Below are 285394 nucleotides of genomic sequence, written 5' to 3' on the forward strand. Positions count from 1 at the left end.
TCGAGGGTAATGGTTGCGTTGGCTTGTGTCACTGCACAGCATCAGGCACTCGTCAGCTCATCAGTCTTTCTTGGGTTGTCTGACAAAGCTAGTCTAAATGTGCTTTAGGTAAAAAAATGTAGAAAATGTAAACACATTAAGATGTGGGTAGATCTGAAAAAAGACTGCAACCAAGGGTAGTCCCCCGAACGTGGAAGAAAAGACCTATGCCCAAATCTCACTTCACAACATGGATTTCTACATCCTCAAAACATGGCCCAAAAGGCGTGCAGGAGTCTTCGTGTCATTAGAAACTGTTTGCCCCATTCTTGATGGCTTCGTTTTTTTGCACATTTGTAACACCTATGTTTCAGATCAGATCATCTGCTCAAGCCACGCACCCAGTTTGGGGGTCACTGCCCCGAGTGCTTAGATTAATTCTTTTCTTAGTTAATTCTTCCTTTAATATGCTAAATTAGCTTGGGAGAGTTTTTTACTGATGTCTTTGTAAATATAGATCATGGAGATCAGGAGTTATAAGATGATCCGATCTCCACATGAGAGGTGGCTGGAACAAGTGGGGCTCGATTAGGGCTGGTGTAAAAGGACCAAGAGGATGTCAGTAGCAGCATGTCCTCTTTCACTACATCAATGAATCTTTAATATCATCCTTCTCTTTTCCTCCTGCCTGGCAGCTCCATATTAAATATCCTTTGTCCAATATATCCACTATCCCTCCTCTGCAGTTATCTAAACCATCTCAGTCTTGCTTCTCTAATTTTATCCCAAAAAAAACACACAACCTGAATTCTTCCTCTTCAATAATCCTGTCTAACCTTGTCCATCCTAGTCACTCCCAGTGATGATCTTCAAAGCACAATAACTCACTGCTGCAAGAAATGTGCAGGTTTATTTTGAAATCAAGTTACTATTGCTTATACAGTGTAATACCTTGAAATTGTTCTTTAGGATAAATCAGAGAGTCAAGTCTCTCTGATTTATTGCTGTATGTTTCAAAGGAGCCGTTTTAACAACTGACCTTTGGAGTAAGCATATCAGGGTCTAAAGGAAAAAGGCAAGAAAGGACTTATTTTTCAATAAAAAAAAGAAACAGTTTTTGTTATGTTGCCCATGTTTCTCTCTCTCTCTCCTTCAGGGATGTCAGGCATGACTCTTTGGGCCTTAAACCAATTGTGTAAAATTGCAGAAAAAGTTTCAGTAGCTTATTGTCCAGACAGGCTTGTAATTAGCAGTGAAAGCTGCTTATTAATTAGAAAACAGAACATTTTTGTTAATTCACAGCAACTTTTTTTTTTTACCAAATAAATGTATGTCCTCCTTTACATTTTCCATAACCATGCAGTGGGACTGGAGTGGATAGGAGTCTTTGCCGGGGCAATTCTAGCCCCTAAGCCTCATGTTTGGTACCCCTGCTATGGTTCATGTAAAAAAAAAAAGAAGACAAATGTGACACATATAGTACTCTTGCTTCCCTCTCTTCGCAAGCACCTGTACTTAGCATGCAAGCCAAGAACCCAGAGTGATGATAAAGCTGAATGAATGCTGGCCCTAGCCCAGCACTGTGATAACGTGAGCCATCATTTGCGGTGAAGCCAGTCACTGCTTAACTTCAACAGGTAACAAACTGATGAACAGTCAGGCTGCAGCCTCTGTTTCTACCTGTTCAATGCTTTTACAGTAGAATCACTTTAAAGTCTCTTTGTGCTGGTTTGATCATCTTTGCTTTGTGTTCATACCTAAATACTAAGGGAAATATATGTGTGACCAACTGTCTGCCATCTATAATCCAGTTTTGAGATCCACCCCCAGACGCCTTAATGCCCACTCACATCCTGGGCCATTTGACCTCAGTAAATCACATGACAGGTTGGAGCTAGGTTTCACAATGAATTCACCTGAAACCTTGGCTGATAGTGACCCACACCCATTTTCACCCCTTGGCTCGTGTGATTATATATATTTAATCTCTGTAATGTTCGTGATATTTATATTGATCTATTTGTATATATTAGAGCTATTTCTTATATTTTTAAGTGTAATATATTATATTATTTAATTTAGTTTAGTCGCTTGTTGAGATTTGGCACTATATTTGCATTGGTGGTGCTCTCATTTGGTGCTGGCTCTCACTCTGATATTGTATCACTTCCTGTTCCTGTTACAATATGCATTGGTGTTTAGTGTAGCTTAATCTGTGTATCTCAGGTAATAATAAACCTTTAAATCATATACTGAGACACATGGCATAGAAACTGATTCCCTGTGACCCCTCTTTGGGCAACTTATTTCTTCATAACATTCATATTTATAATAATGGATTCTACAGCAGAGGGGAACACATTTTATTATAGCAGCTGTATTTTGAAGTTTATGTCTAAGTTGTTCAGTGCCATGGGCCCAACACAGTTCAGAACAGTTACCTAAACTCTACTATTTCTTGACAGTGCATTTATTACTTCTAGGCAGGACTACTGAAATAAATTGTTATTAGGTTATCCTAAAAACTCGCTGAAACCCCTTTGGTTGTATCAGCAATGGTACTGACGTGGACTAGAGAGAAAGACATTCTCTTCATTGGCTCTTTCAAGAATCAAATTTAATATCCTTCTCCTCGCATGCAACACATACAAGGTCTTGAATAATCAGGCCCTATCTTATCTTAAAGACATCATAGCACCATATCACCCAGATAGAACAATTCATTCACAGACTACTGGATTACAATTTTTAAAAATTAAATGAGAGGCAGAGTCTTCAGCTCTCGGGCCCCTCTTCTGTGAAACCAGCTCCTAGTTTGGATTAAGGAACAGCCACCCTCTCTACTCTCAAGGTTAAGCTTAAAACTTTCCTTTTACTTCTCTATCACATCAACATCCTGTCCCAGGGTATTACCCTGACATGTAGCTGTCTTTTTCGATTATCATGTCTCTGGTCTTATTCACATTCAGAAGCAAATGGTTTCTCCTTGCCCATTTCATAAAATTATCTAGTGCTCTCTACTTCTCATGCCCATTACTAATACATCCAGCCACTGCAGAGTCATCAGAGTACTTCTGTTGGTGGCATGACCTGAAGATGTCCTGAAAGTCTGACGTGTGCAAGGTAACAGCACAGTCCTCTATGGAACTTGTGTACTGTACATGGCTGTTACATGTCTGCAGGCTGCATCTTTTCTTTCCCTCTCCCTTTGCTCACCATTTCCCCAGGTCCACAGACTGCAGGCTGGTGTCAATTTGAGGATCTCCAGTTAATTAGAGGAAGGAGGCTTTGATTGGACAAACCAGGAGTGCACACCCTGACAAGGAAACTCACCTGTGGCTGGAGGCGGCTCTGTTAGTGATGGGATTTCTGGCTCTTTTTAGAGAACTGGCTCTTTCGGCTCCCAACCGGCTCTTCAGGTTGTTTTGTTGCTTTAATTAATTTATTATTAACAACAATATAAAATTATGCACGAACGGAATTACTCATGTAAAAAAAAAAGTGGTTTATTTATATATGTTTATATATAAATATATACAGTGGCCCCTAGAGACAAAGCACGCACAAACTCCAAAGAATGTACAAACTCCAAACCACATTTCTAGCGTAACTGAACTTGCAAAACAGAGCTACCTGGATCACTTAAATTACACAATTGAAAGCATATGTGTATTGTTTGTGTATTTATACACAAGCACTCATATAAATAATTTTAAAACAACAACAAAAGCTCAACACTGCCCCTAGCATCCTGGAGCACTTCTGTTGTGTTTTGTACGTGCTTCGGAGTTCGTACGTGTTTTGGAGTTTGTACGTGCTTTGTCTCTGGGGGCCACCGTAAATATACTTTTATTTATTCACTCCACATAAAATGTAATAAATAAATCATATAATACAAAAAACAACTATTCACATTGAAACTTTTAACAATTTAAATTTTCAGCTTTTTGTTAATTTCTAATTTAGTTTCATGCATTTCATCATTAACTTGCACTCGCACTACTACACTGCCATTTTAACCATTTTAGGTTCAGGCCATTAGGTGGCACAGTGTACTTGTGGCAGGATAGTGCTAACATGTAAGCAAGCTAGAAGACTGGCATCCTTGCTGGGCATCCAGTTAGGGAAGCAACACATTAATAAGAGAATTCTGGGTAAAACCAAAGTTCTGTTCCCTAGTAACTAGTTACTTTGAAAGTAACGAGTAACTTGAAGTAACTGAGTTACTTTTGATAGGAGTAACTAGTAATGTAACTAAGTTACTAATTTAAAGTAACTTACCCAACACTGGTAAAAACACAACCAATACAGCCTTCGTTCTCACAATTGATTGTCCACAAAAATCAGAAGAGAATTAGGAAAAAAGGTTTTTAAATATGCTGCCCCTGTTTTCTGGAATAATCTGCAGAAGGAACTGAAATGATCAGAATTGCTTACCTTGGGGGAGTTTAAGTCCCTCTTAAAGGAACAAGACAATGACTCTTTTACTCAGTGTGATTGTTTTTAATTAGATTAGATTAGATAGAACTTTATTAATCCCTCGGGTGAGTTCCTCTGGGAAATTCGATTTCCAAAAAGCACAGCACCGACGGAAGTTTCAGAGTTACAGAATATTATATATATATATATATATATATATATATATATATATATATATATATATATATATATATATATATACACACACACACACACACACACACACACACACACACACACACACACACACACACACATATAAATACAGAGACAATATAAATAAAATATACGAAGGGGATAAATAGAATAGATAGGAATAAAAAATAAAAATACAAGTGAATGAATTGCACATTTCGAGTATTGAGGTTGTAATGTTGCTCTTAATTAATCTGTTATTGTATATTGTTCACATGTTTGTATGGGATATTCTATTTGTTGTGTACATGTTTTTGACTTTTGCTGCCATGATGTCAGGTCTCTCTTGGAAATGAGAATTTTTATCTCAATAAGATTTTTTTTACCTGGATAAATAAAGGACTAATAATAAAAAGAATAAATAAAATATTATTGAGTTGCTGTTTTGTAATTGGCTAATTAGACATCTGTGTTAATGAGAAGTTGAATAAGTGTCCCCAATAAAGTGGACAGTAAGTGTATATCCCCCTCTTAACTCTTTGCTTAGTTCTACAGCCCCGTTCTGTCCTCCTTGGCTCCTCACAGGTCTGGTTCCATTCAGTATCACTGATGTGTTCAGTTGGTCCCATGTGAAAACAATTAGGTTCTCCACAGAGACAAACAAGAAACAAACAAGAAGACTCAGAAAAAGGTGTAAAAATGAAACACATATTTAGTAATAAGGATAAGATAGAACTTTATTAATCCCTCGGGTGGGTTCCTCTGGGAAATTCGATTTCCAAAAAAGCACAGCACAGATAAATAGGTCGATGGGAAAACAACAACAAAACACACACTCGGCATGGTGCTATTATTATTATTATCATGTTTTAATAATAATGGAGTGCATTTATGTAGCGCTTTTCTAGGCACCCAAAGCGCTTTCCAATGCCACTATTCATTCACTCTCACATTCACACACTGGTGGAGGCAGCTACAGTTGTAGCCACAGCTGCCCTGGGGGAAGACTGACAGAAGCGAGGCTGCCATATCGTGCCATCGGCCCCTCTGGCTATCACCAGTAGGGTAAGGTGTCTTGCCCAAGGACACAACGACCAGGACAGAGAGAGCAGCCTGAACCAGCAACCTTCCAGTTACAGATGAGCTTCCAAATCCCCTGAGCCACAGTCACCCCAAGATGGATGCAGCTATTGTTTCACAGCCACATACGTCTGAAGATCATTCAGATGTCTTTTCCCTATTACCCTAATGCTTTGCTTTCTTTTAATGTGTAGACCTTTTTTGAAATAAATAGTAAAGCAAATCTTAAATAAATATTTATCAGAAATGTAATTTTAATTTGCTTCTAAATACTTTACTACAGTATGAGACGGAGTGTTGTAAAGCTACCAAGACTAAACCTACGCTTTGACACCTCCCTGCTTGGCTGCGTATGCAGCGACTGGAGGCGGGGACCGCGGGTGAAAGTTCACCGGCATGGCGCTCACGTATCAGGTGAACGCTGTGGGAAAGCTGGATACCACGAGCAGTTTGAATCCAAAACAAAACATCAGCATGACCAGTGAGAAAGTTTCAGTCCTGTGCGGAGAGGAGGACGAAGCTCTGGAATATGACGACGACGAGTACGACCTGGAGGCGTTCTCTGATGCCGACCTGAGCTGTGAGGACAGAGGTATGGGATTTTTGCAACTTCACTGCTTTGGAAGGTCACACACTCGGAAAACGGGCTGTTTTCTCTACAATCGTGGGCGTAACTAGCGAAGTTGTGTACAGCATGATAATGTCAACTGTGCACACCTACAGAAGTGCCAGGGGTACTGGCATTTATCGACAGCGCTTCACTTGTTCCACATGTTGTCATGTTAGATTAAATACAATTAAATAGATGAAATGAATTTGTAATAACACCCCATGAAGACAAAGTTTCAAAATTCTTGCAAATTAACAAATTATATGGAGAAATCTAAAAAAAAGATTGCAAATGATTAAAAAACAATATAAGAACAATATAACAATATAAGGTGTACAAAAATATTCACAACTTTTGCTCAAGTAGAACTACTTTTGCAGCCAAGTAGGAGTAGAAAGACTTTACAAAGAAACAAAGGAAAAACAAGAAACCTTCAATTTAAAGATAATTCTAAATTAAATAGAAACAGCTCTGCACTAGCCTAAACCGCGTTAATGAGGGCTCCTAACAATAGGCTACTATGGTCCACTCTCCATCATGACCTGGCACACTAGTCCCTGACTAAATATCCAGTGGCTCCTCCCACTCCTTGAAATGGCTATTAAATACCAATTAGCAATTAAAAAAGTAATAACAATGATCAATGTGTCATTCAAATATACAATACAACACAATGCAATACAGTTTTATTTGTATAGCACATTTATAAACCAAAGGTATTTCAAAGTGCTTCACAATAATACACAAGATCAAAATAAATCAATTAACAAAATACAGATCAGGTACTAGCACAGACAGAAGGGAGGCACTAATAGACAAGAAGAGTGAGGTAAAAAAAAAAAAAAAGGTATCAGACCTCAGTTCAGAAGGAAGGTCAGTTCATAGATACAGAATATCAACTAAGAAGTTAAAAGAACCAGTAGTGAAATTAATTCGTTTAGATGCGATAAGGGCACTAACTGGTCAGGAAGGCCAGGTTAAATAAGTAAGCTTTCAGTTGTGATTTGAAGGATTGGATAGAGTCTGAGGCACGAATAGAAGCGGGGAGCCTATTCCAAGGATTAGGTGCAGCTGAAGCAAAGGCACGATGGCACTAGTAATTGACCCGATGATCTTAGCGCTCGGCAACATACAGATAAGGAGATCAGTGAGATAACTGGGCGCAATGTTATTCAGAATTTTAAAAGTGAGTAACAAAATTTTAAACTCAATACGATATTTGATAAAAAGTTACATGAACCAGTGTAAATCAACAAGAGCTGGAGTAATAGAATCAAATTTTCCAGCACCAGTAAGAAGGCGAGCCGCAGCATTCTGAACAAGCTGTAGCCTATGAAGAGGAATGGATTAGAGACCAACGTAAAGAGAATTACAATAGTCTAACCTGGAGTTCACAAAAGCGTGGAAGTTTTTCAAGGTCGCTGCGTGGTATATAACACTTAGCTTTAGAAATCTGGCGCAATTGAAAGAAGCCAGATTTAATGTAAATATAATATAATAATAAGTTAACAGTGGGACTATTGACAATAATTCTCTAAATGTTTAAAATCAACAGATTCGTTAACCTCCATCCCTCCTTCATAATAGATTTGGCAAATTCCCTCCCAGGAACTTTACGATAAAAGGAGTCCAAAAAGACCCAGACTGGATTAGCAGTTCCTGTTTCATGACTCTGTACATTGTACATCGTTCCCTCGACTGTAAATAATCTCTCAGTTCCTGCTGCTGCAAAACATCTCCACAGCATAATGTTGTCACCACCATGCTTCACTGGAGGGATGGTATTGGCTGGTGATGAGCAGTGGCTGGTTTCCTCTAGACGTCGTGCGTCTTTGCCTTTTGGCAAACTCCAGGGTGTAAGATGGTAAAATGTGAAACCAGTGAAGTGCTGTGAATACTATATTGACATACTGGAAATATATTGAAGTGTCTAACGTCACCCATCTCTGGTGGAAAATGTACTGAGATGTGTTGTAATGTTAATTAAAGCAGTTCAATTTAAGTTGTAGATTCAAGCTGCTCTTCATATTTTTGGACACCAGATGGCACCGCAGAGGACTGTGTTGAGAAGCTTTGAGTAATGACACCTTTTTCAATACAAGTCTCAGTGTTTCAGAAAGCTTCATTTGGCCGTCACTAATTAAGAGTACCGTGCGCACCAATCTTTAGAACTTGTAGAATTGCTCACCTAAAGGTTTCCCTTTGCTGTTTTATAGCTCCAGGCTTCAGTGATTCCGTGAATGGTGTGGTCAAACCTCGTATTTTGTTGATGGGCTTGAGAAGGAGTGGGAAGTCCTCCATCCAGAAAGTGGTTTTCCATAAAATGTCTCCCAGTGAGACTCTGTTCCTGGAGAGTACTAATAAGATCTGCAGAGAGGATGTCTCCAGCAGCTCCTTTGTCAGTTTCCAGATCTGGGACTTTCCTGGTCAGATTGACTTCTTTGACCCCACTTTTGACTACGAAATGATCTTCAGAGGCACTGGAGCATTAATCTTTGTCATTGATTCACAGGTCAGTTCACAAGGAAATACAGTGAAACAGTATATACTATATACTGTTGTCATGTTACCATAATAGCAAAATGTGATTAAAAGTTTTGGAAATGGAGCAGTAAAAATCCAAAGCTTAACAGATTCACATTTGGCTGATTCCCCCATCCAGGTCCTCTGTGCACTGTTACTTTTTCAGAACAGCTGCTATTAGGGCTGTGAGATATGACAACGTTAAACACAAGTCTATCGTTTCATATTTAACTCTGTTGTTTATTTTGAGCTATCATAGCAAACTGTTTACTGCAGTATTTTTTTCATTGCTTTAGATGACTGTTTGCAATAGTCACCTCGTCACCACAGAAAGACCAGCCAAAACAAATCAAGGAGCTTGTTTGTAAATGAGCAGCCACCAGAACAGAAAACTGTACTGTGCAAATTATGCAGCATACTGGTCCCCATACTGATGATCGGCTCTGCTCTGTGGTAAAATCAAATCTGACTGTACCACATCATTAAAGGCAAGAGAGAACTGAATGACAGTGGAAGGATTAATAAGAGGGTAATGACATGCTTAGTATACTGCTTAACTTTAATGATGTTTTCAGAATTTGCATATCTGTCAAGTAGGGCTGTGTCATATTATTGTTTGTGGTGATACCATTATAAATGTTTATGTGATAAAGGGTAATTCCGGTTAATCAGAGATATATTATGATATGATATTCTAGGGCTGGGCGATATGACCCAAAATTCATATCTCGATATTTTTTAGCTGGATGGCGATATAAGATATATATCTCGATAAATTTTCTTTTAAGCCATAAAGTAAGAACAAAAAGAGAGTTCTTAGTCAAAGCTGTGTCCCAGATGTCACACAGGCACTTTTATTAACATACAGCACAGATGTACATGAAAAATTACTCAAAATTAAATTATGAGCATTCATTAAATAATAATGCTCCATAAATAAAAGAAAACAAGGTTGTTTTTGTGCTAAACAAAGAGCTCACAATTGTGCAGTCAAAATGTAAACTAAAAGACGCTGAGCGTAATAACAAAGACAGACAGATTTCACAGCTGCTCTGTTCCCAAGTTTTACTGTGTGACTGATAGCCTGGAGTTTGAAATCCGCTTCATAACCACGTCTCTTACAGGTGCCATTTATGGACTTTATACACACACAATACGGTAATATTATGTTGATGCACAGTACGTATCACTCCGCGAAGCTCCTCGGTAGCCGTAATGCGCCGACAATCTATCAAGCGGTGCAGCTCCGTAGCTTAGCAAAGTCGTACTAAAACATTTTTGGACAGATTGCTGAGCGCCGTGTACCACATAAAATCGGTTCGTGGCCATCAAGCACAACCAGAATTCATACATAAGGCGCGCTATCAACTTTTGAGAGAATGAAAGGATTTTAGGGTTAGCGCTGTTAGCTCGTTAGCGCGGTTAGCTCGTTAGCATGTTTAGCTCGTTAGCACGTTGACGCCGTCCAGCCCCACGCATGGGGCGATGCGCAGTAACTCGTTAACGGAGATTTGCCGTGTCCGTCTTGTCGCTGCCTGCACGTGAAGCGATGGGGGAGGAGGGGGAGTTGTCTTCAGTGAAGGCGAGGCGGAGTAACGTTGCGTAGAGACAAAAGTGGACGAAAGAGAGGCAAACTTGCGGCTCCACAACTATAATTATAACGTAACATAGACTATATCGATATAAAGGATATTGTCACATCTTATATCTCGTATAAAAATATATCGATATGTTTTAAAAACTCGATATATCGCCCAGCTCTATGATATTCTACCTGGAAAGTAAGGTTCAGTGGAGTTTTATTTATACAGTGCCAAATCACAACAACATTTGCCTCAAGGTGTATCATAATCTAAGGTAACTCTTACAATAATACAAAGAAAACAGAAAACTTTCAGGGAACTTTTAGAACAGCAAATGCATGAACCAGTTTTTCAGCATAAATCTGAAACATATATTTCTAATTTTTGCTATATTACATAGATAAAGGAAAGGAGTCCTATATGTTTGTTTAATGTGTGCATGACTTGTCCTGACCAAAAATGCCTCCATGATTCCTCACAGACCACAGTGAGGCCATCCAGAGGAATTATATGGCGTGTGAGATTTAAAGTAATCTCAGTTTTGTCCAATTTTATAATTAGAAAATTATATGTCATTCAAACCTTTAGGTCTCTAAGACATGTCCATAATTTAGTTGATTTGTCATCTGTCTTCCTAAATAATTCTAAGTGGGAGACATCTACATTGCAATGAAAGTATATGTAATATTTTCACACAACATTAACCAGTAGAAGCATATATAATGTAAAAAGTATTGGTCCCAACACGGAAACCTGTGAAACTGCATGGCTAACTTTTATATATGATGAAGACTTCTTATTTACATGATAAAATCCAAATCTCAGTTAGATGGGACTCAAACCTTTGCAGTGCAGTTCCTATAATACCAACACTGTGTGGTAATATACACATATTGCTAAATATATGCAATGTTTGGTTTTCTTCCTGAATACTATCGTTGTTTATATTTACTGCGAGAAGAAACGGTAAAAACGACGTTTTATAAGGAAAACGCTCGAAAGCACTCTCTGTCTGTGAGCAAAAACAAAACCAAAACAAACCCACCCACTATTGGTGGAAAAATGTACCATGTCGACCAATCAAAAAATGATATGGCAACATGGAATTTAGTTGTTTAGGAAGGGGGAAGTTTTAGGAGTGACGGCGGTGTCTTGAGATGTGACAGATTTGCGACGTTTAGCGCAAATCTTGTGTAGTTAATGTGTAGTCTAGTCAATAGTTTTGTTGTGTGTGTCAGAGCAATGAGGCGACTGCTGAATGTTACAGGTGTTACAGGAGTGATACATCTGAAGGAATGATCTTGGTGGGAGGTGATTTCAATTGTACTTTGAAAACAGCTGTCGCCAGACTCCCGGCACACAATGGCCCCAAATCCAAAAAATCTTGTAGTTTATTTATTTATTTATTTTTTTCATTTTTTATTTTTGGGTTTTACAGTTTACGATGCGGGTTACAGGCATTGATTAACACAATTTGCAATAGACCAAACAAAACAGAAACACTGAACAATCGGGAGTGACCAGTAGCCAGATTATTGATTTTAAGATTTGAGAATTAAATTCGGCTTATGTATATTGGTGTATTGGACCCACTTATCCCAGCACGACAAAAAACAACTTACTCTGTTATTCACATATGCCGTTAACTCCTCCATCCTATAAATCTCTAGTGTTATTTCCCACCACAATGATAAAGTTGGTACATCTTGTAATAACCATTTCTTTGTTATACATTTTTTACTTGCAACTAGCAAGGCACTTAGTAAACATTTATCTTTTTTAGACCATTCCTGTGGCGTACATCCAAAAAGAAATGTTTTCATTCCAAAAGGGAATGTACAGTTGAAAATTTCTTGTAGTGTTTCGTGAATGTCTTTCCAATAAGCCCTGATCAAAGAGCAGTCCCACATTATGTGAGCGTGGTGTGCTCGTTGGTGTCCACATTTTCTCCAACATACAGGGGGATTCCCGTCATAATGAGTCTTTTGACAAGGGGTGATAAAGAACCGTATCATAGTTTTCCATCCAAATTCCCTCCATCTTCGTGAGGAAGTGCATTTCCATTGTTGTTCCCATATTTGAGTCCATTCATCCTTTGTTATATACACTCCTCCCTCCTGTTCCCATAATATCTTCACATATTCATTTGAGTGAGAAAGCTTATTTGTAAGAAATGTATACAAAAAGGAAATATGTTTTTTATTTACGTTGCCACTATATGCCTTTTTAAGCATAGCTATCAAATCTACATTAGTGTTCGACACCACTCTGATTGTTGTCTTAATATGTCTTATTTGCAAGTATCGATAAAAATCCTGCTTTTCCAGATTGTATTTGTCAAGTGTTCCTCTGACTGTGAGGTGTCCACACTTGAAAAAGACCAGACTTTGAATTTCACTCAACTTTATTTAGACCAACTAGTTTGATAGCTGGTAGGTAGCAGCAGGTAAAAAACCTTTCAACACAAAAATAAAGAACATTTCATTAACCATTCAGATAAATTACACAGAAGACAGATGAAATAACAAAATACACTTCAGTAAAGCCATTTACCATGTGGTTAACTGTGTTAATTTAACTGTGGTTCTTAAATAAATATACACAATGTGTCTTCTTTGCATTTAACACTTTTTTATAAACAATTGTATTTTAAAGTATACATTTTAGCGTTCACAAACATTTTAATAGACTTTAACTAAGGATTTTCTTTACAAAGAATTATTTTCTTTAAATCAAAACCAAACATTTATTCACTAGTTTTACAATCCACCCAAGGATTTGGGGTAACTATTTTTTAATATTAATTAACATAAATATGTGGGAACACTAACTGCACAAACAATTTATTCAAACTTAAACATTCATTTTTGTCAATATAATTAAACTTAAATGCAGCAACTATTTCCCTAAGCGTAAAACATTTGCACAACTGAGCTTCCATAGTCCCAGATACATCTGCAAAAGCAAAATGTGAACTCAAGAGCTTACCGATAGCCTGTCTTGTTCAAAGTCTTCCTCACAGTGGAAAAGTGCTTTGTTTGCCGTCCTCTCAGTATGTTGCACCCGGGTCAAATGACTGCTGCATGCATTTAAAGGTTTACTCGGCACGCCCACCCTTGATTGCTCTAATGTGGCTCACCTGGCAGGGCGGCGCACACCAGGCCGTGCTTAGTTGTTGATTGCACCCAAGGTCTAATCAGTGGCCATGGGTAAGCAGCAGCACCGAACAGGTAGAGGGCAGGAGGAGGAAAAGAGGAATAACAGCCACACCTACTAGGTCAGCGCGACACCTCCCACTCGATCTTTGCTCAGCACTGTCTGGAAAGATCGCACTCAGGTGGGCTGGTCCCTTACTTGATCTTCCACCGGTAAAAGGACCACAAGACGCCGGATGTCCCGATGTAAGGTGGTGCCCAGCTCAGGACTTGTGGTAGCGGGTTTTGGACTCTTGATCGCAATGCTGGAACTTGGAGAGACCCTCACATGCACATCTCGAACGATCCCTTTGGAATCAGGATTCACGCTAATGACTTTTGCAAGTCTGAACTGCCCTCTAAGGGCATTTTGGTCGCAGAGCCAAACTATGTCTCCAACAGCAATGTTTCTCTCTGAAGTATGCCATTTACTGCGGATGAACAGGTTTGGTCCAGCGAGTTGGCTCCAGGACCTCCAGAAGTTGTTGACTATGGTTTGTATTTCCTTCAGCCTTTTGAAAGGATAATTTGTGAAGTCAACAGTTTTGAAGTCCCCACTTTGTGTGGCTCGACCAAGCAACAGATTATTCGGCGTGATGTAGTCAATGCGATCTTCTCGGCTCTGAATTCTGGCATCAATGGGTCTCTCATTTGCAAGGTTGGCGGCTAGCTGGAGTGCTGTCAGAAACTCACTAAAGGTAAGAGCCTCTGTATTGCCGAGAGTATGGAGGGCTCTCTTGATAACTCTGACAGCAGCTTCGGCGGCCCCATTTCGGTGAGGTGAGTCAGCAGGAAGAATCTTCCATGCCCAGATGGTCTCATTTTTGGCAGAGTATTCTTCAAGCGACTCCTTGTTTTGTCGTCTCAGGTAAGCATACATTTCTTCCAAGACAGGTTTGGCGCCGACAAAGTTTGTACCAGGATCTGACCAGATTTTTCGGGGATGGCCTCGGACAGAAGTGAACCTCTGGTAGGCAAGCAGGAAGCTCTCTGTTGATAGTGTGCTCGCTAGTTCGACATGAATGGCTCGGCTTGCCATACAGCAAAACACAACTCCCCAAACTTTCATGGTCACTCTTCTCTTGACATCATCCCTCACATGATAGGGTCCAAACAGGTCAACAGATGTAAATTCGAATGGTGCAGCAGGATTTGACCTCTCTTCAGGTAAGTCCCCCATTACTTGCTTGCAGGTTCTTGCCTTTGCCTTCTTGCAGATGATGCACTGGTCAACGACCTTTTGGGCAATAATTCTTCCTCTGACAACCCAAGCCTTCATTCTCATCCGCAGTAAGGTTTCTGCCACTCCGCCATGTCCCTCGCTGTGTGCTTCTCTGGCAAGGAGGGTGGATAGCCAGGCTTGGAATGGTAAAAGGGGAACGGCTTTGCGGTCTTTTTTGAAGGTTTGGATTCTGCCACCACAAACTAGAAGTCCACTTGTTTGGTCTCTGTAAACGACTAGTCTGTCTGTTGTGGTGCTTGGGAAGTTGACGCCCTCTTGTGCTGCTAGGCAAAGGTCTCGAAAAGCATCTTGTCTCTCGCTGACTGTGAGGACACCCGAAGATGGTACTACCTCCCACTTTTCTTGGTCTCTGGTCTTTGATCTCATGAACTTTTTGGCAACCCTCCAGACCCACGCCACGGTCCCAATCAGCCTTCTCAGGTTGCTGAATCGCCTTTCGTCGATTAGCTGTTGGGTTGCTACTCCTCGTGGTCTTCTCGACTCTACGTGTACTGAGTCCTGAGCCGCCTTGATGTGCATTCTGGTAAGGACCGCAACAAAAGTCTTTTTCTGTAGCTTTGTGACCGTTTCTCGAGCTTGGGCAGCGACTTCTCCGGCGGATTTCTTCAGCCACTCATCTTCAGGAAGTTGGAGAAACTTTGGACCCGACTGCCACTCGGAGTCCTCGGTTGTTGATTGGACTGGCAAACGGCGTGCGATTTCCTCCAGGCCCCCAGGTGGAGTCTTCTCCGTCTTTGTGGTGAGCTTTTGTGGAGTCTTCACTGGTCAAGGCCGGTTTCTCTACTGGCCAGGCCGGTTTTTTACTGTCAAGTGTTCCTCTGACTGTGAGGTGTCCACACTTGAAAAAGACCAGACTTTGAATTTCACTCAACTTTATTTAGACCAACTAGTTTGATAGCTGGTAGGTAGCAGCAGGTAAAAAACCTTTCAACACAAAAATAAAGAACATTTCATTAACCATTCAGATAAATTACACAGAAGACAGATGAAATAACAAAATACACTTCAGTAAAGCCATTTACCATGTGGTTAACTGTGTTAATTTAACTGTGGTTCTTAAATAAATATACACAATGTGTCTTCTTTGCATTTAACACTTTTTTATAAACAATTGTATTTTAAAGTATACATTTTAGCGTTCACAAACATTTTAATAGACTTTAACTAAGGATTTTCTTTACAAAGAATTATTTTCTTTAAATCAAAACCAAACATTTATTCACTAGTTTTACAATCCACCCAAGGATTTGGGGTAACTATTTTTTAATATTAATTAACATAAATATGTGGGAACACTAACTGCACAAACAATTTATTCAAACTTAAACATTCATTTTTGTCAATATAATTAAACTTAAATGCAGCAACTATTTCCCTAAGCGTAAAACATTTGCACAACTGAGCTTCCATAGTCCCAGATACATCTGCAAAAGCAAAATGTGAACTCAAGAGCTTACCGATAGCCTGTCTTGTTCAAAGTCTTCCTCACAGTGGAAAAGTGCTTTGTTTGCCGTCCTCTCAGTATGTTGCACCCGGGTCAAATGACTGCTGCATGCATTTAAAGGTTTACTCGGCACGCCCACCCTTGATTGCTCTAATGTGGCTCACCTGGCAGGGCGGCGCACACCAGGCCGTGCTTAGTTGTTGATTGCACCCAAGGTCTAATCAGTGGCCATGGGAAAGCAGCAGCACCACCGAACAGGTAGAGGGCAGGAGGAGGAAAAGAGGAATAACAGCCACACCTACTAGGTCAGCGCGACAGTATTTTTGTTTCAATGTATCCAAACTAATTAAGTTCCCATCTTTAGTCAGACTATCGAATGCAGGTAATCCTTTAGCAGACCAACTTTTAAAACGTGAGTCCAATTTATTTGGGGCAAATCAGAGTCATATGCATACTATTTAAATAAAGCCAAGTCCTGTTCCAATTTAAATTCCCTCATAACATTTCTCCATACATTAAGTGTACATTTCACCCAAGGGTTGTAGACCTTGTCTATATATTTTTTAATGTTTAAGTCCATCAGGACAGCTTGTATTGGAAAAGAAAAGATGCTCTCCTCAATATTTTTCCATTGTGCTTTATAGCTTATATCACACCAGTTAATCACAGTCTTCAACTGAGCAGCCCGAAAATAATTTTTTAGTGACAGCAGCCCCCATCCTCCTGTCTTTTTTTGTAATTGTAAAGTTTTAAAACAAACCCTTGGTCTCTTCCCTCCCCGTATAAATCGTGATATAATTTTGTCCCATTCGTTAAATTGGCTTTGATCAATTTGTATTGGTAGTGTTTGGAATAAATACAGTAATCTTGGCAGAATATTCATTTTGATGGATTCAATTCGTGATCGTATAAAGTTAGAAAGGGAATCATGTTCCATCGTTTGATATCATCCACTATTCTCTTCTGCAGGGAACCAAAATTCTCCTCAAATAATTTAGTTAGGTCTTTAGGTATGACAACTCCAAATATTTCAATGATTTTGCTTGCCATCTCATTGGATATTGAGCAACCAAGTGAGCTGGGGGGCTAAAGTTATAGTTAAGTATTTGAATTTTGGACATATTAATTTTATACCCAGAAAGTTTCCCAAATTTTTGGCATAGATTCATCAGTTCAGGTAGGGAGTTATGTGTTATGTGTGTTAATATCTCATCTGCATAGCAAGCAAGCTTATGTTCCTGTTCTCTAATGTTTATTCCCTTGATGTCTTTGTTTTGTCTGATTGATTGTGCCAGAGGTTCTAAGTATAATGCGAATAAAAGTAGAGACCAAGCGCAGCCTTGTTTATTTCCTCTTTGCAGAGCGAAGCTATTTGAGAGATAACCATTAACTTTAATTCTTGCAGTAGGGTTAGTATATAATGCCTTCACCGTATCAATAATTCTATTATGTAAGCCAAATTTGTTCAAGACTTTGTAAAGAAAGTCCCAATTTACAGAGTCAAAAGTTTTTTCTGCATCGATACTCATAAGCATGTCTTTACTTTTAGATGTTTGTATCTGATTTATTACATGAAGAGTTCTGCGTATATTGTCCTGTGTCTGCTGATTTCTTATGAACCCCGTTTGGTCATTACTAATTAGGTTGGGTAAAGATTCTTCCATTCGTCTGGCAATTATAGAGGTAAACAGTCTGTAATCTATGTTGAGGACAGAGATGGGTGTATATTATTGCTAATATATATTGTAATATATCTATATCACTAAAGCACTTCTGGATGGATGCAAACTGCATTTCGTTGCCCTGTACCTGTGCATGTGCAATGACAATAAAGTTGAATTCTATTCTATTCTATTCTATTCTATTCTATTCTATTCTATTCTATATGAGCCACACTCAATTTTGTCTTTACCTTCTTTTGGGATAGCCGAGATGATAGCCTCATTCCAACTCGGTGGGATTTGCGCTTTTTTTAACACCCAGTTGAAAGTAGAGAGTAATATAGGGATCAATTTCTGTTTAAATTCCCTGGTACCACTCTGCGGTATAACCATCGGAGCCCGGTGACTTGTTTGTTTTTAATCTATTGATGGCTTTCATGAGTTCAGTTTCTGTCACTTCTGCAATCATTATTTTATTTTGTTCCTCATTCAAACTTGGTAGGTATAAAGAATTCAGAAAATTGTCAATTTCGTACTCGGCTCCACCTGGAACCTTAGCGTATAATGTTTTATAAAATGATTCAAAGGCTTCCTGTATCTTATGTAGATTAGTCATCATGTTGCCAGTCTCTGGGTGTTTAATTTTAGTTATAGTATTCTCTGCAATTTTCTTTTTAAGTTTCCATGCTAAGAATTTTCATTGATTTTGATACACATTCATAATATTTCTGTTTCAAATATAGTAATTTTCTCTTTATCGCTTGTGTATTCAGCTTATTTATTTCATTTCTGATCATTGTTAGTTGTTTTAGAGTGCTGGTTGAAGGCATTTGTTTATGCTCACTTTCTAATTGTTTTTGAGTCCTTTGTAATTCTGCCATTTTTTTCTCTCGAGCTTTTTTCTAAAAAGAGGCAAATGCTATGATCTTCCCTCTTATGACAGCTTTTAATGCATCCCCATAGTATTGGAGGTGACACTTCTCCGTTATCATTTATTTCAAGGTAATCTTTGAGTTCTTTCATTACTTCTTTCTTAAATTTTACATCTTTAAGCAAAGATGAGTTCAATGTCCATGTTGATGTTTTGGGGTATACGTTTAAATCAATTGTCAGATACTGTGGTGCATGGTCACTTATGTCTATTGTACCCATCTCACATGATTGGATTTTATCCCTATCTTTTCCAAACATCATGAAATAATCTATCCTTGTATAAAGGGAATGTGGAGCTGAGTAATGAGAATAATCTCTCCTTGTAGGGAAACGATTTCTCCATACGTCAATTAAATCTACCTCTTCAAAAAGTGCAGAGACTCTTTTATACAGAGTACTTGATTCCAGCATTCTTCTATTAGAGCTATCTAAATCCGGCCGCAGGCGAATATTCAGATCGCCGCCACAAATCAAGGGGCCTTGGGTTTCTGTCACCATTATATTAATAATTTTTTTTAAGAAACTCAGGTAACTTCCTGGTGGTGCATAAACATTCATTAATGTAACCAGATTACCATCAACCGTTCCCCGAGCCAGTATAAACCTCCCTTCCTTATCCTTAATTTCAGACAACTTTTCAAAATTTAGATCCCTAGAGATTAGGATCATCACACCTCGCCTGCGGCCAGATTTGTATGATGAGGAGAACATGTTTGTAAAGTCCATTCTCTTGAATTTTTCATGTTCTTTATTAGTCAAGTGGGTTTCTTGGAAATATACGATTTGTGCTCGATCTTTCTTCATTTTAGTTAGAATCCTGCTTCGCTTAATAGGATTTGTAAGCCCATTTACATTAAAAGAAATAACCTTAACCTCCTAAGACCCGAACTCTTTCATGGCATGCATTTTTTTACCTGATTTTTGTTTCTGAGAGAAATGAGATCCACATATGAGGATATTAGCTTTAAATTTAGAATAGAACAGATGCAGTATAATGTCCTCATAAGTGAATATCACGCCCTTGTAGAGCTGGGCGATATGAGATTTTTTCATATCACGATATGTTTTTTTCATTTCAGGCGATAACGATATCTATCACGATATCAGCCAAATAACTATATTTGTAAGATTTAAATGTGCCGTTGCTCACAAGTAAAATGTGAAATAATCAGCAGCTTGTTTTTATTTAAATATTTATTTCCCATAATAAGTTCAACAGGGTAGATGTACTTAAGGAACATGAGACTTTTTCAGATAAATAAAGGCAAATATTGCAAACTACACAAAAGGCAGCCGCTAAAGCGTTTAAGTTTCAAAATAGAACAAACGAAACAGACTAAATTGTCAATTCCACTTAGAAACAAAATATTAATTCTAAAAATAAATCTTAGTTTGTTTTACAGAAGAACAGACAAAACTGACTAACTTTTGTCAATATCAAATAAACTGAGAACTAAAAGGAAATTCTCAATCTCTCCTTGTTGTATAGCTTAGCTTTTCAAACAGTTTTAACAGTTACTTTAGTCTGACAAAAGCCAAATGACGAATTAGCGCTTCCAGTCAGAGACTGAGGCTACGTCCACACATACACGGGTATTTTTGAAAACGGAGATTTTCCGTTTTCGTTTTAAAAAATAATCCCGTCCACACATAAAGGCAGAAATGAAGGAAAACGCTGCTATGAACATGCCAAAGCAGCAGGTGGTGCTAGATTCCTAACCGTGCAGAAATGTTGGCCAATCAGAAGTCTAGAAGCCTCGGTGGGAAAAAGTAAACAAAGCTGGGGCATAGAAGCAGAACCAAGTCGTATGTGTGGACGGATAGTAACTTTGTGTATATGTAAGCATTTAAACACTGCAGAGAGTAGAATTAACAGTAACAGTATTGTAGAAATTCATTTCACCGAAACAATAACGTGGCGCACAGTGTGAGGCATGCACCAGTTTATTGTATTTCCAGACTTGCTTTCGGCACAATTTACAGTGCACGCTACTCTGTTTTTTGTCAGACTTGAAATAGCCGAAATACCTTCACACTACGGAACTTCTATGGCTCTTCCGTTCGACAATCTCTCCGGCATTGGAACCATCATCTGTTTTCTCTTCGGTCACGCTCGGTTGATTTTTCTAGTCGGCACACTCATTTCCTCCATTATGCGCTGGCTGCTTCCCAAACAAACACACGTGCGGCTTGGCACTTGTGCTGTACGTAACAAGGCACGCGACGTGACGCTGCGGCTGTGATTGGTTCGGCTCTGCGCTACTTAATTTGGATTGGCTGACCTTTTTTCTTTTTTTCTTTTTTTTAAGAGGACAAGAGCGGCGAGGTCTATCGCGATAGCTTAATTTCTCTATCGAGTAAAAGTTATATCGCGATACATATCGTTATCGTTCTATCGCCCAGCTCTACGCCCTTGTACAGCAAAATTTTGTATTTTTTGTCTAGACATCCCAAAATGTGATGTCCACATACAGTATGTGGACGCCAGGTCCTAGGAGGTTAATCCCTTTGGCAAGGCAAGGCAAGTTTATTTGTATAGCACAATTCAACAACAAGGTGATTCAAAGTGCTTTACAGAGACATTAGAAACAAGAACAAATAAAAAGCATGATTTAAAATTGAATAAAACAAGCAAATAAACTAACTAACTAATTAACAAACAAACAAACAAACAACAGTATATAAAATCAAAACAGATAAAATCAGAACAGTAGATAAAATCAGTAGTTAAATGTAAGTTTTGAAATTTAAGCTTAAAGTGTGGATTTGGTGCTTTATTCAAATGCAGCTGAGAACAGGTGAGTCTTCAACCTGGATTTAAATAAACTGAGTGTTTCAGCTGATCTGAGGCTTTCTGGGAGTTTGTTCCAGATATAAGGAGCATAAAAGCTGAATGCAGCTTCTCCGTGTCTGGTTCTGACTCTGGGAACTGATAAAAGACCGGATCCAGATGACCTGAGGGATCTGGATGGTTCATACTGGGTCAGAAGGTCATTGATGTATTTTGGTCCTAAACCATTCAGAGCTTTATAGGCCAGCATCAGAACTTTAAAGTCTATCCTCTGACGGACAGGCAGCCAGTGTAAGGACCTCAGAGCTGGACTGATGTGGTCCACTTATTTGGTCTTAGTGAGGACTCGAGCAGCAGAGTTCTGAATGAGCTGTAGTTGTCTGACTGATTTTTTAGGTAGACCTGTAAAGATGCTGTTACAGTAATCAAGCCTACTAAAGATGAATGTATGGACTAGTTTTTCCAGGTCCTGTTGAGACATCAGATCTTTTATCCTTGAAATATTCTTGAGGTGATAGTAAGCTGACTTTGTTATTGTCTTAATGTGTTTTTCTAAGTTTAGGTCTGCATCCATCACTACACCCAAATTTCTCGCCTGGTTTGTGGTTTTTAGATGTATAGATTGAAGTTCTCTGGTGACCTGTAATCGTTTTTCTTTGGCGCCAAAGATTATTACCTCAGTTTTGTTTTTGTTTAGCTGGAGAAAATTGTGGCACAACCAGTCATTGATTTCCTCAATGCATTTACCAAGAGCCTGTACAGGGCCTCGGTCTCCTGGTGACATTGTGATATATATTTGTGTGTCATCTGCATAGCTGTGATAGTTTATTTTGTTGTTCTTTATAATCTGTGCCAGTGGGAGCATGTAGATGTTAAACAGAAGGGGTCCCAAGATGGAACCTTGGGGAACTCCACATGTGATACTTGTCTGCTCAGATGTGAAGTTACCTATTGATACAAAGTATTTCCTGTTTTCTAAGTATGTTTTGAACCAGTTTAGTACAGTTCCTGAAAGACCTGTCCAGTTCTCCAGTCGTTTGAGTAATATGTTGTGGTCAACTGTATCAAATGCTGCACTGAGATCCAGTAAAACTAGGACTGACATTTTTCCACTGTCTGTATTCAGACATATGTCATTAAACACTTTGGTCAGAGCGGTTTCAGTGCTGTGGTTCTGTCTAAAACCAGACTGGAAGGCATCGTAGCAATTATTCTGTTTTAAGAAGTAACTGAGCTGTTGAGAAACTGCTTTTTCAATGATCTTACTTAAAAACGGGAGATTTGAGATCGGCCTGTAGTTGTTCATTTGTGTCTTGTCAAGATTGTCCTTTTTCAGTATAGGTTTGATTACAGCAGTTTTTAGTGATTCTGGAAACACACCTGATAATAAAGAAAAGTTGACGATCTGTAACAGGTCTGACTCTAAACTCTTTGAGACCTTTTTGAAAAAACTTGTTGGCAGGACATCTAAACAGCAGGAGGAGGAGTTCAGTTGACCTAAGATGTCCTCCAGGTCTTTGCTGTTAATAGGTTGAAACTGTTTCATGGTGTTTAAACAGTTTTTTGGTGGACACAGTACATATCCTGGATCTGCTGTTGATGTACCAATTGCTTGTCTAATTTTTTGGATTTTTTCAGTGAAGAATTTGGCAAAGTCATTGCAGGCCATGGTCAAATGAAGTTCAGCTGCCACTGACACAGGAGGGTTTGTTAGCCTGTCAACTGTAGAAAATAAGACCCGAGCATTATGGCTGTTTTTAGTGATGATGTCAGAGAAGTAGGACCTCCTTGCATCCCTCAGTTGTAAATTATAATTGTGAAGTTTCTCTTTATAAATGTCATAATGAACCTGGAGGTTTGTTTTTCTCCATCTGCGCTCAGCTTTCCTACACTCTCTTTTTTCATTTTTCACCAGTGTGGAGTTTCTCCATGGAGACTTTTTCCTTCCAGAGATAACCTTCACCTTAATGGGAGCAATAGTGTCCATTACATTTAACATGTTAGCATTGAAGCTATTGACGAGCTCATTGACTGACCCTCTGGGCAGGTCAGGTGTTAATGGGAAGACCTGGTTAAAAATTGCACTACTGTGTTCAGTTATACACCGTTTTGTGATCACTGTTGTTGATATATTTGTGTGGGCTGAGATTTTACTTTCAAAGAAAACACAGTAATGATCAGACAGGCCCACATCAGACACAGTAACCTTTGAAATGCTCAGGCCTTTGGAGATCAGTAGGTCAAGAGTGTGTCCTCTATTATGTGTGGCCTCTGTTACATGCTGAGTCAGCCCAAAGTTGCCCAGAGTGTTACTCAGGTCTTTAGTCCCTTTGTCCTGAGGGTTGTCCACATGAATGTTAAAATCCCCAGCAATAATTACACAGTCAAAATCAACACAGATCACAGACAGCAGTTCACTGAGGTCATTAAAAAAGTCTGTGCAGTATTTGGGAGGCCTGTAAACATTAAGAAACACAACTTTGGATGGGGCCTTCAGCTGTAAAGCCACATATTCAAAAGACTGAAAACTTCCAGGAGATAGCTGCTTACATTGAAATGATTCATTAAATAAGACAGCGACCCCTCCTCCTCTCCTGCTCGCCCTGACTTCACTGATAAAACTGTAGTTAGGAGGGGTCGTCTCGATGAGAACAGCTCCACTGTTACTTTGGTCCAACCAAGTTTCAGTTAAAAACATAAAATCAAGGCTGTGCTCAGTGATTAAATCATTAATTAAAAATGTTTTCCCAGCTAGAGATCTAATGTTTAATAAAGCCAACTTAAGTGTTTTAGAGGTATTACTTGTCCCCTCGTGTTTGGGAGCAGTCTGTGGCACACAAGGTATGTTTACTATGTTTAAAGATCTTTTAGAGTGCAGCTCTCTGTGTTTTGACCAGGCCACATGTCTCCTGTCACCTAAAAGTACAGAAATTTTAAAACCTTCTAGTAAACAGGGTCCCAGCTTCTCCTGGGAAAAGTCATCACTGCCATAATCCTCACAGCCCGGACCCTTCACACATCACGCATCAGACTGCGGAGACAGGGCATGAAGAGGAACTAAGGGGGGCGAGGCTGGGCAATGTGACTTCGATTGCTCTGTTGAGGGTGTGTTAGGGGTTCCGAAAGAGACTCAGGCGCAGGCCAGGGTTTTCCTTTAAGCGAAGGACAGTGCGTTTATTTACAGTGAACACATACACCAAGTGGCTATATACAACGTGCAGGGGAAACGGGTCCGGGTCGCCAGGGTCCGTGGGAAACAGGGTTGGGAGAAGGGTGTTCCACACTTTCTGTACAAAACGTTCCCCCTTCAATCACTCCTCTCCGCATCGGGTTCCAAAAACGATCTACACACAAAACGTGGGGTTAGCAGGATAATAATAAGAAATTCTCAAGGTGAAGGTTAGCCGAAACACAAGTCTAACTGACACTGATAGCTCAACGATCCAGCGAAGACTAGTGCAGACTCGCCATCTAAGTAGTGCAGTAATCAGCTGGGATCAGCGGCCGGTGTGGTGATGAGCAGGTGTGTGGGCCAGCAGCGGGAGCCCGCAGTGAGCATCGCCGTGGCGAGAGAGAGAGAGAGTGAGAGAGAGAGGGCGAGAGAGCAAACAAACCACAAACATATTGCCCAATAGAGGATTGACCAGCGGGGCACAGGGACCATGACAGTACCCCCCCCTCAACGGGAGCCCCCCGGCGACCCACCAGGCTTACCAGGATGAGACAGATGGAAGGCCCGCAGCATACGCTTGTCCAGGACAGCGGCCCGCGGAACCCAGGACCGCTCCTCAATGCCATAGCCCTCCCAGTCCACAAGGTACTGGAAGCCACGCCCGCGGTGGCGAGAGTCCATAATCCGCGTGATGGAATAGGCGGGCAAGCCGTCCACAAGCCGGGCGGGCGGAGGGGGCCCGGAAGGAGGGCACAGAGGGCTATTCCGGACAGGTTTGATTTGGGAGACGTGGAACACATTGTGAATCCTCATGTTGCGCGGCAGCCGGAGTTTCACAGAGACGGGGTTGATCAGCGCCGAAACCTCAAAAGGACCAATGAAGTTTGGGTTGAGCTTCTTGGACTCAGTCCTGAGAGGAACAAAGCGTGTGGACAGCCATACCTTTTGTCCCACGCTGTATGCTGGAGCTGGTGTGCGGCGGCGATCTGCGGTCTGTTTGGTTCGGTCCTTTGTGCGCAGCAACGCCGTCCGTGCGGCCCGCCAAGCTCGTCGGCACCTACGTAGATGGGCCTGGACAGATGGTACAGAATACTCACCCTTGACAGAGGGGAAGAGAGGTGGCTGGAAACCCAGTGAGACCTCGAAGGGAGACAGACCAGTGGCAGAGGAAGTCAGACTGTTATGGGCGTACTCAATCCAGGGTAGTTCATCACTCCAGATGGACTGGTTGGAGGACGCTGTGCACCGCAACATTGCCTCGAGCTCTTGGTTAGCTCGCTCACACTGACCGTTGCTTTGGGGATGGTAACCGGAGGTCAGACTGACCTTTGCTCCTAATGAGGAGCAGAATTCCTTCCAGACACCAGACGTGAACTGGGGGCCTCTGTCAGACACAATGTCTTCCGGGATCCCATGCAAACGAAACACATGACGGGTAAGCAGTCGTGGGAAGCTTGGGTAGAGCTATGAAGTGGGCAGCTTTAGAAAAACGGTCTACGATGGTAAGTATGACAGTGTTCCCTGCTGATTGCGGCAGTCCGGTTACAAAGTCCAAAGCTATATGGGACCACGGCCTGGACGGAGTCGGCAGGGGATTGAGCTGTCCAGCGGGCGGCTGATGAGACGGTTTATTCCGGGCACAGGTCGCGTCAGAGAGGGCCACCAGAAGTAGCGCTGGAGGAAGTTGATAGTGCGGTGGACCCCTGGGTGGCACGTAAAGCGGGCAGTGTGGGCCCATTGAAGTACTTGAGAACGTACTGATTGAGGGACGTAGAGCCGTTGGGCTGGCCCACCTCCCGGATCCGGTTCCGACACCTGAGCCTCCCGAATGGCTGCTTCGATCCCCCAGGAGATGGCGCCCACGACACAGGTGGCGGGGAGAACGGGAGCGGGCTCAGTGGTGTCCTCCGAGACTGAGAACTGACGGGACAGGGCGTCGGGTTTGACATTCCGGGAACCGGGTCTGTAAGAGATGGAGAAGTGGAAACGGGTGAAAAACAGGGCCCACCTGGCCTGTCGAGCGTTGAGCCTCTTAGCTGATTGTAGGTATGCCAGGTTCTTGTGGTCTGTCCAGACGAGGAAAGGCTGAGCCGTGCCCTCCAACCAGTGCCGCCACTCCTCCAGGGCTAGTTTTATCGCCAGCAGTTCCCGATCCCCGACATCATAGTTTCTCTCTGCAGGGGACAGACGGCGGGAGAAGAAGGCACAAGGGTGGAGCTTACCGTCCTTCCGTTGCGACAGAACCGCTCCAACCCCTGAGTCGGACGCGTCGACCTCGACCACAAATGGCTGCGTGAGGTCGGGTTGGATCAGGATGGGGGCTGAGGCGAATCGTTTCTTCAGTTCTTGGAAAGCTGCCTGAGCTTCTTTGTTCAACTGAAAAGGAAGCTTGGGAGAGGTTAGCTGGGTCAGCGGCAAGGCAACTCGGCTGAAGTCCCGAATGAACCGCCGGTAAAAGTTGGCAAACCCAAGGAAACGTTGCAGTTGGTGCCTATTAGGAGGTTCCGGCCACTCAACAACGGCTTTTACCTTCACAGGGTCCGGGCGGAGGTTTCCTTGGTCGATTATGTACCCCAGGAATGCAACGGTGGAGACGTGGAACTCACACTTTTCTCCTTTGACGAACAATCGGTTTTCGAGGAGTCGTTGCAGGACCTGTCTGACATGGGTCTCGTGCTCGGATTGGTTTCTGGAAAAGATCAGGATGTCATCTAGATGGACAAAAACAAAACGGTTAATGAAGTCTCTGAGCACGTCGTTCACCAGGGCTTGGAACACCGCAGGGGCGTTAGTGAGACCAAAGGGCATGACAAGGTACTCGAAGTGGCCGAGGTGGGTGTTGAAGGCGGTCTTCCACTCATCGCCCTCACGGATGCGAACCAGATGGTATGCGTTTCGCAAATCCAGTTTGGTGAAAACAGTAGCCCCCTGGAGGAGCTCGAAGGCCGAACTGAGGAGCGGCAGAGGGTATTTATTTTTTACTGTGATGTTGTTTAATCCGCGATAGTCAATGCATGGCCGGAGGGTTTTATCCTTCTTTTCGACAAAGAAGAAGCCTGCCGCGACTGGAGAGGTGGAGGCCCGAATGAGGCCGGCAGCCAGGGATTCCGTGATGTACTTGTCCATAGCGTCTCGTTCTGGAAGTGAGATGCTATATAGCCGACTGGTGGGTAAAGGAGCTCCCGGGAGCAGTTCGATAGCACAGTCATAGGGTCTATGCGGAGGAAGTGACTGGGCGCGGGCCTTTTGAAACACCTCAGCTAGGTCGTGATAAACAGAGGGCACATTAGTTAAATCAGCTGATTTCAATACCCCAGGAGAGGGCGTTTCAGTGCTTGGAGGCGAGGCTGCTTTAAGGCAGGTCATGTGGCAGTCCTCCCCCCACCCAGTGACACGCCCCTTTAGCCAATCTATGTGAGGGTTGTGCTGTTGTAGCCAAGGATGGCCGAGAACTAGTGGAGTGCGAGTTGCTTTAAACACCAAAAAACAGATTTCTTCAGAATGATTGCCAGAGAGGATGAGCTCGACAGGCTCCGTCACCAGAGCGATGTCTGGAAGGCGTTGACCTGACAATGCCGTAACACGTAATGCATGAGGCAGGGGCTCCAATAGTAACCCAAGTTGCCGGGCTAACTGACAGTAAATAAAGTTTTGTTCCGCCCCAGAGTCGATTAACACCGATAGGGAGCGGCTCTTAGAGTGAATGGAAAGCGTGGCCGATAGTGTTAAACGGGGAGGAGCTTCTTCCTGGCTCAGCTCGCCCACCAGTACTCCTACCATCACTGGCGGGCGCGCCCTTTTGCCCGCGAAGGGCAGGTAGCCACAACATGTCCCCTGTGACCACAATAGAGGCACTCACCGGCGGTAATCCGGCGCTGACGATGGGAGCCGCCCAGCTGCATGGGTTCCTCTCCGTCCCCGCTCTCGTGAGTCTGGGAGGGGCCGGCATCCGCCATGGCGCCGGTGCCAGAGACTCCCGCAGCCTCATGGAGGTTGTAGTTCCGCTGCGACCGGCGAGCCCGTAACCGCTCATCCACCTTAATGCACAGGGACATTAGCTCATTAAAGGAGGCAGGGAGATCACGCATGATTAGCTCGTCCCTTAATTCTTCTCTGATATTGTTCAGCAACGTGCTCCGTAGCCCCTCCTGATTCCACCCTGCCTCTTCTGCCAGAATCCAGAAGTCGATAGCGTATTCAGACATGCTTCTCCTACCTTGTTTGAAGTTGAGGAGACGGAGAGCAGCGGCCTCTGCCCCGGTGCCTGGGTTAAACACATTCTTAAATTTGGAGAGAAAGTCAGCGTAGGTGATGACAGGATCAGAGTTTAACACAACCTGGGCCCACTTTAGTGCACGGCCCCTCAGAAGTTGAACTAAATAAGTGATCTTCGCCCCATCGTTGCTATGAAAACGCTGCAGCTCGCGAAACGTCAGAGACACCTGAGCCAAAAATCCGGCACATTTGTCAGACTCACCCGAGAATGGTTCCGGTGTGGGTAAAGGTCCATCAGACGGCGTACCGACCCGCGGTGAGCTACCTGACGCTACGGCGGGCGGTGCCGCCTGGGGAGCCGGGCTGGGCGGCTGGGGATTCCCTGGTTGCGCATTTCCCTCCAGCGGTATTAACTGCGCCACCGCCAGGGTCAATGCGGCGACATCCTGCCGTAGCTGCCCGAGCATTTGTTCATGGCGGGCCAGCGCGGCTTCCTGGGCGGCCAGAGCCCGGCCCACGGGGTCCTGTCCTGCTGAGTCCATAATGGCTGGATCGTTCTGTTAGGGGTTCCGAAAGAGACTCAGGCGCAGGCCAGGGTTTTCCTTTAAGCGAAGGACAGTGCGTTTATTTACAGTGAACACATACACCAAGTGGCTATATACAACGTGCAGGGGAAACGGGTCCGGGTCGCCAGGGTCCGTGGGAAACAGGGTTGGGAGAAGGGTGTTCCACACTTTCTGTACAAAACGTTCCCCCTTCAATCACTCCTCTCCGCATCGGGTTCCAAAAACGATCTACACACAAAACGTGGGGTTAGCAGGATAATAATAAGAAATTCTCAAGGTGAAGGTTAGCCGAAACACAAGTCTAACTGACACTGATAGCTCAACGATCCAGCGAAGACTAGTGCAGACTCGCCATCTAAGTAGTGCAGTAATCAGCTGGGATCAGCGGCCGGTGTGGTGATGAGCAGGTGTGTGGGCCAGCAGCGGGAGCCCGCAGTGAGCATCGCCGTGGCGAGAGAGAGAGAGAGTGAGAGAGAGAGGGCGAGAGAGCAAACAAACCACAAACATATTGCCCAATAGAGGATTGACCAGCGGGGCACAGGGACCATGACAGGGTGGGGCTCGATGGCGAACCTTTGGCCGCTCTGGTGGGGGGTTTATGGGGGACAAAAAGGGATTGGGACGGGGGGTAGATCTGAGCCCAGCATTGACCCGCTCCATCATCTCCTCAGTGAATTTCAGGTGTGGGGAGGAGGGAGAAAGGGAGGGGGAGGAGGGTGATGGCCTGTCAGGGGTTTGGGGGACTGGGGAAGGTCGTGGCACTCATTTTTCATAAAATGAAGTATCAGAACTTGTATAACTTATTGACTGGTCAACTCCCTCTGAGAAACTGAACAATGAACAATAATAACTGCTCAAAACCAAACAGAAAAAAGAAAAACGTGATTCCAAGGTTGGGGTCATTCCTATCAGACCCTGGCACATATGTTGTGTAAGTCCCACCAGCAGGGGGAAGCCTCTCCTTGCTAAAGGATAAGGGCCCCTGATTTCGCCTTTAAGGTGCATTTCTCCATCGTCTCTCTGATAGTCTTAACTATTCATCTAGTAAGGGGAAGGTATCTATTGTCTCACCCACTTTGACAGAGTAGTATATCCTCATTGGTCTCCTGTAGTGGAGGGGGAGCGCCTCCTAAAAATCTGAAACTGCTCACGAATGGCTCTTTCTCTGTGCCCCTCTGAGTCGCACCGCTGCGACATCCCCATCGTCCCCCACGCTGAACTTGACAAGTGCTTGGTTAGGGTTTGCTTCAGTGTGACTTTAGCGATCTGGAATCCCCTGGTTCGCATATCCGCAGTCGTCGCCTCCTCCGCCGTCGAGTAGAGCACAGTTCCATCCTGATAGAAAACCCTCAATTTAGAAGGATAGGGAGTCTGAAATCTTATGTTCTGTTGTTTCAAAGCCCTTTTAGCTTCAGCATAGTCCTTATGTTTCCGCAGGATGGCTGGAGCATAGTCCTGGTCAAAGTATACTCTCTGACCGTTCAACAGGACGGTCCTCTTGGCCCACGCTTTGCGCAAAACTTCCTCCTTTGTAGTAAAGCAGGCAAAACGTATTAATATTGAGCGGGGAGTTTCTTCTCGGTTCCTCGCTGCTCCCAGGGCCCGATGTGATCTCTCGATGCCAAGCTCTGTGCCCTGGGGGAGATCGACACATTCCTTCAATATTTTTCCCAAGAAAGCTGGCATTGAGGAGCCCTCCGCTCCTTCGAGTACGTTGTACAGCCTTAGATTCTTTCGCCGGGCCCAGCTTTCCTGGTCCACAATTTTATTTTCTTGCTCGCTGATGATTTTTAGCATCTTTAGCATCACCTTTTCTGTGTTTTGCACTTGGTCTTCCACTTTCGCAATACGGGTCTCTGCTTCGGTTATCTTATTGTTGACTCTGACCAGGTCATACTTGAAATCTTGGAACTCTCTCTGAAAGTCCCGTATTTCTTCCAGTATCGTGGTTAAAGCAGAATCTTCCTCCGCACTAGCCATAGCATTAGCTTCGTATCGAGGTGGTGACACTGCTGCAGGAAGCCCTTCATTTGTACGTTCCTCTGCCGACCCTTTCTGCTTGTCTCTTTTCCCGATGTTCACCCCGCGTATACCTTTACTGTATGTCGAAAGATTTTTAGTAATTTAGATGCTTTACGGGGGGAAAGAATTAATTATGAGAGAGAGCTACCCGTTAAGTTGCCATTCGGTGGGGTGACATCACCGGAACCTCAAAATCTTGTAGTTTAAATACAATGATTAAGGAATTGGGCCTAGTGGATGTGTGGCGCCAGTTGCACCCCCAAGAAAAAGATTTTACTTTCTATTCACATATACATTGCAGCCATTCAAGGATAGACATGTTTTTAATGCCTAGGACGGACCTTTATAGGACTAGACAGTGTAGCATAGAAGCAATCACTATCTCTGATCACGCCCCAGTTTGTATGAAATTAAGAATGAATCCAAACAATCATTTTAAATATTGGAGAGCCAATGTATCTATCTTGAATAATGAAACAACTCGACAAGAACTTCAGAAGAGTCTGACTGAATATATTCAATTCAATGATAATAATGAGGTGTCCCCTTCAATCTTGTGGGAGAGTGCCAAAAGTTATTTGACAGATAATTATAGCAGTTTCATCAAGACTGAAAAAAGAGAGACTAGCAGAACAAACAGAACTAGAAAACAAAATTAAGAAATTAGAAAAAGTTTATGAGGTAACTAAAGACACTGGGACTTTGAACTCATTGAAAGAGCAGAGGAAAAAGCCGACTGCTGGCATTTCAGCTGCGTAAAGAGCAATCAAGTAGGGTTGTTCATAAAATCAAATATCCACACTCCGGAAAAATAGTGTGCCAACCTAACGAAGTTGCAAAAGCATTTTCTCTGTATTACCAGGAATTATATAAAGAAGAAAATGTCCCAAATAAGATTGAAAAGATTGAACAATTTCTTAACCTGATCAATCTTAGTAAACTGTCTCAGGAAGAGGCTGAACTAATAACAAATTCAATCACCATTGAAGAAATAAAAGACAGTATTGGAAAAGTGAAAAACAACAAGTCTCACGGAGTGGATGGACTGCCTGGGGAGTATTACAATTTTTTTGAAAAAGAGCTAACACCATTGTTATTGCAAAGTTTATAATTATGCATTATTTAAAGGTGATCCCCCCCAGTCATGGTCTGAAGAAAAAATAGTGAAACCTGACCAAACAGGTTTTATTTCCCATAGGCAAGGTTCAGATAATGTTAGAAGGGCCCTCAATCTTCAGATTATGGCACAGGAAAGGGACACCTCATCAATGTTCTTGAGCCTGGATGCGGAAAAGGCCTTTGACCGGGTAGATTGGGACTTCCTGCAACAGATTCTCAGGCACATGGGCTTCAATGAGACTTTTCTCTCATGGGTCCAAACACTATATAAAAATCCAACCCTCTCCTACAAGGAATTAGAGATGAAACCAATACACAACATAAGCTGTCACTTTTCGCAGATGATATTCTGCTATTTTTAGAGAATCCGGTCACCTCTGTTCCGGCCCTTCTGAGCAACCTTAGAGATTATGGTACAGTGTCAGGTTATAAAATAAATACAAATAAATCTGAGGCGTTAATGATTGTTGGCAACTGGCCCACACAGCTAGATCATCTTGTATCTTTTAGACACTCCAAACAGGGCTTCAGATACTTGGGGGTAATTATTACTCCTAAAACCAATCAGTTACTTGCACTCAATTATGATCGGATGTTCAAGGAGATTAAGGGGGACTTGGACAGATGGAACCTACTCCCACTCACTTTTATGGGGAGGATTGAATGTATAAGGATGAATATTCTTCCACGCCTACTATTCCTATTTCAGAACCTACCCATTTTGATCCCACAGTCTGCATTCAAATTATTAGAAAGCATTACATCTAAATTTATCTGGCAGAATAAACGACCAAGGGTCAGAGTCAAAATCTTAATGTCTGGAAAAGAAAAAGGGGGCCTCAAGTTGCCTAACTTCAGAATGTACTATTGGGCAGCTCAATTAAAATCAATGGCTGTCTGGATTATTCATGATTCAGAAACGCAGTGGGTATCTATGCGTGCAGTGTTTAAAGCGTGGAAGTACTGACCTTATTTTGAGTTTGATTCCATAAAAAGTGACAAAAACATTAGTGTCCGTTGTGCGTGGGAAGAAAACTTCTTTTTACACCGAAAAAAACCCCTACACTTCCAAGCAAGCACTGGGAGTGCGCTACCACGTAATGGGAAACTCACAGAGAAACTCGCGGATTCTTCAACTGACCGCTGCACACCTGCACCAGGGTAAACCTCCGTCTACGCCACTCCTGCTTTACAGGTGAAAATAGAGTAACAGGACCGCTGAGTCTTTGATGTTATTTATTTTCTGCTGTGTTTTACTTGCATCTATTTGAAAGAGTGAGTGTAAACACACACAAAAAATATATTTTATGTGCTATAATGTGCAGAAAACAAGTTTAAATGTTAAACAAATTTCTTCCAGTCAGAGAATGTTGCATATAATTAAATTTTTGCTTGATGCATAAAGTTAAAAGGTTAAAACTAATAAAACAAGTTTTAAAAAGGGACTTTTTTATTTGTTTACATTTTATATGATGGATTATGCAGAAAAAGTAGAATTGGGCTGAAAGATCTATCGCTTTATCACCTATTCAGGTTGTAAATCGTGTTTTTAAAAAGTAACTAAGTAATTAATTACTTTTGAAAATAAGTAATCAGTAAAGTAATGGGATTACTTTTTGGGGAAGTAATCGGTAATTAGTTACTGATTACTTTTTTCAAGTAACTTGACCAACACTGTTAATGAGTGCAAGAAGCTTCTGCACAACAAACGTATTGGTTTCTCCTTATTCTATCCAGCAGTGCTTGTTGTGAAAGCTCCTCAGGGATCCTGTCACTTCGAGGACCATAAAAAAGCAATGACTTTCATTCACTCCATGGTGTAAAACCGGTTTGTTTGCTTGTTTGTTTTTGTCCTTTTTTTGTTGTTCTGTTTCTTCTTTTACCTGTCGGTTCTGTTTATTTTCTGGGTAGTAATATTCTCCTGTGTTTTTTTTTTTGTTTTGTTTTTTTTTCCTGGACCCCGAAGTACTGGAACAGCTCGTGGCTCCTGGTTTTATTAATTGAGTTTTGATTATGTTTAGAGAGAGATACAAATGATGATTATTACGTGCTCGTTTTATTTTCGTATTAAGGACTATTCTGGAGGTTAACTTGGACCTCTTCTCTAAACTGAAATTGACACAAGGTGGAGCGGTGAGTTCATACCCTTAGGGGATCTATTGTACTGTGTCCATTCTCAGTGTTTGTTAAATTCTATTATAAGCATTAAACTAGAACAAAGTTTGGTTTGGATTTTACATAAGATTAAAACTTTGGGTGTAAGATTCAAATAATCATTTATTTAAAGCTAGACATTTTAAATGAGAATAAGAAAGAAAAGTATGTCTTTGTGCCCCCTTTTCCCTGTTCGTGCCCTATCGGCCCCCCTGGCTAAACTTTGCTAGATCCGCCCCTGCACAGTTACAGCCGTCAGCTGCGTAGAAAAGGATCCTGGTCTAGAAAGTAATATTAAATAAATTCTAACAACAGCTTATCAAGGTTAAACGTGCTGCTGTTGTTCAGCTGCTGGTTTCCTCTTTCTGGTGCAAAGTGGGCCAAAAACAAACAAGAGAGACGGACTCACGGCAGAAAAGCCGATCAGCTGATCATTAAGCAGTTTCATGATTGAATTAGCAGCCGGAGAGAGACAGTCGCTCCATATATCGGTTGTTAAGTTTAACGCGGGAATGCTTTACAAACATTCAGAGATGAACTTACACACTTGCTTTACTTCTCTCTGGGATGACTTCCTCAGAGATGAAATGCCGGTTTGGTAGCGAGGCTACAAATACACACAGCCGCTCTATCACGTGACCACACTGCTCCAACGTGCTACGGTTATGAGCCGAGTTACGCCGTGTCGCCAGTTTTGTGAGGTGCTTTTTTGATATTTAATGGATCGGATTACACTTTTTATTTCTCATTGATTCTCAATTTGTTCTGTTGTTGTTACTGGGAATGTCCATTCTGTTATCTTTTTTTTTTTTTTATATTAAAATCTAATAAAGTTTGAGACATAAAAAAAAGAATACTCGGTTTTACTCGGCTAAGGGCTAAATATGCTTTATCCCCAGGGGACCATTTTAGATACTTACAGTTAATGGACTACATTACAAAGCATAAAGATTGGGACAATATTAGAAGAGAACTAATCGGCTTAGAAAACCATTTTATAAAACTGCTTGAAAAGTCGGGTACATTGAAAAACCAAGTGTCTTTGATCTACCCGAAACTGCTGATTGACATGTCTGATAATACCTATCATATAAAACAACAATGGGAAATGGAACTCAATATAATTTTGGATGATGTCACATGGGAGAGTGTCTGCTGTGGCTGCCACAGAGGGGCGGGTAGTCAAATGTGGAAGGAATTTGACTGGAAGGTTAAATTAAGGTTTTTTAGAACTCCACTGAAAACCTTTCTATTTAAAAATAGATAAAGAAAAATGATAACAATTCACTGTCTCAAACCAGAAACACCCACAGTTTTTTTTTAGTTTTTTTTTTTTTAAGAATAGAATAGCCTTTATTGTCATTGTACAGAGTACAACGAAATTGGAGTGCCACTCCCTTGGTGCAAGTTTCAATAATAAATATAAATGTAAAATATAAAAAGTACAAAAAAACAATCGTGAGTACTCAAACAATAGTATGTACAATATATACAGGATAGCAGCATTAATATAATGACAGTATGAATAGCAGCATAATATAATGACCGTGACGGTATGGAATAGGTTCAATTGTTTTTGTGCTTATTTACTACGGTGATAGCTCTGGGAAAGAAGCTATCCCTGAATCTGTTTGTCCTGGTTTTATGTGACCTGTACCGTCGGCCTGACGGTAATGGTTCAAACAGTTGGTTGCTGGGGTGAGAGTGGTCCTTGATGATATTGCCAGCTCTGCTGAGGTACCGAGAGTTTGCAGTGACCTCCAGGCTGGGCAGAGAGCAGCCAGTGATCTTTCCTGTCCGCAGCTGAGCACCCTGCATACCATGTTGTTATGCTGTACGTTAGGATGCTCTCTATGGTGGCTCTGTAAAATGTCACCAGCAGCCTCTCCTCCAGGTTGTTCCTCCTGAGCACTCTCAGAAATTGGAGACGCTGCTGGGCCTTTTTAACCACCGCCGTGGTATTTGCAGTCCAGGAGAGGTCATCAGAGATGTGCATGCCCAGAAACCTCATGGAGTGTACCCTCTCCACACAGCTCCCGTGAATGTAAAGTGGGGCCGGGTCTGCTCTGCCCTTCCTGAAGTCCAAGATAAGTTCTTTAGTTTTCGTGGTGTTCAGTTGGAGGTTGTTAACTGAACACCACTCAGTCAGTCTGTTGACCTCATCTCTGTAGTCCGACTCATCTCCCCTTGAGATGAGTCCAACCACTGTGGTGTCATCCGCGAACTTTATGATGGTGTTTGAGAGATGGGTAGGGGAGCAGTCGGATGTGTAGAGCGTAAACAGGAGGGGACTCAAAACACATCCTTGTGGAGACCCGGTGCTGAGTGTGATGGTGCTGGACCGGTGGGGGCCGAGTCTGACAGACTGTGGTCTATTTGTCAGGAAGTCCTTGATCCAGAGGAAGATGGGGGTGGAGAGTCCCAGGTGAGACAGTTTCTGGACCAGGATCTCCGGGATGATATGGGTGAATGCTGAGCTAAAGTCCAGGAAGAGCATTCTCACATAGCTTCCTCGGTGCTCCAGGTGACTCAGCGCAGTGTGGAGCGCTATGGTGATAGCGTCCTCGGTGGATCGATTTGTCCTGTAGGCAAATTGGTGGGGGTCCAGAGTGGGAGGCAGACCAGCCCTGATGTGCTGACAGACCAGTCTCTCAAAGCACTTCATCACTACAGGCGTAAGTGCAACAGGCCTGTAGTCATTTGGGCTGGACACAGCTGTCTTCTTGGCGATGGGGATGATGGTGGAGGTTTTGAGGCAGGGCGGGACGGTGTTTGATGACAAGGAAAGGTTGAAGATTTTAGTGAAGACTCAGTTCGTCAGCACATGCTCTGAGAACCTTTCCATGTATTCCATCAGGACCTGCCGCCTTCCTGGGATTCACTGACCTTAGAACACACCTCACTTGATGCTCCCTGAGTGTTAGTGTGCCAGTGCTGGGGGCGGGTGGAAGTGGTGTGGCAGCTGAGGGCTTGATCGTCTCAAAGTGGGCGAAGAAACGGTTTAGATCCTCAGCCAGCGAGGCATCAGTCCTAGATGTCGCCTGGTTATTGCTTCTGTAGTTGGTAATGTGATTGATCCCCTGCCACATTTTTCTGGGGTCGTTGTCAGCAAAATGATCTTCAATCCTTCTTCTATAGACAGCCTTAGCTTTCCTGATGCCTCTACTCAGGTCTGCCCTGGCTGCCCTATACGCAGCCCTGTCCCCTGACTTGAAGGCAGTGTTGCGGCTTTTTAGGAGGGATTGCACTTCGCTATTCATCCAGGGTTTCTGATTTGGAAACACCCTGACCCTTTTGTTGACGGTGACATTGTCAACACAGTTCCTGATGTACGAGAGTACAGTGTCCGTGTACTCCTGGAGGTTGTGGCTGGAGAATAAATCCCATACAGTTGTTGAGAAGCAGTCCTGCAGTTGAGAGAGGGCTCCTTCAGGCCAGGTTTTTATTGTCTTTGTCTGGGGCTTTGTTTTTCTCAGCAGGGGGTGTAGGTGGGGGTGAGGGACATGCAGAGGTGGTCAGATCCAGCCAGGTGGGGGAGGGGTGTCGCTCTGAAAGCATGCCTGATGTTTGATGTATGCATCACGTGATAGAGCGGCTGTGGCATGCGGGACCTGTTGGTGGTCTGGATAGCATTTGGAGCTTCGCTAGCAACCCGGCATTTCATCTCCAACAAAGTTATCCCTGAGAGAAGTAAAGCAAGTGTGTAAGTTCATCTCTGAATGTTTGTAAAGCATTCCTGCGTTAAGCTTAACAAACGATATATGGAGCAACTGCCTCTTCTTGCTGCTACTTCAATCATGAAACTGCTGATCGGCTTTTCTGTCGCGAGTCCGTCTCTCTTGTTTGTTTTTGGCCCACTTTGCACCAGAAAGAGGAAACCAGTGGATAAACAACAGCAGCACATTTAAGCTTGATAAGCTGTTGTTAGAATTTATTTAGTATTACTTTCTACACCAGGATCTTTTTCTACGTAGCTGACGCTGGTAACTGTGCAGGGGCGGATCTAGCAAAGTTTAGCCAGGGGGGCCGATAGGGCATTAATAGGGAAAAGGGGGCACAAAGACATACTTTTTTTTCTTATTCTCATTTAAAATGTCTAGCTTTTAATAAATAATTATCTGACACCCAAAGTTTTAATTTGATGTAAAATGAATAGAAATCAATTACTGTATATAGTGACTATTAAGTCGAATATACCCTAGTAAACTATAGTACTTTTTCCTTTGGGAATGTACCATCTGTGCAGTCTGCAATTCTGTTGAAGAAAGATGTTGAATCTATTTAATATTTTAATATATTGAAAAATAATTGATTTCTGTGCATTTTTTTTCACACTGCATCAAATTAAGGTTGATTACGTCGATTAAGCATCATGAGGTGGAGCGTGAGGGGTGGTTCCCTATTTTTTATTTATTTATTTTTGTTGTTGCTGGGAGTTGGAACCCTATTAGTTAGGTTGCTTAATATTTACGCTAAGTACTCTTTAAAATACCAGAATAGGGAGGATGGTGTAGGTTTAAGTTTATTAGATTGATCAGTATTGCTGAACTATGAAATTTATTTTTTTTACATACAGGTATAACAGAATAGCTTTAGTGTAGTTGTTGTTTTAAACTTGAGTTATGAACTTATACAAAATGCAGCAAGATATTTAAAAAAAACAGTTTTGTTGATTAAAAAACACTATATCGGATTCATATCGGTATCGGCAGATATCCAAATTTATGATATCGGTATCGGACATAAAAAAGTGGTATCGTGCCATCTCTAATATGTATATGTGTATATATGTTTTTCCTTTTAAATTAAGTTTTTGAATATCCCGCACCATTATATACTGCAGATTTGGTCTCGGGTCATGTTGTTGATGTGAACTGCCTTGTTATTTTTGGCAATAAAAGTTTAAAAAAAAAAACCCCACCTTGGCTGCATTTCTAGGTAAACAGCTGTAAAAAACGTTGTTGTTTGCATAACTCTGTTACTTTTTTGAAGAAGTAACAATATAATTAATTACCCAACATTGGTCATTATATACTGTATTTTGCAGACAGATAGTTACAGGACTCTCTCCCAGACCACAGACTCATATTCATAATACAAGTCAGAGCTTTATAAAAGCTAAAGTTTTGTTTTCAAAATTGGAGTTCAAGTTACTTCCAATAGTGTTAACATACTACACAGGTCATGAACAAGATTTTTTTAAAATTTTCATTGTAAGTGGGCTAAAGCAGTTAATTAAAAGTAGTCTAACATAAATGCTGTAATTTTGTTATTTTAATAAACCAGGTAACTTGGATGGATTGGATGCTGGCGTGACCACAGTGCACACGTCTAATGTTGCTCACAGTGGTCCAAGGGACCGCTCAGGGAGTTTTTGTGTTCGCTCAGACACATGAAAAATTAGAGGGAACATTGATCACTAGTAACCTTCACTAGTTCTGTTTCTGTGCTATGATGAACCCTAAATCATTTTTAATACTTAAGTTTTAATGGTGATTTTTTTAACAGACTTTTGTGGATGGGCTTTAACTGACATGTTTGTGTGATGGCTTGAAGTTAGTTCATGGAGATCAGTAGGAGAGAAAAGGAGAAGGGGAATATAAATGGAGGTGTGGCAAGGTGGGAGGACTTAAGACGCATGCACACATACACGCACAGCCCACCGTGGCAGTCATATATCTTGCTTTTTTTCCTAGATTCCTAGATACTTAACCTTTGCAAAATTGAGGTATCCTTGTACTAAGAAACAAGAAAATCCAATTCGGCTGTAATGCTGGTGCAGTGTTTAGCTCAAGTAAAAAACATTTTGTGTTCTAAATTCTTGTTTATTGGGGCTGTTTGTTTTATTTTGGTACAGGACTTACCTTTTTCAACTACTGGGATTGAAGTGTCATGCTTAGTTCAAGGGGTTTAAAATCAAGTTAAAATTTAGTCTACTTCTTGCTTTTTGATGAACAGTTTGTAAGAGCTTAGACTAAAAGGAATTTCTCTTTTCATGACAGGATGACTATGTGGAAGCTCTGAGTAGACTGCATCTCACAGTGACCAGGGCTTACAAAGTAAACCCAGATATCAGCTTTGAAGTGTTCATTCACAAAGTGGATGGCTTGTCTGATGACCACAAGATTGAGAAGCAGAGGGATATCCACAAACGAACCAACACTGACCTCACAGATGCAGGACTGGAGCAGATACATCTAAGGTTGTGCATCAACTAAAGCTTATAAAGGGATTTTGAGTTTGAGGTTTGGATTAATTATATGCATAGATTTTTTTAAAAAGTGGTATTAAGCAACAGTACTTTTTTGAAGGTCTTTCATAAAATATTTGGATATTGGCTGCATTATTGGGTACTTGTTCATTCATGATTCAATTCAGTTAATTAATAGTTCTTTCCCCTTTTAAACACCTCTTTCAACTTTCAATCTTTTCTTTTTTGTATATTAGTTCAGTTGTTGTGTACATATTTAAAAGCCACAGAATTAATTAACGGTCATTTTGTGCTGATGATGTTTATGTAAATCTGTGACAGTGCTAGATATTACATGTTGGTAAAGCAAAACACCTTGCTATTTCGATTATTGCTCACTAATCAATGGAGAGGTGCATTTAAGTCCTAAAAGGGTTAAATCAGAAGTAAGTTGCAATTTTGGCATCATGAGTTTGGCTGTAAAACTGCATGCTTCTAACAACTTGTTAATCACTAGTCATTAGCTAGTGATATCCTAGATAATCCTCCTTTCTGAAACTGTAATGATCTGAAAAGAGTGACTGAAAACATAATCTCAATAGCAGAGTGTTGACCGAGGTCCATTAGATTTGTATAGGAATGAAAGTATTTTTGCAACGAACTCAACTGTCACTGTCACAACACCCACCAGCCCTGGGTTTGAGGAGGGAGATGACCCACGCATGATCCTAGAAGTCTTCTAAGCCACGCTGGAAGTGTACTTGTGGCTTGGAAGAAAAATGGTCACTCGGCCTGTTGCCTCTGCTTTCTGGGGAGGCTCGGGTAGTGATCTACTTCTTCCTTCCTCAGTTTTGAGGGCATCAGGCAGGTAGTCCTGGACTGACCAGGTACTCAATACGGTATGGATGTAATTAAAGAAAACCGTGAGGAAGGTCTAAAACCCATCTAAAAATGAAATTTAATGTTGCCACCCTGAATCTAAGAAAAAACTGCCTTCTCCACTATGTACGGTTTGTAGCATTTTGTCATACTTCCGCTTGGCTTGTTCAGAACCACAGCCACCTTCCATAACCTCATGGACTGGCTCTTGCGTCCACATGCTGCATATACTGCTGCTTACTTGATGATCAACAGCGACATCTGGGCGGATGATATTTAGTTGAGTGGCTACGGTGCTGGAGTCATAGCCAACCTCAAAAAGTCTGTCTCCCACCGTCCAAACGAACCCCCCAAACAGATAAGACGGGGCAATTGTGGCTCAAGAGTTGGCAGTTCGTCTTGTAATTGGAAGGTTGCCGGTTCGAGCCCCGGCTCCGACAGTCTCGGGTGTTGTGTCCTTGGGCAAAACACTTCACCCGTTGCCTACTGGTGGTGGTCAGAGGGCCCGGTGGCGCCAGTGTCAGCAGCTTCTGTCGGTGTGCCCCAGGGCAGCTGTGGCTACAATGCAGCTTGCCGTCACCAGTGTGTGAATGGGTGGATGACTGAATGTAGTGTAAAGCGCGTTGGGGTCCATAGGGACTAAGTAAAGCACTATACAAATACAGGCCATTTACCATTTTACTACCTCCAGTTTGCGCTTGACTTCACGGAAAAAACAAGCCCTTTAACTGACCTTGCCTGAAAGGGTGTCCTAGATTTGGTCCAGTGAATGGCGCGGTGCCAGGCATGCTCTCTTTGGGGAACCCCTGCCCCGTGCTCCTAACTTTCCCTCCCTCCCTTTCATTCTGCTGATGGATGCCTTGAACAGAGGGTTGGGGGCCGTTTTGTCACAGCAGGTAAGTGAGATCGACCACCCTATTGTGTTCGTCAGCCGGAAGAGGAAGTCCCGATACAGCACAGTGGAGAAGAACAGTCTAGCAATCTTGCAGGCAGTCGACCCTCTTCGTTATTGCCTCCTGGGACGCTCATTCATCCTCTGTTCCGACCATGCCCCCTGCAATGGCTCCACCGCATGAAGAATACCGATGCCTGGGTCACTCAGTGGTATTTGGCTCTCTGGCTATTTAAGTTCAAGTTGGTCCATAGGCGAGGGGTGCAGATAGTCGTGGCTGATTTCCTCTCCTGCTCGTGGGGGTGAGGGAGTAAGCTCATCTGGTTGTGTCCCCGGCCTAAGTTGGGCAGTGGGGTATGTGGCGGGTTGTGGTCTCCGGCTCTGCTGCAGAGGAGCAGTTTTTCAGTTGGTTCAGGGCTGGTGCCAGGGAGGCTGGCATGGCAGCTGGGGCTGATTGAATAATCAGTTTTTCCTTATATCAGGAGATTGTTGGGAACAAGACAGGTGAAAAACTGCACAGCAGTCTGAAAACTAAAATCACTGAAAACAAAATGCCACAAACCCTGTGATACTATGTATGTGTTGGTCACAGTGCGGTTCACTTAAGCAGATATGAGCAGAGTAATAAAACTTAGGTGTCAACCAAAGAGAAAAAAACCACCCCATTATGCTTTGGAGTTGGTGGTCTCAGCCCAGTTCATAACGAACTCCAGGGTGGTTAGTTTACAGTGTGAACATGATTCCGCCTTGAGCCGACCCAACAATCAGGTGTAGGTTGTAAATTTACCATACCATCTCCGGTATGATGGCGCCTGTGTTCGGCCTTGCTGCTGGTGGCTGCAGTTTCCCTCGCTCTGTTATGCTGCTGTTTCTGACTGTCCTGCTCTCCGTTTTTGTCTCTGATGTATTGCCTGCCCTAGTCTATGATCGTCTGACACTACTATCTATTCGCTCCTCTATGGTGGGCCTGGATATCGCTCCTTCATACAATGGCTTCTTCCCTCCTCCGCCGCCGGTGTCTGGATTTTTGACAGATGTCGCCAACAGCACCCTTTTGGGTCCACACAAATCACGGAGGAGGAGAGGTAAAAGAGCTGGTGTCCAGGTGGAATTTAGACTCCTTACAGTTTGTTTGGAGTTCAATTGGATTTTTCTGTGTGAAAATCAACTGAATTACAGGGAAAAGCTACAAGTTTACAACTTAACTGTTTCAGACCAGAGTAAACAAACTACAGGTTTATAAAAATGCCCTAAAAGACAATGGGCCCTCTGTTGTGGAGCTGCATTTCAGCCAGTGGTGTTGGGGATCTTTTCAATAATTATGGAACTATGAACACAGAAAAGTTCCATCAGATGTTGATCCACAATGCTACATCATCTTCAAAGCATCTAAGTGATAACAGCTTCATTTTTCAGTGTGACAGTGATCTCAAACACACTGCCAATGCAGTAAAAGCATACCCAGATAGAAAAACACACAGTCTCGTGTCCAACGAGAGGGGATCGGATTTTGGATCACTGCTACACGCCATACAAGCAGGGCTACAAAGCTGTCTCACACCCGGCTTTTGGGAAGTCTGACCACAACGCCATCTTCCTCATTCCCCAGTATAAACAAAGCATACGGAGGGAAGAAGTAACCATGAGGGAGGTAAAACGGTGGACTGCCCAATCAGAAGCTACGCTACAGGACGCACTCAACGACGTAGACTGGGACATGTTCAGAGCATGCGCAGTCGACATCAACGAGTTTACAGAAGTAGCAGTATGCTTCGTCAACATGCTAGCGGAGGAGATTATCCCCACTGCGAGAGTCACCACATTCCCAAACCAGAAACCGTGGATGGACAGATCGATCCGCACTGCAGTAAACGCCAGGACCGCCTCCTACAACGCGGGTCTCGCCACTGGCGATATGAGCGCCTACAAAGCGGCCTCATACGGCGTGCGGCGCGCGGTGAGAGATGCCAAACGCCGGTACCGGGAACGTGTGGAGTCCCGCTTCCACCAGGGCGACACACGGAGTATGTGGCACGGACTACGCACCATTACGGACTACAAAGCCAGGGACACTGCGCCGATCAACGCCGACTCTGCATTCACCAACGAGCTGAATCGGTTCTACGCCCGTTTCGAGGTTAGCCAGGCGACTAATGCTATCTACCGCCTGACTACCGAGGACAGTGATGTCATCAGCGAGAGACCGGTGACCAGCATCGCGGAGCATGACGTCCGAGCGGCACTGAGGAGAGTGAACACAAGGAAAGCGGCGGGGCCAGACGGCATCACCGGCCGTCTGCTGCGCTGCTGTGCTGACCAGCTAGCAGGTGTGTTCACTTACATCTTCAACGAGTCCCTGGCGAAGTCTGTGGTCCCCACATGCTTCAAAAGATCCACCATCATTCCTGTGCCCAAGAACAGCAAACCCTCATCCCTGAACGATTACCGGCCAGTTGCACTGACCTCAGTAGTAATGAAGGTGTTTGAGAGGCTGCTGAAGAACATCATCTCCTCCTCCATCCCAGACACCACAGATCTGCTGCAGTTTGCCTACAGATCCAACAGATCCACAGAGGATGCCATCGCCCACGTCCTACACACCACTCTCAGCCATGTGGACAAGAAACAGGGTAACTATGTGCGAATGCTGTTTGTTGATTACAGTTCAGCGTTTAACACAATAGTGCCCTGCAGACTGTTCACAAAGCTGAGGGAACTGGGACTTAACAGCCGTCTGTGTGCATGGGTGTTGGACTTCCTCACTGGCAGAACTCAGGTGGTGAGGGTGGGCAGGTGCTTCTCCAACAGCATCACCATCAACACAGGAGCACCTCAGGGATGTGTCCTCTCGCCACTGCTCTACTCCCTCTACACTTCAGACTGTGTGGCCACCCACGGCTCCAACACCATTGTGAAGTTTGCTGACGACACAGTGGTGTTGGGTGCCATCTCCAACAACGATGAGGCGGCCTACATGGACGAAGTGAAGAATCTGGCATCGTGGTGCCAGGACAACCACCTCCAGCTGAACGTCAGCAAGACCAAGGAGCTGGTGGTGGACTTCAGAAGGGGTCAGCACAGAGACTACAAGCCCATTATCATCAATGGAGCTCCAGTGGAGAGGGTGCAGTCCTTCAAGTATCTTGGTGTCCACATCTCCTCAGACCTGACATGGGCTGCCCACATTCAGGTCCAGACCAAAAAGGCTAGGCAGCGCCTGTATCACCTACGACAACTGAGGAAGTTCAGGGTCTCTCCAAAGATCCTCAGGATTTTCTATACAGGCGCTGTGGAGAGCATCCTCACACAGAACATGACATCGTGGTTCGGGAACAGCTGTGTGAAGGACCAAAAAGCTCTCCAGAGAGTGATCCGTACAGCAGAACGCTGCTGCAGGATTGCTCTCCCCCCGCTTCAGGACACCTACACCAGGAGATGCCGGACTAGAGCAGCGCAGATACTGAAGGACCCGTCCCATCCTGGCAACAAACTGTTCCAACTTCTGCAATCTGGTAGAAGGTTCCGCATCATCCGGGCAAGGACAGAGAGACTCAAGAGGAGCTTCTATCCCCAAGCCATCCGTGCCCTAAACACACACACCCGCCCTCTCACATCATCTATAATTGACTGAGACAGGACTCTTCCAGACACTAAACCAAGGAACAATGTACATTTCAAATTCCTTTAATTTTAAATATGTTTATATTGTCTATCCTGTAAAATAGTCAGATGTCTATTCATATTAATGTACAGAATTCACCTGCTTGCTGCTACTACTGCACATTCACCCAGTGTATATACTATATGTAGATATATATAATGTTCTTCCTCTACACCCCCCCCCCCCCCCCCCCCCAACTTTTGCACATGTCGAGGAGCGTGTCAGGCTACATTTCACTGTGTGTTATACTTGTATAACTATGCATGTGACAAATAAAGAACCTTGAACGTTGAACCTTGGAACTTTATCAGTCATGGATTGGTCTGCTCAGAGCCTGAAACTCATCATCAAGCAGTGTGGGATCATCTTAACAAAGAAAACTTTGTGCCTTCATTACCCATTGTTGTGCAGGTGAAGCCAAAGGCAAGGTGTGCTTCATTATATTTTCTAGTCTTTGGCTTGGAAGGAAGTTGGTTTGGAAGCATATTTGGCGATGCTTCATCTTCCACTTTGTGTTTGTGTGGGAGCCCTGTCAAAAACCTGTCCATTATGCTAGCAGTGTAGAAGCAGCTACCACTACTATTTGTCTTTTTTTTTATTCATACCACGGCCCCCTGCAATGGCTGTGCGCCCCCCACTTTGGGAACCACTGCGATATAGTAAACTTCAAAAACTCTACAAAAAAATCCAGCACTGTCTTGTAGAAATTATCGATAGTTCAGCTTTTCTCTCAGTGACAGTACGCTGCCATAATGAATCTCTCCTCAGAGCAAGCAAGACTCACAGCATCTAAATCCTCCCTTGCATCCAAATAGGGAGGTTTTTCCTAGTTTAAGACTTTTTCCTCTGTTGTGGCAATGCCACTGTCTTCCAGTTCAAAGAGAAGTCAATTATTTATAGTATGCTTTTGAATGTGTCTCATACACCATTCAATTCCTTCTCAGTGGAGATGTCAGGGTCCAGGAGTTTCAGTCTATCCACAACCTCAGATTTGTAAATTCAGAAATTCCTCCATATTAGACATATTCCGCCATAGTTAGTGTAGCATAGTATATTTAACTGCAAAGTGACAATGGTGTGTATAAGAATTTCTTGTATTTATGTATTATTCACATTATTTTATTGTATAATGCCTTAGTGCCACTGAATTTTAGCATGTCTCACACTCATGCAGTTAGACAGATGGTGGGGGGTCCGGTAAGGAAGTTGGGGGGAAGCAGACAACTCCACAGGAAGAATCTTTTGTCTCTTCGACGACTCTGGGAGGTAGCAAGTAGGACTGGGCAATATGACCCAAAATTCATATCTTGATATTTTTTAGCTGGATGGCAATATACGATATATATCTTGATATTTTAGGTAAGAAAAAAAAGAGTTCTTAGTCAAAGCTGTGTCCCAGATGTCACACAGGTACATCTGTTATGCACAAAAACAAACAATGTTGTTTTTGTGCATAACAAAAAGCTCACAATTGTGGAGTCAAAATGTAAACTAAAAGATGCTGAGCATGATAACAAAGACAGACAGATTTCAGAGCTGCTCTATTCCCAAGTTCTACTGGGTGACTGACAGCCTGGAGTTTGAAATCCGCTCCGTAACCATGTCTCTTAATAGGTGCCATTTATGGTCCTTATACACACACAATACGGTAATATTACGTTGAAGCACAGTACGTATTGCTCCGCGAGGCTCCAGACCACGGTAGTCGTAATGCTCCAACAATCCATCAAGCAGTGCAGCTCCGTAGCTTAGCAAAGTCGTACTAAAACATTTTTTGACAGATTGCTGAGCGCCGTGTACCACATAAAATCAGTTCACGGAAAGTAAGCACAACCAGAATTCATACATAAGGCGCACTGTCGATTTTTGAGAAAATAAAAGGATTTTAGGCTGTGCAGCCCCTGCATGTCGTTAGCGCGGTTAGCGCGCTAACACGTTGACGCCGTCCAGCCCCACGCACGGAGCGATCCGCGGTAACTCGTTAACAGAGATTTGCCGTGTCCATCTTGGTGTTGCCTGCAGGTGAAGCTATGGGGGAGGGGGAGTTGTGTTCAGAGGCCCAGTAACGTTGCGTAGAGACAAAAATGGACGAAAGAGAGGCAAACTTGCGGCTCCACAAGTATAATTATAACGTAACATATACTATATCGATATAAACGATATTGTCTTATAGCTCGTATAAAAATATATAGATCTTTTTTAAAAAAAACTCGATATATCGAGTAGCAAGGGAGTGTGAACCTTAAGGTGTGAAACAGCTGTGTACTGCCTTTTGTTCCTGGAGAAGGTATTTAACTGAGAGCCATGCTAGGCTCAGGGAGACTCTGCTGACCGTCTGCCCCGCGATCATGCAGGCTCTCCATCAAGCTTGGTTGTCTGTTCTTTGTTTTGATTAAAGAATGTTAGCTACCGCTCACCGCTTGTCTGCAGGCTTTACTTAATGGAAAACTTCCACAACAGGTGCTTTTCAATGCCTTTTATATAGGAATAGAACCAGAACACAAGCAGTTGGAAACCCTGTGTATCCACCCATTTTTAGAGGAATGTTTTTTTGTTAAACCTCCTAACACTGACATATGAATCATTCAAGCACAAAACATCTTCTAACTCCAGGTATAAATTAATGTTTTGTCTACACATAACTGATAACTTGGCAAGAAAGCAATGTTAAATGGTATCTTTACCAGGCACTGCAGTGAACCACTGAACCTACAAAAAGATTGTTTGACAGGAATAATAGTATTCACTGACAGACTGGCCCTGGAACAGTGATAGAAATCTGCTGCCATCTGCAGTATGATGAAGATGAAATGAGGGTGGACGTTTCAGCAAGACAATGATCCCAAACACAGCCAAGGATCTATAGGTTTCAGAGAATGGCCCAACCAATGGCCAGCCTAACCTGAATGTAGCTGAAAATCTCTGGCAAACAGCTAAAGCTCAAATTTCATAGAAGAGGCCTACAGAACCTTCAGGATTTGAAGACTGATTGTATAGAAGAATGGGGCAAAATCATACCTGCGCAATGCATACAACTAGTTTACTTGAAGCTATCACCAACAAAGGCTTTTTTAGGAAGTCTTAAATACATTTCAGTAAGGTTTCCGCCTCATTATTACACATAACTTAATTTATGGACATATATGGTTTGATTTCTTTGCATGTGTTGATTGGATGGGTTGTTACCAGCTTCTTTTTAAATTGCAGAAACTGCAATTATTGGATCTTGAAACTCTTTTGATTCGGTTCAGTTTGATTCAATTTTATATGAAAACACTCACCTCAAGGTGGTTTATATTGTAAGGTAAAGAATACAATATTAGAAAGAAATCCCAACATTGATATAACCCCCTATGTGTAAGCACTTGGCGACAGTGGGAAAGACAAATTTCTTTTCAATAGGAAACACCTCACAGAAATAAACTCAAGTGGTATATAAACACACAGACTAAATATAGGTGAGTGAAGAACACTAAGTGCATTATAGGAAGCCCCCAACAGCTTAAGCCTTTTGTAGCATAACTAAGGGAGGGTTAAGGGTCACCTGACTAACTGTATCCTTTATCAAAATAAAAACGTTTTATGCCTAATCCTAAAAGTAAAGAAGGTGTCTGTCTCCCTACTGTCTTTTCAAACTAAGAGCTGCTTCCATAGTAGAGGGCCATACAGCTGAAGGCTCTGCCTCCTTTCCTAGATTTGAAAACTCTAAACTGCTGTCTTTTTATTAATGGGTAAAAAAAACCCAGTTCTGATTCATATTTCTCTTTCTAACCCTGCAGCTTTTATTTAACCAGCATATATGACCACTCCATATTTGAGGCCTTCAGCAAAGTGGTCCAAAAGCTCATCCCACAGCTGCCAACGCTGGAAAATCTGCTTAACATCTTTATATCTGTGAGTAGTTCGCTTTTCTTGCACACAAACACACTTACAGCATCACTGAGTGAACAGCATGCAACTGGATTATTGTAATGGTCTTTTTACTTGTCTCAGCAAATCAGCTCTGGATCGCCTTCAGACTGTGCAGACTTTTAACTGGCACAAACAAGAGGTCACACATTACTCCAGTTCTGGCTTGTCTTCATTGGTTGCCAGTAAATTTTAGGGTTCATTTTAAAATTTTAGTCGTAACTTTTAGAGCTCTTCATGGTGAAGCTCCCCAGTACATCTCTGACCTGTTGAAACCTCATGCTTCATAGGTCTTAGACTTAGGTCTTCAGGTCAGAGGTTACTGTTAGTCCCACGTCCTAGGTTCAAAACACGTGGGGTTCAGGCTTTTCAGGCACTGGCACCAAGGCTGTGGAACTGTCTTCTGTTGTCTTTATGCTGTCTAGACTCCACTGACTCCTTTAAAAAGCATCTGAAGACATTTTTATACAAACCAGCTTTTAATTAATTTTGTCATTATTTTATATTATTTTATTTATAATTCTGGTTTTATTGTGGAGCACTTTGTGATTTTTATCTGTGAAAAGTGCTATATAAATAAATTTTACTTACTAACTTACTAAATGTTTAGGTCAACCCTCTGTACAAACCTAATGTGTGCTTTTCTGATTGAAGTTGGAATGTGCAGGTAACTAAATTTTTATGTGCATGCCTTTTTGTGCTTTACAACAGCCACTAGATGGTAGAAATGTATAAGGTCAACTTCAGTGTACGATGGCATATCCTGCTGAGAACCAACCTATTCATTTATCTCCTCTGTAATGGACCATTTAAAGAAAAAAAAAAAAGTCTTTGGACTTATTTGAGCTAAATACTAAGTCCTGATGTGCTTAAGAGGACATCTCGGGCTTTCCACTGATATTTGATGTGTTATTTGGGCTCTTTTTGCTCTAAAGAGGAAGGGAATTATAAAAAAAAGTTCAATGGGAAAATTATTTTTTCCTCTGTTTTTAGGAGGATATTAAAGAGTCAAAAATCATTACTTGCTGTATCAGTGCTTATTGTTGAGCTATTCACAGCTCAGCTCTTTCATTCATGAGTTTTCATCCAATCTAAGTTAAAACTGAAAAGTAATTGCAGCATTGTGCTTTTTGTGTCTCAGTATTGCTATTTATGGACTTAGCTGGATCTTTGGCCTAATTGTCATTCTGCCAAATGAGGTAGGGACTTCTCTGAGGTCCTGGGAGATGCATCGGAATATAAATATCTATGTGTAGAATGAACAGTTCACCTTAGACAAATCTTTCTGCCTTTGCTATATTAGTTAGCACAGGTAATACTACTGGGTTAAACCAATGTCCTCGAACGGGGAGGGGCATAAACTTTCAGCTCTAAAGTAGGGTTTATACAGCTTTTCCTGGTAAGATATATATTCTATTATGACATTACACAACTTCAAAACATCTTTCTGCAGCTTCATTAATACCCAAATCCAGAATGAGGACAGATGAAGGTTTTTGTCTGTGTTTTATTTATTTATTTATTCATTTATTTATTTATTTTAGGGATTTAAGCATTATTAATTTCCAAGCAATTTGTCTTGAGCACTTGAAACAAAATGTAGTATTATTGTTGGAGTTGATAAAAATCCATTTTCTTTGATTTGCTTAAAATTCCAGAGCGTGTAAGCTTTGAAAACGTCTGTGATATCTGCGGGATGATAGTATCTCTAGCAGCTGAGAAAAGCTGCACACTGTGAATAGGCCTGCACACAGAGATATGTAAATGTCAGATCTGACAAACTGAATGAAAGTAAGTCTTACTTCCAGCATTACACGGGGTCTTCACTGGACACCATGGGGTATTTCTGTGTGTATAAGGATCAAATATTCATGTCATCCCATTAAGATTTTTGGCTAAAAAGACAAACTCACATGTTGTCTGTTTACCCTGCCGTCAAATAAATGTATAAAAAAACAGTAAGTTATTGAATAAAATTAGTATTTGATCCTCTATAAACCAGCCAGAATTCTTACTCCTAGACTGGCTATGTGCCCATGTGACAGTTACTCTTGATCTGAACTCATGTGTAGCACAGAATCAGTTTCTTCCTTTTCCAGGTATTTACCAATAGTGGTTATTACCTGGTTGACTGCTGTCTGTTTGCGATCTAAATGTTTTAGCAGGTTAAATAAGTATTGAGCATGTCACCAACTTTCTAAGTAAATATATTTCTAAGGGTAGTATTGACAAGAAATTGTCACCAGATGTCTCTAATAACCTATCCAATCCACACATGCAAAGAAATCAAACCACAGATGTCCATAAAATATGTGTAATAATGAGAATTGACACATGGATAAATCACCAAATTTCTCAGACTTTTTATCTGATTTAGTTCTCAGCTCAGGTAAAATCATTATTGTGGCTGATTTTAACATCCATGTAGATGCTAAAAATGACAGCCTGAACATGGCATTTAATCTGTTATTAGACTCAATTGGCTTCTCTCAAAATGTAAAAGAACCCACCCACCACTTTAATCACACTCTAGATCTTGTTTTAACATATGGCATAGAAACTGAACATTTAACAGTTTCCTGAAAACCCTCTCCTGTCTGATCATTTCCTGATAACATTTACATTTACAATAATTGAATACACAGCAGTGGAGAGTAGACTTTATCACAGTAGATGTCTTACTGAAAACGCTGTAACTAAGTTTAAGAATATAATCCACCCACTGTTATCATCTTCAATGCCCTGTACCAACACAGAGCAGAGCAGCTATCTGAAGGTCGATCATCTTGTTAATATATTTGACTCTTCACTACGTACGATTCTGGATACTGTAGCTCCTGTGAAAACTAACGCCTGAAATCAGAAGTACTTGACTCCTGGTATAATTCTCAAACACGCACCTTAAAGCAGATAACTCGTAAGCTGGAGAGGAAATGGTGTATCACACTTTTAGAAAATCCATCATTTAGCCTAGAGAAATAGTTTGGAGAAAAGTGGGCCAAAAATTACCCAGTAAGGCTGTTTTCTTGCAATATCATTGTAATGAAAAGTTATTATTTCGTTTTAGTCAGAACCAGGCAGTGGAGCAATGCTCATTACCTGTCTCTATCCCACATCCTTCAAAGAGTAGCCCTCATCGCAGCTATTTATTCCCATGACAGTTACAATACACATCACAGCACAACACAAGCACCTTCCACTGTAAAACCCCCCAATGGTTCTAAAACAAGGCACTATGTGTATGTATGTGTGTGCACCTGTATGCATGTGCAGGAACGCGTGTGTGTGTGTGTGTGTGTGTGTGTGTGTGTGTGTGTGTGTGTGTGTGTGTGTGTGTGTGTGTGTGTGTGTGTGTGAGAGAGACCTCCTGCTCACCAAAAGGATCATAAAAGCAGGAAGCTTACAACAGAAGAAACAGATCTTCCAGAGAGAATGTATCTGCAATAAAACCTCCCCCAGCACAGAGTGGCTGGAGAGGTGGTCAGGATCAAAGGAATGGCTTTGATCCTATAGTTTGAACCAAGACTTTACAAATTTAAGAAACACAATGACAATATTCAACAATTTGACTTAACATTATGCCATTTCAATTTTTATGGTATCAGATCCCTAACCCTTTTATACATTTTAGAGAACTGTAGTTTTTGCATTACTACCCCAAACTTCGTAAGTGAGCCAAAAATGGATCGCATTAATGTCCTATGGAATTTCATGAGAACTTTTTCTCCTTATCAACTGTGACTGTCAGGAATATATATTTTGTGGGCAACAGTGTCACCTCTTCAGAAGACTATTTTATACAGTAGGAATTAGCAGACACCATACATTTGGCATTGAGACAGCAATTCATAATACGTGCCTGAAGCCTCAAGTGTGGCCTGAAGACCTTCTGCATTTCTGATGCCCACATGAACTATGCAATATTCATAACAGTTCACACAGGGAGACAAACAACGGAAGACGTTCAATATAATCTGGGGAAAGAATCTGTCCAGTTGTGCAGTAGATTCAGAACGACAAGATGCAGCATCACCACAGATAACTTTCCTCCAGTATGCCCATTGAGCAATGTCTGCTGGAGACACAAATGTGGAGCCTCTACAATAGGACAAGGCAGACATCATTCCGTGATGAAGGCTTCTGAGTCCATAGAGGTTCCTAGGAAAGAGTTTGGATTGACAGCAAGAAACACTTGGTTTCCATACAGTGAAGGGACAAGGTAAAAATATGATAAATAAAATCTAATACAAATGATTATTCTTAACAAAGTGTAACCTAGCAGGCTAACCTTCAAGCTCCCAGGTCCTGTACAGTATCTTAGCTGTTCCTAGGACTGCACTCTTCTTCTCTGAGCCCTTGGAACTTCTCCTGCTTCTCGTGTTCCTTCTTCCTGATGTTCCTGTCATTCAATATAAATCGCCTTGAGGCGACTGTTGTTGTGATTTGGCGCTGTATAAATAAAATTTAATTGAATTCGGTATCGCTACGTCTGTCACTATGGGGGGGAATGATGAATGCGCAATGTTTCGCCAACTGCTGCCCCTGTAAAAGACAAAAAAACCCAATCACCAATCTTCCTATAGACTGTGTGAGAAAGAGAGGGAGAGAGAGGGAGAATGCCGCCCTCTTTGTCACAAATGCACTTGATAATGATGGTGGGAAAAGTATTCTGGTGTTAATAAGAACTCAGCAGTGCAGTTGTCTTTTTCCTTTGCTTTTTTGGGGGGGACAGCCTTTTAGTACTCTAATTGTTAAAGCAACTATTCTGGCTGCATAGAATGGTCATGAATAGAATGGTATTTATATAGAAAAAAATCCATAACTACTTTTCTCTTTTGTTTCTCTGCCTCTGATTTCAGAACTCGGGTATTGAAAAGGCCTTCTTGTTTGACGTAGGCAGCAAGATTTACATCGCTACAGACAGCAGTCCAGTAGATATGCAGACGTATGAACTGTGTTGTGATATGATTGACGTGGTCATTGACATCTCCTGCATTTATGGGTAAGTCAGTAGACTTTCTCTTAATGCCACAAGCTCAATGTTCACATTCGCTCCTGTAATCTCTCTCTCTCTCTCTCTCTCTCTCTCTCTCTCTCTCTCTCTCTCTCTCTCTCATCAGAAACTGATGAGAAAGAATTGGAGTTCTGAAATTAGGCCGTCAGAGTAAAATTCCAGCTCTTCTCAAAGTTAGAATTGGAAAGTATCTATTTGTCTCATGAACAGAGGGAATTGACATTATATATTACAGATCTCATTGTGATGTAAAACCCAAAGGATGGTAGGTACTCCTGATTCCCTCATAGATCAGAAAGGATATGCTTTGTATTTAATTATCAACCCAGCTTGAACCTGTGTCCTAATCTAAATTTGTGTAATTAGAGGTCAGGTTTCGGCTAAAATCAGACCGAACAGTAGTTGATACATTTCTGATGGACTGGCAGTGGAAGAGAGAGGAGAAGAAGCGCTACTGACCTGCTTATAATGTATTATTGTATATAGAGATTAAAAGAAACAAAATTCATCCTTAAACAGTTAAACATTACAATCCATGAAAAAATTTGTGTTTAAATAAAACCTGTCCTTTGTGACAATCAAAATTGTGATCTGAAATCACCTCAGTACCAAAGACATTTAGTTTTTCCAAGAACAGCTATATAAAATCTCTACTTGAATCTCTACAAGAATCTCTACCTCTTCTTGTTCGTGTCAATCTTTTGGCTGTTTATATATTTCTATTTCTATTTGTGTTATTTCAGTTATTACGTTATATGTGGTATAGTATGACAATGTCTAAGGCAGGAAAAAAGGAAAGAGGAAGGGAGGGAAATATAATATTGTGGCGAGCTCAGATAAGGAGGAGACAGAGGTATCGTTTGGTCTTGCTCCCCGCTAGCTAGCCAGGTAGCACAGCCGTTTATTAGCATTCACGGACAAACACACACCACGCTAACACATCCGCTCGGCACACCTCTAGTGTAACAACAACAACAACAACAACACAAAATGGCGCTCTCCCCACCCAGAAACACACAGTCGCAGAGAGAGAGCGTCACCTGTATACATGGCAACATAACAACAGAACATAGCTGTCAGAACAAAACCCTAAACAGCCCTGACCCGCTACATAGCCCCCACGTAAGGGGTCAGTCGTCCCCGACAACCCCATTACCCAACACAAAGTCCTGCAAATGTCCAGGTGTCTTCTTTCGATGCACTGGCCGATCTCGACCGGCGGGGGAAGAGTCACTCGGATCAGAACATGGGGTGCCACCAGCATCCCCTGCCCCGGCAGCTGCTGGAGCGAGCGATCGGTACGGTGAGAGTCTGTCCTGGTGCAACACACCGTGCACCCCGGGCCCGGCATGCGGACCCGTTATACCACTTCTGTTAGCCGCTCCACGACCTCCCCCGGCCCTTGCCAGTGGCTGCAGAGCTTGGGGGACACTCCTCTCTTGCGAACTGGGCAGTACACCCAAACCTTGTCGCCAGGCACGAAAGCTCCCCCTCGGCACCTGGTGTCGCAGGCTCCTTTCAGTCGAACTCCGGAGCTGGCCTTAGCCTGGTGGGCATAGTCGTGAACCACCCGTGGCCGCTACCTCCGCCTCCTGTAGCAGTCCATGGCCGCCGGTTCCCTGACTCGGTTATGGGGAAAGGCCCTAGGACGTCCACTCCCACTCTCTCCATCGATGCCCCCACCAGATACTGCTGCACGGGGGCAGTGGGGCGTTGAGTGGGGCCTTTCCGTGCCGTGCAGGTGTCACAGCAGTGCACGTGAAGTTCCACATCCCGTCGAGAACCAGGCCAGTAGAACCATCCCCTGAGACGGCGGAGAGTTTTGGCATTCCCATAGTGGCCGGCCCCCACCAAGCCGTGGACAAGCTCGAGCACCTGCAACCGCAGCGACCGAGGCACCAACAGCTGCAGGAGATCTCTGCCCTGACCGGGGGACCGCAATCTCCGGTATAGGATGCCGTTGTGGGTCTCGAGATTGTTTTACTGGGAGTAGTAGGCCTTCACCTCGAGCCCCTGTCCTGACACCCCTGTCCAGCCTGGGCGTCGTGCCGCCTCCAGCCAGGCCCCCACCTGAACCAACATCACATCAGCCTCCTGCTCCCACTTCAGCTGCTGCATGGTCAACGGGAGCCATCCCCCTCCGCTAGCTGGGCCTGAGCAGTAGCCACGCTCAGTGCCTCCTGGGCCCGCTCCTCCTGTCATTTCGAGAGGGGCAGCCGGTGTGAGCGCAGACGGATGGGCTGAGCAGAGCCGGTGTCAATGGTGCGCTGAACCAGCCGCGTCTGCCTGCAGTCTTTGCCACTAGTGGCAACAATGTCCACATTCTCGTCCAGGAGGCACCTCAACCGCTGCCGCTGGTCATCAACAGCTTGGGTTGTCTTGGTCGAGGGAGGTTTGTCTTGCCTAGAGGCTGGGCCTGAGGCGAGTAGAGATGGTCCAGAGCCACCGGCGTCTGAAGTCTGTTGAGTGGCACCTGCCCGGCTTGTCTGTCTCTGGTCCCCTCCGTTCCCTGCTTTTGACCGCACTGGAGGGCCAGAGTCTCTGTACCAAGAGTGATAGCCAGCTTCGCGGTGTTAACGCAGGCCCCCAGCGGGTCGGCAGATCAAGGCCGATGATGCACTGGTCTTGGATGTCAGCAAGCCAGAAGTCATGCACCAGCTCCAGATCCGCAACGGTTTCTTCCCCAGCATGTCAGTTCTCTCCCCCATCACCGTCATCATCTGGGTGTCGGTGGGCGACCAACCCATCACAAGCAGCCCAGACGTTCCAGGGAGCACACCAGGTCATATTAGGGAAATGGTAGACCCCGTATCCACCAGGGCCCGGCAGGGCTGGTCCTCATCACAGCAGCTCAGGTAGAGTCCCTTGAGGTGCCCGACTAGGCCCACCACCGTGCATCGTTCTTGGAGGGGGGGCAGGAAGCTGGAGCGGTGGTCCCCTCACTACACCCTCTTGTTTCCCTGAGGCCACATAGTTCTGGTCTTTGGTGCGGGCGCCAGGCAGTTGCGCGCCACGTGACCAGGCTCATTGCACCGGTAGCAACGGTCAGTCAGTCGACGGGGACGCCTCCAGGGCGGAGGGCTGCAACTGGCATATCTCTGGCGACCTCCCCCTCCCTGTCGCAGTCTGCAGTTCTGATTTGGGGGTAGTTTGGGGGGTCACCTGCTGGTTAGGTCGCGAGGCGAGCACCAGCTCTGCCCTTTCAGCCTCAAGGAGTGCCTCACAGAGAGTTTGAGGCATGGCCAGGCGGACGTGTTGGTGTAGTCACTCTGGAAAAAGTCCTCGCAGAAAAGCAGCTCCTCACAGGCTGCTGCTGGGAACTCCGGGTAGCCACGACGAGCATACAGCAACACATCCGATGCAAAGGAGCCCAGGCTCTCCCCCGGCCGACGGCTCCGGTTGGTCAGCTGCTCCCTGCTTCATGGGAGGCAGCCCATGAAGCATTGTCCTAGCGTCCGCGGTGCGCTCGCGCCGTCGGGACCCATCGGGACCCGTCGGGGGACTTACATGGCCACTCGCTTCCTCTCTCTTCAATCGTCAGCTTCCCAGGCAGCGAATGCTCTCCTCGACGGCTTGCTCCAGCCTCCAAATGTCTCCCTCCCTTACGGCAAGGGTGAGCTATCCCACTTCTGACACCAATGTGGCGAGCTCAGACAAGGAGGAGACAGAGGAGCACAGCCGTTTATTAGCATTCACGGACGAACACACACCACGCTAACACACCCGCTCGACGCATCTCTAGCGTAACAACAACAACAACACAAAATGGCACTCTCCCCACCCAGAAACACACAGTCGCAGAGAGAGAGCGTCACCTGTAACCATGGCAACATAACAACAGAACATAGCTGTCAAAACAAAACCCCAAACAGCCCTGACCCGCTACAATGTGATATATAAGGATAAAGTACAAATAGAAATGCATGTATCGCCAACTGCTGCACCTGTTAGTAAAAACAAACATACAGCACCTGGAACACAAAACTTTGAATATGCACAGATACATAAGTCAACAAAATCGTGTAGTGTAAGTGTGAATGTGAGAGAGACAGAGAGAGTGTGGGTCTCACAAAAGTACTTGATTGTGAGGCTGGGAAGCTGGAATAACCACCCCCCAGAAAGCTTACTGTCACCCACCACGAACCACACATGCACACACATTGTGTGGTAATATGTTGTGAACTGTAATGACCTAAATAAAAAGGAGGGTTGGGGGGAGGGTCGCCGCACAGTATTGCCAGCAAAGCCACATAGATGGCCTTACACACTGTGACCAACAAATTGTCTTTAAAAACAATCCACTGGTTTGTTCTTCAGAGGAGGATGTTTAGTTTACAAGTGACAAAGTAATTTTGAATGCTTCATTGTCTCATTTGCAAATATTGTATAACAAGACAAATCTGCAAATGTGAACACAATTTTTTTTCTCACTCTTAACTAACTGAAGCTTTTTATTGAACTACCAAATAAACACATTGGTCCTTTCTTTCTGGCCAGACACGTGGCAGCACTTCTGTAATTTTGTTCGTATTTAACCAAATAAAAAAGCATTAATAAGTGTACACAGTACTTATTGACTCTCTCACTGAACTAACACAGCCAGTCCCTCAACATGCTTGTGGTTCCTGCTCATATTTCCTTTGTATCACATAATGAGGGTGGGAAGTAAGGAATAACACCCCTCCAGAAGCCACGGGCAGTCGACAGACCATTCATTCAGTCACTCATTCACTCTCACCTACCTACCATACAATGATGCATAAAGACATGCACACACAATATCTGGTATTATGTTGTGAAATGCAGTGCCCTAAATAAAAAAAGGGGGCTGGGGGGGAGGGGAGGTCACCGCGCAGTATAACCAGCAAAGCCACATGAATAGCCTTACACACTGTGACCAACAATTTTTCTTTAAAAATAATCCACTGGTTTGTTCTTCAGAGTAGGATGCTTCATAGTCTCATTTGCCAGCTTCTCACCCATCACAGCAAATAATTTTCACACTAATGCTAAATCACTGGTTCGCTCCTGTTTTTATCATTTAAAAAATATTGCTAAGCTGAGTCCCATTGTACCACGCTCAGAATTAGAAATGGTCATCCATGCATTTGTCTCATCTTGTTTATATTATTGTAAGTCTTTGTTCACTTGTTTATGTAAAGCCTCTGTGGATCATCTGCAAGTTGTTGAGAACGCTGCTGCAAAGCTTCTGTCCAACTCTTCTAAATACTCTCACGTTACACCTCTGCTGATCCAGTTGCACTGGCTCCCCATAAAATTCAGAATCCACTTTAAGATTTTGACTTTGCATGGACAAGCACCAACGTATATCAGAGATCTTTTACATCCTTACATCCCCAGCAGGTCCCTGAGGTCATGTGACCAGGGCTTGCTGGTCGTCCATCATACGAGGCTGAAAACGAAAGGCGATAGAGTGTTTGTAAATGTAGCCCCCAGACTCTGGAACTCCCTTCCCTTGAGCCTGAGATCTGTGGACTCAGTGGTTTCATTTAAAAAAAAAAGCTAAAAACTCATCTTTTTAAACTTGCTGTTGTTTGATTTCTGTTTTTATGTTTTAGCTTTTCTGTGAAGTACGTTGTGATTTTTATCACAAATAAAATTGTACTTACTTACATCATGGAATTAATGGGAGACAAGTGACTTCAATCAAAATACACTAATTTATTAACTGAATACAATTAATAGTGTACAACAATCAGACAAAGCCAACCAAATAAATAACCTAGTGCTTGGTGAATGGAAAGAAGGGGAGAGAGCTGAGGCAGCCAGTTGCACTGATTAACCCTACCTTCCACTTCGCGTTTTCCAATCGATCAGCAAAGGGAATCCCAAACAAACTGTGCTCAGTTTGTCCAGCCTGAAGGAGCAACCGCAGAAATAAACAGGTGATTGGACTCACAATATCGGTGTTGTTAAGGCACTTTCCTGCCATCTTGATATGCAGAGAAATCCTCCTGCTTGAAGAGTGCCTTCACACCATAGTCAGAATCTAGGTCACTATTTGAGTTTAGGAGTGAAGCTCAACACACACCCTAGCCAAAAGCTCTCTAGCCCTATAGCTCTTCTTTTCTGGTCTCCTTTTCTGGTTAGAGTAAACTAAACAGAAGAGTGGTACCAAAGGCAGGAGAGACACACCCACTGGGCCAAAACTGCAGCAGGCCCTTGCTCATTAAAATACTTTGCAACAGCTGATAGAATATGAAAAAGAGTGTTCTCAGCCTCAAGTTTGGCCTCTAATGGTGCAGGACAACTACACCATTAGACTCTTGTACTCTGAAAACATTCATTAATTTATAGTGGCGTCAGTGTTTTTAGCATTTAGCAGTCATAAAGTCCAAAGCACTGCAATGAGTGTATTATTATAAGGTGGTTAGACACTCCTAGTACACATCAGACATATGACGCAGTAGAAAGAACATGGCAACTGGCTTTTGAGTTACTTCACACCTGCATCGAGCAAAGCACAGCGCAAGTACGCCAGCAAGGAGTACTCGCGCATGCACGCGGTGAACTTTTTGACACAGTTTATGTGCATATATAGGGACCTCCAGAGCCTTTATAGATAGTTACAAATCTTTCTTTTTTATGAATGAGGTATACATTTTTTTATTAAACTTTTGAACGCATCACAAACTCTCATAGAGCATACAAAATCAAAGAGATGCATGTTTTGAAATGACCAGGAACAGGAGCATCTAGTATACATAGTACATTTTTTTGCAGCAGCTCTATGTGCAAGAACAATATTTTAATAATTTCATATCAGTGTTTTTTTTATAATGATATGAAAAAAACCCTAAATCATAATGAACAGAAGTAGAAAAAGAGTGAAGTAAAATTTATTTATATACCACTTTTTAAGACAAGAGTCTATTGCAAAGTGCTTTTCAGGGAATTTAAAAATACATCAGACAAAAACAACATAATACATAAGAACATTACCCAAATACATGTCTAAATAGATTAGTTTTCAGCTGTTTTTTTTAAAAGAAGAGTCAATGGTGTGTAGAATGGGAGGTAAACTGTTCCACACTTTTGGCGTTAATGTTTGAAAAGCGGGATCGTACTTTGTTTTCAAACCAGTCTGCGGAATAGCCAGAAGACCACTATCCGTGGATCCGGTTTGGAGAATGAGTTTGAAGAAGCTCAATGATATGAGTGGGGGCCTCTTCTCAAAAAGGCAACATTGCAGACACTGACATTGAGAACAGCTACAAGTACCTGGGAATCATGCAGGCAAATAGGAACTATGAAAAGGCCACTAGAGAAGCCAGAACCACCAAATACCTGAAGAGAGTAAGGCAAGTCCTGAAGAGTCAGCTGAATGGGAAGAACATGATCTGGGCAATGAACACCTAGATAATAAGCTGGCCAAAGGGAGGAGATAGGAGCCACTGACAAGACAAGGAAGCTCCTTACCATACATGCAGTGTTTCAGCCCAAATTAAGCACCCTGAGACTGTATGCTAAGCAAAAGAAAGGAAGCCCATGCCTAGTGAGTGTTAGAACCACTATCCAGGATGAGACAACAAACATCCATCAGTACATCAGGAAGATGGCCACAACAGACACATGCTAGCAGAAACCAGAGAAAGAAGAGAAGCAAGAGGAGGAACCATCATGGAAGGACAGGCCCCTACTCCATATGGTATGGCATAGAAGTGGCTGACATCCAGAAGTCCTACCAGTGGCTGGACAAAGCTGGACGGAAAGACAGCACAGATCATGGCAGCACAAGAACAAGCTCTGAGCACAAGATCCATAGAGGCTGGGGTCTATCACACCAGGAAAGAACCCAGGTGCAGGCTGTCTAAAGATGCCCCTGAGGACATCCAGCACATCACAGCAGGGTGCAAGATGCTAGCATGCAGCGCATACATGGAACGCCATAACCAAGTGGCTGGCATAGTGTACAGGAACATCTGTGCCGAATATGGCCTGGAAGTCCCAAGGTCAAAATGGGAAATGCCCCCATGGGTGATGGAGAATGACCGAGCTAAGATCCTGTGGGACTTCCAGATACAGACCGACAAAATGGTGATGGCTAACCAACCAGACATAGTGGTGGTAGACAAACAGAAGAGGACGGCCGTAGTGATCGATGTAGCGGTTCCGAATGACAGCAATATCAGGAAGAAGGAACACGAGAAGCTGGAGAAATACCAAGGGCTCAGAGAAGAGCTCGAGAGGATGTGGAGGGTGAAGGTAACGGTGGTCCCCGTGGTAATCGGAGCACTAGGTGCGGTGACTCCCAAGCTAGACGAGTGGCTCCAGCAGATCCCGCAACAACATCGGAGATCTCTGTCCAGAAGAGCGCAGTCCTGGGAACAGCTAAGATACTGCGCAGGACCCTCAAGCTCCCAGGCCTCTGGTAGAGGACCCGAGCTTGAAGGATAAACCGCCCACAGGGGCGAGCTGGGTGTGTTTTTATATGTGTATATATACACATATAAAAACACACCCAGCTGTATATATACACATATATGTATATATACACTGAACAAAAATATAAACGCAACACTTTTGTTTTTGCTCCCATTCCCCATGGGATGGACGTAGAGACCTAAAATTCATTCCAGATACACAATATAACCATCCCTCCCAAACAGTGGTCACAAATCAGTCCAAATGTGTGGTAGTGGGCACATCTGCTATATTGAGATAATCCATCCCACCTCACAGGTGTGCCACATCAGGATGCTGATCTGACATCATGAGTAGTGCACAGGTGTACCTCAGACTGCCCACAACAAAAGGCCACCCTGGAATGTGCAGTTTTGTCTCACAGCAAAATGCCACAGATGCCACAAGCAATGAGGGAGCGTGCAATTGGCATGCTGACAGCAGGAATGTCAACCAGATCTGTCGCCCGTGCATTGAATGTTCATTTCTCAACCATAAGCCGTCTCCACAGGCGTTTCAGAGAATATGGCAGCACATCCAACCGGCCTCACAACCACAGACCTCGTGTAACCACACCAGCCCAGGACCTCCACATCCAGCAGGTTCACCTCCAAGATCGTCTGAGACCAGCCACCCAGACAGCTGCTGGAACAATTGGTTTGCACAACCAAACAATTTCTGCACAAACTGTCAGAATCAGTCTCAGGGACGCTCAACTGCATGCCCGTCGTCCTCATCGGGGTCTTGACCTGACTCCAGCTCGTCGCCGTAACAGACTTGTGTGGGCAAATGCTCACATTCGATGGCGTCTGGCACGTTGGAGAGGTGTGGGCTTCACGGATGAATCATGGTTCACATTGTTCAGGGCAGATGGCAGCTGACAATGTCCCAGTTCTTGCATGGCCAGCATACTCACCGGACATGTCACCCATTGAGCATGTTCGGGATGTGCTTGACCGGCGTATACGACAGCGTGTACCAGTTCCCACGAATATCCAACAACCTCGCACAGCCATTGAAGTGGAGTGGACCAACATTCCACAGGCCACAATTGACAATCTGATAGACTCCATGCGACGATGTGTTGCACTGCATGAGGCAAATGGTGGTCACACCAGATACTGACCGGTTCTGGGTCCCCAGACCCCCAATAGTGCAAAAAACTGCACATTCCAGGGTGGCCTTTTGTTGTGGGCAGTCTGAGGTACACCTGTGCACTACTCATGATGTCAGATCAGCATCCTGATGTGGCACACCTGTGAGGTGGGATGGATTATCTCAATATAGCAGATGTGCCCACTACCACACATTTGGACTGATTTGTGACCACTGTTTGGGAGGGATGGTTATATTGTGTATCTGGAATGAATTTTAGGTCTCTACGTCCATCCCATGGGGAATGGGAGCAAAAACAAAAGTGTTGCGTTTATATTTTTGTTCAGTATATGTGTGTGTGTGTGTGTGTGTGTGTGTGATATTCGTATCGATATTGAACCGTTCGATACAGTGCTTTCAGTTCGGTACGCATATGTATCGAACAATACAAAATTTGTAATTTATTTTATCAACTTTCCTTCTGACGATGCTGTCTGTGTTGAGCGCTCAGTGAATCTGCGTTCGACTACTCCGCCTAGGGTCGACAGTGCAGCCTAGGCGGAGTAGTCGAACGCAGATTCACTGAGCGCTCAACACAGACAGCATCGTCAGAAGGAAGAGCGCTGGGCAAGCTAGCGAGACAGAAGTTAAGCTCCCCTTGCAACATGGACCTCCCCCACCCTCATTCAGATCTGGCGTTTGGAATTATTTTGGTTTTCATGTGACGTATGACCCTGAAGGTAAGCGAGTCATGGACTAAAGTAAAACAGTATGTTGGATGTGCCACGCAATGCTCAATTACATTGGTGGGAACTAGTGTGTTAGCGCAGTTAGCTCGTTAACGTGTTAGCCGTCTAGCCCCATGCACGGGGCGATCGGCGTAGCTCGTTAACGGAGATTTGCCGTGTTGTGGCGTTAAGGTCATTTCAACGAGATTAACCTGAAAGCACTAGTGGGAACACAACGAATATGACTGCACATTTACGCCGACATCATCCTAGTGCAAAGACAAAAACAACAAGCATGCTACTAACTTTAGCCGAGTCATTTAGACAGCTGTTAGCACGTGATTCTCTTTATGCTGCTGAGAATATAGCCCAGAAGAAGCGGATAGTATAGCTTTTATTTTGGAAAGAGACATTTCTCTGTAATAAACTCTCTTTTCCAAAGATGAGTGATTCCTCAATCAGATACAGGGCTCGCAATATCGCCTGCCCGACGTCCCGGGGCTAGCGATTTTTTTCAGTCGGGCTACCAAAATCTATCTCTGCCCTGCCCGTCGGGCTATTGAAGGAAGGAAAAATATATGTCAATGCTTTTGCATTCTTTCAGAAATGTAGCTGGGTAATTATGTCATTGGCATCGGTGAGCCACTGTCAATATGTGACATATTGAAATCGCGTTTGAATTTGCGCTTGTTTTTTGCTTTCACTTTGCAATCGTGTGAACTGTGTATAGAGAGCGACAGCACTGATCTGTGAGTGATGATAATTTGTGCACCAATTCCTCTGACATCATCTTATTAATCGTTAGCTTACTATGCAAACATGACAAGTGAAATCTCCCGCAGCTTAAACATGTGAGAGGTTGATCGCGCAGAGAATCGCTGAGCTTATGTGAGTGCGTGTGTAAAAGCAGCAGGATATATATTTGACTACGATGACCTTGATGGCTGAGAACCTTCACAGACAGATATATATTTTAGTTCTGCTGAGCCAAATAAGACAGGTCAGGGTGAAGAAGTGACAGCCAAAGAAAAGCTTACCACAAAACGGAAAAGTTATGACAAATCAGACTATAAGGCAAAAAGAAAGTGCAGCTTTATGGTTTCATGGACAAAAGAATTTCTGTGGCTGCAATATGATGAGCTAAATAACCAGGGCTGCACATAAGTGGTCCGCAGGTGCGCATTCGCTGTCAAAATAAAAAACACGCACAAGGGTTAGGGTTAAATTTAAAAACTGTACTTTTGAGTTAAAATATATATTTATAATTTTAATAAATGACAAATTAAAAAGGCATGAACATTTTTTTGTATCGAAAAAATATCGAACCGTGACACCAAAGTATCGAACCGAACCGAACCGAACCGTGAATTTTGTGTATCGTTGCACCCCTAACATATATATATATATATATATATATATATATACATATATATATTACTCAATGTTTCTTACAGCAGTGGATGAAAAATAATTGATATATATCATAAATGAATGAAAATAAAAAACATCCACTGATTTCAATGAAAATTGTCAAGAAGATCATAGAGGCAAGTTCAAAAACAGAATGAAACTAGCTAAAATTTCTGACTCCATAAATTACAGGCCTGTTTGTCTACTACCACAATTCTCAAAAATCCCAGAAAAACTGTTCAATAAACAATTAGATAAATTCTTAGATAAATATTAGTTATTCTCTGGGTGGCTGTAGAGCAGGTCGTCTACTCATCGGAAGGTTGGCGGTTCGATCCCTGGCTCCCCTGCCAAATGCAGGGCAAGATATTAACCCCAAGTTGCTCTCCGATGCATCCATTGGAGTATGAATATGTGTGAGTATGAATATGTGTGAATGGTAGTTCGAAAGGACTCCAAAGCATAGAAACAGTGCTCGTTTGAATGGGGGAATGTGGCATGTTGTATAGAGTACTCTGGGAGAGTAGAAAACTGCTATGTAAGAATCAGTCCATTTAACACTCAATATGGGTTCAGATCAAACCGCATTAATTGAATAAACTGAGAGATTACAAACACTAGACATCATAAACAGTATGCAGGCAGAGTATTACTACATTTGATCATGAAATAAAACTGGAATGGTATGGGGTCAAGGCGGTTGTACTGCATTGGGTTAAAAATTGTTTACAGCTACAGATTGACCTATGGAGAAACACCCCCAAGGGTTCCGAGAGCATGAGAGTGAGGGAGAATGAGAATCCTAGTCAGACAGACCAAATGATAATAGATCATGGCAATGGAAACACAATAATGATTATGAGATCCATTTGCAACAAAATCTGTAAGAACCTGTATAGCCCCAAAATCCACCAGGTCAAGATGAAGTAATAATAATAATAATAATAATAATGGACTGGATTTATATAGCGCTTTTCAAGGCACCCAAAGCGCTTTACAATGCCACTATTCATTCACTCTCACATTCACACACTGGTGGAGGCAGCTACAGTTGTAGCCACAGCTGCCCTGGGACAGACTGACAGAAGCGAGGCTGCCATATCGCGCCATCGGCCCCTCTGGCCAACACCAGTAGGCGGTAGGGTAAAGTGTCTTGCCCAAGGACACAACGACCAGGACAGAGAGCCCAGGGATCGAACTGGCGACCTTCCGGTTACAGATGCGCTTCCCAACCCCCTGAGCCACGGTCGCCCCATAAATGTGCACCATCTGCACAAATATGTGCAGATGGTGCAAGTGTCACAGAATTCAGGCCCTTGTTCTGGTGACATGCTGGAGGAGCCAGGCAGGGAGATACCTCAGAGTGCCCAGAACCTCCAAGTGACACATGACCAGTCATCAGAACATAGGTCAAGTGGCCCCAAGCTTGTAAGAAGGAGGAGTGGCCACTGTTCAACAATGATGTCGATGCCATCTTGGAAGCAAAAGCCAAGGGAGAAGCTGACTACCACCTCCAGACAATGAGGCCACCATCATCATCAGCCAAGCAGCTGAGCAGTTTGAGTGCTGGAGAGTGTAGCAAAACCTTACACGAAGAACAACCGAGCAAAAACAATTCACATGCTCAGAAAGGACCCCTCGTAGAGTTGCGTGGCATCCTGTGGAAGAAGCTGCTAACATTGAGAAGGACTGAGGAGCATAGGAGGCAGAAGAAGGAGAGGGCCAGAAAGCTAGCTGTCTTTCTAGAAAATCTATTTGGATTTATGAAACAGCTGCTGGGACAGAAGCACAATGGCCAGCTCACTTGCTCCAAAACAGAGTAGACCATCATCTAATAAGCAACTATGGAGTTAAATTCGGGAGCCTTAATAGATCCTCCTGGACCAACACAGGACTTTGACGAGAAGGAGCCCTGTGGGAAGGAGGTCCAGGAGGTGGTCAAGACGGCGAGAGGACCCCCCCCCCCCCCCTCCCCCAGGGCTGACTGGAGTACTGTATAAGGTGTATAACAACTGCCCTAGGTTACTCCACAGACTCTGGATGCTCCTCAAAGTGATCTGGAGGGGGGGCAAGGTAGCTTACCAGTGGAGTTTTGCAGAAGGGGTGTGGATTCCAGAGGAGGAAGAGTCCAAAAATATTGATCAATTCAGAATTATTTCCCTTCTTAGTGTTGAAGCTGAGATTTTCTTCACCATTGTTGCCAGGCATCTAACAGACTACCTCCTGAGGCACAACTACCTTGACACTTCAGTCCAGAAGTGGGGAATCCCAAAAGTGTCAGGATATCTGGAGGCACACAGGCTTAGTTAGGCAGCTAATCAGGGAAGCCTGAGATCAGCATCATGTCTGATCTCAGAAGCCAAAAAGCAGGTCATCCTAATAGAAGTGACTGTTGGAAGCATGACATGGAGGATCTAATGAGAGAAAAAGGATATCCAGGGCTAGTAGAAAAGTGTAGAAGGGATGGGCGGCAAGTGAGGTGTGAACACAGAGGTGGGTGCAGAGGATTCATTGTCCAGTCCTGCTTCAGGACCTTCAGCAAGCTGGGCATCACAGGCGCAAGCAAGCACAAGGTTATCAAGTTGGTCACTGAGGTCGCAGAGGTTGTGTCAAGATGGTTGTGGATCCAGTGGGGAGAGCGATGGGTGACTCTTGATCACCCCCACCTGGGTGAGGGTATATAACGTTGAAAGACTCAAAACACCTGATGACTCCAGGAAAAATCACCGAAGACTTGTCCAGATGCATGTTAAAAGTGTGAAGTTGAGAGAATAATCCTTATCATGCTTGGACATTGCTTCCTCAGGTTTATGTATTCGTTTTTATATAAATGTATAAATGACATTTGTAAAGATATCTGATATATTAAAATTAGTATTATTTGCTGATGACAGTACATTTTAAATCATGTTGTTTTTTTAAATTCTCAAACTCACAACTGCAGATTGAAATAGATGATGTGGAAATTGAAAGCCCATGAAGATAACTTTTTTGGTGTGATAATGTATGTGTGTGTGTGTGTGTGTGGGAGGGGGGGGGGGGTTGTAAGGATTGTAAGGAAGGATTTCTGATACAGCATAAAGAAGAGAAAGTGATGCTGATTTGTACTTCTGAATTTGGATGAAAAGTGAAAGTTCAGGCTTCTTCCTCAGTGCTTTTGCAAACTTAGATTACCTGCAGAGAATCTATACATCCATCCATCTATCCATTTCAGGGTGCTACGTCTTTTCTCTCCAACTTTCTTGCTACATTTTGAAAGTCCTCTGGGTGAGTTCTTAATAAAAGCAGGACTCTGTTATTTACCTAGGCAGTTGGTTTCTTTAACCTGCTAAAAAATGAAGCTATAATATAATGCTCCCTCAGTAAAAGCCTACACTGTGTCTCAGGATTATGTAAAATTAAATATTATCTTTGAAGTTCATCTGAGCTATTTTTTTCTGTCTTCTTTCCTTCAGTATGCCAAACACTGAAGCTGGTTTACCCCATGACAAAGACTCTATGGCCATCATTCACCTGAACAACACCACAGTCATATACCTGAAAGAGGTCACCAAGTTTCTTGCCATGGTCTGCTTCCTCCGCAAGGAAAGCTTTGCTAGGAAAGGTCAGTTCATTAATATTCACTACCTTTATAAGCATGTCAGGAAGTAGCCCTATTGCGAAATTCATTATCATGCTTTCTTTTCTTAAGTTAAAGATGGATTGATCCCGTGCAAGTAGGAAATTAACAAACAGCACATTCTTATCCTCAGCTCAACACACACTGATATGAATTGGTCAGGAACCCTTCTAGTCATACTTTAAAGTACTACCCACATAATCCAGGTGTTACCTATCTAGGACCATTTTTATAATGCAGGTTAGTGCTAAATACAATGAGTCTAGAACAGGGGTAGGCAACTCCTACTGGCCTCGAGTGCCAGTGTCCTGCAGGTTTTAGATGTGTCCTTGATCCAACACAGCAGATTCAAATGGCCAAATTACCTCCCCAACAGTTCTCCAGAAGCCTGGTAATGGACTAATCATTTGATTCAGGTGTGTTGACAAAGGGCAATATCTAAAACCTGCAGGACACTGGCAATTGAGACCTGGAGTTGCCTACCCCTGGTCTGGAAGTATTAAAACAGGAAAAAATATTTTCTGTAGGTAGGTGGGGTTGAGTTACAATGCAATTTCACCCAGAAAACAAGGATTAGCATCCCATGTAGGAGTTCCATTTTAGACTTTTGTTTGAGTTTTCTTTCTTTTTTCAAGGACTATTTCAGTCCGGTTTAAGCACCAAAACTACTTGGTTACTTACAGGAAATGCTTTGGATTACAACATACTCTTTCACTTTAGAATGCAAACTTTTCCCTTGTGCAAAAAAAGTCTTACCACAGTGAAGATACCAGGAGTAAACATCTAGCAGCAGGTTCATTAAATCTTTGTGCTAATTCAGTGTTGAAGCCTAACAGACAACCCTAAACATACACAAAAACAGTGTGAAAGGGGGACACAGATGACGGGACAGCTGACAGCCCTCACTGAAAGCTGAAAACAGAAAAGAGATGGCAGATCATGTCAAAATGAACAGTTATATTTTTGCACAGAACATGTTTAGTTCTTCAGTCTAGTTGAGGAACCACTTCAAAGTGTGATAAATTTCGTTGTGTTCATATTGAAATGCCTGTAAAGTTGCTTTGTTATTATGTGATTAAGTATCCAAAGTTCTTCATCAAGTGCAACACTGGTAAAGATTTATACAGAATTCAGGCATACACTACAAAGATGACTGCAGTGCAGTGAAAAATTAATTTGGCCCCTTCCTAATTTGTTATTTTTTGCATATTTGTCCAAATTGCATATTTCAGATGATCAAATTTTAATATTAGCGCCTGGATAAAAACAAAACGTAGTTTTTAAATTGTGGTTTTTTTTAATTAAAGTAAAACATGATCTAAACCTAACTGGCCCTATGTGAAAAGTAGTTGCCCTCTGTTTTATAAAGGACTCAAGGCGCACAGCTTTTTTTGTTTTGTTTTTTTTAATTTACAGTGCAGTCTGCATTTTCTTTACCTGTGCAGCTTACCAGCTGTCTTGTTCTCGTGTAGCACACTGCTCTCCCGTCACGTCCTGGCATCCTACTGAGATAGGGCAGGCACGACCAGTCGAAGGAGAACAGGTGTGTTGGTCAGCCTCCCCTGACACCACACGCTGAACCCACTGCTCCACCCCTCTCCTGCCATTCTCATTGGCTCTGCTTTGAGAGGCACCACCATCGCTAAGCAGCATATCAAAGCAATTACATTCATGCAAATTAATTGCATTATGTGTGGTCAAATGTTTGTTGGAGGCAATGATACATTTGACACTAAAGCCCCAAGGCTTGTGTTCAGTAAAGGGGCGTGTCCAAATGAAGCGTAATATGTAATATTGATATTACGTAATTACTCCCAGGAGAATGTGATTTGGAATTTATCTCGTGTCACAGCCTTTTGACAACTGGGCGGTACTACCAGCTTCAAAATGGCATCTCTAACAACGCCGTCAGCCAGAGTGATTCACTTTCGAAACAACAGACCATTATGCAACATATAAACCACACGCTGGGCTGTTTATTTCAGTTTCAGGCAACACTCGATTGTATAAATCTTTCAGACTGATCATTCTGTGAAACTGTTAAAGGAAACTCGTTTAAAGACGGAACCTTCAACTCAGAGTCACACTTCTCGAGGGTATGTCACCATCAGTCATTGCCATAGCATGTCTGACCACATAAGCAGAAAAAACCTCTGGAATCTCACCAACACCTTCATCTGAGACAGTGGAACAGATGTCACAATAGTTAAAGGAGGAACATCTGCCCAAACCCTGCTACCATTGCCCAAAATAAAATGAACACCATCAACAGGCAATGCTGGACGTACTCCCATGGAAATGTCACCTTGGAAGAGCTTGCAATTCAAGTTGAGCTTGTGCAAAGGAACAGGAAGAGTGGTGAAACCCATCCCATAACTGAGGATGTAGTCACATGTGTCAGACTCCTTTGAGAAGGGCAGCACAGAGTTCACTATATAGAAGTCATAGATTCCTGTGTCACTCGGAATTTTAACTGGGTCTTTATCGTCACCTCCGACCAAGGAAACAAAGCCATCCCTAATGAAAGGAACATTAGGAATAGACTAATCATTGTTAGGCTTTGTGCACTCACCAAATGTAAGAGCAAAGCAAACCATACCAAATGCAAACAAATCTGACCCCTGAAGGACAAGCAGAGCAAAGATGAAGGCAAGATCAGATCAGATCAGAATCATGTTTATTGGCCAAGTATATGTGCAGACACATACAGGGAATTTGGTTCCGGTAGATGGTGGCTCTCAAGCACAGCAATGTAAATCACACACACACACACACACACACACACACACACACACACACACACACACACACACACACACACACACACACACACGTGTCTATATATACACATTACACATACATACACAAAGCTATGTAAACCAACTATAAATAACGAATCTAAACTTATATACATAAAATACAGAAATGAATGAGGTGGAGTGAATACTACAGAATGTACATAAGGTGCAGTTGCAGTCTGGCAGTGGGAGCAGTGTGACAGGTCAACTGTTAAGAAGGGAGATGGCGAGGGGAAAGAAACTGTTCCTGTGTCGGGTGGTCCTGGTCTGCAGGCTTCTGTACCGTCTGCCAGAGGGCAGCAGATCAAAAAGTCTGTGTGCAGGGTGTGAGGGGTCTGTGATGATTTTCCCTGCCCGTTTCCTGGTTCTTGAGAGGTACAGATCCTGGACGGAGGGCAGGGGGGTGCCGATGATCCTTTCTGCTGCCCGTACAGTCCGCTGCAGTCTGCTCCTGTCCTGTTTAGTGGCTGCTCCATACCAGACTGTGATGGAGGAGCACAGGACAGACTCAATGACCGCAGTGTAGAACTGGATCAGCAGCTCCTGTGGAAGACTGTACTCCCCCAGTTGTCTCAGGAAGTACATCCTCTGCTGGGTCTTTTTGAGGATGGAGTTGATGTTGGTCTCCCACTCCCACAAGATAGACCCAGCTGCACAACACCCAGGCCCAAAATACCTGAGTTGGGGTGAAGGTCCAACTCAGGTGTTCTCAATCAGTTTGCCCCCTGCACTCCAGCCAATGTGGAGTGCAGATGGTTCCTGCTCAAAAGAGAAGGAACTAAACTAACAGTTCCAAGAAACTGGACTACTGGGATCACTAGTGATTCCCATTGCTAGTGATAGACAGAGCTTAAATAATTCTGGAGGCATAAAGGTGATTAGCTATATAGCTGTGTAAAGAGTTATTGAAGCTAAGCTAAAAATGGAGCTGACGAGCAGCAGTATGACTTACGAGTGTGCTGACGGAGAAGTATAGAGAAGGTCAGAAGGAGCTTCTGTGTGCCTTTGTGAAATTAGAGGAAACATATGATGGGGTGGCAAGAGAGAAAATATGGTACTGGATGAAGAAGTCAGGAGTGGCAGACAAGGTGAGGGTGGTGGATGACATTCATGAGATCAGCAAGATAATGATGAGGTGTGTAGTAGGAGTGACATATCAGTTGAAGGTGGAGAAGGAAATCCATGATTGGCCCTTTTTTGTCATTGGCGCTGTGATGGACAGTTTGACAGATGAGTTATGATGTTCTTAGACAACACTGTAGTGAGAGTGAGGAGCTGGTGGAAGAAATTTTAGAGAGGTGGAGGCATGGTCTGGAGAGTAGAGGAATGGAAGTCAGTAGAACCAAGACCGGATACATGTCTGTGAATGACAGGGTAATGAATGTAACAGCGAAGCTTTCAATACCTGCTATAGAGACCTGCTATAATGGTTTGGAGAAGGTGGAACAAACAAAAAGACAGGTGGCGGAGCTAGAGATGGAGAGTTGAAGATGTTAAGATTTTCTTTGAGAGTGGCCAGAAAGGAAAAGATTAGACATAAATATATCAGTGGTACAGCTAAGGTCAGATGCTTTGGAGACAAAATTAGAGAAGCAAGGTTTAGATGGTGTGGACATCTGGATAAATGGGACAAAAGATTCCAGGAAGGAAGAAGAGAGGATGGCTACAAGAAGAAGAAAAAGATTAAGATACCACATATGGCTCTTCAATGTCCCAAACAAAATTTTTTACAGTGTAATTTTTTTCATCAAGCCAATTCAAAAGCACGAGTCACGTGTGCATTATGTTGTTTTACTGCAGAGGTAATCACGGTGCAGTATAAACCTCTCGTATTTTATACTAGTTGTCTAGCTAAGTAAAAAAAAACAAACAAACGTTATTATTGTTACTATTGTAATTGTCTGTAACAACTGTCCAAATTTCAGTTGAAATCACTGTTCTTTTTCTTTCTGTCTCCTTTCCCTGAATTTTGATGTTGATTGATTTTAACAATATCAAAACAATGTTTAGTAGGCTGGGCACTCTGAAATGGCACGTTAGTTGAATTATGTAGTTAGCAACACTAGTGAACGATTTTGATTTGTTCTGTTTAAGAAATAGTATCTGTACTGTAGTTCTATTTAACTTCTTTGCATTATGGATCACAAGTGAATCAGTACAAAACAGTTTTCGTGATTTGAGGGTTATCTCTCATATCACAACTCTTTACATGACTTATAGTAGCCAAATGTCATTCATTTTCAATGGCAGATTTCTTTTTTGCTTTCTCTGTCTCCTTGTTGTCCCGTTCTCTTTACTTCTCTCTCGCTCTCCTTCTCTTTGTCTCTTCATTCTGTTATGTGCATGTGTGTGTGCATGGTTGCCTCTTTGTTCTATATCTCTGAAGACATGCCCTTCAGCTGGTGCTGCTGACAGACTTCAAAAAAACTGTGCTTAAGGACTGGCTCCGCTGCTCCACCTTTGCCAGATCATATCTTAGTAGTTTACATTTTTTCTAGTATCGCTTTCATCTCTTCTTCCACAAAGCTCACAGCCTAATCAGATTCTCTTATTGCATGTTTGGAATTTACTGGATTTTGATTCAAACTCAGATTACCTGCATGTCTTTCCACTCACCTGCTTAAAATGTACCCTTCTCTTCATCCCCACAGAAAACAGCCCTGCAGTTCATGTTGTTGTTAAATTACAACTTTGTTAATAAACCTTTTTTGAAAGGTTGTCGTAAAAACATAAGAGAATGAGCACAGCATCTGATTGGCCAGACAGTATCAGACACTCTCTAACTTGCCGTCAGCACTGTGATCCTCATTCAACTAATCCCTTTAGTCCCCACTAATACAATCCTGGTTCCCCAGCCTTTCTTCTATGAAGCATCTTCACGATCATGTGAGACTTATGCGAATGAGCTGGCCTGGTGTTGTGGACTTCTGCTTCTGGTTTTGTCAGCATTAAGCTGACAACCCCACTTCACACTACTCTGAGGTGTCTAATCTAGGGTGTCTGTCTTAGTGGAATTATTCAAAGAATTGGCCACAAGCTGAAATGAATTATTGTGTCCTCAGTGGTGTATTTGCGTAATCGTAGTCTTTCACTAAACGTCCTCCTGTGACTGGCCAGCATGTCATGAAGTGGATGGAAGGTAATGTCCAGCATCGTCCTTATGTAGGACAACATCTGCCTCTCCAGAGTCCAGCTCCCTCCCCACAACATTACTGGCTTTGCAGACCAGTTTATTGAATCTGGTGCTATCTGCAACCTGCTGCCCCAGCATGACACATCATAGAGGATGGCACTGGCTGCAGCAAACTCATGGAAAATCCTGAGCATTGTCTGACAGATATGAAAAGACTCAACCACCTTCAGAAAATAGAGACGTGTACTTATCTACAATACAATACAATTTTATTGATATAGCACGTTGAAAGCCAGGGTGTACACCAAAGTGCTTCACAGTTAAAATAACGGTAAAAGATTACACTGAACAGTAAGTCGTTAAAACATGGTAAAATACAGAAAGTAGAGAAAACAAACAAAAAGCATTAGTAAATAGAAACAGGGAGAGAACATGATTATCCAGAGAAATGAGTAGGGATACAGCAATTAAGGAGCGGTGAGAATTAGCGAGTAAGAAAAGCCAGGTTGAATAGGTAAGTTTTCAAGCATGCGTTAAATGATTGAATGGAGTCAGAGGCACGAATGGTAGCAGGAAGACTATTCCATAGGTTTGGTGCTACAGAGGCAAAAGCACGATCACCCCTAGTTGGTGCCTCGGCTGGGCCAGAAGTAACTGACCGCAAGATTGTAAAGAACGGCTGGGAGTATAGAGACTGAGGTATAGGTATTTATAGTCCTCCACATTTACCTCCTGGATTGAAACAGGGATCGCTGGTTTCCTGGCCTTGAGAACACGGGGACTCACCCTGTCTGTCCCAGCAAACCTGCCTGTAGCGTGATATGGTACTACAAGGTCATTAAGATAAGATGGGGCCAGATTATTTAAGACCTTGTATGTGAGGAGCAGGATTTTGAATTCTGGATTTAACAGGGAGCCAATGAAGGGAAGCCAAAACAGGAGAAATATGCTCTCTCTTTCTAGTCCCTGTCAGGACTCTTGCTGCAGCATTTTGGATTAACTGAAGGCTTTTCAGGGACTTTTTAGGACTTCCTGATAATAATGAATTACAGTCGTCCAGCCTGGAAGTAATAAATGCATGAACTAGTTTTTCAGCGTCACTCTGAGCTAAACTCACCGATCCTTCAAAGTCCTATCTCCATTCAGTCATCTTAGTTTATAAATGTAGGGCCTTCTAAACTCCTCTGTTTTCACATCAAAGCACAATTTAAAATCAGTCATTGTATTTGTAACTATTCATTACCTCCATTTCTGGTTGTTATTGTGTGTGAGCTGGAGAGAATGGTCAATAATCATGAGACTTGGCTCCAAAAAGGAACCATAACACAATTTTGAGATGAATTTCATCAACTAGGTCATGGCGTATTTCATTATTTTCCTGGAGGCTTATGAAAATTTTGTCATTTCTGGTTTTAGAGGACAGTTGTGCTTGCAATTTTATCATGTCCTGAGGTGCTAAATTTCACCTTCATGATTTTTTTAATAAGGGCCTTGTATGATGTTGCTGTCAGCATTTACACTTTACATTCAGTTTTTGTGCTCGGTGTCTGTATACCTATAGTTTAGCTCTGCTTCATTCCTGTTATTCTTTCATCTGACTTTATCTACCTCATGTTGCTTGGTAACAGGCGGATATTAATGTTCAGTGAGTGACAATGGAAGAGTTTTCTTTCCCCTTGAGATTAAAAGTCTCCATGGAGATGATCTACTGTTCAGCCTCACCTTTAAAGAAATTTGTTTGCGAGGGAGGGACAGAGCATGTGCAGTTTACAATCTTAAGGTGTGACTGTGCTTGAACTCTTTTAGATTCTGCCAAACGCTGGAGTCGGGGGAGAGGGTTGGTACCCTCTGAACAGTTTTGTTATCTCACTCCCAAACACAAAAAGTGCTCTATTGTCTGACAAAATGAGCAAGAGTGTTCAAAACCAGTGCAATGATGCACAAATAGATGACCGTAAAGAAACCATGAAAACCAAATCTAGATCTATACATTTTTTGTTTTTTTTATGGCCTCAGATATGGTACCTTTGGACTTTCCCTTGTATTTAAGGGTTGTTCTTCAGACATCATATAAGTGCTAGAAAGTATTTTCATTTCTAACAAATGTGATTCTGTCCTCTCTCTGACAGGACTGATTGACTACAACTTTCACTGCTTCAAAAAAGCCATCCAGGAGGTTTTTGATGTTCGCGTAAAGGTTCAACAGAGCCGAAAACTCCTCAACCAGAGGAGGTGGAGTAAACTGACTCTGACCAGCGGAGTGTGCAGCAGCACCCACTAACAACTGTACCTGAGCTGCACCCTGATGGGTTTTTTAAATTGTTTTCTTAGTGTGAATCATTTGCTCCATTCAGCCCCCCAGTGTCTTTCACTTGCCTATTTTTACTGGGCAAAAAGAACACAAGAAAACTAAACTACACAAAAAAATTTATATTTAAGTACATTTGAAGATGTTTATGATGGGAACCTGAACCAATTAGTGTGTTAATGTGAAAAAAATACTTTTAAAATAAAGAATTATACAAGAGGCAGTAGAATAGAAGATCCCTTTATTGTCATTGTACAACAAAATTTTGGAAACTGAAGTTCTCCGACTGTATAGTGAAGTATGGAAGTTGTGATGGAAAAGCTTTTTAAACCGTATTTTCAGCCAAAGAGACCAACTCTTAAAGGTTTTTTCTTTATCAGATTTGAGTTGAGTTATCAGATGCAGTTTTTTTACATCCAGGAACGTGTTAAGAGAAACTGGGGAAGACACACACCAAAGGACTGCAGATTGGACCCAGACTGCTATTTAGCCATGTGGCATATGATCGTCTGTTCAACTAGTGAGCTAAACTGGTGCCACATACATGCAGTTTTTATGTCCCACTGACCACTGAAATGGACATTCTCTCCCTCCCCATTTAGTTTGATAGGAACTTTACATAGACCAAATGAAATGTCTGATTATGTTGAGTGAGACCTGTTCTGATTTGTCAGTTATCATCCTTGGTTCAGTAGAAGAGTGGAGTCAGCATCTCTTTTCTATACAGTATTTTCATTAACAACTGGGTCTTCTAGCTAAAAGTTAATGTGAAAATGTAAGTAAATGTGATGACTGAAGTGTTTCCTTGTTCCCTGTATTAAAAATGTTCATGTCGAACTATGTCTATCTCTTATAATGGCTGTCACACAGACACTTCCAGGTGACTTATTTCAGTTAGGAACCTTCCAAAGCAAAATAGACTATTGGACTGGAACAGACCCTGAATTTCTCTCTGGCGCCTTCCCTGCTGAAACCACCCACTAACACTCAGTTTGTCTGTGAAGGTTCTCAGTCATCCAGGTCATCGTAGTCTAAGGAGCTTGGAAAGAAAAGTGTCTGGACTTCTTTAAGTTGCTTGAAAACGTTTCACCTCTCATCTGAGAAGCTTCTTCACCATTTGACCCTAGAACTGAAGAAGCTTCTCGGATGAGAGGTGAAACGTTTTCAAGCAACTTAAAGAAGTCCAGACACTTTTCTTTCCAAGCTCCTTAAACACTCAGTTTCATTTCCTCACTTATGCGGCTGTTGTCAACCACATACAAGAGCATATTCATATGCACAAATACATTTTTACAAGCCTAAAATCCTGGTCCTTGACGTTCATGGATTTCATGGCTACTAAACCAGATCTCAGGCTATCTTCTGAATACCAACTGTTCTAAAACTTTAAGCCTTATGTTCTATTCTGCATTTAATTTTATGTTAAACCACGGTCTGATACTGTTTATGGCAATTACAGCCATTCTGTCATTTCCTCCCTCTCCCTTTCCTATACACACACACAAAGTGTAGCTTAGATATCCATGTGTACATGTGTGTGTATAGTGTAGTGTGCCTCTTAGCCAGGTCACCAGTGGATTCAGTGGATTGCATAACAGCTGCTAGTGTCTTTGTCTGAACTACAATGTGTTACATAAGCAAATTTGATGTTCACAGATATAATCCGGCCTGTGCTCCCTGAGTACTTCCCACCTAGGATTTCCAGCGTGTCCTCGTCCTGAGCTCAACACTCACCTTGCCCCACAGCTTCAGTTTGACATAACTTTGCATAAAGGCAGATCAAAATGTCAAAATGAGCTATAGTGGTGTGAAAAAGGGTTTGCCCCCTTCCTGATTTCCTATTTTTTGTGTATGTTTGTCACACTTAAATGTTTCAGATCATCAACAAATTTAAACATTAGACAAAGATAACACAAGTAAAAACAAAATACAGTTTCTAAATGAGGAAAAATATCCAAAGCTGTTCTCAATTAGGAACCAGGACCTGCCCGACAAAGTGGAGTAGACCCAAAGATCAGTGAGAGCCATTCACCACAAATGGTGAACCTTCCTAGGAGTGGCCAGCCAACCAAAATTATCCTCAGCAATGACTCATCCAAGAGATCACAAAACACCCCAAGACCCCAGAACATCCACAGGACTGCAGACCCTACTTGACTAGTTAAGGTCGATATTTATAATTCCACCATAAAAAACAGACAGGGAAAAAAATGGCCTGCATGGCAGAGTTACAAAACCACAGCTGATCAAAACAAATATAAAGGCTCGTCTCAGTTTAGCCAGAAAACATCTTGATGATCCCCAAGGTTTTCTGGAAAATACTCTGTGGACTGATGAGTCAAAAGTGGAACTTCTTGGAAAGTGTGTCTCCCACTACATCTGGCATAAAAGTAACATAGCATTTCAGAAAAGGAACATCATAACACCATTAAAATATTGTGGTGGTAAACATGTCAGTCCTGGTCTGATTGTGGAGGGGACCAGAGAAAACTACAGAGTCTGACATTGTTTTGGCAAAGTTTGGCAAACCGATTTAAAATTGATTTTAGTGATCTCCAATAGACATAACCGGGTGTCATTACTGCCGACGTGAATTATAGTTTTACTGAATTTACTTCTAACCTTAGCCAGCAGTTTTAAATTTCCCTGACTGTTGCCTGCTCTGGCCCCTGGAAGACAATTGACTATGGTTGCTAATGTATGTAGCGTCACGTCTCAGAACAGAATCACCAATTACCAGAGTTTGATCCCCAGCAGGTGTGTCGCAGAGTGGGAAAAAGTGGTTAGACACATGAACAGGTTGGTGGTGTCCCAGGGGCTTCTGTTTAAGACTATGCTTCCTCCTCACCGTCACCCAGCCATCTTGTTTCCCCGGCTGCTTGGGACAGTCTGCCGGGGGACAGCTGGCAGGGCCTACACTACCTAGTCTCCATTTCAGTGACGCTGGCCTCCAGAGCTGCAAATAGGCTACATTTATTACAACTTTATCACTGCTAAAGGAGGCCAAGAAGTTACTAAACATCTTACAAAATGAGAAGCGCAGGAGGGACAGATGCTAGCGAGTCGCTAAGCTAGCGAAACCCTAAACACACAGTGAGTGAATACCATAGCTGGACTGGCCATTGCCCGGTATGCCCAATGGTGATTTTTCGTTTTCATGGGCCGATGTTTTTTTTTCGTTTTGTTTTCGTAACGGTATAAACACTGAAAGGTGGTGGATTGGCCAGATGCTGGGAGATGTGTAAAAATAACTCAGTTGTTTGGTGGTGGCTATGGCGGAGCTTCCACAGATTCAATAACATTAGCAAGTGGTGGAGGCTAGCAGATGCAACACACTGGCAGGTAGATGACGGAAAGGCAGGAGGAGCAGAGACCCGAGGTGGTGAACTGAACTTCAGGTAAGAATCAGAATCAGAATACTTTATTGATCCCTGGGGGAAATTATCTTTTTGTTACAGTACATTTAAAATGTCTCGCTTTTAACAAATAATTATCTGAATCTTACAACAAACGTTTTCATCTGATGTAAAATGCATAGAAATCCATTATTGTACATAGCAATTTTTTAGGGTCCCATTTTAATTTCTTCAGAAGTAGCTAAGTACTGTATATGATGCCAGTATTTTCCCACATTTTCTAGAAACTGTACCAGTACTGTGTGTAAAATGCCATCAAAAAGTCAATTAAGTTTTATTCTTTCTCAGCTGTCTTTCTGTCTCCTTTCACTTTTTAAAGGTTGCCATGTTAGAAAAAATATTTTGCCTTGCCATGCGGTTTATTGATGTGGCAAATGAATGGTTTATGAAAATAAATCTAAATCTGTCATCAGTAATCAGTAATGATCATGTCTCACCTCTAGTCTTTGTCTTAATTTAAGTTTATTAGACTGATACATATATACCAACAAGACAGTGTACATCACTGTGACAACAGCGTTTGTTTTCAGTCAAAGGCTTTATGGGTTTTCCTATAATACCTGGTGGTCTCTAGTCAAAATGCCCGGGCCGATTTTTTGTCCCAGTCCAGCCCTGGTGAATACTATAAATTAGCGAGTGAATTCACAGACATTAAAATGAGTCCATGTTTATGTACGTGCACAATCTTATCACTTTAGTAGCACTTTTAGAAAAAATGTTTAGATCCTTCTGATCAAGCTGTTCTGAAAATAATACAGTCATGTATCATGGAAAAAGAATGTGCTCATATTCCACTTGTGCAAGCTAAATTTTGTGAATTTTGACTATCTACTAAAATACTTGAAATGTGCTGCCGTCATAGATTAAGCCTACTGTAAGGTATGTCTGAGGTTTTACCTTTATACTAAGACTACTGGGTACCTAATAAACACAGTTTATAGATGCATTACTGCAGTTTTTGTGCTATGGTTCCTGGGTCTTTGACCCAATGTTTTGATTTTTGTGTAATTTTCTGTATTTGTGTTAGTTTTTTTCTCCATATTTCCCAGGTCTAGTTTTTAAATTACTCCATCCCTGGTTTCAAATCAAATCAAAATCAAATCAAATCACTTTTATTGTCACATCACATGTGCAGGCACACTGGCACAGCACATGCGAGTGAAATTCTTGTGTGCGAGCCCCACAAGCAACAGAGATGTGCAAACACAACAACACAAACGAGCAAAATACAAGAATGTCCAACCTGAAACTAATAAATATATGTACAATATATAATAGTGTATGCATTTCTGGATGTGTATACTAAATATTTTCCTACGTGTGTGTGTGTGTGTGTGTGTGTGTGTGTGTATACACATTTTTACAAATTAAATAGTAAAAAAAAATAAAATAAAATAATAATAATAATAATAATAATAAAATATATAAAATATACAGAGTTGAATATGTGCAAAACAAGTGGCATTTATATACAGTGTGGAGTGCATAATGTTGAAGTTCCAGTAGTGAAGCTGAGGTGTCTATGACGTGTTCAGCAGTCTGATGGCCTGATGGAAGAAGCTGTCTCTCAGTCTTCTGGTACGGGACCGGATGCTGCAGAACCTCCTTCCTGATGGAAGCAGTCTGAACAGTTTATGGCTGGGGTGACTGGAGTCCTTGATGATCCTCCCCGCTTTCCTCAGGCAGCGCTTCCTGTAGATGTCTTGGAGGGAGGGAAGCTCACCTCCAATTATCCGTTCAGCATATTACTTGAGTGCCTTTGTAGTCTTGCCTTCCTTATGTTGTTTCATATGCACACTACATAAAGGACAAAACACAGATGAGACAAACACAAACACGTAAAAATATGTATAAATGCTAATTTACACCACAGAACCCTGTTCTCAAAAATGGATATAGCTATAATCCTGTCTGTGAAGCTGGATTTAAGAAATAAGTGCTTAAAAAGTTGTTGGCACCATCTTCTGTCAGTAAGGAACGTTACATCACCAGGTTGGTTGATCAGAATTATTGTCTAAAGGTGTCACGGCGAGTGAGAAGAGCCGTGTGGAAGAAATGAAGGAGGATCCAAGCGCAGGTAGTCGTGAAGGTGGTTTATTGAATAAACGGCAAAGGGAAAATGGCAAATGAAGACAAACTAAACTATACTGGAAAACAACTAAACTACAGCGCAGAAACCAGAACACGAACTGGGACTTAACTCCTCTCTGTGCAACTGGATTGTGGACTTCCTCACTAACCGTAGACAGAGTGTCAGAGTGGGTAAGAACACCTCTTCCACCCTTGTGGTCAACACCGGTGCCCCTCAGGGGTGTGTTCTGAGCCCTCTGCTATACACTCTCTTCACCCATGACTGTATTTCCTCCTGCGCGTCCAATCTCATTGTTAAGTTTGCAGATGACACTACAGTGCTCGGACTTATATCCAACAATGATGAGACAAACTATAGGACAGAGGTGCAACAACTAGAGTCATGGTGCCACGACAATAACTTGGTCTTAAACACCAAAAAGACCAAGGAGATCATTGTAGATTTCCGGAAGAGGGGTCATAACAACCATCTGCCTCTCTTCATTGGCAGTGAGGCGGTGGAGAGGGTGAGCAGTTTTAAATTCTTGGGGGTAACTGTGACCGAGGACCTGTCCTGGGGCAACCATATCACCTCAGTTGTACGGAAGGCCCAACAGCGCCTCTACTACCTGAGGAGACTGCGGAGCGCACACATTCCCAGATCTCTGATGTTGAACTTCTACAACTGTGCCATCAGCAGCGTTCTGACGTATGGATTTCTAGTGTGGTTCCCCAGCTGCACCAAGGCCGATCAGCAAGCACTCCAGCGGGTGGTGAAAGAAGCTGGCAGAATTATTGGAACAAGTCTGCCAGAGATCAGTAATATCTTCCCCACTCGCTGTCTGAGGAGGGTGCACAGTATCCTGCGGGACCAACATCACCCTGCGCGCCACCTTTTCCATCTGCTGCCCTCAGGGAGAAGGTACAGGTCTATACAGGCCAGAACATCCAGACTGGCCAACAGCCTGTATCCACAGGCTGTGAGGCTCCTGAACTCTCTGCCCCCCTCTCACGGACAATAACCATATCCAACTTCTTAATAGCAATGAACTGGTCTGCATTGGTGCATCATATCTTTATTCTCTTCCCCCTCCTGCCCCCCCCCCCCTCTTTCTTAAATAGATAACTATCATATCTGATATCATATCTCACAGTACAATAATATTGAATGGGTTGCATTGTTGTATTTTGTCATGTTTCTCAGGTCTTTGTCTGAATTTCTACGAACATTATTGCTAAGGATTGTCTTATTGCATTGGAGTCACACTGGGTTAAATATGTACACTTGGGTTTTAGGGGGTATTTATTATTTTCTTCTTTTTTTTGGGGTTGTATGGAAGCCCCAAACGCAATTTCATTGTTCTTGACAATGACAATAAATAAATAAATACTGAATACTGAAAATACTGAAGGAGGGCGAGCAGAGGCAGACGATGGTAGACAGCAGGGAACACACACGGATGAAACATGGTGAATACACAGGTGGTGGACACAGCTGGGAATAATCAACAAGACGAGACAGAGGTAAAACTGAACACACACACACTCACATGAGACGCAGACCTTCACAATAAAACAGGAAACAAGAACACTACACAAAGACGCAGACTCGACACTGAGAGACAGACAGAAAATGACACATGGAACTACACCCACACAAAACATGAGAACACAAATCTTAAACTCAAATAAACAGAAACATGGAACTCTAATAATAATAATAATCATCATCATCATCGCACCCAAAACCACAACAATCATTCAAAAGAAACTAACAATCAAAACTCAAAATACTGGTTTGAAACTGACCCAGAACCGTGACAAAAGGCAAAGAAAAATGGCAGACAGGTTTAGGCACGGGAAAGAGAAAGACGGAGGAAAGAGAAGCTGGGAAGAGAGTTAAAAAAAAGGAGACCCACAGAAAAATAGAAAAGAGGGATAGAGAGAAAAGACACTGAAAATCTGTTTGATCCCTCGCTGAGAAAAAACTAGCAAAAAACAACAACAACACAGTTTGGAAATCACAGGAACAACCAACATAAGCATGAGTAGCAGTAAATAATAAGTACTGAATGTTACTGAGCGGCATACAGTACTAATAATGCATGATATGTTTAGAGGCAGCAGCCAACCAAGACAGTATGTATCTGTAAGCACATATCTATCATATCTATCTAACAGACTCCCATTTATTCATGTAAATGGAGAGTCCTCCTCACACACTAAGTTTAATTATGGAGTTCTACAGGGTTCAGTGCTAGGACAACTTCTGTTTAATTTATACATGCTTCCGCTAGGCAGTATCATTAGAAAGCATAGACACCACAGTGTCTGCTCCCACCCCCACAACCTCACCTGTAGTCAGCCTGGAATCCAGAGCCACACCACTGTGCCAGCCTCTCTCTTCACATGGCGCTGTTGCCTCCTGTGAGATTCCTGACACCCCTCCCCCACCCATCACCTTCACTCAATACCAGGTTGAGATGCAAATGAGGAGACTTCACTCAGGCAAGTCTGCTGGACCAGACGGAGTGAGTCCCCTTGTCCTCAAGACCTGTGCCCCCCAGCTGTGTGGAGTCTTTCATAAACTGTTTATGCTGAGTCTGAGTCTGCAGAGGGTCCCGGTGATGTGGAAGACATCATGCCTCGTCCCTGTACCAAAGACGCCACGTCCCAGTGGCCCCCAGGATTACAGGCCCGTGGCATTGACCTCCCACATCATGAAGACCCTGGAAAGGCTCATCCTGGACCAGCTGCGACCCATAGTAAGACCACAGCTGGATCCCCTTCAGTTCGCTTATCAGCCTCGTCTCGGAACTGAGGACGCCATCATCTACCTGCTCAATCGTGTCTACACCCATCTGGACCAGCCGGCGAGCACTGTGAGGGTCATGTTTTTTGACTTTTCCAGTGCTTTCAACACCATCAGGCCGACCCTCCTGGGTGATAAGTTAGCAGCGATGCAGGTGGATGCTTCTCTGGTGTCCTGGATTGTTGATTACCTGACAGGAAGACCACAATATGTATGTCTCCCACAGTGTGTGTCTGACAAGGTGATCAGCAACACAGGGGCACCACAGGGGACTGTCCTCTCCCCCTTCCTCTTCACCCTCTACACCACAGACTTCAGCCACTGCACAGAGACCTCCATCTTCAGAAGTTTTCTGATGACTCTGCGGTGGTTGGATGCATCAGCAGGGATGATGAGACAGAGTACCGGGCTGTGGTCGACTCCTTTGTCACGTGGTGTGAGCAGAATCATCTGCAGCTCAACGTGGCAAAGACCAAGGAACTGATCGTGGACTTCAGGAAGACCAGGAAACACTTGACCCCTGTTTCAATTCAGGGGGTCAGTGTTGACATTGTGGAGGACTATAAATACCTTGGAGTACACATTGACAATAAACTGGACTGGGCTAAAAACACCACAGCACTTTACAGGAAGGGCCAGAGTCGTCTCTATTTTTTGAGGCGACTGAGGTCCTTCAACATCTGCCAGAAAATGCTGAGGATTTTCTATGAGTCTGTGGTGGCCAGTGCGATCCTCTATGCTGTTGCATGCTGGGGGAGCAGGCTGAGGGTCGCAGATGCCAACAGACTTAATAAACTGATCCGTAAGGCCAGCAATGTTGTGGGGATGGAGCTGGACTCCCTCAAGGTGGTGTCGGAGAGGCGGATGCTGTCCAAGATAAAGACAATGTTGGATAACACCTCCCACCCACTCCATGACATGTTGGTCAGTCACAGGAGCTCGTTCAGTGAGAGACTGAGATTACCGAAAAGCACCACTGAACGACATAGGAAATCATTCCTGCCTGTGGCCATCTCCCTGTACAACGCATCCACTTAACACACTGTTTGCTGCTACAGCTACACATGTTTCTTTTCCAAATATTTATCTATGAGTGACTTATGTATGTATGTATGTATATATATGTATATATTGTACTATTCTTAGTTAGCGTATTGTCTGTCTTGTCTTAATGTTGGTTTAAAATGGAGCACTGTAACAAAAAATAATTTCCCCCAGGGATCAATAAAGTATTCTGATTCTGATTCTGATTTTAACAGCTATGCAGATGATACCCAGCTTTATCCATGAAGCCAGATAACACAATGCCTGCAGGAATATCTTAAAGACATAAAGACTTGGGTGACTTCTAAATTTCTGCTTCTAGATTAAGATAAAACTGAGGTTATTTTACGCCAATTTGTACATGGAAGAAGTGGAAAAGAGGGCTTTGCTATCCTACCCTGGAACACCACCAAGTCATTGGTTAAGGCATGTGGATGACACCTGGGTGAAAATTAAATCTCAGGACGTACCACAATTCACGGATCACATTAACTTGGTGGACCGACACATCAAATTCACCAAGGAGGATATGAAAAGTGGCAGGTTAGCCTTCTTAGACTGTGAGATTTCCATCAGTAATGGGGGACATCTAAAACTGATGTGTACAGGAAACCTACACATACAGATCAGTATTTAAGGTTTGACTCTCATCATCCACTGGAGCACAAACTGGGAGTCATCAGGATGCTACAACACAGAGCGAACACCATCCCCACTGACACAACAGCCAGGGAGGCAGAAGAACATCACATCAAGAAGGTCCTGAGTAAATGTGGTTATCCCAGCTGGACTTTTGTCAAAGCTGGGAAGGCTCCTAAAGAAAGCTCCAGGCGATCCAGGAGAAAAGGACAACCTCCGACTAAGCAAAAACCTGTATTGATCCCGTACGTGTCAGGAGTATCGGAGCAGTTGAGACGCATTTTTTCTAAACACCAGGTCTCTGTGGCTTTTAAACCCCAAAACACACTGCGCCAAAAACTGGTCCACCCCAAAGATCAGGTCCCCCGACACAAGCAGAGTAACATAGTTGTTAAGTGCCAGGAGGATTGCCAGGATTTATACATCGGGGAAACCAAACAACCTCTGGCTAAGAGGATGGCACAACACAGAAGAGCCACCTCGTCAGGCCAGGACTCTGCAGTCTATTTACACCTACAGGCCAGTGGACACTCTTTCAATGATGAGGATGTAACATCCTGGACAGGGAGGAACGCTGGTTTGAGGGCGGAGTCAAGGAGTCCATTTACATGAAAAGGGAAAGACCATCTCTGAATTGAGGAGGGGGCCTAATGGTACATCTGTCACCATCTTACAATGCTGTGACTGCAGCCATTCCCCAACTCTCTGTGAATGGGACTCATGGCCATTGATCAGTGGGCTTTGATCAGTGGGCCTTGATCAGTGGTTGTTGATCAATGGTCATGAGAATTTGCATAATTGAATGAAGGTGACCTCCCAGCCCATTGTTCCTTCAGTGGCCTGGTTTTAGTCATTATGCAAATGTACTGTTTATAAGATTTGGGGAAACCTGCAGTCAGCTGAGACTGAAGAAGTCACTTGGATCAGTGACAAAGCGTTTCTGAAAACGCTACGTCCAGATGAACAGAATCAACTTTTGGAGATTAATCCGTTAAATTCAATAAATTCTGTTTTCATGCATGACTGGATGTTAAACTTAATTGTTATAACCTAGTAAAGCAGCAATGATGATAATTTTGTTAAAGATGAAAGAATTTAGACAGTTTTTAACTCTCAGTGATGCTACAGTGTTTTGAACCTGAAGCAGACGGAATTTTGGACCCAGATTACTCCGCGTCCGCGAGGCTCCTGAATACAGTAGCCGTAATGCTCCAACAATCCATCAAGCCGTGCGGCTTCGTAGCTTACCAAAGTTGTACTAAAACATTTTTGACAGATTTTTGAGCGCCATGTACCACATAAAATCGGTTTGAGGTCAGTAAGCACAACTGGAATTCATACATAAGGCTCACCGGATTATAAGGTGCACTGTCGATTTTTGAGAAAATTAAAGGATTTTAAGTGCACCTTATGGTACGGAAAATACATTATGCCATATCTGCAAAATTAGAAACATCCTGTCTCTACATCCTGCATTTTCATGAATTTATTACTTCTAGGTTGGACTATTGTAATTCGTTATTATTAGGCTTTCCTAAAAACTCTGAAAAGCCTTCAGTTCATCAGAAATGCTCCAGTGAGAGTACTGGCTAAAATACTACAGAGTCTCGATTAATCGCCCAACTTATCTTAAAGGTCTGATAGTACCATTTCACCCCAATAGAGTATTTCGCTCTCACATTGCAGGCTTACTTGTGGTTCTTAGTAGGGGTGCAACGATACACAAAATTCACGGTTCGGTTCGGTTCGATACTTTGGTGTCACGGTTCGATATTTTTTCGATACAAAAAAATGTTCATGCCTTTTTAATTTGTCATTAATTAAAATTATAAATATATATTTTAACTCAAAAGTACAGTTTTTAAATGTAATGTTGCTGAAACAACAAAATAATAAAAAAATAAATAAATCTATCTGATTGAGAAATCACTCATCTTTGGAAAGACCTTACAGAGAAATGTCTCTTTCCAAAATAAAAGCTATACTATACGCTTCTTCTGGGCTATATTCTCAGCAGCATATTAAACATATCAGGTCCCCATAAGGAGAATCATGTGCTAACGGCTGTCTAAATGACTCGGGTAAAGTTTGTAGCATGTGTACTTGTTGTTTTTGTCTGCTTCCACTTGTCATTGCACTAGGATGATGTCGGAGTAAATGTGCAGTCATATTCGTTGTGTTCCCACTAGTGCTGTCAACGTTAATCTCGTTAAAATGACATTAAAGCCATAACGCCGCAAAAGTTACCACGGATCGCCCCGTGTGTGGGGCTGGACGGCGTCAACACGTTAACGAGCTACCTGAGCTAACACACTAGTTCCCACAAATGTAATTGAGCATTGTGTGGCACATCCGACATGTTGTTTTACTTTAGTCCATGACGTGCTTACCTTCAGGGTCATACTTCACATGAAAACCAAAATAGTTCCAAAGGCCAGATCTGAATGAGGGTGGGGGAGGTTCAATTTGCCATGTTGCAACAAGCTTAACTTCTGTGTCGCTAGCTTGCGCTGCGCTCAGTGGATCTGCGCTCGACAGTGCAGCCTAGGCAGAGTAGTCGAACGCAGATCCACTGAGCTCTCAACACAGACAGCATCGTCAGAAGAAAAGTTGATAAAATAAATTTTGTATTGTTTGATACATATGCGTGGTTCAATATCGATACAAGTATTGTTGCACCCCTAGTTCTCAGGGTATTTAAGTAGAATGGGAGCCAGAGCCTTCAACCCCCTTCTGTAGAACCAGCTCCCAGTTTGGATTTGGGAGAAAGACACCCTCTCTACTTTTAAGTTTAGGCGGGATCAGCAGATGGCTCCAGCCCCTTGACCCTGGTTCTGCCAGAGGCTTCTTCCTGTTAAAGGGGAGATTTTCCTTCCCATTATCAACATAGTACTTGCTCATAGGGGGTCTTTTGATTGTTGGCGTTTTCTCTGTATTATTGTCTTTACTTTACAATATAAAGCACCTTGAATCAACTGTTGTTGTGATTTGGCACATGTAAATAAAACTGAATTGAATTAAATTGAATTGAATTCAGTTTCCCCCTCCCTCCTTACCTGCTTGTGCATATATTGTCATAGTGTCTCTTTGTCTTTTGTCTCTTCGTCCCTTATTCTTCAGTGCTGTATTTCCCTGATGTGCCATTTCCCATAAATTGGATTATTGTTCATTCTGTAATTTTTGATCAGCCTGTAATAAAAGCTTGGTTTATGCACTTTGTGTCCTGAGTCTTGTATTTGGGTCCTTTTACATTAATCTCCAACCTCTATCCAACCGCAAATATGCCCTTTTCCTTCTTGTTTGTGGGTTTATTTTAATTTTAATGTTTGCAACCTGCTATTTCCATTTTAGGTTGAAAAACACAGTCAGAAGTGACTCATTCAGACAACTGTGACATCATCCTGTTTGATTCAGTGTTGAAATGGAAAACCGAAAACTCCTGACAGGTAAAATGAACCCAGTAAACATAAAACCTAAAAATACTGCTCTCCTGGGAAGAAGTCTGTGATATGAGACATGAAGAGGCTGCCAAAGTGAATATCCAGCAACACCATCTGAAAATCTGTTCTGCTTCAGCTTGCTGCTGTGCACCAGTTGTTTTCATGGTCACATTGTGAAGTCTTTTCTTTTAGAGGAGGTGGCAAGCACTCAAACTGTAGCAGTGTGTGTGTGTATGTGTGTGTGGTGGGCCTTTGGACACTTTTTTTTGATTGTCAGAGCACCTTGTGTTTTTGAATATGCTGTTAACCTTAGCCTTGTTTGCCTGGTTTTATTGGGTTTATATGTTTCTCATTGGCTTGTTTTTGCTTATTAAACCTGATTAATTTATCTTTTGAGTCTTTGCTTTATGTGACCCAAGGGAGGCTTGCAGGGATGAGCTGCCATTTTTCTTTTAATATTCACCTTTTCTTTTCATATTCTTTGGTTAACATGGAATTTAGGTGTAGGTTTATAAATTTTCTATTGACCAAGTTAATCAGTTGATGATGTGTTTTAAATTATAATTTACAATTGTACTCGTTGACTTTGACTCTCCCTGAAATTATCTTAGGGGTGAGTCCCACACTGTAGAATCAAATTAGTTCCCAGAACTTAAAAAGATTATGCAAACTCATTGCCTCAAATAAATTGAGTAAAGCTGACTTCAGATGACTAAGTTAGGACAACTTTTTCATTGCACATATACAGTACTAAGAATAACTTGATGTTTCTGATTGTGCAATACTAATTATTTACCCTAATTGTTTATATATTGATATAAGACTGTATGCAAGTATAATTCAAAAAGAATAATTAACAACACTTCTTGTAATGGTGTTTAAAATCAACCCAACCTTTGTTTTCAAATGCAAAAAAGTATATCAGCTAACATGCTGGACACTGTTGTTCTGCTGAACACAGAACAATTATATTGCCAACACTGTTAATAATCTTAGAATGAAACAAAGTCTCTGATGTAACTATTCTGAAACTAAGTTTAGGTTTTCTACAACTTTGTTTTGCAAGTTACATTACTTATATAATCGATATTGTCCAGTCACAAGTGCAGTCTCTAGCTCAAACAACACATTTGTTTTGCATTCAAACACATAAGCTGGTATGTTGTAATATTTTAAGGATGACTTGTTTCCTGTCCAGATGGATTTAGGTGATCCAAATGTAAGTGCAGAAGAAAGTCTTTAACTTCCCTTAAGTACAGTGGCAGTGGATGTGGGTTGGAGATGCAATGACCTTGAACCTCCATCTGTGACTTAGGAATCTCTCTCTCTCTTGTTAGAACACCAACTTATTTGCTTTCTTAAAAAAAAAATCTGCATTTGCTGGTGAACAGATCCCAATTTAGACAATCTCAGGCTCCCTCCCCACCGGAGAGGTGACATTCAATGTCAGTCTGGACAGCCCTGACCACCACCCGACACACAATAGTGTCATGAAAGCATATTTTTTTAAAGAGCTCTGCAAACACAAACGGAACTTGCAGACTTCACTGTATACTGTGCAGACAGTGTGGACCCTCTAAACTAAGTTTGTGGCATATGATCTTTCAAGAAATGCAGATCAAACTGTCGTTGTTTGTTTGTTGAATTAACTGGAGTCATCAGCAACAGCACAGAGCATTCATATCTCTGATAAGTCTGATAACAGTAGACAGGAAAAAGATCAGTAAGGAAAGCCAAATAACAAATGACACAATAAGAAAAACAATTACTAATATATTGGAAAACCAAACAGTTGATGTCTTTCTGTCCAACAGCTCCTTTTATAGACTTGTAAGAGTTTGATGTGATGTGTGGAGTGCTGCTCTGAGCCTCACAGACAGGAAATCAGAATCAGAATCTATATTGTCATTGTGCTTTAAGAAGATGAAAAATTGTATGCAAACCTGTACAGTGCAAGTGAAAAGAGCACACTTTTAAGAGGAAAAAAAGAATATATATACAATAAATAAATAAATAAAATAAATAAAATATAGTATATACAAGACTGTTTATAGGAGTGAAGAACACGGTTGTTGCACAGTGATATAGTCCTTAGAAATACAGCACAGTTAAATTGTATTTTCACAGTGGTTTTAACCCCCGAGTATATTTATTAATGCACCAGTCCTGGCGTATGTGCTGTTCCTCAGTCTGTTTGTTTTGTCCTCCTGTACCGCCTTCCTGAGGGTAACAGCTCAAACAGGTGATGTGCTGGGTGGAATGTGTCCTTCAGGATGCTGCAGGCTTTTCTGTGGCAGCAGGACCTGTACAGCCCCTCTGGGGAGTGAAGAGCACAGCTGATGACCCTTCTGTGCTGTGTTGATGACCCTCTGGAGTCATGCTTTAAAACACAAACAGAGGGAGAAAAAACAGAAAATTATTTAGAAGCTGATTTGATCCTTAATGGCTGTGCAACCATTATAACTTCCAACACAGAAAGTCAATGTAGACCTCATACAACCAAATTAGACTAGCACATAGCATATAGCATATAGATTAAAACACCATTTACTACTGTGTCTGAATGTGTGGTATTGCTAAAGTCATTTTAGGCCTAAAGAGAGATGTGTTTAAATGCACCTAATTTAAATGTAATCATTGCATGCTTGTTAAAGGCTAACTTCCAATATATAAGGTTTCTAATAAGCACAATGACCAGATAAAACATATGGCAGTGTTTATATTTAACATAGGCAACTCCAAAATGTTTCTGATGATTGAACTGTGGAATTTAACTTATTTGTTTAGAAGGACAAGATAAATTACTTTATTTTCAACTATAAAGGCAACCTGGACTTTAACCATATAACAGGCCACTAATCTGGGTTATGGCTTTGGACTTTCACAACAAAACTAAATGTCTAAATACAATTTTTAACAAAACAAATACTATTGTTATTATTATTATTTAAGGTGTAATTAAACAGATATGTTTGTTTAATGTAAAAACAGCCTGCTTATGTTGTTAGAGAAAGTAAAGATGCCCCTGAGACAATCCAGCACATCACAGCAGGTTGCAAGATGCTAGCAGGCAGGTCATACATGGAACGCCATAACCAAGTGGCCAGCATAGTAATCAGGAACATCTGTGCCGAGTATGGCCTGGAAGTCCCGAGGTCAAAATGGGAGATGCCCTTTTTGATCCTGTGTGACTTCCAGATACAGACGGACAAAATGGTGGTGGCTAACAAACCGGACACAGGAGTGGTAGACAAGCAGAAGAAAACGGTAGTAGTGATAGAAGGAGGGACATGGGCCACCCCTCTTAGGCCCACCACCCACAGAAGGTGCCATGTGTGCTGGACAAAGGCCAAAGACGGAGACTCTGGTAGACTGATCCTCAGCTACCTAGGCTGGATATTTGGATATGGAATGTGGCCTCTCTGGTGGGAAAGTAGCCTGTGCTAGTACATGAGTTTGAAAGGTATTGGCTAGATATATTCGGGCTGATCTTAACACATGGCTTTGGATCTGGTCCCAGTCTTCAGGAGAGTGGCTGGAGTCTGTCCCAGTTTAGAGTTGCCCTCCGTGGAGGGCTGGTGCGGGTATCTTGGTGTCCACTTGGCTTGCTGCTTGTACATTGTCATATGGGTCATATGATTGTTGGGTTTTTCTCTGTATCTATTATTGTATGATCTACTGTACAATATAAAGCACCTTGAGGCGACTGTTGTTGTGATTTGGTGTTATATAAATAAAATTGAATTGAATTGTGCTGGGGCGATCGTGGCTCAAGAGTTGGCAGTTCGTCTTGTAATCGGAAGGTTGCCCCTGCGCTTATGTGCCAAACGACAGTTCCAAGTACACAGAATTCTTGAAGTGCTTGGGTGGGGTGCTTGAGGGTGCTCCACCTGCACACTGTTGCCCTAATGGTCATGTGGGCAACGGCAGTGAGACCTGGAGAAGCTGGGAGGAACGGATTGCCTAATCTGAACCCGAGCAGTGTTCTGTCATTGGACTTCTGTGCAAACCACAGTTTGCCTATAACCAACATCATGTTCTAACACATTGGTTCCGAAAGTGGGGGGCGCAGAGCCATTGCAGGGGGGGGGGCACAGTATAAATAAAAAAAGAATGCTTGGACACTGCTAGCATAATGGAAAGGTTTTTGATGGGCCTCCCACACAAACGAAAAGCAGAAGATGAAGCATCGCCAAATATGCCTCCAAACCAACTTCCTTCCAAGCCAAACACTAGAAAATATGGTGAAGCATTTCTTGCTTTTGGTTGACCTGTACAATGGTGGTACCAAGGTAAGTATCCTTGATATAATTTGTTTCCCCTGCATAGGGAGGTGCTGGGCTGTCCAAATCACAGACAAACAGTATCCCACATTCTTGATTTTTAGTTTACAAACACTTGTTGTAATGACTAACTACTCTTGAGATTTTGGAGATGATAGCTCTTTATACAGTAAAGTTACAGGAGGATACAAGTAATATCAGGCTGATCCTGACACAATTTGATCCCCCGGTCCAAATCACGGACAAACAGTATCCCACAGCTGGTTATATTTTTAAACCCATTTTGCACATAGGCATTTTTTGAAAAATGTATTGATAGCAGTGTTGAATATTATTACACAGTAAAAAAAAACCCAACTACAAGTAAAATAATTACCATAAAGATGGTTTGTTTTTCTGTTATTTAAAAAAGGGAGTAGTTTATTTTATTGCAATCTGTCATTTATTGCAGTTTGCATTTATTTGTTTAATTGTTTACAAAAGGTTTGAGGTATGAAATAAATTGCAGTGGAGTTTGAAAACAAAATGTGTATGTGTGTGTGTATGGAGGACCACAAGAGCCACGTGCATCGAAATAAAGAATTCTGTGCTTAAATAATGAATTGTAGAATAACTCCAAAAGTTGATTCTGTTCATCTGGACTTAGCGTTTTTGTGGGAGAAATGTTTCGTCACTCATCCAAGTGACTTCTTCAGTCTCAGCTGACTGCAGGCTGAGACTGATTTACTTACCTGGATGATTGAGCATCCATCAAGAAATTGTAGAATGAATTCTCCATTTGTAAATTCATTTTTGAAGCACGTTACCTTCAACAGGTGGTCAGACTGCATAAATGGGCACTCAGTCAGAGGTTGCGCTCTCCGTTTCGCTGCAGGGTCCCTTCATTCTTCACATATCCGTGTCGAGCTGAGTGTAAATCCTGAGGATGAATGGCCTTTGTACAAGCACACCTGCTTCTTAGCAGGGCGAAGCTATGAGCTAAAAAAATCCAAGCAAACCTGTGTCTGTCCACCAATCAGAGAGCTCCTTACATCCCACGGTGTGCCTAATTTGAATAGCCGCAGTTTTTTTTAAAAATGCAGTTGTTAATCCAGCAGCTAATCCAAAAATTAATCCCTGAGCAAACAGGAAAGGGAAATGGATTTTCAGTTTCACCGGATGGCCAGGAAGCGTTCGCGATGTCTTCTCCGGCGCTGATAATTGGCGTCTGTCTTGTGTCAGTGACGTAAAAGACGGATTTAATGCGACTTGATCATTCACACAGCAGTCGCTTTCTGAAACATCGGATATATATCGGATTCAGTACCACATACGAAAGTGACCCAGATCGGATTTGAAAATATCGGATTTGTGCCGTTCACACTGTCACACCATGATGGGTCGCATAGGGTAAAAAAAATCAGATTTGATGCACTTTCACCTGCAGTGTGAACATAGCCTAACACACAGAGACAGACAACCATTTGCACTTACATTCACACCTATGGGCAATTTAAATTGATCAATTAACCTATCCCCACTAACTGACTATCTTTGGACTGTGGGAGGAAGCCAGAGTACCTGGGCAGAACATGCAAACTCCACACAAAAAGACCATGACCTGATGGTGGAATTAAACTCAGGACCTTCTTACTATGCAGCAAGAGTGCTAAGCACTGTGCCACCATGCTACCTAGGTCAAACATGCGAGCCCATTCTCACTCCCGAGGTGTAACATCCCGACGTTTTGTCACGTCCCGCGGCGTTCCTGAGGAACGCGAAAGGTGACCTCCCGCGTTCTTATGGTACGGTTATGGATTAAATAGTGTTTTCCTAAGCGATTTTAAGGAAAGGAGCAAACATGTGTAGATTAAGTCCAAACGGTTCTCATATGTGCTGGCGGAGCGCTGCTGACGTCGACTGAGAAAATTGTCAGGCGGTGGAAGGAATACTTCGAGGACCTCCTTAATCCCACTGACACGTCTTCCGAGGAGGAAGCAGAGTCTGGGGATGAGGGGAATGACCCGCCAATTTCCGGGGGCGAGGTCACTGAGGCAGTTAAACAACTCCTTGGTGGCAGAGCCCCTGGTGTTGATGAGGTCCGCCCCGAGTTCCTGAAGGCTCTGGACGTTGTAGGGCTGTCCTGGTTGACACGCCTCTGCAATGTTGCGTGGAGATCAGGGGCAGTACCTGTGGACTGGCAGACCGGGGTGGTGGTCCCCATCTTTAAGAAGGGGGACCGGAGGGTGTGTTCCAACTACAGGGGGATCACACTCCTCAGCCTCCCTGGGAAAGTCTATGCCAGGGTGCTGGAAAGGAGAGTTCGTCCGTTAGTCGAACCTCGGATACAGGAGGAACAATGCGGTTTTCGTCCTGGTCGCGGAACACTGGACCAGCTCTTTATCCTCTCCAGGATACTTGAGGGTGCATGGGAGTTTGCCCAACCAGTCTACATGTGTTTTGTGGACTTGGAGAAGGCATTCGACCGTGTCCCTCGGGGTGTCCTGTGGGAGGTGTTGCGGGAATATGGGGTGTCTGGCCCATTGCTACGGGTTCGCATTGCCGGCAATAAGTCGGACTCGTTCCCGGTGGGTGATGGGCTCCGCCAGGGCTGCCCTTTGTCTCCGGTTCTGTTCATAATTTTTATGGACAGGATTTCTAGGCGCAGCCAAGTGGCGGAGGGCTTTCGCTTTGGTGGCCTCAGAATCTCATCTCTGAGATCGACAGACGGATTGGGGCTGCAGCTGCAGTAATGCGGACGCTGCACCGGTCCGTCGTGGTGAAGAGGGAGCTGAGTGTAAAAGCGAAGCTCTCAATTTACCGGTCGATCTACGTCCCTACCCTCGCCTATGGCCACGAGCTGTGGGTAGTGACCGAAAGAACGAGATCGCGGATACAAGCGGCAGAAATGAGCTTCCTCCGAAGGGTGGCTGGCCTCTCCCTTAGAGATAGGGTGAGAAGTTCGGCCATCCGGGAGGGGCTCAGAGTAGAGCAGCTGCTGCTCCTCCACATCGAAAGGAGCCAGCTGAGGTGGTTCGGGCATCTGACAAGGATGCCCCCTGGGCGCCTCCTGGGTGAGGTGTTCCAGGCATGTCCCACCGGGAGGAGGCCCCGGGGCAGACCCAGGACACGCTGGAGAGATTATATCTTTCGGCTGGCCTGGGAACGCCTTGGTATTCCCCCGGATAAGCTGGAGGAGGTGGCTGGGGAGAGGGAGGTCTGGGCCTCTTTGCTTAGGCTGCTGCCCCCGCGACCCGGCCCTGGATAAAGCGGATGAAGATGGATGGATGGATGGTTCTCATATGTCCTCAGTTTTCCAATGTCATCATGTAGGAACGTGTTGGGTGCCCAAAAACGTAATATGTTGACGATTTGTCACCTAGCTTTGGGAGTGAGAACGTGTTGAATATGCTTAGAGGCTGCTGCTGACAATAACACTGTAAACTGATGTTTTCAATGGAGATTCATTAAAGTTTGTTTGCTGCTCATTTGAGTTCAGATGTAGTGAGAGTCATGTTTCCTAGGCTCCTACTGATGACATCCTTCAACCTGCAGCAAGTAGAGGGCATTAAAGAAGCTGTGCTACTGTTCTTGTCCAAAAAGACAATCCTACTGTTGCTTCATGCACACAAAAGTTTTTTGATGGCACAGTTTTTAGTGGAGGACTTCATCATATGGTGCCAGGGTGGGCGGGATTTATGTGGATGCATTGAGATGAAAGCAAAAGTTTAAGAAGTTTTCTTAAATACCCTAATAAGGTAATTTATAAAATCAAAAGGGGTGACGTTATAGTCTGTCCAACTGCAGCTGGGCGATTTTGGACTGGTACTACAGCAGCAATGCTGGTAGGTCAGCCTGTACAGACAAAAAGGAAATTGGTAAGCTAATGTGCTCTTCACAAGTAAAGCTCAGCTCAAACTGTAAGAACCAGCACTGAGCCCTGTTACATTTATACACAGTGTCAGAGCAATGGCTGCAACCAACAGCCTTAAACTTGTGATTAAAATGTTGCCTGTAAACACATCAGTCCAGATGTTACTACATGACTTTCTAATGTCTTGAGTTAAAAGACCTTAAAGAGGGTGATTACAATGATAGTTGTCATTTCTGTCATTGCCTATATCACTGCCCTCTGCCAAGGCAAAGAGTAGAGGTGACACTATTGATTAAAGTTCAGTTGTTTTAATTACACGAGTACACGCACATTCATTCTCAACTGGACATAGATGATCATCAAGGACCATGTTCACCTAATACCAGCCTCTAACATAGTATGTTGAATCCAGGTCCAGTATATTCCAATGAGTATCATTTAACAATTTACTGCACCTACATTAGCTAAGCCTAAACCTATTCAAATATGTCGTAAAGATAAAGACAGTATAATTTAATTATTAATCAAATATATGTAATGAAAACCAAAGCTGAAATTGATTCAGTTTATTAATTTTGTCTGTATATTCTGTAGGGTCTGTGCCTATACAGGCCCTGAACGTATACAGTAAATTATGTGGAAATCATTTTCATAAAGTTACGTTTTTAAATCGGTGCTGTTGTTTTGGCTGATGTTCATATTTCCAATAGACCTTTGTGTTTAGGTTTTGGGGCTGAAACAACTCATTGAGTAATTCAAATGATTTGATTATAAAAGAATTCGCGACACAAATTCTTTGTTTAATGCTTTATTTAATACACAGCTCTGGTTCGTGCCGTTGTAGTAAACACAAGCATTTCACCCACATTTGCGACTAAAAGCAGACCTGCAATAGAAATGGTTTTAGGAGCAGCATGTGAATAAAAATTCTGACAACTTTAAGCCCAAGGTTGAACAGAAACACTGATAACAGCAGCAGTGATGATGGCACTGGCATAGTTTAACATGGAGCTTGAGTCTGTTTACACACCGCGAAGAGCAAAGAGGCGAAAGTGTTACTGAGACGGAGAGCTCAGGTTGACTGAAAGAAAACGTGTTTCTAGTGTCTAAAACTGTAGCACTGTTCCTGTGATCACCATTAAAACCTTTGCTGGAAAAAAGCACCTGATCAACAAACTCAGACATGAAGAAAAGCAAACTTTGTAGCCGTTCCTTCCACCGCCGTTTTAAATGTCAGACTTCAATATTTTAATTTTTTTAAATCCATTTATATATCCATATTTATTTTAAAAAGTATTTTGTAACACTTTGTAGCACAATAAATCTTTTTTTTTCCCTTTGGCAAAATTATGGAGGCTAATGGCCAGCTTGTTGGGCTGTGCCTACTGACTGCATCCCAATCTTTCATTTTCATTACAGACATTGGATTAAACATATACAGAGAGATTTTTAAGCCAATTAAAAATTAAAGTAGGCATCCATCATTATTCTGAAAGAACAAGCAACGCCAAAAGGTCTGAAATGCTGGGCTATACAACTAAGAGGATTATCACAGAATTGTTCCTTTGTTAAATATTTTTAAGGGTTTTTTTCTTTTCAATTAAAGTCAAGAACACTCTAAAGGAAGATTTACAAGGAAATGTGCAAACTCGTTCTTACAGGAACAAAAATGCAAGGTCAGATGCTGCCAGTAAAAGAGCCTGCTCAGGACTGGGAAAAACATTCTTTTGAAAATTAAACAGAAGAATTTTTACCAGATTGATGGATAGCAAAACGTATAGAGACAGTAACAGTAACAAAAAATAATTTCCCCCAGGGATCAATAAAGTATTCTGATTCTGATTCTGATTCTGATCTCATGATTTATGATAGGCCAGTGTTTATTGTGTTTATGATCAGGATCACTTTTAGTGAAAACGGTGTGTTTAGTAAAAAGTACAAATGGCTGTACAACAGTGGCTACGCCAAATGTTGCAAAAGTGAATGAATGACACTTCAGTGTAAATACTCCAGGGCACAAGTGAGAATAGAAATGTAGATTGATCGATAGCTTTGCTCTTATGCTCAACTGTCTTACCACAACAGATCAGTATAGCCCCAGTCAAGACAGATTGGGAAATCCACTTCTGCAAATTATCTGTGGGGTGTCTTCAATGAATAGGTGATATGACAGAGGAGAGGAGAGGGACAGGTGCTGCTAGGGTGAGATAGACGTCTCTCGGGCAGTCCTTTAATGCTGCAGGCAGGCAACATGTTCAAATAGTGCACAACTTTAGGTTTTTTATTTCTATATGATAATTCTGCATTAGTTAGCAGTAAGAACAAGTAGTCTGATGTCCTGTAATCATTATGAAGCTATAATTTGAAATACAATAAACATTAAGTTTTTGTACTAAGTATCGGTATTGGATCAGTATCATCGATAACACCCTGAATTTTACTTGGTATCGGATCAGAAAGGAAATCAGTGGAATCGCACATCACTACAAGGGACAATGGGAAACTCCCACAATAAATGGCAGAACAGGATAATCAGGTAAGTGGAGGCAGCTGGGGAACATGGGAGGAACAAATCTGACGTAGGCTGTATCCCAATTCAGGGTCTGCAGCCTTAAAGTACGCAGCCTCAACGATCCTCAAGGGCCACGTACTTAAAGACCGCTAAGGCCGGAAGTGCGAGGCTTGTGAAATGGGACGGTCTAGCCTCCGTTGCGCTGCCCAGGTTGCCTAGCAACCATGATACTAACAGCTGGAAACGTGTCTTACAGCTTTGTTTGACAGAAATGAAGGAGAACATATTTTGTTCATTTGTTTCTTTCTTTCTACATGAGCTTTGATCATTCTCTGTAAGATTAAGCTCAGCTATTGAACGGCGTATATTTTAAAGTAAAGGCTTTAAAACCAAGTTAGTACAAACGTCACTAACGTCACATAACTTTGCCGACATGTTGCCAACAGTAATGTTTTAATGTTCTGCGTTATTAAACATTTGCACATAAATAAGTGACATAATATTCAGTACTTACTTAAAGTTTACTCTTCGGCCGCCCCTCATCCGCCGTTTTTTTTCGGCAAAATTATCCACACCCACCGCCGCGCTATGGATTCTGGGATATGTTGGGCCACGAAGTCTACACCGCCACAGCCTTAAAATTCAGGGATATGAAGGACGCATTTGAGGGCCACATTTCGAGCAGCCTTTGAATTGGGACAGCCTTCGGCACGCCGCTGTGACGTAATCGGCCTTGAAATGCGTACTTTAAGGCTGCAGGCCCTGAAAAAGGTCAAAAAAGGTCCAAAAACGTAAATGCTGGGTCACAGGACCATGGCACCTTCAGTTTTTATTGAGTAAACTAATTGTTTTGTCAATGAAGTTAAATTTCACCATTGCTATATATTCATACATTTAAAGCCTTGTAGGTGAGCAGCAGGACCTTAAAATCTGCTCGAACCTGACAAGGTAGCCAATGCAGAGATCTCAGAACAGGGCTAATGTGCTCAAATTTCCCAGTTCTTGTTAAAATGCGAGCAGCTGCATTTTGCACCATCTGTAGACCTCTAAAACTTTTCTTTGGTAGGTCAGAAAGAAAAGCGTCGCAATAATCAATGCAGGAAGACACAAATGCATGGACAAGAACCTCTGCAGTGTAATTAAACTTCCACTTAATATTTCGACATTTGATGATCAAAGCTCTCCAATCTTACTTTTATTTAAAGAAAATCTGTGAAAAGGCACTTTAATTTAAATTTGGAATTCAAATGATTTCTTTGGCTGTATCAAACCTTTAGTCCAGCAGCCCACGTCAAATGATGAAATGGATATCCAAAAATTGACTCTGTTCATCTGGACGTAGCATTTTCAGTGGGAGAAACGTTTCGTCACTCATCCAAGTGACTTCTTCAGTCTCAGCTGACTGCAGGTTTCCCAAATCTTAGAAACTGTACATTTGCATAATGACTGAAACCATTTATCGGGGTAAATTTGTAGTTTATCATTAACAGGAACACAGGGAAGGAAACTACAGGGTGGGCCATTTCTATGGATACACCATAATAAAATGGGAATGGTTGGTGTGAGGGGGCAAACTCCTCAAGATGGGTGGTGACCATAGTGACCAACTTTTACAACTTTTGTTTTTTTCAATAGGAAGAGGGCCATGTGACACATCGAACTTATTGGTAATCTCACAAGAAAAATAATGGTGTGCTTGGTTTCAACGTAACTTTATTCTTTCATGAGTTATTTACAAGTTTCAATTTTCTCCCACTCTTCACACACTGATAGCAACACCACAGGATTTATGCCAGCACAGGCATCCAGTATCCGTAGTTTCAGGTGCTGCACATCTCGTATCTTCACACCACAGACAATTGCCTTCAGATGACCCCAAAGATAAAAGTCTAAGGGGGTCAGATCGGGAGACCTTGGGGGCCATTCAACTGGCCCACGACGACCAATCCACTTTCCAGGAAACTGTTCATCTAGGAATGCTCGGACCTGCACCCATAATGTGGTGGTGCACCATCTTGCTGGAAAAACTCAGGGAACGTGCCAGCTTCAGTGCATAAAGAGGGAAACACATCATGTAGTAATTTCAAATATCCAGTGGCCTTGAGGTTTCCATTGATGAAGAATGGACCCACTTTCATTGTACCCCATATACCACACCAAACCATCACTTTTGTTGTTCCAACAGTCTTGGAGGGATCCATCCAATGTGGGTTAGTGTCAGACCAATAGTGGTGGTTTTGTTTGTTAACGTCACCGTTCACATAAAAGTTTGCCTCATCACTGAACAAAATCTTCTGCGTGAACTGAGGGTCCTGTTCCAATTTTTGTTTTGCCCATTCTGCAAATTCTGTGCGCCGATCTGGGTCATCCTCGTTGAGATGCTGCAGTAGCTGGAGTTTGTAAGGGTGCCATTTGTGAGTAGCTAATATCCGCTGAAGGGATGTTCGACTAATGCCACTCTCCAGTGACATGCGGCGAGTGCTACGCTGTGAGCTCTTTGATGTGTTTGATGTGTCACATGACCCTCTTCCTATTGAAAAAACAAAAGTTGTATCCAAGATGGCCGACTCCTAAATGGCCACCATGGTCACCGCCCATCTTGAGGAGTTTGCCCCCTCACATATACTAATGTGCCACAAACAGGACTTTAATATCACCAACCATTCCCATTTTATTACGGTGTAGCCATATAAATGGCCCACCCTGTATATCATTCGGACAGTCTAAATTGGATGGAACTACTTCCTCTTCCGCCTTTCATAGTCATATGCGAAATACAGCTGTATAAATGCGTGGAAGCCCCTTGGCGTGTGCACTCAAAACAATGGCTGAGCGTAAACGCTTCTCCACACCCAGCGGAAGACCAGTTTAAAAGAAACTCTTTAACTATAGCACCTAGCTACGAAAATTGGGCTGCCCAGAATAATACATTCTATTTAAAATTTATAATAATAGTACATTTTATTTAAAAGCACCTTTCAAGACACACAAGGACACTTAACTGTCATGGCCAGTGTTTTTCCAGTCTTACTCCTCGTCCTCGGGCCGGAGTCAGAATCATCTCTTTAGGAGCGCACCTGGAGCTAATTAGCGCTGCAGCATTTAAGTCCAGCTGTGACAACAACTCTTCGTCAGAACGTCTGCTAACCAGTTTTAGTGTCGGCCCATTTTCTTGTCTAGTTGTATGCTCATGTTGCTACTGAACTTGTTTTTCTCCTGTGTCCAGTTGCACTTCCGGAATATTCATTTCATCGTTTGCAGTTACTCTTCACCCGGTCGCTGGACTTCACTGCATCCTTCCCCACCTTCGCTATGGTTTGAATACACTCAGTCACTCCGCCTGCCTACCTCCTTACTCACCAAGTAAGGCCTCTCAGGCCAAACTGCCACTACTCACACGGACCTTCTCTGAACTTACCTCCTCCTAGTGGAGAAAGAACTCAGCCTGGGTCTCTATTGTCTTGTGTAGTCTGGAAGATGAGTGGATGACGGGGTGGGTGTAGTTTTCTCTGTGGTGGGGTCGCGTGGGCTCTGTGGGGCCGGGCGGCGCTGCTGAACTGGGCCCCGGTCCGGATGGGCCTAGGCCCCCTTGCCCTGGTGGGTTGCAGAGTATGGGGGGTGCCTACTGGAGTCAGCGGGGGAGCTGGCCCCAGGGAGGGGCCACTTGCCTCTCCCTTCCTTCCTTCCCTCCCCATCTCCAGCTGCCTCCCTCTTCCCGCTCCACCACAATCACCCACACATGCAATATTACGTGCTGCACAATAATGTTTAATATTTATTGCTATACATCGTGATGGTGTTGTTTATTATATTGCTGTTTTTGTTTGCTTGTTTTCTCTCTTTTTTCCTCTCAACAGGTGATTCAGGTGATATATACAAAAATATGTATTTTTTGCTATTAGCCCTAGTGTTAATACTGTCTGTGTTCTGCTCACACATTCTTGCTTACAACTGGAGGGTACTGTCACATCCGGTGTGGCAGACGTGTGAAGTTTGTAGAAAGGACCCAAAATGCAGCAGCTCTGGTGCAGGTGAGTATTTATTGAACAGAGTAGATACAAACAGAAGTGGCGGGTGAATATGAAACTGGAAAACCTAAACTGGGCAAAACTAATAAAACAAACCAGAACGAAGATGCAGGGACGGAGGAAAGAGACGCAGGGAGACCGAGGGGAACAACACAGACGAACCAGCAACTAACAGAGGCAGACACGAGGTTTGAATACACAGAAGGATAATGAGGGAATGAGACACAAAAGGAGGGCACAGCTGGGAGTAATCCGACCTGACGAGACAGGGGAAAAGTAAACTGAACACACTGAGATCAGACACGGATCTTCAAAGTAAAACAGGAAACACATACACGTAATGACATAACACACAACCTTAACACAGACCGGGGGACACAGAACATAAGAGCATGAACCATGAAACAGAAGAGTACAAACACCCAAGGTAACCAAAACCACAGAATAATAATAAACTGAAACATAAACACGGAGTCACAGACTCTGGATCATGACAGGTACGTCGTAGTATTTCGGGTTTTGTATTGTCGCTTCCCTGTATATAGCCCTGCCCCTTAGTGTTCAAGTGTGTAGTTGTTTCACCCAGTGTTGTGTATAGCCACTGTCTCACGCACATTGTATTAAAACACTTAAGAATAGAATAAAATCCATAATAGAATGACAAAATAAAGAATAAAAACAAAAAAGCACAAGATGAAATAAACAAACAATAGGTTCACAATGAATATGCGGATTTGAACAGATCGGTTTTGAGTTGGGATTTAAACTGGGAGAGAGAACCAGTGTTTCTTGTATGAATCCACATACATCTCCTTCAGCAGTCATATTTCCACACTTCCTCTGCTCACACACGCTCCTCTTCTGCCACTCACACTTTCGCTCCTCTCAAGCCAGTTCACACTGCTGCACTCAGGGATCCACGGAAAGGTTCACAGACAAGTCCGGGGAATGTATATACAGAAACAAGTATTAATATGAGCCAGAAATACACAACGTGCCAGGGCTGCACAAACTCACAGTGTTCAGTGATCCAATAATGAGACGCTCTGAGCCACAGACTCAAATAGTGGGTGAGGAGACAGGACTAATCAGCAGCAGGTGGTGGCAATCAGAGCAGGTATGTGGGCCAAGGGCGGGGACCCCAATAATAATAATAAATTACACACCGGTTTATTATTAATTTTAGTGACCTCTAAAATTAATAATTTTAATAATTAATAATTGATTTAACCAGGTGTCATTACTGATGAGGCGGATTATAATTTTACAGAAGTTACATTTATTTTTAACAAGCAGTTACCGGGTTCCCTCAGTGTCGCCTGCTCTGGTCCCTGGAAGACAATTGACTGTGGTTGCTAGTATCTGTAGAATCACGTCTCAAATTAGAATCGCCAATAATCCAGAGTTTGTTCCGCTTAGTGGGTAAAAATGATTCAAGCCATGTTGGTGGCGTACCAGGGGCTTCTGTTTAGGACTATGCTTCCTCCTGACTGTCACCCAACAATCCTGTTTACCAGCCGCTTGGGACAACCTGCTGGGTGAGAACTAATGGTGGCTATGCTACATGCAGCCGTACCATCTATAGGGGCCTTGTTAGCTACAGTGGCGTGGAGCCAGGTCTCCAGTTCAGCATTCCTGGACTACAGAGTTGTAAACAGGCTGCATTTATGACAAATATCATTATTATTAAAGGAGGCCAATGAGTAGCTAAACATATGACACACTAAGAAGCAGGACAGTGCAGGAGGGACAGGTGAAGAAGCCATGCTGCTAGCGAGTCGGCTACAAACTAAACTAAGCTGACAAATCTCTAAAGACACAGTGATAAATACTGTGAAACAACTAGTGGGTGATTCAGGAGAGAATGCACTTTGGATAAAGCATGTGACGATCACACAATGAAATAAGATGTTATCTGTGAGTTTTTCCTTAAAAAACACCACTGTGTGTTGTAACAGGAACAGGAAGTGATGCTCTAAGGCAGAGAGAGCCAATCCCACGTGAGAGCCTAAAATAAGTGTACTTATCAGTACTGATTTGTTAGTCTATTTTTTGTATGTATGATTGGTCCTAAAGACATACTGTTTACTATTATTCATACAAATATATGTTGGCTTTGTCATAGGAGTAGAATTTTGATGGAGCTCCATGTGCAGCATACCCATATGGAAAAGAAATAGTAAAAGCTTACATGATTTACTCATGAAAGTGGCCACTTTCTCATTACTTTCATATATTGTTTTAGGAAGTATCCAAAACATACAAGTTTCATATAATTTTTCAAGGGATCTTATATCTGTTTTCACTCTTATATGCTTTTCATACAAGTTTCACACAAGGCAGATACAAACTTTATAAGATTTATATATATCTTTTCCATATGGGTATAAATGGTCTCCTGCTAAGTACAGCTGCAAATCACACCAACATAAGATATCATGTGACTTGGTGGATATTTCTGCCCAGATCCCCAGAAATGCTTCAGCCAGCGCTGCATTGAATGGTTGCATTTAAAATGTTCCAACATGCCTCTGAGCTGGGTGAAACGTGATTCCTGTGATGAGGTTTTTATTTATTTTTTATTTAGAGGGGGTTATAATCTGGCTCTCTTGTGTCATACCAAGCAGCATAATCTCTCTCTCGCTCTGTGTGTGTGTGTGCGCGCGCGCGCGCGCGAACTGTCTTTGTGAGAACCATCTTGACGTTTGTGGTGGACCTTTTAAGAACGGCAGAAAGTAATGTTTAAGGTTGGAGTTAGCATAGATACAGGGAATTCATTATCTGTCAGTCCTCACAGTGGCAGTCTTACTTGTATGTGTGTGTTTCCTCTCGGTGCATGCAGGCTGCAGATGTTCCTCTCGCGCTCTCTCGCTCGCGGGAAATAAGTGCAGGCAGAGTGCAGGATCACACACAGACACGTTCCTCTCCAGCTGCCTCGTGAGGCAGAGTGTGATGCCATGAGCGAGACAACGTCCATCCTCTGCTGACAACCATGAGCAACCGACTGATTCCTGCTGTAATGAACCGTCTGAAAAGGACTTTTAAGGGACTCGCCGGTAGATTCACGCAGTCAAGATGCGTTATTTGACCAAATCTCTGATTTTATTTCTATATTTTGCCATTACCGGGGAATGTTATAAGCACGTTCACCGGGTGCGAAGGTGGGCCGGTACTGGGGAGACCCCAAAGCATGGCACGTAAGTGAAAAATACAGAGACAATCAAAGCACGATTAACACGTGGAAATGTGGGTGACTCATCTTAGTAAATTATACGTTTAACAAAACTGTTTATGTCACAAACAAATGTGTTAGTTATCTTACATTAGATATGATGGTTAATGTAGATGCTAAAGATTAATGGATGGCGTGTGATGTTAGAAATATTTAATCTAAGGCGACATTAACCACAGCTGCTCTACCTAAAATCAGTTGAAATTGTTTAGCAAAGAATGGTGTTGATCAAAATGGTGTAGAGGCGTTTGAGTTGAAATTAAAGGTTTTGTCGTTGATTTATTTTAGATGTAAATAGTGTTTTTTAAAATCCCTGAACTTTGTGCACTGCATCAATAAGGTGTGGTCAGAGCTGAATGTCAGTGTGATTATATCTCCTGCTTATGATTATTAATCATTGTACTGGTTATTTTGATTATTTATGACTATTTATTCTTATATATGGCTTAACAGCAATCTATGGACTGCGCTGACTGTCAAAGTGCGCTACCAAACGTGTGTTCGCTGAATAATGCTCTTAATAGAAATTTCAGAATTAGAGACTTGTTCAAGGATGCACTGAGAGGTCGTCAGAGACCTCTAAAGAAGAAAAGCATCTGTAACTTGTTGAATTGCATAAAACAGCAAACAGACTTCTGTGTTAATGAGAAGTGGTGTAAGAGCAGAAGTAATATAGTGCACATGGTGTGATATTGATATATGGTTGCAGGAAATAATTTACAATACTTTAACATTTTCTATATTTCAGCAAAAATATAACCAAAACAGAGTTTTATACAGATGCTAAAAGCCAATGCAGAGATCCTAGTTGAATAAAATACATGACAATATTGAAATTGGACTGGTTCTTATGTCCTGCTTTTTGCCTTGCTTGACCATTCGTTATTCCATTATGTGCTTTATATATATTACATCCATTAATACAAGCATCTTTTTCTATGCCTGAGTGCTTTCTGTATAGCATTCACAGACATTGTGGGGTGGCTGTAGCTCAGGTGGTAGAGCAGGTCACCTACTCACCGGACGATTGGTGGTTCGATCCCAGGCTCCTCCAGTCTACATACCAAATATCCTTGGCGTGTAACCCCATGTTGCTCTCCGATGCATCCATTGGAGTGTGAATGCAAGTGAATGTTGGATAGAAGCACTAAAAACCTTAGATAAAGTGCTTGTGTGAGCAATGGGTATGATTGGGTGAATGCACGAGTTGAGTGCGCTCAGTGAGAGTAGAAAAGCGCTATATAAGAACCAGTCCATTTACCATTTATATTCTATCTGAGAGCAACTTGGGGGTTTTGGTAGCTTGCCCGAAGACACGTTGGCATGTAGACTGGAGCAGGAATCAAACCACCAATATTCCAACTAGCAGATGACCTGCTCTAGCTCCTGAGCCACAGCCATCCGATCTATCAATGGCCATGATTAGTGCCTCTTTGCTGTCTTTCAGTCCAGCTTTGTCCAGCCACTGGTAGGACTTCTGGATATCAGCCACTTCCTCTATCTGCCAGTGGTACATACCATGCAGGGGTCTATCCTTTCATGATGTGTTACGTCCCCACATGAAAGCTAGGCGAAGAGGGTGGGGGACAGTAACAGTTGGGTCTGGGTTGAAATGAAAAGAACGCCAGGCAGAGGTATTTAACACAAAATATCTTTATTATAATCAATTACCTCAATATTCATATAAACAATAACAACAAAAAGAGACAGCAACGCTGCTTTAATGATAAATCAGACAAGCCAACCCAATGAGATGGTGACCACTTCAACAAAGAAAACAACTATAAGGCTTCAACAGAAAAAGACAGCAACGCTGCTCTTGGCAATAACCAGGCAGGCCAAACAAAATAATGGAGGCCGCCGTCACCTAAGTGAAACCACTGCTCAGTTAAGAGCTACTCACAAAGAGCCACGCACGGTGGGGCTGGTCACACACACAGCAGGCCTTTTCCACACCTAGACCAGACTCACACACTGACCAGCACAGAGGAAATCCACCAGAAGCCTCTCCCACATCCACACTGCTCTTCTCCAGCTTGTATCACCTCTGAGGGTAATTGGTGGTAAACGAGGGCAGATGAGCAGCAGGTGTGTCCTAAAAGAGAAGGCAGGGGCAGAGAGAGGAGGAGGCGGAGAAAAAACACCACACCCACACAAGGGCAGTTTCAGGAGGCCTGGCTAGGGCTGTAAGACCCCCTCCCATAAATACAAACCAGTGGTTTGTCACAGAATGTCCTACACAAATCTTAAATCTATCACCTACCATGCACCATAATAATGGTTAGGCATACCCTGCCAAATCTGCCAAGACCTTTTTGATGGGTTGAAAACACTGAATGGGGTTGGCTCAAGTCCCTCAACATAGTGTCCCAAGTGACAGCCAGAAGTTTTTTGAGCCATCACATATGGAGAACCCGTCAGGCAGCTAGAAGGCCTTACAGCAACACTTCTCTGACGCTTCTTCGCTGGGTCATGGCGAAAGGCATGCTGGTTAGCCAGAGGTGCAGGTTGGAATGGTTGTGTCGCACACAATCTGTCACACTGTAGGTCATCTGGACGATGATCAACAGGTGGCAGCTCAGAATTAGTCGACCTCTGACATTCACCAAATGACACCACTGAGCAATTATGCTCCCAATTGTTGCCTATGACTGGCAACCTTGTCTGTTTGTGAACCACAGTTCACTCTTTTGAAAGCAGATCGATTTTGCTTTGAGTTGGCTTTTGAACAGTGAGCAATCAGGTGGCCAGGTTTGTGGCAAAAGAAACAGAGCTTTATTCTGGATCTTGAAACCATGCCAGCATTAGCTTTGTTAGCAGGCACACTCCTAGCCCTCGAGACTGACTGTTTCTGTTTGTAGGTCTTACAATTTGCTACTAAATGGCCAGATTTAAAAGAGTAAAAACATTTTCGGTCTGACCTGGGACAAGGCACAGGCACCTCCCCCCTTGTGCCTTGCTCACCACTAGCACTGCTAGCCTTCGCTAGTGTGTCGTGTCGCTCTTGCTTAATGATACTGGCTTTATGGACGAGTGCGAACTCGTCAGCCAGTGTGGAGACCTGCTGCAAAGTGGAGACTTTCTGTTCATTCAGATATACTGCCATCCGCTCGGAGATGCAATTTTTAAATTCCTCAATGAGAATTAGCTCCCGTACCGAAACTAGGTCTGCAGCTTTACAGGCCATACACCATCGGTCAAAGAGGACACTCTTTTCCCTCACGAAATCCAGGAAGGATTGACCCTGCACCTTTTTCAACCCCCGAAATCGCTGCCTATAAGCCTCGGGGACTAGTTCGTAGCCTAGCAGGATAGCACCTTTCAGTTTGTCGTAATCCAAACTGCACTCAGCGGACAACGAGGAACATACTTCCTGTGCCTTGCCCACCAGCTTGCACTACAGCAGGATGGCCCACGCATCCCGCGGCCAACGCAAGGCTGTTGCTATCCGCTCAAATGATTCAAAATAAATCTCCACCTCAGTGTCACGAAATACAGGGACCAGACGACTATTCCTTCCTACATCAAACTGTACCTCTGTCTGTGACAGCGAAGCCGCCACAGGAGGGGAGGAGGCCTGCTGGAGTTTCAGCTGTCGCAGCTTGACCTTAGTCTCCGCCTCCACCTTCTTCAGCTCAACCTCCCTAGCCCTAGCCAGTTCCACATCCAAACGCCTAAGCTCTAACTCCCTTCTCAGCTGGAACTCTCTCTCACGCTCCTCCTTTTCCAGCTGGAGACGAGCCAGGCGGACTTTGAGCCTAGCATCCTTCTTAAAACCCTCTGATGACTGGGTGGAGAGCGGATCAAAACGGGGCAGCGTCATTGGCCCACCCTCGTAGACCAGTGGAGACACTGATCCTGTAATATGTTGCCACCTCATGCAGATCCCTTGTCTTCCTCTTCTTTATTGGGTTTCTGCTGCCTGAAGCATTCATTGAGCGCACAGTCAGTTGGAGCCATCTTGCTGATATATTCTTGGATGTTTGTCTCATCCTGGACTGTGGTACTGACACTCACCAGTCCCTAGCCTCCTTTCTTTCGCTTAGCATACAGCTTTGGGGTGCTGGACTTGGGTCAGAAGCTACTTGTAGCTGTCCTCTGTGTCTGCAATGTTGCCATCTGGCGGTTCAATCCCCTCAGATCTGACTATGTTCCCTCTCTTTGTTATCATCCAACAACACTTCTCCAGTCCAAATGACATTCCGATGCCAATTCCTTTCTGTGCCCCACTCATGTTTTGAGCCATATGCCTATTCATCTTAGCTGCTATGATGCCTGACAGGAGCTTCCATGTGGTGCTGAGGCAGGTTATTGGATGGTAGTTGGATGGGACTGGTCCCTTATGGGGGTCCTTAGGGATCAACACTATCTGGCCTTTGTTTAGCTATTCCGAGTGTGTCTCATTGACTAGCAGCTGGTTCATTTATGCTGCCAGATGCTCGTGGCAGTCTGCTTCTTCTGTCAGTAGGCGTGAACCATATCGGGGCCTGGTGCTGTCCAACTCTTCATACTGGAGACCCTTTCTTGATATCTGCCTCTGTGATGGTTACTGGACCTTGTTCAGGGAGGTTGCTGTGGTGTCCTCTTAGATCCACTACCCACTGAGCATTGCTGTTGTGGGTTGTGTTCTTTTCCTATATGCTCTTCCAGTATTGCTCCATGATGATATCTCCCCCCTGTCATCCTGGCTCCCACTTGCCGTTGCATGTGTATTGTACCTCATCAATCTCTAGCTGTGAGAGCAGTCCCTTCCTCTGAATGCTGGAACACTGAGCTTCTAGTTGATTTGCCGTCAATGTGGATGTTGGGCATCAAAGATTCTATAGTCCCCTCATCCTATTCATGTAACCCCTTTTGCTGGGGTTACTTGTGTAGTAGTATTCCAACAGCACCCTATTTTCATGTCTTGCCCACCGATGCCTTCGTATTCCAGTAGCTCACTTCTCATCAGGGTGCCCTGGTTCCTCAACACCTGAGCTTGTTGATCTGGTCGACATCCGAGCCAGTATGACTTCATATTTATCTCTCTCGCTCATGGCTGCCACAGGCTTGGTTAGCATGGGGGTCTAGCCTAGGATCCTTACTGGATACAGACGCCCCAGACAGGAATCAAACTTGCCCGCAGCTGAAAGAAAAACAGCACCCAAGAGCCATCAGAGCCCTTGGTTATGACCCAGATCCAGGTTATGACCAAAGTCCCCGGTCAAGCCCCCCACGAAACCAACCCTTAGTTAACCCTATAAAAGCCTTAAAATAAATAAGCTCTAGTATCCCATCCCACGTTTAGAGTCACCTCTGCTTGCTGCAGGTTTCACTGCAGTAGAAAGTGGGATGGCTGCTGTCAGCCGTTCTTTCACTCCACCTGAGCTCACTGTTTTTATAATGGCTCCACCTCTTTCCAGTGTGTGTGTGTGTGTGTGTGTGTAGACAGACTCAGGCTCCATCTTAAACCATGACAGCCTCATCCTCTCTGCTACTGTTGTGTTATTAGTGTTTTGTTTAAAACTGGGCGGTTGTTTGGGCCTAATGTAGTTTTATTTGCATGTTGTTCCTAAGTACAGTCAGGGAAAAAATTATTTGAACCCCAGCTGGTAAGTTTATTTGAACAGTGAGAGACAGAACAATAACAAAAAAATCCAGAAAAATGCATTTCAAAAAAGTCATAAATTAATTTGCATTTTCATGATGGAAATAAGTATTTGCTCCCTTTGCAAAACGTGCTTTAGTACTTGTTGGCAAAACTTTTGTTGGCAGTCACAGAGGTCAGATGTGTCTTGTATTTGCCCAGAAGTTTTTCACACATCTCAGGGGAAATTTTGCCCCATTCCTTTTTGCACATCCTCTCCAAGTCCATGTTTCGTGGCTGTTGTTTGGCAAGTTCAAGTTCAAATTTTATTCGCCACATGCAGTGGCAGGTTGCCCTGCAGTGGAATGAACCCGCCCCCCGACCATACACACACAACACAGACATCACATGGGAATACAAGTCAGAGAACAGTTGCATTACAGAAAAAAAACACTGAAATATACACTACAATGGGAAAGTACAAGAGGAAAAAAAGAGACCTCTACTCATGCTGGGCTATAGAGGACAGCATGAGAACAGGAAACAAAAAAACTCCTCTGCACAGAAAGCACTTAAATGTCCACAGTACAACATTATAGAGAGCACGTGACCAGCAACAGGGTTGGGTAGGGGATAAGGAGTAATCCCAGGCAACACAGCAGCCATCCTGTCACTGCGCCGACTCTCCAGCGCAGGCCCAGACCCGCCTCGTGTTCCCAGGAGGCAACAAGCATCGAAGGCATTGGAAGGGAAGGGGGGATGTGTGAGTGCTTATCAGTGTAAATGTATGTGTGTGTGTGTCCATAGTTCAGCTGAGAAAGTGTCCTCCGCCCTATCATGCTAAGTAAACAGTCTTCCAGCCAAACCAGGTGGCCTTGCATAGAGTGGGAAGAACAGTCTAAACACAGTCGTTACCAGGGAGTTTTTGTTCGACTCCAGCCTTGAGCCCACAGCTGGCGCCGAGGGGGTATCCGCATTTGATGTTGATGTTGTTGATGTTGTTGATTTTTCTTTTATGCGAGCAGCTCATGAGAATTTCAAAGCTGTTCTTTAACACTCCGACACTGGTCTCTCAATCTCCCGTTGGAGAACCACGAGCTACCAAACTTGCGGTCCATGGTCTTGTCATTCTTGTGCTCAGAGAGCCGATTCTGAGAACTCACGACTGCAGTGAGCTGTTCCATGATGTAATCCAACTTTCGCTCAGAGATGTTATTCTGAGCTGACTTTTCCTTGATGTAACCCAATATACAACTCGAACCTTTAGCTCCCTCCACAGATTTTCTATTGGATTAAGGTCTGGAGACTGACTAGGCCACTCCAAGACCTTGATATGCTTCTTCTTGAGCCAATTCATTGTTGCCTTCGCCATGTGTTTTGGATCATTGTCATGCTGGAATACACCACCCACGACCCATTTTCAATGCCCTGGCTGAAGAAGGAAGTTCTCACCCAAGATGTAATGGTACATGGCCCCATCCATCCTCCCTTTTATGCGGTGCAGTTTTCCTGTCCCCGTGGCAGAAAAACACCCCCAAAGTATAATTTTCCACCTTCGTGTTTGAGGCTGGGGATGGTGTTCTTGAAATTATAGGCAGCATTCCTCCTCCTACAAACATGGCAAGTTGAGTTGATGCCTATCATCAGAAGGCATAGCATAGAGTTTCACTGCTATGCAGATGACACACAACTTTATCTATCTCTGAAACCAAATAACACACCAATTAGTTAAACTGCAGGAATGTCTTAAAGACATAAAGATCTGGATGACCTGTAATTTTTTGCTTCTAAATTCAGATCAAACTGAGGTTATTGTAGTCGACCCTGAAATAGAAATATGGTATCTAACCAGATTCTTACTCTGGATGGCATTACCTTGGCCTCCAGTAACACTGTGAGGAACCTTGGAGTCATTTTTGACCAGGACATGTCCTTCAACGCACATATTTAACAAGTATGTAGGACTGCTTTCTTCCATCTGGGCAGTATCTCTAAAATTAGAAATATCCTGTCTCAGAGTGGCGCTGAAAAACTAGTTCATGCATTTATTACTTCTAGGCTGGACTAGGGCTGCTCAATTAATCAAATTTTAATCACGATTACGATCTGGGCTTTCAACGATCATTAAAAATGACTGAGCCGATTATTAGCCCCTCCCTCATTTATCCGCAACACCTTAAAGGCCGGTCCGTGAAAATATTGTCGGGCATAAACCGATCCGTGGCGCAAAAAAGGGTGGAGACCGCTGATTAAGAGGACCCGAGGGAAGCTCGGAAAGCTAAGCGGAAGTTATTTGGAGAGGAGAGTGACTGCCGTTGGTTGAAAAGAGAGGTTAAAAAAAACTTCAGTGGTGTTGCACACTATTTTATATTATTTTTTAAAGTCATTATTCAATACATTGTTATTGTTAACCCTTTAAAGCCGGTCAGAGCTGCACGCTCCGTTTTGTGTAACTATTTTTAAATCCCTGAAGAACCCTGAGCCCTGTAAGCTAGGGCAATAATTTTTTTTTGCATATGAAACCAGAGGAGTTGTACTTACATCTTATGACATCAGCTTGTCCTCGGTCACGGTTTCCTTCCACATAAAGCTTTGCAAAAATTGCATAAAAAGCGCTTGCAGGAACAAAAACATAATATTCCAGAAACACGCTTTGCCGATCCGATCAGCTGTTCGTAACACTTCCAACAGTGAAACAGAAGTCAGTGTGAATTATCGCGTATGTCCGCCATTTCCTGCCCGAAACCGGAAATGACGTCATTTTCGCGGAAAATGTAGTTTTTTACTTGTAGGCCTTAAAAGCCTATACTGGTCATGTTTGACCTTTCTGAATAGTTTCTGTGATGCTTAGAACTCGAATTGCACTGCTGGAAATAGTTTATTTTGATGCACATGCTGTTTTCTTTGCAAATTTGCATCATAGGATTGTTTTTTTGTTTTTCCTGCAGTATATAAAAATTGGTGTATCTCCAAAATAAAACTATGAAGACACTCAAAATAAATTTCGTGTTATTGTAAACTATTTTTTGCAACTTTTTTGTATTTAAAGTTTTGAGGGATAAACCTCTTAAATTTCTCCAAGTAGAAATATATGTAAAAAACAAAACAAAAATGATTTAATTTTTTTGTAGTTTATTGCACTTTTTTGCAATTAATGTAGTTACTATGGACTTAACGCATACATATTATTAAAATATGGGCTATAATAGTTGTATAGCAACTTGAAATGCTCCCACAAATGGCACTACAACATGTAAAAAAAATAATATAAGCTCTGGCGGACTTGGCTCTATAGTAGGTCGTAAGGGTTAAATAAATGTCGTCAAATAATCAAGATCTCAATTTCAGTAAAAAATAATCGTGATTATCATTTTTGCCATAATCGAGCAGCCCTAGGCTGGACTACTGTAATTCATTATTATCAGGATGTCCTAAAAACTCCCTGAAAAGCCTTCAGTTAATCCAAAATGCTGCAGAAAGAGTCCTGACAGGGACTAGAAAGAGAGAGCAGATTTCTCCTATATTGGCTTCCCTTCATTGGCTTCCTGTTAAATCCAGAATTGAATTCAAAATCCTGCTCCTCACGTACAGGCTCTTAAATAATCAGGCCCCATCTTATCTTTTTTTTTTTTTTTTTTTAAATGACATCAGAAACAGCAGTATGCGACATTACGTGATGGCAGAGCTTCAGTTCATCCTTTGTCATTCTTTTTTTTTTTTTTTTTTTTTTTTTTTAAATAAATAGGACAGGGGGAATGAATGAGAGAAAGAGGGGGAGAGAAAGAAAGAAAACCAAAGGGGAGAAGAGACGGTGAGAAGGGGGGGGAAGAGAGAGAGAAAAAAAAAAAAAGAACTCCTGGGTCACCTGTATGGAGAAAAAAAAACAAACAAACAAAAAAAAAACAAACAGAGGAGACAGCAAACAACAAAGAGCAACATAATAATAGAGAAAACAAAGCACCATCACAATAAACTAGCTAGCCATAGATATCAATATTTACTAAATAATAAACGATATTGTGCAGCACGCAAGATAGCGCACAGTGTGCTTTGAGGTAGCAGCCAAGAAAGCTTTAGTCCGCGTCTGTGAATACCCATGTGTGCATACCTGTGTGGATCAGCATGCTTGCATTCCAAAGGTTTCTCCATGTAATGATCTGCTAGGGAGTGTGGGGGGGCCACAGCCCCGTCCTCCAGGGTGTGAAGCGGGTATGGAGGAGATCAAAACTCCAGACATCCAGAGGCCCCCAGAACACAAGAGACCATGGAAGACCAACAGAGGGGCAGCCGCGCCACTGTTCCAGTAAGAGCTGAGGAGAGTCCCAGATGAGGGCTCGCCCAGCAGCCGCGGAGCAGAAGTCAGGGGAAGTTGCAGTGACGCGCCCGTGAGCTCCGCCGGCCCCCAGCTGCGCCTGAGTGACCGAGCCCCAGGCCGAGAGGCCGGGGGCACCCCACCTCCGAAGGGGCCCGAGCGAGCCCCAGGCCCCAGGCCCCGACAAGCGGCCGCCAAGGAGTGAGCCGGTGTGTACCCGGACGCCCACCCCCAGACACAAAGAACCACCAACACACCGACACCTGAGGGAGTCCGCCACCGGCAGGGGAAGTGGTGGTGGGTGGAGATAGGCCTCCAAACCTTGGAGGGCCTGAGGTGTCCCCAAAAAGGTGGCGTCTGATACCCAACCTGACATATAGACACAGACATACAGGCACACACAGACACAAACATCCATTCCCACCCTCATGCTCTCATATGCACTCACTCCACACTCAACCAACGTGGAGACAGACATAAAGAGACGCTGTACACACAATCACACTCCCCAAGCGTACTCTACAAACCGGGTCTAGGTACCCTTGTCCCTGGAGGGGGGAATTGCAACCAGACCCAGGTGGTGTTACCCTTTTCCCTGCGGTGGGGAGAGGCAGACCACCCCGACTCCACAGCAGCAGGGAGGCCCCACACCCCAGACCGCAGTCGGACTGCCAACTCCTCCTACTAGCCCTCCCGCTCCAGCAGGCCGCAGAGAATGGGGGTGGGAGAAGACTCCAAACCTCCCTCCACCCGCTCATTGTAGTGTTGATGCATATGTGTTCTAAGGTGCAATTAAAACCTAGGAGGGCATGGAGCTACCTGCCATGGAGCAGCAGGTAAGCGCATAGTCCCTCCTGCTAGCCCTCAATGACTAAGTGTATTTAAAATTGAGAGGTGGGCAACGACGTCAGGGGTGAGGTATACACCCTGATGGTAAATTGGACTCCGTGATTGTGCCCACCCCCAAGATCCTATATGTATGTGTAATGAGAGTGTGAATAATGTGAATGTCTAAGTTGTGGGATAAAATTGAGGCAGAGGCAGCCAGAAGGGGACGGGGGGGGGGGGGGTAGCCTCCTCTGCACCCTGGTGACATACCCCCACTCCAAGGCCCTGCATGTGTGGGTGGTTGTGGAGGAGCGGGAAGAGGGAGGCAGCTGGAGATGGGGAGGGAAGGAAGGGAGGGGCAGGTAACCCCTCCCTGGGGCCAGCTCCCCCGCTGACCCCAGTAGGCACTCCCACCCTCCGCGACCCGCCAGGGAAGGGGGGCCCAGGCCCATCAGACCGGGGCCCAGTGCAGTAGCGCCCTCCGGCTCCACAGAGCCCTGGACAGTCCACCCAACCCCACCACAGAGAAAACTGCACCCACCCCACCATCCACACATCTTCCAGACTACATAAGACGGTAACGCCCAGGCTGAGATCTTCCTCCACCTCTCCTGTATCTCCCCCTCCCGCAGAGAGTTCCTGAAGAGAAGAAAGCTCCTGCAAGATGTGACCATCCCCCCCACCAGATGAAGAGCCCCCCAGGCGGCTCGACGCACCGGCGGCACCCTGCTCCAGGGCCGGGCCCCCATGCACCCACCCGCCCACAACCCCGGCAACACACCAACCAGGACCCAAGCCCCCGAGGCCCGGCCCGGGCCCCAGCCCAGAGACGGAGCGCCCCCAGAACCTCACGCCCATCCCGGACCCACCCAGGGGCAGCCAGGTTGCCAGGTCAGTAACCCACGTCCGTCAGCACAGACCCTCCCCTAGCCCCGCTGCACGCAGCCGCGAGGAAACAGTCACCTGAGAGCCAACAGAGCCCCCAACCGGACGTGACCGCTACCCCGGGTTGAGCCCCCCAAGGAAGATGCCTCCGGGGAACCCCCCGACGCCCTAAGCCTGTCCCTACCCCCTCACCAATCACAACAGTGAAGGCGGGACCAAACTATGACCCCCCACCCCCACTAGGTGATGGAGCTGATAAAAGGGGCCCAGAGCAATTGATCTAATGTGGTGGCAGAGGCTGTGTCAAGACTAATGTAATCTAATAGATAATTTCTATATTGGTTAGAATTAAGATTATTTTTATTTTTCCAGTTCATGAGGACTGTTTTCTTGGCTATGCATAGGGCAGTGAAGATCATATGGGCTATATTCTTTTCTGAAGTGACATTATCTAAGCTGCCCAGTAGACACACTAAGGGGGAAGTTGGAATGTTACATTTCAGACACTTTGATAAGTCTTCACATATCTCGCGCCAAAACTTTTGCACTGGTGGACAGAACCAAAGAGCGTGGATGTAATTGTCTGGTGTATTGCCTTGACAGTGTGAGCAGTTGTTGGAAGATGTAAAGCCCATCTTGAACATCCGATGACCTGTATAGTGCACTCTATGAAGTATTTTGTATTGTATTAATTGCAGACTGGGATTTTTAATTAATTTGAAAGTTTTTAAGCAAATCTGAGACCAGAAGTTTTGGTCTAGGTTGACTGATAAATCTGCTTCCCACTTTGCAGTAGGAAGGGATATTGATTCATCTAATTTAGAAAGTGTTCTGTATATTTTAGATAATAATTTGGGGGATTTAAGAGTAAAAAAATGTGCCGCACTTAGTGGTGTTTGTAATTCAACTTGACTGAGGTTAAATTTCTTTTTTACTATGGATTTAATTTGTTGATATTCTAAAAACCTTGTCTTGTTGATCCCATATTGTTCAACTAGTCTGTCAAATGGAGTAAATTCTGTTCCCTCTAATATATGTTCTAAGTATTTAATTCCTTTACAACTCCATTCTGGGAAATTAATCATATTATTGTTATTATTGTTATTATTGTTATCTTAATGACCTTGTAGTACCATATCACCCCATTAGAGCACTTCACTCTCACGCTGCAGATTTACTTGTTGTTCCTAGGGTATTTAAAAGTAGAATGGGAGGCAGAGCCTTCAGTTTTCAGGCCCCTCTTCTGTGGAACCAGCTTAAAGTTTGGATTCAGGAGACAGACACTATCTCTACTTTTAAGATTAGGCTTCAAACTTTCCTTTTTGCTAAAGCATATAGTTAGGGCTGGACCAGGTGATCCTGAATCCTCCCTTAGTTATGCTGCAATAGGTGTAGGCTGCTGGAGGATTCCCATGATGCACTTTCTTCTTCAATCACCTTTCTCACTTATGTGTTAATTGGGTCTGCAACCCAGTGTTTTGTGGTTGTGGATTAATTTATATTCCTTGATTATTGTTATTCACGGTTTTGATTTTCTCATTATCGTCTTCTGCTTGTGTTTTATTTTTAGTTCCTAGAATTTAGGTTTCTGTTACTTTGTCTTCCCTGTGTCCCATTTCTAGTCACTCATCTCCACGTTCCCTGTTTCCCATTTCAGTTGTGTTTCTGTGTCTCAGAGTCTAGTTTGTGTCTTTGTGATTGTCTCATGTTTCCTGTTTTACTTTGACGGTCCCTTGTCCCGTGTCACTGTATCTAGTTTTGCTTCCCCTTTAGTCCCAGCTGTGTTCCCCTCCTGTTTCCCATTCCATCATTACTCCCTTATGTATTTAAGCCCTGAGTTTTCCTTTGCCCTTTGTCGTGTTTCTGGTCTTTTTACACTTCTAATTTCTCAGTGTTTTATCCTTAGTTTTATGCTCTAGGTTTTTGGTTTGTTTTCTGTAAGTTATATTATGAAGGATGTTTTTTTTGTTTTGTTTTTTTAGCAAATAAGGTTGCCACTTTAAGTTCACCTTTTGAGTTTGAGTCCTGCATCCTGCCTGCCAGATAGACCTCTGCATTGAAATGTACTTCTTATTAATCTCTAGCTCTCTTCCAAAGCATGTCTTTTATCCCTCTTCCTTCTCTCACCCCAACCGGTCGAAGCAGATGGCCCGCCCCTCCCTGAGCCTGGTTCTGCTGGAGGTTACTTCCTGTTAAAAGGGAGATTTTCCTTCTCACTGTCAACAAAGTGCTTGCTCATAAGGGGTCATGATATTTGGGTTTTTCTCTGTATTTTTCTCTGAGGCGACCGTGGCTCAGGGGATTGGGAAGCTCATCTGTAACTGGAAGGTTGCCGGTTCAATCCCCCTACTCTCTCCGTCCTGGTCGTTGTGTCCTTGGGCAAGACACTTTACCCTACCGCCTACTGGTGTTGGCCAGAGGGGCTGATGGCACGATATGGCAGCGTCGCTTCTGTCAGTCTGCCCCAGGGCAGCTGTGGCTACAACTGTAGCTGCCTCCACCAGTGTGTGAATGTGAGAGTGAATGAATAGTGGATTTGTAAAGTGCTTTGGGTGCCTAGAAAAGCGCTATATAAATGCAGTCTAATATTATGTATTATTGCAGGGTCTACCTTACAATATAAAACACCTTGAGGCAACTGTTGATTTGGCGCTGTATAAATAAAATTGAAAAAATTGAATTGAATGCCAAAGAGCTTGATTTTGGTCGCATCTGACTATGACCATCTGCATGAGCTTGTTGTCACATCGTCCCTCGTAGCTGTGTGATTTCCTGTGCTTCGTGTTCCTTTGTAACTCCTAGTTTTCCATTCCCTAGTCTTAGTTTCAAGTTTTCCAGTTTAGTATTCTATGGTTTTTCAGCAAAATAAAGCTGCCTTTTTTTAGTTCATCCTCATGTGTACGAAGTCCTGCATTTGGGTCCTAATCCTGCCTGCCACACAGTGGAATCATGGCACTGGGAAGGTTCACCACTATTCCTTGTTTTCTTTATTTGTGCATAATGGCTCTCACTGTGGAGTTCTCAAAGCCTTACAGATGGCTTTGTGACCCTTTCCAGACTGATAGAAGTCTAACTTTATTACTCAGCTGTTTCTTTAGATCGAGGATACTTTTTGAGATCTTTTAGCCTGCTTCACTTTGTCAGACATGTTCTATTTGAGTGATTTCTGCCAGATCTGCAAGTAATCAGGACTTAGCTTTCCAAAAAATGTGGACAATTACAGTTCAATCCTGATTTAACAAGAGGGGCAATTACTTTTTCACACAGGGCCAGGTAGGTTTTCTCCTTTTTAACCCTCCTGCCATCCTTTAAAAAACTCACACCCATCACCCTAGGGACCATTCTCAGCCACGCCATAAAAAGACCATATATCCATATTTTATTCCACTTTAAATTAGCCAACCTTGTAAAACTACTTCTCCCTGAAATATTCATGTAAAGTTTTAATTATATTTTTGTTGTTTTAACCCTTCAAATCCCAGTGTTATTACATGAGCGCCCTGTGTTATAAGCCCCAAAAACCAAAAAACGAAACTAAATATTTCCACAAAAAACCAGTTGAAGTAATATGTGATTGTCATTATAAGTAGGCCTTTAGATGGACCAAAGATTGGCACCAACATACATTTTGACCTGCCATTATTTTTTTTGCATTTTTTTTGCAATTTAAAAATTAAAACTTCAAGGCCCTGAGTCTTCATTGACATCCAAGAAAAGAAGAAAAAATAAAATCATATGATGATAATTTGGGGTTGAAAAATAGCGTTTATAATGGAAGTCAATGGGCAGAAAATGGTCCCCAGGGTGATGGGTGTGGGGATTTCTGCTGCTCAGCCATTTTAGGCTGATTTAAGGAATTCACACTGGAATATTAACATTGACAGGTAAAAACTATCCTGTGGCAAGTTTGGTTATATTCCACTGAACACAGTGGAAATGGCAGCCATTTAACACATAGCAGTGGCACAAAAAGGTCCCAAGAAGGCAGGAAGGTTAAGCCACAAATGAATGCTCTAACAGAGGAGTCATTACAACACATGGCTTGAGGCAACTGTTGTTGTGATTTGGCACAATTTGAATAAGACTGAATTGAATTGAATTTAACCAATGTGTAAAGCAATACAATACCCCAGCATGGCCTCTACTCAACAAAAACACAAATACTGTAATTGTACAAACAGTACAAACAATAAACTCAGTCACTCTGGCGTCAAACAGAGTGACTGATTTGCTTATGTTGAACTGAACTTTTCAATCATCAATCATATCGGCATAAATCAGTTCATACATTTCTTATTCAGTGCATATTATTTTGTACCATTCTTTCCTGGTGCATTATTTTTTAATTCTTAATAATCAAAACTGTTTAAATCAGCTATCTGACAGTGACTGTCATCCTGCTGTAGCTCCTTGTCAAAGAAGCCTCCAGATGTGACGAAATCTCACAAAATGAAGACAGAACACCTGCTCAAAGTAGATGACCATGACTTCACCATGAGGCCAGCATTTGGAGGTAGGTGTAGAAATTTCTGCTTTTGTTTGTCTTTCACATAGCATTAGATGTTGATTAAAAGTCAGGGTTGAATTACATAAGGGATTAGCATTGAGCTGCTTCTTGCAATGGTAATGGACAAGTGTCTATGGTGTTTGCAGAAAAATTGTGATCTGTAGTGAGAGTAGGGAGCAGGTAAAGAGAGTGTCAAGAGTATGGGGTATTTCTCCTGTTGTTGTGGACTATCTGGTCCCTGGGAGGTGTTCTGGGCATGTCTCACCAAACCCTAAACCCTCCATGCATGGTAATAAGCTTTTTCAGGTTTGTGCATGATAGGCCATAAGTGTTGATTGCCCAGATCTTGTAATTCTCACAGGAACACATGGTAGGTTATTGGCCAGTAGTTGATGGGACCTTCTGGGGATCCTTTGGGATCAGAACTTCAGTTAGCCATTACTGGTTTATTTGTTCTACCAGAGGCTACTGGATCCTGTTCAGGGAGGTTGCTGTGGTCTGCTCTTAGATCCACTAGCCACTGAGCATTGATGTTATGGGTTGCGTCCTTCTCCCTCACGCTTTTCCAGTATTGCTCTGTCTCCAGCCTTGGTGGGGCTGTTCGCATATTGTTGCCCTGCCACTGAGAATACACCTTAGATAGTTCAATGGAGTACAGCTGGTTTATTCTCCTGCCTCCTTTCTCTTTGGTATACCTCTATAAGTGACTGGCCAAGGCTGAGAGTCTTTCCTTGGCAGTTTTCAACGCCTAAGGCATGGACAGCTTGCTGTACTTCTTAAGCAACCCTTTCTTCATCACACCTTTCTGCAGTATCAATAGTTGGCTTACTTCCCTCCACACTCTCCTCTAGTCCTTTTCTCCATAGAGGGTACTTGTGGCAGTTTGTCTTATAGCCAAGCATCTCTGTGATCACTGCTGCTTTGGTGTAGATCAGCTGATTGGTTTTGGTGATGGTCACAGTAGGTGTAGTCTGTAATGCTGCATTCACGTCCTGTAGTAGACCTTCAGAGGATACGTTATAGAGTCTTGGTAATCTGCCACATAGTGTCCAGGTCCAGCTTTCTTATACTTTCCTATCTCTCAGGTGAGCAGCTCTCACACTTAACACACCTTCGGTAGTTAACCATGGTATCAAATCTTGGCTGGGGTTGAAATCTCCCCACTGACCAGACGTCCTGGCTCCCCTTTGTCGTAGCATTTGTGTTGTACCTCATTGATCTGCAGTTGTAACAGCAGTTGCTTCTTCCAAATCTTGGAACACTAAGCTACTTGTTGAATTCACTGTCAGTCCTGATGCTGGGTATCAACGCTTCCATAGGTCTCACATCCTCTTCATGTAACTCCCTTCTTATTCCAGTACCCCACTACTCATCATTGTTTACAGGTTCCCCAACACCTGAGTCAGACCTTGTCACACAATTTTTTTCCTTCTGATGTTTAAACCTTTTTGAGTTACTAGTTAAAATATATTTTTTAATCTACTTGTAATAGGTTAGATAAACATAATAATATTTAATTGATAAACTTGAGTATATACAGAAATTTACGCTTAGGTCTTGGTGGAATTGTGTCTCTTTTCCAGAGTCCAATTTTTGTGGTGTCCTTAAAACTCAGTGGAGATTTTATTAAGTTATTTGTACGTTAACATCCACCCACATCTCTGTACAGGAGACAGGTGGAAAGCAATTAAAGCTGATTCTTCTTCTTTAATAGAGTCAAACCAACCAAATGCATCATTATGGATTTTATTTAATTTCACAGTACCAATCAGTAAACTATTGCTTAGAAACTCAAAGCTTTGACTCATGAAGGCTTGACTGCCAGTAAAGTACACTTTTCTTCTTGATACAATCCCACTGATTTTCCTATATCACCATCTGGATGGGGCCAAAGCCCATGACTGGCACCTATTTATTGACTTTTCTTCAGCATTTAATAATATCCAGCTACATCTCCTAGCTGATAAGCTTCTTAACCAGTTTAAACGTGATTTTAATCTTGTTGGTTGGATTTTAGACTTTTTAACTGACAGATCTCAGTGTGTGTGAGAGTAAACGGCTGTTTTTCCAATCAGCTGAATTCTTCCACTGGTTCACCACAGCTTTGTTTTCTCTCTCCCCTGCTATATATTTTGTACACTAATGACTGTCATAGTACACAGGCTGAAAGGCATTTCATTAAATATGCAGATGACACAGTCATTGTACGCGTCCTTCATGGTGAAGAGTATTCCCATGGACCTGCTGTGGATGAGTTTGCTTCTTGGTGTGATCAGTCCTTAAAGATCAAAACCTTACAAACTAAGGACATGGTAATTTACTTCAGGAAGCCCCCCTCCAACAGTAGTAAATGGTGCAGCCATTGAACTGGTGGATAGTCATAAGTATTTGGAGGTTGCTCTTGATAAGGCTCTGTCCTTTGAGTCACATTTTGACTCTACAGGGAAAAAAAGGTAAAACAACGATTGTACTTTTTAAGGAGATTTTAACGTTTCACCTCAGATGATTACCTTTTTTATAAAAGTTTTATTGAATCTGTTTTAATCAGCCCAGTGCTGAGGAAGGCAACCTCTGTCATGTCATGTTCAGACCATCCTCTCTTTAGAGACTTTCACCTGTTTCCCTCAGGTCGCTGGTATAAAGTGCCGCAGGGAAGACCGAGAGACATAGAGTGTCTTTTATACCTGCTGCTATTGTTATGCTCAATAACACTAAGCCATAAGTGTTGTTGCCATCACTACTGCACATTGCACTTTGTTGATGCTACTGATAACATTTGGGGTGTGTGTGTGTGTGTGTGTGTGTGTGTGTGTGTGTGTGTGTGTGTGTGTGTGTGTTATTGATGTGTTGACATACTACAAATCAATGTCCCATTGGGGGCAATAAAGTTACCATTCAAAGATTCAAAATGTTTATTGTCATGTGTACAGAAGAAATAGCATTTCTCTGTGCAATGAAATTCTTCTTCTTCTAATGCCAAGTTAGGTAGGGTTGAAGGAACAAGATAAATAAGGATAAAAATAAGACAAGATATTAAGATAAATAAGGTAAAAATAAGGATAAAAAATACTGAAAGATAAATAAGTACAAAATAAGTAAATGAAGACAAGTGAGGTCCTGGTGATCCTCTCCGCAGTTGTTATCACTCTCTGCAGGCGTTTGCGGTCCATAGCAGTAGTGCTGCCGTACCATGCATGATGCAGCTGGTCAATGTGCTCTCCACAATGCAGCTGTAGAAGCTGCTGAGGATCTTGGCTGACATACCAAATTTTCCTCAGGCTCCTCGGGAAATACAGCTGCTGGTGAGCCTTCTTGACCACTGTGTGGTGTTCAGTGTCCAGGTGAGGTCCTCACTGATATGAACGCCCAGATACCTAAAGCTGCTCAACCTCTCCACTTCACTCTCCCGGATAAACAGCGGCTGGTGAGGCCTCGTCTTCTTCCTCATGTCCACTATCATCTCCTTTGTTTTATCAGTTTTGAGGGTGAGTTTGTTGTCCTCACATCATGACACCAGACCGGCCACCTCTCTCCTATAAGCCACTTCGTCCCTTCCAGTGATGCGACAGATCACTGCAGTGTCATCCGTGAACTTCAGTATGACCCTGTGGAACTCCAGTGTTTGTTGTAATGCTGGCTGAAGTCCTGTTGCCGATCCAGACAGACTGAGGCCTGCCAGTCAAAAAGTTCTGTAGCCAGTCACAGAGGGTGGGGTGCAGGCCGAGTGTAGACAGTTTGTGGATGAGTTTTTGAGGGATGACTGTGTTGAAGGCGGAGCTATAATCAACAAAGAGTACCCTGATGTAGGAGTCATTATTTTCCAGGCGGGAGAGTGAGTAGTGGCAGCAGCGATGGTGTCTGACGTGGACCTGTTGGGCCAGTAGGCATACTGCAGTTGTCTCTAATGCGCTGATGACTTCGTGGAGTTTGCCGAGCGCTGCTGCAAAGTCAGCTCGCGGCGGGATGTAAACAATGGCCAAAAACACAGCTGAGAGCTCCCGCGGCAGATAGTAAGAGCGGCATTTCAGCATTAGAAACTCCACGTTTGGCGAACAGTACTTGTAGACAGTCTGCACGTCTCCACACCACGAGTTGTTAATAAATGCACATAGACCTCCCCCAAAAGCCTTACCAGATTCTCCAGTGTACAGAGTGAGTCTGCAACTGGACGCCACATTCCAGGACTTTTTTCTGAAAGCCAGGTCTCGGTGAAAATAAGAGCACAGCATTCTCTTATCTCCTGCTGTGTTGTGATCCTGGCTCATATTTCGTCGAGTTTGTTTTCCAGGGACCGCACATTGGCTAGTAAGCGGTGGTTGGCTAGCCCGAGCTTTTAGCCTAGCATGGAGCCCACCCCTATTGCCTTGTTTGCGTCACTGTCTCCAAAGTGCTCTCCTGGGGTCGGCTGGCTCACTTGGGCTTGGTGCTTCGTGGCCTTCCTGGGAGTGGTGGCGGTGGCTGCCGCGGGAAAACAATGGCTGTAAGTTCCGGTGGTAGAGCGGAAAGCTCCAGGGGTAAGAAAAGAGTAGAGTCCAGATAATTGTGTGAGTTGCCAATGTCTAGTAGTGCCTGTCTCGTGTATGTTAACAGCGCACAACACTTGTCCAGTGCAAAAAGAACAGTGAACACACAAAAAAGCAAAAGAAAGTCGGACATTGACCATGGACCATTTACCAAATTCATGTCCAAAAGCTTTCTTGATTAACACTGCTTTCCACAGCTTTCATATCTTACAACCCCATTTGCATTAAGTTCAAGCAAAGTAATCCCTGCACTCCAAGACCATTTTATAGATACAAATACTCAGATATCATCAGATCTGTACCAATGCCACTTGCTGCAGTATAGGGAGGATGGGCAGGGGAGAAGATTGAGGAGAGGGTTGGGAGTGGGGATTGTGGGTGTGGTGCATGATTTCTCTTAATCCTTTTTAAAGTAACACATTAAGCTTGTTTTTAATCCACCGAGAAGGGAGAAGGATTGAAAGTCCATCAGTGAGATCATTTGATATATGGGCTTGGAATGGTTTGTTGTATGATCTACTAAGAATAGCATAAGAATTGTGTTCTTTTCAGAAAATGTAGAGTTTACCAGAGGATACAGTTTCAAAGTTATTACATGAACATGAAAACATACACACTCAATGAGTAGGTCTGGCTTAGGTTTCATACAGAAACAGTTGAGGATCAAACTGTGCAACCCTGCTATTAGGGGACAATCCTCTTATAGATGACGACATTATCATACAAGTGACATGACAAATGCAAAGCGTTTTTTCCTCATGTCATTTGAGACTGGTCTTGCCAGAAGAACAACAATATTGGCTCATTATTGAAGGAAATTAAAATGACCAGAAAAGAACCCCTGTAAGCAGAGCTTCAATGCCCAACAGTCCGTTTTCGCTCCTGAAGCGTAATATACTGACAATTTGTCAAGTCCCAAGGCATTCCTGAGGAACGCGGAAGGTCACCTTTCGCGTTCTTATGCTACGCGCCGGGTTACGGATGAAATCCAGTAGAATGACGCTCCCGCTGTAATACACATTCCAGCCATGTATTCCAGCCCTAACCCTAACCAGCACTTTAATGACGTTAGATAGTCTTTCCAAAGCGATTTAAGTAAAACAAACATACATGTGTAAATTCATTCTGAACGATTCTCGTGTTTCCTCATTTTTCCAATCTCATAATATAGGGACGTGTTGGGTGCCCGGAACGTAATATATCGTCACCTAGCGTAAAATGTTACGCTTTGGGAGTGAGAACGTGTTGTGCCCAAAGTGCCCAGATGCAAAACACATATCAGTATTTGGTAAAGAGCTCTACAGATGCTGGTGAAAATTAAACACAGACATTGTGTTTTCTTTTTCTGCTTTCCACTTTTCCACACCTGAAAACAAAAAATAAAAAATTAAATGTGTCTCATCATATTGATAATGCTAATTTAACACATTAATGGAAAAACAAGCTAAATATCACCTGCTGCACAATGAATCTGATGTCAGAACTCTGGAGATCGGATGAGAAAATTGTGCTGAGCAGCTATATATTAACAAACAGAAAAACAGAAACATTGGTTTATGCTTCCTCTTGCTTTAATTATTAAAATCACTCTAAATCACGTCATTTTTAAAGGTGTGCATGGCTGTATATTCCCATTAAGATATTTTGAGCTTGTGAAATGTAATGGACAGCAGAAGCTTGTCATTTCTGTTATTTAAGTACACATTATCCCAGTGCATCATCTCTGAGGGGACAAGAGCTCAGGGAAATGACACAATAATCAGCATGGTATTTGTTTCCTTTTTTGTTGCTAAAGCTTTAAGCACTCATTGGTGAATGGGTCAGTTGCACCCATATACCATCTGGAGATGTTGGCTTAATATGACTAGAGTGACTAGAGTTAGTTCAGTTGCTAGCTTTACTCAGTGCAGCTCCCCTTGGCTGTGTGGGCAGCCCTGCCTAGTGTTGTCTAGCAGCATGCCAGACTCCACTCCAGCAGTGACAAGCAGATTAAGCTGACAGCAGTTCCTCATGTTTACAGCTTAGATTAGCACAGGCACCAATCTGTTACGCCATCAGACAGCTGTTGCTTCACCAGTGACACTTTGTCCCAATTTAAGAGCAGACATGGAACTGAGAAGTGGTCCAAAACTGGCTGTGAAAGTACATTCAGTATTATTGAAGGTACTTTGAAATTCTGTGTTTGATAGAAATTCCAATGTTTATGAACACTTTCTCCATCATAGTAATAAGTCATGGTGACACAAGGATATGTTTTCACTATTCCTTGATAAATTATCATTTATACTTTCCTTTTTGATAAAACTTATATTTAGGGCTGGACAGGTGACAGGTTATGGGCTCAGGCTGCTGGGAGACTTCCCATGTTGCACTGACCTTTTTTCTACATTTTCCTCCTTTTCCCTGACTGTATGTTCAACTATTGCATTTCACTATTTTTGTCTATACTTTCTCCTGTTTATTGTTTTTGTTCTTAGTTGTTCATGGTCTCGCTATGCTTGTCTTTTTTCAATTTCCTTTTACTGTTACGTCTAATACTTTGCAAATATAAAGGCAGTTAAGACAATTGTTGTTTGATTTGGCACTGTCTACCTGGAACTGAACTGAAATGAATAAGTATTTAAGAAAATGGATGGATCAATTGATCTAATTTGATTTTCTTCCAAGGTCTGTCAAACTCTTAAAATAGTAAACATTATTATGGCAATAAAGAAAAAAAGGTGAGGTATAAGTAAGACTTTATCAAGGTCATTGGAATAAGCATTAGTCCGAAGTACTTTTGAAGTTCAGTTATTTAAATTTAAATCCAGGTTGAAGACTCACCTATTCTCAGCTGCATTTGAATAAAACACCAAATCCACACATTTAAGCTTAAATTTCAAAACTTACATTTTAACTACTGATTTTATCTACTATTCTGATTTTATCTACTGTTTTTTTAATCAATTTTAAATCATGCTTTTTATTTGTTTTTGTTTTTTAATGTCTCTGTAAAGCACTTTGAATCACCTTGTTGTTGAATTGTGCTATATAAATGAACTTGCCTTGTCTTGCCTTATTTCAAATTTATTTATGTAGCGCCAAATCACAACAGTCTCCTCGAGGTGTTTCATATTTTAAGGTAAAGAAAGCCCAATAATCAAAGTCATCATATGTATAAAATGGTATGCATGTCAGGTTCACAGTAAGTACGGGACCCAAATGCAGGACTTTTCCAAAAGAGACAATGAGTTTATTTACAGTGCAAAAGGTGAATGACAACAGTGACAGTCCTCGCTCTGTGGCTCCCCTGTGATTCTACCAAAATCCCACACAGTGCTCGTGTCCGTGGTGTGAATCGGGAAAACTCCAAACCCCATCTATACAGTGGCTCCGCCCCCGTGACAAACTCTGTTCCCAGATACTGACAAAAAAGATGCAGTGATTAGTCTGGCAAGCAACACACACACGCACACACACACACACACACACACACACACACACACACACACACACACACACACACACACTTTACTATAGAGCTGGGGCTGTACCGAGTCAACTCAACGATCCAATAACATCGGAGATCTCTGTCCAGAAGAGCGCAGTCCTTGGAACAGTTAAGATACTGCGCAGGACCCTCAAGCTCCCAGGCCTCTGGTAGAGGACCCGAGCTTGAAGGATAAACCGCCAGCAGGGGCGAGCTGGGTGTTTTTTTTATTTTATATATATATATATATATATATATATATATATATATATATATATATATATATATATATATATATAAAAACACCCAGCACGTCCCTGCGGGCGGTTTATCCTTCAAGCTCGGGTCCTCTACCGTACGTGTTGATGGCCCGGATGTTGTTCTTACCATTCAGCTGACTCCTCAGCACTTGCCTGACCCTCTGGAGGTACTTGGTGGTTGCAGAGGATCGCAAGTTCGATTCCTGGGGCGTCTGTATCCAGTAAGGGTCCTAAGGCTAGACCCCCTATGCTAAGAAAGCCTACCGCAGACATGAGCGAGACAGATAAATATGAAGGCATGCCGGCTCGGACGTCACCCGGATCAACAAGGTCCGCGTCAGGTGTTGAGGAACCAGGGCACCCTGACGAAAAGTGGGCTACTGGAACAAGAAGGCATCGGTGGGCAAGAGACGAAAACAGGGCGTTGTTGGAATATATATATATATATGTATATATATATATATTAGGGGTGCAACGATACTCGTATCGATATTGAACCGTTCGATACAGTGCTTTCGGTTCGGTACGCATATGTATCGAACAATACAAAATTTGCAATTTATTTTATCAACTTTCCTTCTGACGATGCTGTCTGTGTTGAACGCTCAGTGAATCTGCGTTCGACTACTCCGCCTAGGCTGCACTGTCGAGCGCAGATCCACTGAGCGTTCAACACAGACAGCATTGTCAGAAGGAAGAGCACAGGGCAAGCTAGCGAGACAGAAGTTAAGCTCTCCTTGCAACATGGCAAATTGAACCTCCCCCACCCTCATTCAGATCTGGCGTTTGGAATTATTTTGGTTTTCATGTGACGTATGACCCTGAAGGTAAGCGAGTCATGGACTAAAGTAAAACAGTATGTTGGATGTGCCACGCAATGCTCAATTACATGGGTGGGAACTAGTGTGTTAGCTCAGTTAGCTCGTTAACGTGTTGGCCGTCTAGCCCCATGCAGGGGTAGCTCGTTAACGGAGATTTGCCGTGTTGTGGCGTTAAGGTCATTTCAACGAGATTAACGCTGACAGCACTAGTGGGAACACAACGAATATGACTGCACATTTACGCCGACATCATCCTAGTGCAAAGACAAGTGGAAGCAGACAAAAACAACAAGCATGCATGCATGCTACAAACTTTACCCGAGTCATTTAGACAGCCGTTAGCACAGGATTCTCCTTATGGGGACCTGATATGTTTAATATTGTGGCGAGCTCAGACAAGGAGGAGACGGAGGTATCGTTTGGTCTTGCTTCCCGTGAGCTAGCCAGGGAGCACAGCCGTTTATTGACATTTGCAGAAGAACACTGCGCTAGCTAACTGCTCAGCGCGGCAATTGCACAGCAACAACAACACACAGAGCGCCCTCTGACCCCGGAAGGACACACCGTCGCAGCGAGAAGGCGTCACCCGTCACTATGGCACCATAAACAAAACATAACTGTACAAACAGAACCCCGAACAGCGCTGACCCGCTACATAGCCCCCACCTAAGGGGTCAGTCGTCCCCGACGACCCCATTACCCCACACAAAGTCCTGCAAATGTCCAGGTGCCTTCTTTTGGCGCACCGGCCGGTCACGACCGGCGGGGGAAAAGTCACTCGGGTCAGAACATGGGGTGCCACCATCATCCCACTTCTGACACCAATGTGGCGAGCTCAGACAACGAGGAGACGGAGGTGTCGTTTGGTCTTGCTTCCCGTGAGCTAGCCAGGGAGCACAGCCATTTATTGACATCTGCAGAAGAACACTGCCGCTAGCTACCTGCTCAGCGCGGGAACCGCACAGCAACAACAACAACAACAACACACAGGGCGCCCTCTGACCCCGGAAGGACACACCGTCGCAGCGAGAGGGCGTCACCCGTCACTATGGCAACATAAACAAAACATAACTGTACAAACAGAACCCCGAACAGCCCTGACCCACTACAATATGCTGCTGAGAATATAGCCCAGAAGAAGCGTATAGTATAGCTTTTATTTTGGAAAGAGCCATTTCTCTGTAATAAACTCTCTTTTCCAAAGATGAGTGATTCCTCAATCAGATACAGGGCTTGCAAAATCGCTAGCCCGAGGTCCCGGGGCTAGCGATTTTTCCAGTCGGGCTACCAAAATCTATCTCTGCCCTGCCCATCGGGCTATTGTAGGAAGGAAAAATATATGTCAATGCTTTTGCATTCTTTCGGAAATGTAGCTGGGTAATTATGTCATTGGCATCGGTGAGCCACTGTCAATATGTGACATATTGAAATCGCGTTTGAATTTGCGCTTGTTTTTTGCTTTCACTTTGCAATCGCGAACTGTGTATAGAGAGCGACAGCACTGATCTGTGAGTGATGATAATTTGCGCACCAATTCCTCTGACATCGTTTTATCAATCGTTAGCTTACTATGCAAACATGACAAGTGAAATCTCCCGCAGCAAGCTTAAACATATGAGAGGTTGATCGCGCAGAGAATCGCTGACCGTTATGTGTGTAAAAGCAGCAGGATATATATTTTAGTTCTGCTGAGCCAAATAAGACAGGTCAGGGTGAAGAAGTGACAGCCAAAGAAAAGCTTACCACAAAACGGAAAAGTTATGACAAATCAGACTATAAGGCAAAAAGAAAGTGCAGCTTTATGGTTTCATGGACAAAAGAATTTCTGTGGCTGCAATATGACGAGCTAAATAACCAGGGCTGCACATAAGTGGTCCGCAGGTGCGCATTCGCTGTCAAAATAAAAAACAAAACAAAAAAAAAAACCACGCACAAGATATGAAGTTGCAACGCGTGCCTGCATACATAAGATTTTCTGGAGGAGGACAGACATTTGTTTAAAACTCTTAAAGATGTCGAAGAAGCTCCTTTAAGCAATTACTTTGGTTTTCCTCCACCTCCAAAGAAATGTCAGAAGGAGTCCCAACCACAAAAGAAGCGCGTATTCTCGGAAAAGTGGTTGCAGGAGGTGAGCTGGCTTCAAACAAATGATGAACGCACAGAGATGTGGTGCGGAATGTGCCGTGAAAATCCCACTCTAGGACAAAAACACTGCCTTTATATGGACGCAAACGCGCGTTGCAACTTCTTATCTGGTGCGCGTCTTTTATTTTGACAGCAAATGCGCACATGCGGACCACTTATGTGCACCCGTGTAAATAACATAATGTTCTGCCGGGTGTGTTGTTGGTTTTCTCTCGATTTCTGAGTCGACAAGCGCCTTTGTTACTGGGACCAGTCATTTTAAGAAAGGCCCCCATTAGAACCCATGAGAAATGCAAGAAATGCATTATTGCTCAGTCTGCAATATCTTTCCCAGAACAAACACCAATTGCAAATAACATACTAAAAATAAACCTGAAAAATCTGTTTAGAACAGCTACTATGTTGCAAAGAGTGAACTACCACTGGCACAATGTAGCAGTCTTTGCAAACTTCAAACAGCAAATGGCCTCGATCTTGGTTCCACTTGTCTCTTACCCGTGACTTCAGTGGAAATTTCAAATTCAGGATCTGACACAGATGGATTCATGTCCTACACAGTTCTTACAAGTTCATAGAAATTTCTGTTCAATTAGAACCAAGTATTTGAGTTGATGATTGTCATTTTTATACAATGTTGTAATTTGTGTTTCAACAATTTTTTGATTAATGTTTTGTTTCCTTTACAATATTATACTTTAATGTATAATATTGTAAAGGAAACAAAACAGGAAACAAAACATCAATCAAAAAATTGCTCTCTTTTTTATTCGGGTCACTTACATTTATATTGGGCTACCAAAAACTGAAGAGTCCCTGCCCGAAGGGCTACCAGGGATTTTGAAATTTTGAGAGCCCTGAGATATATTTATTTTTTTAATTACTTTTGTTTCAGCAACATTAAATTTAAAAACTGTACTTTTGAGTTAAAATATATATTTATAATTTTAATAAATGACAAATTAAAAAGGCATGAACATTTTTTTTGTATCGAAAAAATATCGAACCATGACACCAAAGTATCGAATCGAACCGAACCGTGAATTTTGTGTATCGTTGCACCCCTAATATATATATATATATATATATATATATATATATATATATAAGACAAAAGTGCTTCTTATCCAGTTACTCAATTAATATATGGGATAATCAATAAATTATTTGATTACTTAAATAATTAATAGCTCCAGCCCTAGTTCACTTACTCCCCATGCAGCTTCTGTTTCTACCTGCTCATGTTTCTACAGTAGAATCACTGTGGCGATCACTTTGAAGTGTCTTTGTGCTGGTTGTCATCTTTGCTTTTTGTTGTCAGTTTTGTGTTCATACCAAAGCACTAAGAGAAAGATCATGTATGTTTCCTCATTAGGATAAGGATTTTTGTTAGTTTGTAGGACTGTAGCCTTGGTTTCTATCTCGCCTCTGTCAGTGCGCCCCAGGGTGGCTGTGGCTACAATGTAGCTGCCATCACCAGTGTGTGAATGTGTGTGTGAATGGGTGGATGACTGGATGTGTAAAGCGCTTTGGGGTCCTTAGGGACTAGTAAAGCGCTATATAAATACAGGCCATTTACCATTTACCACTGGTCTAGTTAATGGCAACAGAAATATGTGGCGGAAAAACACTTTGAGGCACAAACTGTATATGAAAGATGGTCATTGCCACACTGTATACATTGTTCCTTTTAAAGAAAACAAACAAAAAGCACTGATTGTCAAAACACAAGGTTGAAATGACTGAAACTGCAGAATGCTGCATGCTCAGTTCATAATGATTTCTCTGTCACAAGTTGTTAGTAAATAAGCAAACCCTACTTTATGCTACTCTCCGAGTCTGAAACAGACCCGAATTAACTTCACGGTGTATTCAGTAAAACTTGAAATTAGTGACTGAGCTCACAAAGTCAACAGGAAAGTGTTTACTAAGGTTAACAGCAAAGGCGCCGAGGGCTGTTTTTATATAGACCTCTATACTACCTGAGGTCTTGCAGACACTCTCTGGCTTTTAGAATGTCCATCTTCTAAGAGAGGTCATGGTCAGAATATAGCCTAACTATCAGATATTACCAGAGGGTCTTTGGAGTCTATGCTGGTGGTGAAGCGCTGCAGACAGAGCTTGTGCAGAGGCTCAATAGTACAGACATCCGGACCAGCAGATAGCAGGAAAAGTGCTATACAAATACAGGCCATTTACCATCTATTGTTAAATGGTAGTTATGAGACAATGCTTTTCAGCTGTTTTACAGGAAAATGAAAGTAATGTAATGAGTAATATAATGAACTACTTTCTCCTTTGAGTAACATAATGCATTATTTTTTAAGAAAAGTAATATGTGGGGACCAGTGTTGGGAAGGTTACTTTTAAAATGTATTCCATTACAGAATACATGCCCTAAAATGTATTCTGTAACGTATTCCGTTACGTTACTCAATGAGAGTAACGTATTCTGAATACTTTGGATTACTTAACATATTATCATGCATTTTACAACTACGTGAATGTACTATTGCTGTGTGATTTATTACTGTTACTGAAGGTCTGCGGCTCCGAACCCGTAGTAAAGGGACCTCTGACTAATACGGTTCCGTGTTGGGCTCGTAGCCGAAAACTAGCTTTACTTTGTTGTGTGGGTCAACTCTGCTTGCGAGAGACAGAGAGAGGCGTTGAAAGGCTGCTCCAACAGAACTTATTGTTTTCGGAGGAAAACACGAACACGGTGTACAGTCGAGTCTTAATAGCTTACTTACAACTGGGCTCGTCAGGCTCTCTTCTTGGCTGAAGTGGTTATTATTATATTTACATGCTTCCAGCTCCCGTTTTTGCTTGATGACAACTCGTACCTTTCCACTCCCCTTTTTCTCCCTCCTCGCTCACAGACACATAACGGGTATGGCAGTCCATTCTCCCTGCAGCACGGACTACACTGCCCATGATGCTACATTCTTTAGAGCTGTAGCATTCTGCCTATTAGCTTAGCACAACAACAACAACAAAAAGGCGCTCTCTCACCCAGGAAACACGCAGAGCGAGAGCGTCACCCTGTAACCATGGCAACCGTAACACTGCCGCCTGGAACTACAGAACGTAGCTGTCAAACAAAACCAAACAGTCCTGACCCGTGACAATATGAAACAGGAAAGTACCGCAGTGTAATCCATTTATTTCAACAAAGTAACTGTATTCTAAACACCACCTTTTTAAACGGTAACTGTAACGGAATACAGTTACTCATATTTTGTATTTTAAATACGTAACGGTGGTACATGTATTCCGTTACTCCCCAACACTGGTGGGGACAGATGTCTAAAGAGGTATGATTTGAGCTGGGAGACATGGAAAACCTTGTGTACGTGCATATTGCAGGGTAACTTCGGGTGAGCAGAGACAGGATTAATCATTGCCTCGATTTCGAAGGGGGGCTAGTATCTTGATTTAGTGGCAGCTGTGCAGACGGGACTGTGTGCTGACCTTCTATTACTGGAAAGAGTGGTGGGTAGTAGCCCAGGGAGACCTCGAAGGGGAACAGGATGGGGGGCAAGGTAGTCGGGCAATTGTGGGCATATTCCATCATCTATTGTGAGGATTACCGTGTTTCAACCTGAGGGAGGCAGACCAGTCACAAAGTTAAGGAAAGGTGTGAGACCAGGGACACCCTGGAGTGGGAAGGGGTTTGAGCAGGCCTACAGGAGGGGAACTAGCAGACTTATTCTTCACACAGGTTAAATAGACTGAAACATACTCTCTAGCATCCCTAATTAGTGTGGGTCACCAAAAGAGATTGGAGGAGAGGTTGCAGGAAAGTGAGAATCCTCCTCCAATCATACGTGAGGGGGAAGAGACAGAGCCAGATGATTCCTGGACACCTCTGCCAGATCAGGAGAGGCAGTGATGGAGTTAGAGTGCTAATGGAATGGACAGAGTAACAGATTTTAGATGGTTCATGTGGAAGTCATTACTTCAACAGGAGATGCAATCCTTTCTCCAATCGATACAGGGGATGTGTAGTTGTAGCTAAGGATGGCCCAAAACTATGGCGTTATTTTTGTGCCTCTATTCTGAGCGCACATAAATAATTTTTGCAAGTAAAAATATTGCATTTTAAGGAGAATATTTTGAGTGAAGAAAATTCATTGCTGCGTGCAAGAAATGTGTTTCAGTGTTTGCTACTATCCATATACATGCACAATTACAGCCCTCTCCCTCAGTTGTTGGCATTTGCTCTTGCTCAGATCTCTGCTCTGTGTGCTGACAGACATCTGTGGACCTGCTCTCAGAGTGTCGCTCCAGCTCTCAACATCTCTGCTCCCTGCACGCTCAACTCTTTCTGTACTCCGTTATAAATGTGCCACAAAACCAACCACTCACAGACTTGGATGCAAAAATTCTGATTGGTTGTTGTGGTCTCCAATTGGCTCGCTATTGACTGCATTCCGGAAACACTGTCCAAAGTTTAGCTAAAACCATTTTCGGTTAGCATGTTATTTTATTTTATTGTAAAATATATCATTTTTTTAAGACCATCGTTGGTTTTAATATATTTAAAACCAAACCACTCCACTGGATTTATCTACATTTCGCTCAAATTAAGCTTTTTTTCACTCAAAATAATTTTCTCCTCAAAATGCAACATTTGTTCTTGCAAAAATTATTTACGTGCGCTCAGAATAGAGGCACAAAAATAATGCCATACAAACGCTCTGTGTGATTACTAGAAAGGGACAGGGTTTGGGTTTGGTTCTAAGAGTGACATCGAGCAAGTGTTGACCATTTCAAACTGTGACCTGGATGGCACGAGGCTGAGTTTGGAAATAATACATTTTTGTGCCAGGGAGTTATCAATGAAACACTGCTCTACACCCAAATCAATAAGCGCTTGGACAGAGTGGGTCTTCCCATGAATCATGAGGTGCAGAGGACTGAGAGAGCCAGAGATTTTTCCCACCAGTACTTGTTCCTTTACAGGTGGGCGTAACCTTTTGGCCAAATAGGACAGGCGTAGATGTAATGACTCCTCTTGTTTAAAATGTCTAATAATTACTTTTTTGAATAATGACCCCAACACTGATCACAACAAAAAAGGCAAATGCCTTCAACATGCCCAAACATTTGACCACACAACATGCAATTAATTTGAACAGATGCAAGGTCTATGTTGTTTAGCAATGGTGGTGATGCTCAAAGCTGAGCCATGGAGAATCCGTAAGGAAATGAATCAATAAGTGATATTGACAATGCAATCAGTTGTTATCAATCATTATTAATGTCCATCCCTACTGATGTGTGTGTTTTTAGGCTATATAGTCTACTACAGTATTTGGTCATGATGGAATTTTGTTTGGCAGGTCCTGCAATCCCTGTTGGAGTGGATGTTCAGGTGGAGAGCTTGGACAGCATCTCTGAAGTTGATATGGTAAGCTGGCTACACACCACAAAGAGCAAAGAGGCAGCCCTGTTACCAAGGTGGTGAGCTGAGGTTGGGTGAAAGAAAACATGTGAAACAACTTATGAAAAGAGAGAAACAACCATGTTATCCCTTATGTAAAAGATCTATCCATGAAAATCAGGAGAATGTTCTCCAAGCACGACATCCCAGTACACTTCAGACCTAGCCACACCATCAGACAAAAACTGGTTCATCCCAAGGAGAAAACTTGAACATAAGCTAAAACCAAACATAAACATAACATATATGGTTTGAAAGAAAACATTAAATATGAAAACAGAAATGAAACATAGTCTACGTACAAATTTAATATGAGGTCAGCAAGTACAATGTAGGTGTATTGTGTTAGGATCAGAAATTAATACTTTTAAAACAATAAAATTGCTGTAAAATTGATTTCTGCCAACATAAAAAACAATAGAAAATCAAGATAGATATGGGTTGCAGAGGGGTGTATCATTGAACAACCATTAGAATATAGAGTTTTCCGAGATCTACTTTAAAACCAGTGTTGGTTACTCCCTTACGCTTTAAACTTTTGCTTTGGTATGATAAATACCTTGTGGGTTCATGTATAAGAGGATATTAAAGAAATTGAGTCAATCACTTTGTTACTGTTTGTTAGTGTTGTTGTTTCTCTATTAGTATGCCTGCGATATACATCTTACCATAAAACTTGGAAATATATTTTTTCTTTTTTTCCTTTGGTGCCAATGATATTTTTAACACAAAAGCAACAGAGGGATTGGAATGCCTGTAGCTTTCTCAATTTGATTATTTAATGAGAAAATTGGCATGGCTTGATGAGTGCAATTGGTACATTAGAATTTGGTAAATGTTTGTGTTTCGTTCACTCAGTCACTACATAATCTCCACATTTACAGTCTTTTAATTACACTCTTTAACTCCACCAGGACTTCACCATGACCTTGTATCTGAGACATTACTGGAAGGATGACCGTCTGTCCTTCACCAGCAGCACCAACAAGAGTATGACGTTTGATGGCCGTTTGGTGAAGAAGATTTGGGTCCCTGATGTCTTCTTTGTCCACTCTAAGAGATCCTTTATCCACGATACGACTACTGACAATATCATGCTCCGGGTCTTTCCTGATGGACATGTGCTTTACAGCCTGAGGTCTGTAGAATCTCTGCATCTGATTTATTGACAGATCAATATTTGAATCAGCCTCCAATTGTATTTTTTAATTGAATTATTCAAATTATTCCTCTCCAAGTTTCTTGAAAAGCGATCTGGAAGCTTTTGCAATTTTCCTTTCAAACATCAATAGATCTCATTGGTGGAGTAATTATGCCTCAGGTTAATTAAAATCTTAGGTGGGCATTTAAACAGGGAACATGTCCTGGATGGCCGGCCAGGTTTCACCATAATTTCACAAAAATTGCATAAAAATTATATAATTTGCTTTTTAGTCAGTTTTTAATCATGGTCACTTTGCTTTCAACTCATAATGTACCTCCAAAAGCTACTTCATCAGACAGAAGTTATAAAGTAAACCAGGATTTCTAAGCATGAGATTTTCAGACCATATCTGATTCCACACTACTCACTTTTAAGGTTTCGAGGATTCAGCGGATTTCCTTTAAATCCATCCATCCATCTTCTTCCGCTTATCTGGGGCTTGGGTCGCAGAGGCAGCAGCCTAAGGAGTGGAGTCTAGACCTCCTTCTCCCCTGCCACCTCCTCTAGCTTTTCTGGGGAAACAGTAAGGTGCTCCCATGTCAGCTGAGAGACATAATCTCTCCAGTGTGTCCTGGATCTGCCCCGGGACCTCCTCCAGGTAGGACATGCTGAAACACCTCACCCAGGAGGCACCCAGGAGGCATCCTGGTCAGATGCCCGAACCACCTCAACTGGCTCCTTTTAATGTAGAGGTGCAGCAGCTCTATTCTGAGCCCCTCCTAGATGGCCAAACCTCTTAACCTATCTCTAAGGGAGAGCCACCCTTCAGAGAAACTGCTCTGAAACTGCAATGCTTGTATTCACAATTCCATTCTTTCAGTCACTACCCAAAGCTTGTGAGGGTAGGTAGGTAGACCAACCACTAAATTAAAAGCTTCACTTTTACACTTCACCATGACAAACCACTCCAGTGCCAGTTGGAGGCCATCACCTGATGAAGCCAACAGAACCACATCATCTGCAAAAAGCAGAGATGAGATTCTGAGACCACCCAAGTGGAAGCTTTCCGTCACTTGGCTATGCCTAGAAATTCTGTCCATAAAAATTCTGTCCAACACCCACTGGAAATGAGTGGGTGCGGGGCCAGCTATCTGGATCAAGGTCTTGGGCTAGAAACCCCATACTCCTGAAGCATCCCCAAAGGACACACAGAGGAACATGGTCAAATGCCTTCTCCAAGTTTACAAAACACATATGGACTGTTTGGGCAAACTCTCATGCCCCCTCGATTATCCTCGAGAGGGCAAAGAGCTCGTCCAGTGTTCCACGCCCGTGGCAAAACCTGGATTGTTCCTCCTGTATCCGAGTTTCGACTAACGGACGGACTCTCCTTTCCAGCACCCTGGCATAGACTTTACGGGGGAGGTTGAGGAGTGTGATCCCCCTATAGTGGAGCACACCATCCGGTCCCCTTTCTTGAAGATGGGAACCATCAGACTGCCAATCCAGAGGTACCGACCCTAATCTCCACGCAACATTGTAGAGGCGTGCCAACCAAGACAGCCCTACAACATCCACAGCCTTCAGGAACTCAGGACAAACCTCGTCCACTCTTGGGGCCCTGCCACCAAGGAGTTGTTTAACTGCCTCATTGACCTCATCCCCAGAGATAGGCAAGTCGTCCCCCCTCTTCCCCAGATTCTGCTTCCTCTAGGGAAGACATGTCAGAGGGATTAAGGAGGTCCTTGAAGTATTCCTTCCACCACCTAACAATGTCCTCAGTCAAAGTCAGCAGCATTCCACCCGCAATATATACAGTGCAGGTACATCACCGCTTTCCTCTTCTGAGTCGCCTGATGGTTTGCCAGAATCACTTCAAGGCAGTGCAAAGGTGTTTTTCCATGGTCTCTCCATACTTCCCCCACACTCAAGTTTTGCTTCAGCCACTGTCCGAGCCGCGTCCCGCTTAGCCTGTTGGTACGTATCGGCTGCCTCCCAAGTCCCACAGGCTAACCAAGCCTGATAGGACTCCTTCTACGGTTCCCTTCACCTGTGGTTCCCACTATCTGGTTGGGAGTTACCACCATGACAGGCCCCAATCACCTTGCGACCGCAACTCAGTGCAGTTGAGATTGGCTGGACATGGTAAATGGTAAATGGACTGATTCTTACATACAACATGCCACAGTCACACCCACACACTTTCTCTAAACTTAGTGCTGTCTAACCACATTCACACTCCGATGGATGCATCGTAGAGCAACTTGGGGTTAGTATGTTGCCCAAGGATACTTGACATGCAGACTGGAGGAGCCAGGAATTGAACCACCAACCTTCCAATCAGTAGGTGACCTGCTCTACCTCCTGAGCTGCAGCCACCCAAAAAACATGTGAGGCATTCCCAGCACACCCTCACTATATTTTTAGGCGCACCAGGTCTACCCAGTATCTTCCACTGCCACCTTATCCACTTAAATGGTGATCAGTTGACAGCTCAGCAACTCTCTTCACCCGACTGTCCAGAACATATGGCTGCAGATCTGATGATACGATTACAAAATTGATCATTGACCTGCGGCCTAAAGTGTCCTGGTGCCATGTGCACTTATGGACACCCTTATGTTCTAACATGGTGTTCATTATGGACAAACACAGAAGCACAGAAATCCAATAACAGAACACGACTTGGGTTCAGATCTGGTTGGCCGTTCATGCCCCTCCAGGTCTTACTGTCGTTGCCCACATGAGTGTTGAAGTCTCCCAGTAGGACAACAGAGTCCCCAGGTGGAGCACCCTTAAGCACAGGCCGGGTACTCTTAACCATCTTTCAGCACATAAATGCAGACAACAGTCAGGACCCATTCCTCAACCAACCCGACAACAAACCCTCTCGTCCACTGGGAAAAAACCCCAACATACAGGCAGCAAGCCTGTATGTTGGGTGTAGGATACCCACCCCAGCCCGCTGCCTCTCACCAAGGGTAACTCCAGATTGAGACAGTCAAGCCCCTCTCCAGGAGTTTGGTTCCAGAGAGGTGATATGCCATGTCCCAGTTGCTAATTTCAATAGCTGGGGGATCAGTCAGCCAGGGTATCTGCCCCTGGCCAGTGCCTAGCACACATTGCACCCAAATCCTATGGCTCCTCCTGTGGGTGGTGGGCCTATAGGAGGGTGGTCCCATGTCCCCTTTTCAGACTGCCGAGCCAGGCCCCATGGACTAAAGCCCACTTGCCCTTGCCACCCTCCCTGGGCTTGGCTCCTGGGACACACAAACCCGTTGACCATGATATGGTAGCGATTCACAAAGTGGCTTTTAAATAGTCCCAGTTGCATCATATAATGGCATGGTAAAACACTTCATGCACTTCATTACCACAAACAGGAAATCCAAATTGGAGCTGGACATAAAGTCATTTAGAATGAAAGTTTTATTCGATATGGATCTTGGGCTGGTTAGCACCAGCTTGGCTGGAAGGGCCATGTGATGTGATAAGGGTTTTTACAACAGAGGGCTAAGGGGTCCGGGCCACTGTGCCATATGCCACCATGTTTCACTGTTTGCCTGGCAGGGGCACCGCCGGGAGGAATTTCAAAGTCAGCAGCTGAGCCCATAGGGCAATGTTCCCTCTAATTTTTCATGTGTCTGAGCTAACACACAAATTCCCGGAGCGGTCCCTTGGACCACTGTGGTCACGCCAGCATCGAATCCATCCAAGTTACATGGTTTATTAAAATAATCAAATTACAGCATTTACATTTATGTTAGACTACTTTTAATTAACTGCTTTAGCCCACTTATAATGAAAATATAAATATATATATGCATTTTTATTTTATTTTTTTAAAGCTCTGACTGGTATTATGAGTATGAGCCTGTGGTCTGGGAGAGAGTCCTGTAACTCTCTGTCTGCAAAATACAGTATATAATGACCATCCATCCATCCATCCATTCACTCCCGCTTATCCTTTACAGGGTCGCGGGGGGCGCTGGAGCCTATCCCAGCTGTCATAGGGCGAGAGGCGGGGTACACCCTGGACAGGTTGCCAGTCTGTCGCAGGGCCTATATAATGACCAATGTTGGGCAATTTAATTATATAGTTACTTCTTCAAAAAAGTAACTGAGTTTTGCAAACAACAAAGTTTTTTGCAGCTGTTTACCTAAAAATGCAGCCAAGGCGTTTTTTTAAATAAACATTTCAAACTATTTACAGAACAATCAGGTTTTTTGCATCAAATTTGATGCCACACAAATTATTTGTGCCACTCTAAAAACTAATTTCTGTCCACTATGAGATAAAGGAGAACAACAGCCTGAGACCTGCAGGCCTGACAACAGGAGATGTATCACTGCTGTAACACCTGTAGCACTCAGTGTCGCCTCATGGTTCTGACACACACAACAAAACTACTGACTACACTACACACTAACTACACAAGATTTGTGCTAAACGTTGCAAATCTCTCACATCTCAAAACACCGCCGTCACTCCTAAAACTTCCCCCCTTCCTAAACAACTAAATGCCATGTTGCCATTAGGGCTGCCACAAACGATTATTTTGATAGTCAACTAGTCACCGATTAATTTTGCGATTAGTCGACTAATCAGGTCATGCATCCATTGGACGTAAAATTTACAACTTATTGAACCAGCATGCATCTGTCTTATATAACTATCCTTAGCTTACAGCTTTAAGTGTTTAAGGTATGTGCTAACTAAAAATAAAGACAAGATGGTACTTTATTAAATTTTAATGAAATTTGCAGATTGTTTCGGTGAAGTTTAATAAACTCCTTGATATCTAAACTATAACGGGACACCGGAGTAAATTCTTGAGCATCTCACACTTCTGATAATCAGCTGTCTGCTTGACGTTTATTCAGCTGTGTAAAAACTATAACTTTAATCTCAGCCAAACCGATTTACTCAGGAACAAATAAAATACTAAAAAAAGCCAAAAAAATAACATTTTTAAGTTATCTAAGTGACTTATATATCATGTTTAACTGAGTAGCGAAAGACGGCGGTGGGTTTGAAAATGATTTGCCGGGAGTCCGATGTTCTCACGGGCTCTAGTGAGCCTAGCCCCCGGCTAGCTATCGAGCTAGTGGGTAACAGACGTCTCCGAAAACGTCGGAGCGCTTTTGAAAATATGCGGTGTCTTGATAAACTGAGCAGATATTTGAGGTTTACACAGTTACATTCTCGCCTGAAAATATGTTAAACGTTTATTTTGTGACCCAGAAAGAATAATAAGAGTAATATTATAACTAACTAGCCGCCGCCATTGTTGGAAACTGAGCAGGGCCGCGCTATGAATTCTGGGACAGAGCTACTTCTTCTTCTTCTGGGGTTTAACGGAAGCTGGTATCCTTGTACATGCAGTGCTGCCATCTTCTGTTTCAGTCCGTTATTACACTCTTAAATCCTGCTACTTATTCCTGCGTCTGTTGTGATCTTACAAAGCTTCAAACGATTAACTCAGTCGTCGACGATTTTGATAGTCGACGTAATTGTGACTAGTCGACTAATCGTGGCAGCCCTAGTTGCCATATCATTTTTTGATTGGTCGACATGGTACATTTTTCGACCAATAGGAAAGGGTGGGGGTTTTTTGGTTTTGGTTTTGCTCACAGGCGGAGAGTGCTTTCGAGCGTTTTCCTTATAAAACGCCGTTTTTACCGTTTCTTCCCGCAGTAAATATAAACAACGATAGTATTCAGGAAGAAAACCAAACATTGCATATATTTTTATCATAACTCTGGTTTTACATGTGCGCAAGCGCACAGCTTAAAGCATAGGAGTCAAACTCTGGCCCGTGGGCCAAATTTGGCCCGCAGCCTAATTACATTTGGCCCACAAAGCCATACCAAATTACTATTAGAGCTGGCCTACTGGTATTATACAGCTAATATATATATTATTTAGTATTAAGCTTTGCTTGTTCCATATTCAATTTTTCAGCAAAACTTGTTTGAGTCCATAAGAAAAGATTCATTCTTATATCTAGAGGAAGATTTTTTTTTCAATAAATATTAATGTTAGCCCGCGACTTTGTTCCAGTTTTGAATTTTGGCCCACTGTGTATTTGAGTTTGACACCCCTGGCTTAGAGGGAACATTGCCATTGGGATAGGTTGGAGGAAAGTGTATCTGGGCACAAGGGAGTGGCAGTGGATTAGTTGGATTAGCTGACAAGGCCAATCAGATCCATCTTCCTCAAGGTGAAACAGGCCTGAAAAGTAGTGAGCAGAGGGGGGCTCATGTTAATCCACCCTGCTTCCAACAATCGAAAGGGATATTTGCTTTATAAGTAAATATATTTCCTTATATTACTGATTCATATTATATACTAAAACAAGTCACAGTGCAACTAATAAAGGCTGCTGTAATTGTATCACAAAGTCTCTTGATGCATGCTCAATCATCCAGGTAAATGAATCCCCAAAAGTTGATTCTGTTCAACTGGGTGTAGTGTTTTCAGAGGGAGAAACGTTTCGTCACTCATCCAAGTGACTTCTTCAGCCTCTGGAGTTGTTTGTCATCAGCATCACATGATTATTGGTCCACATGCAGTAGACTTTTTGGGTGCAAAAGAAAGAAAAAAATCTAGTAATCGCAGGAAAAATTCAACAGAATGCACTACAACAACAACAAAAAAACTTAGTGGAGAAACATGAAAAAGCAAACTTCAAATAAAGCAAACTGAGGTTGGCAAACAACCTCCCCAAAGGAGACAATATAAAACAATATATACACTCAGAGAGATTAAAAACAAGACTGAAAATGAGAAACAATTGGCAGTTGTGTTATAATCATAGTAACAAATCATATTCTATGTGTTCTATACTCTGTCATTAAAAGATACACCCTGTGTTAACTGAGATGTACCATAGCACTGTGACTTGTGATTCCTAAATTTTAAATTTCCTGCTGGTCTGTAACATCAATTGTAACTGAATAATACACATACACTGACTGGCCAATTCGTTTGGCAAATCATTAATGCAAATATCATTCAGTCACATGGTCCAACATGATGCATTTACTAATATTCTAATATATGTTCATGACACAGTGAGGTTTCCCACGTGGTGTGGGAGTTGGTGACTTATGGCTGGCTTATTGATGCCAGAGATCAGAAAAGAATGGCTAAACTGCTTTAAGAAGATAAGATAAGATAAGATAAGATAAGATAAGATAAGACACAATAAGAAGATAAGAAGAACTTTATTGTCATTGTAGTTATACAACAAAATTTGTTTGGTAGCTCACAGAGGCCAGCAGCAATAAAACAAGAAGCAGCATAGTAATAAATAACCATAGTAAAAGTATAAGATATAAAGTAAAAGGAAGGCACTTAGCACAGTAAATAACAAAGAAAATATAATAGTATTTACAATATAACAAACAGTATAAGATAATATAACAGTATTTACAATGTGGTAGTTGAGTGCAAACATGAATGTCCCATAAAGTGTCTAAAATAATACGTATAACAGTAATTACAGTGTGGTAATTTAGTGCAAACATTAAACATTAACGCCCAGTAAATGACTTTTTACATTAGCAGCAGACATGATATGGGGTAAAAGAGAGAGAGTTAGCTATTGTGTGTTGGGGGAGGGGTGACACAGGCTCCAGCTCTGGGGAAAAAGCTGTTCTTTAGTCTGTTTGTGTGGGTTCTGATTGCCCCATATATCTTCCCCGATGGGAGGGGTACAAAAAGTCTGTGACCTGGATGGGTTGGGTCCTTGATGATGCAGCTAGCTCGCTTCTGTAAACGGCTAGCATACACAGTGTCAAAATTCAGGAGTTTGGTTCCAATGATCCCCTTGGCAGTTTTAAACTAATAGAAAGGCAACAGTAACTCTTGTTGCCACTTTTTAAAACCAAGGTATGCAGCAGAGCATCTCTGAACACTCCACATTGTACCTTAAAGCAGATTAGCTATATCGGCAGAATATCGCACTGGTGTCTTCAAGTGCCGGACTTGTAAACTAAGAACAGGAAACAGAGGCTACAATTCAATAAAAAAAAACAGAAGATTGCAAAAACATTTCTCGGTCTGATGAGTCTTGATTTCTCTTGTTACATTTGCACTGTAGAATTTGGCATAAACAACATGAATCTACCCAGCATTATATCAGCAATAGAAGCTGCCAGCAGTGGTGTAATGTGTGGGGGATATTTTCATGATGCTCTCTGGGGCACTTAGTATCAATTGAGCAGCATTTAAATTTCACAGCCTGCCTGAGTATTGCTGCTGATCATATTCATCTCATTACAATTATACTATGCCCATCTTCTAATGGCTGCTTCCAGCAGGTAACACATCATGTCACAAAGCCCAGATAATCTCAAACTGGTTTCTTGAACATGACGATGAGTTCACTGTACTAAAATGGCCTCCATAGTCACCTCATCTCAATTCAATAGAGCATGTGATGGAATGGATATCATGGATATATAGCTGACAAATGTAATCATGTCAATATGTGGACCAAAAGTCTGCAATGTTTCCAGCACCTTGTAGAATTTATGCAACATAGAATTAAGATATTTCTGAAGAGGTCCAACCCAGCTAATGATGTGGTACATGAAGGGGCACAAATTATATCTGTATTATAATTCATTCCACAGAAATATGAAATATGCTGTGATGACAACCAAACTCTAATCCTGGTTCTGACCGTGTCACTGTGAGGGTCTTTTCCACTTGTCTTCTGATAAATTGATATTCTTCATTTTGTCACATGTGAATTTACAGTGTGCACTACTCTCACTGTGTCCCTCTATTGGTGCATTGTTTGCTCACAGAGTAACAGTAACAGCAGCCTGTAACATGGACTTCAGTCGCTTTCCTCTGGATTCTCAAACCTGTTCACTGGAGCTGGAGAGTTGTAAGTAAATTTCATCTGATGATAAAATGGTGCACACATCAAGTATTTCATTATTATTAGTAAATATCAATATATTATCTTCTTTTTAAATTGTATTGTCTACCATGTACTCTGCTATTTCTTTGTTTTGTTTTTTGTAACAGTTCCTCTATATTTGAACTTTTCTCCATACATGTTAGGAGAATTGCAGTTAAACCAGTATAAAACTGACAGACCATCATCTTGATGCATCAGCAGAGGTGGCAAAAGTGCAGACAGGGTTACAAAGTACTCCAGTAAAAGTTGAAGTACTGATTCAAATTCTTTACTCAAGTAAAAGTCAAAAGTAAAAAGCAAAGAAACAGACTCTGAAATGTGCTCAGAAGAAAGTAAAAGTAGATCTTTTTGAAAACATTTGCCCCAGCTGTTTTTTATGTAAAGCCAACTGAACCTCGTGCTATATTAATGTAATGTAATATACTCAGCAAGCAAGCAGAGTAAAAAAAAGGGTGAATTTTTAAAAGTAGCTCTATTTTCTGTTACCTCAGTCTGAGGAAAAGGATCAAAACTTTTCTTGGTGTACAGGCTGTGATCAGCTGCCATGCTAATACCAACTTTATGTAGCAAAACTACATAAAGTTGGTGAACCACATTCACTGAATTCATCTAAGCATCATATACTTAAATTCAAATTAATGTCTGCTCCCCATTATGCAACCCATAGCCACTGTGCACCAGTCTAACACAATTTTCTTCACTTTAAATCCATTCCAATATGGCAAATTAAACTTCAGAGTGTTTTTGCAACCTTTTAAATAACACAAAATCGTTAAACACCTCAATTTGTTTAGCAAGACTTTTCAGTATATCAAAAATATCAAAAGACATAACTTCACATCATATGCTTCCTTTATTTTTTCAGCTTATCAAATTCCTACTGTGCAGTCCTTACCTTTAAATATCACCTCTCTTCTTCCTCTCCTGTCCTGTCAGCCTCATTTTTCTATGTATGGATTAGCTCGTACTCGCTCGTACTCTTTTCTCTCCTTGGACCATTAAGAAGCTAGCAGACTCAGTGTGCAACAAACTGCACACAAACAGTTTGTATGTATGTATATTTGTTGACCTCATAGAAATGCTACATTTGAAGTTGCCGTTTAAAAAAATGTTACTGACTTTATGCTAACAATTGAGCTGTGAGGTCAGGTCCTTGATCATTAACATGCAAATTGTCATGAACATTGATCAAAAACCACTGATCAAAGCCCATTGATCATTGGCCATGAGTACCATTCACATTGTTCCTTCAGTGGGCTGGTTTCAGTCATTATGCAAATGTACTGTTTATAAGATTGGGGAAACCTGCAGTCAGCTGAGACTGAAGAAGTCACTTGGAGGAGTGATGAAACGTTTCTCCCACTGAAAACGCTACGTCCAGATGAACAGAATCAACTTTTTGGGATTTACTTACTTGGATGATTGAGCATGCATCAAGACATCCTATACACCTGCACACAACCACAAGTGGATAAACAGCTGATTCAGTGCTCCACAACCAGGATGTGGAACATTGGTTCTCCTGGATATAAAGTTAGACTAATGGAAAGATTCTCCATAACGACCTATGCCAGTGGTTCTCAAACTTTTCACAATGAGTACCACCTCATAAAATATATGGCTCTTAAAGTACCACCCTTATGACCGACATTAAAGTACAGTAGTATAGGCCTATTTAACACCACATACTGTTTACCCAGGGCAATTTTATTTCTTATATGAATGTTATTCATTTTAACTGTCATAAACAGGATGTGAAAAGTGATAATAATAACAACTGTACTGCATTAAAACATTCACAGCAGGTGGGATATGCAATCTTTAAGTGATGACATATGAACCCTGCTTCCATGTCCAAACTATTCTACATTTATTAAGGCTGTTGTGTTTTTAACATGTTTTAATGTTTTGAATTTTGTTCTAATTATTTAGAACAAGCCCCTAAAAAAAGTTGGTGATCACTGTCATCCTCTCTTGGTTTTAATCATCACTATTCATTTTAAAGCTCTATTCATTGTAAAACCTTACAATGTAACTACAGCCCAGCCCATGCAGCAGTATATTAATGACTAACCTTGTATTGTGGATGGATTATCTCAGTTGTTCTCCTGACTGAAGTTTGGTCCATTTAAATCATCCCGACATGCAATTGCATTTGTCCCTAACCATCGGGAACCTTCACGTTAACTTTTATCGAGTGGAAAAAGGTTAGCGTTCATCCTCCAGCTTCACTGTGTTTATGTTATGCTAACTATAGCTGTGTAGCTAGCCACATCATTATATACCGGCTAGCCCAACTTCAGTAACCCTGCAAATGCTTTTGCTGTTTAGTTTTCTGTCTTCATTTATGTTGGAAGTGATAGCAGAGCTGTACATTTTAATTTTTGTTGTGGCGGTTAAGCTGCCGGATTTTTGGCTTCACGACCCTCCTTCATAGTTTGTGTACGTCGAAACTCAGTTTGCTCAGTTTGCTCGTCGTGGTGTTTCAGCCAACGACACAAAATGTGGTGGCCTTGCTGGATCCGCTGTCCACCCGCCATGTGATGACCCTCCTCTGGGATCTCTCCAGCCAAGGAAAATACACCGCGCTCAGTACATCGCTACTGCGGTGCTACTCCCTTTCTCACATAGAGCAGGCCGTGAAACTCCTCTCTCTCTCGGGCCTGGGTGATGGTGCCACTCTCGAGCTCATGGAGAGCACGCTGTCCTTGCTAGGAGTAGATGACGGCGGATTCCTGTTCACTCACGTCTTTCTCCGATAGTTGCTGGTGCGAGGTGGCTTCGCCAGCTGGGTGCGAAGGATTAACGCCCTCTCGCAGAAGAAGTGGATCGCATCCTGACTCACTGACGGTATCTCCCGCACCCCTACCGATTCTCCCGGGAGCCTCCGACTCATTGATGGTGGCTGGGATCACGGCACCGCGGAAAAGGGCAGTGTTTTTACCGTCAGCGTGACAGCACCATGGCACCTTTGCAGTTTTAAGGCCCAGGGAAACGAGCCTGCCAGCACTCTGTAGTCTGGCTGTGACCTTTTCTTTTTACTATTTAATCGTAAAAAAAATGGAGATTTCCCGCGTACCACCAGAGAGAGCCCAAGTACCACTAGTGGTACGCATACCACCATTTGAGAAAGACTGGCCTATGCCATTATGGTGCCGAGTGCACTTACAGACACTCTTATGCTTGAATGTGGACAAACTGTGGCTGTCAAAGAATTCCAACAACAACACACCTCTCTGGTTCAGATTGGACCAGAACAGTGCCAATCACACCCCCCAAGGTTGCACTGTCATTGCTGACGTGAGCACTGACATTTCCCAGTAGAACAATGGAGCACCACACCCTGAAATTACAAGAAGGCTTGGTACACTGAACTGTCATTTGGCAGATAATTACAGAGAACAGTCATTCCTAGGTTACCAGAACTGAGGCCATAGGGAAGGAAAGTAGGATTTGGTGTAAGATCAGTTGCAGTGGTGCCGTGTGGGGAAAATAATCACTTAAAAATAAGTCAATAATTTGTATTATGAGTTCTAATAGAATTTGATTTATGAACAGACTGTGATTAGCTGACCTGTGTTGCTTTGAGATACTGTGCTCGGTGGGACAAAAATGCAACTAGAACATGCTGGAGGTATTAAAGGTATTGCGCTACAGTAGTTTGAATGATATTATTCCAGTATGCTCCAATTTGTTCAGCTAAATGGAGAAATCTTCCTCATACAGTAAGGTTCATTTTGGAGTTCCACACGGTATTGTGTTGGTAATTTAATTTGTTTCAATTTATATTATTCACACCTCCCTCAGGCAATATTCTTAAAAGTCATAGCATACATTTTTCTCAGAAGAGAATTTAAGGGTGAGCTGTGCTACTAGGCACACATGTCATATTTACCATCAACTACAGGTTGAGGCATCTGACAGTCTGTATTATTTTGAAACACCATTACTCCTGCATCATTTTTTTCCTCTAACCTCTTTGTGTGTGTGTGTGTGTGTGTGTGTGTGTGTGTGTGTGTGTGTGTGTGTGTGTGTGTGTGTGTGTGTGTGTGTGTGTGTGTGTAAGGTTTGTGAGGTTATACCCGTAATCTACATAAGATAAGCACACCCCTAAAAACATTGTGTACGCTAGCTTAGATAAACACCAGGTAGTGTGGTAACTTATGCTGTACAAACAACTCAACAACATGCTGTGTGACAAACATGCATGAAAGTCTGCACCAGTTTCCAGAGCCACCATGGAGATCTAGTGTAAGTCATCCAGCATATCCCAGTCCCTGGACATAGTAATGGCACCCAGAGAGAAGGTCCCAGAACACCACAGAAGCCGGGGGACTGCGAACAAATCCGAAGCCCAAGTGGGGCACTGGACAACACAACCCAGGCATCACGGCCCACCCCAAGAGGTGGTAAAAGTAAAGACAAAAAGTAAACCACAGATTGTATAAAACTGACAGACCATCCATTCACGATCCATCAGCAGAGGTGGCAAAAGTAAAGACATTGTGTACTTAAGTAGAAGTACAGATGCTAGTTTTTACAAATACTCCAGTAAAAGTTGAAGTACTGATTCGACTTCTTTGTCATTCTTGATAGAATGATAGATGCGCAGTGAAATTTAAAGTAAGTGACATGAATGCTAATTGGCCTGGAGAAAATGATTTGACTAGACCAGTGATCACACAAACAGCTTAAAAGTATGGAAAAGGGGGAGTGATAAAGCTTGGATTTGGCCGGCAACACCTGGGAGCAGACAGATGTGAGACCATAGATTTTCCTTATTGAACTTACTGGAGACTAAGTTTCATTAGTCTCCAGCCTCCTTCCTTCCATTTACCGTACAGTCTCAGGGTGCTGGATTTGAGGTTAAACCTTCCATACATGGTCAAGAGCTTCCTTGTCTTCCTTGTTCTTGATTTCTATCTCCTGTCAACACCCCGGATCTTGATCCTACCATTCCGCTGACTCTTCAGGACTTGCCTGACCTTTTGTACTGCAGGTACTTGGTGGTTGCAGCTTTCCAAGTGGCCTCTTCCTGATTCCATTTGCTTGTGGGATTTCCAAATACTTGTAGCTGTCCTCAATGTCTGCAATGTTGTCTCCCGGTAGTGCGATCCTTCAGTTCTGACTACCGTCCAACTGACATTCTGATATCGTTGCTGTATATCTTCGTGGTGTGGATCAGTGAATCGATGTCTCGTTCACTCCTGGCATACAGCTTGATTTCATCGATGTAGAGGAGGTGGCTGACAACTGCTCTATTTTGTAGTCGGGTTCAGACCTGTGAAGAACAGCAGTGGGGAATGGGCAACTCCTTGGTAGATCCCGCACTTGATGGTGACTTCGGCTATTGGTTTGAAGTTGGCTTCTAGTGCTGTTCACCACATCCCCACTGAGTTCCTGATGAAGACTCTTAGGATCCTGTTAATCTTGTATAGTTCTAGGCATTCCAGGATCCATGTGTGGGGCATCAAGTCATAGGCCTTGTAGTCAATCCAGGCAGTGCACAGGTTGGCCAGCCTAGTCTTGCAGTCTCAGGTGACTGCTCCATATACCAGGAGCTGGTGTTTTACGCCTCTGGTATTGGGGATCAGGACTGTCGGGCCATTCTCTGTGTTTCATCCCTTAGGAGCCTGTTCATTTTTGCTGCCAGATGCTCATGGAGTGCAATCAGCTTCTTCAGCCAGTAGGCATGAATCATGTCATGGCCTGTTGCTGTCCAGCAGCTAGATGTTTGCCACTGTAATGCTTACTGGACCCTGTTCAGGGAGTTTGCGGTGGTCTGCTCTTAGATCCACTAGCCACTGAGCATTGCCATTGTAGGTTGCATCCCTCTGACTTATGCTGTTCCAGTATTACTCTGTCTCCAGCCTTGGTGGTGCTGTTCTCATATTCTTCCCCTGCCATTGAGAGTACACCTTGGATGGTTTGGTGGAGTACAGCTGGTTTGTTCTCCTGCCCTCTATTTCTCTGGTATACCTCTTCAAGTAGTTGGCCAAGGCTGTGAGTCTTTGCTTGGCAGTTTCCAAGGCCTCAGGTATGGACTACTTGCTGTACTTCTTCGGCACCTTCTTCATCACACCTTTCTGTAACGCCGATAGTTGGCCAACTTCCCTCTGTGCTAACTTGATCTTGGCTTCTAATCTCCTTCTCAATGTAGGGTACTGTTCCTTCTGGCTTTTCATCTTATAGCCAAGCATCTCACTGATTAATGCTGCTGTTGTGTAGATCAGCTGATTAGTCTCGATGATGGTTGCAGTAGGGATTGTACATAGTGCTGCATTCACATCTTCTAGTAGATCTTCAGAGGGTACTTCATGCAATCTTGGTAACCGGCTTCGTACGGTCCAGCTTTCCAGCTTTGCCATGATCCTATCTTTCAGGTCACTACTTCATACTTGGTGCCCAATCTTGGGTGGGGGTGATGATATCTCCCACCTGGCTCCCCCTTGCCATATCATTTGTGTTGCACCTCGTCGATCTCTATCTGTGAAACCAGTTCCTTCTTCTGAAAGTTGGAACACTAAGTTACTAGTTGTTTCACCATCAGTCTGGATGCTGGTTAGGGTTAGGGACCTCTGTGGCCAACAATAAACACCCCTCTAGCTCCACTGCCAGTCGGTGTTGTTTTCCGCCAATCACCACGCAGCTGTCAATCCTGCATCCTCGACCGAAGCTATTGGCTGAGTCTGTTTGAGTCTGTTTGAGTCTGTTTCGTTGGCGAGTGAATGGGCATTAATGAAGAAGCGCAGGCCACTCCTCTTACCCTGCTTTTTTTTCCAGATGTCTCCTCCGTCTACTAGGCCCCAGATTGAGGATGGTGACAGGACCAGGACCAGTAGTAGATTTGCATTACCACAAACAGGACAATGAAAACAGGAAAAATCCCACAAACTGCCATTTCTCATTATATAACTTCAGCAACAGCAAATTAATTATATTTAATACAAAAAAATGTTGTCAGAAATCCCTGAAAGTGCAATCAAACTAGGCCAAGTAAATGCCATCCAGTGGATGTCTTGATTGTAGGATCCAAGGGTTCAAGTAACTGTGGCTCTGTGCATAAAAAACATAATTTTCCCTGTTATTTCTGCAATACTCTTCTTACTATCCAGAGATAGAGCTACCTGTGTACCTGGGCACCTTAGTACCCAGGTACACTGCACCTTCAGCCTGTTCATTCCTTTATTTTTAAAGGCATCAAAAAGGCTGCCAGGAAAGCCAGCACACACTAGTGTCTCTATACATTACATCCTCTCATGTTTTAAATTTATCTGTGAACTATGCGAAGCTTCAAAATCTCAACAAAAGACAGTTAAGGAATTGCAACAGAAGACAGTTGCATTGTGTTGTAAATTTCTTGAGTACCACTTCAAACTGGCTCTTTTTTCAGTGGTACATTTTACATTTGCTGAAGAGACAGTGCTTGGCATAATATTTATAAATCCTGTCCAGCACTGCCTTAATAATACAATAAATACAATCCCTTACTAAGGTTGCTATAGCTCAGGCTATAGAGCAGATCATCTACTAATCAAATGGTTGGTACTACTCATATGTGGTATGAGTAGTTTTTTCATGTTATGTACATACTAATATATTCTTCTGACAGTTTTAAGTTGCAGTTTCTTTACTTTTGATTTAGGTTGCTCCTCTGTTTTGTTTTGTTTTTCTTTTTTTTTCTTAATGTAAAGAAATGGTTAAAAGTTCTACTGGCCAAGTCTAAGCTTATTACTGCATGGTGTTTTACAGATGCTTACACAGATGAAGACTTGATGCTGTACTGGAAGAGCGGAGATGAGTCCCTCAGCATTGATGATCGTATCTCCTTATCACAGTTTCTTATTCAGAAGTTTCATACCACATCTCGCTTGGCCTTCTATAGCAGCACAGGTATAAACACTTAACAAAAAATCATAAGTTCTTGATGCTTTTTAAATTATGTTTTTGTGTATCTATACAGGCTTGCACTTACTTACTGGGTACAGTCAACATATAACCTTTCCTTTAATTCCACCCTTAGGATAAATTCGGACCTTTTATATTGGCTGCTATGCTAGCATGGTTTTAAGGGGGAGGTTTTTAAAGAATCTGAAATCCTCAAATAGTCAAACTGAGCCTAAGTTAAACTCATTGAAAATGAAATCATTTATAACAGTAAATAATGAAAAGTAGAAACAACAACTTTAAGTTTACAGAGGTAGAAAGACATCATGGAATTAGCCGGTAATAACAAGTCAAATACAACTGTCAATCTGGTGGGACCAATACCAAGTCTGGACCACTACATGGAGTACAAATTATTATCATATCTTCATGTTTTTATGTTTCTTTATTTCATGCTTATCTAAATAAGCATATGGTTAGCCCTGCTAAGCCAGGTCTCAGTAAGCACGAGTAAACAACTGTCTTTCACCTCTCATGTTGATGTTACATCCTGTCTGAGATGGTTCCGTTTATTTTCCAGTGAGTGGACGTTTGCTTTGTTTAGTATAGCAATTCTTCTTGATACTTCGGAAATTAATGAGATGATGAAAAGCATAAACGAGTGTCTGAATAGCCTTGCAGGCCCGGTATCTTACCAGTGATACCTGTTATGGCAGATACCCTCTAAATTGGTGCACTGGGTTAAATTTTGGGGCCTGGACAGTAGACCTCAAAGTTCTGTTACTTTCAAGGGGCTAGAGTAACCTGTAAGACCTATTTATACCAAAAGGATTAATACTCAGAAATATACCTTTACTGTTTCACAAACGATTAAAAATGACTTTAATTACAGGATATCAAATTGAAACAATTTAGCAGGAGCAAAGCAAAAGCAGAATCAAATAATAATAGCAATCACAAGTCATTGAAATCACTTCATTGCATTTTTTCTTTTCCATGTAATACTTAATATACTTTTAATAATTACACAGCATTTGAACCTTCAGTCAGCTATGGATACAATATCTTAATGTTTCATTTGTTTCAGGTAATTCTACTTCAGGTAGATTTGTCATTAATACATTCTCATATGTACATCCATCTTAACACAATTCAAATATAGAGGAATACTCACTTTTTCTTAATAGAACTTATTTTTATTAAATTATACATTATAAAAATCAGACATTCTTTGGTGGCTCCTCCCCATCCTGCAAAACACACACACACACACACACACACACGCACACACGCACGCACGCACGCACGCACGCACGCACACACACACACACACACACACACACACACACACACACACACACACACACACACACACACACACACACCTCCTAAGGCTGTTTCTACACAGCCTCTCAGTTAGACCTGTCTTGGAATCATTTCATAGGTTGTATTGGCTTATTTGTTATATTTGTTCAACTTTAAAATACTTGCCAAGGTCGAAGCTTGATCACGTGGCTGTAGCTCAGGTGGCAGAGCAGGTCAGCCACTAATCAGAAGGTCGGTGGTTCGATCCCAGGCTGCATCCTGGCTGCATGCCAAATATCCTTGGGCAAGATACTAACCCCATGTTTGCCTACCGGTGGTGGTCAGAGGGCCCGGTGGCGCCTGTGTCCGGCAGCCTCGCCTCTGTCAGTGCGCCCCAGGGCAGCTGTGGCTACAATGTAGCTTGCCATCGCCTGTGTGTGAATGACTGAATGTAGTGTAAAGTGCTTTGGGGTCCTATGGACTAGAAAAGCGCTATACAAATGCAGGCCATTTACCATTTACCATTACAAGATCACTGCTCAAACTTAAGAATAAGGATGATTTACTAAACCACACAAAGAAACTCTGACTGGATGTTAAGCCTTTTCGTCCTGTCTCTGAGGTGATGAGAGGTAAGTCAGGGGGACTTCAATCTGTCTCTATCCCACCTTTCTTGATACAACCTATCTACAACCTATCCCCAGCATAAACTCTGAAGTTCTGCATTCTTTTTCAAGGCAGAAATGTTAGTGATAGTATTTCTGGATTTAAAAAAAAAAAAGGTATAGAAATTGTTTAACTACAATAAAGTTCAACTCACCAAATACGGATTGAAGAATTTGAAATAGCTGGCAAGAGCCACCCAGAGGGTGTGATTTTAAAAGCATCACTTTATTATTTGAAAAATACCTTTCTCAGAAACCCAGGAGACTCATCTTTATAAATGTCTTTTGCTGCTGAACATTCTAAATTTTGCTGCACAAATAACGAGCATTCAAACATTACATATTACATCTGTCTGAAAGTCTTTACACTGGTTAAGCACTTAGTTAAGCACTGATTTCATTTCATGAGTTTTTAAGCCAGTGCGTGGGTTTTATCAGATGTTTCTTGCGGATAACCAGTGGTTTATAATCGAGGAAGGCCCTGTGGATCTTCCAGCTGTTTTCTCGAAGAAGAAAAATATTTGGTTAGGCTGCTTTTTGTTTCTATCTGTCACCAGGCAGTTTTTATGTTATTAAGTTAGAGGGCAAAAGTCATACATTTTGTTGCAGTACTTTAGAGGAAATAAGAAGCAGAATTCTTCACTTCTTACATCTTACACCTACACATTTGACACCTCATGCAAAATCTTGACATTTCAGGTAAGGAAAGCTCTGACTGTTTTACCACTCTGAGAAGGTCTCTTGTTGTGTTTTCAGGCTGGTACAATCGTCTCTACATCAACTTCACATTGAGACGGCACATCTTCTTCTTCCTGCTGCAGACGTACTTTCCCGCCACACTCATGGTGATGCTTTCATGGGTGTCATTCTGGATTGACCGCCGGGCTGTGCCAGCCAGAGTCTCCTTGGGTAAAAAGAAAAAGAGAGAAAAAAGAAAAGAAACTCATATCAAATGTTCTTTGAAGAGGCTCTGCATGCCTGAGGAAAATCTGTCTCTGTGGAATGATGAAAGCTCGTTGTGACATAGCTCCACCAACTGGGAATACACACATACATGTGTCATCACACAAGCCTCCCACGCTATACCACGCTTACTTTTCTTTTGAATTATTTTCTGTATTGGGGCTGTTGCTGTACTTGTCACGCAGGCATCTGCTTTCCCCCTTACTTCTCTTATGGCTCAGCTTATCGCTCTTATTAAATTCAGTTGGTGGAGATGTTTTTACATGACTGTTTGAAGGTCTGTTTTTTTCTTCTTTCTGCTTTGTGCATTTAATAATTTACAGCAGCAATTTAAATTTGAAAGTTGCTCAGGCAGTCCTTGGGCAGTCTATGCAGATGAAATTAACAGGTAGCTAATTCTGGTGTCTTTTCCTTTGAGAATTCTTTTAAGAGTACCTGACAAGTATGTTAAAAAAAAAAGTAACACATAAAGCAGAAAGGTTGGTTCTCTACCTCCTATTAAATTGAAAAACAGCTCACTTACTGTCTCCAAAAGTTGATTCTGTTCATCTGGACGTAGCGTTTTCAGTGGGAGAAACGTTTCGTCATCATCCAGGTGACTTCTTCAGTCTCAGCTGACTGCAGGTTTCCCCAAATCTAATTGGGGAAACGTTTCTCCCGCTGAAAACGCTACGTCCAGATGAGCAGAATCAACTTTTGGAGATTTACTTACCTGGATGATTGAGCATGCATCAAGACGTTTTAACCCGCACTTACTGTCATTCAATGGATTTACCTACAGAATTTTATTTTAGCTCTTCAGCTAATATTGCCAACAATGACCAGTTTAACCTGCATTGGCTGCTTTGAATACATGCTGTGTGTTCAAATAAACACCTTTGGAATGCTAACACAACTTTTGAACAATTCCAGACCTTTTACCTGCTTAAAGACTTTCTCAGTCAGTTGTTTGATAACATTTAAGCCTCCAGAATTGGGGGGGGGGGGGGGGGGGGGGGGCGTCTCACCTCTCAGTTAAAAGCTAAATGTAACCAATTTTTCATCCCATAACTGTAAACTGAATAGGTTTTGGTACACAGCTGGAAAAGTGCAAAAATGTACCAGTGTCTAAAATTATATGGTTCTAGCCAAAATTCTGCAGCCACCCAATTTTCTAGTGTACATGCTCCCCACCTCCTCACTTCATTAATGGAGTCATTCTACTGGACTCCCTACATTAATGAGCTTCTCAAACAAAATGATTTTTAATAAAATGGACTAGAGAATAACCTTTTTATTAACTTTACATGACATTTAAACTAAGCCTATTATGGATTTGATTCCCTTATAATAAATTAAATGTTAATAATGTTTCACTTAAATTAATCTTTAAAGACCTGTTTAACAAAGGACTTAAAAAGACAAAATATATACTCATTTTGAATAGGCTGTACATTTATCAGTTATCTATAATTGACGTCTTCATCTTCTAATATTCTCTTAATTTATAAAAAGAATTTCCAAATTCCCAGTCATGTCCTCTTGCTACTTGTTAATCTTTAAGAAATGTCCCCATGCCACACAAACAATGTCAGCGACTGCTGTATGCACCATTTCATTTGGTTCTGTGGCCAACAGAACCAAATGTACTGATATTATAACTTCAAATGAAAAACAAGATGGAAAAAATCCAGACACGACCCAGCAAGAACTGTGCATGGTCAAGCTGTTTTAAGAAGCATTTTTCAATTCTATAAATATGGAGCTGTTAAAGATTGATACCATCAGTCGGAATGAACATAAGGTCTTTAAGCCACAGATGGTCCTTTTGAGAGATGAACTAACACACTACTAGTTTTGGTCTTTTTAAAACCAGGAAAACATGAAACAATTGCAAGCCTATCACTGAAGTGAAATGAGGCGAGCACTGTGTTGGATCTGAGGTTGCCGAACTCAATTCCTCACATTCCAAGCATGTAGGAGAAACTACTGTGACTTCACAGTATGCTTGGCAGACCAAATGTAGATAACATTGGTTCATTTTAAACAAATGAAAAGCAATGATTCATAGTTTAATGCGATTATACAGAAAATTGCTCATACTTTGCATGTGATCACCTGTAACACATTGGTCCTTTAAAGACATCTGGACTCATCCTGCTGTAAAAAATGGAGGTATTAGAAAAATGAAATGACATTCAGGTTGGCTCTCTCTCTTGCAGTAGAGTATCTCTTCCTGTTACAACACACACTGGTGTTTTTGTGTAGCTTATCTGCGTAGCCAATTTAATTAAAAACTCGCTAGCAGCATGGCCACTTCACTCGTCTCTCCTGCACTGTCTTGCTCACTGCTTCAGATGTTTAGTTAGTCCTTGACATCCTTGAGTAATAATGTGTGTTTGCACATTATTCCACACCAGTTGATTAATCAACCAAAGACCTAGACAGAATTTTAATTCATTCAAAAGCCTGACACTTAGCCTTGTCCACCCCAGCTGGAAAAATCAAACAACCAGTCTTATTTGTTGTTACCCATCATCCACCTAGGCTGAGGTTCTGTCCGAATTCTCAGACTTTGTCTCTGATTTATGGGGTCATATAATTGTTGGGGATTCTCTGTTTTCTTTTTATTATTATAGGGTCTTTACCTTACAATATAAAGTGTTTTGAGGGAAGTGTTATTGTGATTTGGCACTATATAAATTTAATTAAATTGAATTCTGTCACAGTCTGGCGAGAGCAGACTGTATGAATTGAGAAAAGGACCCAAAACGCAGACTCCAAGGAACAGGGAACAGAACTTGAAATGTTAACAAAAGGCGAGCCGTTTAATATGGCTGATAGAAAAGGTACAAACAAAGGGCAAGGCAAACTGAAGCAAAATTAACACAAACCTAAACTGGGGAATCTAAACAAACAATAAGAAAAACCTAGACAAGAAACTTGGAAGCATGGCATGAACAACAGACGACCTGACAATCACACACTGAAAATAGAGGACTTAAATACACAGCAGGTGATTAGGGGAAGTGGGAACACATGGAGGAACAGCTGACTGACATGAGCCTAATGACAGAACAAGGGAAGTGAAACTAAATACAATGTACAAAGAACACACGACTCCTTCAAAATAAAACAGGAAACATGAGACAGACATGATAATACAAACTTGATAACATAAGACACGCAGCATGAAACACGAAGGTTGAGGGGAAACTTAAATACAGGGGAAGAAAACACAAGGAGTCTAATAACCAAATGAACTTAGATAACCTAATGAACAAAATAAACTCAAACTTAAAACGCTGGGTCAAAAGACCCAGGACCATGACAGAATTCAGTTGTTAATAGTTTTGCAATTACAAGTGGTTGTGAGAGATCCAACAAATTTCTAAAACTCACACTTGTAAATTTACGATGATGTTAAAACACCTACTATCATTGTAGGTAATACACTATACAAGGCCACAACGCACTGATGTATTTTTATTATTTTCTAGTTATATTTAATTTAAAATGATGATTTTATTATCTTCAGCATATAATCAAATATCCAGCCTTGTCATGTCACATGCATTGCGTGGCAATGGTATTGAATCAGGGTAATGCTTTTACGCCTGCACTTTTAGCTATACATAAGATTAGCTCCCTGACTGAAGATAAAAAAGAATTATGCTGTAGTGTCTACAATGTAATATGAAAAAGATGCATGCTAAGATTCAAACATGTTTACTTTAGTAAAACTTTGTATCCTGTGTCCAGGCATCACCACAGTGTTGACCATGTCCACCATCATTACTGGAGTGAATGCCTCCATGCCCAGGGTCTCCTACATCAAAGCTGTGGACATTTATCTCTGGGTCAGCTTTGTCTTTGTCTTCTTGTCTGTGTTGGAATACGCTGCTGTCAACTACCTGTCCACTGTCCAGGACCGTCGAGAGCGCAAAATGAGAGAGAGAGTGCGGTCTCAGGTTTGTTTCACTGCACTGATAAATCAAAAGAGAAAGTAATGTAACTAAAAAGAGGTTAATTCATTCTACTCACAAGGCACACCTCAACTCCTTCAGCTGTATCAAATGGCAAAACCTCCAGACTCTCTTCCCGAGTCACTTCACTTACTACAATATCTGTCAGGGTTTCTGTTTTACAAGCAACACCTCAAGAGTGCCAAAGAAATAAAGACAGAAATAAAGAACAGAGAAAGAGTGAGTGTTTGTGGCCAGCAGTTTGTTAGAGTTAGTGAAATTTGTGAGATCTCATCCCTGAATGATGTTTAACAGTTGAATTATACATTTAGGGAAACCAAAGAACCCTGGCTAGGTGGATGGCACAACACAGAAGAGCTATCTTGTCAGGCCAGGACTCCGCAGTCTATTTACACCTACAGGCCAGTCTTCCAGTGATGAGGATGTACACATCTTGGACAGGGAGAAACGCTGGTTGGAACAGAGTCAGGGAGGTCTTTAATGTTAGAAAGGGAACGAGCATCACTAAGCCGAGGAGGAGTCACCATCCTACAGTGCTGTGATTGCAGCTTTTTCCAAAGTATCTCTCCCCCACCACACTCCCTGCCATTGCATTCGTGGTTCTCTGTGTCTGGCGCTGGGTTCTCGGGTGAGTACTGGCTCACTCCCAGCAGCTGCTTGGTGGGGCCTGGTCCCCCTGGCTCAGTTGGGCACCTCCCGGGGTGTGGAGGGCCCTTGGATCTCAGGTCTCTGGGCCCGGGGCTTGGTCTGCTCTGGCGTAGCCGTCTGCCTGCTGGAGCCTGCAGGCTCCTGTATGCTGCTCAGTAACATTCAATATTTATTATTTACTGTTACTGGTTTGTTGGTTGGTTGTTGCTGTGATTCCCCTACTCTGTTATTTTCTTTTTGCTTTTTTTTCTTCAGCAGGTGATGGAGCAGATTTTTAGTGTCTTTTCTCTCTCTATCACTCTTCTCCTTTATTTTTCTTTCTATCTCCTTCTGTTAACTCAGGAGACAGACACATCTCTACTTTTAAGATTAGACCAAAGTGCCTTGAGGCAACTGTTGTTATGAATTGGCGCTATATTAATAAAACTGAATTGAACACCTTGTTCGAACATAAGAGTGTCCATAAATGCACGTGGCACCAGGATGCTGTAGGCCGCAGGTCGATGATCGATTTTGTAATCTTTCCACCAGACCTGCGACCATATGTTCTGGACACTCAGGTAAAGAGAGGGGCTGAGCTGTCAACTGATCACCACCTGGTGGTGACTTGGATCAGGTGGCAGGGGAGGACGCTGGACAGACCCAGTGCACCTAAACGCGTAGTGAGGGTGTGCTGCGAACACCTACAGTGTGCACCTAATGACGTTAGATAGTCTTTCCAAAGCGATTTAAGTAAAACAAACATACATGTGTAAATTCATTCTGAACAATTCTCGTGTTTCCTCATTTTTCCAATCTCATAATATAGGGACGTGTTGGGTGCCCGGAAGCGTAATACAGTGGGGCAAAAAAGTATTTAGTCAGCCACCGATTGTGCAAGTTCCCCCACTTAAAATGATGACAGAGGTCAGTAATTTGCACCAGAGGTACACTTCAACTGTGAGAGACAGAATGTGAAAAAAAAAATCCATGAATCCACATGGTAGGATTTGTAAAGAATTTATTGGTAAATCAGGGTGGAAAATAAGTATTTGGTCACCTCAAACAAGGAAAATCTCTGGCTCTCACAGACCTGTAACGTCTTCTGTAAGAAGCTTTTCTGTCCCCCACTCGTTACCTGTATGAATGGCACCTGTTTGAACTCATCATCTGTATAAAAGACACCTGTCCACAGCCTGAAACAGTCAGACTCCAAACTCCGCCATGGCCAAGACCAAAGAGCTTTCGAAGGACACCAGGAAAAGTATTGTAGACCTGCACCAGACTGGGAAGAGTGAATCTACAATAGGCAAGCAGCTTGGTGTGAAAAAATCAACTGTGGGAGCAATCATCAGAAAATGGAAGACATACAAGACCACTGATAATCTCCCTCGATCTGGGGCTCCACGCAAGATCTCATCCCGTGGGGTCAAAATGATCATGAGAACGGTGAGCAAAGATCCCAGAACCACACGGGGGGACCTGGTGAATGACCTGCAGAGAGCTGGGACCAAAGTAACAAAGGTCACCATCAGTAACACACTACAACGGCAGGGAATCAAATCCCGCAGTGCCAGACGTGTTCCGCTGCTGAAGCCAGTGCATGTCCAGGCCCGTCTGAAGTTTGCCAGAGAGCACATGGATGATACAGCAGAGGATTGGGAGAATGTCATGTGGTCAGATGAAACCAAAGTAGAACTTTTTGGTATAAACTCAACTCGTCGTGTTTGGAGGAAGAAGAATGCTGAGTTGCATCCCAAGAACACCATACCTACTGTGAAGGTGGAAACATCATGCTATGGGGCTGTTTTTCTGCCAAGGGGACAGGACGACTGATCCGTGTTAAGGACAGAATGAATGGGGCCATGTATCGTGAGATTTTGAGCCAAAACCTCCTTCCATCAGTGAGAACTTTGAAGATGAAACGAGGCTGGGTCTTCCAACATGACAATGATCCAAAACACACCGCCCGGGCAACAAAGGAGTGGCTCCGTAAGAAGCATTTGAAAGTCCTGGAGTGGCCTAGCCAGTCTCCAGACCTCAACCCCATAGAAAATCTGTGGCGGGAGTTGAAAGTCCGTGTTGCTCGGCGACAGCCCCAAAACATCACTGCTCTCGAGAAGATCTGCATGGAGGAATGGGCCAAAATACCAGCTACTGTGTGTGCAAACCTGGTAAAGACCTATAGTAAACGTTTGACCTCTGTTATTGCCAACAAAGGTTATGTTACAAAGTATTGAGTTGTATTTTTGTTATTGACCAAATACTTATTTTCCACCCTGATTTACGAATAAATTCTTTACCAATCCTACCATGTGAATTCATGGATTTTTTTTTCACATTCTGTCTCTCACAGTTGAAGTGTACCTCTGGTGCAAATTACTGACCTCTGTCATCATTTTAGGTGGGGGAACTTGCACAATCGGTGGCTGACTAAATACTTTTTTGCCCCACTGTAGCAGAGGCCCCAGTCTGTGAGATCTTCAACGCACACCAACGGCAGAGCTGCAACAGCATTCCGAGGGAGACTGGGGACATTGAGTCCAAATGGACCATGTTCAGCATCTTCATTGAAGCTGCTGCATTTAGCTGCGGCCGCAAAGTGGTTGGTGCCTGTCGTGGTGGTAACCCCCAAACCAAATGGTGGACACCAGAGGTGAAGGGAGCCACCAGGCTGAAGAAGGAGTCCTATCAGGCTTGGTTAGCCAGTGTGACTTCGGAGGCAGCTGACAGGTACCGACAGGCCAAGTGGAATGCGGCTTGGGCAGTGGCTGAAGCAAAAACTCGGGTGTGGGAGGAGTTCGGAGAGGCCATCGAAAAAGACTTTGGGACTGCCTCGAAGAGATTCTGGCAAACCGTCAGGTGTCTCAGGAGGGGAAAGCGGTGCTCTACCTGCACTGTGTATAGTGCTGGCGAAGCGCTGCTGACGTCGACTGAGAAAATTGTCGCGCGGTGGAAGGAATACTTCGAGGACCTCCTTAATCCCTCTGACATGTCTTCCGAGGAGGAAGCAGAGTCTGGGGATGAGGGGAATGACCCGCCAATTTCCGGGGGCGAGGTCACTGAGGCAGTTAAACAACTCCTTGGTGGCAGAGCCCCTGGTGTGGATAAGGTCCACCCCGAGTTCCTGAAGGCTCTGGACGTTGTAGGGTTGTCCTGATTGACACGCCTCTACAATGTTGCGTGGAGATCAGGGGCAGTACCCCTGGACTGGCAGACGGGGGTGGTGGTCCCCATCTTTAAGAAGGGAGACCGGAGGGTGTGTTCCAACTACAGGGGAATCACACTCCTCAGCCTCCCTGGGAAAGTCTATGCCAGGGTGCTGGAAAGGAGAATTCGTCCACTAGTCAAACCTCAGATACAAAAGGAACAATGCAGTTTTCGCCCTGGTTGCAGAACACTGGACGAGCTCTTTATCCTCTCAAGGATACTTGAGGGCGCATGGGAGTTTGCCCAACCAGTCTACATGTGTTTTGTGGACTTGAAGAAGGCATTCAACCGTGTCTACGAGATGCTACGGGAGTATGGGGTGTCTGGCCCATTGCTACGGGCCATTCGATCCCTATACAACCTTTGAAAGAGCTTGGTTCGCATTGCCGGCAATAAGTCAGACTCATTCCCGGTGGGTGATGGGTTCCGCCAGGGCTGCCCTTTGTCACCGATTCTGTTCATAATTTTTATGGACAGGATTTCTAGGCGTAGCCAAGTGGCGGAAGGCTTTCACTTGGGTGGCCTCAGAATCTCATCTCTGCTTTTTGCAGATGATGTGGTTCTGTTGGCTTCATTGGGTGATGGCCTCCAGCTTGCACTGGAACGGTTTGCAGTCGAGTGTGAAGCAGCGCCGTGGTTCTCAGACGGAAAAGGGTGGAGTGCCCACTCCGGGTCGGGGATGAATTCCTGCCCCAAGTGGAGGAGTTCAAGTATCTCGGGGTCTTGTTCGCAAGTGATGGGAGAAGGGAGCCGAAGATCGACAGATGGATTGATGCTGCGGCTGCAGTGATGCGGACGCTGCACCGGTCCTTCATAGTGAAGAGAGAGCTGAGTGTAAAAGCGAAGGTCTCAATTTACCAGTCGATCTATGTCCGTACCCTCACCTATGGCCACGAGCTGTGGGTAATGACCGAAAGAACGAGATCGTGGATACAAGCGGCGGAAATGAGTTTCCTCCGAAGGGTGGCTGGCCTCTCCCTTAGAGATAGGGTGAGAAGTTCAGCCAACCGGGAGGGGCTCAGAGTAGAGCAGCTGCTGCTCCTCCACATCGAAAGGAGCCAGCTGAGGTGGTTCGGGCATCTGACAAGGATGCCTCCTGCAGACCCAGGACACGCTGGAGAGATTATATCTCTCGGCTGGCCTGGGAACGCCTTGGTGTTCTCCCGGATAAGTTAGAGGAGGTGGCTGGGGAGAGGGAGGTCTGGGCTTATCTGCTTAGGCTGCTGCCCCCGCGACCCAGCCCCAGATAAAGTGGAAGAAGATGGATGGATGGATGGATGGATGGATGGATGGATGGATGGTTGGATGAATTTAAACAAATGGCACTGTGCTGTACTGAGAGCTTTTAAAGCAGAAGTTTGAACAACACAATCCTTTCTGATAACAGTAGCTGAAATGAATAAGATTGGCACATTTACAAGACAGCTATCATTCATGCAGTGATCTTCAAAAAATCTGTGTTCCAGCTGCTCTGTCCTGGAGCAAAGATGAACTGTTGATATGTGGTGATGTTGCATGCAATAATGACTTCAGTTGTATTTCTTCCCTGCCAGTCACTGCCCTGTACCTGTGGTATTTCCCAAACACGAACCATGACCATGTTGGATGGCACCTACAGTGAAGCTGACACCAATAGTTTGGCTGGCTACACTGAAGAGCCCATAGTACCTGAGGAAGTACAGGCAGACATGCACGAGGTTTCTGATAAACCTGATCATATGGTGGTACACCTGTCAGTGAGTAGTGAGTCCACAACAACGAAGAAGAAGAAGAGCCTTCGTGCCCTCAACATCATCCAGAACACGCATGCCATTGACAAATACTCCCGAATGATTTTCCCTGGTTCATACATCTTCTTTAATCTTATCTACTGGTCAGTATACTGCTAAACAACACTGTCAGTCAAGACTGAGGCCAGTGGGGACATTAGCATACACAGATAGTATGAATGCTACATCAGTGAGACAAGGGACTAATTCTGAGTGCTGTTGTGCTGCTAAATCATTATAATGAAGGACATGAGCAAAACATGTCTTAAATGTTTCCAATGTGACTATGGGATGTCAATCAGTTAAAAAAAACAAAAGATATAAATTCTGTTCCAAACCACTGATGCTAATTCTTGTCGTCTCTTTTAGCTTTGTCAGTTGTCAGCTGCTATTGAAAAGGTCTTTGTACAAATTACTGCTATTCCTGGTATGATGAAGAAACCGTATATTTTGTATTTTAATTGTATAGATAAAGATACAGTGTATAGTGTCTGTATTTATGCCGTGAGGTATTGATTGTTTATTTATATTTATTGTTTTGATTTTTAACAATCATAAAATGAAAGTCACAATGAGGTGCATTGTTAATCATGACTCAGTTATTTTCATATATATATGATAGATAAATAATGAACTCTGATCATATTTGTAAGACAGTTATTTCAGCTAAAATGATATTCTGACCTAAGATTGAGGAACACACATTAAGAGTTCTCCGAGGTTACTCTGTTAGTATGCGCATCATCTTAAAGGCGAATAAGTGCTTTTGCTTTAACATGGATACCTGCTTCTATTTTGCTGCTGTCAGTTTCAGCATTTTCATTATATGCTGTATAGAGTTCTAGAAACAAATATGGGAACAGCTCAAATGTTTTTGTGAAGAATGGCTTCTAAAAATATGAAAGAAATTGATTAAATACAAAGTGAAGCTGATGAATGTCAATATAGTAACATTAGTGGAAAATAATACATAATCATAAAGTTTTCTCTGTAAAAGAAATCAAGAAACTCAGGATTCATGCCGTGGAGAACAATACTATGTATACCAAAGTTTCTTGTAATGTAACCATAACTGCAGAGATATTTCACTTACCTAGGACACTTGAACTAAAATTCAACGTACTAGTAACACATGACAAAGATCAAAGGTCTGTTAGTCAGTATTAGAAGTTGGGCTGATCATATAATGGCTAACTCAACAGTAACTCAGCTGTTAGCATCTTGCTGGTGATTGATCAACACAATCACATAAAAAAAACAATCAATTCTCAAAAGACAGAGAAATATGTGGATATGCGTAGCAATGGGTTTGTTTCAATAATGTGAATAATTATTAGTCTGCATGGTTCAGAGCAAAGATTTGGTCTGCTGCTATTTTTAACACTTCTTTAGTCTGAAAGCCGCAGTCTGGCAGGACTTATTTACAATTTTTTACACTCTTTTAAATAAAATTAAAATGTAAAAAATATTTGGATGGAAACAGGCAAGTTCCAGAATTTTTCATGTGCACAGGCTGTGGTGGGAAGTTAAAAATACAAAGTGGTTGAAAATACAGCTAGTTCTAATGATTTTAAATGTTCAAACTCCTGCCTCCATACGTAAGGTTTAGAAGTAGTGCTGTCAGTGTTAATAAATGTTAATAACGAGATTAACGCTGACAGCACTATTTAGAAGACATGACTGCCTCATAAGAGTACATTAGCTGAATTGAAGCTCAAGTTTCAGCAACAAGGTAACTGAGCTAATAACATATGCTCTGGTTAATTTTTTTTCCACATTTTCCTTAAAACTCACCATTTCAGTGAGGTCAACAGACCAGTAGGTAGTAAACCTGATCACTGTGAGGCATATGAAGTGGTGTCCATTCTTAGCCAGTCATCATCACTGTTGAAAGGAAGGTGTGTTCAATTAGCACAGTGATGGATACTCATTCATCTAACAATATAGACCGGTAATGTTTCTATTATTTAGTATATTCTAGCCAAAAGTGATGGAATGGGAGAGGTTTAAATGGGCCCAGCTTCGGCTTTACAAGTTTCAGAAAACATGGCATCAAAAAGGTCATCATAAACCAGAAGTTTTTAGAAGACACCTCTGAAAAACATTGTTCTACAATTTAGATAAAAGGATAAAAATCAATTTTGGATGCCGATTACCTTCAGACCCTCAGATGACACTGAATTAAGAACAGGTATCATTCTATCGTGAACTGCATAGGCTCAGGAGCACCTCCAGAAATCATCTGTGAAGACAGTTTGATGGCTGTAGATTAAAACTCTGTTATACAAAGAAAAATTGACTTAAAGTGGAAAACACTTCTGTAATAAGACAAACTAAAATTTGAAATTGTTTTTGGAAAACAGAATTGGGCACTTGCTCCTCTGGACTAAACAGGAGAGGGACCATCTGCCTTTCTATCAGGACTCAGTTTAAAGCCTCCATCTCTGATGGTATGGGGAGCAACTTATGTACCATCCAGAGTATGGCTTCAGGGAAGGGTTTGCATATTTCAGTAAAACCACATACTGCATCTCTTCCAGCAGCATGGCCTTGTACTAGAAGCATCTGGCCACCAACTGAAAAACATTTGGTGTGTCTTGAAATGAAAAACATGAGAAAAAAGACCCAGGACTGTTGAGCAGCTAGAATAATCTATCAGGCTACAATGGGGCAACAATATTTCTCTCCCAAAAGAGCAAGATCTCCTCAGTTCCCAGACGTTTATAGACTGTTACCAAAACACGAGCGTAGTGCACCTCAGGAGGTAGTGCAGGTCATCTGCTAATGGTGGTTCAGTCCCTGGCTGCTCAGTTGACATGCAAAGTATCATTGAGCCAGAAACCCTAAACTACTTTCTGATGCAATTATTGGAGTGTGACTGTTAGAAAGCACTTAGGTGTAGAAAAAAGGTGCTGGTGTGAATGAGATAAGTTGTACAAAGCACCTTGAGGATCTTTGGGTTCCCCAACACACACCACTGGACGCAAGTCTCTGGTTATGCTTGTCCAAAGGTGATACTAGACCAAACCCAGTTCGCTCAGTTTTATTAACTGTCAGAGCTACAGTGACTGCCAATCAAAGTCAGCACCAACCACACCTCAGTGCCAGCTTACCAAGTGTGCACATAAATAGAAGAACATAGCAAAATAGAAATGGCCTCCTCTGGTACTGCCCCTGAACCCTCCGTTCCACAAAGACCAGTCGTACTAAACATAGTCCCAACTATTATTGAATTTAAAATTAGCTATTTTTTTCTTCTTAAAATTGTACATTTTCTACGTTTCAACATTTGATGTATTTTCTATGTTCTGTTGCGATTAAAAGATGGGTTTGTAACATTTTCAAATTGTTGCATTTTATTTAAAATTTACATTTAATACAGCATCTCAAATGTTTTCAGAACTGCTGTTATATTTAAAGTTGTGTTTAAAGCCACATGTGACTTGGGATTATGTTTTGTAAACTGCTGCAATTGCAATCAATACTATGGGTAAAAAAGGAAACTACCTACCTCTTCTGGTGTCATGTTTTCTAAAACATCATGTTTCTCAAACATTGTCGTTTCTGTATGAAGATAACCACACATTTATGTATTTCTAGCCACCGGTTTTCTGGAACCACTTTCACTCAGCAGGGATTCAAGGTGTGTCTGACCAGTCTGCAGATTCAGATGTGAAACACTGATGCCCTGTACTTCTTCCTGCTGTGTTCACATGTTTCCTGACTTTTTATTTTGTTATGCAGTTCAACAAAGTGAAGTGTTAAAAACACACAATTCTGCAGTGATTACGGGGTGTAAACGGACTCACGCGCAGACCAGGGATCCTTGCAAAGAAGACAGTGAATTTATTTACAAAAGACACCAGGTGATAATATGCACACGTGCAAGAGGGGGGAAGCGGGGAGGTCCAGGGCTCCAGGGTCCGTGAGGGATCGAACAGACTCCAAACGTTTCCAAATTTCTCTCCTCTCTCCACCACAAGGTCGTACACGCCACACACTCGCTCGCAGGCGGGTCCGGGAAAGATCTGTACACAGAAACTCCAGTTAGAAACAGACTGACAGAAAGCAACTCACAGATTCTAATTTTCTGACTGCAGGGGGACTGCCGCTGACAGCTCAACGATCCAGCGACGAGTAGCACAGTGCTGCCATCTTAAGTAGGGCTCGGGATTACGAAGATAGGCAGCAGGTGTGGAGATGGCAGGTGCGTGGGCCAGGGGCGGGAGCCCATAATGAGCACCAATGAGCATAATGAGCTGATCGTGCAAACAGTTCTTTTAGCCCGTTCTAATTTAATCACATCATGCCGAGATGATATTTGACAGTTGCTGGATTTTTCAAAGAATGTATGTATGTAAAGTACAAAGTTTGTTTGTTTTTTTGGGGGGGGGGGGTTATATTTAATAATACATTTATACGTCAAACAAATATACTGTGACAAATTTTTTCAAATCCACCAATTTTATCCTATGACAGCATCAGTAATTCAAAATTTAATTAAGTTGAGTGACAAATGACATGTCCACAGTAAAGCTTTATTCATATCGATCGTAACTGTATAGATATTTATGTTTTTATTTGGAAGCTGATCCTGTATCATTAATAAACATGAAGCCTGTGACTGAAATGCTCTGTACACATGAGTTGTTACTATTTTTTTGGATATATTAAACACATTAACTCACTAAATCCTCTCATGTAAAATTGCAGTAATCCATATTTTATGTTAGCTCTATAGAGCTTATTGTATTGAATGATATTTATGTCATAATGTATGTGCAAGTAAAAAAAGCATAATTCAAGCAAATAATTTCATGTCACAAATGCAAGCAATTGCCTAAGCTTGACTACTTTATCTATTCTGTAGCAATCTTTAGCATAATCTTTACTTATATACTTTACTTATATACTTATATACCATGCATTTTAATGAATTTAAAACATGATAAAGTAAACAAAAGACAGAACGCTTTTTCTTAAACAAGTGGAGAGCTCAATGTTTAGGAAAAATACAGTTTTTCTCTATTTAAATTAATGCCACTTTATAATTGCCTTGAAATTTAATAACATTATCAACAGTGTATCAAGAATATCATTTTTGATCTTTCCACACATACGTGTAAAAAAAACTCATGCGCAGTTTGGAATCAGACCTGTATGAGTCATACATTTCTTATCCTCTGGAGGGCGTCCACATGTCAACTAAACAAGAGGGGAATTTAAAAAGTGGCCATGTATTTGTTTGCACTCTTTTCCTCTCTTGTGTGTTGTGTTTTTCTACATGTACAGCACTTCTGTCTGCCCCCATGTTCCCGTATTTTAGAAAGATGTCATACTGCCTTAGAGATGTCTTTAAGATTTGAACCAAAATTAAAATGAGCAATCTTAAGAACACAAAATACTTGCTTTTAATGTAAACTTGAGATGTCCTTCTCAAAGTCATCAGAGTGCTCTTGAAACGTCCCATAAGAATAAGACAAGAGGGTGTGACATCACAGCAGAACACAAAGAGGATGAGCAGACTGTTTTTGCTAATGAAGCTTGTGTGTGCACCAAAATGTTGAAGATGTTCTGTCAGTCACTTCTGGTGAGTGCCGTGTACTTTGCTATGGTGTGCTCCATGAGCCGTACTCCATCATGGACAGTCCTGACCACCCTGCGAACAATCATAATCCTCTAATTCAGGTCTGCTCCTCCAAAGAAAGATACAGGAAATCTTTCATGCTATCGCAGTCTATAATGTGACCCAGTTCTGAAAGCCTTGGACTACTGTGTAAAATGTAATAACAGAGTGCAGTGATTTTCATGTTTTAAGAAATAAAAATAAAAAGTTATTCTTTGTAATCATAAATGTCACTTCAAGGTCAACCACTTCAAGTATTATTTTTTAGTTATTTGTTAGTTTTACCAGAGCAAGAAGTGGACCATACATTTGAAGACTTGCTGGTCTTTGTAACTGGAGCTGCCACCACTGGGGTTCCCAAAGTCCTGCAATAGTTTTATGACCAGGAACCAGGATTGCGCTGCATATTGTACGCTTACGACATGCAGCTTATGCCTCTATCTGCCAAGAGGTGTCGAGAATGAAGAACAATTTAAAGAACTTATTTACACTGCATTAAAAGGATCCCTCAGTTTTGGAAAGGCATGTGACTTCATGTGAAGTAATTGTGCACTGCTTTGAACAGCTGACTGTAAACCTGTGACTTTAAAGATTGCATGTTCTCAATACGCCTGGATTCACCCTGGCTTTCTGAGTTTTTCCGATGTATTTTAAAATATAGACCTTGAAAGTGTCTAAAGTGTACTCTTAGAAATTGTGCCTTCTCTGTATTTACTTATATTTATTGTTTAGTTTAGACAACAGTTGGTTAAGCAGGAGGCAAACAGTGCACAAAAATTTGTTTTCTTTGAGTGTTGACTGTGTTTTAATTTTGTACAAGCCTTTTAAATATAAACCTGTTAACATGAACAGAACTGTCGCTGGAATTATTCAAACATAAACCTAGCTGCATTGACTATAGTAAAAAATAACCAATAATTTATTTATTTTTTATTAATTCCAATCAAAAAATGAAAAAAGGCAAAGCAGAGACTGTGTGTGTTTCTTCATGTATGTGTTGGTAGGTGGGCATAGCACCAGGGTGTAGTTTAGCCTTGTACGGTTGGTCTTAAGTGTCAGAGGATGAATAATTTGACACAGGCATAGGGTAGCCATTATAAGTGTAAAAACTGTCTACAGGAGAACTAGGTTTTATTGTAGGCAGAATATTATGTAATGTAGGCTGGCACTACCTTTCTGCACAACAAATTAAATAGACTATGTTTGTGTTATTCAGATGTTGCATGAAAATGCTCGGTAGCTTTGTGCAGGAAAAACAGGTTCGCTTGCAGTAATGTGGTGAGCTCACAGTAAAGGCTTTGGTGTTCATGGTCAGTGATATATCAAGTGTAGCCGAGATTAATTTATTTATCTGAATAGTGTAGTATCCAGCAGCTGGATGTGTAGTGGTACACTAAAGTAAAGTGCTATACAAATACAGGCCATTTATACAGTTTCGAAGTGGGAGTCGCAAGGCTGATTCCAACCCGGTATCCAATAAGGGTCCAGGCTACGTCTGGAGAATGTCCGCAGTTTGAACACAAGCATTTCACTACATGTTGACTGAGATAGTTTTGAAACATCTTCCTACGTGTTGTTTTCAAATTCAGTTGTGTAAATCCATAAAGAGCAGCTCGTCCATTAAGAAAATCTACTGGAATTCACATTAGAAATGATCCTAGTTTTTAGTATTTCCCCCACGCAACAGCACAAAACAACAGATCTTAGGCTTCCCCCATCTTTTGAATCTTACTTTAACGCCTGACTGTTCTCATTTTTCTGTTTAGGTGTGGAGGCAAAGTCATCCTCAACCATGTAGGCAACAGAAAAATGAGATAATTTAAAATTCTCTCTTACTGCTTGTGTCCTGTATAATAGATTCAAGCAAAGAACATTCATTAGAATTAGAACTGAGATTTAAATAACATCAGTATTCTCATGTACTACGATTATATTAGTATATAATGAATATAGCAGAACGTCCAGTTACCTTTCCATAAAAAATATGGTAGAAATGTATTTTAAGGAGCCACGTTTTGCTTTCTTACTTTGAGTGCATTTCATAGCCATTACTTTTTCACTTTTATTGAAGTAAAGAAGTTGAATCAGTACCTCAAGTTTTACTGAATTTTTTTTAAACTTTCTTTTTATTGTTTTTCTTTAAACACTATACAACAAAACAAAACAACAAAACAACAACAACAACAAAAAGATAAATACAACAAGTAGGATAACAAACAAACAAACAAACAAAAACATGTTGGATCTCTTTGTTTCTACAGTTTGATCATTTCTCATTATCAATGTGTTGGTCTTTATCCTGTTGGGTTTATGTGCTCAGTCCATTTCTCCCACTTTTTATGGTATTGACCTTCCTGAGTCCTTATTCTGTAGGTCAATTGTTCCATGGTTTGTATTTCATCTATAATTTTGATCCATTCGTCCTGTGATGGTGGGTCTATCTTGTTCCATTTTCTTGTAATTGCCTTTTTAAAGGCAGCAAGCATAATTTTCAATATGTATCTACCTTCTTTCATCACATTTCCCGTAATGACACCAAAGTATATTAATGTACAAGTCTTAGATACAGCATAACCCAGAATTGTACCTATAACTAAATGAATATCTTCCCAAAATTTTGTAATCTTGGGACAGAACCAGAACACATGGGAATGATTCACATTTACCTCTCCACAGCCCCTCCAACACGGTTGTGGTAATGAGGTATGTTTGTTCGTAATTTTGGGTGTTATAAAAAATCGAATTACATTTTCCCAGCAGTGCAGTCTCCAGGCACGTGATGATGTTGTTGACTGCTGTATTTTCCAGGTTTGTGAACATTCCTCATCAGATATGTTCACTCCCAACTCTCTCTGCCACTTCAGTTTTACATATGTTATTGTACACCCTCTTGCCTCCATTATATGCTCGTAAATTGTAGAGATTGTTCTAATTGTTTTTGCTTTGTAAACTTCAGTTATGGTTTTAATTATCGAATTTTTATCCAGATCTACACTATGTTTTACTTCTTTATTAAAAAAGTCCAGAATCTGTAAATATCTGTGATCTTGATTACTTAGGTCATATTTTTGTTTAATCTCCTGGAAACTCATAAAATTCCCATTTTTAATTAGTGTACACATCGCTGTTAATCCAGTAGGAATCCACTGTTTAAATCTTTGTTCCACATAACCGGGTGTAAAACCCTCATCATAGGCTATCCATCGAACTAATCCAAGCTCTTTTTCTAGTTTGTATTTTCGTATCAGGTTAAACCATATTTTAAGCGTAAACTGAGTGACTGAATTCAGCTGTTTACATTGTTTCTTTTCTGTCTCCTGTAAGGCTTTGAATTTCTCTTCCTTGTGCTGATTTTTCTAAATTCTTCCATTTGGCTTCATAATCATTGTCACACCAACAAATGATTTGTGCAGCATAAAAGTATGCCTCAAGATTTGGGAGTGCCAAACCCCCCTTATCCTTTCTTATCTGTAGTGTTTCAAATTTAATTCTTGGTCTATGACCATTCCATATAAACTTGGATATAATTTTGTCCCATAATCTAAATTGTTTTTCAGGTATATCAATGGGTAGTGACTGAAAAAAGTAGAGAAGTCGGGGTAAGACACATACTTTTATCGTCTCTATTCGAGCGCCAATATCTGATGGAAGAGTAGCCCACCTATCCAAATCTCTCTTAATTTCCTTATCTAAGTTAACGTAGTTAAGTTTATATAAGTCCTCAACGTTTTGTGATAAGGTTACCTCAAAATATTTCATTTTTGTTGCTCTCCAATTCAAATTATATTTTTGTTTTATGGTTTTGGATGGGAGATAGTTGAATGTTAAAATCTGAGTTTTATTCAAGTTATGCTTGTATCCTGAATAAAACCCAAATATGTCGAGTTGCTTAATTAATATGGGAATACATATGTCGGGATCCTCTAAAAAACAGATCACATCATCTGCAAAAAGTCCTATAATATGTTCCTCATCCCCCACCACTATTCCTTTAAGATTTCTATTTTGCCTAATTGCTTGTGCAAGGGGTTCTATAAAGATTGCAAACAAAGTAGGAGAGAGGCAGCAGCCCTGTCTGGTAGACCGCTCTAATTTTATACTCTCAGTTAAACTGCCGTTTATTCTTATCCTTGCAGTTGGGTTTTGATAAAGTGTTTTAATACATCTGATAGCTTTATCATTAAATCCAAATTTCTCAAGTACCTGATATAGAAAATTCCAATTTACGCTATCAAAAGCCTTTTCTGCATTGAGGCTTATAAAGACTGCACATTTTCCTTTTTGTTGAATATGATTGATAATATATAAAGTTCTCCTTATATTGTCTTGGGTTTGATGTCCCTTTATAAAGCCTGTCTGATCTTCATTGATAATATCTCTAATAAAATATTCATATCTTTTAGAAATAATTGAGGTATATATTTTATAGTCAACATTGAGTACTGATATAGGTCTATAATCTGAATAAATCTCACTTGATTTTTTTTGGGGGGATCACTGTTATAACCGCTTCTTTCCATGAAGGGGGCATTTCACCATGTTCGAGTGTATAATTGAATGATTTTTCGAGTAGTGGTATAAGCTGTTCTTTAAAAGTTTTATACCACTCGGAGGGTAAACCGTCACTGCCGGGAGATTTATTTGATTTGAATTTATTTATTGCTTTATCTATCTCTGTTTTTGTAATAGGAGAGGTCATAAGGTCATTTTGATTGTTCCCAATTGAGGGTAAATCCAGTTTCTCAAGAAAAGCTTTTATTTGATCAATGTCAGCGGAGAGAGGTTGACTGTATAACTTTCTATAGTAGTTCCTAAACTGATTTCCAATCTCTTTAGAGTCATAAATTATTTGATTAGTTTCTATATCCCTTATCTTATGAATTGTCCGATCTGTTTTTACTGAAATTTTTAACAGAAGTATCTGTATTTCTACTTAAGTCTGTAAGTTACCATGGTGATTTAGCCGGTTAAAACTTCGCGACACAGATAACTCGACACGCGCTAAGCCATTAATCTTGCTTCGTAGTTACACCCCTCCGGACTCAGCAGCTGCTCCGGGTTTGTTTAGTCCTCTGGTTCAATCTGTCGAGTTCAGGTTCTGGCGGAAACACTCTAGTAATACGACTAGAACTGAGAACGGTATGCAATTAACGGTCAGGAATACCATATTAGTGGAACCTGCAAATCTGCAGTCAACAAAAACCTGTATGCATGTTTTTCGTGAATGTGTCAAATAAAATTGTGATTTCACGATTACTGTTTCTATCTCTATTTGAGGAATAGGCAAAAATGTACTATCTTCCTTCTAAGCATGTTGAATGCTACAGGAATTTTCATACTTTTACTCGGTTTTTTTGAGATATTTCTCTGTGTAGTTTTGCATTTGTTTTTGTATTTCTTTTGACAAATCTAAAATCTTCTTTTTTCATCCCACTTTTCAGAAACCTTAGCAATATTATTTAACAGTATTTAATTCCTTTAGTGTTTTTTTGTTTGTTTGTTTTTATCTGCGTCTGAAGCACATTTCTGGGTTAGTTTGAAACATCAGGTCATTTGCAGTTTACATGGTGTCCTTGAAGGCAGCAAGGCAGGCTGCCTTGCTTGCCGTACACTCCAGCCCCCGAAGGCCAGGGTTACTTCCTGCCTTTTGTAACTTTGCTGTACACAACATAGAAGTACAGCGATCGCGGCGGTGGCTTCTCTCACTTGATGAACTCAAAGCTGTAAGTTTTTATTGTATTTTTTTTATGCCACATGATAGTAAATGCACCGTCGTGGAGATAGCCGAATCACAGAACTAGCTCTAGCTACAAACACGGATAACTCTCTGTACTGTACTTAGAGTTGCTCTCTGTTAAAATACTATGCAAGAAAGAGTTAGGTAGAACTGAAATGAACGCACATGGTTTAGTTGTGTGTATGTATGTATGTATGTGCTTTTAACAGTAAACCAGTGGGGCACCGACCTTGAATTTTGCCTGATAGTTTAGCATACCATAGCATAGCATAAAAGTTAAAAACGAGACAGTAGTTAGGTGTGGAAGTTGAACTATGTATGAATATTCACATGTGCCTTTGAATTCTAAATGAGCATGGGAACCTGGCTTAGCATGACAGATAATTTGTTTAATTGTACCGCCGTCAATTGTAGATGCGTGTAAAAGTTGGAAATAATGGTAATGCGAGTTGACCGCACGAGCTGTGAGGAAGGAAGCGGGGTGTCACTACAGCCATGATACAATCAAGCAAACCAAAACAAAGGTTCCGGCGGGGGCGCAAAACGTGTCAGCTGCTCGGTGTGTGTGAGAGAGAAAGAATTTGTTACAACGCAAGTGAAAAGTTTTCGTTGGAACTTGGCAACGTTGCTTGTTGTGAGCAAACCCGAACACATCTGCATTTCCTTTTTAACTCGCTGCGTTGCTGACTCACCTGACAACAAACAAAGCAATAAAAGGGGATGCCAGCTAGTATACTAGTAGCTACATTTAGTCGTCAAATATAACGCCAGTTCTAATGAAACAAGGCATTAGCAATGAAGATGAAACAATTTTTAATAAGGGAAAAGCACGTGGGTGTTGGCAAGGATAAACAAAGATTTAAAATTTCCTATCTTGAGTCGGGAAATGAAGTCCTAAGTATTAGCAAGCCTCCATAGTCTGAGGTAGAGTGTGCAGATATTTGTTAGAAGGAATGCTGTGGTGGGGAAAAGTGAGTCACTCATGAGAGGGGCCTGTGCTGCCTTTCTGTTTTCCCTTGGGTTTTTTTTTTTCTTTTTTGGGCTTTGGCTTCTGCAGTGAACTTCATCACAGTTACTCATATTCTCATTCTGTAACTTGTGTTTTCCTTATAACGCATTCTGAAGTCACAGTGACTTTGTGTGTAGTGCTGAGCTGGCCTTATTACATTTGTGGAAGTTGGAGCAAATCACCCACATGTGTTCCATATATATGATGGACAGATAGGTGCCAGATCATAACAAAGTGTCATAATAAGAGTATTCTTCTCTTATCTGGGTTCACTTGGCCTGGCAGTCAGTCACATGAAGCAGGCTATGAATTTGCTAAGTTAATTCAGCATGTTCGCATAAAAGATTTTTCTTTTACTTATTTAGTAAAAAATCTACTTGGGGAAAGTAAAACTCTGAGTCCCCTGACCTCAGGTTTTTTTCCCCACTGAATTATTGTAAGTAAGTAAGTAAGTAAACTTTATTAAGCGCTTTTCGCAGACAGGCAATCACAAAGCGCTGTACACAAATATTAAAATATTAAAATAAACAATAAAATCAATAGACATTATATACAATGTAAAAGATCAAATGTAAATAATGTAAAAAAAATAAAATAAAATATGTAGATCAACAAAAGGCTTGTTAATATTGTTAATATTAATTTTTAACATCTACACCATCATAACGTTTTGTTTTCAGCAGAAGAAAAATTCTGCATCAAAACAAACTGGCAAACTTACTTATTCACTTGCTTGATAAATGTGAATACACACACTCCAAATCTACCCCATTCAGGAGATAATACACTGTCAGTACACCCCAGATTAATGTCAGAAAACCTGAGAGACAAAGTTGTAGAGGTGAAATAAATATTTGATGCCTTAGTTTAGATTGCATGTATATTTTCATGGACCGGCCTGTAAAGTGTCGCAGATAAGTACAACAAAATAAAATGACACGACCAAGACAAAAACTGTGGTATTTTGTAAATATAATAATAAACCCAAATTCACTGTGTAACTTTATTAGCAGCGTCCTCCTGAAATGCGCCAACAACATTGAGAGTAACATCCTCTTCTCTGCCCCTTAATGCTCTCTGGTCGCTATGGTAACGCGTAAATATTTCTTTCAAAATAAGACGCACAACTACAACACGGGAAAAGGCCCATGGAAACCAAGTTAATGATAAAAACTCTGAAAACCCTAAATTTCACACCCGAGCCTCAACTCTCGCGGGGGTTGGGGACCGCTGTCTTATTTTATTTGGCTTTGACGTTTGAGCACATTTGAGATTCTTTAAATATTTTTGCATTTAAAAAAATGTTTTCTTTAAAAAAATGAAATTTAAATATAGAAAGTAAATACAGTCACAGCTTCTAGTTTTTTTGTGTTTTGTTTTGTTTTTGACAGTTGTATGCAGTTGAACTTTAAAACATTGCAATTTCTAAAATGAAAATAAATGATTTTTTTTTAAATAGCTGTTTTTTTTTTTGTCTTTTGAATGTTTATCATTTGTCATTAATAAGACAGAAGTATTTCATATCTGATTACTTGATTCATTGACTGAATAGTCAATAGATTACTCGATTAATAAAATAATCAGTAGCTGCAGCCCTAACCCTAGGCGTTACCAACCTTCTGTTGGGATAACAGCAAAATGTGGCCTGAGAATGTCAGAGCCATCAGGAGTTCTAATTGTCCAGGGCAGAGGTTCAGGTTTTGTTTGTAATTGATCTACAATAAAGTGTGGAACCAGCAATGAAGCTTTTACATTTATGCTGAAATAAATAGACACTGTTCTTTATAAATTCTAATATAAGTTTAGCACAGAATTTTAGATCATCTTATTATTTGGTGTATTTTACTTTTACCACAGCATGTACTTAAACTCTCAGAGTCCTCAGGTTTGTCTCTCAGGTTAGCCCACAACGAATCTTGGTTTTGATCCCAATTCTTAGTCGAGTTCAGAGATTATGAATGTGAATCAAGAACCGCTAGTTCAATTCCTTGGAATTTGTTGGTCATGGTGGACTGGCTTTTCTAGTCTGAACACTCAAAGCACTTTACAAAACTTGCCTCATTCACACAAGCACTTGCTTCCTTTGCACTTTCTGTCTTTTTTTTTTTTTTTTTTTTTTTTTTAACTTTGCAGAACTTTATTGTGACAGCTGATACAGACACCAAACAGCTCTCTGTAACAATTAAAAAAATGTTTTCACTGAAACTAAAGTGAACTTCACCCACTGCTAAATCCTTCCCTCCAAGGTACTGGGGTCATCCCTGCACCGAGTGATTGGAGTAAAATGTCAGTAGTCTTTCCTCATCGCCACACCTGTTTGTCTATCCAAAAAGAGGAAAAAAAATCTGATTGAACCCGAACTGTCTAAAGCGCTCCACAAAGCCTCTCTGCACTGCTCAGCAAAGTGTTAAGTGCCTCCTTTTGTGTCAGCAGTCTTATTTACAAATGGCCATCCACCCAGTTTGGCTGCACACACATTGCTGATCTTTTCAAAACCTAATATCAAACCAATAATTCATAAAATAAGCTTCACATCAAGAGCAGAAAGGTAAAACCAAAAGCAGGCAAATTCAAAAATGATCAGTTAGGTCACTTCTCTGCCCAGTTGGCACAGCAATGCCAAACGAGAGATGGGGGGGAGGGGTTGTAAAGAACAAGGCCGTCTGCACTTTCTATCTAATATTCACATGCATTCATACTCAGATGGATACATCGGAGAGCAACATGGGGTTAGTATCTTGCCCAAGGATATTTGGCATACAGACGAACAGACAGAGATCAAACAACCAACCTTCCGGTTGGTAGGTGGTCTGCTCTGCCACCTGAGCTACACTTCCTTGAACTTTCGATCCCATTTAATCTTTTGCTGTTGTGCTACAATAAACTGATTTCAGTTTGTGTGCTGGAGGATGAAAATAGTGCCATAGTCTACAGCAGCAGTCCCCAACCCCCGGGCCTCGGACTGGTACCGGTCCGTGAGCCGTTTGGTACCGGGCAGCGAGAGTTGAGGCTCAGGTGTGAAATGTATGGTTTTCAGGGTTTTTATTGGTTTTCAGCGTTATTTTGTTATCGTTTTTATTGTTAACTCGGTTTTCCTGGGTCTTTTAACGTGTGTTATGAATAAATCTTCTTTTTTTCGGTACCGGTACTAGTTTTATTTTGTTGTATTTATCCGCGACACCTTAAAGGCCGGTCCGTGAAAATATTGTCGGGCATAAACCGGTCCGTGGCGCAACAAAGGTTGGGGACCGCTGGTCTACAGCATGGATATGGATATTACTTTTACTTTATTATCATTCTGTTGTCTTTTTGTGCAAAGTGGAAACTGCATCCAGGACAGAAATGCATAATTAATATAATGAGCAGTATAACAGATTACTTTCTCCTGGGTGTAATTTAGTAACATACTGCATTACTGTTAAGAAAAGTGTTCTGTGTAATATGTGTAATTATTACTTTTTTTCAGTAGCAATTTCAACACTGATCACAACAAAGACTGAACGCCTCCAATATGACAAACACTTGACCACACAGCATGCAGTTAATTTGCACGAATGTAATGTCTTTGATGCTGCTTAGCTCAACTCTGTGGTGACTCTGAAAGTGGAGCCAAGGAGAACCAAATGACAATTTGGAATTGAATTGACAAGTGATGACTATCAGAATCAGAAAAGCCAAATTATTATCAATTCCCATCCTTACTCCCCATTTTCTCAGGAGCATCTCTGAATCACTACCAGTACACAAGAGGGTTTAGAGAGGACTTTTGCTGATTGAGTCTTGTCTTTTTTTAATAGTAAATTCATCATCTGTGATCTAGCTATCTATCTAGCTATCTATCTAGCTATCTATCTAGCTATCGAGCTATCTATATATAGAGAGGGAGGGGCTGGGGTCTATCACACCCGGCAAGACCCCAGGTGCAGGCTGTGTAAAGATGCCCCAGAGACAATCCAGCACATAACAGCAGGGTGCAAGATGCTAGCAGGCAGGGCATACAGTGGGGCAAAAAAGTATTTAGTCAGCCACCGATTGTGCAAGTTCCTCCACTTAAAATGATGACAGAGGTCAGTAATTTGCACCAGAGGTACACTTCAACTGTGAGAGACAGAATGTGGAAAAAAAAAATCCATGAATCCACATGGTAGGATTTGTAAAGAATTTATTGGTAAATCAGGGTGGAAAATAAGTATTTGGTCACCTCAAACAAGGAAAATCTCTGGCTCTCACAGACCTGTAACGTCTTCTGTAAGAAGCTTTTCTGTCCCCCACTCGTTACCTGTATGAATGGCACCTGTTTGAACTCATCATCTGTATAAAAGACACCTGTCCACAGCCTGAAACAGTCAGACTCCAAACTCCGCCATGGCCAAGACCAAAGAGCTTTCGAAGGACACCAGGAAAAGTATTGTAGACCTGCATCAGACTGGGAAGAGTGAATCTACAATAGGGAAGCAGCTTGGTGTGAAAAAATCAACTGTGGGAGCAATCATCAGAAAATGGAAGACATACAAGACCACTGATAATCTCCCTCGATCTGGGGCTCCACGCAAGATCTCATCCCGTGGGGTCAAAATGATCATGAGAACGGTGAGCAAAGATCCCAGAACCACACGGGGGGACCTGGTGAATGACCTGCAGAGAGCTGGGACCAAAGTAACAAAGGTCACCATCAGTAACACACTACAACGGCAGGGAATCAAATCCCGCAGTGCCAGACGTGTTCCGCTGCTGAAGCCAGTGCATGTCCAGGCCCGTCTGAAGTTTGCCAGAGAGCACATGGATGATACAGCAGAGGATTGGGAGAATGTCATGTGGTCGGATGAAACCAAAGTAGAACTTTTTGGTATAAACTCAACTCGTGGTGTTTGGAGGAAGAAGAATACTGAGTTGCATCCCAAGAACACCATACCTACTGTGAAGCATGGGGGTGGAAACATCATGCTATGGGGCTGTTTTTCTGCCAAGGGGACAGGACGACTGATCCGTGTTAAGGACAGAATGAATGGGGCCATGTATCGTGAGATTTTGAGCCAAAACCTCCTTCCATCAGTGAGAACTTTGAAGATGAAACGAGGCTGGGTCTTCCAACATGACGATGATCCAAAACACATCGCCCGGGCAACAAAGGAGTGGCTCCGTAAGAAGCATTTGAAAGTCCTGGAGTGGCCTAGCCAGTCTCCAGACCTCAACCCCAAGTATTGAGTTGTATTTTTGTTATTGACCAAATACTTATTTTCCACCCTGATTTACCAATAAATTCTTTACAAATCCTACCATGTGGATTCATGGATTTTTTTTTTTCACATTCCGTCTCTCACAGTTGAAGTGTACCTCTGGTGCAAATTACTGACCTCTGTCATCATTTTAGGTGGGGGAACTTGCACAATCGGTGGCTGACTAAATACTTTTTTGCCCCACTGTACATGGAACACCATAACCAAGTGGCCGGCATAGTGTACAGAAACATCTGTGCCGAGTATAACCTGGAAGTCCCAAGGTCAAAATGGGAGATGCCCCCAAGGGTGGTGGAGAATGACCGAGCTAAGATCCTGTGGGACTTCCAGATACAGATGGACAAAATGGTGATGGCTAACCAACCGGACATAGTGGTGGTAGACAAACAGAAGAAGACGGGCGTAGTGATCGATGTAGCAGTTCCGAATGACAGCAACATCAGGAAGAAGGAACACGAGAAGCTGGAGAAATACCAAGGGCTCAGGGAAGAGCTCGAGAGGATGTGGAGGGTGAAGGTAACGGTGGTCCCCATGGTAATCGGAGCACTAGGTGCGGTGACTCCCAAGCTAGGCGAGTGGCTCCAGCAGATCCCGGGAATAACATCGGAGATCTCTGTCCAGAAGAGCGCAGTCCTGGGAACAGCTAAGATGCTGCGCAGGACCCTCAAGCTCCCAGGCCTCTGGTCGAGGACCCGAGCTTGAAGGATAAACCGCCCGCAGGGGCGTGCTGGGTGTTTTTTTTTTTTTTTTTGGTTTTTTTTTGTTATAATAAAAATAAATTCCCCACTCGCCCCTGTGGGCGGTCAATATATACAATATAGATAGATAGTTTTTATGTCTTGGAGCAAAGCGTGAAGTTTTTGCAAATGACCATATAGAACCCCTTAGAAACCTTCAGTCTAACCATGATTTTTTTTACAGAAAAAACTCCTCACTGCTTTGCTGCAAACGAGCACAGCCATATGTACGGAGTCACTGATTGTAACAAGAACCTGAAGTGGATATGCAATGATTCTACTCTTGTTCATATCAAAGTGTTGTTCAAGTTGTTTCTCAAAACGTCACCAACCTACAGCTGGTAAAGTTCCTCTTCAGCAGAAAGTGTCTACTAAAACTGCCTGCTGTTGTTCTTTTCAGACCCAGAACTAGTCATGACTCTACCGGAGCAGCAGGAGTTCACAGACAACCTGGATTCAGCCAAGTCCTGGATGACAGCCATCCAAGAGAGGCTGAAGGCCAATGACAACACGCAGGGCCCCCGTCAGGCTCTGGAGGCCAGACTTAGGGAGACAGAGGTGGGTTGGTAAAATTAATCTTGACCCTTCCCTTCTGACCCATGCTGTGTTGTTATACATCTGACCAGTTTCAGACAGGGTCTAACTTGAGGAGACATAACCCGGTGGAAAGCAGCTATTTGATCTCAAGGACTGCTGGAATTACATCATGCCAGCCATTCGGGAAAACATGAGGCAGGCCAGGGCTGGTGGGGGAAGGAGGTAGCTCAGTAGGTAGAGTGTTTGCCCCGAAGGGTTGGGGGTTCAAATCCACCGAACGGCTACCCTGACGTACCCCCGAGCAAAGTACCGTCCCTACACACTGCTCCCCGGGCACTGGATTTTTGGCTTCCCACTGCTTCACTGAGTGAATGGATTAAATGCAGAGGAGTAATTTTCCTACGGGGATTAATAAAGTACACATACACATCGGTTAGTTGAACTTTCAAAATAATCAAAGATGGTGTTGTTTTCTCAGATGAGTAAATAAAAAATTACAGGTCACCAAATATTGTTTCACAAAGGGCTAAAAGGGAATGCCACAATTTAGACAGAAACAAAATACTTGTCTAATTAACCTACTAATGCCGACCTTGTTCTAATTTTTGTGAGGAGAAAGGTTGGAGGTGAGGATAAGCATAATCAGATCTGAAGATGCACTTATCTAAATCCTCCCTAATCTATAATCTAACACGGCAAAAATGAGCAGAGAAAAAGCCAAAAAATACAAAACAGTTTTGCAAGTTCACAATTTGGGCAGCTGTCAATGTCCTATGGCGTCTCTGCTGGACTACTCTGAACTGCTCGTGTTGCAGAAGAAAAAGGTAAAACCCCATATCTCTTTTTCACATAACTTTCAATACCTGCGATATCTAATCACCGGATGTCCAACCACACCTTATCATACACTCTGTGACTAAAAAACAAAACAAAAAAAAAAACATACCCCAAATCACAGAAAGTTGGGACGGTGTGTTAAATTAAAATCAAACTGAAAACAGTACTTTGTTAAATTATCTTTTACCTGTATTACATTGAAAACAATACAACAGCGCATTATTTAATGTGTTCCTCATGAATTTTATGGGGTTTGTTTGTTTGTTTTCAAAATTAACATGTATTCAAATTTTGGTTCTTGGGACACAAAAAAGGTTCGAACAGTAAAGCATTTACCAGTTACCATAACACTTAAAAGACGTTTAGGGACTACAGACACCAAGTGATGAAGTCTTTCAGGTGTAATTTTGTCCCATTCTTTCTGCAAACAAGTCTTAAGGGCAACTTGTTGCTGGTAACCTTCTAGGTTACCATTTTCTTCTTTGGTCTGGAGTACACGGCGTCCATTTCTCCCCAAAAATACTTGAAATACAGAAATTCGTTTGAACACGTTTCTACTGTGTGATGGTCCATCCTTTTGGCACAGAACAGTTTTAACTGGCATTTGTGGACAAAGCTACGTATTGTGGTACTTGACAAAGCTTTGCCAAAGTAGTCCTGTGCCCATGTGGTAATATCGTTTATAGATGAATGACGATTCTTGATGCAGTGCCGCCTGAGGGATCAGAGATCACGGTTGTTCATATTGGGCTTGCGCCCTTATCATTTACGCACTGAAATTCCTTCAGATTCCTTGAATCCTTTAAGAATGTTATACACAATCTTTCTTTGAGGAACATTGTTTTTAAACATTTTAATAATTCCTTTACCTATTTGTTGGCAGACAGGCGATCCTCGACACATCATTGCTCCTAAAGGAATAGACCTTTCTTGGATGCTGCTTTTGTACCAAATCATAATTACAATCATCTGTTGACATCACATCCTTATTTCAATTCAATTCGATTCAATTTTATTTATATAGCGCCAAATCACAACAAAAGTCGCCTCAAGGCGCTTCATAGATACAGAGAAAAACCCAACAATCATATGACCCCCTATGAGCAGCACTTTGGCGACAGTGGAAAGGAAAAACTCCCTTTTAACAGGAAGAAACCTCCAGCAGAACCAGGCTCAGGGAGGGGCGGGGCCATCTGCTGTGATTGGTTGGGGTGAGAGAAGGAAGACAGGATAAAGACATGCTGTGGAAGAGAACCAGAGATTAATAACAGATATGATTCAATGCAGAGAGGTCTGTTAACACATAGTGAGTGAGAAAGGTGACTGGAAAGGAAAAACTCAATCCATCATGGGAATCCCCCGGCAGCCTACGTCTATTGCAGCATAACTAAGGGAGGATTCAGGGTCACCTGGTCCAGCCCTAACTATATGCTTTAGCAAAAAGGAAAGTTTTAAGCCTAATCTTGAAAATAGAGATAGTGTCTGTCTCCTGAATCCAAACTGGAAGCTGGTTCCACAGAAGAGGGGCCTGAAAACTGAAGGCTCTGCCTCCCATTCTACTTTTAAATACTCTAGGAACAACAAGTAGGCCTGCACAGCGAGAGCAAAGTGCTCTAATAGGGTGATATGGTACTACAAGGTCATTAAGATAAGATGGGGCCTGATTATTTAAGACCTTGTATGTGAGGAGCAGGATTTTGAATTCAACTCTGGACTTAACAGGAAGCCAATGAAGGGAAGCCAAAACAGGAGAAATATGCTCTCTCTTTCTGGTCTCTGTCAGGACTGTTGCTGCAGCATTTTGGATTAGCTGAAGGCTTTTCAGTGAGTTTTTTGGACATCCTGATAATAATGAATTACAGTCATCCAGCCTAGAAGTAATAAATGCATGAACTAGTTTTTCAGCGTCACTCTGAGACAGGATATTTCTAATTTTAGAGATGTTGCGCAAATGGAAGAACGCAGTCTTACATATCTGTTTAATATGTGCATTGAAGTACATGTCCTGGTCAAAAATGACTCCAAGGTTCCTCACAGCGTTACTGGAGGCCAAGGTAATGCCATCCAGAGTAAGAATCTGGTTAGATACCATATTTCTAAGCTTTTCAGGGCCGAGTACAATAACCTCAGTTTTATCTGAATTAAGAAGCAGAAAGTTAGCGGCCATCCAGGTCTTTATGTCTTTAAGACATTCCTGCAGTCTAACTCATTGGTGTGTGTTATCTGGCTTCATGGACAGATAGAGCTGGGTGTCATCAGCATAGCAGTGAAAATGTATGCTATGTCTTCTAATGATACTGCCTAAGGGTAGCATGTATAATGTAAACAGAATTGGTCCTAGCACTGAACCCTGTGGAACTCCATAATTAACCTCAGTGTGTGAAGAGGACTCTCCATTTACATGCACAAACTGGAGTCTATTAGATAGATATGATACAAGCCACTGCAGTGCAGTACCTGTAATACCTACAGCATGTTCTAATCGCTCTAATAGGATATTATGGTCGACAGTATCGAACGCTGCACTGAGGTCTAGCAGGACAAGCACAGAGATGAGTCCACTGTCAGAGGCCATAAGAAGATCATTTGTAACCTTCACTAAAGCTGTTTCTGTGCTGTGCTGAGCTCTGAAACCTGACTGAAACTCTTCAAATAAACCTCTGCAGATGATCTGTTAGCTGTTTGACAACTACTCTTTCAAGGATGTTTGATATAAAGGAAGGTTGGAGATTGGCCTATAATTAGCTAAGACTGCTGGGTCTAGAGATGCTTTTTGAGTAAAGGTTTAACTACAGCCAGCTTGAAGGCCTGTGGTACATAGCCAATCATTAGAGATAGGTTGATCATATTTAAGATCGAAGAATTAATTAATGGCAGGACTTCTTTGAGCAGTTTTGTAGGAATGGGGTCTAAAAGACACGTTGATGGTTTGGAGGAAGTAATTATTGAAGTTAACTCAGAAAGATCAATTAGAGAAAAAGAGTCTAACGTAACATATTTAACCAATTTACCTGATTACTAGCCCTAAATTGCTCCTGCCCCAACACTTTTTGGAATATGTTGCAGGTCTGAACTACAGAAAATTATGTATGTTTACAAATGAAATGAAGGTGTCCAGACAAAACCTGAAATATTTTGTGTTCATATTGTCTGCAATGAAATAGAAGTCAAAGTAAATTTAGAAATCACTACTTTCTTTTTTTATTTGTGTTTTCCATACTGGCCCAACTTTTTCTGATTTGGGTTTGTACATGATTCAAAAAAAGTTTAAACATTAAAATTTATTTTGTTTTCATGTTATACTTAACAAATTCCATTACATATGAACATACTTCACTTCATGTTTTATTTAGCTCAGGCAATTTTGTTAAAATGAGATTTATCCACAGTTCATTCTCTCTCTCTCAATTCCACCTTTCTCGACAACAGAAGATCCGCCAGTCAGAGGAAGAAGGCCGTGTGAAGATGGACATGGTGCTGGTGGCTGCTGAGCAGCTTCTGCAGAATGGAAATGAAGAGCTCAGGAACCACACCCATACTCAGCTCAAAGACCTGAAAGGCCTCTGGGAAGAGACCTGCACCTACATCACCCACTGTCACAGGTGGTCATCTACACTGTTCAGGAGTGCAGGATGTGTGGTAATGTGTAGCATTACTGGTTGGTTTGGCCTGAGGGCAGCCTTTACTTCATGTTCTGTTTTTGAATTGCCTTACCGTATAAGCTCAGCTTAGTGGGTCTAAACTAGAGAAAAAGGCTCTTACTTGGTGTTGCCTCTCTCTGCGTTAGAGTATCACTTCCTGTTACAACACACAGTGATGTTTTCGTGTAGCTTGAAAAAATCTCATAATTCTGACATTTCTCAGAAAATTCTGGATGGGAGTAGATACAAAAAATGACGGCCTCAACTTGGCATTCAATCTATTATTAGCAGAGGAGGTGAAAGTACGCCTCTTCTACTTAAGTAGAAGTACAGATACTTAGAGCTGCACAATTAATCGTTAGAAAATCGCGATCTGAATTCATACTTATGTGCGATCTCATTTCCAAATGACAACGATTTAAAGAAAAAAGATGACGACGATTGTACCGCATTTTGATCCGGGACGTACTCTGCATGAAAACAAGCGCTCACTCTTCCTGCTCAACAAATGACAAGGGCGGAGCCTTATACCACGTGATACAGAAGCTGGCTGCTAAAATTAGCAGGGAGAAAACAACGGAGAGCACGTCAGGGATGACGAGAAAGTGACAGGAGAAAATCCGTCCCGGTCAACCACCCAAACATCAATAACGGGAACCTTATACAGCGCTTCCCTATACCCGTCGACCTCTCGCAGGCACAAAGAAATCACGGAGGCCATCACTTATCACCTGACCAAAGATATGGCTCCCATCAACACTGTGCAAAATGAGGGATTTAGGAAAACGATCAACACCCTAGACAAACGCTACACAGTGCTGTCCCGCAACTATTTTTCTATTGTTGCACTACCTGCTCTATACACGCAGCGTCGAGCAACGGTGGAGACGGGATTTCAAGCAGTACAACATTTTGCGGCAACAACAAAACGTGAGACATTTGTTGTTTTTATGTTTATTTATTGTTTTTATGTTCAGTCTCTTATGTTCAGACTGTTACAAAGTTGATGTGCAATAAATATTTATACTGGAAAAGAAAATCGTGATTCTCATTTTATGCAAAATCGTGCAGCCCTACAGATACTAGTGTTAACAGTTGAACCAGTACTTAAACTTATTTACTCAAGTAAAAGTAAAAAAGAAGTACAGGCTTTGAAATGTACTTAAAGAAAGTTTCTACCAGCTTTCTGTGCAAAGCTAACTGAGCCGTGTGCTATATTAATGCAATAATAAAATAATATTAGAAAATGGGAATACAAACTTTAATATAATTTTTAATTCTAACAGTACTCAGCTTGAATCAGAAAGAAGAAGAAGAAGCAACATTTTTAAACTTGATTTTCTTATGCCTACATTAGTGTGACTGCCTCTAAACAGGAAAATGAGCACAGTCAGGAGTTGAAGTGGGATTCAGCTGCTGAGGGAACCCTAAAATCAGTTGTAGTAGCATAGTGTGGGGAAGAATCACAACTCACAATAATTTTTATTGAGAGCTCTGTTAGAGTTTCTTGGTCTACAGGCTGTGATCAGCTGATCTGGGCTACTGCTGTCACACACTGCTCCTTGTGGATTTGCACAACTAAATTCAGAAAGATGTAAGCAGACATGTCATGAGTTGTCCTCGCTGATTTCCATCCTTTTCATTGACAGTATACTGTATTTTTCTAGATGGTATGTAGTTGGTATGAAGGTGGAATTCAGTCAAAATGAATCTCAGCATCATCAGCTTAAATTTACATTAATCTCTGCTACACTCGATGTAACCTAACTCTGACCATGGCCACACCCACTGTGTATCAGTCACACACTGTTCTTGAATTTAAATGCATCACAGTACACCAAACTAACCTAAAGAATATTTTCATGCAGTCTTTAAATGCCACAGTTAGTCTACCTCTAACGTTCAATTTACAGCATGTTTCATAATATAAAAAAACATGTTAGGTGCACAGACCTCTGATTTGAAAACATAAGGACTTGCATGTAAGCTTTAAATTTCCAGTTTATCAAACCCCACTGAGCAGTCCTTACCTTTAAATCTAACCTCTCCTTCCTGTCCTGTCTTTCTTATCTTTCTCCATCTCTGATGGAAAGTTATCTCTTTCTTTTCTCTCCCTGTCAAATACAGCAGCTGGACCTTTAGCTGCAACACACTGAGACAAACTCTGCACAAGCAGTTTTTGTGTTTGCTGATTTTTGAGCTGATAGAAATGTTGCATTTCAAATTACCTGTCACTTAAAAAAATCACTCCCTTTAAGTCCCCTCCTCTTCTGTAGGGCTGGCTAGGTGCCATAGTACCGCAACTGCAACTTACGGACACCTGCTGTTGTTCTGGTGTCGTGCAAGAAAACAAAACAAACAAACAATCAAAGTAAACAAGCAACTTTAAACCCTAACTATTGCACACGCCATCTCTTTTTATGTGACATCTCTTTTAGATATTTTCTGGCAAAGTCTAATCTGGTCTTTCTGTGCTTGTGTGTAACCGGTGGTTTGTACCTTACTGTAAACCCTTGTTATGTTCAGGGTGGGCCATTTATATGGATACACCGTAATAACATGGGAATGGTTGGTGATAATAAAGTCCTGTTTGTGGCACATTAGTATATGTGAGGGGGCAAACTCCTCAAGATGGGTGGTGGCCATGGTGGCCATTTAGGAGTCGGCACGTGAGGAGCAGATCGAAATTGTGTTGATATTTGGTGAACACAGTAACCGGGTCATTGCAGCAGATTTCAATGCAAGACACCCTACGAGACCACCCATCTCCCATGCTACAGTTAGCAAACTGATTGCTAAGTTTCGTGAAACTGGTTCAGTGTTGGATTTGCCAAAATGTGGACACATCAGTGGCTGTCCTAGCTTCATTCAGCAAGAGCCCACAGCGTAGCACTCGCCGCATGTCCCTGGAGAGTGGCATTAGTCGAACATCCCTTCAGCGGATATTAGCTACTCACAAATGGCACCCTTACAAACTCCAGCTACTGCAGCATCTTATCGAGGATGACCCAGATCGGCGCACAGAATTTGCAGAATGGGCAAAACAAAAATTGGAACAGGACCCTCAGTTCACGCAGAAGATTTTGTTCAGTGGTGAGGCAAACTTTTATGTGAATGGTGAAGTTAACAAACAAAACCACCGCTATTGGTCTGACACTAACCCACATTGGATGGATCCCTCCAAGACTGTTGGAACAACAAAAGTGATGGTTTGTTGTGGTATATGGGGCACAACGATAGTGGGTCCATTCTTCATCAATGGAAACCTCAAGGCCACTGGATATTTGAAATTGCTACATGATGATGTGTTTCCTTCTTTGTGCACTGAAGCTGGCACGTTCCCTGAGTTTTTCCAGCAAGATGGTGCACCACCACATTATGGGTGCCAGGTCCGAGCATTCCTAGATGAACAGTTTCCTGGAAAGTGGATTGGTCATCGTGGGCCAGTTGAATGGCCCACAAGGTCTCCCGATCTGACCCCCTTAGACTTTTATCTTTGGGGTCATCTGAAGGCAATTGTCTATGGTGTGAAGATACGAGATGTGCAGCACCTGAAACTACGGATACTGGATGCCTGTGCTGGCATAAATCCTGCGGTGTTGCTATCAGTGTGTGCAGAGTGGGAGAAGAGGGTTGCATTGACAATCCAACACAATGGGCAGCACATTGAACACACAGTGGTCAGAAACTTGTAAATAACTCATGAAAGAATAAAGTTACGTTGAAACCAAGCACACCATTGTTTTTCTTGTGACATTACCAATAAGTTTGATGTGTCACATGGTCCTCTTCCTATTGGAAAAAAACCAAAGTTGTATCCAAGATGGCCGACTTCTAAATGGCCACCATGGCCACCACCCATCTTGAGGAGTTTGCCCCCTCACATATACTAATGTGCCACAAACAGGACTTTAATATCACCAACCATTCCCATGTTATTACGGTGTATCCATAGAAATGGCCCACCCTGTACATTGACATCATGAAGACAACTCCTGATTCTTACAAGCATCCTGAGTTTGCCTTCGAAGGTTTTTTCATAAACAAGTAAAGAATTCTGCAGTTATGTCGTAGTTGAACATAATGTACAGCACTTGTCACACACTGCTGCTTGAAGCTGTGTTAAAACAATGCAGATGTCTAGCATGTATGTGTTAAACCTCTGTATTTTCAGTTTAATTGTTAGACCTTCATGGTTTGTGATTGTTCATATGCGGCCAAAAGCCCCTTGATATGCATAAATGCCCTCATGGCTGGATTAGGAACCCTTTATTGACTTACAATGTTGGGGTATGTGATGGAGGGGGAGGATAACACGTGCTGGTCGAAATTCATGTATGGCCCTCAGATGGTTTCCTGAAATAACCAGCAAACAAATAAATAAATGTAGCAAATAAGCGAGAAGGTAAATAAAATCCAGTTTCAGGAAGCTAAAAATGTCTTTTTAAAGGCAACAAACTTTGACAGCAGCCCATGTCTAGTTGTAGAAACAAATGTGCTTTGTTAGACCTATCACTTTTAATTAAAAACGTATTAAATAGGACTTACTGAAACAATGGACCTGACACAAATTGTCTCTTTCTTGTTTTTACCTTAAAAACAGTCGCATAGAGTGGGTGTGGCTGCACTGGGGTGAGTACCTGGAGGCCTACAAAGAGTTTGAGCTGTGGTTGACAAAGCAGCAACGAAGCCATGATGTCGAGCTAGAAGCGCAGCTGGGAGCGAAAGAGAAGCTTTGGCAGGTCGATCAGCAGAGGGTGGTGGTGAGTGATATCAAAGGCCAGGCGGTGCTACTGGAGAGGCTGCTGGATGAGGCAGCTGCACTGCACAACAGAACCCAGGACCCCAGTGTGGATCCTCAGGCCCAGGAGAGACTGCAGGAAGCGTACAATCATGTCAGAGACAGAGCTGAGGTGAGGCACTTACTTGACCTGGTTCTTATGAAAAGTGTAAGGTGGCCGCTCTGTAGGCAAAGTTCAGAAGTCACAGTGCAGTTTGTCGTTGAGTCTATTTTTTCTTTTCTTTTTTAAAACCATTTCCTTTCTTGACTGTTAGTTGGGACCAGGAAGCAGAGTCGTAGCCTTACTGAGCGTCAGCTCCCAAACCAACAAAAACAAAGCAAAAATCATTTAAATTTTTTTTTAAAAACACAGAAAGAACAGTGTAGTATCCACAACTGCACAAAAGAGTAAACAAATGAAATGTGGATTTTTAAACATTAGGTGTCTGTCACTACATGAATTAATAATTGACCAAAAAATCGATTTATTCTGCCTTATAGAAACTTGGTTACAGGAGGATGATTGTGTTAGTTTAAATGAATCAACACCCCAGAGTCATAATAATTGTCATAATCTTCAAAGCACAGACTGAGGAGTGGGTGTGGACTGATGGACAGAGCTGATTTAGTAGCATGCCTACACTATATTAAACAATTGTTTTAATGTTGTGGTTGATTGGTGGACGTAAAAGTAAAGCCTCCAGTGCAGTCCAGTTCCTCTGCATCAGGAAGCATGGAGCTTGAGAAACACCTACAGATGTAGTCGTCCTGAGCTGAAATGATGACAACCACTTCACGCACAAATTCAAACACCTACACACAGACTACTGGTGGGTCAAATAGTTGGTCAAACATTTGAAATATTCTCAAGGGACATGACTGTGTGAAGGGTGCAGTCTGGATGAATATGTCAATGAAGGTATGTGGTGATATTTATTCTGTGCACCTGTAATCTGATCCAGGGACTGCAAGTTTACTGACTGAATAATTTACCTTACTAGTGAAGACAACGTTGGATTAGTCAGTAAGAGCAAACACATGCAGGCTGTTGTGCTGTTCCCTGAGTCACACAGTGTTCTTCCTCTTTCCCTTTTCAAATAGCTCTTTAAAATGTCAGTCGCATTTTCCCACACACTGCTTTTATAAGCTGAACAGATCAGTCTGCTTGCAGTGCTGTATTTTTAACTACAAATGGGAAACGTCTGATTTAAATAAAAGTGTTTTTTATTTTATTTGTTTTTCTAATGAGATTATATTCCCTGGAAGCCTCTCTTACTTGGAAACGCTTGTTAGTATTTTTCTTCTCTTTTATTTTTCAGCAGAAGGTCTCGCAGAAGAATACAAATTCATATTCAGGTTTCTCACTCAGACATCCAAATGTGGTTTAAGATGTTCGTTTGTTTTGAACAGTGCAATGCTAAAAATTACCTAGAGATATATCTCCCGCTGTGCTAGGAACGTCTTTCACTGCTTCAGAAGATCTGCGAGGAACACCAGACATACCAAGGTTGTGTTCAGAGGTTCCAGTCCTGGCTGCTGTCAAAAACCAAGGAACTGACTGAAGTGATGGGGAGGAATGACATAGCTGAGGAAAAGCTCAAAGCATTAAAAGTGAGACCCTGAAACTGAACTGATTTCCTAACTGATTGTGCATGTCTAGAGCAATTCTGCTGCTATGTTTACCTTAGATTAGAGGTAACTTAGATTAGATTTTAGATTGTTGTTCCAGATGAGAGCTGGTTGCTGGTTCAATCACTCTGTAAAATTAGGCTTTTACAGAATGATTCAAAGCTTCTGGCCTGAAAAAGGTCAAGAGGTGCACATTTTTGAATGTGAGGTCTGAAAATTTGAGTTACCTTGGTAGGTTGTCGTATATCTTTGCACCAGCCATCATGCAATGTTTTGTCTCTTACCTTTTTCAGGCTCTGGATGACAGTGTGGCCTGTGAGGAGAAGGCCCTGCTGGATATTGAAGGCATGGTGGAAAGCCTCAGGCCCAACACCTCTCCTGCGGGAGTGGAAGAAGTGGTTGAAGAGGCAGAGGAACTGAGGCTGGGCTGGCAGCGACTGAGGGAGGGTCTTTGCAAGGCAGATGAAGGCCTCCGCTCCAGCCTGGATACTCACAGTCAGTACATGACCCGGTGCCAGCGGCTGGGAGACGATATCGGCCGCCTCAGAGAGCTGTTCAAAGGGCTGGACCAGGAACTGGAGGAGACCCAGGACTGCAGGGATCGCATTGACCACACTGAAGAGCAAATGGTTGGCCAGTGGACAAAATACACGGTAGGGTTATTAACCATATCAGCAGTGTTATAGTGTAAAGGGTAGTGGAGATGTAGATAAATACAGGAAAGTCCTACCTCTCCTTTTCCTGCCGTTTCTGTAACCAAGTTACTGTGGTTCTTTTAATGTGCTGATGATCCATTTGTATACTGTCTGGGATGTCCTGATGTAAACAATAAAAAGAAAGCTCAGTTTAGGTTCCAGTTTAAGTGGCCAGTGTATGATTGAGGGTAACAGATGTTGCCCAGAGCAGTGTACAAACCTACACATTGGGTCATAAAAAATGAAAAATGTGTTTGTTACATACATATTGAGTTATAATTGCCATGTTTATGGTTAGCTGCCTCATTGTTAGCTTTTGCTTTGTATCCCAGACTTTGAGTAGGTCAGAGGGTACTTTAACAGCCATCCAAGTATATCTGATGAATCACTTCAGACTGTTTTTGTTTTTATTTTGTTGTACCTGTCTGAGAGAACAGTATCATTCTGAAACAGACAGTCACTGCTTACCAACTAGCTGTAACTTAGCCCCTCCCTAGCGTCTTGTGTTTTAACATTCCAGGTTGCTGTTGTTGTAGTCCCTTTGACTGTTCAGCTGCTTTTCCAGAAAGAATCTCAGATGCACTCCAGCTCTGCTTTATACTGGAGTTAGTATTTCTGTTAACCTGTTCATTCTCTTACCTCTTAACCTCAAGAAAACAATTCATGTCTGCGTTTTATCCAGGCTTTATTATTGCAAAAGGCAATTAAGGCAATAGGCATTTTTAAGGCACTAAATGGATTAGCACCTTTCTGAACTTTTAAATAAGTAAACTAAGAACAGAACTTTAACTTCAGCTGGTCAGATGCTTCTGGTTGTTCCGAGAAGCAGACTAAACCAAAGACTAAATCACATCTAGTTGTAGTTTTTAGTTTAGTTAATTATCACATCTTTGCTGAAAGTTGTCATTTGTCAACATTTTGTTAAAAGAAAGTAACACCAGAGTTTAACTGGTTCTTTGTTTGAATGTGCCTTTACTCCCAAATTGTCATGATAGTTAGTCTGATAGTTTTGTTTGTTTTTTTTGGTAGTCCTGAACACAAACAACATGTTTCCAAACAGTACATTGCAAATTTTATTTTATAGACAAGTTTCTCTTTTCACTTAATTTCTTGCCATTTCGAGGTATTCTCCACTGTCTGATATGTTTGTTTGAGACACCGGATTCCTCAGAGAGGTGTGTCAGTCACATTATTAGTTCTATCTGCGTTCCTAGAGACGTAGCCAGATTTATTTTTTGCAGACGAGCTCTGTACCTGTGGAGTGGCTTCTGTTAGGTGTGTCTGGAATGCCAGACGATCTGGGGTATTCATCTGTATAATCGTCTCACCTTGAAGCAATCTTATGAGGGTTTTTTTCTTAAGGTCGGGAGAAAAGATAGTAGGATCAAGTTCATTCCCAGACTCAGGGGAAGGGTGGCAGTCAAGGAGCCATACTTAAGTTAGGGGACTGGTACAAAATCACAGGTATGCCAAATTATATGAAAACTGCATTGGAAATCCATGGTAACAGACCCCAAGATACTTAAACTCCTCCATTTGGGGCATGAACTAGCCCACCCTTTTCCGGCTGAGAACCACGGCCTCAGATTTGCCCCTCCGCGAATCGCTACCTTATCGTGGTGGAGGGGTTTGTGTGTCACAGGGATCCCAGGAGCTATGTTGTCCAGGGGCTTCTGCCCCCTGGTATGGTCTCCCATGGCAAATTGGTCCTGGGTGAGGGACCAGACAAACAGCGATTCAGAAGACCCTTATGAGAAAACCATAGAGGGAACAATTCATCCAGCCCAGGATAGGGTTACCGGGGCCCCGCCCTGGAGCCAGGCCCAGAGATGGTACCCAAGGGTGAGCGTCTGGTAGCCGGCCCTTAGTCCAAGAGGCCCGGCCGGGCAGAGCACGAAAAGGGGACATGGGCCCATCCTCCTGCTGGCCCACCACCTGCAGGCGCCATAGGGATAGGGTGCATTGTGTGTTGGACGGCGGCCAGGAGTGGAGACCGTGGTGGACTTGATCCCTGGCTACCAAGACTGGCAATTGTGATGTTAGTTGGACATCTTTGTAAAATTGATGAAATTATAAATGCAAAAAAGTACCACAAGATCTTCATCAACCACGGCATCTGAATAGTGTCTAATTGGCAGGACTTTATTGTTGAGCATGACTGTGATCCCAAACACAGCAACAAAGAAGAGTTTTTATTAACATCCTGGAGTAATTTTTTTGTGTGTTTTTCAGCAACTGTCACACATGCTTCCTGAGCAAACTCAGCCCGTTCTTTTTTTAGCAAATCTCTCGCGCTGCTCCAGAGTTGATGGTCTTCTGGCATGAGCCTTGGACTTTATTATGGAGGTATTATGTATGCTGCATCCCCTCAGCATAACACTCCTTCCACTGTGGAGGGAGTGTTAAAGTGTTGTTTGGGTTGTATCCCTCTTCTTTCTTTATCCAAGCGTAAACAGTGCCTCATTGTCCAGAGAGAGTTCTAGTTTAGTCTCATCTGACCAAAGGATGCTTCCAGTATGCATAATCTTTCTCCAGGTTGTTCTAAGCATACTTCAGTCTGTTTTGAAAGTGTCTCTTCTGCAGAAGTGGAATTTTTCTTAGTTTGCAGCCTTGGAGTCCATTCCTGTGCAATGCTCTAGGGGTTGTTTTCTTTGATATTACAATTCCCAACTTGGCTAGGTCATTTACTCATGTTAAGGTAAGGTCTGTATACATGTCTCTGATTACTTTTGTTTCTTGCATCTTACCTCTGCCAGGCTTGTTCTGCACTCTGTGGTTTTCTTTGAATTTCTTGATGATAATTCTCACTCCATTTTTGACCCTTGGAAATGTTGTGTTTCCTTTGTGTATCCACAGAGATATAAAGAAATGAGAATGAGTCAAAGCCTTTACATAGTGCTGTTTATTGAACCATATTGCCTGTGTGATACCACACTAGGGACAAGATTTGAAAGTCAAGAGCAACTGCTCGACAAGCAAACACACGAAGCTATCTCTAGAGTTTTCAGAGAATGGTCTTTAAAAGAGAAAATATCCAGTAAGTGGCTGTTCTCTGGGTGAAAATGTCTTGTTGACTTCAGACAAGAATCGCTAGAATCCTTGAAGGCAGTAGAAAACAGCACGTCCAACCTTCATGCAGATAGGCTGCAGCTGTCGAAGACCACACCAGCTGCAACCCCTGTCATCTAAGAACAGGAGGCTGAAGCTACAGTTCACACAGGCTCACCAATATTAGACAGTAAAATATTGGGTAGTCTCATTAAGCTCTAAATCTGCTACAACATTCAGATGATAGTGTCAGAATTTGGTGTAAACAACATGAAACCATTAATGTATCCTGCCTTGTATCAGTAATTCAGGGTACTCAGTCTGTAAGTTGTACGTTTTTAGTATTTTGTATTTCAGCTAGGAGTTAGAACTAGGAAGTGGATGGCCTTTAATTAACCCTGGGATTGATTAGAGTGCAGGATTATATAATAGCTCAGTGAGCGTTGGGGTTGTTAGTTTTTGTGTGAGTTGCTACTTGTACTCCTCTTGTACTGTTTATATTCTGTTGTGTGTTTCAGGGTGTGAGGAATACTTTAGCAGGGGAAGAATCCCAGGTGGAACTGCTCAAGGCTCAGCTCAGGGAGCTCTTCAGGTTCTCAGAGGACTCGCGTCACCTTTCTCATGATGTCTTGGCTGTTGTTAAAGAACATCAAAGGTATGTGCTAGGGAGCTTGTGTTTGTGTTTGTGTGGGAGTTTTTTGAAACCCCAAAACAAAACTAAAAATAAGGCCCCATGATATGGTAAATGGTAAATGGCCTGCATTTGTATAGCGCTTTTCTAGTCCCTAAGGACCCCAAAGCGCTTCACACTACATTCAGTCATTCACCCATTCACACACACATTCACACACTGGCGATGACTAATCATTTAGTAAAATTAATTAATCATTTTACTTTCCTTAGATTACTGTTGTTATCTAAATGAGAATGTTAAAAGTGAAAATGTATGTGCTATAATAAATCTGTTGAAAATATAATATAATAATCTGAAGAATGCACACACTTTATAAATGCGGGTGTGTTACGTTATAAATGCTGTGTTTAGTTATACAGTGGAACCCTGACTTACGAAATTAATTCGTTCCAGAGGGTCTTTGGTAAGTCGAAATTTTCACAAGTCGAAGCACCTTTTTCAAACACATTTGCATGACATACACTACCAGTCAAAAATTAGGACACACCTTCTCATTTAATGTTTTTACTACTTTTCTACATTGTAGATACATACTGAAGGCAAATATAATATATATGAAGCATATATGGAGTTATGTAGCAAAGAAAAAATGGATAAAAACTTTATATATGTCTTATATTTCAGATACCTTAAAGTATCCACCCTTTTCTTTGTTGACAGCTCTGCAAATCCTCGGCCTTCTCTCACTGAGCTTCATGATGTAGTCACCTGAAATAGTTTTTACTTCACCACTGTGCCTTGTCAGGGTTCATTTGTGAAATTTCCTGTCTTCCTATTAAATTAGAAGCTGTGTCTGTGACTGGTAGTGTATCTTCACTGATGTGTCACCAGCAGTAGCTCTCCATCTAGGGAGAAATATGGAACTACCAGCAGGAATGTGGAACTTATTAGCTGCAAAATCTGACTCTGTTTATTTACTGTAAGGATAAATCATAACACCTTAGGGCTTCTGGGAAACTTCTTTTCAAATTGTAGTTGTACATTTGTACATATGTGCTGTGTTTCAGTGTGAAATGTCGAGCAACTAGACTGTGTTCAGAGTCCGAGTTGGGACTGAGAAACATCCTCCAAGACCCGCTACTGGTCTACGACCAATGGAAAGATACAGTTTCTCAGGTGTTGGAAACTTCTGCTGAGGTCACAGACTTCTCCCATGTTGCCATGTTAGTCCAGAAGATTGAGGTAAAACAAATGCATTATCTTTAGAAGGACTTTTTGCTCATATAGAAAAATTCCTCACCTTTGTAAATTTGTGTATGTTAACCCCTGCAATTTGAATTGTTTGGTGCAACCAAGAAAAACTTTGATACTAGCTTAACACAAACGGAGCAGACACAATCATACAGGTTGGGAGGTCAGATGGGCTTTCAAAACTTGCTATCAACACCTGCTACCAATTTAGAATCAGCTCTTTAACCTGACATGTAGAGCAGGGCGATGTGACCAAAAATATTTATCACGATATACATTTGAAAATTTGCGATAACGATATAACTGACGATATAATTGACACGAGACAAAATGCTTTACAACTCCACAACTTTATTAGTGCAAAACAAAAAAAAAAATCAATGTATTTTCACTTAAACAAGCAGCTGTTTTTTATGTGCATTAAAGTTATATAAAAATGTAACAGTGCAAATGCAAATTCCTTACTGACAGTTTAACCAAAAGGCATTTCCAGTGGAAACTGGCCGACATATCCTCAGCATAACCATGTATAATATCCACAAAACTTAAAAAGAGGTGATACACACACAATATGGTAATATTATGTTGAAGCACAGTATGTATCACTCCGCGAGGCTCCTGCCTACGATAGCCGTAATGCTCCAACAATCCATCAAGCGGTGCGGCTTCGTAGCTTAGCAAAGTTGTACTAAAACATTTGACAGATTTTCGAGCGCCGTGCACATAAAATCGTTTCGAGGTCAGTAAACACAACCAGAGTTCATACATAAGGCACACGGGATTATAAGGGGCGCTGTCGACTTTCAGAAAAATCAAAGGATTGATTTTAACCGTGTGTAATAACGACGGCCCGCTAGCATGCTCTACCAAAAATAGTGCTTTGTTGTGTATCTGACGGACGAAAGCTAAACCAGTTCCACACCACTGAAGTTGCAGCATTTTTACAAACCAGTTCTGGTTCATCTGTTTCATTCAACGATCCACTTTCACTCTTCTCATTCTGCGTTGCCGGCATGTGCGTCTGTAAACAAAGGCACTGCGCATGCGCGTTTTACCCATATTCTATCGCGATATGTCATTTTCCTATCGTTGCCCAAAATTACACCGGTATTACCGTGAACGGTATGATATTGCCCAGCCCTACTGACATGCATGTCTTCAGACTGTAGGGAAAAACTGAGCACAAACGGAGAAAAGGCATGCAGGCACAGGGAGAACATGAACGCTCACATAGAAAGGTTTCAACCCAGTTCGTTCTACATTCTACAAAGACCTCGGTGGGAAGATACGATTCTATTGTCTGCTGCACTTTGGTTATCCTGATGTGCTTGTTTGTATTCACAAGATAATTGTATCATAACTGGTTAGCTTTCTTCACTTTGGAAAGTTTTGAGTTGCGTAACTCAGTCTGCACTGTAGGACAGTCAAAATTCTCAGTGAAAAGTTCTGTGTGAAAGTCTGCATAGAAATAATTTTTAGAGTTTCATTTGAATGTTCATGTAAATATGTGGACTTTGAGAAGTTGTATAATGCTAGCTGGGCAGCATAGTGGCCTCACAGCATAAAGGTCCTCAGTTTGACTCCACCATCTATGTGCATCTATGCAACTCTATGTAAGATTTGCACATGGAGTTTGAGTGGGTTCTCTCCAGGTACTCCGGCTTCTTCCCATGGTCCAAACATGTGCAATTAGTTGGGTTAGGTTAATCGATGATTCTAAATTGCCCTGTGACAGACTGGCAATCTGTCCAGGGTGCTGACTAAAACGTTCAGGAATGAGACGTGTGAATATGTTCTTTTCTACTCTCTGCGCTAGTGTCTCCTGAAGGAAAGTGTCCAGCTGCAGGAGCGCTTCAGTCTACTGGAAGTGAAAGGGGACCTGCTAGACTCTGTGTTTGGTCCTGAGAGGTCTGATGGACTGCAGAGCGAACTGAGCACTGCCATGAGGAACAGAGAACTGTTGCATGTTCAGCTGCAGCAGAGGAAGAGCAGGCTACAGGTATGCGCGTGTTGGCGTCGTCCACTGAGCTTTGTTTTGTCTTAGGTTTGAGTGTCAGTCTATTCAAAGCTTTACCGTATCCCTCAGGCTTAAAGAAAAGACCAAGACAAACCTTTTGGACTTTTAAACTGATCCTGAAATCATTAACAGGTCATGTTTGACAAGAAATGCATACAGAGAGCGATGAGAAAAGAGGGCGGAGTTGTCCAAGAGACAGTCTAAAAGAGAATGTGACTATCAAATCAGTAAATATTTTCAGAGGCTACATAACAATCACGGGTTTGCCTTTTGATATCAGACTATGGAACGATAAGTAACCTGGCAACTGTTTTGTAATTAGTTTGTGTCAGTGAACAGACAAGATTGTCTTGGTGAATGCCCTTCTGTCTCGCTTTGCCCATACCAATCTTATTTACTGCAGTGTAACAACAACGTCACTCATTAGATTTTGTGCAACACATGTGAGCTGTCACAGTTTAGAAACTGAAATCATCAGATGCATTTACTAAAGTGTGCATGAATGCATTCTAGTAAGTACATGCAGGATCTGGTGTAATTATCAAAGTAGATACTAAAAGCACTGTAAAAGCACTTGCTGTGGTGTCAAATCTTGGACTTAGTACTCAATGTTGTGTTCATACTATGGCTCATTCAATAAAGTGTGTGTGTGTGTGTGTGTGTGTGTGTGTGTGTGTGTGTGTGGGGGTGGGTGGGTGTGTGTGTGGGGGTGGGTGGGTGGGTGGGTGGAGACGGGTATTAACATCTTCATGGGGACCAAAACTTGGTAGTTTACACGACTTTGAAGGCATTTTTGAGACTCAAAATGTGGTTTTAGTGTCAGGGTTACAGTTAGGTTATGGTTAGGTGAATGAAATGAAAACTCATCTTCAAAGAATGAAGACGTCTGGTTGACAAAATACTGTTAGACTTTAAGTTGACTGGGATAAATGATAAGAACACACTTAATGACATTTTCCTTCTCACAGGCATTCATTTCAAGAACCAAGGACTTCACTGACACCTACAAGCTGATGTGCTCAAAGTTGTCCAGTGTCAAAGGCAGACTGATGACAGCTGATGGTCTACAGCCTGACATTCTCGCCAAAAAAAGCCAGTCAGACCAGTTTGGGGTGAGTTTTTTCACCTGCCAGACTTTGGGTTAGACATTTATTAACCAGCCACACCATAAATCCACCTGCCTATAATTTGACTCGTCTTCTATGACTATATCTTTCTAAGCTGACAAAACAGCTGTGACCTGTATGGGCATGGACAGCACTTGGAATAGATTGTCTGTATCCTGTTTGGCATCTGGCCTGTCGCACTCTCAGTGCTCAATCAGAGATCTGGCTGGTTTGAAGGCCAGGTCCAAAGCCATGTCGCTCTTTGCATTCCTCAAAAATTTTCTCATCATTGCTGGTACATAGTTGTCCAAGTATGCTGAAAGTTAGACTGTATTGTATTGTATTTGCTTATTTAATTTCAGTTCACATGAAGAGTCACACTGTAAAGTGTAAACCCTTTAAATATGAGTTAGTCCGTCAATGTCAGGAAACGCTGTCTGTTCATATTATTTCATTCAATTGCCTCATTTAAGTTTTTCAGTCCCGTAAGGTTCCAAAAATCACTCGTCTGAAGCAACATTTCACTCTGAAAATGAAATTCTTATCATTGCTCTCAATTCCAAAAGCAAATGAAATAGTCGTCCACTGCTTTTAATGCCTTTCTCGTCATCAGAAGTTTTGTTCAAATAGTCTGTTTCTCTCGGGAAGGTGAAGTAACGCGTGTGTGGTGGCCATGAAAAAGGCTATTGACATTCTCCAAATACTGAAAAAGGAGCTTTAATGCTTCCTTTAGCAGAGGGTTTATAGAAGGAGAAGAGATGACTCTATAAGGAGATGATGAATGATTGGCAAAGTAGAGAAGATCATCCAAATATAAATGTTACTCATAGCTGCATTTTTCATTTCATGCCAGAACTTACTGATGGCCTGTTAAAGGCACATGTTAACTATGAACTGTAACAAAATGTGCTTCTTGTTAAATTGTTGCCTTCCATGAAGAATGTAGCTTTATACAAGCGCTGTAAACCAAAATTCTGATGTATTTTAATCAATTAAAGTGTGCTTAAGCTTCTGTATAGTTTAGGTTTCAGGTCATTGTATTGTCAGCCTTTAGAATTATTGTTTATTTATTTATTTATATATTTATTTTTATTATTATTAGTATTATTATTAGTAATAGTAGTATTGCTGTTGTTTTTTTACTTGGGGTCAGCTGGCAGGAAAATGTATATTAGCCTGATGCTGCATTTGCAGGGTTACCTAATAGTGCACTAATTAACATACAAATGCAGCTAGTTTATTTCAGTTATAAGCAGCATTCTGCCAAGAGCAGTGCAAATGATCAGCTCGAAAACTAGCTGACCTGATAAAGGAGTAATGTACGTATCACAATAATGCAGCAGTGTAATCCTGGTTTTCCGTTTGTGTTTTTCTCTGAAAACATCAACAATTCAGATAAATAAAAGGCAGGAGAAATAGTGTTAATGTAACTGTTGTGATAGAAACTGCTGGATTTCTCAGAGGACAGCTGCATTACTACAAATTATTTGATGAAAACCTAACATCTCTTTCTAACAGTTGATCTGTACAATATATATAAGACACTTAATATTATTTACTGTCACTCCTGTGTGTTAGTGAAGTACTGTTATTATGACACGCTGTATTTCAGTTCAGTGAAGCTGTACACTGTTTCATCAAAATCCCAGTATTACTAAGGAGAATGATGTAGTGCTTGTCTCTCAGGGCGAGGACTGTAATGAAGCAACACTGTAGTTTCCATACGTTAAGCATTCAACATGATGAACCAAGAGACTATAAGAGCAGCTGGATTCTTATAATGCATCTTTAAATAGTCAATAATTGCATTATTTTATGTGACCAGTTGTTACAAAGGCTGATAAATTTTGTTGTGTACTGCTGGAGGGCTTTATGAAAAGGTGATTAGTCTTTTGGTTATCTTGAATGTTTCAAACTGTGAATGTCTGATCTTGCCTGTACCTCTTCCCTTAGTGAAACTGAAGTTCACTTCAGTTGAAGTTTAGATGTGTACAAAATTTTATTTATTTATTTATTTATTTTTCATGTGCACACTTGCTTTTGTGTCTCCAGGTCATCCTAAAGGATGTAGAAGACTATGAAGCCCAGGTCATGGCACTTGAGACTCTGGTCTCTTCCAGTCAGACCAACAGGATTCAGTTTGAGAAACTCTGTGATGAATGGAAACATCTGCACATTGCAGTCAAGGTGAGGGGACATTCATATAAGAAGTGTGAATAGCCCATTTTTCCTAATACTCCCCTGGAACTGGGTACTTGACTTCTGCTGGAGTTAGATTATCTGTGACCCTGAAGTAATATGATCATGTTGAATAACAAGATAAGTACCCACCATGATCTCAACCATCCAAAACACTTTTATCTTGGCAGCAGGCAAGATTGTTTTTGATTCAAGCCCATGAACAGCAAGTCTCACACATTTCCAATGATTACAGAAGGGACAGATGGTCTGCAACGTCTCCTTCTCCGGTGACGGTGCCGGAAGAACCAGAAAACGAAATAAGAAAGATGTGCAGAGCTGTAGTAACTACTGAAGGATAACGTTGATGAGCCATACCATGAAGATGTGATAGAGTTGTTGAAGCTAGATTTAAAAAGGAGAGGCGATGATCAGTGAGCAGCAGTATGGCTTCATGCTGAGAAAGAGAAACACAGATGTGATCTTTGCTTTGAGAGTGTTGATGGAGACGTATAAATAAAGTGTGGAGGAGCTTCACTATGTCTTTGTGGATCTAGAAAAGGCATATGATAGGGTGTGTGGCGCATGAAGATGTCAGGAGTGGCAGAGAAATATGGGAGAATAATGAGACAGTGGTGAGGTGTGTTGACAGATAGGTTGAAGGTTCGAGTGTTTACATCACTGATCTGCTCTCAGCCCCTTCTTGCTTGTTATAGTGATGGACAGGTTGATGGATGAGGTCATGCAGGAGTCTCTGTGGACTGTGATGTTTGGAGACAGTATTGTGATCTGTAGTCAGAGCAGGTGGAAGGTAACATGGAGAGCTGGGGATATGCTCTGGAGAGAAAAAAGCAGTGTTAGGTGTTGTCATCTGACTTTTTATGTGATTTATTGCTCAGCTCAGGAAAAAGAAATTATTGTTGGTAATTTTAACATCCATGCAGATACTGAAAATGACAATCTATTATTACAGACACAATTGGCAATGTAAAGGAACCCACCCACCACTTAAATCACACTGTACATCTTGTTCTGGAATTGGAACATTTGAACATTTAACAGTGTTTCCTCACACACCTCAGTTTTCTCCCAAAATCCTGTTTTGTCTTATCTGTTTCTAATAGCATTTCATTTTACAATAATGGATTACACAGCAGTGAGAAATACATTTCATCACAGTAGATGTCTTTCTGAAAGTGCTGTAACAAAGTTTAAGGATATAAGTCCTCCACTGTTATTTCCTTCAATACCATGTGCTGACACAGTGCAGAGCAGCTACACCAACTCTATTCACAGAGGTTGATTATTGTGTTAAGAATTTCCTCTAGCTCCTCTGAAAAAGAGCCTTCAATCAGAAGTACTTGACTGACTTGTATAACAAACCTGCACCTTAAAGCAAATAACTCATAAGCTGGAGAGGAAATGGCATTTCACTGATTTCGAAGGTCTTCATTTAGCCTGGAAAAACACTTTGTTGCTCTGTTTTTAAAAAAAAAAAAAAAAAGAAAAGAAAAAGCCCCCCATAAGGCTAGAACATCTTACTATTCATCACTGATTGAAGAAGAGAAGAACAAGCCCAGGTTTCTCTTCAGCACTGTAGCCAGGCTGACAAAAAGGGAGACCTCTGTTGAGCCAAGCACTGCTTTAACCTTAAGTAGTAATGACTTCATTAATTTCTTGAGATTAAAGCTCTAACTATTAGAGGGGAAAAAATAATCTCACAAACATAACATTATGTTAGCCGACTAATCTTTGCTGTTGACAACAGCCCATATCCGTATTGACTTACTTGTCGTTTAATCTAACTGTTAAATTTTTAATTGATGCCCAGTGCCAGTAAATTATTTTCCTAAATGTTATGCAGTCGCTAGGAACATCCCTAGTACAGCTACTTTCCATACCACTGATATTTATTTAGACTCTTTTTCTCCAATTGATCTTTCTCAATTAACTGTTACTGTACTCTGTCCTAAAAATCTTAGAAACATGGTATCTAATCAGATGCTTACTCTGGATGCATTAGCTTAACTTTCAGTAGTACTTCTAAGTTCTTGACCAGCATATGTTGTTATAGCAGACACACTAGTAAGCTATCTCTGAAACGTGATTCTGTACTGATCCCTGGTAATAAGGTCCAGTCAGAGACGTGGAATAATGTCACAGTGTTGAAGAACTTTATTTACAATGACGTGGTTCTGAAATTAATACAAATAAGAAATAACATAAACATCTCTTTCACTGGTTCAGCATCTCTCACATTCAGTATTACAGAGAACACCATACCAAATTATGCATGGACAGAAACGGATACCACAAAAGGATTATCATAACGACATAACAGGATGAATAAACACAGAATCATAGTCAATTTAGGCTAATTCTCTCATTTGTGACTCAACACCACCCTCGACACAATTGCTCACTCAAATGCCGTTATGCTTACACAGGGGTTCTTAGCAAAAACAGGTTTGTATGCTAGCACAGAAACTACATCAAGGAAAATCTTTGTGAACATTAATTCTCCACAACAACTGAAAACAACTTAGAAATGAGGAGTAGCCTGTGAAGCCAGGCTACTACCTACTTTGCTTTGACAGTATAGCTGCTGACACACAGCTAATAATAACAGCTGTCCACATGGGTATATTAAATGCAACTGAAATAAAATATGTTCCCAATGTGACTTACTGTTTCTATGAACGCACACTTGCCAGCATTAGTCCACTTCCGTTCAGATCCATAACTTGCCTGCAATTGTGGCATCAAGGATGGACTCTGGCTATTGGCCCTTGTGGGAATCATGCTCCTCCCATGCAGGTAACGCATGCCCGGGCAGGAGGACTTTTTAACATATGTTCTTGAATGTATATAAAACAAATATTTAGGATTGCTTTCTTACATTTGCACAATATCTATAAAATTAGAAACATCCTGTCTCAGTGATCCTGCAAAACTAGTTCATGCATTTATTACTTCTAGGCTGGAGTATTGTAATTCAGTATTATTAGGATGTCCTAAAAACTCCACAAAGCCTCCATTTGATCCAAAATGCTGCAGTGAGTACAGACAAAGACTAGAAAGAGAGAGCATATGTCCTTGAATGTCCTAGAATTATCATCTTATCTTGAAGACCTCATAGTATCCCAGTAGAGCATTTCAGTATCAGACTGCTGGTGTACTTGTTGTTCCTGCAGTATTTAAAAGTAGAATGGGTGGTAGAGCGTTCAGCTTTCAGGCCCCTCATCTGTCGAACCAGTTCACAGTTTGGATTCAGGAGACAGACACCCTGTCTTCTTTTAAGATTATGCTTAAAATGTTCCTTTTTGACAAAACTTCTTTCAGGTGACACTGAATCCTCCCTTACTTACACTGCAATAGTTTTAAGCTTCTACGTAGCTACTACTAAGCTACTTTCCATGATGCATGTTTCTTCTTTCCTGACCTTTTCTTTTTTATCTTTTTTTAAATCCTGCACTGCATGGATTCTAAGTTGTTTTTTCCTGACAAAGCTTGTCTAACTTGTATTTTTCTTTTATATACAGGCAAAGGTAGATGAGAGTGACAAAATTGTTGCAGAACATGAGAGGTTCCATGACAGCCTTCTAAACATCGAGAAGTGGCTGATGATCATGAAGCAGAAGCTGATGTCCTTCCACAGCCCAACAGGAGAGTGGAGCATAGAGGGGCGCCGGCATGAAGCTGAGGTCCGTGTGTGTTTGCCAGTTACACTGGATGTGCTAAAAACAATTACCGTATTTCCCGGACTACAAAGCGCACCTAAATATTAGCCGCACAAGCTAAAATCAGGGGAAAATCCTGTTTTGTACATACATTAGCCGCACCTGACCAAAAGCCGCAGGTGTTTCAAATGTTGACTTATCATATGTAAGAGAATATGCACAAAGGGAATTGTCAGGAAAGAGATGGCTGTTTGGAGACATCACTTTTATTAATATTTTGAAAAACAAGTTATGGGTACATATTTGCACATGTAGTACATAACAATAACCTACAGCACACCAGAACAATAGATTCGGCCTACCTTTTAGGCTCAGGTGCAGTGACACAGCTTTAACAAGAAGAAAAGTCAGTCATTCACCACCATCTTTCTCTTCTTCCTGCGCACTAAAACCACCAAAGTCCTCTTCTCCAGTGTCGGATACAAACAGGCTCATGATGGCTTCGTCATCCACTCTTCTTCTCTCCTTCGCTGTCACTTTCAAAACCAAAGAAATCCTCATTGTCAGTGTCAGAGTCGAACACCCTCAGAAGGGCCGTGGCGGTGTCCTCCTCTCCATCATGCAGCAGTCCAGCCCTTCAAAATCCGTTGGTGATCGTGGATGTTTTCACACTTTTCCACGCTGTCAGAATCCACCGGTGGAGTTGGGCATAACTTGCTTTTTGGGCATAACTTGCAAGTTTATCGCCGCTCATCATCCACGACTCCCGCTGAACGCGTAGCGCTACTTTGAAGTTTGTTTTTCGCGCTACTTCGTACGGCACTACGTTGCCTGGCGGACGGACATGTGACTAACATACCACTCTTGAACCCCGATCCTTCCGCCAGGCAACGTAGTGCCGTACAACAGCGGAACACACAAAACAAATCGTCTTACGATATGACAAAAATCATGGACAATCCATAGAAAAGCCGCACCTGACTAAAAGCCGCAGGGTTCAAAGCTTGTGCAAAAAGTAGCGGCTTATAGCCCGACATTTACGGTAGGTAGATAGATAGATAGATAGATAGATAGATATAGGACAATTCACTTACCTAACTTTTTAAACGAAAAACAGGAGAAAACTTAATCAACAAAAATGGCTTCTCACACCTACTAGGCTGCTCCAGTGGACAATATATAGAAGGTGAAAAAAACTCCACAATTGCTACTTTACAAATCTATTTACAAGATTAAGGTTCTAACGCCAGACACACACACAAAAAGGTTGTACTTGGTTATACTTGCAAATCAATGGGCAAAGACACAAACAAATCAAAATCACAGGTCCTTTGTTGGATCGTGGAGGCTAGGAGAGAGGGGGCCAGGTGGCTGTCATTTGGTGGTTAAATACTGGGGGTGATCAACCAATCAACCAATCTCAGGACAGGAAGAGACTCCACCCAACTACTCAGTAGGCACGCCCAGGTGTCCACCCCCTAAGAAAAAAAAAACAAAAAACCCTACAGACTTTTTATCAAAATTGGTTTTCATTCTGACCTGAGCCTTTGCTAGCGCGTCACGAGCAAAATTGCAGGCATTGTGCAGCCTCTCTCTAAACAAACTAACATAGTCCAGAATGTTTTCTCTTGGACGATGCCTATCTCAGAGAAATTTCTCTTTCAAAAGACATAGCGGACCGCGCACAGTGTGGCCAAAAACGAAATCAGCTGGACTGAACCCCAAAGACTCCTAGCATGTCTCCCTGACGGCGAACAACAGTAGTGGCAACTCCTCATCCCACTCACGGCTTGACTCGGAGCAAAATTTGCGAAGCATGTTTTTCAGAGTTTGGTGGAACCTTTCTAATGCACCCTGACTCTCCGGGTGATACGCACTGGAAGTGTGATGGTTAACACCGAGCTCTGTCATGACTTTGCCCTGATCTGTTTGGATGCGTTTAGGCAGTCCAAAGGTAGAAACGAACTTAACAAGTGCTTTCACAATCCCACGGGTTTTTAATGAGCGCAACGGAATGGCCTCAGGATAACGGGTGGCAGTGCACATCATGGTGAGGAGGTATTGGTTTCCGGATTTTGTTTTTGGAAGAGGACCAACACAATCAACAATAACATGCTCAAATGGTTCTCCAACGACTGGAATGGGTTGCAACGGTGCGACAGGAATCACCTGATTAGGTTTACCTACCAGCTGACATGTATGGCATGAGCGGCAGAATTTTACTACATCAGATTTAAGACCAGGCCAGAAGAAGTAACAGAGGATACGGTTGTATGTTTTTGTGATTCCCAAGTAACTGGACATGATGTGGTCATGTGCTAAGCTTAGGACCTGGGAACGGAATGACTGCGGAACAACAATTTGCTGCACTCCCTCATGGGTGCAGCCAGAACTGGGAGTCCAGTAGCACATCAGCACACAATCTTCAATGAGGTAAGATGCAGATTTCCCAGGTTCCTTCACATAAGCCCAACAGGATGACAAGCTTTCATCATTTCTCTGGGCTTCTATAAGCTTCTCTTTATCTACTGAGAGTGTCATAGCTTACTCATCAGGCTGAAGCTCTACTGAAACAGGGGTACTTTCACAGTCGGGTGGTGCGCTTGTTGGATCTGAATCACTCAGGAAAGAGTCACTAAGAGCCACCAAGTCTCCATGTTTGTTTGCCTGCGCACGTGTCACAGCACACACAGGAAACAAAGGAACAGAGTTTGGTGTGACAAGATCAAAACCACTGTTGTCTGTAACTGGTGTTTCGACTACCTCAGGCAACGGAAAAACCTTGCAGCCAGCTAGATTGTTTCCAAGGATGATGTCAATGCCTGCAGCTGGTAACTGGGGTCGCTCACCAAGTTTAACTTCACCCGACACAAACTGAGACGAGAGCTGCACAAAGTGCAAAGGCACACGCATTACACACATTCTAACTCCCCACGCTAACACATCGGCACCACAATAGGATTGAGCTGAGAACGGTAAGACACTCACGAATGAGCGACTGTTTTGCACCAGTGTCCCGCAAAATACTGACAGGAACCCTCTTTTCTTCTCCCAATAATGAAACAAAACCTTCTGACACACAAGGCTTGAACTCTTTATCTACTTTATCACTTCGAATTACAGTCACACCTTCTAAGACATGAAGTTTGGTCTGTAGAAGGTTTATTGGGGAAGGAGATTTACCCTTCTCAGACTGTTCCTTTCTTTTGAGAACGGAACAAGCAGCAATGAGGTATCCCTGCTCATGGCAATAATAACATTCTCTATTTTCAGTGGATGCGGTGGTGGTACGACGGGTGTTCTTTGGAGACCTGTTTTTTGGGCTAACTGAACCTGGTGTGTTGTGAATAGGAGGTGTAAACACACTTTTGTGTGTCAGCGCAAACTCATCAGCCTGTACAGCAGCAGCGGCAAGGGTTGTAACCTTCTGTTCGTTTAAGTAGGTTATCGCTTTTTCTGGGAGTTGACTTTTGAACTCTTCCACAACAACACCAGCTCACACAAGTCATCTAAGGTTTTTACTTTGGTAGCGTGACACCATTTATCGAACAGTGTTTTCTTTTCTCTGGCAAACTCCACATAAGTCTGGATGGCAGATTTTTTTCATATTCCTAAATTTTTGCCTATAAACCTCTGGCACAAGCTCGTATGCACGCAGGACAACGTCATAGTCCAAACTGTCCTCACGTGAAAGAGCTGTGCATACCTCTTGAGCTTTCCCCACCAATTTTCACTGAAGTAAAAGAGACCATACATTCTTTGGCCAGTGTAGTGCACCTGCAATGCGCTCAAACACTGTGAAATAAGAGTCTACCTCAGTTTCTCTAAATGCTGGGACTAATTTGATGTGCCTACTTACATCAAAGCTGTCTTCTGGCTTACGGGATGGTGACTGCGGAGGTGGTGACTGCGGAGGTGGTGACCGAGGTGTAAGAGGACTGGCATCTCCAGAGCCCTCACCCTTAAGTGCATGGAAGCCATCCAACTGCTGCTTTTTTAACTCAGCCTCCTTTATGCGCAGTGTTAACTGCAGCTCGTCTGCAGAAGGGCCAGTTTGAGGAGGGAGATTTTTCAGTGGGGCAGGAATACCAGCAACAGCTCCCAGCTCAACTCCTTCCACAGGAGCTGGCTCACCAAACAACCCCCTTTCATGCAGTTTAACACACAGGAGCTCTTTCAGCTCTTTTTTTCTTTGCATTCAATGGCACAGTCACATCAAAGAAATTGGCAATAAGAATGAGGTCATCCTTTTTACATCTGTTCAACTTTTCCTCATTTGGACTTAAAGTGAAATCCTCCAATTTAAATTTCATACTAACACATACCCCCCACACAAGATAAAACTGCCAACCAGAAAAACAGAGCCAACAAAGGACACTGGTAACCAGAGATGGGCAGTAACGCGTTACTGTAATCTGATTACTTTTTTCAAGTAACGAGTAAAGTAAGGGATTACTATTGCAAAATCGGTAATTAGATTACCGTTACTTTCCCGTAGGAACGCTGCGTTACTGCGTTACTAAAACCGTGATTTTTTTTGCGAGAATGTCTCATGACAGTGACGTAAGCAAGTGCGACATTGGTGACAGCAGCTGTGTGCAGATCAACAATGGATAATATATCGAGTGCAGAGAGAGTATGAGCGTGCAGCGTTTAAAGCGTGGAAGTACTGACCTTACTTTGAGTTTGATTCCATAAAAAGTGACAAAAACATTAGTGTCCGCTGTGCGTGGGAAGAAAACTTCTTTTTACAGCGAAAAAAACCCCTAAACTTCCAACAAGCACCGAGTAGCTACGACGTGATGGGAAACTCACAGAGACACTCGCGCGGATTCTTCAACTGACCGCAGCACACCTACACCAGGGTAAACCTCCGCCTACCCTGCTCCTGCTTTACAGGTGAAAATAGAGCAAAAGGACCGCTGAGTCTTTGACTTTATTTATTTTCTGCTGTGTTTTACTTGCATCTGTTTGAAAGAGTGAGTGAAAACACAAAAAATATTTTATTTTATGTGCTGGAATGTGCAGAAAATAGGTTTAAATGTTAAACTAATTTATTCAAGTCAGAGAATGTTGCATATAATTAAATGTTTTGCTTGATGCATAAAGTTAAAAGATTAAAACTGATAAAACAAGTTAAAAAAAGAGACTTTTCCATTTGATTACATTTTGTATGATGGATTATGTAGAAAAAGTAGAATTGGGCTGAAAGATCTATCACTTTATCACCTCTTCAGGTTGTAAATCGTGTTTTTAAAAAGTAACTAAGTAACTAAGTAATTAATTACTTTTGAAAATAAATAATCAGTAAAGTAACGGGATTACTTTTTGGGGGGAGTAATCAGTAATTAATTACTGATTACTTTTTTCAAGTAACTTGACCAACACTGCTGGTAACCTACCCGCGACAATGGCAACAAACAAAGAACGAACAAGCTCGCGCTCCAAGTCAACCCGACGAGACAAAAAAAAAAGGATGGATGAGCCCCCCAATTCATGTTACGTTCTTAGTCTCGGCGTGCATTGAACGCAAAAAGAAATTGGTCCCACTCACGCACCACCCAAGAAAGAACACAAACAGTAATATCTTTTAAAGTGCTAATGGGTGAATGCACAAGTTGTATAAAGCGCTATATAAGAACCAGTCCATTTATAAGAGTTAGACAGCACCAGGCCCTGACATGGTACACGCCTACTGGCTGAGGAAACTTGTGCAGACATAGAAGGCAGCTACAAGTACCTGGGGATCCCACAGGCTAGAAAGCTGCAAGCACCACGTACCTGCAGAGGGTCAGGCAAGTCCTGAGAAGTCAGCTGAACGGTAAGAACAAGATCTGGGCTATCCATAGCCCAGCTATCAACACCTACGCCCTGCCCGTGATTAGTTACCCTGCTGGGATAATAAGCTGGCCAAAGGAGGTGATAGAAGCTACTGACATAAAGACCAGGAAGCTCCTGACCATGCACGGAGGGGTTTCACCCCAAGTCCAGCGTCCTGAGGCTGTATGCTAAGTGGAAGGAAGGAGGCTAGGGACTAGTGAGTGTCAGTACCACAGTCGAGGATAAGACAACGAACATCCACGAATACATTAGGAAGATCCCAAACAACGGGTGCTCAGTACTCAGGCAGCAGAAACCCAAGAAAGAGGAGGAACCATCATGGAAGGACAGGACCCTGCATGGTATGTACCACCAGCAGATAGAGGAAGGTGGCATCCATAAATCCTACCAGTGTTTGGATAAAGCTGGACTGAAAGACAGCACAGAGGCACTAATCACGGCAGCACAAGAACAAGTGCTAATTACAAGATCCTTAGAGGGTGGAGTCTACAACACCAGGCAAGACCCCAGGTGCAGGCTGTGTAAAGATGCCCCTGAGACAATCCAGCACATAACAGCAGGGTGTAAGATGCTAGCAGGCAGGGCATACCGTACATGGAACGCCATAACCAAGTGAGAAGAAACATCTGTGCCGAGTCCCGAGGTCCAAATGGGAGACGCGCACTAGGGTAGTGGAGAATGACCGAGCTAAGATCCTGTGGGACTTCCAGATACAGACGGACAAACTGGTGACGGCTAACCAACTGGACATAGTGGTAGACAAGCAGAAGAAGATGGCCGTAGTGATAAATGTAGCAATACCGAATGACGGCAATATCAGGAAGAAGGAACATAAGAAGCTTGAGAATTACTAAGAGCTCAGAGAAGAGCTAGAGAAGATGTGGAGGGTGAAGGTAACGGTGGTCCCCGTGGTAATGGGAGTGCGTTTCAGCTGCATCCACAAAGGAAGTGATTCACAGCAACCCAACAACCAGATACCATAGAAAGACTGTGGTCTGATAGTAAATGCATTAGAGGGTTACTTGGGCAGCTGGGAGCTAGAATGTCCAATTGTTAACGAGCTCTGCTGAAAGAGATGTGCAATGAGGAAATCGCTACCAATGTGGACAAAGCTTTACTCATGAGCAGAGTAGCAATATGGATGGAATACATTGGTATTTTATTTGACTTTGTATCACTGATAAAAATGAGACATGCATCACTGAAGCAAGTGGAATAAAAGAAGATACTGTGGCTTTAGTGCTAAGACAAAAATATATTTTGTCTAGTTTGTCCGCTATGTATAAGTATTTCTTTCCCTTTTTCCACAGAGAGCACTGGGAGAGTTCCCAGAGAAGGAGCTCCAGCTGCAGCAGGTGGATATTCAGGGTCAGGGAGTTTTAAAGAAGACTTCTGAGGAGGGGCAGGTCCATATTCTTGGAGACATGAAGCGCCTAAAAGACTCTTGGTTGGCCCTGTACGAAATGAGTCTGAATCTGCACAGGTACAAGAAAAGCACACAGCAGTTCCTTTTTTCAGCCTAGCTTAGTGTGTGGTACTAACACAGTGTGTGGTATTATCACAATACTGCTCCTAGCTTGTTTTCCTTTATCGCTCTGGCCTTGTCTATACCAAAAGGACACATCTTAGCAGCACTAGCTGCTGCTTGAGTCCTTCATAGACACATTTTTTAATTATAAATGTGTTTCAACAAACCCGTCCTATCAAGGCTGGCTGTTTGCAGAAATGTCTCTAAACCCTCAGTTTACCTAAAAGAGTACAAAGACAGCATGGTTATTTGTTTAGTAACTGATGACACCAGTGTCTGTAGCTTTTGTTTCTCCGTCTTAGCTGGCTGTAGATGTCTACTCAAATATTTGCTGCTTATTTTTTGTTGTGTTTTTTGTTTCTTAATGCTCTAAATGCTTTCAGTGTCTTATATTAGATTTAGTCTCTCTAAACTACGAAAGACCGTCCCCGCTGCATAAATTTTGAGAAAAGGATGGCAAACAGTTAGGTTTGGCTCACTCTGACAGATCTGTTTCCTAAATGTTGCTTTTTAATATATATCAAAACAACCAAGAAATCAGGTTTTGTGTTTAAAGTAGGCACTGAGGTTTGACATGAAAGTTTCTGTCCACTGGTACCACTGACGAGTTACGACAGCATGAAACCTGGATTTCTTTGTCTTTCAGGTTGTTGAACAGTTCCAAAGAGCAGAGAGAGTCTGACTTTGCCAAGACGTCTGGCTCTATGCATGCACTTGGAGGAAAGTCGGAGGCAATGATAGGGAGGGAGGAGGCATTAATGACTGGCCAGGAAGGGTGGAACCAGGGCCAACGAGGTTACCACATATTGGCTGAACCAGATGTTGAAAATCCTATTTCATCAAGTAAAGTCAAGGGAAGTGCACTGACCTTCAAAACAGATGAAGTAGATTTCTCTGGCCATGAGCAGGGAGTCTCCAATGACAAGCCAATAGGAGGTAACAGCAGTGTCTTGGCAGAAGACGGAGAGGAAGCCGTATTATTTACACAGGCCAGCTATCCTCAGCCGCCAATGATTAGCTCTGGAGATGACAGCACAGAAGCAGGGGGATGCCTCATCTCAGGAGGAGGAGTGGGAGAGATCAGAAGACCCTCAGCCAAGAAAGCATCAGCAACACCAGTTCAATACTCAATGGTACTGTTGTGCAGGATTTTGTTATTTTCTACCATAAGTTACTGTTATGTTTTGTATGCTACTATAGTGCCCAAGTATCAGTGCACTATATCAGTTATGGAGCACTAGATGCTCCATAACTGGCCCTGCGGCAGACTGGCAAACTGTCCAGGGGTGTACCCTGCCTCTCAGCCTAAGAAAGCTAGGATAGGCTCCAGCCCTCCACAACTCTGACAAGGATAAGCAGAGGATGGATGGATGGATGTTCCATAACTAAATAACCAAAACCGTCAATGCAAACTGATCTAATACAAACAATAAACACACAACATCATTGACTTTTATAAACCAATTCCAAAAAGGGTTTATGTGTGAAACACATTATTCAGTCCTCCCACAATTGAAGCCACTAACTGGTTGTTTTGGGTTTGCCTCTATCATGGGAAAGAAAATGCTTCTCTGAACCACCAGTACAATCACTGATACACCAAAAAATTTGGGCTGCTTTGTAAAATGTAAATAAAAACAGAAGTCAGTGATTTGCAGACCTCAGAAACCCATAGAAGACATATCAAACATCTGAAATGAGAAAGTGTACTAATTTTAAGAAAAGAACATTTTGAATTTGTTGCCCACAACACATCTCAAAGAAGTTGTGTGGTGTTCCTTTTTCTTTTACCAATAGTCCATATGCAACTGTTGAACTTGTGGGAGAGGAAAATTATCCCATTCTTGTCTCATAGAGGATTTTAGCTGCTCAGCAGTCCAGGGTCTTCCTCCTCCTCATATTTTATATTTCATTGTGCGCCAAATGTTTTATGTTGATATAAGGTCATAGGTGCAGCTGCTAAAAATCTCAGGCAAGTTTGAATCTCATTGTCCTCAACCTTGAGGTCAGACGTCATGTTTTCTGAAGACCTTGTGAATTTAATAACTAATACCATAGGTTCAATTCAATTCAATTCAATTTTATTTATATAGCGCCAAATCACAACAAAAGTCGCCTCAAGGCGCTTCATAGATACAGAGAAAAACCCAACAATCATATGACCCCCTATGAGCAAGCACTTTGGCGACAGTGGGAAGGAAAAACTCCCTTTTAACAGGAAGAAACCTCCGGCAGAACCAGGCTCAGGGAGGGGCGGCCATCTGCTGCGACCGGTTGGGGTGAGAGAAGGAAGACAGGATAAAGACATGCTGTGGAAGAGAGACAGAGGTTAATAACAGATATGATTCAATGCAGAGAGGTCTATTAATACATAGTGAGTGAGAAAGGTGACTGGAAAGGAAAAACTCAATGCATCATGGGAATCCCCCGGCAGCCTACATCTATTGCAGCATAACAAAGGGAGGATTCAGGGTCACCTGGTCCAGCCCTAACTATATGCTTTAGAAAAAAGGAAAGTTTTAAGCCTAATCTTAAAAGTAGAGATAGTGTCTGTCTCCCGAATCCAAACTGGAAGCTGGTTCCACAGAAGAGGGGCCTGAAAACTGAAGGCTCTCCCTCCCATTCTACTTTTAAATACTCTAGGAACAACAAGTAGGCCTGCAGAGCGAGAGCGGAGCGCTCTAATAGGGTGATATGGTACTACAAGGTCATTAAGATAAGATGGGGCCTGATTATTTAAGACCTTGTATGTGAGGAGCAGGATTTTGAATTCAATTCTGGATTTAACAGGAAGCCAATGAAGGGAAGCCAAAACAGGAGAAATATGCTCTCTCTTTCTAGTCCCTGTCAGGACTCTTGCTGCAGCATTTTGGATTAGCTGAAGGCTTTTCAGTGAGTTTTTTGGACATCCTGATAATAATGAATTACAGTAGTCCAGCCTGGAAGTAATAAATGCATGAACTAGTTTTTCAGCGTCACTCTGAGACAGGATATTTCTAATTTTAGAGATGTTGCGCAAATGGAAGAAAGCAGTCTTACATATTTGTTTAATATGTGCGTTGAAGGACATGTCCTGGTCAAAAATGACTCCAAGGTTCCTCACCGCGTTACTGGAGGCCAAGGTAATGCCATCCAGAGTAAGAATCTGATTAGATACCATATTTCTAAGATTTTCAGGGCCGAGTACAATAACCTCAGTTTTATCTGAATTAAGAAGCAGAAAGTTAGCGGCCATCCAGGTCTTTATGTCTTTAAGACATTCCTGCAGTTTAACTAATTGGTGTGTGTTATCTGGCTTCATGGACAGATAGAGCTGGGTGTCATCTGCATAGCAGTGAAAATGTATGCTATGTCTTCTAATGATACTGCCTAAGGGAAGCATGTATAATGTAAACAGAATTGGTCCTAGCACTGAACCCTGTGGAACTCCATAATTAACCTCAGTGTGTGAAGAGGACTCTCCATTTACATGCACAAACTGGAGTCTATTAGATAGATATGATACAAACCACTGCAGCGCAGTACTTGTAATACCTACAGCATGTTCTAATCGCTCTAATAGGATATTATGATCAACAGTATCGAACGCTGCACTGAGGTCTAGCAGGACAAGCACAGAGATGAGTCCACTGTCAGAGGCCATAAGAAGATCATTTGTAACCTTCACTAAAGCTGTTTCTGTGCTGTGATGAGCTCTGAAACCTGACTGAAACTCTTCAAATAAACCATTCCTCTGCAGATGATCTGTTAGCTGTTTGACAACTACTCTTTCAAGGATTTTTGATATGAAAGGAAGGTTGGAGATTGGCCTATAATTAGCTAAGACTGCTGGGTCTAGAGATGGCTTAGGTGTGTCGACTACGATGCTGAGGGGTAGCGCTGGCGGTTGCCGGTATTTTTTGAGTTTCATGTTGCTGCCCTCACATTCAAAATATGCTAATATTTTTAATAAACATTTGACATGTCTTCTATGTTCTAAGGTGAATAAAATATAGGTTTCTGAGATCTACAAATCAATGAATTGTTTCAATTTTTTTACATTTACTCTAAGGCCCAATATGCTTGGCAACAAAGACGCAACTTATACACTTTAAAATACTTTGGTAACATACTTTCATACTCTGGAACACTAAAACTGAGAGACTTTTTGGCAATCTGAAAATGCATTTTCTACATATAAAATAAGTTCAAGTTTGTGTGTTAATATAAAATAGATTTTTAAAATTTTATTAAATCACTAATCTGGGTTTTAAATGGTTTTCATTTTTCACTTGGTGTTTTAACTAAGGTGTTTTAGTGTGCATGTAAATGTTTCATTACTTGTTTGGGGTTTTCCAGGGGAGCCAAGGACACCATGAATCCAGGAGGAAGGAGTTTGATTCTTGGCTGTTCAAACAGAATGAACTCCTCTCTGAGATTCTCAGCTCCAAAGGAGCAGCACACAGCGCCAAAGATGTCAGACTCAAGCAGGATACACTCAAGGTGAGCTTGTGAATGTGCAAACAGTCAGGACGTTTTTGTTGCAGAAAGATGCCAGGACAGGTGGTGGTCACCGGTTAGGCTGGATTTAGCTCAGGCTACCCAAATTGAGGTCTTGCCCAATCAGAAGTTAAGGGAAATATTTTATGTGTGTTCAGCACTTTAAAAACATGTTCAAGCGTAAAATAAAATTGTCTATACTCTGTCATCATGGAAACCTCTTAAATAGGAGGGAGAAACTACGCTCTACACAGCCTCGTGTTAAATGAAGCACTGAAGCAAAAAACTGATGAATTAATCGATGAATCCTTGTATTGTGATATTTTTGTTTAAGAAAAAAAAGATTTCTCTCATATCCATCTGAGATTTGCCCTAATTTGCATAATGTATGCCTGGCTGCAATTGTTTATTGTTATGGTGGGACTGTGAAGACACACACTGCAGTTATAGGTCTAAAATGCTAACATACATGTGTTTACACCTTTTACAACGTAGCCAATGAATCACAGACTATAATTTTACTGGTATGATGTTGGAAAAGGTAGCACAGACTGTTTGAGCTTCAGAACAAAATCTCTCTGATGCAGCACATCTAGCTAGACGGAGGATTTTGTCAACAAGAGAGAATGAAGCTGTTGGAAGGAGAACAGCAGGGCTTCATATCTAAATAATCTAGTATAATAAACTCTCTGCAGACTGTAGATGTGTTGGTATCAGAAAACACATCTACAGTGGATTTTTCTGAATAACCAGTTCATTATTTATTGATTTTTTTATTGTGACTATATTTTTGATACTTTGATTATTTGTTTTGAGAGCCGGTATCTCTGAAACTGTGCTGTAACACAGTGTTATTACACACACTGTTGCAAATGTTGTTGTCACAGACCAACTCGCAGTAGATCATAGTGTTCATATTTTTCAGATGTCACATTTCTATTCAGATTTGTGGTGCTGTGTCCACATTCTTCACATGCTTCATTCAGTCAATATTGATTTTGCTGAAATTACCGTCATGTCTCCTGGTGATTGTCACAGCTGTATCACAGTAATGAGGCCCATTCAGAAACTTGCAAAAACTAGCAATCTAGTAATAAAAATTGGTCAGTGCAGAATGTTAACTTTTAGTGAAATGTTTTGCATTTTGAAAACATTCGGTCTGGATATTTGAATTTCTGGATGTTGTTTGTGTCAGTGCAGTCGGCAACAGCAGTAAATAAACCTCTTAAGATGTGCGTAACCTACTACACACGTCTGTTGTAAGAAGGCTTTCACAGGCGGAAGGGGTGAAAAGCTGGATAAGCATTTACTGTCCACCGCACAAACTATTCAGTGACAATCACGGTAAAGTTAACAATGAAGAAATAAGAGACATAGCTGAAAAATTTTAAATAAAGGTTAAAACAACTGCAGGTTAGTTCATGCAGCAGCGTCCTGCAGTTAAGTACACAAGAAAATCCTCTCTGAAATGTTACTGAAGATAAAGAGCGTGACTGGAAAACTGTGCAAACAGAGAAGCTCAGTCCAGAGTACATGTCTACAGTCCCAACATCCAAATCTGCCTTCAGTCCTCAGTGACAGACCTCCAGCTTTAAAAACTGATGTGAGTACATGGATAGCCCAACACACTGCAACTTCAGAATCAGAATCAGACTTTATTAATCCCAGAGGGAAACTGAGTTGTCATAGCAACAAACGTCAAGCACTCATATAAAACGAAACGTAGAACCAGATATTGATAAGTATTAAGAAGACTATTGAGATAGAGGAGTAAATTTAAATATACTTATAAGTATAAAAGGACAAGTATGTGTGCAAATATATGTTGCGGTCTACAAAAGCGACAGGGTGCATTGAGGTGTGATTCATTCTGTTCCACATGTGTGGATCTGACCCAAGTGGATGAATTCAGCAGTCCGATAGCAGCGGGAAGGAATGACCTCCTGTAGCTTTCCTCAGGCAGCCAGGTTAAAGGAACCTGTTGCTGAAACTGCTCTTCACATTGTCCAGTGTGTTATTATAATTTAATATTTCTTGCGCACCAGCGGGACTAACTCTGTACCTCGGCTCTGTACGCTGTCTCATCTCCATCAGCGATGACCCACCCATCGTTGGTGTACAGTCATAGGTGTACAGTAGGAGGCAGAGAATACAGCCCTGCAGGGATCCGGTACCTTGTGACAGTGCAGGGAAAGGCAGGGGCCAAGTCTGATTGATTGAGGCTGATTGGTTATTATGGTAAATAATGTTGTCATTACAAAAACAAGTTTGTTTTCTAATGACTGCACATTATGCAGACTGAAACTGATATTAAAGGAGAGGGATGTGCTACATTAGGCTGACAATGAATATCGCTTAGAACTACATCATTAAATCTGAGGGTGTTAAAGCCTGTTATTTATTGCTGGTATATTAGCTATCAGTCAGTTATTACTAGAGCCGGTTGTTAAGGGCGTCATATTTCACTTATTAAGGTTCCAGTTGTTTCTCTTGAGAAGGTCTCATGGGTACAACACCGTACCCATGTGTAGCTCAGATGTTTTCCAGCCAGTGTTTGAAAATGCAAAGAAGAGCCTTTCACATCAATGTTATTGTTTGTGTCAACACTCTTTTATGTCTGCATAGACATATCATAGTGTGTAAGGCTGTAATAAGGAACCTGATATGTAAATACACGAGTAGATTAGACCATGTAGAAAACAGTATAAGCCATGTCACAGGAAAAAAATGGAGTAACCATACTAGTTTCCTGCATCAGGGTGAATACCAGTCCTCCCACATTCTTTATCCATGCAAGAGTCAGAATCTTTACAGCATGTTTTCAAAGTACTGCACTCTCTGATACTGTGGGAAAGAATTCCACATGTCAGCAACAGTTTTGCCTGAAGACCCACATTTACCATAACAATGAAGCTCTAACAGAACCTCTGGTTCACCTTGAGCCAGACCTCGTGGTTTTTTTCATCTGCTGAGTGGCTATGGTTTTAGAACTTTGTATAATCTTGCATAACAATTGTTCACGTGTCAAAGTGATTATTTTGCATAGTGATTGTAGTCAGATTTTTTTAATGATCAGCCTGCAGAGCAAGTTAAAAGACACTGTTATACTGACCTCTTGTGGTTAAAATTTGAGTTTTGTTGTTCTAAATCTTGCATTTCGCCTCAGAAGTAGCAATCCAAACACCAGGAAAAGCCTGTACTGTTTATTTTATTAAAACTAGTTCTGTGAGTCAAATCTGTGTCCTGTTGCAGTCTCTGAGAGCTGACCTGTCCTGGGGTCAGAAGCAGTTTCAGCTGTTGATCCAGGATAGCCAGAGCAGTGAGGCTGGTACTGGACCAAAAGAAGAGGCCGGCCTGGAGGACCTCCGCTACCGCTGGATGCTTTACAAGTCTAAGCTCAAGGATGTCGGAGATGTGAGGAACAGGATCAGTTCCAAGGTGAGAGGACCGCTGACTTCTGAACATTATAGAGACAAAACTAGCAGGAAACTATTTTTCTTGGCTTCTGCTGTAAGAATGAAAAAGTCTAATTGATGTGTATTGATGAGGCTTCACCTAGGTGGCTGTAGCTCAGGCGGTAGAGCAGGTCGCCTATTAATCAGAAGGTTAGTGGTACAATCCCCTGTCTGCTCTAGTCTGCATGCCAAATATGCTGATGCATCCATCAGCATAAGAATGATTTGCAAGCGCCATACCATGGCAAGCCAGAAAGAGCAAAGAGGACCAGTAATGTGTTGTGAGAGCACTTGGGGCAAACTTATTACTCAGGTCTGCAAACCGAATCACACTCGACATATCTAGTTAACAAATTAGAAACATTTGCATGTTTGTGTTTTCCCTGTGATGGAATCTATGTGGATCTTATGGTGTTAACTATGCATCCATCCATCTTGTAAATAAAAACAAAGTATATTTCATATAACAGGAGAAAGGTGAGGTAAAAAGTAACAGACTGGTTTCTGCATACATACAGCAGGTATCCGGGGCCCAAATGTAGTTGTTTGATTTTAAACAATCTGTTATTGCTGTTCTTTGCTAGTCTCACATTTATTGCTGTCTTTATGATGGTTTCTTAACTTATGTGACATACAAGAGATTTGTCCCCTTACTTTTTCACTGGACTGTGTAATGATGTTAAAGTTACGCATTTTAACAACGTTCTCTAGGTATTGAGACACGGCTGTTTATATAAAAACATTTATATAAATAAAAACATATAATCCTAAAGGACACAGCGCACAGTCTGGTAAAACACTGTAAAATAACGGGCAGGTTTTTTTTCTCTGCAGAGAGTCTCAGCCACTCAGGAGGATGCAGCCATTGCAGCACCAGCTCGAAAGGTAAGAGCAGAGTTCAGATATGTTCAAATGACAACTACAAGCATCCTCGGTCAAAAAATATTTCTTTCACTTTAGTTACAGAGTTGGTTGAAGTCTTGGAAGATTAAAATATCACAGTCTGTGGGCTACCTACTCCAGCTTGTACATGTAAATTGTTCTAAATAGATTTAACAACTGATTAAAACGAAAAATGTGATTATGAAGATTTGTTACTAAATCAAGAAAACAACATTTTTGTGCTGAAATCAAGTAACTGTTAAGGCTGGGGTATAAAAAACAGTTCAGGTGAGCGCATCATGTGATATATTACTTGGTCACAAAAAGTTAACTTTGTTGATTTTGAATTTTGTTTGTTTTTGTTTGTTTTTCTAACATAAATCATTTCAAAAAATGTTGTGAATATATGAAATATTTCAGGGATGTTTTTATTTTTGGCTTAGAGGTCATAGAAATCAGAAATGCCATTGTTAGAATATACTGTATTGAGAGTACTGTGCAAAGCTTTTGAGTAACCCGCTTTTGTTTATATTTTGCAAGGATATTCACTAAAATATACATGAAAAAACAGCATATGTGGCAATATAAATGACCACCTTTATTCATCAACAAAGCCTGGACTCTCTTGGACAGCTACAATTTAAAAGAAAATTAAAGAAAAATTATTTAATCGTGCACAAACTTCCTGCAAAGGTGGAGATTTTCTCTGAGACTGGTAGAACTTTCATTTAGGCTGTTTTGTTTTCTGGTTTGTTACTTGTTTAGGTTTCTTTCTGAATTATGATAATGGCCTATATTCTTTTCCGTTTAGTTGCAACTTAATATTTTTATTTGTTATAATTATTTAAAATCGTATATTGTGCAAAAGTCCATCCATCCATCTATCCTTCTCCTTCTGCCTATCTGGGGCTGGGTCGTGGGAGCAGCACCCTGAGCAGAGAAGCCCAGGCCAGCGTGAGATATAATCTGTCCAGTGTGTCCCGGGTCTGCCCGGGGCCTCCTCCCAGTGGGACATGCCCAGAACGCCTCACCAGGAGGCATCCTTGTCAGATGCCCGAACCATCTCTATTGTGATCTACCTCTCAATCTCCTGCTGCCTCACTTGTAAACAAAAACGGGGTATACTTTGGGCAGCAACTCGTCTCTGACCCTTTTCTGGCTGAGGATCATGGCCTCAGACTTGCTGATTCACATTTCTGCCGCTTCACACTCAACGGGGAACCACTCCAGTGCGAGCTGGAGGTCACGACCCGATGAAGCCGACAGAACCACATCATCTGTGGAAAGCAGAGATGAAATTCTTAGACAATCCAAGATCATCCAGTTCTCATGACCATTGATTAATGATCATTGATTAGTGGTCAGTGGCCACTGATCAATAGAATAGACTAGAATAGAATAGCCCTTTATTGTCATTGTACATGTATAACGAAATTGTGGGTGCCCCAAACCAGCTCTGTTGGAATAAAATAAATAGTAGACAGCTGGAATAAATAGCAAATAGTAGAAATATATACAATCGAGAGGGAAATATACAAAAGAGAGAGAGAAGCACACATTAGAGAAAAGTTGCAAAGTGCTTGGAAGTAGTGCAAAGAACAGACTTAGTCCATGTGTGAGCGGCCAGAGTGATGGGGGTTACTCTTAACCATGGCTCAGATTTGTGAGGTGAATAGGCGGGGGTGGGAAGTCAGGGGATAGTGTTTAGTAACAGCCAAATAGCCCAGGGGAAGAAGCCGTTTGTGAGTCTGGAGGTGTGGGACTTGATTGACATGAGGTGCCAACCAGAGGGCAGCGGGTCAAACAGGTGGTGGGCAGGATGCAAGATGTCAACTTTAGCCCTGGTTTTCCTGAGACAGGAGAATCATACAATGGCCTCCAGGGGTCAGCAGAGGGCAGTCTATGATTTTTTTTGGGGGGGGGGGGGGGCACTGTTAATTACCCTCTACACAGCCTTTGTGTTGTTAGTTATGGCCTCTGCATACCAAACACCCAGAAATTAGGAGAAAACGCTCTCTACTGAGGATCGATAGAAGGCCAGCAGCAGCTTCTGGTCTAGGTTATTGTTCATCGTGACATGGAGGAAGTGCAGCTGCTGCTGGGCCTTTTTTACCAGGGCATTGTTGTTGTGGGTCCAGGTGAGATTGGTGGAGTTGTGGGTGCCCAGAAACCTGATGGTGGAGACAAATTCCACTCGTTTTCCATTTATAATGAGAGTGGAGTGGACCTGTTTTTACCTCCTGAAGTCCATTGTGAGTTCTTTTGTGTTGAGGACATTCAGCTTCAGGTTATTTTCTGAGCACCAGCAGGACAAGGTCTCTTCATCTGCTCCGTACCCTCTCTCATCTCCATGAGAGATGAGCCCAACCACAGTGGTCACCGGCATATTTGTTGATATGACATTGGTTGGGTGGGTTGGTGTACAGTCATATGTGTACAGGGCATACAGTAGGAGTCTGAGAACGCAGCCCCGAGCATGAGTCAGGGAGAAGTAGAACAGCCTGGTGAGGACCCCTGCCGGTTGGTCCGTGCAGGCTTTAACCACAGCTCCTGGGATGCTGTCAGGGCCAGCAGCTCTCCTGGGGTTCACTGCTCTCAGTCACCTCCTGACCTCATGCTTCTGGAGGGAGAAGGGGGAGGTGGGGGGCAAGGGGAGTGGGGGTTGGGTGGTCTCAAATCAAGCAAAGAAGCTGTTGAGCTCCTGTGCAAGTTTGAGGCCCCTGTCGGGGGTTGGAGGGGGTCTGCTCTTTAGAGTTGGTGAGGGCTTGGCATTCAGGCCAAAGAGTTCAATGTTTGTTTCATCAGACCAGAGAATTTTGTTTCTCGTGCTTTGAGAGTCCTTCTGACAAATAGGCTGTCATATGTCTTTTACTGGGGAGTGGCTTAGCACTGGCAACAATACAGTCCTGGTTGGTGGAGTGCTACAACATTGTAAAGAAGAGTGGACCAAAGAAACGTCCAAATATCTTTTTTAACAGTAATAGCCACATATTGGAAAAGCCTTTCAGACAGCTGCAGTGCTATTACATTTACTCAGTTGCAGTTATTGTCCTGAAGGAGCTGCTGTTATTTGAGGGTTGGTTTTTTTCCAGAAAGTTGAAAAAATGGTAACTAGTGACCATAATCTATACACTATTTTTCCATTGACAAATATTTCATTGAGTAAAAACCATAAAATGTGAATCTAAACACAACACAATGATGCCCGACACAAAACCATTGTGGCTCATTAGGCATTGTGCATATTCTCATAATCATCATCATTATCAAAGACTTCATTCCAGTTCATTAATGCGTTTTCTATCAATTTGTCCCTCAGCCATCTGTATGTATTGTTATTAGTAAAGTGCACAGAGATCTGACGTGAGGAAGTACAACAATGGTGTATTTTGGGAAGTTTTATTTGTACTACACACCAATACAAAGCATCTTAAATATTTTTCTGCCTTTTTCCTGGTATTACACTGTGTAGACCTCAGTTTTGTTGTTTTCACATTGCCACCAGTGAGGCTGGTGATACAGTGTTCAGAAGGTGAAAGATGGATGTAGGCGGTAAACATGATTCACAGAATAACAAGTCTGAGAAAAAAGAGGCAGAGGCCTGAGCTGAGTCATTTTGCTCTGGTATGTGTTGTTTCTGACTGTGTGACTGAGCTGTCTTCTGCTTTCTGCTTGCAATGGTGCAGATTTCCTTGTTGAACAGGTTTTCTCTTTTTAAGAGCTGATGAATGATCACAGAACTATATCATTGTTGTCATTCACGTTATAGATGCTAATAAAAACACTGTAGAGATGAATAAAACATGGTTTTGATTGCTGTGATATCGACTTTTTTTTTTATATTGTTTTTGTTTATTTTTAACCAGGCATGATGACTGATGGTGCAGTGTTGTTATCAAGTATTGCTAGCAGCCTTGGGTAGCTTGGTTAGCAAGCAGTATTCATGAACTGCAAATGTGCTGCCTAACAAAGTTAAAAAGAAGAAATATTAGAATTTCACCAAAATTTACGGGTAGACTTGGACATGCTATTGCTCCATTACAGAGGCACCAGCAATGCAATTGCATGGGACATTGCTATTAGCAACTAGCTACAACTGCTTTTTTCAGTCAAAGTAACCCAACTTTAAGCTCTGAGAGTTCCAAATGGATTAATTAAGAATAGGCCAGAAGCATTATTTATGCTGGGCAGCAAGCACACTTTTTAGTGCTGTATAGTTGGTCATTTTAACATGTGTCAATGGGGATTCATTTGTTTGATTAACTATGTGTTCCAGTAACCCTGTATTACTTCTTCATCAGCAGAAACCTGGACTGCTGCAGCGGGTTTGTCGGTTGGCTCTTCCTCTGTGGCTCCTCTTCCTCGCTCTGCTGCTCCTGGCCTTCTTGCTGCCCCTCATGGATGAAGGCAATAGCTGCTCTCTCTCTAACAACTTTGCCCGATCCTTCAACATCATGCTCCGCTACGAAGGACCTCCACCCACATAGGAGATTTCCTGACAACAGAAAACTCTATGATGGGCTGTGGATTATGTAGGAAATGTTGACTTGATTACCTAAGACCCGGCATTCCCCTGTGATTGAAGATCATATGTAACTGTACTAGAACCACAGAGCTGGTCTACCCAAACTTCAGATCAGTCTAAAGTCTGCAGTGCATATCTCTCTGTGACAGATCTAGTCTAAAAGAATAGTGCAACCTAGAGCATCGTGTGTATGCAAACAACATTTTGCATTCTGCACTGCATGGTTAAATGTCTTCTAAGGTTTTTTCACTATATGAAACCATGATCTCTTAACCATGTGTAAAACTGCCCATCACCATTAGAAGTATTAATTGGCACATCAGTCATTCTTAATCTTATCATTTACAGATGTGAAGTGTCAATGAAGACAGGAGAAAGCTTAACATCTATAAAATACAAGTCCTGACATGCTTTTGAGTTTGAGCTTGGGACTTTTAGATTCGTTCGATTCTTTTATTTATTTTTTTTCATTTAGTATCATTTTTACCAGACTCACATAAATCTAATTTTCTTACTTTGAAAATTTGAGGAGACGTGGATCAGTGCTTGTTTGATTGGAGACTGATTATCAGCTGACTGGAATTGTTTTAGTTTGACCATTTAAATCCACCAAAGAGAGATTTAGAAATTACAACATGATAAGCCAAAGTCACAGTTCATACATAGAATTGTTGAACAAGAAGGCTGAAACCAAAGACTATAGCAGCAATGCTAGACACGGTACTTTGGCATTTATACATTTTAAATGACAAATATCTTACCATATTTCCTCAAATAAACCCTTGTCGCAATTTAAAAGCTTTATTTCTGATGGTTGCCAACGTCAACAGGAATATTAAAAGCTCAAAGTAGAGCCTTTATAGTTAACAAAAAAAAAGCCCTGTAAACAAATTCGAGGTTTGTCCACTGAAGCTCCAGGACTTTTATCGTCACTTAGAACATTTTTATTATATTTGCAGACAGTCTGGGTTTTTTTTTTCCGTTTCAATATGCTTACTGTTTGCTTGTGTTTTGAAGTTGTGACATCATCAGTGCAGCTGACTACAGTTCCTGTGTTGATCATCATGCTGATGCTCTGCTCATCTACGTAAAGAGTAAAGGAGAAGCTCCTGGTGACTCTCTGATACCTGTCATGGCCACTTTTCACAGTAATGCATTCCCTTAATTTGTCATAAAAGCAGAATAGCTAAATGTGGTCACTGTTGGAGTAAATACAGTAGTTTGGATTAGACCGCCCTTGTATTCTGACTTCTGGGGAGGAACATGGACTCTTTAATACTGTCTTAAAAAGTCTCCAGGTCATGCTATGCTTATCTAGTTCCATTTGTCTTATCTGTTTCTTAGGACAGCATCTGAAATAACTGAGAATGAGAGGGAGCAGGCCATTGCAGTCGATCAAAGAAGTGGGCGTTGCTTGTAATAAAGAACAAAAGAGTCTATAGCTCAGTGCACTGATGATGTCAGAATAGAGTAAAATGTGCCAAAGGGTGGATGGGTATTCCTGTTGCCGGCCAAGTGTTCATGTTTAATGACGTATCGAGCTGGAAATCACTTCTCTCCTGATTTAGATTTTTATGTAATTTCTCAGAATTTATTTACATTTATCAAGTGGCAAGCACTGCTGAAGTGTGTAAAGTGTACATTCTAGTCCAACTTTGAACATATTTGACATTTCTAAAAAATAAATGGTGAAACCTGACTAAACAGTAAAACTGTATACCCCTCTGACTTCAATAGAAAAGTCTTGATCTCAGTTCGTGATTTGTTACTTTATGTACTATCATATCAAGGTTACAACAAGAACCTGGTTACAATATGAGGCTCGCCGTGTGTACAGAGTCATCTAGTGTTTATAACATATTTTTGGTTATGAAACCTGGAAAAAAAATGTGGGCCACATGCCACAAAGGCCTACTTTTTCTGGTATGCTATGAACCCAGTGTCACCCCTGACAATGTCAAGTTTGAACTTTCACTGTGGTTCACACTGGTTTATCAGTGGTGATTAAACAAAAGCAATGGACAGAGTTTTTTATTTGTTTTTTTTCTTCTGTCACTTATTTGAGTGATCAACAATATATTTGCTTCATGTAGCAGCTTTACACAAAAATTAAGAAAATATGTACTACATAAAAGTAAAGGCATCCAGTTACAAAGCCTTAAAAATTGGATTGGCTGTATTTGGCACCACGCATACAGTATACGAGTTACATAGTAACACAACGCATACGTGTTTCTATCATGTGTGTTGCATTGTATGCTGAATCAAGAATAACTTGTGTGGCATTGCTCCTTGCTGCACTGTTCTACTCAGTCCTATGATATGTATGCATGTATCCCTTTAGAAAAGCCTATGCAATGCCTGTCTCAAATCCCATAATCCAACCGTATGCATTTATTAATAATTTATGCAACATGTCCAATGACTTGCATCTCTTGAGCACAGCTGGTCTTTCAGCAACAGAGAGGGTAGAATATATGTTATGCAAACTTTCCTCAGATGGATGTATTCATTGTGAAGATGCAGGTAAACTCTGACATGTAGGATTTACATATTGTTACATTATAGAATAGTGAAGGAAGAAGTGCTTCATATTATTCGACAGTGCTTGTATTTAACCGGTTTTTTATTCTGTTATTAAATATTTTGTGAGGAATCATTGTGTGGTTTGGTTGTTTTTTTTTTTTTTTGTATTGGGTTGAATATTTGATTAATGCTACCAACAAAGTGCCTGTATTTTTCCACTGACGTGAACATAAGAGGATTGGATAATTAAATGGGGTTTAATTTATACAGCGCCAAATCACAACAACAGTTGCATCAAGGCGTATTGTAAGGTAGAGCCTACATAAGAGATATACAGAGAAAAACCCAACAATCATATGACCCCCTATGAGCAAGCACTTTGGTGACAGTGGGAAGGAAAAACTCCCTTTTGACCGGGAAAAACCTCCAGCAGATCCAGGCTCAGGGAGGGGCGGCCAACTGCCGCGACCGGTTAGGGTGAGAGAAGGAAGACAGGATGTCGCAGGGGTGTGGTGGGATGGTGCCAGGGAGGTGAAGTAATCACACTGGAGGGGAACGGATGCGTGCTGGCAATGGTGGTCCGAGAACAGTTTGTGGATGGCCTGCCCAGGGAAACAGTGCGCTGGCTCCATTGCCACAGACCGGTGAGCTTGGAAGCCACGGTTACCCTTGTGAACGATCACCTGGCTGCCTGGCCAGAGGGAGTGATGAGCCGTAACCACCTCCTGTGCCAGCACTGAGGAGGAAGCCTCCTGGGCCTGCCACTGCAGAGCGTACACTAATCCATTTACCTCCACTCTTCTTCCCCAAGGCCCTAATTTGACAAATTGTTCAGAAAGAATTGACTGAAATGCTGAAAATGGGAGTTATAGAAGAGTTGCACAGTGCTTGCTGTAGCCCCATAGTTTTAGTTATGAAGAAAGATGGGTCTAAATGGTTCTGTGTCGACTACCTCAAGTTAAATGAAGTGTCACGATTTTATGCCTACCCCATGCTCCAGATGGACGAGCTCCTGGACTGGTTAGGCACAGCTTAATTTTTCACTGCACTGGATTTAACTAATGGTTACTGGCAGATTCACTTGTCTGCAGAGTCCAAGGAAAAGACAGCCTTCTCCACTTCGTACGGGTTGAAGTTTGACCATTTGTCACACTTCGGCTTGTTCGGAGCCCCAGCCACTTTCCAGCGCCTCATGAGGTGCTGCAGCCACACGTTGCATATGTGGCCACCTACCTGGATGACGTGATCATCCACAGTGACACCTGGGCAGAGCATGTGCAGCGGGTGGCCACGGTTCTAAAATCCATGAGGCCAACCCAAAGAAGTGTGCAGTTGGATGGAGGGAGGTACAGTATCTGGGGTACCACTGAGAGACGGACAGGTGTGTCCACAGATGTAGAAAACAGCAGGTACTGCATCCTGCCTACTCCCAAAGATTAAAAAGGAGGTGAGACGTTTCTGGGGTTGGCTGGTTACTATCTCCGGTTCTTCTCCGGTTTTCGGACCCAATCAGGCCCTTGACCGATCTCACCTGAAAGGACACCCCAGATCTGGTCCAGTGGACAGAGTGGCAAATGTGCAGGTGAAAAAGGCTCTCTGTGGGGAGCCACTGTTCCACACACCTAACTTTCCCCTCCCATTCATCCTGCAGACGGACGCCTCAAACACAGGGCAGGGGGACGTTTTCTCAAAGCCCAAAGCCCGGATCACCCGGTGGTATCTCGCTTTACAGCCCTTTAAATTCAAATGATCCATAGGCCATAACAGATGGCCGTGGCCGATTTTTTGTTTTCTTTGTCTCTCCTCCTCCTCTCTGCCTGGGTGGAGCTCGTTACAGGCTCTCGCTCTTGGCCCATGCACCTGTGTGATTGTCTCCACCTGCTGCTGATCTGGCTGATTTCCCCAGCTGCTATTTAAGGCAGTGGCACAGAGCAGCTCATCGTTGGAACATTGAACCTCCTGAGTTCATGCTCTCGGCATTATCAAAAGAATCCCCTGTGTGTATTTTGCTGTGGAACTAACGTTGAATTCTGTGTGTAGATATCCATCTTCTGGACCAAATCATGGGACCTGCCTGGGTGTGGCAGCGTGTGTGGAGTTTCAGAGCGAGTGCGGCCAAAGAGGAGTGCGTGTGTGCGGAGGAGCTGTGGCGGTGACTGAGTGGAAGAGGAAGCGTGTGTGGATTTCCCTCCCCCCCCCCTCTCTCTCTCCCTGGAGCCCTGGACCCCCCCCCCCCCCCCCCTCCCAACTCACTGTACATATATAGCACTGAGGTGATCCCTGTTGTAAATAAATAATCTCCTTTTGTTCTGAAAGAAAGAACTGTCTGCGCGTGAGTCCGTCCAGTAGCCATGACAATATTTCTAACTTTAGAGATGATGCACAAATGGAAGAAAGCAGTCTTACATATTTGTTTAATATGTGCATTGAAGGACATGTCCTGGTCAAAAATGACTCCAAGGTTCCTCACAGCGTTACTGGAGGCCAAGGTAATGCCATCCAGAGGAAGAATCTGCTTAGATACCATATTTCTAAGATTTTCAGGGCCGAGTACAATAACCTCAGTTTTATCTGAATTAAGAAGCAGAAAGTTAGCGGCCATCCAGGTCTTTATGTCTTTAAGACATTCCTGCAGTTTAACTCATTGGTGTGTGTTATCTGGCTTCATGGACAGATAGAGCTGGGTGTCATCAGCATAGCAGTGAAAATGTATGCTATGTCTTCTAATGATGCTGCCTAAGGGAAGCATGTATAATGTAAACAGAATTGGTCCTAGCACTGAACCCTGTGGAACACCATAATTAACTTTACTGTGTGAAGAGGACTCTCCATTTACATGCACAAACTGGAGTCTATTAGATAGATATGATACAAACCACTGCAGTGCAGTACCTGTAATACCTACAGCATGTTCTAATGGCTCTAATAGGATATTATGGTCGACAGTATCGAACGCTGCACTGAGGTCTAGCAGGACAAGCACAGAGATGAGTCCACTGTCAGAGGCCATAAGAAGATCATTTGTAACCTTCACTAAAGCTGTTTCTGTGCTGTGATGAGCTCTGAAACCTGACTGAAACTCTTCAAATAAGCCTCTGCAGATGATCTGTTAGCTGTTTGACAACTACTCTTTCAAGGATGTTTGATATGAAAGGAAGGAAGGAGATTGGCCTATAATTAGCTAAGACCACTGGGTCTCCAGATGTTTTTGTAAGTAATGGTTGAACTACTACTACTCAAACTGTAGCTGTAGATAATGTTAGTCCAAAATGCTGCAGCAAGAGTCCTGACAGGGACTAGAAAGAGAGAGCAGATTTCTCCTGTTTTGGCTTCCCTTCATTGGCTTCCTGTTAAATCCAGAATTGAATTCAAAATCCTGCTCCTCACATACAAGGTCTTAAATAATCAGGCCCCATCTTATCTTAATGACCTTGTAGTACCATATCACCCTATTAGAGCACTTCGCTTTCGCACTGCAGGCCTACTTGTTGTTCCTAGAGTATTTAAAAGTAGAATGGTTCAGTTTTCAGGCCCCTCTTCTGTGGAACCAGCTTCCAGTTTGGATTCAGGAGACAGACACTATCTCTATTCTTAAGATAAAAACTTTTCTTTCCTTAAAACTTTCCGTTTTGCTAAAGCATATAGTTAGGGCTGGCTCAGGTGACCCTGAATCCTCCCTTATTTATATGCAATAGGTGTAGGCTGTTGGGGGATTCCCATGATGCATTGAGTTTTTCTTCTTCAGTCACCTTTCTCACTCACTATGTGTTAATAGACCTCTCTGCATTGAATCATACTTGTTATTAATCTCTGTCTCTCTTCCACAGCATGTCTTTATCCTGTCTTCCTTCTCTCACCCCAACCAGTCGTGGCAGATGGCCCCGCCCCTCCCTGAGCCTGGTTCTGCTGGAGGTTTCTTCCCACTGTCGCCAAAGTGCTGCTCATAGGGGGGTCATATGATTGTTGGGTTTTTCTCTCTATTTATTATTGTAGGGTCTACCTTACAATATAAAGCTCCTTGATGCAACTGTTGTTGTGATTTGGCACTGTACAAATAAAATTGTATTGAAAATGTAATTGAAATTTTTCTCTAATGGTTAAAATTTTATTTGTGATATAGTTATTACTAGTTAACGTTAACATTACTTGTAAACAGCACCTTGACTTTTTGTCAGCCTGGCTACAGTGCTGAAGAGAAACCTAGGGTTGTTCTTATTTTCTTCAATCAGTGATGGGGTAAAATGTTCTAGCTTTATTGAGGGCTTTCCTATACAGTGGGGCAAAAAAGTATTTAGTCAGCCACCGATTGTGCAAGTTCCCCCACTTAAAATGATGACAGAGGTCAGTAATTTGCACCAGAGGTACACTTCAACTGTGAGAGACGGAATGTGAAAAAAAAAAAAATCCATGAATCCACATGGTAGGATTTGTAAAGAATTTATTGGTAAATCAGGGTGGAAAATAAGTATTTGGTCAATAACAATAATACAACTCAATACTTTGTAACATAACCTTTGTTGGCAATAACAGAGGTCAAACGTTTACTATAGGTCTTTACCAGGTTTGCACACACAGTAGCTGGTATTTTGGCCCATTCCTCCATGCAGATCTTCTCGAGAGCAGTGATGTTTTGGGGCTGTCGCCGAGCAACACGGACTTTCAACTCCCGCCACAGATTTTCTATGGGGTTGAGGTCTGGAGACTGGCTAGGCCACTCCAGGACTTTCAAATGCTTCTTACGGAGCCACTCCTTTGTTGCCCGGGCGGTGTGTTTTGGACCATTGTCATGTTGGAAGACCCAGCCTCGTTTCATCTTCAAAGTTCTCACTGATGGAAGGAGGTTTTGGCTCAAAATCTCACGATACATGGCCCCATTCATTCTGTCCTTAACACGGATCAGTCGTCCTGTCCCCTTGGCAGAAAAACAGCCCCATAGCATGATGTTTCCACCCCCATGCTTCACAGTAGGTATGGTGTTCTTGGGATGCAACTCAGTATTCTTCTTCCTCCAAACACGACGAGTTGAGTTTATACCAAAAAGTTCTACTTTGGTTTCATCTGACCACATGACATTCTCCCAATCCTCTGCTGTATCATCCATGTGCTCTCTGGCAAACTTCAGACGGGCCTGGACATGCACTGGCTTCAGCAGCGGAACACGTCTGGCACTGCGGGATTTGATTCCCTGCCGTTGTAGTGTGTTACTGATGGTGACCTTTGTTACTTTGGTCCCAGCTCTCTGCAGGTCATTCACCAGGTCCCCCCGTGTGGTTCTGGGATCTTTGCTCACCGTTCTCATGATCATTTTGACCCCACGGGATGAGATCTTGCGTGGAGCCCCAGATCGAGGGAGATTATCAGTGGTCTTGTATGTCTTCCATTTTCTGATGATTGCTCCCACAGTTGATTTTTTTCACACCAAGCTGCTTGCCTATTGTAGATTCACTCTTCCCAGTCTGGTGCAGGTCTACAATACTTTTCCTGGTGTCCTTCGAAAGCTCTTTGGTCTTGGCCATGGCGGAGTTTGGAGTCTGACTGTTTGAGGCTGTGGACAGGTGTCTTTTATACAGATGATGAGTTCAAACAGGTGCCATTCATACAGGTAACGAGTGGGGGACAGAAAAGCGTCTTACAGAGGACGTTACAGGTCTGTGAGAGCCAGAGATTTTCCTTGTTTGAGGTGACCAAATACTTATTTTCCACCCTGATTTACCAATAAATTCTTTACAAATCCTACCATGTGGATTCATGGATTTTTTTTTCACATTCTGTCTCTCACAGTTGAAGTGTACCTCTGGTGCAAATTACTGACCTCTGTCATCATTTTAAGTGGGGGAACTTGCACAATCAGTGGCTGACTAAATACTTTTTTGCCCCACTGTAAAGCAGCAAACTATTTCTCCAGGCTAAATGATGTTCTTCTAAATTTTTGACACGTCATTTCCTCTCCAGCTTACAAGTTATCTACTTTAAGGTAAGTGTTTGAGAATTATACCAGGGAGTTAAGTAATTCTTATTTGAGGCTCTCTTTATCACAGGAGCTACAGCATGCACAGTCATACGTAGTAAAGAGTTAAAAATGATTAACAAAATAATCGACCTCTGTTGTTGGAGTAGCTTGTCGGTAGCTGCTCTGCTGTGTGTTGGTACAGGGCATTGAAGATGATAACAGTGGGTGAATTATATTCTTAAACTTAGTTACAGCACTTCTACTGCGCGCTGCCGTGTAATCAATTATTTTAAATTTAAATGTTAAATACAGTTCAACCTGATCTAAAACTGGTGTTTCTCACATCACTGTTGCTGTTTTTGTCATCTAACATGCACATCTGTGTCATTTTTTTTGCTCTTTGTGTATGAAGCCTCCTACGCTGCTCTCACCTCACCCTCCCAGATGGCTCACCGAGCTGTTCTGCAATCTGGTACTCTTGCTCCTGCTGCCAAATCACATGCAGAAAAATCAGAGCAGCCTTGCTGAAAGAAGCTTCCAGATTTATAAATGTGCTGGATGCTCACCCTTTTAAAAACCTTTTCTAGTGTCTAACTTTCACAACTATAGTTTGCTATACATACACACAGATATAGTCAGTCTGTCTTAAATAAACCCAGCCTTCTGCTTGACTGTCTCCAATTTGCATAATGGTGAAAATTACAATATGGTTGAAAATGTGACCAGTTATGATGAAATTTTAGCGTCATATATGAAATACCTTTCAAGGTATATATTTTTTGACAAATTGCCGAATTGTAAATGACTTTAAATATGTCCTATATTTCAGATTCCTGTAAGTAGCCACCCTTTGCTTTGTTGACAGCGTTGCAAACCCTTGGCTTTCTTTCAATGAGCTTCATGAAGTAGTCACCTGAGATGGTTTCCCTTCACAGGTGTGGCTGTCAGGGTTCATTGGTGGAATTTCTTGCCTTCTTAATGGGGTTGGGACCATCAGTTGTGTTGTGCAGAAGTCAGGTTGGTACACAGCTGACAGCCATATTTGACAACTGTTAGAATTCATATTATGGTAAGAACCAATCAGCTAAGTAAATAGAAACAACAGTCTGTTAAGATATACATCGTGTGTACTCCTGTTATAAAATGTGTTGAACTGCATTGTAATAATAATAATAATAATAATAATAATAATAATAATAATACATTTTATTTGAAAGCGCCTTTCAGAACACTCAAGGACACTGGTGGTGGTCAGAGGGCCCGGTGGCGCCAGTGTCCGGCAGCCTCGCCTCTGTCAGTGCGCCCCAGGGCAGCTGTGGCTGCAATGTAGCTGCCATCACCAGTGTGTGAATGTGTGTGTGTGAATGGGTGAATGACTGAATGTAGTGTAAAGCGCTTTGGGGTCCTTAGGACTAGAAAAGCGCTTTACAAATGCAGGCCATTTACTATTTACACTGTACACAGTAAAATAATAAAAGCAACATAAAAGCAAGCAGTTTACACAATCATAAAAGCATAAGACATGAAACAAATTTAAAATAGCAGAGTGGAGAGGTTATGTGGGATAAGCTATTTTGAACAAGTGAGTTTTGAGCTGGGACTTAAAGAGAGAGAAGGAAGAGATGTTTCTTAAATCAGAAGGTAGGGAATTCCAGAGTTGAGGAGCAGAGCAGCTGAAAGCCCTGCTCCCCATGGTGGCAAGACGGGGAGAGGGGACAGAGAGAGAAAGGGAAGAAGACACCGAGATGGGGCGGTGATCTGAACCAGATCAGAGAGATATGGAGGAGAGAGATGATGAATAGCCTTAAATGTGTACAAGAGTATTTTGAAATTGATACGATATTTGACCGGGAGCCAATGAAACTCCTGCAGGACAGGAGTGATGTGGTGGATAGAAGGGGTCCTGGTGATAATACGGGCAGCAGAGTTCTGGACGCGTTGGAGCTTGTGGATGGATTTTTGGGTAAGACCAGAAAGAAGTGAATTACAATAATCAATCCGGGAAGTAACAAGGCTATGGACAAGAATGGCAGCGGCATGTGGGGAGAGAAAAGGACGGAGACGATTAATGTTACTATTATGGTTACTGTTGTTTAACAGATACAATATTTTAGTTGTCACCACAAGGAGGCACTGTTTTCACTGTAAGGGCACGTATGCTGAGTCATCACGCCCCTGAAAAGAAAGTATACCAAAACAAAAATGGCACCCGTGAGTAAAGGTTTTGCCGCGTGTTAAGGTGGAATAAAGTTCCCAAAATATTAAGGACATTTTTGCCTCCGTCGTCATTTTCCTTTGAGTTGATCGCTGTCAATGCTGCAATACTCAACACAGTCTCAACAGGTTATGGGCCCAGGGCTGACTCGAAGAGGAGTTTTTTCTTATGAAGATCCGGAGCCGCAATGGATAGCAGGCTAACGGGTAAATAGCAACATGGATCAACGAGGAGCAAGCAGGCTGCCTCAACTTATGTTTGACGGAGATGAGACCAAATATGAACTTTGGGAAACTAAGGTGCTAGGATATTTGCACTTGTTGGGATTAAAAGACACTGTTCTGAAGGAACCGAACAGTGAGGCTGAAGTAGCGGCAGATGGTAAGAAGAACGCCGACGCTTACGCCGAGTTAATCCAATTTTTGGACAATAAAAGCCTCTCACTGATTATGAGAGATGCCCCTGATAATGGGAGAAAAGCATTAAAAATATTGAGGGACTACTACGCTGGAAAGGGGAAGCCCCGAACCATCAACCTGTACACCACGCTGACATCCCATCAGAAAAAGAGGGAAGAGAATGTCACAGACTATGTCATCAGAGCCGAGGCCGCCATTACAGCGCTGCGCAACACGGGTGAGACTTTAGGTGATGGATTACTGATTGCTATGGTTTTAAAGGGACTACCTGAAAGTTTTAAACCATTTGCAATACACATGACCCACAATAAGGAAGATATGACATTTGCTGAGTTCAAAACAAAGCTACGAAGTTTTGAAGACACCGAAAAGACAAGCGCATCGGAGTGTAGCGACAATGTAATGAAAACAGGAGTAAGAAACGGGCGTGAGCACACGAGATCAAGCACAGAATGCAGATACGAGAGTGATGTGGACATTGTGTGTTTCAAGTGTGGAAAGGCCACCGAGCAAAAGTGTGCTCCACGTGGAGGACGTGGTGCAGTCATTGCAAAAGCAACACACACAGTGGTACCACATGTAGACATAAAGACAAACAAGATGGCGCGCGGAAGGTTGCAGATGAGAGTGGCAACGGATCCAAAGCAGAAACGCCGGATTATGCCTTCAGGATTAAGGGTGCAGACATCAAAGTCCAATAGTCAGCATCAGTGTTGGTCAAGTTACTTGAAAAAAGTAATCAGCCACCTGGGTCTGGGTGCAATTCCCCCCTCCAGGGGCAAGGGTACCTAGACCCGGTTTGTAGAGTACGCTTGGGGAGTGTGATTGTGTGTACAGCGTCTCTTTATGTCTGTCTCCACGTTGGTTGAGTGTGGAGTGAGTGCATATGAGAGCATGAGGGTGGGAATGGATGTTTTGTATCTGTGTGTGCCTGTATGTCTGTGTCTATATGTCAGGTTGGGTATCAGACGCCACCTCTCTGGGGACACCTCAGGCCCTCCAAGGTTTGGAGGCCTATCTCCACCCACCACCACTTCCCCTGCCGGTGGCGGACTCCCTCAGGTGTCGGTGTGTTGGTGGTTCTTTGTGTCTGGGGGTGGGCGTCCGGGTACACACCGGCTCACTCCTTGGCGGCCGCTTGTCGGGGCCTGGGGCCTGGGGCTCGCTCGGGCCCCTTCGGGGGTGGGGTGCCCCCGGCCTCTCGGCCTGGGGCTCGGTCACTCAGGCGCAGCTGGGGGCCGGCGGAGCTCACGGGCGCGTCACTGCAACTCCCCCTGACTTCTGCTCCGCGGCTGCTGGGCGAGCCCTCATCTGGGACTCTCCTCAGCTCTTACTGGAACAGTGGCGCGGCTGCCCCTCTGTTGGTCTTCCATGGTCTCTTGTGTTCTGGGGGCCTCTGGATGTCTGGAGTTTTGATCTCCTCCATACCCGCTTCACACCCCGGAGGACGGGGCTGTGGCCCCCCCACACTCCCTAGCAGATCATTACATGGAGAAACCTTTGGAATGCAAGCATGCTGATCCACACAGGTATGCACACATGGGTATTCACAGACGCGGACTAAAGCTTTCTTGGCTGCTACCTCAAAGCACACTGTGCGCTGTCTATCTTGCGTGCTGCACAATATCGTTTATTATTTAGTAAATATTGATATCTATGGCTAGCTAGTTTATTGTGATGGTGCTTTGTTTTCTCTATTATTATGTTGCTCTTTGTTGTTTGCTGTCTCCTCTGTTTGTTTTTTTTGTTTGTTTTTTTTTTTCTCCATACAGGTGACCCAGGAGTTTTTTTTTTGTTTTTTTTTTCTCTCTCTCTTCCCCCCCCTTCTCACCGTCTCTTCTCCCCTTTGGTTTTCTTTCTTTCTCTCCCCCTCTTTCTCTCATTCATTCCCCCTGTCCTATTTATTAAAAAAAAAAAAAAAAAAAAAAAAAAAAAGACAAAGGATGAACTGAAGCTCTGCCATCACGTAATGTCGCATACTGCTGTTTCTGATGTCATTTAAAAAAAAAAAAAAAAAAAGTAATCAGTAACTAATTACTGATTACTTCCCCAAAAAAGTAATCCCGTTACTTTACTGATTACTTATTTTCAAAAGTAATTAATTACTTAGTTACTTAATTACTTTTTAAAAACACGATTTACAACCTGAATAGGTGATAAAGCGATAGATCTTTCAGCCCAATTCTACTTTTTCTGCATAATCCATCATACAAAATGTAAACAAATAAAAAAGTCCCTTTTTAAAACTTGTTTTATTAGTTTTAATCTTTTAACTTTATGCATCAAGCAAACATTTAATTATCTGCAACATTCTCTGACTGGAAGAAATTAGTTTAACATATAAACCTATTTTCTGCACATTCCAGCACATGAAATAATTTTTTTTGTGTGTGTTTACACTCACTCTTTCAAATAGATGCAAGTAAAACAAATAAATAAAGTCAAAGACTCAGCGGTCCTTTTGGTCTATTTTCACCCATAAAGCAGGAGTGAGGTAGGCGGAGGTTTACCCTGGTGCAGGTGTGCCGCGGTCAGTGGAAGAATCCGCGAATTTCTCTGTGAGTTTCCCATTACGTCGTAGCTACTCGGTGCTTGCTTGGAAGTTTAGGGGTTTTTTTCGGTGTAAAAAGAAGTTTTCTTCCCACGCACAACGGACACTAATGTTTTTGTCACTTTTTATGGAATGAAACTCAAAGTAAGGTCAGCACTTCCACGCTTTAAACGCTGCACGCTCATACTCTCTCCCGCACTCGAGATATTACCCATTGTTAATCTGCACACAGCTGTTGTCACGAATGTCGCTCTCGCTTACGTCACTGTCATGAGACAATCTCGCAAAAAAATCATGGTTTTAGTAACGCAGTAACGCAGCGTTCCTACGGGAAAGTAACGGTAATCTAATTACCGTTTTTGCAATAGTAATCCCTTACTTTACTCGTTACTTGAAAAAAGTAATCGGATTACAGTAACACATTACAAGTAACGCGTTACAAGTAACTTGTAACGCGTTACTTGCCCATCTCTGGTCAGCATACAGCATTGAGGAGAAAGGCCTGTTGGTGACATCGCCTACTTAATGACATCGCCAAATTCAAGAGCTTTGACGATGCGTTCAGACCGGAGTCACACAGCGTGGAACTGGCAGACGTTACCCAGTGCGGAGGCATCACCCAACAGAGGGGGGATGCAGAGGTGTTCCTGATTGACAATACAGGCCAATGACACAAAGCAACGCTTAAAGATGCGCCGTTTATTCCAGGACATATTCTCAGTAAAGTCAGCCACTGCATTAGGAGCAACAGTCACAAGGGCAGGACATGTTTACCCACAAAGACGGTACTAACTTTAACATTCATGTGTATGGCAAGTTGTACTATTTGCAGACTGAAGTTGAGGGTAATGATACTGTAAGTGTAACACGTGTCATGACATACAGGCATGGCATGAGATATTAGGTAATTGCAACTACGAAGATGTAGTAAGATTGCAGGGTGTGGTTAATGGTATGCAGATTAAGGGGAGAACCGATAGACCTGACCAGGAATGTGAAGTGTGTATCCAGGGAAAGTTTGCACAAACCCGAAATAGAGATCCTGATACAAGAGCAAAGGCTCCTTTACAGATGGTACACACAGATTTAGCAGTCTGATAGCCACTGAATCTATTGACGGGTACAAATATGTACAGTTATTCACTGATGATTATTCAAACTCAGTGTTTGTATATTTCCTGAAGACAAAAACTGATACGCTACAGGCAACAGAGAAATTTCTAGCGGATGTTGCACCATATGGCAATGTAAAATGCATCAGATCAGACAATGGGACAGAGTTCACATGCAGAGATTTCCAAACCCTGTTAAAAAAAAATGGCATTAAGCATGAGACATCAGCCCCGTACTCACCCCATCAGAACGGTACAGCCAAGAGCAGGTGGCGTACTCTTTTTGAAATGGGCAAGTGCATGCTAATTGAGAGCCAGCTACCAAAATTCCATTCAAACTGCAGCTATAACACGGAACAGATGCTTTAAGAGTGACATTGAAGGAACTGACAAATACAAGGCAAGATTCGTAGCCAAGGGTTACAGTCAAAAGATGTGGATAGATTGTGGGGAGACATTCCCACCAACAGCTAACTTAACCCACATAAGAGTTCTGTTACAGAAAGTAGCGCAGGAGAACCTGTTACGCCATCAAATGGATGTGAAGACTGCGTATTTACACGCTCCCATTGGTTATGAAGTCTACATTAACCAGCCAGAAGGTTATGAAAAGGGGGAAGGTTTAGTTTGTAGATTACAAAAATCCTTGTATGGGTTAAAACAATCTGGTCGTAAATGGAATAGGATCTTGCATGAATACCTAACTGAGAACAGTATTTTGTATTTAAAGTATTTTGTAACTCCTTAATTTTCTCTCACAATTTTCCTTGACCTCATGACTTCATTTTAACACTTCAGCTGCAACCAAAGACTATGAAACACAGAAATGTGATGAAAAGATCAATAGTAAGAAAGACAAAGACAAAAATGCCGTAAATGAAAATAAGACCAAAAACTCAATACTTATTAAAAATCTGACATCTGTCCTTTATCTAAATGCGTGTGCTTTCAGAGCACGTGTGTGTTTACTGGCTATATTTAGTCTTGTGGATCCAGGTAGTCACACAGAGGCCTGTGAGAGGGAGGTTATGCTGCATAAATGAAGGAGCGTCTTCATGTTTGTGGCAGTGTGTCGATATTTCCTGTGAAGATGAGAAGTGTTTGGGGATGGGATGAACCTTTTGATCTTAGCTCGTTATAACATCATTGATCTTTTACTTGAACATATATTTGAGAAGTGTACTAAGACACCTTCATTGAATTCATACTACAAGATATTACATGACTCTGGCTATACTATATTAAATATGCTCTGGGTACTCTGGTTTTTCATCCACAAATTGAAGACATGCAAGATGTAATGTTAATTGGCAACATTTCTCCAGTTGAACTACTACAGTTTCTACTTCTTCTTTCACTACACTAGATGTTCTGCCTTCCTCTCACTCTACCGCTCACTCTCACTAAAAAGAGCCGGGTCTTTCGGCTCCCAACCGGCTCTTCAGGTTGCTTTGTTGCTTTAATTAATTTATTATTAACAACAATATAAAATTATGCACAAAAGGAACATTTACCTGTTACTACCACACACCAAATCCAGTTGTTGGTATTTCCTGGCTTGTGTAGCTACTAGGTAACAAAAGCTCAACACTGCCCCTAGCATCCTGGAGCACTTCTGTTGTGTTTTGTACGTGCTTCTGAGTTTTTACGTGTTTTGGGGTTTGTACAGCTTCAGAGTTTGTACGTGTTTTGGAGTTTGTATGTGCTTTGTCTCTAGGGGCCACCGTAAATATACTTTTATTTATTCACTTCACATAAAATGTAATAAATAAATCATATAATACAAAAAACAGCTATTTACATTTCAACTTGTAACTATTTAAATTTTCAGCTTATTCCTTTTAAACAATATTTAAGTGAAACAACACAAAACACTGCAAACCACAACACAATTAAATATAAATTAAAATATGAAAACAAAAAGAAGAGGCACATTCTCTGTCATATGGGCCTGTATGAATAAACTTTCTGAATCCTTTATCATCCGCAACTGAAAATAGTTGTGGATGATCACCTTTCTAATGTGACGTTGTTGTCCCTGGCTCTCTTTCTCTCTCTCTCCCGCCCGCTCTGTTCCTGTGCTACTACGAGTGTAACTACCGCCCCTCCCCCCTCTTCCCAGCATAAAGCACAAGGCTCGCGTGCGGAGTGAAGCGGAAAAAAAGTGCGAGAGAGCGAGAAAGAAAAAAAAACAACCCATGGCTCCCAATAAGGAGCCGGCTCGCGTCGTTCACTTCAAAGAGTTGGCTCTAAGAACCGTTTCGTTCGCGACCGACACATCACTAACATTCACACCCATGGGCAATTTAGGATCACCAGTTAACCTAAACCGTAAAAAAAAAATCCTAAAAAAACAGTAATATTCCAGCAGCTGGGGCGCCAAAATAATACCAGAAAATAACAGAAAATAACGTTCACATGAAAATACGGTTATTTTCAGTAATGACAATACAGTTTGTTGCCCTAATTTTACATGGGATTTTGCCTTTTTCAAGCGCTTTTAAACATTAAATTAGGAACAGTTTAATGTGACTAAACAATGAAATTACCTATAAACAAGGTCAATGAATGCGGCAATATGAATAATAATACTTCAATGTACAGAAATATACAGTTAACAGTTGGTTTAAATAATAATGGATTGCATTCATATAGCGCTCTTTGAGACCCTCAAAGCGCTTTACAATTCCACTTTATAATTCCCCTCTGGCCATCACCAGTAGGTGGTAGGTGAAGTGTCTTGCCCAAGGACACAACGACTGAGAGTGTCCGAGCTGGGCTCGAACCAGCAACCTTGTGATTACAAGGCGAACTGCCAACTCTTGAGCCATGATTGCCCTAAATAGCAATGATAATAACAATTATTTGATGTAAAAAAAAGTTTCTAAGAATGATTTTATATATTTTTCCATATCATTACATTTGAATTTAACAGTTCAATCTTTCAAATAACGGACAAATATTTGTGAAATTATGATACATTTGTGAATATATTTTAACAATCTAAATATGCATATGTACAGACAAATACATTTAAAAAAAAAAACAAGAAAATTATGTTTTATTACATTTACAGTGATTTTACATTAATTTACATTTGAAATGTAAAATCAGTCTATTTATGTAAATTTAATGCTATTCTAGAAGAACAGTACAAAACTGTAAAATACACTGTAAAATATTTTTATATTACATTTTTTTACAGTGTAACCCTACTTTATCCCACTGAACCATGTTAAATACATTTTTTAAATCTTTTTTTTTAATGAACAAATATCCATTCATCTTCTTGCAGATATCACCACGTCAATTCTTCATAGCCTAGAGCACATTTAAACAACAGAAGTAGACCCAAAGTCCTTCAAAAAGTAAAAAATAGTTAAAATAACAACACTGTTATGCTGGTGTTTATTGAAATGTGTTAAGATGTGGCAAATGTACGATGATTCAGCTTATAATTCATGAAACACTGCTCTCCCCTACATAAGGTCCCTTTATAGGTTAAAGGTATCGGTACTGCCCATATGGAAAAGAAATAGTAAAAACTTAGATGATTTACTCATGAAAGTGGCCACTTTCTTATTACTTTCATATATTGTTTTAGTAAGTATCCAAAACATACAAGTTTCATTATACAATTTTTCAAGGGATCTTATATCTGTTTTCACTCTTGTATGGTTTTCATACAAGTTTCACACAAGACAGATACAAACTTTATAAGATTTATATATATCTTTTCCATATGGGTGGTAATACTGCTCTAATTTACTTGGTATCAGATCAATACCAAAATGTGCAGTTTTGCACAGCACTAGTAGGTGCTGCCCTTTTAGCTTGTTTCTCAGCCAGAAGAAAACTAAACTCGTCTCTGGTGTCTGAAAGTAAAAGCTAACACCTTAAAAACAAAAGCAAAGCACCATTACTGTCACGATTTGGTACAGGGATTCAAACGCAGAGCGGTAAGGTATCTCCAAGGTGTAGTTTATTTACAGTGCCAGTGCAATATATGTACAGTGAAGGGATCCAAAACTCCGGGGGAATCACAGGGTAACTCGCTCTCGTCTTCTTCGCTCACACTCACACACGTTCCCGCAGCAGGGAGGTCGCAGGTCCGGGGGGGGGGGGGGGGGGGGGGGGGGGGAAGATCTGAGGCAGACGAGAAGGCAGGTCACCAACTAATCACAAATCACGAATATGAAGCACAAGAGCTGTGAGAACACTAACGTTAGGGGTACAATCATCCAGTGACGAGAGGATCTGTGTTCCAGCCTCAAATAGTGCTCCCGGTGATGATGGGTGAGTGTTGTCAGGTGTGTGTGTGGGCCAAGGGCGGGAGCCCACAGTGAGCTCCGCCCAGGCAGAGAGGGAGAGAACAGAAACAGCAATTGTAGCCTTGTGGGGCCGACCGGGCAGGCACGGAGACCATGACAATTACAGCTGATTCATTTCACACCAATTTGTGTTTTATACATGTCAGTGTGTTTGATCTCAGATCTATTTAAAGTATATAAAAATAGCACATTTTGCTATGAGCTTTATTCAATAAGCACAACCAAATGAACTAATGAAAGGTTCTGGACAACCTCATAAATGTATTCAAATCAACGGCAGAAATCTTTGTTTTACAGAAGCATTCTGACTCTAATTCAACTCTTAATGAGGCCTTGTCTGCCTGTCACTGAGCAAGTTTAACAAGTGACTAGATAAATCAGATAGATCATAAAGTGAAGAGCTGTGGCTCACTTCCTGTTGTTCCTGTCTTCACTGCCAGCTCTGCCAGTTCTGTCACAGTCAAATGTTTCTCAGTAAATGACATCATGTTCCTGTAAAGACTGCAGAAATATTTACTCATTCAACATTATATGTCTCTTTTTAAAAACAAATCTCGAAATAATAAGCATGGGCTTAAATTTTATATGCATAGCCTTTACAGCACTTACAGAAGTCTGTTAGGTCTACAATCTTGAATTGCAATAGCATTAGCAGCTCTTTAACTGCTCTTTAACTGACTTGGATGTTGATATAAGTGGTATTTTCAAGTTGGAATTTGGTAATTATGTCATATGTTTTAGTATTTTCCTTAAGAAACGCTCTAAAAATCAACCTTTTAATGGTTCTTTCTCACTGAATTCAGCTATAGCCATCCCATGTTCTATTCAAGCTGAAATTAAACCAGTCAGCATCTATTCTAAGCATGGTGTTTTCACTATCTAGTATTGTGCTCTTAATTTGGGGGGGAATTGCACATAGCAGATCTTTATGGCATCTATGTTCATTGAATTCCCATAACACTTCTCTATGTGTAGCCAGTGAGAGAAAAGCCTCTTAGAGTTAGTCTGTTTCCTTCCCTGTTTGGTTATTTTGGAGTGTCACTGCTTTCTCTAAAGCTCTGGTTTCCTTGTTTCCTGGGAGACGACTCCCCTCAGAGAAGTCTGTAAAAACTGTGGTGCTGGCAAGCATCCTTCCACCTGAAATACTGTATCTTAGTTTCCAGGACAGATAAATAAACTGCACTTTTGTAGCTATTTTACCACATAAGACTGGGTTGGAAACACACTGACACAAATATCATATTATTCTAACCATTTTGGGCAGGCTTAGTATCTCTTGGAGTCATGTGAGGAAATGTGACAGTTCCTTGTTTGAGAACCTCCAGGCTCCTCCGGGGTCATTTATATATATCAATTTATCAACTTTGTTTCCTCTATCTTCCCACAATGCAGCCCGTTCATAATGAGGGTTAAGTCTCTGCACAGCTACCTCTCTTTTGCAGCATTTTGCTGTCTTCCCCATAAACAGTTGCAGCACTGATGCACTTGCACTTATGGTGGAGGTCTTACTGTGTGATCTGATAATTTGTTGAGGATATCTGGGAGCAATCAAACATGCCAGATGGCTTGTAAACAGATTAGTCTGGATGATATCAGCTTGTAGTTTGGGATTAAGATTTTTTTTTAAATTAACATATTCTTTATTGATTTTATTTGAGAAGGAATCATGTACAATCTTAAAATAAATGTTGCTGTTAAATGCATTGTACCAGAGTTAGCTTGCAGCTAATCTGCATCTACATTCACTTCAGTGGTTTTCTCCTGACATACATAAGTGGGAGGATTAACATTTTGCTCTCTGAAATGTATCATCTGCCTCTGCTTTGTGTGGGTTTCAGTGGACTGACTGAGGCCTATAAAAGATAACAGCTGATGTCATGGTCTGGGACTTTGACACAGTGTTTTGTTTTGAATCTTGTTATTTCTTTATTGTTTATGTTCCTTGATTCTTTTCTTATACCTTGGTTTCCCTGTGTTTGTGAATTATTTTAACTGCATATTGTTTTCACAGTGTATTATACATGTCAAGATTAGTTTAAATGTTTTAGGGTTATTAGTACCCTTTAGCGTCCCCCTCCTGTCCTCTTACAATCACCTTTGTATTTTTGACCCTTAGTATCATCCATGTTAAATCTGTCATGTTTTCATTTTTTTTTTTTACCTTTTGTACGTGTCAAGCCTAATCATAATGTTCTTTGTTGGATCATCATCTAATTTCCCCCCAGTTTCTCCCAGCACCTCCTAATGTTTTATCTAATTTAGTTCCTGTAATTTGAAAGTTTTTTCTTTGTATTCTATGTTCGGTTTTTCTTTCTGGATTACAGGCTAATAAAAAGCTTGCCTTTTGTTAAGATAATCCTGTTGCCATGCATCGGCATTTGGGTCCTCTACCTCAACACTCGGTCTGCTCATACCGCTGACATTGACAGCTGAGGAGATGCTGACCTCTTAACTGTTGTACTGGCTAATGTGGGCCAGAATGCAAATGTGCCCCCTTTCTTAAAATATCCCCCCTCTCATTTCTGTTTATTTATAGAAAACCCAGTTTGCTTTTTAGCTTATGTGGGTTTCTTTGTGAGGATGGATAACACGGGACTTACACCAGTCCTTCACAAGCTTTGGAATCAATTATTTGTTTGAAAAGTTGCACTGTTTTCTTACAGTCTTTTGTTGTATAACATCATAAATCTGTATATATATATATATATATATATATATATATATATATATATATATATATATATATATATACAAGAATTACAAGAATAAATATTGGTTTGTATAAGGAGTTTGTCTAATGTGGTTTAAGATGGTGATGTAGGTCATATTTCCAAAGACCGAAAAAGAACTACAGTCACAGCACAAGACCACAAACGGACACACTGACCGTGTTTATGCTTGCATTATTTATGTGACATACTACTGACAGTTTTCTGTGTCGTTCGGCTCTGCACCCACGCTTGCAGCTGCCCAGCTGCACTCTGACTGTCTCCTCCAGTCTCTGCTCCGGCTTCACTATATCACAACAGAAGAGTGACAGAGCTCATTAAATCAACTCCATGCACCTGTCCCACCAGCCTCCCTGGCACTACCCCTTGAGCTCACTGAAGCACCCCTCCCCCACAGCTGAGCCAGAGACCACACCTCCGCCACAAAGAGTTCAGCTGTAAGCTGGACATTACTGTCTGCTTTAAGTGTATAAACATGCTTCACTAGAATGACCCTCATTTCCTATGTAGTGACAGTGCACAGAGACCAGACGCTGCTTCAATTTGGATTTAATGAGAACAGTGCTGGAAGAGCTACACCATATTTATTACCAAAGCCTTGTTTGGCTGCTCTTTATGCACAGCAGAGCTAATATAGCAATGAGGAAGCTCAGAGCAGTTTGAAGATATTTCAAATGTGCTTCACCAATAGCTTTTCTTTGTATAATTGGAGAAATAAACTAAATAAAAACTGGTTATGGGCAAATCAAGTGAGTGATCATGTATAAGTTGTATAGTTTTAATGTTTTATTTTGGAATAGAATGGTGTGTATGTGTGAGTTTGGTGATGGAGTTTTTATTATGAATGAATTATGAATTTTTTATGAATTATTATGTCTATTTTTTTTTTATTCTTATGTTTTATGGACAACAGATGGAAATTAGCCCTTGGCTATAATCTGGTATGTTTACATTCATGTAATTTTTTTACATTTATGTTCATTAACATGCACTGTCCTAAATAAATAAATTAATTTTTTATTTTTTTTTTTTTGTGTCCCGTTTGGATCTTTAGCCATCAGAATTGTTGTCTTAAGGCCAAGAAAGATACTAAGCGGATTTATTTTACCAAGTGGATCATCATGGCCTTGCCATATTGGTTCATTTGATTGACCTTTATTATAATTATGAATTTATTTTATTTTCAGTTGCTACAAACGGGACAGACATGACTGGGGGATAGGACAGGGAGAAAGAATGAAAGAAAGAGAGGGAGAGAAAGAAAACCAAAGGGGAGAAGAGACGGTGAGAAGGGGGGAAGAAAGAAAAACAAACAAAAAAACAAAACAAAAAAAAAACAAAAAACACCTGGGTCACCAGTATGGAGAAAAAAAACAGAAGAGAAAGCAAACAACAAAGAGCAAGATAATAAAAAAAAACGGCACCATCACAATAAACTAGCTAGCAGTAGATATCAGTAGATACTAAATAATAAACGATATTGTGCAGCACGCAAGATAGACAGCGCACAATGTGCTTTGAGGCAGCAGCCAAGAAAGCTGTAGTCTGCGTCTGTGAATACCCGTGTGTACACCTGTGTGCATACCTGTGTGGATCAGCATGCTTGCATTCCAAAGGTTTCTCCATGTAACGATCTGCTAGGGAGTGTGGGGGGGCCACAGCCCCGTCCTCCAGGGTATGAAGCAGGTATGGAGGAGATCAAAACTCCAGACATCCAGAGGCCCCCAGAACACAAGAGACCAAGGAAGACCAACAGAGGGGCAGCCGCGCCACTGTCCCAGAAAGAGCTGAGGAGAGTCCCAGATGAGGGCTCACTCAGCAGCCGCGGAGCAGAAGCCAGGGGGAGTTGCAGTGACGCGCCCGTGAGCTCTGCCGGCAGCCAGCTGTGCCTGAGTGACCGAGCCCCAGGCCGAGAGGCCGGGGGCACCCCACCTCCGAAGTGGCCCGAGCGAGCCCCAGGCTCCAGGCCCCGATAAGCGGCCGCCAAGGAGTGAGCCGGTGTGTACCCGGACGCCCACCCCCAGACACAAAGAACCACCAACGCACCGACACCTGAGGGAGTCCGCCACTGGCAGGGGAAGTGGTGGTGGGTGGAGATAGGCCTCCAAACCTTGGAGGGCCTGAGATGTCCCCAGAGAGGTGGCGTCTGATACCCAACCTGACATATAGACACAGACATACAGGCACACACAGACACAAACATCCATTCCCACCCTCATGCTCTCATATGCACTTACTCCACACTCAACCAACGTGGAGACAGACATAAAGAGACGCTGTACACACGATCACACTCCCCAAGCGTACTCTACAAACCGGGTCTAGGTACCCTTGCCCCTGGAGGGGGGAATTGCACCCAGACCCAGGTGGTGTTACCCTTTTCCCTGCGGTGGGGAGAGGCAGACCGCCCCGACTCCGCAGCAGCAGGGAGGCCCCACACTCCAGACCCCAGTCGGACGGCCAACTCCTCCTCCTAGCCCCCCCGCTCCAGCAGGCCGCAGAGAACGGGGGTGAGAGAAGACTCCAAACCTCCCTCCACCCACTCATTGTAGTGTTGATGCATGTGTGTTCTAAGGTGCATTTAAAACCCAGGAGGGCATGGAGCTACCTGCCAGAGAGCAGCAGGTAAGCGCATAGCCCCTCCTGCTAGCCCTCAATGTCTACGTGTATTCAAAATTGAGAGGTGGGCAACGACGCCAGGGGTGAGGTGTACACCCTGATGGTAATTTGGACTTCGTGTATCGTGCCCACCCCCAAGATCCTATATGTATGTGTAATGAGAGTGTGAGTAATGTGAATGTCTAAGTTGTGGGGGGGTAGCCTCCTCTGCACCCTGGTGACATACCCCTACTCCAAGGCCCTGCATGTGTGGGTGGTTGTGGTGGAGCGGGAAGAGGGAGGCAGCTGGAGATGGGGAGGGAAGGAAGGGAGGGGCAGGTGACCCCTCCCTGGGGCCAGCTCCCCCGCTGACCCCAGTAGGCACTCCCATACTCCGCGACCCGCCAGGGAAAGGGGGCCCAGGCCCATCCAGACCGGGGCCCAGCGCAGCAGCGCCCCCCGGCCCCACAGAGCCCGGGACAGTCCACCCAACCCCTCCACGGAGAAAACTGCACCCACCCCACCATCCACTCATCTTCCAGACTACATGAGACAATAGACGCCCAGGCTGAGATCTTCCTCCACCTCTCCTGTATCTCCCCCTCCTGCAGAGAGTTCCTGAGGAGAGGAAAGCTCCTGCAAGGTGTGACAATCTCCCCCACCAGTTGAAGAGCCCCCAGGTGGCTCGACGCACCGGCGGCACCCTGCGCCAGGGATGGGCCCCCATGCACCCACCCGCCCACAACCACCACCAGGACCCAAGCCCCCGAGGCCCGGCCAGGGCCCCAGCCCAGAGACGGAGCGCCCCCAGAACCTCACGCCCATCCCGGACCCACCCAGGGGCAGACAGGCTACCAGGTCAGTAACCCACGTCCGTCAGCACAGACCCTCCCCTAGCCCCGCTGCACGCAGCCACGAGGAAACAGTCACCTGAGAGCCAACAGAGCCCCCAACCGGACATGACCGCTACCCCGGGTTGAGCCCCCCAAGGAAGATGCCTCCGGGGAACCCCCTGACGCCCTAAGCCTGTCCCTACCCCCACACCAATCACAACAGTGAAGGCGGGACCAAACTATGACCCCCCACCCCCACTAGGTGATGGAGCAGATCAAAGGAGCCCAGAGCAATTGATCTAATGTGGTGGCAGAGGCTGTATCAAGACTAATGTAATCTAATAGATAATTTCTATATTGGTTAGAATTAAGATTATTTTTATTTTTCCAGTTCATGAGGACTGTTTTCTTGGCTATGCATAGGGCAGTGAAAACCATATGGGCGATATTCTTTTCTGAAGTGACATTATCTAAGCTGCCCAACAAACACACTAAGGGGGAAGTTGGAATGTTACATTTCAGACACTTCGATAAGTCTTCACATATCTCGCGCCAAAATTTCTGCACTGGAGGACAGAACCAAAGAGCGTGGATGTAATTGTCTGGTGTATTGCCTTGACAGTGTGAGCAGTTGTTGGAAGATGTAAAGCCCATCTTGAACATCCGATGACCTGTATAGTGCACTCTATGAAGTATTTTGTATTGTATTAATTGCAGACTGGGATTTTTAATCAATTTAAAGGTTTTTAAGCAAATCTGAGACCAGAAGTTTTGGTCTAAACTGACTGATAGATCTGCTTCCCACTTTGCAATAGGAAGGGATATTGATTCATCTAATTTAGAAAGTGTTCTGTATATTTTAGATAATAATTTGGGGGGTTTAAGAGTAAGGAAATGTGCCGCACTTGACTGAGGTTAAATTTCTTTTTTACTATGGATTTAATTTGTTGATATTCTAAAAATCTTTTCTTGTTGATCCCATATTGTGCAACTAGTCTGTCAAATGGAATAAATTCTGTTCCCTCTAATATATGTTCTAAGTATTTAATTCCTTTACAACTCCATTCTGGGAAATTAATCATATTATTGTTTTGTAATATGTCAGGGTTATTCCAGATAGGTGTACGTTTGCATGGGATTAATGAAGACTCCGTTATTTTTAGAAACTCCCACCATGCTGTCAGAGAAGAACTGATGTTGATGCTTTTAAAGCATTCATGTCTTTTGATGTTTGAGCTGATAAATGGAAGATCTGAAATCTCTAGATCCTTGCATAGTGCCTGTTCAACATCTAGCCAGGGCTCATCTAAGAAGGTATGTTTTGACCATTCTGAGATGAACTGAAGCCTGTTGGCTAAGAAGTATTGGTGAAAATTAGGCAGATCTAATCCTCCTCTATCCTTGGTTCTTTGTAGCGTTTTTAAGCTGATGCGCGGGGGTTTATCTTTCCAAAGGAATTTGGAAATATATGAATCCAGAGATCTGAACCAATCTTCAAATCAAATCAAATCAAATCACTTTTATTGTCACATCACATGTGCAGGTACATTGGTACAGCACATGTGAGTGAAATTCTTGTGTGCGAGCTTCACAAGCAACAGAGTTGTGCAAAATACAATAATGTAAACAAGCAAAATACAAGAATGGCTACATCTGAAACTAATAAATATATGTACAATATATAATAGTATATGCATTTCTGGATGTGTATACTAAATATTTTTCTACGTGTGAGTGTGTGTGTGTGTGTGTACACATATTTTACAAATTAAATAGAGTAAACAATGAATAGAATATATAAAATAAATAAAATAAGATAAAATATACAGAGTTGAATATGTGCAAAACAGTGGCATTACTGTACAGTATGGAGTGCATAATGTTAAAGTTCCACTAGTGAAGCTGAGGTGTCTATGAAGTGTTCAGCAGTCTGATGGCCTGATGGAAGAAGCTGTCTCTCAGTCTGCTGGTTCGGGACCGGATGCTGCAGAACCTCCTTCCTGATGGAAGTAGTCTGAACAGTTTATGGCTGGGGTGACTGGAGTCCTTGATGATCCTCCCCGCTTTCCTCAGGCAGCGCTTCCTGTAGATGTCTTGGAGGGAGGGAAGCTCACCTCCAATTATCCGTTCAGAGCACCGCACTACTCGCTGGAGAGCTTTGCAGTTGTAGGCGGTGCTGTTGCCATACCAGGTGGTGATGCATCCAGTGAGGATGCTCTCAATGGCACAGTGATAGAAGGTCCTGAGGATGCGGGGGCTCATGCCGAATCTTTTCAGTCTCCTGAGAAAGAAGAGGCGCTGCTGCGCCTTCTTCACTGTTTTGTTTGTGTGTACTGACCACGTAAGATCCTCAGCCAGATGTACACCAAGGAAGCGGAAGCTGCTCACTCTCTCCACAGCAGCGCCGTTGATGGTGATGGGGGTGTGTACTTCTCTGCACCTCCGGAAGTCCACTATCAACTCCTTTGTCTTTGCGACGTTGAGGGTGAGATGGTTGTCTTGACACCAGTGGGTCAGGGCGCTGACCTCCTCCCTGTAAGCCGTCTCATCACTGTTGGTGATAAGACCCACCACTGTAGTGTCGTCCGCAAACTTCACAATGATGTTGGAGTTGTTAGTGGCCGTGCAGTCGTAGGTGTAGAGTGAGTATAGGAGAGGGCTCAGTACACACCCCTGTGGAGCACCAGTGTTCAGTGTGACGGGGGATGAGGTGATGCTGCCCAGTCTGACCACTTGGCGTCTGTCAGACAGGAAGCTAAGGATCCAGCTGCAGAGGGAGCTGCTCAGTCCTAGATCCTGCAGTTTCCTGTCCAGCTTCGAGGGAACGATGGTATTGAATGCTGAGCTGTAATCTACAAACAGCATTCTCACATACGTGTCTCTCTTCTCCAGGTGTGACAGGGCAGTGTGTAGTGTCAGGGCTATGGCATCATCAGTGGACCTGTTGTGGCGGTATGCGAACTGTAGAGGGTCCAGTGAGTCGGGTAGTGCAGAGCAGATGAAGTCCCTGACCAGCTTCTCGAAGCATTTGCTTACGATGGGGGTCAGGGCTACAGGTCGCCAGTCGTTCAATGAGGAGATGGTGGAGGATTTGGGTACAGGGACGATGGTGGCCATTTTGAAGCAGGCTGGGACTACAGACAGAGAGAGGGAAAGGTTGAAGATGTGCGTGAACACTCCAGCCAGCTGAGCCGCGCATGACTTGAGGACGCGGCCGGGAATCCCGTCGGGACCAGTAGCTTTGCGTGCGTTCACCTTCCTGAAGCACCTCCGCACATCCTCCTCAGATGCACTGACGTCATCCGCGGTGCGCACACTGTCCGGTCTCATGGTGTTCGCTGTGTCGAATCTAGCGTAGAATACGTTTAGATCCTCACACAGAGAGGCCGTGGTCTGCGGTGTGCTGGTTTTCCCTCTAAAGTCTGTGATCGTGTTTAGTCCCTGCCACATACTCCGAGGGTTGTCAAACTGTTGCTCCACCCTGTCCCTGTACTCACGTTTGGCTGCTTTGATCGTCTTCCGGAGTTGGTAATGTGCGTGTTTGTAGTCTGATGTGTTCGCGGAGGCAAAGGCGGTGTTCCGTGCCGCCAGTGCCGCGCGAACATCTCCGTTAATCCAGGGTTTTTGATTTGGGAAGGATTTAACTGTTCTGGATGGGACGACATCTTCCACGCATTTCCTGATAAATCCACAGACTGAGTCTGTGTACTCATCAATGTCCCTAGCAGCCACGTGAAACATTTCCCAGTCCGTGTGATCAAAACAGTCCCGCAGCGCAGACTCCGATTGGTCCGTCCAACAGTGCACCGCCCTCCGGGTTGGAGCTTCCTGTTTCAGCTTCTGCCTGTAGGCGGGCAGGAGCAGGATGGAGCGGTGATCTGATTGGCCGAATGGGGCGCGGGGGAGGGCTTTGTACGCATCCCGGAAAGAGGTGTAGCAGTGGTCGAGTAGCCGATTTCCACGAGTGTTAAAGTGGATGTCTTGGTGGAGTTTGGGTGAGACTTTCTTCAGGTTTCCCTTATTAAAGTCCCCGGTCGTGATAAACGCTGCCTCTGGGTGTGTGGTTTCCTCGCTGCTGATCACGCTGTACAGTTCCCTGAGTGCTCGGTCAGTGTCGGCTTGTGGGGGAATGTAAACAGCCGTAATAATCACTGCTGTAAATTCCCTCGGTAGCCAGAATGGCCGGCACTTAATCATCAGGTACTCCAGGTCCGGTGAGCAGAAGGAATTCACCGGGTGCACGTTCGCATAATCACACCAGCTGTTGTTGATCATGAAACACACACCACCGCCTCTGCTTTTCCCAGTAAGATCCTGTGACCTGTCCGCGCGATGCACGGAGAACCCCGGCAGTTGTATTGCGGAGTCCGGTACCTTGTCGGATAGCCAGGTTTCTGTGAGGCAGATCACGCAGCAGTCCCGCATCTCTCGCTGGAATGAGATCCGTGCCCGAAGCTCGCACAGCTTGTTCTCCAGAGACTGCACATTAGCCAGTAATAAACTGGGTAACGGTGGTCTGTTAGTGCGCCGTCTCAGTCGAACCAGAACGCCAGATCTTCTCCCTTTGCGTCGGCGTTTGCGGCCTCCAGGGCCAGAGAACAAAGGCGTCTCAGGTGAGATGAATGGGGGGTCTGCAAACGGAGCGTCCGTGTTGCAAAACTTGAACTCCGGAAAGTTATAAGAAAGACCGTCTTTTATGTCCAGTAAGGTTTGTCGGTCGTACACAAGGAGACAAGTGCTGCTCGCAAAAAAATGAAGGAAAAGTAAAATTAAACACAGAAAAAAGCTGTTGCTTGGGGGAGCTCGCGACAAGGCTGCCATACTCGGCGCCATCTTGTGATGGTTTGTTAGGGATCATCAAAAATAAGTAATTTATTTTTGGCAAGATCATCATTTTTATAGTGGCGACCCTTCCCATGAGTGATATGGGTAAACATTTCCATCTAGTCAGATCGCCTTCTACTTTCTTTAGAAGTGGGATGTGGTTTAATTTAGTTAAGTCTGAAAGCTTAGGAGAAACATTAATACCTAAATATTTAATATTTCCGGATTGCAGTGGGGCAGAGGAAGAATTATGGAAGGAGCAGTTAATGGGGAGAACTGTAGATTTTGGCCAGTTAATTGAATAATCTGAAACTCTTGAAAACCAGTTTATTAGAGTAATTACCTCAGAGAGGTTGGTTTGTGTGTTTTGCAGAAAAAGCAACACATCATCCGCATAGAGACTGATTTTATGTTCTATGTTCTTACATTTTATGCCCTTAATTGTTGTAGCCTGTCTAAATGCTGCTGCTAGAGGTTCGATAAAAATTGCAAAAAGTGAAGGGGAGAGTGGGCATCCCTGTCTGGTGCCCCTCAGGAGACAGAAACTGGAGGATGTCTGGTCATTTGTTCTGATACGAGCCGTTGGGGAATTGTATAATATTCTTAGCCAGTTTATGAAAGAGTTTCCAAAACCAAATTTGTGTAAAGTTGCGAATAAAAATTTCCAGTTAACTCTGTCAAACGCTTTTTCTGCATCTAGAGATAATATTATGGTTTCGATGTTTTTATCGTATGAGTAGTCTATTAAATTAAGTAATCTACGAGTGTTTGTTGAGGAGTGCCGACCTTTTATGAAACCAGTTTGGTCAGGATGAATTAAGAGGGGGGTTATTTTCTCTAATCTCTTTGAGAGAGCTTTGCAGATTATTTTAAGGTCTACATTTAAAAGAGAAATTGGACGATAGCGTGAGGGAAATAAAGGGTCTTTGCCTGGTTTTAGCAGGAGACTAATGTTGGCAGAATTCATATTTGGTGGAAGTCTGCCATTTTCCTCGATTTCCTGCAACATGCTGTGGAATACTGGTGCCAAAATTGTCCAGAATTCTTTGTAGAATTCTGCAGGGAAGCCGTCTGGACCTGGAGCCTTATTATTGGGCATACTTATCAGGGCTTCCTGGAGTTCACTTGGCGTCAGTGGCGAATCCAGTTCCATTGCTTGACTGTCTAGTAATTTTGGAAGAGTTACATTGTCAAGAAACAGATCAATTTCATTTTTAGATGGGTTTATTTGTGGTGAGTATAAAGTTTCATAGAAATCCCTAAAAATGTTGTTTATTCTTCCAGGATCATATATTGTGTTCCCCGATAAATCTTTAGCAGCACATATAGTTGTTTTTTCTTTATTTATTTTTAGCTGGTTAGCTAGAAATCGACCTGATTTGTTACTGTGTTCAAAATTCTGCAAGCGAAGTCTTTGCATAAGGAATTGTTTTTTTTTATTAATAGTTTCATTTAATTCTAGTTTTGTTTTGCATATTTTGTTCAATGTTTCCTGATCTTGGTTGCACGCGTAGGCTTCTTCTAGTGATTTGATGTTTTTTTCTAATTCCTGAATATTTTTGTTTTCTTCTTTCTTTTTGTGTGATGAGAAAGAAATTATTTTACCTCTCATCACAGCTTTCCCTGCTTCCCATAGAACAGAAGCAGATATTCCGGGAGTGTCATTAAAGTCTAAATATGAAGTCCATTCCTTTTTAAAATATTTAATAAAGTCTTCATCTTTAAGCAGTGATGTATTAAATCTCCAGTTTTTACTTGGCGTAGTATTATTCTTGTGCAATAGTGTTAAAGATACAGGAGCATGATCGCTGACAGCTATAGGGTGAATCTCAGTGTCTGAAATGTCGTTCAGCAGTGAGCTGCTGACCAAAAAATAATCCAGACGAGAGTAAGAGTGATGAACATGTGAGAAAAAAGTATATTCCTTACTGTTGGGGTGAAGGGAGCGCCATGCATCGCGAAGGCCAAAGTCGCTCATATACTGTTTGATTATATTTGTGGACTGCCAATTACGCTGAGTTCCTGTTGTGTTGAGCCTATCCATGTCTTCATTTAGTCCAAGGTTGAGGTCACCGCCAAGAATGAGTGTGCCATCTAAGTGTTCAGAGAGTGCACTAAAAAATCCGTGGAAGAATGAGGGTTCATCAACATTTGGACCATATATACTTACAATACATAGTTTTTTGTTCAATATTGATAGTTTAATAATTAGAAATCTACCCTCTGGATCTATAACTGTATCGAGTACTGTAAAATTAACATTTTTATGTATTAAAATTGCTACTCCCCGTTGTCTAGAATTATAACAGGCTGCAAACACGTTAGGAAACTCAGGTGTTTTAAGTTCGTTTAAACCTGTGACAGGTCTGTGAGTTTCTAAATAAATTAAATTAAAGCATGGACTTCTTGAGATCTTCATAATAACGGAGACTGAAGAATAGTATGAAAAAACAAAAACAGGCTGTGAGTGCTGTGTGGGGTGATGTGATCTGTGTTCCTGGTTATGTGTATCTCTTTTGGGTACTTTTCATACTGTCATACTCTTCCAATATTATAATGTCTCAAATCAAAAGCTGTTCCATTAACATGAAATATCAGATCTGGTGACACATACAGACTTTGGCTGCAAACAGGACATATTATTATTATTATTATTATTATTATTATTATTATTATTATTATTATTATTGTTATTGTCATTGATACTAATATTATTATTATTATTATTAGCATGGAGAGAGGTTAGCTAACTATTGTAGCTGCAGAAAGGTGCAATGAAGAAAGTGCTTAAGACCTATTACATCAGAGCGACGCGACGACGGCTGTCCCAATCCGAAGTGTTCTACAAATGCGTACTCCAAATTCCCCAAATTTGAAGTGCATTTCGTGGTCCCGTATATCCCATAATTCATAGCGTGGCGGTGGGTATGGATAATTTTGCCGAAAAATACGGCAGACGGCTGAAGCGGAGCGGCCTAAGAGTAAACTTTCAAAAGTAAGTACTGAATATGATGTCACTTATTTATGTGCGAATGTTTAATAATGAAGAACATTAAAACATTACTGTTGGCCACATGCCGGCAAAGTTATGTGACATTAGTGATGTTAGTACTAATTTGGTTTTAAAGCCTTTACTTTAAAATATACGCCGTTCAATAGTCGACCTTAATCTTACAGAGATTGTGATGATTTTGTGGATAATTAAAGTCAGTCATATATCCACAAACACAACAAGCTGAAAGTCAGTGATGCTGCTCGGTTTGCAGTCCTGAACATCACGGCACAAGCAGGATTCACTGCACTGTTAATGTGAGCTGTGTTATATTGCTGCCTCTGTTCGGTGGTGTCGAGCCAAACGGACTTTAACGTGTGTTTGAACGAGCTGACGGTTCACTCGTTAAGCTGAAAGAAAGATGCTTTAATCACAGCAGTCACACACGTGTCCACTGCACCATCTGGAACTCTTCTTGTTTACACTCGTAATAACACAAACACTAAATCCTGCTTCTCTGGTGCTGTTGTGTAGCAGTGTGTACACCTGAGACTGTCACCTGTCTGTCTGTCCTGCACTCTCTCTCTGTTTCTTTCTCTCTGATTGTGGAATAAAAGTATGAACGTGTTTATAAGTTACACTTGTGTTTGAATCCTGCAGCTTATCACACATTTGATTTCCATGTGTGACGACTGCAAGTGTCCAGAGTGAGGACAGACTGAGGGACCCACTGCTGCACATCATCTGTGAGGCTTTGCAGCCCTGATGATCCACCAGGACAAACTCAGCAGTGTGTGAGGAAGAGGAGGAGGAAGAGCCAGCAGCAGCTGACAGATGGAGAGAATAGACAGACTGTTCCCTGTTTGTGAAGGACTGCTAGGAAAGTTTAACATAACTGTCTGTGCTGAATCAGTCTTATTAGGTAATGTTCAAATAATGTGATCATCCCAGTGTTTTCAGTGTGGGAGAAAGTACTCAGAGTACTCAGGGCCTTCAAGTTACACACTATGAAAGGCAGCAACAAGTTTAATGTTCAGAAACCTAAAGTCTGTATCAGCAGCAGGATGGAGCTAAAATAAATGTTGGTTTCAGTTCTATGAAGCTTTGAGTATTTTGGATCAGTAGCTGCTGTGTTTGTTGCATCATATTGCTGTAACTGTTTATATGCTTTATATATTCTGAGCTAAGTTGATCTATAGTGTTACATCATATTCTATAAGGATGTTATGTGTTTGTAGACTTTCTGCCCAGTTTGACCCATTTAGCAGACGTCAGCCTGTTTAAGGCTCTGATATCTATTCTGTGTGACTTAAAGCAGTTATGACATGGTCTGATTTTCTCACCCAATAAAGGAATTTTTCATATATCAGTCTACTCTTCATTCTATCAGAAACAGTTATCACAGCTCGTACATTTCCTTTTTACCCATATATGTAAGCATTGAGCCAAATTTAGTAATGCCAACATATTAAATGAACAATATTTGTTTCTTATATATAATACATCTGTATACACACTGTCACGGGCAAGCAAGTTAAACAGGGCTCTGTTTAGTTGCCGAATCACACCACAGTCCACAACGTGGAGGTCTCCTGCTGAGTTGATGATGGGCCGGAAGTTGAGGTGTACTCTTGATCTCATACACTCTGACTTGAAACAGAAAGTGACAGCAAAACAAGATAGCCAAAGACTGTATCATGATAGACATGCCAAGGAGCGCACGTTTGTCATTGGAGACACAGTATATACCAGAAACTATGGCAGAGGACCCAAACGGATACCAGGACTTATACAGGAGATGACGGGGCCTGTTTCCTATTTGGTGATGCTGGACAATGGGACAGTGGTGAGGCGTCACGTAGATCAGCTGTTTGCCTGCCTGGAGCCGTACCTGTCAGCAGGAATGCCTGAAGGCCAACTGGGCGAGCCTCTAAAAGCAGCACCCATCATCAGCGCTGAGGCAGGAGACAATGATGAGAGGAACATGGAGGTGCAAGTTACACCAGTGATGAAGCCACACATGGAAAATAGTGATTCACAGGAGTCGCCAGCCACTGGGTTACGGCGATCGCAAAGAAACAAGAGACCTCCTGAGCATCTGAGAGACTTTGTGCCGTGATTGACAATAATAAGAAGGAGATTATGGTGAACTGTTATAGTTTAACCTAAGACTGTTGGACTAAAGGTTCATTATTACGGAGTGAAATTTCAGTAAAGGCTGGGGACTGGGTTGTTGCATTTTAATAAAGGGGACGTTTTTATTTGTGGGTATTTTATGTAGTGATTAAAACTACAGAGTAGTTTCAGTTTAATGGGGGAGGAATGTTATGTTGTAGCAGGGATTTGTCCACCAGGGGGCAACAGTTGTTTGAAAGTGGCGCCACACATACTGACACATGCCCCAGTTCCGAATAATAAAGAAGTGACTGTGAGGTCAACATAGTGTCCGTGGTTCCTTAGTTCTAGGATATCACATTCCCCACAGGCCTTCAGAACTCTGGAAGGAACTCTATAGGGTCCCACAGCTTTGTGGGGGTGTACCTTCTTCAGAGCTTTCAGGACTGTGTGTGTGTGTGTGTGTGTGTGTCATCTGGAAGGCAGTGTCCATGGGGTCGCTGGGGCCCTTTGAGGGTGTGTCTGTGTTCAGACTGTCAAACCTGGCGTAGAACATGTTAAGGTTGCCTGGAAGGGTGGCATCTTGGGTGTCTGTGGTAGTTGCGGTTCTCCTGTAGTTTGTGACAGATTTAATTCCCTGCCACATGCTGCGTTTGTTGTGATCGACATGGTCAAGTTTTTGTGAGTGGACCGTTTTTGTCCTTCAGTCCTCCCTAAAGGCCGTGTAGTCATCTGGTTTTATTTCCTCGTTGGATGTCCTTTCACCCAGCCAGGTTTCACAGAAACACAATATGAGGCAATCCTGAATGTCCCTCTGTGTGGAAATCCGATCGTGGAGCTCACCCATTTCACTTTTGTGAACAGTATGACCCTGGAAGGTTAGTCTTCCTTTGCTAACCAAGCGCTGGAGCTTCCATTCAGCTCCTCCCCGTCTGGCTCGCCTCTCCTTTGGCCTGTTCCTAGGAGGGCTCCCTGTCGGGGGCCGGCCTAGCATTGAGTCAGCATAATCTGCTACCTCAGGGTAGGATTCCAGTAGGATTCCAGTACCACATGAAAGCTCCTGTCGGGCATCATAGTGGTTAAGATGAACAGGCACATGGCTCAATACATGAGCGGAAACAGAAAGGAATTGGCAGCAATACCAGAGTAGTGCAATACCAGCTACTGGTAGCCGAGCAGTCGCCCAAGACTGCAAGATTAGGTTGACCAACTTGTGCATTGCCTGGATTGATTACAAGAAGGCCTATGACTCGATGCCCCACATCTGGATCCTGGAATAACTAGAATTGTACAAGATCAACAGTACCCTAAGAGCCTTCATTAGGAACTCAATGGGAATGGGGCCTACAACACTAGAGGCCAACTTCAAGCCCCTAACACAGGTTGCCATCAAGTGTGGGATCTGCCAAGGAGACGAACTGGATCTACAGCAAGGACATCGGAATGTCATTCGGACTGGAGAAGTGTAGTCAGATGATAACAAAGACAGGGAAGGTAGTCAGAACTGAGGGGATCAAACTACCAGAAGGCAACATTGCAGACATCAAGGACAGCTACAAGTACATGGGAAACCCACAGGCAAACGGGGACCCTGAAGAGGCTGCTAGGACAGCTGCAACCACCAAGTACCTGCAGAGGGACAGGCAAGTCCTGAGAAGTCAGCTGAACAGTAAGAACAAGATCTGGGCTATTAAAACCCATGCCCTGCCCATGATCAGGTACCCTGCTGGGATAATAAGCTGGCCAAAGGAAGAGATAGAAGCCACTGACATCAAGAGGGGTAAGCTCCTGACCAGGCATGGATAGGTTTCACCAATCCAGCACCCTGAAGCTGTATGCTAAGTGGAAGGAAGGAGGCCAGGGACTAGTGAATGTCAGTACCACAGTTCAGGATGAGACAGTGAACACCCACGAGTACATCAGAAAGATGGCAATGACCAACCGTGTGCTCAGTGAATACCACAGGCAGCAGAAACCCAAAAAGAGGAGCAAGAGGAGGAACCGTCATGGAAGGACAGGACCCTGCATGGTATGTACCACCGGCAGATAGAGGAAGTAGCTGACATCCAGAAAGCCTACCAGTGGCTGAACAAACCTGGACTGAAAGACAGAACAGAGGCACTAATCATGGCAGCACAGGAACAAGCTCTGAGCACAAAAACCATTGAGGCTGGGCTCTACCACACCAGGCAAGGCCCAGGTGCAGGTTGTGTAAAGATGACTCTGAGACAATCCAGCATATAACAGCAGGGTGCAAGATGCTAGCAGGCAGGGCACACATGGAAACGCCATAACCAAGTGGCTGACATAGTGTACAGAAACATCTGTGCCAAGTATGGCCTGGAAGTCCTGAGGTCAAAATGGGACACGCCACCTAGGGTGGTTGAGAAAGACCGAGCTAAGATCCTGTGGGACTTCCAGATACTGACAGACAAAATGATGATGACTAACCAACTGGACATAGTAGTGGTGGACACTGAAAGGAAGATGGCTGAGATATAGACGTTGCGATACCGAATGACAGCAAAATCAGGAAAAAGGAACACGAGAAGCTGGAGAAGTACCAAGGGTTCAGAGCAGGGGCGTTTTTAGCCCATTTTGGGGGTGCTGAAGATAGGGGTGCTTCAGCACCCCCAAAATGAAGCACCCCCAAAATGAATCAAAGCACCCCAAAGGTTTCTTACTGTTTTTGGACAATATTTGCTGTTTGTGTAACACACTACTAAAAATATAAAAAAATATAAAAAACATACAGTACTTGGTTGAGACGTAATAGTTTAACAACAAAAGTATAGATATCCGCCCCCCCCCAAAAAAGTTTTTTTTTCAGCCAGCCTTCTCTGGCTCTAGCGCCCTGTCTGCAAGAGCTATGGTGGCTGAGACGCAGCGGAGCAGAGGTGTGAGTGCCTGGCTTAAAATAGGACATGTTAGCTGAATTTAACCTTCAGTTACTCTTTATATAGTTAGGTAGGAGTCAGGCCATGTTTCTTTTTAGCTGAAAAACATTACACCAGGTAACCTGCAGTGTTGAAAATGTGTTATGTTTGCTACCCTACCCTACAATCCGTCCTACTCTGTAGTAAAATCAGCGACATTTGACCGTCCTGTTTCTCCCACTGAAATTTATATAGCCTATTTAAAATCAAAAACTTACAATTGTCCACAGCCTACTGTGTTACCACTGTACTGTTTGAAATGGAATGAGAGAAGCTGGTTATTTTGTCATATGTGCTGTAAAATAAGGAGGGGATGTTTTTCTCATTTTCATTCATTATTTTAATATGGCATTATTAGTTCATTAGAAGTATATAACCAGCTTTGCATTAAACATAAATTGAAGTTTTTGACCTTACATTATCTTTTGCATTTACAGTGATGGCTATAATTTCAGTTTGATCTTTTTCCTTGCAGGTACCAGAATAATAACATGATTTTCCATTGCAGATGTAACCCTGATCATTCCATACACATTGCAGTTTGTTGCTTATTTTAGAGTTGTGCTCAAGTTAATTAAAGGTTAAAAGCTACAGCCAGCGCGAGTCTGGCTGATCTATGGAGGGCAAAGGCTTTGAGCTTGGAAGGCCGCACGCGCTTACACAGCACTTATAAGATGTTATTCTTGGTGATTTTGTGCTTAGTCATGTTTTAATATGTTTTAAGTAGAAGTAGCTGATCCAGCAATATTCATTTAATATTATATACTTGATTTAGAGCAATACACACTGATGGTCTGAGTAAATGAAAGAGTCCTTGTAGCTGCCATGTTGTGTCTTAGCAGGGTACAGACGGTTCCAGGAGACGGGGGCAGTCAGCGTCTGCCCTCGGGAAGGAGACAATGTTATTCTTTGTGTTAAATAAACTTGTCAACATTGATTGTATTGCACCTGTCACTATGCATGAAGGGGCGTTCTAATACCCTGATTTCATAAAACTATGGTGATGTGTTTTTTGAGACGAGATCTGAGACTGTCTGCATACAGTGTCCATCTCCCACGTGTGTGATCATTAAATCATCGTTTGACTCAACCCGACCGGACCAGTGTTGTTATTGTGGGTTTTTCCTCTGGTGTCCATCCCCAATATGTTGAACCTTAACAGTGCCAACATTAAACCTAAGGTACTAACTAGCCAACTGACTGGATGCCCATTAACCTTATAACCAGGGCTGCACATAAGTGGTCCGCAGGTGCGCATTTGCTGTCAAAATAAGACCCTAGCGCGTATTCCTGGAAATTCCAAGAAATTCAGAGAATACGTGCTTCTTTTGCGGTGGAGGAACACCAAAGTAATTGCTTACGGAGCTTGCTTCTTCGACATCTTTAAGAATTCTGAACAAATGTCTGTCCTCCTCCAGAACATCTTCAAATCAAATCACTTTTATTGTCACATCACATGTGCAGGTACATTGGTACAGCACATGTGAGTGAAATTCTTGTGTGCGAGCTTCACAAGCAACAGAGTTGTGCAAAATACAATAATGTAAACAAGCAAAATACAAGAATGGCTACATCTGAAACTAATAAATATATGTACAATATATAATAGTATATGCGTTTCTGGATGTGTATACTAAATATTTTTCTACGTGTGTGTGTGTGTGTGTGTGTGTGTGTGTGTGTGTGTGTACACATATTTTACAAATTAAATAGAGTAAACAATAAATAAAATATATAAAAAATATACAGAGTTGAGACATGTGCAAAACAGTGGCATTACTGTACAGTATGGAGTGCATAATGTTGAAGTTCCAGTAGTGAAGCTGAGGTGTCTATGAAGTGTTCAGCAGTCTGATGGCCTGATGGAAGAAGCTGTCTCTCAGTCTGCTGGTTCGGGACCGGATGCTGCAGAACCTCCTTCCTGATGGAAGCAGTCTGAACAGTTGATGGCTGGGGTGACTGGAGTCCTTGATGATCCTCCCCGCTTTCCTCAGGCAGCGCTTCCTGTAGATGTCTTGGAGGGAGGGAAGCTCACCTCCAATTATCCGTTCAGAGCACCGCACTACTCGCTGGAGAGCTTTGCAGTTGTAGGCGGTGCTGTTGCCATACCAGGTGGTGATGCATCCAGTGAGGATGCTCTCAATGGCACAGTGATAGAAGGTCCTGAGGATGCGGGGACTCATGCCGAATCTTTTCAGTCTCCTGAGAAAGAAGAGGCGCTGCTGCGCCTTCTTCACTGTTTTGTTTGTGTGTACTGACCACGTAAGATCCTCAGCCAGATGTACACCAAGGAAGCGGAAGCTGCTCACTCTCTCCACAGCAGCGCCGTTGATGGTGATGGGGGTGTGTACTTCTCTGCACCTCCGGAAGTCCACTATCAACTCCTTTGTCTTTGCGACGTTGAGGGTGAGATGGTTGTCTTGACACCAGTGGGTCAGGGCGCTGACCTCCTCCCTGTAAGCCGTCTCATCACCGTTGGTGATAAGACCCACCACTGTAGTGTCGTCCGCAAACTTCACAATGATGTTGGAGTTGTTAGTGGCCGTGCAGTCGTAGGTGTAGAGTGAGTATAGGAGAGGGCTCAGTACACACCCCTGTGGAGCACCAGTGTTCAGTGTGATGGGGGATGAGGTGATGCTGCCCAGTCTGACCACTTGGCGTCTGTCAGACAGGAAGCTAAGGATCCACCTGCAGAGGGAGCTGCTCAGTCCTAGATCCTGCAGTTTCCTGTCCAGCTTCGAGGGAACGATGGTATTGAATGCTGAGCTGTAATCTACAAACAGCATCCTCACATACGTGTCTCTCTTCTCCAGGTGTGACAGGGCAGTGTGTAGTGTCAGGGCTATGGCATCATCAGTGGACCTGTTGTGGCGGTATGCGAACTGTAGAGGGTCCAGTGAGTCGGGTAGTGCAGAGCAGATGAAGTCCCTGACCAGCTTCTCGAAGCATTTGCTTACGATGGGGGTCAGGGCTACAGGTTGCCAGTCGTTCAGTGAGGAGATGGTGGAGGATTTGGGTACAGGGACGATGGTGGCCATTTTGAAGCAGGCTGGGACTACAGACAGAGAGAGGGAAAGGTTGAAGATGTGTGTGAACACTCCAGCCAGCTGAGCCGCGCATGACTTGAGGACGCGGCCGGGAATCCCGTCGGGACCAGTAGCTTTGCGTGCGTTCACCTTCCTGAAGCACCTCCGCACATCCTCCTCAGACACAGTGTGCGCACTGACGTCATCCGCGGTGCGCACACTGTCCGGTCTCATGGTGTTCGCTGTGTCGAATCTAGCGTAGAATACGTTTAGATCCTCACACAGAGAGGCCGTGGTCTGCGGTGTGCTGGTTTTCCCTCTAAATTCTGCGATCGTGTTTAGTCCCTGCTACATACTCCGAGGGTTGTCAAACTGTTGCTCCACCCTGTCCACATCTTATATATGCAAACGCGCATTCCAACTTATCTGGTGCGCGTCTTTTATTTTGACAGCGAATGCGCACCTGCAGACCACTTACGTGCAGCCCTGCTTATAACTCCTGTTGTGTGTGTGTGTGTGTGTGTGTGTGTGTGTGTGTGTGTTTGTTTTTGTGTACAGAGGGACAGCCTGGTTCATAATGGATATAAGGAAGTTTTTTCAAAAAAGGAGCCACATTCAGGTAAAAGTGTAAAATCAAATGATCCGTCAATCAAGGATAATGTTGGATCAGTGTTTCAATATTTATATCTTTTATTAGATGTACATGTGATTTGGTTATTTGCCTTTTGGTTGAAAGTACACTGAGAGAGGACTTTTTTATTAGTGATCTTAATAGTATCTTTTTTCATATTAATGTAATTTTTTCATCTAATTGAATACAATCTATTTGTGTATGATTGTCAGTCCAAAGAGGGAGAGAGGAAAGAGGGGAACATGAGAAGAAAGTACAAGGTCAGGAAGAACAGGTAAGGAAACAGACAGGGAACAGTGACAGGCAAAACAGAAACTGTTAAACTGGCAAAGAAAAACAAACAAACAACTAATTTTACTCGTACAATCTGGAAGTTGTGTTCTCCCTATATTAAAGCTGCTGTACAGAATCTGCAAAACAAACTGGGTTGAAAACTTTTTTGACCCTCTTTAACAACATTCCAACATAACATTATCATTGATTGGGGAGATTAAAATTAATGATATATTTTTATGTGGTTCAGCCATAACTCTACTAAAAGGGCAACTTTTAGAGGGTGGTCTCGTAGGGTGTCTTGCATTGAAATCTGCTACAATGACCTGGTTACTGCGTTCACCAAATATCAACACAATTTCAATCCACTCCTCACGTGTTGTTGTGAAATCTGTTTATGTTGTCCTAGTAAGGCTACCATGAGGGCAGCCACTAGAGGTCGCTAGGAGACCGGTGTGTATATGTGTTTTCCAGAAATTGATGTAGCGACGTACACTGCTGCTACAAGCCAATAAAAGTGGTTCGTGCTTGAGAACCCTGCGTCTTATTGCCTCCGAACATGACATGGTGTCAGAATTGAGGACTTCACGCCGAGTTACACGAAGAAATGGCTAAATTTGGACCTCCGGAGCCGTTCGACTTTACACAGCCGGCGGAGTGGCCGATATGGCGGCAGAGATTCTCCCGTTTTCGAGTGGCGTCCAAGCTAGGGATGGAGAGCGGCGAAGTGCAGGTGAACTTGCTTCTTTACTCCATGGGGAGAGATGCCGAACCAATATATGGCTCATTTGTGTTTCCTGCTGCTACGGAGGCCAGGCCAAGTCCGCAGTTTGAGTATGATCTGGTTATACAAAAGTTCGATGAGCACTTTGTCCCAAAGAGAAACGTTATCCACGACCGTGCCTGTTTTCACAAACGGAGCCAGAGGGCCGGGGAGACTGTCGAGGCTTTCGTGCGGAGCCTGTACGAGCTCGCGCAGCACTGCGAGTTCGGCGGCAGTAAAGACGAGCAGATCCGGGATCGTATCGTCATTGGATTAATTGACAAAGATGTTTCACAAAAACTCCAGCTCGAGGCGGACTTAACTTTGGATAGAGCCATTCAACTAGCACGCCAGAGTGAACAAGTCAGACAGCAAAGTGCAGACCGAGTGGAAAGCACGGTGAATGAGGTGAAACAGAGGCATTATAACAGCATGAGAAGGAGTTACTGCCAACCTCATCAGGTACATGAGCAACAACATGGTAAGAGTAAACCAAAATGCCAAAGATGCAACAAGGTGCATGACAAAAGACAAAACTGCCCAGCCCGCAATAAAAGATGCAGAAAGTGCAATAAGTTGGGACACTTTGAAGTTGTATGCAAAACCAAAATGCTAAAAGAGGTCAGGGCTGAGGCTGTAGAGGACTCAGATGAGGATTCATTCTTCATAGGGGAGCTTTTCCTGGGAGCAGTAATTGAGCCAAAAACAACAGTCATTGAGGAGTCAGGCTCAGATGCCGACTGGGACATTGAGCTATTGGTAAATGGCAGTCCAGTTGATTTCAAAATTGATACAGGCGCAGACACCACTGTTATGACAGAAACGACCCTTAATAAGCTACAGCAGAGACCCAAACTTATCCAGTGTAAGCCAACTGTGTACAGCCCTGGTGGAAAAGTCAAGTGCATGGGTAAATTCCTTGCTACTACAGAGTACAAAGGCCAAAAGTACCAGTACTGGATTACAGTTATAAAAGGGCAATATGCAAGTAACCTACTGGGGAAGACAGTGGCAAAGCGCATGGGATTATTCACTAGAGTTAACAAAATCAGTAGTGACTTAACAGAGGATGTGTTCGGAGAAATTGGCCTGCTGAACTGTGAACCTGTAAAAATCGAGCTGACCGAAGATGCAGTGCTGTACAGTGTAACCACCCCACGCCGGGTGCCTTTTCCTCTCCTCCTAAAAGTGGAAAAGGAAATAAAGCGCATGCTCAAACTTGGCATCATTGAGGAAGTCACCGAGCCAACAGACTGGTGGGCACCAATGGTGCCTGCTCCAAAGCGCAACAAGGATGAGGTCAGGGTGTGTGTGGACTTAAAACGTCTGAATAAGGGAGTAAAGCGTGAACGGTACATCTTGCCCACATTGGATGACATAACTCCTAAGTTAGCAGGGGCTAAAGTTTTCTCCACTTTGGATGCCTCCAGTGGGTTCTGGCAAATACCACTGGATCCCAGCTGCCAAAAACTAACCACGTTCATAAATCCCATGGGCAGGTTTTGCTTCAGACGCCTGCCATTTGGCATAACTTCAGCACCCGAGATCTTCCAGCGGCTCATGAGCACCTTGCTCAAGGGCCTAGAGGGGACTGTCGTCGTGATGGACGACATATTGGTTTTCGGGGCTAACAAAGAGGAACATGACCAACGCTTAGGTGCAGTATTACAGACAATCAAAGCATCAGGACTTAAGCTCAACAGGTCCAAGTGCCACTTTGGAAAGAATGAACTACAGTTCTTCGGTCACATCATCAGTGCGGATGGTGTGAAACCTGATGATGGCAAGGTGGAGGCTATTGCCAGGATGCCCAGCCCCACCAATGTAGAACAACTCAGGCAGGTACTCGGATTAATAAACTATGTTGGAAAATTCCTGCCAGGCCTGTCCACGGTGCTGCACCCCCTCTCCAATCTACTCAAAAAAGAGACTGTATGGGTGTGGGGCGAGCCTCAGGAGCGAGCATTCAACAAAGCAAAAGCAATGCTCGTGGCTGCACCAGCACTTTGTTATTATGATGCAGGCCGACCAACAGTTGTCAGTGCGGATGCCAGCAGCTATGGCCTGGGTGCTGCACTGTTACAGGACAATGACGGGGAGTTACGGCCTGTTGCCTTTTGTTCTCGCACGCTCACAGACGCAGAGAAAAGATATTCGCAGATCGAAAAAGAGTGTTTAGCATCTGTCTGGGCCTGCGAACGTTTTACCCGCTACATCCAAGGCATGGGTCATGTACATCTACAAACTGACCATAAGCCCTTGGTGCCTTTGATCAACTCATACGACCTTGATAAAACGCCACTGAGATGTCAGAGATTGCTGATGCGACTGATGCGATTCAATGTCACTGCTGAGCATGTTCCCGGTAAACAGTTAGTGGTGGCGGACGCACTCTCCAGACATCCACTGCATGGATGCTACCCGTCCGAGACAGACAGCCAGGTCAAGGCATATGTGAGCAACGTAGTGACAAGCAAACCTATCAAGTCACATAAGTTGGAGGAAATTCGTAGAGCAACACAGAGGGATCCAGAACTTCAAAAAGCAATCATCTTCACCAGACAAGGGTGGCCTCGGAGAATGGCAAAGAGCTCACCACTGCAAGGCTTTTATGCAGCTAGAAGCCACCTTTCAGAATCAGATGGTCTAGTGCTCTACCACGATCGCATCGTAATTCCCACAGCACTCAGACCCAGTGTCCTTGACCAATTACATGAAGGCCACCAAGGACTAACTAAATGTAGAGAGCGCGCAAGATCAACAGTGTGGTGGCCCAACATTGGACTTCAAATAACACATAAGGTGAGGTCATGCAACTTTTGCAGAGAGCACAAGCCTACACAGCGACGGGAACCTCTCGTGACTACTCCTCTGCCCAATGGCCCCTGGCAAAAGATTGCAGCTGATCTTTGCGAGCTTGAGGGTAAGAACTTTCTTGTCGTTGTTGACTATTTTTCAAGAGACATTGAGATTGCTTCCCTCACTACAACAACCAGCAGACAGGTCATTAACAAGCTTAAACACATGTTCGTTAGATGGGGCATCCCGTTAGAACTGGTCAGTGATAATGGGACGCAGTTCACATCATCAGAGTTTCAAGACTTCAAACTGAGTTATGGCTTCACCCACACTACGTCGAGCCCTCATTACCCCCAGTCAAATGGAGCTGCTGAAAGAGCTGTCCAAACGGCCAAGTACATTCTCAAATAGCCTGACCCCTGCTTAGCCTTAATGAGTTACCGCTCTACACCAATTGCAGCAACCGGTGCAAGCCCAGCTCAACTTATGACAGGACGTCAAATCCGCACCACCGTCCCAGTACTCGAAAAGACATTGCTGCCCAGTCCAGTCAATAGGGACACAGTGTGCCAAAGAGATGCTGCAGCTAAGGACTCTTACAGATTCTTCTACAACCGCAGACATTCAGCTCGTCCACTTCCTGAGCTTCTCCCAGGCCAGGATGTTGTAGTGAAGCTTGACGGGGAAAAGGGGTGGACGACTCCAGCCAAGGTCATCAGTAAGTCTAAGGAGCCGAGATCCTACTTGGTGGAGATGGCGAATGGGAACGTGACTCGCCGCAACAGACGACACCTTCAGCCTGTCCCAGGCACCGCTGATCCTGAGGAGCAGCAGCAGAGCACTGTTCCAGCTACGCCGACTACTCCAACTAAAGGGGCGGCCGCTTCCCAAGAACCACCAGTAAGGCAGACATCGCCAATCCCTGTCCCGGGGTCTCCTCTCCGCCCTACCACACCTGTGAGAGTGACTTCCAGGGGGCGGGAAATTAAAGTACCTCTCAGATTCAGAGACTGAGGACTATCTCCTTTCTATGTTCTAAGGGCAGAATAATCCCTTATCAGGACTGAGGGTAGTCTATCCCCGTGATGTCCTGCGTTCTGACAACACTGTTTTATGTTTAAAGTACTTTTGTTAAAGGGGGAGATGTTGTGAAA

The 285394-nt window shown here is 42.4% G+C and overlaps 3 protein-coding genes and 2 long non-coding RNA genes across 7 annotated transcripts; 3 read left to right on the top strand and 2 right to left on the bottom strand.

Moving 5' to 3' along the window:
- Positions 1-6007: 6007 nt before the first annotated feature.
- Positions 6008-79800, top strand: rragd (ras-related GTP binding D). The gene is made up of 7 exons (XM_026151962.2): positions 6008-6265; positions 8500-8795; positions 40906-41105; positions 50305-50419; positions 55294-55436; positions 70561-70709; positions 78785-79800. Exons 1-7 carry the CDS (start codon positions 6070-6072, stop codon positions 78934-78936), a joined length of 1251 nt encoding a protein of 416 aa, XP_026007747.1. The 5' UTR covers positions 6008-6069; the 3' UTR covers positions 78937-79800.
- On the bottom strand, positions 24803-26079 carry LOC145422475 (uncharacterized). Its single transcript, XR_013903762.1, has 2 exons — positions 25082-26079; positions 24803-24999 (listed from the first exon to the last, which is right to left on the bottom strand). It is a non-coding gene; the product is annotated as an uncharacterized LOC145422475 (long non-coding RNA).
- Positions 29640-30632, bottom strand: LOC145422640 (uncharacterized). The gene is made up of 2 exons (XR_013903928.1): positions 29919-30632; positions 29640-29836 (listed from the first exon to the last, which is right to left on the bottom strand). It is a non-coding gene; the product is annotated as an uncharacterized LOC145422640 (long non-coding RNA).
- Positions 79801-109713: 29913 nt separating the features above from the next.
- gabrr2a (gamma-aminobutyric acid type A receptor subunit rho2a) lies at positions 109714-174103 on the top strand. Of its 2 annotated transcripts, XM_026151955.2 has the most exons (9): positions 109714-110257; positions 126290-126396; positions 142954-143021; positions 143969-144192; positions 153019-153101; positions 160890-161030; positions 163751-163903; positions 167699-167907; positions 173313-174103. In XM_026151955.2, exons 1-9 carry the CDS (start codon positions 110136-110138, stop codon positions 173646-173648), a joined length of 1443 nt encoding a protein of 480 aa, XP_026007740.1. In that variant the 5' UTR covers positions 109714-110135; the 3' UTR covers positions 173649-174103. The 2 variants fall into 2 exon arrangements, with proteins under 2 accessions (XP_026007740.1, XP_026007744.1); XM_026151959.2 differs by lacking the exon at positions 126290-126396 and having other exon boundaries at positions 109715-110257.
- Positions 174104-184736: 10633 nt separating this feature from the next.
- syne3 (spectrin repeat containing, nuclear envelope family member 3) lies at positions 184737-239370 on the top strand. Of its 2 annotated transcripts, none has more exons than XM_026151942.2 (18): positions 184737-184877; positions 192275-192432; positions 196678-196850; positions 201493-201802; positions 203125-203280; positions 203592-203951; positions 207560-207696; positions 208743-208917; positions 210743-210925; positions 211912-212055; positions 214102-214236; positions 217770-217931; positions 225059-225231; positions 225923-226409; positions 229615-229758; positions 233008-233193; positions 234045-234095; positions 238394-239370. In XM_026151942.2, exons 2-18 carry the CDS (start codon positions 192289-192291, stop codon positions 238577-238579), a joined length of 3306 nt encoding a protein of 1101 aa, XP_026007727.2. In that variant the 5' UTR covers positions 184737-184877; positions 192275-192288; the 3' UTR covers positions 238580-239370. The 2 variants fall into 2 exon arrangements, with proteins under 2 accessions (XP_026007727.2, XP_026007728.2); XM_026151943.2 differs by having other exon boundaries at positions 238397-238727.
- The last annotated feature ends 46024 nt before the right edge of the window (positions 239371-285394 follow it).

The sequence above is a fragment of the Astatotilapia calliptera genome, chromosome 19, assembly GCF_964374335.1.
Source record: "Astatotilapia calliptera chromosome 19, fAstCal68.1, whole genome shotgun sequence".
NCBI classification, from domain to species: Eukaryota; Metazoa; Chordata; class Actinopteri; order Cichliformes; family Cichlidae; genus Astatotilapia; species Astatotilapia calliptera.

Bases quoted from the DNA above. Each gene is read 5' to 3' on its own strand.
- rragd (XM_026151962.2), top strand. From the start codon at position 6,070: ATGGCGCTCACGTATCAGGTGAACGCTGTGGGAAAGCTGGATACCACG. The intron at 8,796-40,905 runs GTCAGTTCACAA...TTTTCATGACAG, and splicing joins TCTTTGTCATTGATTCACAG to GATGACTATGTGGAAGCTCT. The intron at 50,420-55,293 runs GTGAGTAGTTCG...CTCTGATTTCAG, and splicing joins TGCTTAACATCTTTATATCT to AACTCGGGTATTGAAAAGGC.
- syne3 (XM_026151942.2), top strand. From the start codon at position 192,289: ATGACTCTACCGGAGCAGCAGGAGTTCACAGACAACCTGGATTCAGCC. The intron at 212,056-214,101 runs GTGAGTTTTTTC...TTGTGTCTCCAG, and splicing joins GCCAGTCAGACCAGTTTGGG to GTCATCCTAAAGGATGTAGA. The intron at 226,410-229,614 runs GTACTGTTGTGC...GGGGTTTTCCAG, and splicing joins CACCAGTTCAATACTCAATG to GGGAGCCAAGGACACCATGA.
- gabrr2a (XM_026151955.2), top strand. From the start codon at position 110,136: ATGCGTTATTTGACCAAATCTCTGATTTTATTTCTATATTTTGCCATT. The intron at 153,102-160,889 runs GTAAGTAAATTT...GGTGTTTTACAG, and splicing joins TTCACTGGAGCTGGAGAGTT to ATGCTTACACAGATGAAGAC. The intron at 161,031-163,750 runs GTATAAACACTT...TTGTGTTTTCAG, and splicing joins GGCCTTCTATAGCAGCACAG to GCTGGTACAATCGTCTCTAC.